At 39.7% G+C, this 283,563-nt stretch overlaps 8 protein-coding genes and 3 long non-coding RNA genes across 13 annotated transcripts; 2 read left to right on the forward strand and 9 right to left on the reverse strand.

Annotated features, from left to right (window-relative positions):
• Positions 1-6,751: 6,751 nt before the first annotated feature.
• LOC141787151 (uncharacterized) lies at positions 6,752-20,022 on the reverse strand. Its single transcript, XM_074665434.1, has 16 exons — positions 19,562-20,022; positions 19,287-19,351; positions 18,905-19,053; positions 18,140-18,780; positions 17,844-17,908; positions 17,373-17,521; positions 14,069-14,274; positions 13,726-13,790; positions 13,293-13,441; positions 12,430-13,166; positions 12,255-12,319; positions 11,028-11,179; positions 10,491-10,939; positions 9,821-9,885; positions 9,569-9,714; positions 6,752-6,889 (listed from the first exon to the last, which is right to left on the reverse strand). The coding sequence occupies exons 1-16, from the start codon at positions 19,937-19,939 to the stop codon at positions 6,789-6,791; spliced, it is 3,582 nt and encodes a 1,193-aa protein (XP_074521535.1). The 5' UTR covers positions 19,940-20,022; the 3' UTR covers positions 6,752-6,788.
• A 69-nt stretch (positions 20,023-20,091) lies between these two features.
• Positions 20,092-22,402, reverse strand: LOC141800291 (uncharacterized). Its single transcript, XM_074682724.1, has 5 exons — positions 21,831-22,402; positions 21,556-21,620; positions 21,173-21,321; positions 20,930-21,048; positions 20,092-20,112 (listed from the first exon to the last, which is right to left on the reverse strand). The coding sequence occupies exons 1-5, from the start codon at positions 22,206-22,208 to the stop codon at positions 20,092-20,094; spliced, it is 732 nt and encodes a 243-aa protein (XP_074538825.1). The 5' UTR covers positions 22,209-22,402.
• Positions 22,403-23,208: 806 nt separating this feature from the next.
• LOC141787152 (uncharacterized) lies at positions 23,209-24,152 on the reverse strand. The gene is made up of 3 exons (XR_012598039.1): positions 24,002-24,152; positions 23,619-23,767; positions 23,209-23,494 (listed from the first exon to the last, which is right to left on the reverse strand). It is a non-coding gene; the product is annotated as an uncharacterized LOC141787152 (long non-coding RNA).
• A 230-nt stretch (positions 24,153-24,382) lies between these two features.
• LOC141800298 (uncharacterized) lies at positions 24,383-46,548 on the reverse strand. The gene is made up of 21 exons (XM_074682735.1): positions 46,423-46,548; positions 45,341-45,405; positions 44,965-45,113; positions 43,138-43,751; positions 37,050-37,074; positions 36,678-36,764; positions 34,351-34,496; positions 33,916-34,245; positions 33,641-33,705; positions 33,259-33,407; positions 32,886-33,134; positions 32,020-32,264; positions 31,745-31,809; positions 31,363-31,511; positions 31,120-31,238; positions 29,849-29,913; positions 27,295-27,478; positions 27,020-27,084; positions 26,638-26,786; positions 26,395-26,513; positions 24,383-24,460 (listed from the first exon to the last, which is right to left on the reverse strand). The coding sequence occupies exons 1-21, from the start codon at positions 46,546-46,548 to the stop codon at positions 24,383-24,385; spliced, it is 3,243 nt and encodes a 1,080-aa protein (XP_074538836.1).
• LOC141785329 (uncharacterized) lies at positions 39,476-40,699 on the reverse strand. Its single transcript, XR_012597516.1, has 4 exons — positions 40,354-40,699; positions 40,079-40,143; positions 39,697-39,845; positions 39,476-39,572 (listed from the first exon to the last, which is right to left on the reverse strand). It is a non-coding gene; the product is annotated as an uncharacterized LOC141785329 (long non-coding RNA).
• On the reverse strand, positions 41,744-42,800 carry LOC141785330 (uncharacterized). 2 transcript variants are annotated; one of them, XR_012597518.1, is made up of 4 exons: positions 42,622-42,800; positions 42,347-42,411; positions 41,965-42,113; positions 41,744-41,840 (listed from the first exon to the last, which is right to left on the reverse strand). It is a non-coding gene; the product is annotated as an uncharacterized LOC141785330 (long non-coding RNA). The 2 variants fall into 2 exon arrangements; XR_012597517.1 differs by lacking the exon at positions 42,622-42,800 and having other exon boundaries at positions 42,347-42,496.
• An 11,639-nt stretch (positions 46,549-58,187) lies between the features above and the next one.
• On the reverse strand, positions 58,188-64,925 carry mettl14 (methyltransferase 14, N6-adenosine-methyltransferase non-catalytic subunit). The gene is made up of 11 exons (XM_074692958.1): positions 64,633-64,925; positions 64,146-64,234; positions 63,553-63,640; positions 62,760-62,837; positions 61,117-61,204; positions 60,939-61,029; positions 60,653-60,794; positions 60,049-60,141; positions 59,317-59,433; positions 58,911-59,121; positions 58,188-58,758 (listed from the first exon to the last, which is right to left on the reverse strand). The coding sequence occupies exons 1-11, from the start codon at positions 64,696-64,698 to the stop codon at positions 58,451-58,453; spliced, it is 1,371 nt and encodes a 456-aa protein (XP_074549059.1). The 5' UTR covers positions 64,699-64,925; the 3' UTR covers positions 58,188-58,450.
• Positions 64,926-66,461: 1,536 nt separating this feature from the next.
• Positions 66,462-84,616, forward strand: prss12 (serine protease 12). The gene is made up of 13 exons (XM_074686040.1): positions 66,462-67,027; positions 68,297-68,435; positions 69,380-69,552; positions 69,732-69,882; positions 70,471-70,649; positions 71,498-71,639; positions 71,733-71,953; positions 74,583-74,724; positions 77,836-78,050; positions 78,736-78,814; positions 79,165-79,287; positions 81,928-82,223; positions 83,308-84,616. The coding sequence occupies exons 1-13, from the start codon at positions 66,694-66,696 to the stop codon at positions 83,643-83,645; spliced, it is 2,532 nt and encodes an 843-aa protein (XP_074542141.1). The 5' UTR covers positions 66,462-66,693; the 3' UTR covers positions 83,646-84,616.
• A 3,177-nt stretch (positions 84,617-87,793) lies between these two features.
• On the reverse strand, positions 87,794-138,881 carry ndst3 (N-deacetylase/N-sulfotransferase (heparan glucosaminyl) 3). Of its 2 annotated transcripts, none has more exons than XM_074686024.1 (15): positions 138,455-138,881; positions 135,358-136,621; positions 121,026-121,113; positions 117,994-118,148; positions 116,538-116,723; positions 108,739-108,867; positions 99,938-100,120; positions 98,648-98,744; positions 97,608-97,731; positions 96,890-97,064; positions 96,367-96,537; positions 95,791-95,900; positions 91,924-92,026; positions 90,765-90,875; positions 87,794-88,948 (listed from the first exon to the last, which is right to left on the reverse strand). In XM_074686024.1, the coding sequence occupies exons 2-15, from the start codon at positions 136,354-136,356 to the stop codon at positions 88,919-88,921; spliced, it is 2,661 nt and encodes an 886-aa protein (XP_074542125.1). In that variant the 5' UTR covers positions 136,357-136,621; positions 138,455-138,881; the 3' UTR covers positions 87,794-88,918. The 2 variants fall into 2 exon arrangements, with proteins under 2 accessions (XP_074542125.1, XP_074542131.1); XM_074686030.1 differs by having other exon boundaries at positions 87,794-88,953; positions 138,455-138,880.
• Positions 138,882-225,422: 86,541 nt separating this feature from the next.
• Positions 225,423-244,290, reverse strand: ugt8 (UDP glycosyltransferase 8). Its single transcript, XM_074683787.1, has 6 exons — positions 244,104-244,290; positions 238,337-239,169; positions 234,202-234,344; positions 230,045-230,121; positions 229,221-229,440; positions 225,423-228,143 (listed from the first exon to the last, which is right to left on the reverse strand). The coding sequence occupies exons 2-6, from the start codon at positions 239,165-239,167 to the stop codon at positions 227,759-227,761; spliced, it is 1,656 nt and encodes a 551-aa protein (XP_074539888.1). The 5' UTR covers positions 239,168-239,169; positions 244,104-244,290; the 3' UTR covers positions 225,423-227,758.
• Positions 244,291-258,715: 14,425 nt separating this feature from the next.
• On the forward strand, positions 258,716-278,612 carry spock3 (SPARC (osteonectin), cwcv and kazal like domains proteoglycan 3). Its single transcript, XM_074698771.1, has 11 exons — positions 258,716-258,872; positions 259,039-259,161; positions 268,409-268,448; positions 271,724-271,832; positions 272,654-272,762; positions 272,917-273,025; positions 273,278-273,391; positions 273,495-273,716; positions 274,953-275,015; positions 275,111-275,248; positions 276,458-278,612. The coding sequence occupies exons 2-11, from the start codon at positions 259,039-259,041 to the stop codon at positions 276,613-276,615; spliced, it is 1,185 nt and encodes a 394-aa protein (XP_074554872.1). The 5' UTR covers positions 258,716-258,872; the 3' UTR covers positions 276,616-278,612.
• Positions 278,613-283,563: the final 4,951 nt, after the last annotated feature.

Genomic DNA, 283,563 nt, shown 5'->3' on the forward strand with positions numbered 1-283,563 from the left:
AACACCAACAGAAATCTGAGGTTATTCTGGAAAAGAGTCCAGAAAGAAGCAGAAGATGGATTACTGCCAGTGATACAGACAAAGTAATCAGTTGTGAAGTTTTTTTTCTTTGTGATTAACATAAATATCTCAATAACCTGTTGAGAAGAATGACCAAATTGAACTTAATAGCTTGGAAGAAAAAGTTCTGAAAGCTATAATGAAATGATCAGTCTTGCATTTTCATGGATCACCAATGAAAAAGAATACACCAGGTGTTAAGTTTTTTTTAAAAAAGCTTTTATAATCTAGTAGTCGTTATTTCAAGAAACTGAAATAAAAGAGACCTATTTATTAGTTGTCTCTAAAGTATCTGATTTCATTTATTTGGTTTATTTTCTGATAATTGATCACTTCTGACTTTAAGTTTATTGATAAACCTCTCATCAATTCACTGACAGACAATTTCTTTAAAAAAAAGGGATCAGTCCTTCAGAGCCTTGATGCAGCTTCAATATCCTTGACCATGAATTGATTTTCTTTCCATTTTATGTCTGAGATGAACTTAATTTGCATAGATGAAATGACTTCTTTAAACAATGGACATCGGTTTTACTAAAGTATCAGCACTCATATAGAAACAACACACATTTACTCCTTTTGTCCATTACCTTAAGCGAGAGAAGAGCATTGAGATGCAAACGGTGCAGCCACACCCTTACAAGCCAAGCACTGTCATCCATCAGTGTTAACAATGAATCACGCTTAAAAGCTACAGCTTTCAGAGTATAATGCACTGCAAATAGTAATGATTTTGTTCATCAGGGGTTTTTTTTCCCGTTATTTGCACGTTTGGTGCGAAGTCAAAGGTGTGTCAAAGTAAATATTTGAAAGTCTGAGTATACGACCAGCATGAAAAGGCTACAAATATTAAAGAAAAAACAATCATGGAAAACCCTTTAAATAGAAATATGTGACAGACTGCATCTGACCCAATATGGGATTATTGCATCTTAACTCTGAGAATTTAAAAAGAAATACCAAAAAATGATTGTGTTTGCATAAGGGTAATGTGCAAAAAGCACAATCAGTGGCTCAAAGAGTTATGTTACAATCAGTGGTTTTGGATTAAAAGATTCAATTTGTAGGCACATTGATAAATGGTCCGTTATTCAAAGCCTTGTCAATATAGATATTTTCTCTTACCTCAGCAGAGTCCGCAGTCCAACTTTGTAGTACTCTTGTTATATTCACAGCAGTCAATCTAAAGCTTGTTTGAAGACACAGGACTCCTCACTGGCTTGGGTCAAAAATGGTAGTGAAGACTTGTCAGTGACTGAGGTTTTTGTGGGAGACAAGAAATGCTTGTTGTTTCATACATATGACAAAACTTGCTGGACTTGTTTAGCTGTGCATCATTTCCATGTAGAAAGGATGGAACAGAGCTCAAGGCACATTGAGAACAGTTAATGGGTGGTGAGAGATGAATGCATTGTGAGCAATGGAAGCATCCCTGCTATGTCAAACATGCATAAGGTGTCAGGCTTTAGTAGAAGCCCCTGGTGCCAAAACTCAACTACATCGTTAATGCTTGCACTGGTTCAAAGTTAGTTTGCCTGTGTTAGTAAGAACGTACATTTTGGGGTATAACATTAACAGTTAGTTCTGAATATTAGTTTAAACTAAAAGATCAAGATAATTATCATAATCAAATTAGAATAATCTGCAATCATCACTTTGTAACAGTCCACTTAAGCATCTTTTATGATACTGCATTGTAGGGTTACTTTGTCGAACTCTTGCAGGATTTTTTTTTTTTAACTAGAATTTCTGTCATGTCAGCAATGACAAAAACTTAATGTGTCTGTCTTTTACTTGAAGAAGCAGTATGATAACTGCTGCTTTCTCTTACAAAGCCAGACTAAGAGCAGGAACCCCTCACTTTTTACTGACAGCTCCAACAGTTAAAGCCTCATGATCAGGTGTTTAACTGTCAATGTCTCCCAATCTGCACTTCATCGTTTACATTTTAATAAACCTTTTTGAAGGTAAAAACCAAACATACAAATTCTATCATTTAAACCCATACACAGGGACTGTCACCACTGAACAAATAAATAAAGTGTATACATTTGAATGCAATTTAAAATAGAGAAACCATCTGTCTGCGCTTACACAGGACTGTGCGGCTTTGACACACTTTCACACCTAAAAACAAATTAGTATAGCAAGAAGATTAAGCAGCCTTTCTCCTTATAAGAATAATATGCATGAATTCTGCCTATGAAAATCTCTGCTGGTTTCATTTATCATCCATGAGTCATCGTTTTCCTTAGCTTGACAGGTATATTTAAGGTGAGGCAATTGCCTTGAGAAATTAGATGATTCTGATTAATACAGTTTTAACTCTTTCTGTATCCCATGTCAAACACAAATGATAACAAATAATTAAGGGTTAATAAAATGAAACTATAATGACTATGAATTCAGACTTGGATATGAAATGGATTTTACAATTTTAAGTTCAAATTAAGCAATGGATGGAGACAGGTGGGTAAGAAAACATTTTGAAGGGGGATTTAGATTTTTTAAAAGTTCAACCTGCATAGACAAAAGAAAAAAAAATGCTGCTTTTATTGTTTATTCATGTTCTATGTGGCTATGAGGACACCATGACTGTCTGTTTCAACATATGTTTCTGTTAACATGACAACATGTCTACTGTCTCCCTAATCTGTGCTAAGAATAGTCCTTTTCTTTGAAAGACCTGCGTCAGTTACTTTGCAACTGCCCTTTACTGTAACAACAGACTAGAAAAGATATGATGATAAGCTTTTTTGACGTCATGGGAATAATAACAGCATTTTTACTCGGGTACAATTTTTGTTATAGGAATTTGAGTGTTGTTTTTTAGAGGTGTGAACCATACAGGCTTATTATGGCATTATTGTATAACACACCTGCTTTAAACTGGGTCTAACCTTTAATGGATGGATTATTTTAAATGTCACATTCATGCAGAGAACACTTCCAAAGTCAAGACTGGCGATTATTGACTGTTGCAAGCTTGAGTCCTTTTTTTTAATTAGTCATGTACAGCACAATGACTAAACAAAGTAAGCTATACATTCCTTAAGAGCTGCAGATCCATTTCTACAAAGTAAGCAATAATTGAGACCAAAAAAATAACAAAGACTGAACAGAGGCAGGAACCAGAACTAGTCTACACTTCCAGAATACATTCTACATTTTGTGGGAAGACACTTTCATTTATCAGTCAATAAAAAGAAGATATTATTGATCTGATAAAACAAAGCCTGTGTCAACCATTTAAATACCACTGTCAGACATGTCTGTATGCTATAAGCATACCATAACGTATAACCTAACTACTACTTTTTTTTTTATTAGTTTATGATGTATTTTTCTAGAACTTATTCAAGAACTGGAGTCAAACTTCTCATATTCACACCTGATTCCAGTTTTGATTTGTGTGTCTCACCACATTCAGGGAATGCACCCTGTACACTCATCTATATAACATTTTGTAAAAAATTGAGATGTGAGGGAAATGTGCTTCCTGATTTTTCCAGACTCAGACAGTTTTAATTACCTCACCCGTCTCAAGAAAAACCAATTAACTTAAAGCAAAAAATAAAATAAAATAAAAAATGCACCCAGAGAAGCTTTTTTCTTTATGTAAAATATCTCTGCTGCCTAAAACAAAGTACAATCACAGTTTAGGGTTTAGAATTTTCCAAAAATTATTTCTGCTAGAAGTTGCTTTGAGATCATTCTAGACATTTGAGTGAACATTATCATGACATTTACATCATTGGCTTCTCGAAAGTTTCTGTTTGAATAAGGTGCACTGAAACTAGCGGAGACTAGATCAGGAGACATGGGTGGGGGCTGACAACTGGTACAGAAAAATGACAGCAATGACAGGAAGAGACACTTCATGTTCAACCAGGAGAACAACACCCACTCACCCAAACCCCTCCCCAGCCTTTTGCTTAAGGGGTTGTAGGACTGTTTCAGATTGTTTGAATACAATTCTGGTGTTCCCCTGTGTCACCAGTGATTTTGAAGTTTCTATTTCCTTATTCCTCAGACACACTCTATACTGGTTCAGAGGCACTGGACAAATACCCCTAAAATTTAATTAATGGTAAATAAAAATATAAAGAATGGTATAATAAAGTCACATTCTACACACAATGCATCTGATTTCAGTGAACCCATAATGCTTGCAGGGTCCAAAAAGTGTATTTGTCTCTTATTTATTTTATCAGCCTAAAAGTAAAAAAGCTTGATTACATTATCACTACAAACAATCAGAAAATCACTCTTTCCATGTGATAATCATATATTAGATGGATTATGCTCAGTCACTTTTTACAGCACAGGATAAACAAAAAAATTATAACCAAGTGAACCAAAAATAATCTGATAAGTGTTTGAAAGACAGTTTCCAAAAAGATGCTGCAGCTTATTGTCACTAAGAGTAATCAGTGCGCTCACACCTGCTGATCGAAAAAAAAAAAAAGTCTTGGGGGCGGGTTGTAACACAAAAAAGTTATCAAATTCTGAAAAAATCATTGATGGCAGGGAAACAGTTGTTGTGAAGACTTTATTGTTGTGGCTTACTGCCTTAACATGTTTCAAAGATTGTATGGTTAAAACATATAACAAAGATTGCACTTAGTGATGAATAAGGTCTATTATTTCATCACAAGTTCGTAGAAAATGACTACTGTGGGGAGCAGATAGCCTGAAAAAATCCTGAAAAATAACTTAAAAAAGAAAGTTAAAGACTACTGTGAACTGCTCTGGTTGCACTACATATATATTCCAAGTCTTCTCCTTTATGTTTACATAACACACCTTATAGAATCCCCCTCACAATCATCCTCAAAAAGTCCAGAAATTTAAGGCACCTGGATGCTGTATCAGGTTTGCCAACATTCTGCAGAAACAAGTTTGTTATTGGAGGAGCTTTAACAGCCCAACTGCAGATTTATGATCTGAAGAGAAGAGCATTCCAGACATCAGTTTTTATGCGTTGTAAGTTAAACAGTAATACAGAAACCTTATGCTATGAAGACATACACTACATCAGCATTTGTGTAAATTTATGTCACTTCTAGGTAGTACAAGAAACCTTTACTCATATTTTCAACTCAACCCAGTGCTACGCATGAATCTTGATTTCTGACTTCAGGCACTCTTCTCTCTCTTTTTTCATGTCATTGCCCTCCTTCTGCTTTTCCCCAACTCTCCACTAGATGCTCCCAGACTTACCTTTACTTTCCCCATGTACAAGCCTCTCTAACATCTCTCATGCATGCATTTACATCCCTGCTAACCTTAATTTGCTTTTCCTCTTTGATATATATTCCACCATTTCATTTCCTTTACTGGCAGTTGTAAGATATTTTCTGAATTTTCTTTTTTTTCTAATTAAACCAAGACCTTGTATCCTATATGTTGTATCCTGGGATATGAATAACCTCATATTTGAGTAACTGTATTCTTAAAACTGATGCAGTGGATTCAGTAAATCAGTGTATACTTTCTGCATTGCTGCTGATTCTTCATGTATATAAGAGAGACACATATTTGCAATGGTGTATTTCAAAATATTTTCTTGTAAGCCTTTTGATGTGACAGTTCAGAAACTTTGAGGTAAACAGATAAAAAAATATGCAGTATAACACAACCACTATTTTTTCTTATCTTTAAGACTTGAGTTAAGTCTGAACTAAAATGTATTTTGAGTTGAGGCTTTACAAATTTAAACTCCAAAGTTAACTTGAAGCTTTAATTTAAAGGCATTTATGTAGGAAATATCATTATCATTGTTTTCACAAAGACCAAGACGAGTACAATCAGCTGTTTTATTTCAAAGCAGTGATACAAAATCCAGTAAAAATATAATCTTCAACTGTTGGTTCAGAAAAAAATGTGTATATTTGTGCATTCTTCCTTGTTTTACATCACACCAATTATTTTAATATAACCTTAACTACACAAAAATAGCCAACTGAAGGGTGTACTACATTTTTAAACACATGAACTTTTCAGTTTTTCAATTAGATACATAAAATCACACAACTTAAAACAACAAAAAACAGAACTGAAACCCAATACCAAAATGAAAACAAGAACAAAACAGAGGGATGGAGATTTTTAAAAAAATGTGTTGAAAAAAAGAAGATTGTAAACTTCTAAGAATTGGTACAAAAGTTTTTTTTTCCCCAAATTCTGAGCAAGGGGTTCAGAGGTGGGTTCAGAGGTGAAGAGCCTTGAATCCATATGTTTGAAAAGCCAGCAGAGATCTGGCTAATGATATGAGCTACTTCGCTAGTTCACAACAGGTTAGCCATATTGTAACATGAATCAAATCACAAAGTGCATTGCAAAATTGGTGACCGACAGTCTGCATGGCATCTGCTAATCAACCAAACTACTTAATCCATGGCCAATGTGTTTTTCCCCCCTCACTGACAAGATGTGCAGGGAAATTCCAAGAACATTCTATACATTTTAAAGAGGTGTCTTCATCTAACATTAAGCCATTTAATGACGCAGGTCAGGAGTTGCATCACATAAAACAGAGGTTTGAACGGTTCCTTAATTTCAGGTCCTACCAGAGGATCACATTATGAAAACTCTTGACTGTTCAGTGTGAATAAATACTGCAAAAGTGGTGTTCTTAAGAATTTATATATATAAAGGTCTCCATCTGCAACACACAATACCACTCAAAAGCCATTCATCCACTAAGTGCTAGTCTTGGGATCCAGCTATGGTCTAGTAAGCATGTGTGAAAAAGTTGCCAGTGACAGGGATAAGACTGCCAGGAAGGTCAAAGTAGGTGGAGGAGGACTGCTGGATGTTGACGTATCTGAAACATCAGAAAGGCAATCAGATTAGTTTGTAAAATGTCCCAGTTTCTCAACAGTTACAAATAAATAATTGTATAATTAAAGCAGCATGATATCTTGAAGGTGCTTCACACTTGCTTTGTTTTCAAGGTTGTGTAATGCCTATCATCCAGGAGTGATGCACTTTCATTTTAACAAGTAGTGCAATAAGAAACTTAAACATTTCTTATGCCTCAAGTTTTTTACTTTGTTGGTGTCAGTCTACCAGTACTTTATATATAATGACCCTTGTGAATGATACTATAAGCAATTCTTTACTACTTCATGTAAATGGTAAAGTAAACCAAAAAGGCCCAAGAAAAGGGTAATGTCATGGGACACTGCATCTTAAAAGTGAATGAGCAATTGTTGCATCTGCCACTGACACAGACAGCAAGTGGCTAGGGGGTTGACATGGAAGAAATAGAGTGTTGTCTCATTTCTTAGGGCTCAGTCACACTGGCCATCCAAACCGTGCCGTAATCATGCACGATTGCTTTGATATAATCATATAGATATTACAAAGTAATACCATTCACCACATAAACACACACAAAAGTATTGACAATTGGTACCATTCAGTACCAATACTGATTGCCAGGCACTGGGCACCATATTATTTCATATGTGAAAGGTACCCATCCCTGATTCCACCCAATCCAGTGTAAATATTCTTTGTTTATTCATGGGAAGGAAGAGACAAAGGACAATAAACAGGCATACACAGAGATACATACAAACAAAAGGACAGACAGACTATCAGTTAGACACACACAAATAGTGAGATATTTCTAAACAAATATGAAGAGGAGACTTCCAGAAAGATTTTTTTCTGGAAGGGGCTTTGGCCATAATCCAGACGATGCGTGAAGGGGAGTCTGATGGAGGGGAGATTAGGGGCAGTGATTTGACGAAAGCATGGAGGACTAGAGTTGGGAATCAGAGCCTAGAACATTACTAAAAAGATCCAAACCTTGTGAGACGGCTGCCCAGTCTAAAGTTTTAGCAACCCAAGGTGGGGATCCTAAATGATTTAGTTCATTATTATCATTATATTTTTTTTTATATAAGTCATTATGGTTGATGGCAGCACAATTCATTGGCTATACTGCAGCACAGCAGGTTGACGAGCTGTGAATATGGTCCAGAACTTCATTTACTTTATCTTGATGCATGGCAAACAGCAAACAGTAAACATATTTAAACCATCCTCACTAAAAAAGGATAGAAAAAAAAAACCTATCTCAGCCAAACAACATGATATTGCACTAAACTCTGTGTCCAAACTATCATCAGGTAGGACAGTAGACTATGAATGGAAGTTTATATCTGTTTATTCTACATAAATAATGAAATATTTATAGCAAAGGAGCACAAAACTTGTTTTACTTTTTGCATCAGCAGAGACACCAGCTGACATGGCAGCTGCCGCTTTACCAGATGCAGTGTCCAGGAATAAAGGTGGGCTATATTTATGCCTAAACTGCGCCAAAGTTCACCAATACTCATTTTTTATTGGCACTTATTTGTTTGATAATGAACAAATCAAGAAAAAGCTTAATGCAATTTGGCAATTATAGCTCAATGGTTTGTTTTCATCAAATTCTCACATTCTTTTCCTCTGTCTTATATGAAGCTTTGAAAATTCTGCACCCTCTCATCAGGTATCTGTACTAGTATTCTGCAGTCCTGAGGCTGTGTGAGCAGGCGAAAGATGGGACAGTGTGGGAGGTCATCCAGCCTGGCACACAGCCGAGGAGGGCACAGTACCAAAATATGCACCCCTCTTGTATGGAAGGGAGGTGTACAGCAAAAATCTTGAGATGGAGAGCCTGTGGTCTGAGGAATGGGGCTTGTCATTCTTGAGGACCACAATGCAAAGGAGTGACAGGCGTGCACGTTTGTTCACTGACAAATTTGCCCTATTCTGTGATATGTGGAGTAGCCTCATTGATAGTCGCATTGCCTGCTCTAAACCCAGAGCCTACATCACATCACAAGGAAAGGTGTAGCAGCAGCTTAAGTTATTTGTGTCATTACAATTTATCTTATTGTCATTTCTTACACACGTGTTACCTGATAATTGACATACTGGACTGACTCTGAAAAGTTTTGTTTTCATTAGTTAAAAAAGGTTAAAATTGAGATTTTGTGTCACATTTCACGATGATTGACAGCTGCTGTTCTCGTGTATTTTTTCTAGGGATTGTAAAATATGCTGGGAGGGAGAGTCAAGAACTAATTAGACTCTCGAAAGAAAAAAAATATTTATCATTTTTGTCACCCGGCTCCACTCAGATTCTCCCAGAACCCCCACAGTCTTCGCTGCGCCTGTGATGGGGGTATTTTGGCTTCAAGACCATACAATGGTAAATGGTGGAGCCACGCTGTCCACTCTATATACAGTCCATAGGCAGGACTAGTGAAATCCTACAGGACTGTCTCACAGATGGGAGCAGCACTGGAAGGAGGGGCTAATGTTGGCTGTTCTAGTGTTAACAACCCTGCAACCAAGTACTGTCCTAGGTCTTGTGAGTTTTATACACATAATGCCTTGATAGCTAATGCCACAAAAGGTAAAATATTTTACTGTAATGTAGTGATAAACATTATCAAAGACAGCTTTATACATCAAATGAAATGAGTGTCATCAAACTTACATGCAGTCACACTGCCTGGTATAATGTTGAGGGATGTACTGTTGCTGGTGAGTCCACTGCTGAGTTGTGAAGTTGCACTGCTTGTTGAAGGAACTGAGGACTTATCGTTGAAGACAAGAGTCATATCAACAACTACTGATCCTCTCCTGTATTCATTGAAGGAAAGCAAATTCTTACATTGGAAGTAAATAAATACAGGTAAATCAATGCAAAAATAGAAGAATGTTAGGTTGATGGTAAGTATTTTCTTACGTGAACATATCAACAATTGAGCGACGGAAAGTTGATGAAAAGACTCTCTGACAAACTTTGTTGACCTGTAAAAGAAATAAGCAGCTTGTTGAATATAATTATTCTAACAGGTAGAAGAAAGTGAGTCTACTCACAGACAACTACAGGTGCACACACCAGTCCCTGACAAATGGAAAACTCTCTGTTGGATGTGACGTAGTCATTGCTGCTGCCTGCCTCCATGTTATGTCTTATTTGTGCTTTAAATGTGGCCTCTATGATTTATTTGCACCTTTTTTGTCTCAGTCTTAATTTTAATGCATGAATTGCTTTGATGTGCTTTGTTTGTGTGTGTTCCAAGTTTGTGTGATATGTTGTACGTCTTCTTCTTTTGTTCTAGGCCTGTAATAACCATACATGTTGTATATTTTCTTTTGTATTTAATTGTATTTTAAAACTTAATGATTACATTTTAGGCTGCCCATTTGACAACTGGCTGGGGACTACAGATGGAAATTAGCCGTAAAGGCTAAAGCTGCCTCTTTTACTGTATATTGAATAAAAGGGTACTGTCCATGTAACAATGAACAAATAAAGACTCTACATTAGCCTGAATTATACTAATTTTTTGCACTGTTCAAGAAGCTGGTCTGGTAGTGTAATAGTAATTTATGCATGTTTATCATTTTACCTCAGAGACCACTGTCATGGACAGAGTCTTATATGTCGTAGATGATGAATTTGATAGATCCGATGTGAATGTGTGGTTGAGACGGAACTGTAGACCTAGAGTTCCTTCACTGGATGATGGAGGATTTGTTGAAGCAGTTGTTGCAATTTCTGTAGTTAGAGTTGTCGTGGCAGTTTGTTCTGTGGTAGGGGCAGCTGTTATGGGAGGAGCTGTGGATGGGGAAGTGGCAGGGGAGGTTTCTACAGCTGAGGTAGCTGAAGCAGCTGTACTAGGAGAAGCTGCAGCAGTGGCAGCAGCAGAACTAGATGTTGGAATAGCTGTTGGGGCAGCAGAGAGAGCAGCTGTAGTAGCATGAGCAGTAGTTGGAGCCACTGAAGCATTCCCAGCAGTAGTTGGACGGAGAGGTGTAGTAGGAGGGGCTGTCGTTGCAGTTGTTGGTGTATTTGAGCCTGAAAAAATAAAACAATTAATAACAATGTTAAAGTAGCAAAACAATGTAACCAAACAATGCCTCTTTCATATATTTTGGAAACTCACTTTTTATAGTGACACTTTCTGCATCAACTGGGAGGGAGAAGTTTGAACTGTTGGACACTGCTTCCACCAGAACTTGGACCAAAGCACTTGATTCGGGTACTGAGCTGGCATTACTAAAAATCAGTTGTGCATCTACCACAACAGAACCTTCACTATAAAAGAAAAAAAATTAAACCTGTGGTTAATATTGTCTATTATTACATACCACAGAGAATGTATGAAAGAAAAACAGCCAATTGCATTCCAGAAAAGTGGTACAGCACGGTTTTTAAAATCTATTTTCCTGTTATTTGTATTGCTGTTATTAGTCATTTTTCACAAACGGTGAACTGAACTGTTCAGTTTTTAACTCATGAACAGGAATGTGAGTGAAGTTCACTGCCCCAAGAGCCTCTGAGAGGCACCGAAAGGTGCCGAGAGATGAGTGGAGTTGCGAACAGGTGACAAGAAGTGCAGAGTACTGTGATCAATGGCAACACAACTCAGCTTTACTACTTTGGCACTCTCTGTATATTCAGCATGGGTCATCCTGCTGACAATTCACACAATACACAGACGTTTTTTCTATCTGTGGTGCTATAACAGAATACAGGGATTAATATATTTGGGGATTTGGCTTGAGGGCAATGGATTAAAGCAAAAATGGCTAAACTGAAAAAGAGAACTTGTGGAGAAAAGTAAACGTGTTCTAGTTCATTTTTTGAACTAGGTTCAAAATTTTCAAAAATGAAATATTAACATAAACTAAATGTAAACATTTTAATTGGTGTGAATTGAACTCTGGGCTAGCTCACTTTTTTCATTTTCCCCCTAAGTGACTAAAGTAAGTTATTATCCTGAGTTCTCATACAGTCCAGGCTCTACTCTAGTTTTTCACAAAAAAGAAAAAAAAAAGGTTATTTTAGCCATTAATTCTACATTCCTTAGAGCTAAACGTGCTTGTTGTGTTCTTACAGCTTAGCAAGAAAAATTCAAATTGAAACCTAGGCCATGTAGGGCAAAAGTTGGGATAAGACACTTTGTTTTATGAAACTTTAATAATAATAAACATCAGACAACATTAGATTTTTCTAAAGACTATCTACTCACATACATTTCAAATACTTTGGATTACCACTACCATTTTTTTTCCTAATTGAAAAGAAACAAACTAACAGCTCAAACAGCTGATGGGATACAATAAATTAAATTATCTTAAGATGAAAACTAAAGAGTGAAATTGTATACCTGAAAGAGTTGACAACAGATCGACTAAACTGTTCACCATATTCCTTTGTGTAGACACTGTCCAGCTGAAAATAGATTTACATATAATAATAATTAAGATATGTTGAAACTTTGCAATGTCCCTGTTTTAACATAGATCTTTGTTCTTGTACAAAAGACAAATCTCTTAACTTACCGCTGTTGTTACTGTTTCTGACAAAATCTCAAACTCTTTGGAGGATGTGTTTCCCAGTTCTGTTGTAAAATTTTGTAGCATCTTGAATTCTAACTGGACTGTTGCCTCTGAACCTGAGGCAGCCGTAGTAGTCTCTTCTAAAATACTAGTTGTAGCAACTGCAGTCGCTGCCGTTCTCCCAAAAGTTGGTGATGGGGTCTTGTTGACAAGTGGGGTATCTGTTGGAGTTGTCATTATAGTGGATGAAGTGATCTTGGGTGTTGGCAAGGTAGTCTTGGGTGCTGCTGAGGATGGGATGCCTTGTGGTGCAGTGGTTTTAACAGTTGATGAAGTGATACTAATCAAAACAGTATTATTTACTAGCTGTGTTGTTGTCTGTTGTGTTGTGGTTGTTTTTACTGCACTCTCCTCATTTGCTGCTGTTGTTTCCATGCCCCTTGAGGAACTTGTGAGTGGCTTAAAACTTGTTTTAGGTGTTGGCAAAGATGAAGTGGTAGGTAACAAGGTGGAACCTGATGGCACTGAAGTGTATAAGGTCAGAGAAGAAGATGTGTTGATTGCTTGGCTTGTTGCACTTTTTGGTACTTGACTTGAGGAGGCTGGAGTAGAAGTTTTAATGAGAGAAGATGTGGAAGAGGTATGTATGGTCTGTTTGACAGCTGTAGAAGAAATCATCAGCAAGGTATTTGACGTTGATGGTAGATCTGTGGCAGGGGGTTGAGTTGGTGTTGACACAGCTGAAAAGTGACATTTTTTTATTTTACTCATGGGCAAAGTCAGTATCTTTTCTTTAGTATTTTAAATCATTCAAGTACACGTGTACATCTTTTTTATCATTTTTAAGTGCCAGAGTAAAGTCTTACCTGTTGCAACAATAGATGAGGTGTTTACATTGAGAGAGAAATTTGAGTTGGAAGCAGCAGACACCAAAGTGTCAGCCACAGAACTGACACTTGGTAATGAGCTGACATCACTGAATATTAGCTCAGCATCTACCACAATAGATCCTTGACTGTGCGGGAAATAAATTTTAAAAATTATCCATAAATGTATTTCAATCAGCACAGAAAATGTATCAAAAAGAGAGAAAAAGAGCTGTAGGAAAAGGAGCATTTAAATATTGTGCTCAAAGTTAACTACAATGCTTACAAGTGTATGAATCATATATCATTAAAAACATCTGATCATTAACCTACTCTGTACAAAAACCACAACCATTTTTTAAATCTTTGACATTAAAAGGCCAAAACATAAAGTCATATGGTATGCAAATTTATCAGAAACATCATCAGGTACCTGAAACTGTTGATCACAGTTCTTTTGAAGCGATCTCCATATTTACTTGAAAAGACTTGGTTGAGCTGTAATAATATTCACAAGAATGATTGAAAAAGTTATTGTTACTTTTGTCAGTAGAAAAGGAAAACGCTACACATACACACACACACACACACACACACACACGCACACGCACACACACACACACACACAAACACACACTGCACCTAAATGGATTTCAGCTTTGTAAACAATGCAATACAAAGGGTAAATCACAAGCATCAGCTCATTTTTTCCAAAATGGCGCTTCTCCTGTGTGGGAAGAGCCCTGTTTATGTCAATTATGAAACAACAGACTTACAGCTGTGGACACTGTGTTTTCCAACCCTTTGAATTCTGGTGAAGATTTGTTTGCAAGCTGTGCTGTAAAATTCTGCAACAATTTGAAAACCAGCATGATTTTTGGGTCCGATGTCGGGGAGGCTGTTGTAAGGCGTGGATTGGTGGTGACTGTTGAAGTAGTTGGTGCTGCTGAAGTTCCACTGATCAGGGACTTGGACAGAATATCTGGGGAAATAAATGGTGATAAATGTCTCACTGACAGGTGGAGTTAGGTTTAATGCTGAAGAAGTCAATCTTTTAATGCTAAGTTTTTCTGTCTGATTGCAAAGTGGTCTTGACAAATTTAAAAGTTCTATTGACTGGTGTTGACTAGAACTTGTTTTGTATTACACATGTACTGACAAGTGAAGATATCACAGGCGGTAAGGAGTTATGATCAGCCTTTGGGCTCTGATTTCGTAGACCAGGCACAAGCGCAGGCGCACCTGCCCTGCGCCGGCCTTCACCGCACAGAGAGGGCGTGACCAGTGCACTTTGCAAGTTTCCTGCATTGCCAAGAGACGCGCAGAGGAGCGCAGAGTTGCGCAGAGCTGCGCAGAGCTGCGCATCCACACCTCCCACATATGGCAGAGAGGGAGGAGAAAAGCCGTGAGTGGGTTTAACACAGCCGAGCGCTGTTTTCACCAATCAAATGAGCGCCTCTCCTCGCCTTTAAATGACGTGCGGCTGAGGCGCAGCGTCTGATTGGTCTGAGTGGTCTACAGCACCGCAGAAACAGTGCTGGTAGCGGAGATGGTCAGAGCTGCTGTCCCTGCTGCAGGAGAATGAATAGCGGGGCACATCGGAGGAAACGAAGCGCGTCACCTTGTGGGCCAGCTCCCGCGACAGATTTAATCTGTTCCTTTGTCATTAACAGGAGTACAAAATGAAGAGACAGTTACACAGCTGGCTTATTCATTCAGAATACTTTTGATCCACCTGCACTCCTGGTTTGTCATCACCAAATAGCAGAACCTTTGGTGATATACTGTATACTCTCCCGGTGTCTCCACCTCATCCTCCTCACAATAATGTACTCCATCTTTTTAGATCACATTAAAAATAAAGACTAAAACAGAGAAATATGGGAAATCACGGGTAAATCCTGAGTGACATACATTTATTTTGTCTCATTTTTTCTTCGTATTTTCTCTCCCTCTTTTCTTTGAATTAAATAAAATGAGAGAACCAGATATTTACTCAGTATCAGGTGTTAAGGCTGTTTATTGTTTAATTGTAAGATGTGCATCAAACTTCCAACTGCCGTCAGGTTCACTTTCCATTATGACAAACGGCTTTAATCTGACATCAGATGTGATGGGTAAATTAATATTGATATAAATGTCTGTGCTGGTTCAGACGGTTACATTAAATAGTGATTGCTGTGATTGTTTATTGCATTAAAATGTGCCACTCTGGAAACCTGCCTCTGAGGCTTTGTTGACATGTGTGCACATGTGCACCTGTCACCAAATTGTCACCAATCCGCCTTGCACCGAGGATAGACCACTGCACCAACATGAATCTGCTGACACCTCCCCCTAGTGCGCCGTCAACTCCCCCTGGCGCGCAGTCACACCCATCTCTGCGCAGACGGTCTACCAAATTGTCAAATTGGCAGCGCACGGTGGTGCGCCGCATGAAATTAGCCCTGCGCACGGTGCGCCAGGCTTGCGCCCCCTGTGCTGCGCCACGTAATTAGAGCCCATGATGTCATCACTACTACTGAAGATCACTGAATGTTAACAATGTCTTGTTGATAGAAATAGATCACATTTGAGCTGCCATGTGATCTATTTGTGACTGTTCCAGTATGATGCTGTTGAGCGACACTTTGATTTTGCTGGAGCTGGACTTAAATAAAGTAATGATGGAATAGCATGGAATGGTGATCAAGTCAAACTCACAGGAAGCAGGGTGTGTCCAGTTGAGTTTAATTTGAGTGACTGTGGGTGGGCTTTGAGTTACTGTGGATGAAATTTGAGTATTTGATAATCTTGTTACTCTAGGTGATGGAGATGGCTGGAACAGTGTTACAGCGGTGTTGAAAAGTAGAAAGGTTGATTGTGGTGGGTAAATGAATAAATGAGCATTGTTGATTTTTGTTGCAGAGAAGTATAAAGGGTTGGTTGGCTGAGCAAAGGATTTTGTTGTACTGCCATCTGATGATCTCCATATTTGGTATGATGCTGAACTTGAATCAAGAGGTGTAGAATTCAATGGTAATGAGGTCATGCTGACTGGTTGTTCAGATGAGTTTAGTGATGCTCGACTTGCAGAGATGAAAGATGAATTTTGACTTCTTGAAAGTTGGGTTATTTGCCATGAACAAAAAAAAGTGTTGGTGTATATGATGTGGTTTTAACTGGAAGTTGTGCCATCAGTTCTTCCAAAGATTGCTGTTGTCCTGTGAAATTGTTTTGTTGTTGCTCTGGAAGGTTTGGGGCTTGTGGTTCCTGTCAAAAGGCTCATTCTGATGGGTAAAATTTGAAGTTGCTGGTGCTGGGTGGGGCTCCAGTCAAGTTGTGGGAAAACTGCAATGAGTGCCGAAGATGATGGATGGATGAGCTGGAATCGAGCAATGTTTGATTTCAAAAGATGGAGTTGTAGTTGAAGTTGTAGCTATCAAATTTTACTTGGCTGTCCTGAAAGTTGTTCCCTTGATGTTAAAGCTGTGATGCCCGCTGGTACAGTAGTGAGAATTCAAAAGGTCTTACACAGAGTCAATCTGTTATTTACTGGATTTTATATCACTTGCTCAGAAATTGTATATTTTGGTGGCAATATATCAGTGGTTGCAGCTGAAACTGCTGCTTCTGTTTTTAAACTTGATGGCAGGAGTATTTGATGTAGAAGATGATGGACTTGATTGAAATGATGGTGAAATTGTCTCAAGCAGTGAAGAAGTCCAGCTGTCTTGTTGCAAACTTGTATTAAGTAGTGCTTGACCTGAAGAAATTAGAGTTGAGGTTTCAGTAACGAGAGATGATAGTGAAGTGAATGGTAATAGACTATTTGCACTTAAATGGGGAGGGGAAAACTCTGTTTGATGATGCATCATGAGCAGTATGACGTGTAGTCACTGGAGTAGAGATATATTGATAAACCTTATCTTTACTGTTAATTTCGAGATGACTTGAGTGTAATCATCGTTACAAGTGTAAAATAATTTGAAGCCTGGAAAACTCGAAAACACATTCTCTGGTTGCTTGGATTATGAGGCATATATACCCTTTCTGTATGATGGTTTGAAACATATTTATGTCTTGGAAGTAAAGGCTTACTTGTGACAACAATGGAGGATGTGTTGATGCCAAGGGAGAAGTTTGAGCTGGAAGCAGCGGCCACTAAAGTGTCAGCCACAGAACTGGTACTTGGTAATGAACTGGCATCATTGAATACCAGTTCAGCGTCGACTACAACAGATCCTTGACTGTGAAGAAAAAGTCATTGGAAATAAGTCTTTTATTGGATAGACTAATTTGATTTCTTTTGTTTTTTAGTTCATAGTAGGGCCAAAAGCACTTGCTCAAGGATTACAGCATAAAAATGTCACAAATGATAGGAAAACATGTAAAAGAAGACAGCAGAAAAATTTCTTGAGTTGATGGAGAGATTAGTCTTGAACCCTGTTTGTGACACATCAAGATGAAGATATAAATACGAGCTCTCCAAAAGGATTATTGTATGAGTACATTTGGAGAGATAAACAAAAGAAGCTGTGCCATGAATGAAAGAAATAAGGAGATGTGTACCTGAAACCTTTAATCACTGTTCTGTTGAAGCGAGCTCCATATTGAGCTAAATAGACTTGGTCCAACTGTGAAAGCAAAATTTGGAGAATGATGGCAAAGTATTATGGAACTTCCTTTTTTTTTTATTTGGCATAATCAGGTTGGAATACAATAAAGATCACGATAAAAAAGTGTTATTTAAGTTATAAATTTTGTTTTGGGCATGTACATCAGATCTGCATGGTGAGCCTGTGTTTACAAAAGTTGGTAACAAATTTGGCATATCATGGTAATCAATGATGACAGTGAAGGCTTACCGCTTTAGACACTTTGTCTTCCAGTGCTTTGAACTCTGGTGAGGATGCATTTGATAACTCTTCCGTGAAATTCTGCTGCACTTTGAACACCAGAGATATTTTAAGCTCAGGCGGTGGGGCTGGGGTTGTGGTTGTTTCCAGGGCAGTAGATGTTGCAATTGATGATGGTGTTGCTGAATTTGTACTAGGATTGGAGGTGTGTTCTGAGGTCAACGTTGTTGGTTGGAAAGATGTGGTTGGTTGCACTGAACTTATTTTAGTAAACAATGGTGTTGTAGTGACTGCTTCGAAAGTTGTACTGGCTCCTGTTGGTGTTGGAGAAGACTTAACAGATGTGGTTACTGGGACTGTTGTCTCAAGCATTGTAGAGGTTTGATCTAAAGCTGATGTTTTTGGCAGCAGTGATGTGGTTGGTTGAGCTGAAGTGGTTTCAATAGGCGTTGAGGATGTAGTGACTCCAGCTAAAGTTGTACTGGCTTCTGTTGGTGTTGGAGAAGACTTCCCAAGTGTCACAGATGTGGTAACTGGGACTGTTGTCTCAAGCATTGTAGAGCTTTGATCCAGAGTTGATGTTTTTGGCAGCAGTGATGTGGTTGGTTGTACTGAAGTGGTTTCAATAGGAGTTGATGTTGTAGTGACAGCTGCAAAGAGGATTCATAATATTATGTAATGCTGGTTATCTGTTTTGTTCAAAGGAATCATTTCAACCATTATTTAAGAGAAGATTGACTTTTAATTTAATGTATTGTCTTTTCAAGATCTTACTTGTGACAACAATGGAGGATGTGTTGATGCCAAGAGAGAAATTTGAGCTGGACGCAGCGGCCACTAAAGTTTCAGCCACAGAACTGGTATTTGGTAGTGAGCCGGCATCATTAAATACCAGTTCAGCATCGACTTTAACAGATCCTTTACTGTAGAGAAAATGTCAGAAGAAATGAGTCACACCATGGCATAGTCCAGTGGAGTTGCTCATTTTCTTTATTATGTTTTACACCGGTCATGGCCCCTTTGTTTGACCCATCAGAATGTAAAAATAAATGAGAGTTTCCCAAAAGGATTAATGTATTAGTACATTTCAAGAAACAAATTTAAAAAAAGCTACATTGTCGGAAAAAAAACAAACATAAAAGTGTCATATACGTACCTGAAACCCTTGATCACTGTTCTGTTGAAGCGAGCTCCAAATTGAGCTGAATAAACTTGGTCCAGCTGTGAAAGCAAAATTTGGAGAATGATTGCAAAGTTTAAAGGGAAAATAAATATCCTTTTTTGTATGCAATGGAATACACTAAAAAGTTAAGTTCAGTTTCACATTTTGTGTTGGATTAACATCACAAATGCATTGAAGAACTGGTGTTGACAGCAGTTTGTAAGAAATTTGGCAAATGATGGTAATCAATGAAGACAGTGAAGGCTTACCGCTTTGGACACTTTGTCTTCCAGTGCCTTGAACTCTGGTGAGGATGTATTTGATAACTCTTCAGTGAAATTCTGCTGCACTTTGAACACCAGAGCTATTTTAGGCTCAGGCGGTGGGGCTGGGGTTGTGGTTGTTTCCAAGGCAGTAGATGTTGCAATTGATGATGGTGTTGCTGAATTTGTACTAGGATTGGAGGTGTGTTCTGAGGTAAATATTGTTGGTTGGAAAGATGTGGTTGGTTGCACTGAAGTGGTTTCAATGAATGATGGTGTTGAAGTGACTGCTTCCAAAGTTGTACTCGCTTCTGTTGCTTTTGGTGTTGGAGAAGACTTCCCAAGTGTCACAGAAGTGGTTACTGGGACTGTTGTCTCAAGCATTGTAGAGCTTTGATCTAGAGTTGATGTTTTTGGCAGCAGTGATGTGGTTGGTTGCACTGAAGAGGTTTCAATAAGCGCTGATGTTGTAGTGACTCCAGCTAAATATGTACTGGCTTCTGTTGCTGTTGGTGTTGGAGAATACTTCCCAAGTGTCACAGATGTGGTAACTGGGACTGTTGTTTCAAGCATTGTAGAGCTTTGATCTAGAGTTGATGTTTTTGGCAGCAGTGATGTGGTTGGTTGCACTGAAGAGGTTTCAATAAGCGCTGATGTTGTAGTGACTCCAGCTAAATATGTACTGGCTTCTGTTGCTGTTGGTGTTGGAGAATACTTCCCAAGTGTCACAGATGTGGTTACTGGGACTGTTGTCTCAAGCATTGTAGAGCTTTGATCCAGAGTTGATGTTTTTGGCAGCAGTGATGTGGTTGGTTGCACTGAAGTGGTTTCAATAGGTGTTGATGTTGATGTGACTCCAGCTAAAGTTGTACTGGCTTCTGTTGGTGTTGGAGAAGACTTCCCAATAGTCACAGTTGTGGTTATTGGGACTGTTGTCTGAAGTATTGTAGAGCTTTGATCTAGAGTTGATGTTTTTGGCAGCAGTGATGTGGTTGGTTGCACTGAAGTGGTTTCAATAGGTGTTGATGTTGTAGTGACTCTGGCTAAAATTGTACTTGCTTCTGTCGGTTTTGGAGAAGACTTCCCAAGTGTCACAGATGTGGTAACTGGGACTGTTGTCTCAAGCATTGTAGAGCTTTGATCTAGAGTTGATGTTTTTGGCAGCAGTGATGTGGTTGGTTGTACTGAAGTGGTTTCAATAGGCGTTGATGATGTTGTGACTCTGGCTAAAGTTGTACTTGCTTCTGTTGGTGTTGGTGTTGGAGAAGACTTCCCAAGTGTCACAGATGTGGTTACTGGGACTGTTGTCTCAAGAATTGTAGAGCTTTGATCTGGAGTTGATGTTTTTGGCAGCAGTGATGTGGTTGGTTGTACTGAAGTGGTTTCAATAGGCGTTGATGTTGTAGTGACTCCGGCTGAAGTTGTACTGCCTTGAGAAGTTAAAGGTGTTGTAAATGTAGTTTTCACAGGGGCTTGAGTGGGTGCTGATACAGCTGCAAAGAGGATTCATAATATTATGTAATTCTGATTATCTGTTTTGTTCAAAGGAATCATTTCAACCATTATTAAAGAGAAGATTGACTTTTAATTTAATGTATTGTCTTTTCAAGATCTTACTTGTGACAACAATGGAGGATGTGTTGATGCCAAGGGAGAAATTTGAGCTGGAAGCAGCGGCCACTAAAGTTTCAGCCACAGAACTGGTATTTGGTAGTGAGCCGGCATCATTAAATACCAGTTCAGCATCGACTTTAACAGATCCTTTACTGTAGAGAAAATGTTAGAAGAAATAAGTCACACCATGGCATAGTCCAGTGGAGTTGCTCATTTTCTTTTTTATGTTTTACACCGGTCATGGCCCCTTTGTTTGACCCATCAGAATGTAAAAATAAATGAGAGCTCCCCAAAAGGATTAATGTATTAGTACATTTCAAGAAACAAATTTAAAAAAGCTACACCGTCGGAAAAAACAAACAAACATAAAAGTGTCATATACGTACCTGAAACCCTTGATCACTGTTCTGTTGAAGCGAGCTCCAAATTGAGCTGAATAAACTTGGTCCAGCTGTGAAAGCAAAATTTGGAGAATGATTGCAAAGTTTAAAGGGAAAATAAATATCTTTTTTTGTATGCAATGGAAAACACTAAAAAGTTAAGTTCAGTTTCACATTTTGTGTTGGATTAACATCACAAATGCATTGAAGAACTGGTGTTGACAGCAGTGTGTTAGAAATTTGGTAAATGATGGTAATCAATGAAGACAGTGAAGGCTTACCGCTTTGGACACTTTGCCTTCCAGTGCCTTGAACTCTGGTGAGGATGTATTTGATAACTCTTCAGTGAAATTCTGCTGCACTTTGAACACCAGAGCTATTTTAGGCTCAGGCGGTGGGGCTGGGGTTGTGGTTGTTTCCAAGGCAGTAGATGTTGCAATTGATGATGGTGTTGCTGAATTTGTACTAGGATTGGAGGTGTGTTCTGAGGTAAATATTGTTGGTTGGAAAGATGTGGTTGGTTGCACTGAAGTGGTTTCAATGAATGATGGTGTTGAAGTGACTGCTTCCAAAGTTGTACTCGCTTCTGTTGCTTTTGGTGTTGGAGAAGACTTCCCAAGTGTCACAGAAGTGGTTACTGGGACTGTTGTCTCAAGCATTGTAGAGCTTTGATCTAGAGTTGATGTTTTTGGCAGCAGTGATGTGGTTGGTTGCACTGAAGAGGTTTCAAAAAAAGCTGATGTTGTAGTGACTCTGGCTAAAGATGTATTGGCTTCTGTTGCTGTTGGTGTTGGAGAAGACTCCCCAAGTGTCACAGATGTGGTAACTGGGACTGTTGTTTCAAGCACTGTAGAGCTTTGATCGAGAGTTGATGTTTTTGGCAGCAGTGATGTGGTTGGTTGCACTGAAGTGGTTTCAATAGGCGTTGATGTTGTTGTGACTCTGGCTAAAGTTGTACTGGCTTCTGTTGGTGTCGGAGAAGACTTCCCAATAGTCACAGATGTGGTAACTGGGACTGTTGTCTTAAGCATTGTAGAGCTTTGATCTGGAGTTGATGTTTTTGGCAGCAGTGATGTGGTTGGTTGCACTGAAGTGGTTTCAATAGGTGTTGATGTTGTTGTGACTCCAGCTAAAGTTGTACTGGCTTCTGTTGCTGTTGGAGAAGACTTCCCAAGTGTGACAGATGTGGTTATTGGGACTGTTGTCTCAAGCATTGTAGAGCTTTGATCTAGAGTTGATGTTTTTGGCAGCAGTGATGTGGTTGGTTGCACTGAAGTGGTTTCAATAGGCGTTGATGTTGTTGTGACTCTGGCTAAAGTTGTACTGGCTTCTGTTGGTGTCGGAGAAGACTTCCCAAGTGTGACAGATGTGGTTATTGGGACTGTTGTCTTAAGCATTGTAGAGCTTTGATCTGGAGTTGATGTTTTTGGCAGCAGTGATGTGGTTGGTTGCACTGAAGTGGTTTCAATAGGTGTTGATGTTGTTGTGACTCCAGCTAAAGTTGAACTGGCTTCTGTTGGTGTTGGAGAAGACTTCCCAAGTGTCACAGATGTGGTTATTGGGACTGTTGTCTCAAGCATTGTAGAGCTTTGATCTAGAGTTGATGTTTTTGGCAGCATTGATGTGGTTGGTTGTACTGAAGTGGTTTCAATAGGCGTTGATGATGTTGTGACTCTGGCTAAAGTTGTACTTGCTTCTGTTGGTGTTGGTGTTGGTGAAGACTTCCCAAGTGTCACAGATGTGGTTACTGGGACTGTTGTCTCAAGAATTGTAGAGCTTTGATCTAAAGTTGATGTTTTTGGCAGCAGTGATGTGGTTGGTTGTACTGAAGTGGTTTCAATAGGCGTTGATGTTGTAGTGACTCCGGCTGAAGTTGAACTGCCTTGAGATGTTAAAGGTGTTGTAAATGTAGTTTTCACAGGGGCTTGAGTGGGTGCTGATACAGCTGCAAAGAGGATTCATAATATTATGTAATTCTGATTATCTGTTTTGTTCAAAGGAATCATTTCAACCATTATTAAAGAGAAGATTGACTTTTTATTTAATGTATTGTCTTTTCAAGATCTTACTTGTGACAACAATGGAGGATGTGTTGATGCCAAGGGAGAAATTTGAGCTGGAAGCAGCGGCCACTAAAGTTTCAGCCACAGAACTGGTATTTGGTAGTGAGCCGGCATCATTAAATACCAGTTCAGCATCGACTTTAACAGATCCTTTACTGTAGAGAAAATGTTAGAAGAAATAAGTCACACCATGGCATAGTCCAGTGGAGTTGCTCATTTTCTTTTTTATGTTTTACACCGGTCATGGCCCCTTTGTTTGACCCATCAGAATGTAAAAATAAATGAGAGCTCCCCAAAAGGATTAATGTATTAGTACATTTCAAGAAACAAATTTAAAAAAAGCTACACCGTCGGAAAAAACAAACAAACATAAAGTGTCATATACGTACCTGAAACCCTTGATCACTGTTCTGTTGAAGCGAGCTCCAAATTGAGCTGAATAAACTTGGTCCAGCTGTGAAAGCAAAATTTGGAGAATGATTGCAAAGTTTAAAGGGAAAATAAGTATCTTTTTTTGTATGCAATGGAAAACACTAAAAAGTTAAGTTCAGTTTCACATTTTGTGTTGGATTAACATCACAAATGCATTGAAGAACTGGTGTTGACAGCAGTGTGTTAGAAATTTGGCAAATGATGGTAATCAATGAAGACAGTGAAGGCTTACCGCTTTGGACACTTTGCCTTCCAGTGCCTTGAACTCTGGTGAGGATGTATTTGATAACTCTTCAGTGAAATTCTGCTGCACTTTGAACACCAGAGCTATTTTAGGCTCAGGCGGTGGGGCTGGGGTTGTGGTTGTTTCCAAGGCAGTAGATGTTGCAATTGATGATGGTGTTGCTGAATTTGTACTAGGATTGGAGGTGTGTTTTGAGGTAAATATTGTTGGTTGGAAAGATGTGGTTGGTTGCACTGGAGTGGTTTCAATGAATGATGGTGTTGAAGTGACTGCTTCCAAAGTTGTACTCGCTTCTGTTGCTTTTGGTGTTGGAGAAGACTTCCCAAGTGTCACAGATGTGGTTACTGGGACTGTTGTCTCAAGCATTGTAGAGCTTTGATCTAGAGTTGATGTTTTTGGCAGCAGTGATGTGGTTGGTTGTACTGAAGTGGTTTCAATAGGCGTTGATGTTGTAGTGACTCCTGCCAAAGTTGTTCTGGCTTCTGTTGCTGTTGGTGTTGGAGAAGACTTCCCAAGTGTCACAGATGTGGTTACTGGGACTGTTGTTTCAAGCATTGTAGAGCTTTGATCTAGAGTTGATGTTTTTGGCAGCAGAGATGTGGTTGGTTGTACTGAAGTGGTTTCAATAGGTGTTGATGTTGTAGTGACTCCGGCTAAAGTTGTACTGGCTTCTGTTGCTGTTTGTGTTGGAGAAGACTTCCCAAATGTCACAGATGTGGTTACTGGGACTGTTGTCTCAAGCATTGTAGAGCTTTGATGTAGAGTTGATGTTTCTGGCAGCAGTGATGTGGTTGGTTGTACTGAAGTGGTTTCAATAGGCGTTGAGGATGTAGTGACTCCGGCTAAAGTTGTACTGGCTTCTGCTGCTGTTGGTGTTGGAGAAGACTTCCCAAGTGTCACAGATGTGGTTATTGGGACTGTTGTTTCAAGCATTGTAGAGCTTTGATGTAGAGTTGATGTTTTTGGCAGCAGAGATGTGGTTGGTTGCACTGAAGTGGTTTCAATAGGCGTTGGTGATGTTGAGACTCCAGCTAAAGTTGTACTGGCTTCTGTTGGTGTTGGAGAAGACTTCCCAAGTGTGACAGATGTGGTTATTGGGACTGTTGTCTCAAGCATTGTAGAGCTTTGATCTAGAGTTGATGTTTTTGGCAGCAGTGATGTGGTTGGTTGCACTGAAGTGGTTTCAATAGGCGTTGATGTTGTTGTGACTCCAGCTAAAGTTGTACTGGCTTCTGTTGCTGTTTGTGTTGGAGAAGACTTCCCAAATGTCACAGATGTGGTTACTGGGACTGTTGTCTCAAGCATTGTAGAGCTTTGATCTGGAGTTGATGTTTTTGGCAGCAGTGATGTGGTTGGTTGCACTGAAGTGGTTTCAATAGGTGTTGATGTTGTTGTGACTCCAGCTAAAGTTGAACTGGCTTCTGTTGGTGTTGGAGAAGACTTCCCAAGTGTCACAGATGTGGTTATTGGGATTGTTGTCTCAAGCATTGTAGAGCTTTGATCTAGAGTTGATGTTTTTGGCAGCATTGATGTGGTTGGTTGTACTGAAGTGGTTTCAATAGGCGTTGATGATGTTGTGACTCTGGCTAAAGTTGTACTTGCTTCTGTTGGTGTTGGTGTTGGTGAAGACTTCCCAAGTGTCACAGATGTGGTAACTGGGACTGTTGTCTCAAGCATTGTAGAGCTTTGATGTAGAGTTGATGTTTCTGGCAGCAGTGATGTGGTTGGTTGTACTGAAGTGGTTTCAATAGGCGTTGAGGATGTAGTGACTCCAGCTAAAGTTGTACTGGCTTCTGCTGCTGTTGGTGTTGGAGAAGACTTCCCAAGTGTCACAGATGTGGTTATTGGGACTTTTGTTTCAAGCATTGTAGAGCTTTGATGTTGAGTTGATGGTTTTGGCAGCAGAGATGTGGTTGGTTGCACTGAAGTGGTTTCAATAGGCGTTGGTGATGTTGAGACTCCAGCTAAAGTTGTACTGGCTTCTGTTGGTGTTGGAGAAGACTTCCCAAGTGTGACAGATGTGGTTATTGGGACTGTTGTCTCAAGCATTGTAGAGCTTTGATCTAGAGTTGATGTTTTTGGCAGCAGTGATGTGGTTGGTTGTACTGAAGTGGTTTCAATAGGTGTTGATGTTGTAGTGACTGCTGCAAAAGTTGTACTGCCTTGAGATGTTAAAGGTGTTGTAAATGTAGTTTTCACAGGGGCTTGAGTGGGTGCTGATACAGCTGCAAAGAGGATTCATAATATTATGTAAAGCTGATTATCTGTTTTGTTCAAAGGAATCATTTCAAACATTATTAAAGAGAAGATGGACTTTTGATTTAATGTATTGTCTTTTCAAGATCTTACTTGTGACAACAATGGAGGATGTGTTGATGCCAAGGGAGAAATTTGAGCTGGAAGCAGCGGCCACTAAAGTTTCAGCCACAGAACTGGTATTTGGTAGTGAGCCGGCATCATTAAATACCAGTTCAGCATCGACTTTAACAGATCCTTTACTGTAGAGAAAATGTTAGAAAAAATAAGTCACACCATGGCATAGTCCAGTGGAGTTGCTCATTTTCTTGATTATGTTTTACACCGGTCATGGCCCCTTTGTTTGACCCATCAGAATGTAAAAATAAATGAGAGCTCCCCAAAAGGATTAATGTATTAGTACATTACGAGAAACAAATTTTAAAAAAGCTACACCGTTGGAAAAAAAACAAACATAAAAGTGTCATATACGTACCTGAAACCCTTGATCACTGTTCTGTTGAAGCGAGCTCCAAATTGAGCTGAATAAACTTGGTCCAGCTGTGAAAGCAAAATTTGGAGAATGATTGCAAAGTTTAAAGGGAAAATAAATATCTTTTTTTGTATGCAATGGAAAACACTAAAAAGTTAAGTTCAGTTTCACATTTTGTGTTGGATTAACATCACAAATGCATTGAAGAACTGGTGTTGACAGCAGATTGTTAGAAATTTGGCAAATGATGGTAATCAATGAAGACAGTGAAGACTTACCGCTTTGGACACTTTGCCTTCCAGTGCCTTGAACTCTGGTGAGGATGTATTTGATAACTCTTCAGTGAAATTCTGCTGCACTTTGAACACCAGAGCTATTTTAGGCTCAGGCGGTGGGGCTGGGGTTGTGGTTGTTTCCAAGGCAGTAGATGTTGCAATTGATGATGGTGTTGCTGAATTTGTACTAGGATTGGAGGTGTGTTTTGGGGTAAATGTTGTTGGTTGGAAAGATGTGGTTGGTTGCACTGAAGTGGTTTCAATGAATGATGGTGTTGAAGTGACTGCTTCCAAAGTTGTACTCGCTTCTGTTGCTTTTGGTGTTGGAGAAGACTTCCCAAGTGTCACAGATGTGGTTACTGGGACTGTTGTCTCAAGCATTGTAGAGCTTTGATCTAGAGTTGATGTTTTTGGCAGCAGTGATGTGGTTGGTTGTACTGAAGTGGTTTCAATAGGCGTTGATGTTGTAGTGACTCCTGCTAAAGTTGTTCTGGCTTCTGTTGCTGTTGGTGTTGGAGAAGACTTCCCAAGTGTCACAGATGTGGTTACTGGGACTGTTGTCTCAAGCATTGTAGAGCTTTGATCTAGAGTTGATGTTTTTGGCAGCAGAGATGTGGTTGGTTGTACTGAAGTGGTTTCAATAGGTGTTGATGTTGTAGTGACTCCGGCTAAAGTTGTACTGGCTTCTGTTGCTGTTTGTGTTGGAGAAGACTTCCCAAATGTCACAGATGTGGTTACTGGGACTGTTGTCTCAAGCATTGTAGAGCTTTGATGTAGAGTTGATGTTTCTGGCAGCAGTGATGTGGTTGGTTGCACTGAAGTGGTTTCAATAGGCGTTGGTGATGTTGAGACTCCAGCTAAAGTTGTACTGGCTTCTGCTGGCGTTGAGGAAGACTTCCCAAGTGTCACAGATGTGGTTACTGGGACTGTTGTCTCAAGCATTGTAGAGCTTTGATCTAGAGTTGATGTTTTTGGCAGCAGTGATGTGGTTGGTTGTACTGAAGTGGTTTCAATAGGCGTTGATGTTGTAGTGACTCCTGCTAAAGTTGTTCTGGCTTCTGTTGCTGTTGGTGTTGGAGAAGACTTCCCAAGTGTCACAGATGTGGTTACTGGGACTGTTGTCTCAAGCATTGTAGAGCTTTGATCTAGAGTTGATGTTTTTGGCAGCAGAGATGTGGTTGGATGTACTGAAGTGGTTTCAATAGGTGTTGATGTTGTAGTGACTCCGGCTAAAGTTGTACTGGCTTCTGTTGCTGTTTGTGTTGAAGAAGACTTCCCAAATGTCACAGATGTGGTTACTGGGACTGTTGTTTCAAGCATTGTAGAGCTTCGATGTAGAGTTGATGTTTCTGGCAGCAGTGATGTGGTTGGTTGTACTGAAGTGGTTTCAATAGGCGTTGAGGATGTAGTGACTCCTGCTAAAGTTGTACTGGCTTCTGCTGCTGTTGGTGTTGGAGAAGACTTCCCAAGTGTCACAGATGTGGTTATTGGGACTGTTGTTTCAAGCATTGTAGAGCTTTGATCTAGAGTTGAAGTTTTTGGCAGCAGTGATGTGGTTGGTTGAACTGAAGTGGTTTCAATAGGTGTTGATGTTGTAGTGACTCCAGCTAAAGTTGTACTGGCTTCTGTTGGTGTTGGAGAAGACTTCCCAAGTGTCACAGAAGTGGTTATTGGGACTGTTGTCTCAAGCATTGTAGAGCTTTGATCTAGAGTTGATGTTTTTGGCAGCAGTGATGTGGTTGGTTGCACTGAAGTGGTTTCAATAGGCGTTGATGTTGTTGTGACTCCAGCTAAAGTTGTACTGGCTTCTGCTGGCGTTGGAGAAGACTTCCCGATAGTCACAGATGTGGTTACTGGGACTGTTGTCTCAAGCATTGTAGAGCTTTGATCTAAAGTTGATGTTTTTGGCAGCAGTGATGTGGTTGGTTGTACTGAAGTGGTTTCAGTAGGCATTGATGTTGTAGTGACTGCTGCAAAAGTTGTACTGCCTTGAGATGTTAAAGGTGTTGTAAATGTAGTTTTCACAGGGGCTTGAGTGGGTGCTGATTCAGCTGCAAAGAGGATTCATAATATTATGTAAAGCTGATTATCTGTTTTGTTCAAAGGAATCATTTCAACCATTATTAAAGAGAAGATGGACTTTTAATTTAATGTATTGTCTTTTCAAGATCTTACTTGTGACAACAATGGAGGATGTGTTGATGCCAAGGGAGAAATTTGAGCTGGAAGCAGCGGCCACTAAAGTTTCAGCCACAGAACTGGTATTTGGTAGTGAGCCGGCATCATTAAATACCAGTTCAGCATCGACTTTAACAGATCCTTTACTGTAGAGAAAATGTTAGAAAAAATAAGTCACACCATGGCATAGTCCAGTGGAGTTGCTCATTTTCTTGATTATGTTTTACACCGGTCATGGCCCCTTTGTTTGACCCATCAGAATGTAAAAATAAATGAGAGCTCCCCAAAAGGATTAATGTATTAGTACATTACGAGAAACAAATTTAAAAAAAGCTACACCGTCGGAAAAAAAACAAACATAAAAGTGTCATATACGTACCTGAAACCCTTGATCACTGTTCTGTTGAAGCGAGCTCCAAATTGAGCTGAATAAACTTGGTCCAGCTGTGAAAGCAAAATTTGGAGAATGATTGCAAAGTTTAAAGGGAAAATAAATATCTTTTTTTGTATGCAATGGAAAACACTAAAAAGTTAAGTTCAGTTTCACATTTTGTGTTGGATAAACATCACAAATGCATTGAAGAACTGGTGTTGACAGCAGATTGTTAGAAATTTGGCAAATGATGGTAATCAATGAAGACAGTGAAGACTTACCGCTTTGGACACTTTGCCTTCCAGTGCCTTGAACTCTGGTGAGGATGTATTTGATAACTCTTCAGTGAAATTCTGCTGCACTTTGAACACCAGAGCTATTTTAGGCTCAGGCGGTGGGGCTGGGGTTGTGGTTGTTTCCAAGGCAGTAGATGTTGCAATTGATGATGGTGTTGCTGAATTTGTACTAGGATTGGAGGTGTGTTTTGGGGTAAATGTTGTTGGTTGGAAAGATGTGGTTGGTTGCACTGAAGTGGTTTCAATGAATGATGGTGTTGAAGTGACTGCTTCCAAAGTTGTACTCGCTTCTGTTGCTTTTGGTGTTGGAGAAGACTTCCCAAGTGTCACAGATGTGGTTACTGGGACTGTTGTCTCAAGCATTGTAGAGCTTTGATCTAGAGTTGATGTTTTTGGCAGCAGTGATGTGGTTGGTTGTACTGAAGTGGTTTCAATAGGCGTTGATGTTGTAGTGACTCCTGCTAAAGTTGTTCTGGCCTCTGTTGCTGTTGGTGTTGGAGAAGACTTCCCAAGTGTCACAGATGTGGTTACTGGGACTGTTGTCTCAAGCATTGTAGAGCTTTGATCTAGAGTTGATGTTTTTGGCAGCAGTGATGTGGTTGGTTGTACTGAAGTGGTTTCAATAGGCGTTGATGTTGTAGTGACTCCTGCTAAAGTTGTTCTGGCCTCTGTTGCTGTTGGTGTTGGAGAAGACTTCCCAAGTGTCACAGACGTGGTTACTGGGACTGTTGTTTCAAGCATTGTCGAGCTTTGATGTTGAGTTGATGTTTTTGGCAGCAGAGATGTGGTTGGTTGCACTGAAGTGGTTTCAATAGGCGTTGGTGATGTTGAGACTCGAGCTAAAGTTGTACTGGCTTCTGTTGGTGTTGGAGAAGACTTCCCAAGTGTGACAGATGTGGTTATTGGGACTGTTGTCTCAAGCATTGTAGAGCTTTGATCTAGAGTTGATGTTTTTGGCAGCAGTGATGTGGTTGGTTGTACTGAAGTGGTTTCAATAGGCGTTGATGTTGTAGTGACTGCTGCAAAAGTTGTACTGCCTTGAGATGTTAAAGGTGTTGTAAATGTAGTTTTCACAGGGGCTTGAGTGGGTGCTGATACAGCTGCAAAGAGGATTCATAATATTATGTAAAGCTGATTATCTGTTTTGTTCAAAGTAATCATTTTAACCATTATTAAAGAGAAGATGGACTTTTAATTTAATGTATTGTCTTTTCAAGATCTTACTTGTGACAACAATGGAGGATGTGTTGATGCCAAGGGAGAAATTTGAGCTGGAAGCAGCGGCCACTAAAGTTTCAGCCACAGAACTGGTATTTGGTAGTGAGCCGGCATCATTAAATACCAGTTCAGCATCGACTTTAACAGATCCTTTACTGTAGAGAAAATGTTAGAAAAAATAAGTCACACCATGGCATAGTCCAGTGGAGTTGCTCATTTTCTTGATTATGTTTTACACCGGTCATGGCCCCTTTGTTTGACCCATCAGAATGTAAAAATAAATGAGAGCTCCCCAAAAGGATTAATGTATTAGTACATTACGAGAAACAAATTTAAAAAAAGCTACACCGTCGGAAAAAAAACAAACATAAAAGTGTCATATACGTACCTGAAACCCTTGATCACTGTTCTGTTGAAGCGAGCTCCAAATTGAGCTGAATAAACTTGGTCCAGCTGTGAAAGCAAAATTTGGAGAATGATTGCAAAGTTTAAAGGGAAAATAAATATCTTTTTTTGTATGCAATGGAAAACACTAAAAAGTTAAGTTCAGTTTCACATTTTGTGTTGGATAAACATCACAAATGCATTGAAGAACTGGTGTTGACAGCAGATTGTTAGAAATTTGGCAAATGATGGTAATCAATGAAGACAGTGAAGACTTACCGCTTTGGACACTTTGCCTTCCAGTGCCTTGAACTCTGGTGAGGATGTATTTGATAACTCTTCAGTGAAATTCTGCTGCACTTTGAACACCAGAGCTATTTTAGGCTCAGGCGGTGGGGCTGGGGTTGTGGTTGTTTCCAAGGCAGTAGATGTTGCAATTGATGATGGTGTTGCTGAATTTGTACTAGGATTGGAGGTGTGTTTTGGGGTAAATGTTGTTGGTTGGAAAGATGTGGTTGGTTGCACTGAAGTGGTTTCAATGAATGATGGTGTTGAAGTGACTGCTTCCAAAGTTGTACTCGCTTCTGTTGCTTTTGGTGTTGGAGAAGACTTCCCAAGTGTCACAGATGTGGTTACTGGGACTGTTGTCTCAAGCATTGTAGAGCTTTGATCTAGAGTTGATGTTTTTGGCAGCAGTGATGTGGTTGGTTGTACTGAAGTGGTTTCAATAGGCGTTGATGTTGTAGTGACTCCTGCTAAAGTTGTTCTGGCCTCTGTTGCTGTTGGTGTTGGAGAAGACTTCCCAAGTGTCACAGATGTGGTTACTGGGACTGTTGTCTCAAGCATTGTAGAGCTTTGATCTAGAGTTGATGTTTTTGGCAGCAGTGATGTGGTTGGTTGTACTGAAGTGGTTTCAATAGGCGTTGATGTTGTAGTGACTCCTGCTAAAGTTGTTCTGGCCTCTGTTGCTGTTGGTGTTGGAGAAGACTTCCCAAGTGTCACAGACGTGGTTACTGGGACTGTTGTTTCAAGCATTGTCGAGCTTTGATGTTGAGTTGATGTTTTTGGCAGCAGAGATGTGGTTGGTTGCACTGAAGTGGTTTCAATAGGCGTTGGTGATGTTGAGACTCGAGCTAAAGTTGTACTGGCTTCTGTTGGTGTTGGAGAAGACTTCCCAAGTGTGACAGATGTGGTTACTGGGACTGTTGTCTCAAGCATTGTAGAGCTTTGATCTAGAGTTGATGTTTTTGGCAGCAGTGATGTGGTTGGTTGTACTGAAGTGGTTTCAATAGGCGTTGATGTTGTAGTGACTGCTGCAAAAGTTGTACTGCCTTGAGATGTTAAAGGTGTTGTAAATGTAGTTTTCACAGGGGCTTGAGTGGGTGCTGATACAGCTGCAAAGAGGATTCATAATATTATGTAAAGCTGATTATCTGTTTTGTTCAAAGTAATCATTTTAACCATTATTAAAGAGAAGATGGACTTTTAATTTAATGTATTGTCTTTTCAAGATCTTACTTGTGACAACAATGGAGGATGTGTTGATGCCAAGGGAGAAATTTGAGCTGGAAGCAGCGGCCACTAAAGTTTCAGCCACAGAACTGGTATTTGGTAGTGAGCCGGCATCATTAAATACCAGTTCAGCATCGACTTTAACAGATCCTTTACTGTAGAGAAAATGTTAGAAAAAATAAGTCACACCATGGCATAGTCCAGTGGAGTTGCTCATTTTCTTGATTATGTTTTACACCGGTCATGGCCCCTTTGTTTGACCCATCAGAATGTAAAAATAAATGAGAGCTTCCCAAAAGGATTAATGTATTAGTACATTACGAGAAACAAATTTAAAAAAAGCTACACCGTCGGAAAAAAAACAAACATAAAAGTGTCATATACGTACCTGAAACCCTTGATCACTGTTCTGTTGAAGCGAGCTCCAAATTGAGCTGAATAAACTTGGTCCAGCTGTGAAAGCAAAATTTGGAGAATGATTGCAAAGTTTAAAGGGAAAATAAATATCTTTTTTTGTATGCAATGGAAAACACTAAAAAGTTAAGTTCAGTTTCACATTTTGTGTTGGATAAACATCACAAATGCATTGAAGAACTGGTGTTGACAGCAGATTGTTAGAAATTTGGCAAATGATGGTAATCAATGAAGACATTGAAGACTTACCGCTTTGGACACTTTGCCTTCCAGTGCCTTGAACTCTGGTGAGGATGTATTTGATAACTCTTCAGTGAAATTCTGCTGCACTTTGAACACCAGAGCTATTTTAGGCTCAGGCGGTGGGGCTGGGGTTGTGGTTGTTTCCAAGGCAGTAGATGTTGCAATTGATGATGGTGTTGCTGAATTTGTACTAGGATTGGAGGTGTGTTTTGGGGTAAATGTTGTTGGTTGGAAAGATGTGGTTGGTTGCACTGAAGTGGTTTCAATGAATGATGGTGTTGAAGTGACTGCTTCCAAAGTTGTACTCGCTTCTGTTGCTTTTGGTGTTGGAGAAGACTTCCCAAGTGTCACAGATGTGGTTACTGGGACTGTTGTCTCAAGCATTGTAGAGCTTTGATCTAGAGTTGATGTTTTTGGCAGCAGTGATGTGGTTGGTTGTACTGAAGTGGTTTCAATAGGCGTTGATGTTGTAGTGACTCCTGCTAAAGTTGTTCTGGCTTCTGTTGCTGTTGGTGTTGGAGAAGACTTCCCAAGTGTCAGAGATGTGGTTATTGGGACTGTTGTCTCAAGCATTGTAGAGCTTTGATCTAGAGTTGATGTTTTTGGCAGCAGTGATGTGGTTGGTTGCACTGAAGTGGTTTCAATAGGCGTTGATGTTGTTGTGACTCCAGCTAAAGTTGTACTGGCTTCTGCTGGCGTTGAGGAAGACTTCCCAAGTGTCACAGATGTGGTTACTGGGACTGTTGTCTCAAGCATTGTAGAGCTTTGATCTAGAGTTGATGTTTTTGGCAGCAGTGATGTGGTTGGTTGTACTGAAGTGGTTTCAATAGGCGTTGATGTTGTAGTGACTGCTGCAAAAGTTGTACTGCCTTGAGATGTTAAAGGTGTTGTAAATGTAGTTTTCACAGGGGCTTGAGTGGGTGCTGATACAGCTGCAAAGAGGATTCATAATATTATGTAAAGCTGATTATCTGTTTTGTTCAAAGGAATCATTTCAAACATTATTAAAGAGAAGATGGACTTTTAATTTAATGTATTGTCTTTTCAAGATCTTACTTGTGACAACAATGGAGGATGTGTTGATGCCAAGGGAGAAATTTGAGCTGGAAGCAGCGGCCACTAAAGTTTCAGCCACAGAACTGGTATTTGGTAGTGAGCCGGCATCATTAAATACCAGTTCAGCATCGACTTTAACAGATCCTTTACTGTAGAGAAAATGTTAGAAAAAATAAGTCACACCATGGCATAGTCCAGTGGAGTTGCTCATTTTCTTGATTATGTTTTACACCGGTCATGGCCCCTTTGTTTGACCCATCAGAATGTAAAAATAAATGAGAGCTCCCCAAAAGGATTAACGTATTAGTACATTACGAGAAACAAATTTTAAAAAAGCTACACCGTTGGAAAAAAAACAAACATAAAAGTGTCATATACGTACCTGAAACCCTTGATCACTGTTCTGTTGAAGCGAGCTCCAAATTGAGCTGAATAAACTTGGTCCAGCTGTGAAAGCAAAATGTGGAGAATGATTGCAAAGTTTAAAGGGAAAATAAATATCTTTTTTTGTATGCAATGGAAAACACTAAAAAGTTAAGTTCAGTTTCACATTTTGTGTTGGATAAACATCACAAATGCATTGAAGAACTGGTGTTGACAGCAGATTGTTAGAAATTTGGCAAATGATGGTAATCAATGAAGACAGTGAAGACTTACCGCTTTGGACACTTTGCCTTCCAGTGCCTTGAACTCTGGTGAGGATGTATTTGATAACTCTTCAGTGAAATTCTGCTGCACTTTGAACACCAGAGCTATTTTAGGCTCAGGCGGTGGGGCTGGGGTTGTGGTTGTTTCCAAGGCAGTAGATGTTGCAATTGATGATGGTGTTGCTGAATTTGTACTAGGATTGGAGGTGTGTTTTGAGGTAAATGTTGTTGGTTGGAAAGATGTGGTTGGTTGCACTGAAGTGGTTTCAATGAATGATGGTGTTGAAGTGACTGCTTCCAAAGTTGTACTCGCTTCTGTTGCTTTTGGTGTTGGAGAAGACTTCCCAAGTGTCACAGATGTGGTTACTGGGACTGTTGTCTCAAGCATTGTAGAGCCTTGATCTAGAGTTGATGTTTTTGGCAGCAGTGATGTGGTTGGTTGTACTGAAGTGGTTTCAATAGGCGTTGATGTTGTAGTGACTCCTGCTAAAGTTGTTCTGGCTTCTGTTGCTGTTGGTGTTGGAGAAGACTTCCCAAGTGTCACAGATGTGGTTACTGGGACTGTTGTCTCAAGCATTGTAGAGCTTTGATCTAGAGTTGATGTTTTTGGCAGCAGAGATGTGGTTGGATGTACTGAAGTGGTTTCAATAGGTGTTGATGTTGTAGTGACTCCGGCTAAAGTTGTACTGGCTTCTGTTGCTGTTTGTGTTGGAGAAGACTTCCCAAATGTCACAGATGTGGTTACTGGGACTGTTGTTTCAAGCATTGTAGAGCTTTGATGTAGAGTTGATGTTTCTGGCAGCAGTGATGTGGTTGGTTGTACTGAAGTGGTTTCAATAGGTGTTGAGGATGTAGTGACTCCGGCTAAAGTTGTACTGGCTTCTGCTGCTGTTGGTGTTGGAGAAGACTTCCCAAGTGTCACAGATGTGGTTATTGGGACTGTTGTTTCAAGCATTGTAGAGCTTTGATGTTGAGTTGATGATTTTGGCAGCAGAGATGTGGTTGGTTGCACTGAAGTGGTTTCAATAGGCGTTGGTGATGTTGAGACTCCAGCTAAAGTTGTACTGGCTTCTGTTGGTGTTGGAGAAGACTTCCCAAGTGTGACAGATGTGGTTATTGGGACTGTTGTCTCAAGCATTGTAGAGCTTTGATCTAGAGTTGATGTTTTTGGCAGCAGTGATGTGGTTGGTTGCACTGAAGTGGTTTCAATAGGCGTTGATGTTGTAGTGACTCCTGCTAAAGTTGTTCTGGCTTCTGTTGCTGTTGGTGTTGGAGAAGACTTCCCAAGTGTGACAGATGTGGTTACTGGGACTGTTGTCTCAAGCATTGTAGAGCTTTGATCTAGAGTTGATGTTTTTGGCAGCAGTGATGTGGTTGGTTGCACTGAAGTGGTTTCAATAGGCGTTGATGTTGTTGTGACTCCAGCTAAAGTTGTACTGGCTTCTGCTGGCGTTGGAGAAGACTTCCCAATAGTCACAGATGTGGTTACTGGGACTGTTGTCTCAAGCATTGTAGAGCTTTGATCTAAAGTTGATGTTTTTGGCAGCAGTGATGTGGTTGGTTGTACTGAAGTGGTTTCAATAGGCGTTGATGTTGTAGTGACTGCTGCAAAAGTTGTACTGCCTTGAGATGTTAAAGGTGTTGTAAATGTAGTTTTCACAGGGGCTTGAGTGGGTGCTGATACAGCTGCAAAGAGGATTCATAATATTATGTAAAGCTGATTATCTGTTTTGTTCAAAGTAATCATTTTAACCATTATTAAAGAGAAGATGGACTTTTAATTTAATGTATTGTCTTTTCAAGATCTTACTTGTGACAACAATGGAGGATGTGTTGATGCCAAGGGAGAAATTTGAGCTGGAAGCAGCGGCCACTAAAGTTTCAGCCACAGAACTGGTATTTGGTAGTGAGCCGGCATCATTAAATACCAGTTCAGCATCGACTTTAACAGATCCTTTACTGTAGAGAAAATGTTAGAAAAAATAAGTCACACCATGGCATAGTCCAGTGGAGTTGCTCATTTTCTTGATTATGTTTTACACCGGTCATGGCCCCTTTGTTTGACCCATCAGAATGTAAAAATAAATGAGAGCTTCCCAAAAGGATTAATGTATTAGTACATTACGAGAAACAAATTTAAAAAAAGCTACACCGTCGGAAAAAAAACAAACATAAAAGTGTCATATACGTACCTGAAACCCTTGATCACTGTTCTGTTGAAGCGAGCTCCAAATTGAGCTGAATAAACTTGGTCCAGCTGTGAAAGCAAAATTTGGAGAATGATTGCAAAGTTTAAAGGGAAAATAAATATCTTTTTTTGTATGCAATGGAAAACACTAAAAAGTTAAGTTCAGTTTCACATTTTGTGTTGGATAAACATCACAAATGCATTGAAGAACTGGTGTTGACAGCAGATTGTTAGAAATTTGGCAAATGATGGTAATCAATGAAGACATTGAAGACTTACCGCTTTGGACACTTTGCCTTCCAGTGCCTTGAACTCTGGTGAGGATGTATTTGATAACTCTTCAGTGAAATTCTGCTGCACTTTGAACACCAGAGCTATTTTAGGCTCAGGCGGTGGGGCTGGGGTTGTGGTTGTTTCCAAGGCAGTAGATGTTGCAATTGATGATGGTGTTGCTGAATTTGTACTAGGATTGGAGGTGTGTTTTGGGGTAAATGTTGTTGGTTGGAAAGATGTGGTTGGTTGCACTGAAGTGGTTTCAATGAATGATGGTGTTGAAGTGACTGCTTCCAAAGTTGTACTCGCTTCTGTTGCTTTTGGTGTTGGAGAAGACTTCCCAAGTGTCACAGATGTGGTTACTGGGACTGTTGTCTCAAGCATTGTAGAGCTTTGATCTAGAGTTGATGTTTTTGGCAGCAGTGATGTGGTTGGTTGTACTGAAGTGGTTTCAATAGGCGTTGATGTTGTAGTGACTCCTGCTAAAGTTGTTCTGGCTTCTGTTGCTGTTGGTGTTGGAGAAGACTTCCCAAGTGTCAGAGATGTGGTTACTGGGACTGTTGTCTCAAGCATTGTAGAGCTTTGATCTAGAGTTGATGTTTTTGGCAGCAGAGATGTGGTTGGTTGTACTGAAGTGGTTTCAATAGGTGTTGATGTTGTAGTGACTCCGGCTAAAGTTGTACTGGCTTCTGTTGCTGTTTGTGTTGGAGAAGACTTCCCAAATGTCACAGATGTGGTTACTGGGACTGTTGTCTCAAGCATTGTAGAGCTTTGATCTAGAGTTGATGTTTTTGGCAGCAGTGATGTGGTTGGTTGTACTGAAGTGGTTTCAATAGGCGTTGAGGATGTAGTGACTCCGGCTAAAGTTGTACTGGCTTCTGCTGCTGTTGGTGTTGGAGAAGACTTCCCAAGTGTCACAGATGTGGTTATTGGGACTGTTGTTTCAAGCATTGTAGAGCTTTGATCTAGAGTTGAAGTTTTTGGCAGCAGTGATGTGGTTGGTTGAACTGAAGTGGTTTCAATAGGTGTTGATGTTGTAGTGACTCCAGCTAAAGTTGTACTGGCTTCTGTTGGTGTTGGAGAAGACTTCCCAAGTGTCACAGAAGTGGTTATTGGGACTGTTGTCTCAAGCATTGTAGAGCTTTGATCTAGAGTTGATGTTTTTGGCAGCAGTGATGTGGTTGGTTGCACTGAAGTGGTTTCAATAGGCGTTGATGTTGTAGTGACTCCTGCTAAAGTTGTTCTGGCTTCTGTTGCTGTTGGTGTTGGAGAAGACTTCCCAAGTGTCACAGATGTGGTTACTGGGACTGTTGTCTCAAGCATTGTAGAGCTTTGATCTAGAGTTGATGTTTTTGGCAGCAGAGATGTGGTTGGATGTACTGAAGTGGTTTCAATAGGCGTTGATGTTGTAGTGACTGCTGCAAAAGTTGTACTGCCTTGAGATGTTAAAGGTGTTGTAAATGTAGTTTTCACAGGGGCTTGAGTGGGTGCTGATACAGCTGCAAAGAGGATTCATAATATTATGTAAAGCTGATTATCTGTTTTGTTCAAAGGAATCATTTCAACCATTATTAAAGAGAAGATGGACTTTTAATTTAATGTATTGTCTTTTCAAGATCTTACTTGTGACAACAATGGAGGATGTGTTGATGCCAAGGGAGAAATTTGAGCTGGAAGCAGCGGCCACTAAAGTTTCAGCCACAGAACTGGTATTTGGTAGTGAGCCGGCATCATTAAATACCAGTTCAGCATCGACTTTAACAGATCCTTTACTGTAGAGAAAATGTTAGAAAAAATAAGTCACACCATGGCATAGTCCAGTGGAGTTGCTCATTTTCTTGATTATGTTTTACACCGGTCATGGCCCCTTTGTTTGACCCATCAGAATGTAAAAATAAATGAGAGCTCCCCAAAAGGATTAATGTATTAGTACATTACGAGAAACAAATTTAAAAAAAGCTACACCGTCGGAAAAAAAACAAACATAAAAGTGTCATATACGTACCTGAAACCCTTGATCACTGTTCTGTTGAAGCGAGCTCCAAATTGAGCTGAATAAACTTGGTCCAGCTGTGAAAGCAAAATTTGGAGAATGATTGCAAAGTTTAAAGGGAAAATAAATATCTTTTTTTGTATGCAATGGAAAACACTAAAAAGTTAAGTTCAGTTTCACATTTTGTGTTGGATAAACATCACAAATGCATTGAAGAACTGGTGTTGACAGCAGATTGTTAGAAATTTGGCAAATGATGGTAATCAATGAAGACATTGAAGACTTACCGCTTTGGACACTTTGCCTTCCAGTGCCTTGAACTCTGGTGAGGATGTATTTGATAACTCTTCAGTGAAATTCTGCTGCACTTTGAACACCAGAGCTATTTTAGGCTCAGGCGGTGGGGCTGGGGTTGTGGTTGTTTCCAAGGCAGTAGATGTTGCAATTGATGATGGTGTTGCTGAATTTGTACTAGGATTGGAGGTGTGTTTTGAGGTAAATGTTGTTGGTTGGAAAGATGTGGTTGGTTGCACTGAAGTGGTTTCAATGAATGATGGTGTTGAAGTGACTGCTTCCAAAGTTGTACTCGCTTCTGTTGCTTTTGGTGTTGGAGAAGACTTCCCAAGTGTCACAGATGTGGTTACTGGGACTGTTGTCTCAAGCATTGTAGAGCTTTGATCTAGAGTTGATGTTTTTGGCAGCAGTGATGTGGTTGGTTGTACTGAAGTGGTTTCAATAGGCGTTGATGTTGTAGTGACTCCTGCTAAAGTTGTTCTGGCTTCTGTTGCTGTTGGTGTTGGAGAAGACTTCCCAAGTGTCACAGATGTGGTTACTGGGACTGTTGTCTCAAGCATTGTAGAGCTTTGATCTAGAGTTGATGTTTTTGGCAGCAGAGATGTGGTTGGATGTACTGAAGTGGTTTCAATAGGTGTTGATGTTGTAGTGACTCCGGCTAAAGTTGTACTGGCTTCTGTTGCTGTTTGTGTTGAAGAAGACTTCCCAAATGTCACAGATGTGGTTACTGGGACTGTTGTTTCAAGCATTGTAGAGCTTTGATGTAGAGTTGATGTTTCTGGCAGCAGTGATGTGGTTGGTTGTACTGAAGTGGTTTCAATAGGCGTTGAGGATGTAGTGACTCCTGCTAAAGTTGTACTGGCTTCTGCTGCTGTTGGTGTTGGAGAAGACTTCCCAAGTGTCACAGATGTGGTTATTGGGACTGTTGTTTCAAGCATTGTAGAGCTTTGATCTAGAGTTGAAGTTTTTGGCAGCAGTGATGTGGTTGGTTGAACTGAAGTGGTTTCAATAGGTGTTGATGTTGTAGTGACTCCAGCTAAAGTTGTACTGGCTTCTGTTGGTGTTGGAGAAGACTTCCCAAGTGTCACAGAAGTGGTTATTGGGACTGTTGTCTCAAGCATTGTAGAGCTTTGATCTAGAGTTGATGTTTTTGGCAGCAGTGATGTGGTTGGTTGCACTGAAGTGGTTTCAATAGGCGTTGATGTTGTTGTGACTCCAGCTAAAGTTGTACTGGCTTCTGCTGGCGTTGGAGAAGACTTCCCGATAGTCACAGATGTGGTTACTGGGACTGTTGTCTCAAGCATTGTAGAGCTTTGATCTAAAGTTGATGTTTTTGGCAGCAGTGATGTGGTTGGTTGTACTGAAGTGGTTTCAGTAGGCATTGATGTTGTAGTGACTGCTGCAAAAGTTGTACTGCCTTGAGATGTTAAAGGTGTTGTAAATGTAGTTTTCACAGGGGCTTGAGTGGGTGCTGATACAGCTGCAAAGAGGATTCATAATATTATGTAAAGCTGATTATCTGTTTTGTTCAAAGGAATCATTTCAACCATTATTAAAGAGAAGATGGACTTTTAATTTAATGTATTGTCTTTTCAAGATCTTACTTGTGACAACAATGGAGGATGTGTTGATGCCAAGGGAGAAATTTGAGCTGGAAGCAGCGGCCACTAAAGTTTCAGCCACAGAACTGGTATTTGGTAGTGAGCCGGCATCATTAAATACCAGTTCAGCATCGACTTTAACAGATCCTTTACTGTAGAGAAAATGTTAGAAAAAATAAGTCACACCATGGCATAGTCCAGTGGAGTTGCTCATTTTCTTGATTATGTTTTACACCGGTCATGGCCCCTTTGTTTGACCCATCAGAATGTAAAAATAAATGAGAGCTCCCCAAAAGGATTAATGTATTAGTACATTACGAGAAACAAATTTAAAAAAAGCTACACCGTCGGAAAAAAAACAAACATAAAAGTGTCATATACGTACCTGAAACCCTTGATCACTGTTCTGTTGAAGCGAGCTCCAAATTGAGCTGAATAAACTTGGTCCAGCTGTGAAAGCAAAATTTGGAGAATGATTGCAAAGTTTAAAGGGAAAATAAATATCTTTTTTTGTATGCAATGGAAAACACTAAAAAGTTAAGTTCAGTTTCACATTTTGTGTTGGATAAACATCACAAATGCATTGAAGAACTGGTGTTGACAGCAGATTGTTAGAAATTTGGCAAATGATGGTAATCAATGAAGACAGTGAAGACTTACCGCTTTGGACACTTTGCCTTCCAGTGCCTTGAACTCTGGTGAGGATGTATTTGATAACTCTTCAGTGAAATTCTGCTGCACTTTGAACACCAGAGCTATTTTAGGCTCAGGCGGTGGGGCTGGGGTTGTGGTTGTTTCCAAGGCAGTAGATGTTGCAATTGATGATGGTGTTGCTGAATTTGTACTAGGATTGGAGGTGTGTTTTGGGGTAAATGTTGTTGGTTGGAAAGATGTGGTTGGTTGCACTGAAGTGGTTTCAATGAATGATGGTGTTGAAGTGACTGCTTCCAAAGTTGTACTCGCTTCTGTTGCTTTTGGTGTTGGAGAAGACTTCCCAAGTGTCACAGATGTGGTTACTGGGACTGTTGTCTCAAGCATTGTAGAGCTTTGATCTAGAGTTGATGTTTTTGGCAGCAGTGATGTGGTTGGTTGTACTGAAGTGGTTTCAATAGGCGTTGATGTTGTAGTGACTCCTGCTAAAGTTGTACTGGCTTCTGCTGCTGTTGGTGTTGGAGAAGACTTCCCAAGTGTCACAGATGTGGTTATTGGGACTGTTGTTTCAAGCATTGTAGAGCTTTGATGTTGAGTTGATGATTTTGGCAGCAGAGATGTGGTTGGTTGCACTGAAGTGGTTTCAATAGGCGTTGGTGATGTTGAGACTCCAGCTAAAGTTGTACTGGCTTCTGTTGGTGTTGGAGAAGACTTCCCAAGTGTGACAGATGTGGTTATTGGGACTGTTGTCTCAAGCATTGTAGAGCTTTGATCTAGAGTTGATGTTTTTGGCAGCAGAGATGTGGTTGGTTGAACTGAAGTGGTTTCAATAGGTGTTGATGTTGTAGTGACTCCAGCTAAAGTTGTACTGGCTTCTGTTGGTGTTGGAGAAGACTTCCCAAGTGTCACAGATGTGGTTACTGGGACTGTTGTCTCAAGCATTGTAGAGCTTTGATCTAGAGTTGATGTTTTTGGCAGCAGTGATGTGGTTGGTTGCACTGAAGTGGTTTCAATAGGCGTTGATGTTGTTGTGACTCCAGCTAAAGTTGTACTGGCTTCTGCTGGCGTTGGAGAAGACTTCCCAATAGTCACAGATGTGGTTACTGGGACTGTTGTCTCAAGCATTGTAGAGCTTTGATCTAGAGTTGATGTTTTTGGCAGCAGTGATGTGGTTGGTTGTACTGAAGTGGTTTCAATAGGCGTTGATGTTGTAGTGACTCCTGCTAAAGTTGTTCTGGCTTCTGTTGCTGTTGGTGTTGGAGAAGACTTCCCAAGTGTCACAGATGTGGTTACTGGGACTGTTGTCTCAAGCATTGTAGAGCTTTGATCTAGAGTTGATGTTTTTGGCAGCAGAGATGTGGTTGGATGTACTGAAGTGGTTTCAATAGGTGTTGATGTTGTAGTGACTCTGGCTAAAGTTGTTCTGGCTTCTGTTGCTGTTTGTGTTGGAGAAGACTTCCCAAATGTCACAGATGTGGTTATTGGGACTGTTGTTTCAAGCATTGTAGAGCTTTGATGTTGAGTTGATGTTTTTGGCAGCAGAGATGTGGTTGGTTGCACTGAAGTGGTTTCAATAGGCGTTGATGTTGTAGTGACTCCAGCTAAAGTTGTACTGGCTTCTGTTGGTGTTGGAGAAGACTTCCCAAGTGTGACAGATGTGGTTATTGGGACTGTTGTCTCAAGCATTGTAGAGCTTTGATCTAGAGTTGATGTTTTTGGCAGCAGTGATGTGGTTGGTTGCACTGAAGTGGTTTCAATAGGCGTTGGTGATGTTGAGACTCCAGCTAAAGTTGTACTTGCTTCTGCTGTTGTTGGAGAAGACTTCCCAAGTGTGACAGATGTGGTTATTGGGACTGTTGTCTCAAGCATTGTAGAGCTTTGATCTAGAGTTGATGTTTTTGGCAGCAGTGATGTGGTTGGTTGCACTGAAGTGGTTTCAATAGGCGTTGATGTTGTTGTGACTCCAGCTAAAGTTGTACTGGCTTCTGCTGGCGTTGGAGAAGACTTCCCAATAGTCACAGATGTGGTTACTGGGACTGTTGTCTCAAGCATTGTAGAGCTTTGATCTAAAGTTGATGTTTTTTGCAGCAGTGATGTGGTTGGTTGTACTGAAGTGGTTTCAATAGGCGTTGATGTTGTAGTGACTGCTGCAAAAGTTGTACTGCCTTGAGATGTTAAAGGTGTTGTAAATGTAGTTTTCACAGGGGCTTGAGTGGGTGCTGATACAGCTGCAAAGAGGATTCATAATATTATGTAAAGCTGATTATCTGTTTTGTTCAAAGTAATCATTTTAACCATTATTAAAGAGAAGATGGACTTTTAATTTAATGTATTGTCTTTTCAAGATCTTACTTGTGACAACAATGGAGGATGTGTTGATGCCAAGGGAGAAATTTGAGCTGGAAGCAGCGGCCACTAAAGTTTCAGCCACAGAACTGGTATTTGGTAGTGAGCCGGCATCATTAAATACCAGTTCAGCATCGACTTTAACAGATCCTTTACTGTAGAGAAAATGTTAGAAAAAATAAGTCACACCATGGCATAGTCCAGTGGAGTTGCTCATTTTCTTTATTATGTTTTACACCGGTCATGGCCCCTTTGTTTGACCCATCAGAATGTAAAAATAAATGAGAGCTCCCCAAAAGGATTAATGTATTAGTACATTACGAGAAACAAATTTAAAAAAAGCTACACCGTCGGAAAAAAAACAAACATAAAAGTGTCGTACCTGAAACCCTTGATCACTGTTCTGTTGAAGCGAGCTCCAAATTGAGCTGAATAAACTTGGTCCAGCTGTGAAAGCAGAATTTGGAGAATGATTGCAAAGTTTAAAGGGAAAATAAATATCTTTTTTTGTATGCAATGGAAAACACTAAAAAGTTAAGTTCAGTTTCACATTTTGTGTTGGATAAACATCACAAATGCATTGAAGAACTGGTGTTGACAGCAGATTGTTAGAAATTTGGCAAATGATGGTAATCAATGAAGACAGTGAAGACTTACCGCTTTGGACACTTTGCCTTCCAGTGCCTTGAACTCTGGTGAGGATGTATTTGATAACTCTTCAGTGAAATTCTGCTGCACTTTGAACACCAGAGCTATTTTAGGCTCAGGCGGTGGGGCTGGGGTTGTGGTTGTTTCCAAGGCAGTAGATGTTGCAATTGATGATGGTGTTGCTGAATTTGTACTAGGATTGGAGGTGTGTTTTGAGGTAAATGTTGTTGGTTGGAAAGATGTGGTTGGTTGCACTGAAGTGGTTTCAATGAATAATGGTGTTGAAGTGACTGCTTCCAAAGTTGTACTCGCTTCTGTTGCTTTTGGTGTTGGAGAAGACTTCCCAAGTGTCACAGAAGTGGTTACTGGGACTGTTGTCTCAAGCATTGTAGAGCTTTGATCTAGAGTTGATGTTTTTGGCAGCAGTGATGTGGTTGGTTGCACTGAAGTGGTTTCAATAAGCGCTGATGTTGTAGTGACTCCGGCTAAAGTTGTTCTGGCTTCTGTTGCTGTTGCTGTTGGAGAAGACTTCCCAAGTGTCACAGATGTGGTAACTGGGACTTTTGTTTCAAGCACTGTAGAGCTTTGATCTAGAGTTGATGTTTTTGGCAGCAGTGATGTGGTTGGTTGTACTGAAGTGGTTTCAATAGGCGTTGGTGATGTTGAGACTCCAGCTAAAGTTGTACTCGCTTCTGTTGGTGTTGGAGAAGACTTCCCAAGTGTGACAGATGTGGTTACTGGGACTTTTGTCTCAAGCATTGTAGAGCTTTGATCTAGAGTTGATGTTTTTGGCAGCAGTGATGTGGTTGGTTGTACTGAAGTGGTTTCAATAGGCGTTGATGTTGTAGTGACTCCAGCTAAAGTTGTACTGGCTTCTGCTGGTGTCGGAGAAGACTTCCCAATAGCCACAGATGTGGTTACTGGGACTGTTGTCTCAAGCATTGTAGAGCTTTGATCTGGAGTTGATGTTTTTGGCAGCAGTGATGTGGTTGGTTGTACTGAAGTGGTTTCAATAGGCGTTGGTGATGTTGTGACTCTGGCTAAAGTTGTACTGGCTTCTGTTGCTGTTGGTGTTGGAGAAGACTTCCCAAGTGTGACAGATGTGGTTACTGGGACTGTTGTCTCAAGCACTGTAGAGCTTTGATCTAGAGTTGATGTTTTTGGCAGCAGTGATGTGGTTGGTTGTACTGAAGTGGTTTCAATAGGCGTTGATGTTGTAGTGACTCCTGCTAAAGTTGTTCTGGCTTCTGTTGCTGTTGGTGTTGGAGAAGACTGCCCAAGTGTCACAGATGTGGTTACTGGGACTGTTGTCTCAAGCATTGTAGAGCTTTGATCTAGAGTTGATGTTTTTATTGGCAGTGATGTGGTTGGTTCTACTGAAGTGGTTTCAATTGCCTGTGATTTTGTAGTGACTGCAGCTAAAGTTGTACTGGCTTCTGTTGCTGTTGGTGTTGGAGAAGTGATTACTGGGACTGTTGATGTTGCTTCTCTAGTTGAGGTGAAAGTACTTGTCAATGATGCTATATATGATGTGACTGGCGTTTTGGAAGTTGTCGGGGTTGTTGCCATTACAACTGTAATTCATAAACATTATATGATTAAAATAAAATTGTTTACAATCGGAAAACACCTTAATATATCTCTTTTTTATTTTAACAATACTTTATCTTATGTTCAATGGTATCAAAATAAATGCTTTGATATACTGAGATTTGACTAAGTAGACCTGAATAAAATTTCTGAAATCAAAAAGAAAGCCTTACTTGTAACAATTATAAATGATGTGTTGATACTTAAGGAGAAATTAGAGCTTGAAGCTGCAGTCCTCAAAGTTTCAGCCACAGAGCTGACATTCGGAAGGTATCCCACATTGAAGATCAATTCTGAGTCCACAACAATGGATCCTTGGCTATGGAATTAAAAAGAAAATGATGAAAGTGATTTATTATTCATCTAGAAAAGCACTGAGAAAGCGTAGACCTCCTCCGAGCATATTTGGATTCTCACGCAATTTTACTTTGATGTTGTACTCTCTTTCAGCAGACAGTCTGCTACAGTTTGCTGTTAGTTGCAGGTTTGTATGACATTTTGTTACCTGACAGTTTTGAAAATTATGATGACCTAGTTCATATTCCATATTCTGGATTTTAGTATCCAGAATATTGCCAGGATCTGGATCGTATTTTTACATCTGTCAGAAATTATTGTGACTTTGTCTTGTATTAATTTCCAAAGCAATCCAGCCATTTATCGTGGAGTTATATTCACATATGGCGAAAACTGCCCTATCTCACATTGATGAAGTATCCTTCAAAAAAAATCCTGGATCCAGATGGTGATCTGGATCACTTCCAAAATTGAATCACTTCTCATCCAATTTTGAACATTTCCTGAAAATTAAATCAAGAGTCGTTTGTACCTTTTTGAGTTATATTGTTCACAAGCAGACAGTCAAAATCTCCCAAGAACAATACATCCTTGGAGGGGATAATGATAGTATTATTATTATCTATCAATTTATTCTATTTTATTTTATTTATTTTGTTTTTTATTTGTTTTGCTAATTTATATTCCTTCATTTTGTTTATTTTTTTATTTTAAAAATAAATTTCAGCAGGTAGTCATTTGAAAATTGTATTTAAAGGAAAAGGTAGGATAAGTTTAGTTAAAAGTTGTGGTTGAAGAACCATGAAAGAAAAAGTTTGATATCATGTAAACTAATTTTTGAGGCTCATGCAGAGTTTATATTGCCCCCATTTATTGAACAGTACAAAATACAAAATTAAAACTCCAAAGTAGTCATGATCATTGATGAAAATGTGGAATTTCAAAAAGGAGGAACTCCAAAAGATATATAATGAGATAAATAAAAGCAACATTTTGAAATAAATACCATTTTGGTAATTTACAGAAAAATGTGTAATGTGGCCACTTAATTGCGAAATATGGCACTATAATCATGAAATGTTTTATTATTCTTCAATATCAAATTTTTATAATTAAATATTTCACAATGATTATTTTAACAATTCTATACTATTTAAAATAATGACGTTTATCTTATTTCCAAGCTTTTACAAAATAATAAAAAAAATATTTTTACAAAGTCAATTTTTATTCCATAATGCCTTTTTCCACAAGGGGCTTTTCATTTCATAATGTCATTTTTCAGCATAATGACTTAGTTTTTCAATCAAAGCCAGTGGAGTGATTGGCTGATCCTTTACACAGACATTGCAGCAGCACTTGCAGGATTGATTTAAACGTGGAGACGTATCATTAATGCTGAGAAGACTGAAAAGCTAAAAACAAGACTGTATGACACATTTGAGACACAATGGCTGCAAGAGGGAAATCAGTTTCAGAGTTGCTCCTCAAGCAGCTGAAAGCAGAGGTCTAAAGCTAGACCCCTTTTAAACTAATCGATCTCAAAGGATCAAGCATAAGTCCGACTCTCTAGCTGTGATTGGCAGACAAAGTCATTCTGATGGGAAACGCCATTATGAAATAAAAAGCCATTGTGGAAATGAACTTTATGAAATAAAAATTAACTCGAAAAAAAAAAAAAAATCATGACAGCTTGGAAAATGAATAAAAAGTCATTATTTTAAAAAGTATGAAATTGTTAATATAATTATTCTGAAATACTTTATGATATTAATAATTAAATATTAAAGAATTATAAAACGTATATACAACATTGTCTTATTTCACAATTTAATGGCAATGTTATATATATGTTTGTTTATAAAAATGGTATTCATTTCAAAATGTTGTTTTCATTTATTTAATTAAGAATCTTTTGGGGTTCCATTGTACATTAGCGGAAAATAGTGCTGCAAGATTTTGGGAAATCATATGATTGTGTAGTACTCAATAAAATGATTGCTATTGCAGTCAATTGTTTAATCGGCGTTTTTTCTTAGACTGCTGAATTTTTTTTTTTTCAGTTTTCAGTGTATTTCTTTTTTAGTTCAGTTCTCAATTTGGAAAAGGCATTTTTCGATTTAAGTCGTTCCTTTTTTTTTTTTTTATTGACTTCATAGCACCCCTGTTTGAGTCAGTTGCTCCAGTCAAAAATGCATGTTGTAATGTACCTTGTTGCCGGTGTGTCATAATATTTGGTTTGGCACTAAATAGATTCATGCAGAATCAAGGTAAAAATGGGTACCATATTTTAACCCAGGAAGAATCAGAAAACTTTTTAAGGATTTATGTCTGTAAACCAGCAACCCCTGATTAGCATACCGGTGCTCTGACATATCTGTAGGCTAGCGTGACAACAAGCAAACACACTCAATTTGAATGTAGTTTAGTAGCCACTGGCAACCCGGTGATCCAAGACATGTCTGTAATGTGTAATGTTAGTGAATCCTGGTTAGCTATGTCCTGCTAGTCATCTACCAAGCAGAGCTAACGTAACCTCACTCTTTATTATATTGATAGACTCTCAAGTTTGAACAGACCACTGCAGAATAACTGGTGCATGTGGGTTGGAATGAACATTGTCATTAGCCCCTGCATTGGCCTTTAGCGTGTGTCTTAGCCTTTAGCTCCGGCTGTATCACTCTCCTGTTTATCTTTCTTCTGCTCTTCTATCCTTTTTCTGTCTGAAAGGTAGGTTCCTGTGCCCAACATCACTACAAGATTAATCCAAGAAATTGTTCTCAGCAGAGAAAAACACGGGTCTCTGTTCTCACTACAGAACTTCATAAGCCGGTGTGGTGTTGTCACAGAGACCTAGACATGCCGTAAATGAATCAGGTCCTGCTCGAGCTGACTGAGCAGGACCAGAGTAGAAGTAACAGCAATTTAAGATAACCTGTAACCTGTAAAACTGGCGATGATAATCTCATTTTAAACTGTGGATTACAGTCAGACATATTTGCAAAAAGAAGACTTTTTCAAGATCACTTACAGCCCCTTAAACCTTGCTACACTGTTCCTCAGACCAACCTGAATAAGGGAATTCCAACTGGGGTTCAGGGATCCAAACCAATAAGCAATGATATTTTAGGTCATTCTTTTTTTACCCGTTATTTTTTTCTAACCATTATCAATGACGTACACACACAGGTTCAGAGCAGCTGATGAGAGCAGCTAATGTTGTGTCTTCAAAGACACAGGCCTGCACATTTGTGTCTTAAATTTAAGTTGAAGATTTTTATGCACATCTTTATGGATGTGACTGCAACTAGATAACCATACTGTATCAAAATAACCACCAAAGCTTGCAAATATATTAAAAGTACAATCCTGTACCTGAATTTGTTGACAACAGTTCTGTTGAAAAGACCCCCATATTTTGCTGTAAAGACCTGGTCAAGCTGAAAAAAGAAAAACATTTGACATATAAACCAAAACAAATTGACGCTAATTTAATTTCATTCATTACATAAATACTTTAGTGTTTCTCCACAGTCAACTGAATTTTTGGGTGTTTGTTTCACAAAAAGAGAGAGACATAGCATCTTGTGCAGGTTTTGTGTCTTACTTGGCTGGTGTCTAAGAGAAGCAGTAAAGTGATATCAAACTGTAACTAAAATATATAAAACTGCGTACATAACCAGTACTCTACACACACACACACACACACACACACACACACACACACACACACACACACACACACACACACACAACTTACACACACACAACTTACACTTGTGGATACATTGTTCTCCAATGCCTTAAACTCCGGGGATGTTTTGTTTGAGAGTTCTGCCGTAAAATTTTTCTGTATTTTAAAAGTCAAAGCGATTTTTGACTGACTTGTGGAAGCGGCTTCCTCCATGGCTGATGAAGTGGTTGTATGACCTGGCAGAGTAAAAGCAGGATAAGCAGTTGGCAAAGAACATGTAGAACACATGTTAAGGTAGAAGCAGCAGTATTTATGTTTATCTGAGTTAAATGAATTTAAACTAGTAGTTGCAGTCAAGTTTCTTTGTAGAATTTATCTTTTTCCTTTTACCTAGACTGGATGATGAAGTATTTAAAGTTGTTGGTTGTAACGATGCTTTTCTAGTGACCAGTGATGTTGTTTGAGTTAAAGCTGATGAAGTAACGATGGCCATTTTAAGAGGTAAAAGAGATGCACTCATTGTTGCTGAGTCTTTTCGTCCTGGTGTTGAGGTCCCACTGAAAATTTGAGTTTGCAAGGTCGAAGTGGCTTGTGCTGATGTTGTACTGACATTTGATAAAACTGTCACTGCTTCCAAACCTGGATTGTTTGGCAATATGCATGGGATAGCTGATTGTCTATTTGCATCAAAGGCCCATATATTTCTGATTGATGGTTGAGAGGGTGTACTGATGGGACACAAACTTCTGCATTGTGTTGCTTGACTCGAGATAGGAGGAAATTTGTGAATGACATGAGATAGAGGTTCAGTGACAGTTTTTTTCTCTGTGTCCACTAAATTTGTTCTTAATGGGGCTGGAGTTAAGTTAAAATATTTCTCTGTTGTCCTGATTGAATGTGAACTTGTCTGGGATGTGGATATATTATTAAAGTTCAAGGCAGTCTTCTGTTTGACAGAAGTTGAAATTTGCGATAACATTGCACTGCCCTGTGAAAAACTTTGTGATGCTGTTCCTAAACTCAAGCTAAAGGCTAGCATTTTTGACACTGCTGGAAATTGATTAGAATTAACTGAAGTTGAAATTGTAACAATTAGTGATGAGTTTGGGCTGACTTTTGGTGCTCTTGCAATAAGTGGCACTTCACTTGTGGTCAAGGTTGAAAGATGAGCTGCTGATGAAGGTATACTGGACAGAGATGAAATACTCTTGGTTGGCCTCAAAGTGGGTTGGGTAGCAGCCAGAGACGGTGTTAATGTCTTTACCAAATGTAAAGTTTTCTCAGGTGGAGATAACTTAACAAGTGATGAAGCTGAGTTAACATGAGGCAAAGTTACAAAAGTGGAAGGGATAGCATCTTCAGTTGATGCATTGTTAACTTGCAAGGATGGCTTTGGCTGCACTGGTGCTGTAACAACAGATGGCAAAGCCTCATGGACTGCGGCAAAAGTTCCAGTACCACTTTTCAATGTTTCTAGAATTGTGCTGATGGGTGGTATGTGAAAAAATCCTGGTTTCCTTGAATCGGGTGATGATAAAATCTTGAAAAGGGAGGATGACATGTTGTTGTAGGGTAAAAAGATTCTGTTCAAAGTTGCTTGTGTTAGATTAAGTGGGAGTGTATGGTGAGTTGAAGGTGAAGTCACTTGCAATGAAGTTGTACTTTTTAATAGTGTTCTGGAAATTGTTTGTGGTGAATGAACATGAAAAGTTGGATTTGCAGAAGCTGGGGATGAAATTGTCTTGACTGAAGATGACCTGTGTTGTCCAACAGCCGTGTGAATAGGCAATGGAGTTTGACGTGGAAAAGCTGTCGAAAATGATGTATTGACCAGCAGCGATGATTTCTGTCGAGGTAATGTTGTGGTAAATGCTTTCAAGGTTTCTGTTGATGTTGGATCTTCTTGTGACAGACTTTTACCTTCCAAACTTGAGTTGATGAATGACATATTTGATGTTTCCGGACTTGATTCAAGCTGTGCAGAAATTTGCAAGTATGATGATGAAGATGTATTAAAAGGTAGAATGCTTGTATTTTGTGGTGATTGGCCAAATAAAACTGGAGCTGCAGTTTTAGTTGACACAGATAAAGTCATGGGGGTACACCATAAAGTTGTCTTGAAGGGTTCCACAGTTGTTACGAGTGGTGATAAAAATAACTTGACTGGTGTTACAGTGCTGTCAGCAGGTGGTACAGTCGACACTGGTGTGATTGTTTGTAGGTTCTCTTTGACGTGTGCTGAAATTGCACTGCCATTTGCTGAACTTATTGCAGCCTCAAAGCTTGTGTTGACTGGTGACATATTTGATCTTGCTGGACTTATATAAGTTGTGATCAGTGGTGAAGAAGTCCTATTGAATGGTTGCAAGGGTTTGATCAATGTTGTTTCACCTGAAGAAAGTGGAGGTGAAGTATGTGTTACTAAAGATGGGGCAGCAGTGACTTTTGGAAAAAGACCAACCACAGTAACACACAAAGATGTTGTCTTGACAGATTCCAAAGCTGTTAAGAGTTATGTTTGAACTAGCTCATATAAGATTTACAAGTTGCACCAAGGGAAACTGTGTGATTTAGAGCATTAAAGTTTTATTACTGGTGAGAAACTTTGCTCTATACACCATTCCCTTCGAAAGCCTGAAAGATAGCACACGATCGATGATCTGGGTCAATGATCGGGTGTCTAGTCAAAGGAGGTTTAATTTCACAAATACAAAGCAAAAGTATTGTAACACAATGTAAGACACAATGTAAAGTAGTTTTCTCTTAGTAAAAATACTGATAGATGAACCATTGCAGTAGTATTTTTTCCAGATAGCCTTTGCTGTTGACTCAGAAAATTTTACTTCACCAAACCCCTCCTTAGTTTAGAATCTAACCTGTATCTGACAAATAAACAAATCCCAGAAGTTTTCAAACACTTTCAGGTCATCTCCAGCTCAAATATATCTTTTTAAAAAATTGGTCGAATGACACTAAGCTCAGAATCAGAGTACCAAAGCATTTTGCTGGGGTTAAAGTAATGAAACCAGAGGTTTTAGCTTTTAATCATCGTTCATATATTTGTTAAGGATTTAATCTGTATGATTTATAAACTATATAAAGTGGAAAGTAATTGTAAACACTAGTTGTTAGTGCATGTAATTTTAAAGAATACAATATTTTACTTGACAGTTGCTTCTACATCTTACCTGTTGTTGCCTCAGTTGTTTGAAAAGGCCCTGCAGAACAACAAGACAACAACATGTAAAGGCAACCTTCCAAAAAAATGCTCACACACTCTAACAATGATTTCATTATCTCTATTAGATTGCAATAATTCATTTTTATGTCACACAGATCTGGCGAGGGTTGATGCTTGCATTGCTTCATATTTAGATTAGTACAGCTGTCTGTACCTGCCTCAGCCAAAACAAATGTCTGCAACACTAAAATAGATCAATTTAAGGTGCTGTTGAATGTCGAGCTCATGTCACTCCTGTTTCACAACCTGCATTTTTTAGAATTTATTTCAAGATTTTGTGATACCTTTCCAGGCACAAAAGGGTTTGGCCTCTGGCTACATGGCTGACATTTCAGGTTTTTATGAGCTTGTAAGCTCACAGCATAAAATCCTCTGCCTCAAGGCTCTTTAGCAAAACAGTCCAGACTTAAGACAAAAGGTAAAATTTGCCCTGGTTCCTCCACTTAGTTCAATAATAGATCTGATCAAAACCATACTTCTATAAAAAGGCGTTTTTTTTAAAAGGCATACTTTAGCTGTCCAGATTTAACAAGATATTTAATGAGACTGCAAATCTTATATCTGAGTTCTTAAGTGATTTTAGTTTTATCCGTCTATCTGTGAAGAAATCCATAACTTTTATTTTCAACATATCTAATTCTTCTTTGGCATTGTTCTATTAATGTTTCATGCAAAGCACTTCATAAACCTAAATTTCAAAATGCATGCAACACAGTTATTTCTCCTATAGTTACCTGCAAAAATTAGAAGGAAAATGAGAGGTTCCATCCTCCCCATTTCCTGTGGGAAAAAAGTCAGTATGTCAGGACATCATTTTTAAATATAACCTTAAACAGTGTTTATGCCCCTTTAATTACAAGCCCTGAATATGAACTACACTAAGGCTAAAGAGGCTCCTTAAAAGAATCTTGTGAGTGAAGCAGTTACCTGAGGTAGCCCTTTGGCTAAAGAGGTGAAATGAGTACCATTATGAGACCATTTGCAGTAAAAGCAATTTACCTGGGCTCTTTAAGCATAATAAACTACATAGGAATGTATAATTTATCCTGTACTTGCAGTGTGCTCTTTTATAGCTCTATACTTAACCTGATAATGCTACATTATATGACTTGTGAAAGTCTTTCTGTCAATAACTTGTGTATCAAAACTTATTCTTGGTTCATTACACAAGTCAGGGAAGCCTGTGTGAACATTTCATGATTATAAGTCATCTCAAGCACTGTGTTCCTTCTGTGAAGTGAGCCAAAGGGAAACACTTAAAAGAAAAACACTAGTTATATTGATTTAGAAAAAATAAATAAAGGGAAATAATGGGAAAAAATAAATAATGAGATCTGATTTGAGAGTAAAGGGTACGAATGGATAAGGCATATGCATATCACTAGTTATTTACATGATTGTATTCATTAAACTTCTGGCACTGGGTATGCAAATTTGAAAGGAAATTTGAACAAGAACAACCAAAGTAACACATTAAATTTTGATGCATATCTTGCATCCTGCAAACAACTGTCCAGAAATAATACAACATTGAAATCAGAGAGTTTGATGCTTACTTTTCTAGCTTCAAATACAAATGTTCACTGATCAGAACAAAACATTTTCAAGACCAGGTGAACTTCTATTGTCTGCACAGGAGCCTGAAGCCAGTATGTAGTATTGCAAAATTATTCCACTCCAGTGTCGCTCTGTGGTACCACAAAGTACAATTCAAATCTCCCAACCAAGAGCACACTGTATAAAATAAAAGTCCTGTGGTATGGATAATTCAAACTGTGTTTTTTACTCAGAACATAATATTTTCTTAAGGTAGCAATAAAGATACTGCATTTTACCTGATAAGCTATAAAAAACATTCATAAGCCATTCATAAGCCATTTTACTTTTAACAGAATATATCCATCATCTTACCCCAACTCCAACTCCAACTATGCAGCAATAGTGAAAATAGTCCCTTCAGTTCTTTGCCAATATGTTCTCTGCATTGACTTTACAACCTAAATACAAGACCTGGGCCTGGCCTTCTTCAGTAAAAACCCACAAATGGAAAGAATTTCTGTGGGTAAAAGTGATTTGACCAAGAGACATTAGTTGTTTGACTTGTTTTGCCCAATTAGCCTTTGAAAAAAAGGTTAAAGGGACAAAATGCCACAAATCTACATTACTCACATGGTCCCTCAGGGCCAATGAATCACTGCTGAAAAACTCTGAAAAACAGAAAAGGAAGCTTTTGGTTCACATGCTGAAATTTGGGGGTATTAGGAGCTGAGAAATAACTACAGCTAACTGTCTCATCAGAGGGAAACTCCAACTATACCTTTTCATTATAAAGGAAAAAAAATCTCATTTTATGTTTGATTTTAACATTGACAGTGTCAATAGGCTGGTTATAAATTCTGATAACAGTTTTCATCTAAATCATCAAAACAATATAAAATGCATTTATTCAAAAACTGATTTTTGTTTTTGAGAAGTGGAAATGAGCTGACAACCAGGGAGTCTGTAGATCAAAGAAACGGAATTTTAAATAAATAAGGAAAAGGCTTGGATGAGATAATATTTTGCTTTACATTATGTCTGAACAGTTGCTTGAAGTAGGCAAGACAGGCATGTGAATCATCTGAACAAACTGTATGAAAAAGCACTACCACTAAAAATATCACATCAATGTGACTTTCCCTTTCCACGAAAGGCCTTCAGAGTATTGTCAGATATAAATATAAAAAGTAATTAACTTTTTTTCTGGCACACACAACCAACATTTTGTGTGTGTGTGTGTGTGTGTGTGTGTGTGTGTGCGTGTGTGTGTGTTTGTGTGTGTGGAGTTCAGTATCTGGTAATGGCTTTTGTTATTCTCCTAAAACAGCAGTGGAGAAACAGAATCTTACCATGATAGGCAACACAAACACTGACCTGGAATAGACTCAAATATAAACATCAAAGTGTCTGGATGAAATTTCTTTTGTTTTGCGCCACTCGTACAATAGGCATGGAAAAACTTGAGACTTTAATGATTTTGAAGTAAAGTTGTATATTTTTTTTCTTTCTTTTTTAGAGTTTACAAGTTATTAATTGCTGCTCTGTATGACTTGATCTCAAAAAATGTAATTTTGTATCTATTGTGTTTATGCCAACATTTAAATGTCAATATAAACTTTGTTGGAGACTGTGAGTGTTCCCATTTTTGCAGGTGTCTTTGAAAATCTAAGTTAATAACATTTAACCCAAACCTGTGGAAGGTTATGGAAAAGATATCAGTCAAACTGTTTTCATAACCATTAAAAACTGATTCTCACTGTGGTTAAAAAAAAATCTACATCATTGAGAGAGAACTTTAATACCTTAACTTGTTCTGCAACAGGTAATCATGCATCACTGCTACAGAGACGCAACGACCCTTTAGACCATTTACTTCTTGAAAAGGTAACTGTTAGGTAACAGATTAAAAACAAAGCAAAGCGTCAATTTGAGTGGAATTAGAAGACAAAGCTGTGCAGCATTCCACCGATTCTTATCCTTCTTAACTCCATCTGGCCAACATTCTCCATACACGTATTACTGCATTCAGGGAGAGCATGGCAGACTGACCCTCACTCTGAGCTGACGCCCTGGTTGTGTAACTGTATGTCATTTTGGCTTCTTAAGCAGTTGTTGAAAGATCTCTCTGTATTAAGAACTTATTTACTGTTTTACGTTATGCTAATGGGCAAAATATATGATAAGATTTAACAAATGTTCAGCAACAGGATAAAAATCATTACAGAACATGAGAGTGGAAGAAATTTATTTAGACAATTATCAGTATGTCCATGAAAAAGCATAAAAACCAACGTGTCCACTCCTACACACAATCGTTACAGAGTTGGGTAATGTCTATAAAAAGTGGTGTCAGGATGTTGTGATGTTAGAGAGTTTTTAAATTGATAATGAATTTCCTGAGCCTTTACACCGACTGCATAACAAGTAAACTTGTGTTGGAGATGATGCAGATGAAAATTTTTATGGGTGGTTGGCTCCTTTCTCTAGTGAGGAGGAAATCCCCTGTGAGGTCCTCCCCTCCCCCTGAACCCTCCTCTGTCACCTCGGAAATTTGGTCTGTTTCTTTCCCGGCCTCTGTCGCCCCCTCTCCCTGCATTCAGCCCACCACGTCCCCCCCGTGGTGCTCCACCTCCACGGTCCGACTTTAATTTGGCAGGGGGAGACTTAGGCCGCAGTCTTTCTATTTCTTCAGTGCAGCCAGAGAGGTGGGAGCTTGGCAAGACAAAGTGAGAGGCATAGGTCTCTGGGTTAAAGTTGCTGTTTGTTAAAGTTGGACCAACTGTCAGCCAACCTAGAATGGAAAAAAAAAACATTAAAAAATACAGTATAGATGTTTGAAAGTAGCAGAAAAAACAGATAGAGACAAGACACTTATTTGTGATTTAAAACAAACACACAAGTCCTTTTTTTCCCTGCAACTATCCAAGCTACAGTTCATCTCACCTGGTCTTATGGTTGAGTCTCGCCCAAACAGGTGCAGCCTCCTGCGCCCCAAACAGAAATGCTCAATTATGTGAAAGATCTCCACTGGCTTCTCTACATTTCCCATCTCAGGCTCTTCAGTGATTATCAGGTCAATGTCCACATTGGCATGAATGAAGTCTCCATCAAGACTCCTACGCACTGTTCCTTTGATTCCCATCAGGCAGTGTTCCTAGAGGAAAACATTGCATGGTTCAAAATCCAATTGAACAGAAGTTAAGTGACAAAGCTTTGTAATAGTTGTACTCTGTACCAGCATTTTATGAATACATTTTGATAAACAAGCCCCAAACTCAAAAATATGAAATTCATATTAAAATATAAATATATTTAACAGTTTTATTAAGCCTGTGTCTGTCCTTCATACCTTGGTCCTCTGAAATACCGCTTTTGGGTCCAGGGCCTTGGTCTTTCCAGGGTTGTTCTTGTTGGTCTTGATCCAACAGATATCCTCACACCGCCTAAAGCCCCACTTCCGCAAACACTAAAAAAAGGTGTATTATGTGTAGGACTTGTGAATAATTATGTGTAAATAATAACTTTAGGGTTGGAAACTTTCCTACTTTGAAAACATTGAGAATTATTTATATTTACCATGTGCATTTATTTAACAACATCCAAACGCACATACAGAGGGACCACTGCTTGTGGCGTTGTGTTGCAAATAATGCAAATTGAACAAAGATTAAACTTTCAGTTTTAGTGTTTTGAAGGGAGCTTGAGCAATTGTTTACAAATACATCCTTCATTTCTTTCAAAGTCGCACCTACAGCAGACAACCAGCTTCCAGCGATAAAAATACTGTTTCTTTGATGGCTTGCTGTAAAAGAATCATGGTATTTCTTAAGAGAGGGGTTAAGCTTTGAATAAGCTGGTATGAAGAGGCATACTTCAAAGGAATCCAAAGCCATTGTTCAAGAATTGTTCAAACTGTTGCCTAACTTGGTTGTCAGGTGCACTCTGAACTTACGAGATCCTCATGTCTGAGGTCAGTAGTGTTGTGTAAAAAAAAACCTTAAGATAAAAGAAATTTCTGGGGAGGTTGGGGAGTTTTTCTGCACTTCAGTGATTGCCTTGACTGGATAAGAGGTTCACTTACCATTCTACCCAGGTCCAAGCCTTCACCAGAGCCACACCACAGAAAGACAAAGGATCGTAAAGCTGAAATCTCCTCCATTTCCAGTTTCATGATCTGAAATAGAAGAATAAGGAAAGAACAAAAATTAGATTTTTACTGGAGCAATGCAAAGTTAAATAGCTTTTTTTTTCATTTGAAACCCCTCAATTCTTCTCTACCCTCAGACAAAGTCTTTAGACTGTCCTGAAAATACAACTCCACATTGTTGGAGTCACTCAGCTGCTTTATTTCCTCAAACAAGAGCATAAGTGCACATCCTTGTACTGCCGCGACCATCTGTAGCTATCTGAGCCTGAGTGGGTCTAACTCTGTGTGGTAACTGCTAACTTAGTATTACTTCTTGTCAAACATCCATACTGGCCTTAAAGGAAACAATTCTTACACAACTGTTTGGATGTTGATGCCTGTGTTGGTGAGTGCACTTAAAGGATTAGAAAAAAACATATATAACAAAACAGAGACAATTTGCACTAAGTAGCTCAAGAAAAGGATGAAGGAAATACTGAGTACTAACATACTAATTCATACTCTTCATGAATGGAACCAATCAAATACGAATACAAACATCATCCCAGGTCCAGAAACGTTCAGTGTGGCTGATGCCCGTTTCTCTGTAGTATTCCTCCAAGGGAGGCTCGAGCAGGATCACGTCAAACTTGCACTTCAAATCCCTCAGGTCAAAATGCTCTGGGTCGGCCTGGAGGTACCTTTACAGACATGAACAAACATTAAATAAAGCAAACTCTTTCCAAATTTTTGATATTTAAAACACTGAAATAGCCAGTTTCTCATTTCTCCGACTGCAGTCATATCAATTGGATTGGTCAGATTCACATTATCATTTAACATACATTGGAGGGGTGTTTGTGGTGGAGATAAGTTCATCCTTTAGTCTGATCAGCTCTCGAAGTTTAGGGTATTCTTCAAATCTGTCAGCCAAGCCTTAGTATAGCGGACAAAAAAACGTTAGTCACAAGCACTGGCACCTACATGTATTTAAAGTCACACACCAGGAAAGCAAATACCCACCGACATCTCTGATGAAGTTTTGAGGCCTGTGCCCTGTGTCAACAAAGTGCTGACAGTAGTCATTGTGAGGGTTCAAACTCTGGGTGCCCTAAAGAGAAAAATATGTCAAAAAGTTAACACCACACATTACTGACAGGAATACTTCTGTGAATATCATTTAATTAATTTAATCTTTCTTTTGTCTCACTGAACTCAAGCCCTTTCCCCATTTTGAAACTAGCACTCTACAGAAGCAGAAGCAGATCATGAGCCCATTATGTTTGTGTGTTGTTGTGCCTTAGTTCCCAAAAGCCTCACCTGGGCCAGGGACTTCAAGTCATCCCTGGTATGGTTATGGGTGAATAGTTTGCATCTTATTATGTTGTGCCTTCCTCACATACCACAATGCTTCTCATGTTTGGATAAAACACAAAAACTATCCATCAAATAAAACTTGTCTATCCACCTTCAGGGTTCAGGGAAAATTACAAAATGTTTATTTTTCTGCATGTTTATACTAACAAACTCATGAAAAGCCATTATCAACTCTATTAAGTCATTTAAGAAATTCAGTGAGTGTACTTCTAATGCATAAACGTTTCCTTCAAAGTAGCTGATGCAGTTCACACTGTTTACATTTTTTTCCCTCCAACAAATTAAAGTACATTTTTAGTTTTTAACGCACATACTGTTTATGTTGTATGTGTTACAGTCTTTAAAAGACTTTTTATAAAGTCTATTGCCTCATGTGTACAGTCAGATCCTTAAAGACCCTTTTAGGACCTTGAAAAATATGAAGTGCCAAAAATATCAAATCAGTTTTTAGGTATATGAAAACCTGTTTATTTGTCTCACCATGAGGTCATTATGATGAGCAGCAACAGTTAACAATATGTGAGACTGCTTCATAAGTTTTTCTCTTCATTTTATTGATAGAATTTCAAGTTTGAACAGACAGCTGCAGTATAACTGCTGCCTGTGGGTTGGAATTAACATTATCACAATCAATCCAGCTCATGTTTTAGCCACTAGCCAGAGTTTTAGTCAATAGCTTGGGCTGTATCACTCTCCCGTTTAGCTTTCTTCTGCTCTTCTGTCCTTTTTCTGTTTGACAGTTTGGCTCCATCATAACTACAAAATTAATTCAAGAAATAATTTCCAGCAGAGAAAAACACTCACTACTGAAACTTTGTCAGCCAGTGTCATTTCAGGACATTTCAGCCATAGATTTCAGGAATAACCTATATTGGCGCTGATTATCCCATTTTAAGTTGTGGTTTACAATCAGGCATACATATAGAAGGGTGACCTTTTCCAGATCACCTGTGAAGTCCTTGCAGTCCCCTTAATGTATTTCTTGGAAGAAGTAGGAGTTAAAGCTTTGACTGGCTGAGAATCATTTTATTTAAGTATTTTCAACAAAGGCTTTGCTGATTTTAATAATATAATCAGGACCCTGAGGATAAGGATTTTCTTGTGTTTGCAGGCATGTTTATTCATCCCAGTTCAGCAACAACAACAGTAATATTTTCCAGTCTAATTTAAAAAGATATGGGAAAAAACACTACTCAATAGGCTAAAGGATCACAATTATGACAGTGAAATATGGTTATTTATTTGATATTTTTGTGTGTATAAAGGAAAAAAACACCAAGATTACAAACCTTGAGAAAAGTACTTGAGTTCTTGTACACCTCCTCATATGGGTTGCTTTCATCTTGCTGCTGCACTTCCACCACATCCTTAAAAACAAACATAAATTTAAGAAGTGAGGTCTAAAATTTTTAAGTTAAGAGCCTGCAAATGTGGGGCTGGCACATGAATACAGCTGTAAAAAAAATGGTCATACCACAATCAGTCAAATTAGAGTAAAAACAGTCATGGAGGATACAACTATCACATGAATTGACTGAGCCATATGCATTCTGTTTCTGAAGAAAAAAAGCACTGAACAATTCTGGGCTGCATTTGAAAAAAAAAAAAACTGGTAGCTACAATCCTAACAAATCAAATACTGTAGCTTCATACACACACATGCAGAGAGGACATTAATCAAGTAACCTCTTACAATTTCCTGATCTTTTAAAATAACAAAAAGCTGACTTAAAAGTGGACATACTAAGGCAGGGGCTCCTACAACCATGTCACAGATTCTAGTACAAGACCAGAGGGGACCACACCTTCTGTTTCCAGTAGCACGACTGGACCAGGACGAGACCAGTGCAACCAGCTTCAGAAAGTCACTTGCCCCCCGAGCATATAAACATGAAAGGCCTTTCAGTTTTGAATGATTTGCTCCTTGTTTTGACCTGCCTTCCTTGTCTCCATGTCATGTTAAACAATATTTCTGTTTTGTAATTCATTTTTTTTTCTCATATGTCCTATGTCAATATGTCATACTTTCAATTCTGACCACGCATCGATTTGCACTGCTCATCAACATGTGACGGCATTCACCTTTTGTTCTTCCACATCTTCCTCTGTATCCTCTTTCTCCGTCTGGGACTTTCTCTTGGAAAGAGCTACAGAACTATCAAATGAAGCCCTGCAAAACACACAGATCTGTGAGCCAAATGAAACATATCAACAATTTAGCAGTTACGGATGAAAAACAAAACTAACAAGCAAAATGTGCCAATATTGCTATTGAGAAGAAATGTGGATGGAAACAATAAAGAGGGCTGCTAAATGTTGAAAATGAATGTACTGAATCTTAGTGTAGGGTCACACAGGAACTGCATAGCACAGAGTGCAGTTAATGTACTTGACAAATTACCAGCATTTTTATATAAGAAAATACTTAAGTCATTATATATGTCACAAAAACGTGTAACACAATGCAGAAAGCATATAAACAGGGCATAGTAATGGTAATACATTTGTTGTCAAATATATACATACACAAGACCATGAGGTATGAAATGAGTAGTAAACACTGAAAGTAAGTAAAGTGCAATAACATCCAACGCTTATCGAGCACCAGTCAGCCTTTCTGTACTTTGGCTTGCATTTTTTACTGACGTTTGAGAGGACACCATTCAAAGCATTACCTGCATGTTTCCCTCGTCTCTTCGATCTCTCTGAGTTCATCCTTACTGTTAAGCACTGCTCCAATACTGTCTGCGCTTTCAGCTCCCAACTGTGGTAAGACAGGAAAGAGACGTGATTCACATTGTGAAATTGTTGCACGGTCAACGTTGTATGTAGGCTTCTTTTATAGTAATTCTACACAGTGTGCATGGACGTTTTATTGTAGCTGTGTCTCCATTTAAACAAGTTCTTCTTCGCATCTCACACAGTGTAATTTGAAGGAGCCACTTAGCCTAGTACAGCCACATGTGCTGTTCGTGTACTAGCAATATCTTTATTTGTGTTCGTGTTGTGTTAATAGTGCCTTAAGGGAACATAATTATTGTATTTGTTCTCTAATTAATCGCTACTGAGTCCCCAAACAAACATCCATGTGTTCCTACACAGAGAGATTGTTTTGAGGACTGTTAGCTTCATGCTAACAACAGGGGCTCACTTTCCACTTGCCTGTTGGGCTAAAAGCTGCCGCCTGAGCTTTTGTCTCTCTCGGATTTCTTGCAGTCGACTGTTCATTTCCTCCTCTTCGACGTATTCTTTAACGACTACAAACGCTTAATTATTGTGAATATGAGAGTGATAGAAAGCTACTTGTTAGCTTGCAAAGGTAGTTGAAAACAACCAACGCGGAATAGCCGCTCAAATTCACAATAGGTGCGTTCGTTTTAATCACCGGGGTAAAATCTGTGACGTATGTGAAGTTTTAAACTGATATATACATTCAGAAACGACTGTAAGATGAATGCCTTTTAGATATTTTGTAGTCTCTGAATAGTTTCTTTAATTTTATGTGGCTTTGGTTGAACCTTATGGTTGTAAAAACAGGCAAACTGATTGTGAAGATGTGTCTCCGAATTTTGGCATACACTGAAGTACAATTTGAACTGTCACTTTGCCGTTTGATGACGCTTTAAATGGGACGCTCATGTTCCTCCAATCAGAGAACAGCAACCTTCCGACCGCTTCCGACACATGCGCTGAGCAGCCTGCCTCCCTCAGATACAGGCACAGAGTTTAAGTACATAAGGGCAGTTTTTCGTGATTCCACCTTGTGGTCATATTCTTGGCATGAACTACAAGACATAACCCACCCTATGATACATGTCTGAATTCCTCAAGGTGTCTTCTTTGTTTGAATGAAGAAATGTATATGTAGTTGACACATAGTTATTATTTCTTTGCTTTTTTGGGGCAATTTGGGACCGGGGGTTAGACATATTGGTACTGTGGACCTTTGCCTTAAATCCTATTCCAACAATAAAAGTCTTGAACTGAATGCCTTGCTTTCACCACCTCTTTCAGTTGCTTCTTTCTCTTTCTTCTGCTTTCAAGTTGTGAGTTTTCTTCCCCCTGATTTTCCACTGTCCTTGAATAAAGGGTAGGAAAGCATTAGAATAGCCATGTCAAATATAGGCTAAATATTATGAGGGTTAGTGGCAACAAATTTAAAGGCTAAACATAAAAGTTGAGGAATTAGCTAATAGTTAAAACATATTCACAAATCATCTCAATATTTCAAAGTAGATCTTTATCTGAACCCCTATGAATCTGTGCTTTGTCAAGAATATGTTGAGTTACTCTGATAAAGGATAGGAATATTCTATTAGCATGTGAGTAGTGCCCGAAACTACCCAAAATGGGGTTTAGTAATTTGGGACACCCAAAATACCCTTATTTATAAAATATGGACAGTTTGAACATATTTTGCATATTTTGATACACTTTAACATCATGTTTTGTATAAATTTGTAAGGTAAATTATTTTGAAGACGACTCCCAGTTTGATGCTGGCCACAATCTCCCTTGTGATGTTTCACGTTCTCTTTTCTCCTTTTTTTTTCTGTCAAGTGATTTTTGGCACCCACTTCCAAAGCAGGGTCTCTGCAATCAAGTTGATTTTACCTTTAACAGCATAAACATTGAGCTTCTGCTTCCTTAAGCTGTCTATATTTACCTCAGTTTACCTGATTCCAGTCTCAATTTATAGCCTACTTAATGACTTTTTTTTTAGTCGTAAGTGAGTAGCCTACAGATGGTCATTCAATTTTGATCATTCATACGTTTTCGGCAACATAGATTATTCATCGCAGTTTTACTGATATGGTTTCCAAAGAATAATTTCCATTCCCAAATAAAGATTAGCAATCCTCCAATGTCCAGATTATCATATTAATAGATTGGTCTCCTTTTCGGGCTTTTCTTCTTATCGAGTGCCACTTGGCATTCACATTTGTACATTTGATTTTCTGCAAATTCTCAAAATTAAATGGCACGAATTGCGCGATGGGATGAAATTACTCTACTCCCATGTTATTGAGTTTTCATTGGGGGCTGTCTGCCCCATAGCCCACGTAAACAGGAGTTTCATTGATCCGCGTCGTTTTTTTCTTTTCTCGCTTCTCACTCCCGTCCCGCTGCATGCGATGAGACCAACGGAATATCGTCTCTTCAGCTGATAATAGGAGCGACTCAACCCCTTCTGTCATCACTTCCAAGAATCGGGAATCTAACATGAATTTGGCGTTTCTTGCTGTAATAGCCGCGTTGTTGATTGCGGAACGCGGCTTGTCCTCCTCCAGCAACGTCCCCTCATTCATCCTGCCTTTCACAGACTGCTTACACAGCCGTGGGAAAGACGGTTCCTACCGAGGAGCGATAGACGTCACCGAGTCCGGGAGCCGGTGCATGAATTGGACTGAGGTGAACGGCTTCAAGGAGCGCTATCCGGGTAAAGGGATAGGGGAGCACAACCACTGTCGCAACCCGGACGGCAGGATAAGACCTTGGTGCTTTTTCAGGAACCACAGGGGCAGAGTGGACTGGGGCTACTGCGACTGTAAACAAGGTAAACAAACAGGCCACGGGATTATTGTGATGTAAGGATTGAAATAAAATGTGTAAAATATGACTAAATCATTAAACAATGCTGGAGGAACCACTAAAGGGCTGACTCATTTTTAAGTCATATAGAAAACAAGATGTAAAAAGAAAGATGCAGTGCATGTTGCACTTATCTATTTGAGCAACAAGGGAAAGAACTGTTAACAGCTTTTCGCTCCGGATGTGTTCAGCTCAGGAAGTCATTCTTTTGTAATTAAACGGAACACGCCCCGAGTGTCCCAGGTGTGAGTGAAGTGCATGCAAATGGCAAGTCTAAGCACATTTGTGCTGAAAGGAGTGCACAGGTATTTGCTTATAAGGTGAGTTTTGCAATAACAAAGTCCAGATGTCGACTGTGGGAGGCAGTAAAACAAAAAGCCCAATAAACCTTCACTGTCACTTTAAAATATTAGATACTGGGAATGAAGCTGTTTTAGCAGACTTACAAGCACATATTCTTGAAGCATTTTCGTATTGCCTGCATGAAAAGGAAGGCCTTCTATCAGTGCCTTGATGAAATGTAAAGGAGTAAGAGAGCGGTGGAAGGTAAAGGGTATATGGTTTCTATCTGGCACAGAAAAGATGGCCTGAGATATTTTTAGTCTTGGAGTCTGCAGTATAGCATCTGTAATTTATCTCCTGGTTAATGATTCATGGACATACATTAGTCTGGAGCTTGCAGGTATATGGATATGACAATCCTCAAATGGGTCACTCATAATGTGTTTTAATCCTTTAGAGTCTAGACCAAAAACTTTAATACACCTCTCTGTGCCTATACAATTTTATATACCAAAGTAACAGAAATACAAACCTAGTGCAGCCATGAAAGTCTGTACATTAGGCAAAGGGTGAAACACCTCGTAGGTCAGTGAGTCTATGACCTATGTAGTGATGAGGCACTGGACTGTACAAAGAGAAAGTACTTTCCAAAAAAAGTGTGTAAATTGATAAATAGGACATTTACAGTTACAGGAAATTTTTCCTCATACTTTTTCAGTTTGTTTAATGTAGTGATGTCACACCAAACAAAGCATAATGCAATTGATGCAATACTGAAATTCTGATCTCTGCATGCAGCCTTTTGATGTTGACACATTTTCTAGTTCATTTATATGACAGGTATACACATGTAATGTCATGTCCTGTCAACAATTTTGATTTGTTATACACTGTTGATTTAGGACTTTACATACAGCTTCAACAAACACTGACAGTTCTCTCTCTGTCCTAGGTTCAGTGCGTCTGCAAGGAGGCCGCTCCAAGCTTGATGGCAGGGTGGAAGTCTATTTAGGAGGAGCGTGGGGGTCCATCTGTAGTGATGACTGGGATGACGAGGACGCTGCAGTGGTTTGCAGACAGCTGGGCAAGGGGCAAGAGAGAGCACACACTCAAAGAACTCACACACATGCACTATTGTTGCTCTGTGTCTGCCCCTCCCTTGCACATGCATATTCAGATACAGGTGCAACTTTAACAACCACCTCTCTTACAAACCATCAAAGGCCCAGCTTGCTGCTTTGCATGTGAAGAAAATTTGGTGGAATTGTGGACAAATTTCACAACTTTAACCCTACACACACAAACAAATGCATGCTTGTCATTGTCTTTGTAGTTTTCTGACATGATCTTTACATTCCAAGCCCCACTCCCCAGAGGTATTTGAATACCTTTAGTGCTTAGCAGTTTACCTCGTTACTAGCGCTCTTTTTTGTCTTTGTCTTTCATGCTCACATGGGTGTGAGTCTTTTGGTCAGTTATGAAGTTAGTTATGAAAAGAGCCTCTAATTTACTGGGTTAAAATGAGAGCCTTTGAATGGATTCTACGTATTGACAAAACTCATAAATGGGCTGAAGTCAGTGTGATTGCTCCAGAGAACAGAGAGGTTTTGTGCACGTACTACACATGTTGAGGCTAACACCAGCACTGGCATGCATGCTAACATGAACACATGCCTGTGTGTGCATGTCAGGGAAAAGGAACAGGGCAAATGTCAGCCATATGTCAGCTTGAATCCTTGGTGATGACTTTCACATGGCCAGTTATTAGAAGCTGTCGGGTGTAAAACTGCAGACCGTGTTGGCCCTGGAGTTGTGGGATTACGAAAATACAGGTGGCCCAATTTTACAGCCACTAGACAAAAATGGCCACTTTTCTAGCTGCGCAGATGTTTTAGCCTGGCTTACCTTAGATATCAAGTCTGTTTAAATCCCATATTAAATTAGATTTAACTTGCTATTTCACTTCATTTGTTTTGAATACAGTACTTTGGATAAATAATTAAAGCAGCTTTTTTCCTTCCTTATCCTCCTCTAGAATCTCAGGTGGTGCACGTGCAGTTCCTCTATTTCGTCCAGGGTTGGCAAAACTTCATTGGAGGGCCGTCCAGTGCCAGGGAGATGAGCCAGACTTACTCCAGTGCCCTAAGATCATCTGGAATGGAGGGGAGTGTCCAATGGCTGCAGCCATCACCTGCAACCAGCAGCAAGGTAAACACTCCTCAAGGGGAACCAGTAGATATGTAGCAGGCCTGCAGGTACTTCCTGAACCTGATTAGAACCCAGTTTGAATAGTTGTGTGTGAAATGTCTGTGCAATAAAAAGTTTCATAAAACTGTGTCAACCCTAAAACCCCTTAAAGTATGAATTCATTTTTCTTTTCCTTTTAGTGATCGTGTCACTCCCCATTCGGCTCGTGGGGGGCAGGTCAGGGTCAGAAGGAACTGTTGAGGTTTTCCATGCAGGTCAGTGGGGTTCCATATGTGATGACCAATGGGACGACAGTGATGCAGAGGTGGTGTGTAGACAACTGGGGCTGAGGTGAGTGGGCACTACAATCCTCCACCCCTACACACACATATGAAGGTGTTCAGAATGTTTACTACTTGAAATCCAAACAACACAGAGCTGTGAGTAAAAGAAAATGAGAAAGACGTGTGACGGAAAACTAGAGTAGGAAGCCGAGATGTGTTGATGTGGGTGTCCAGCCGCTGTCTCTCCCTCTGTCTCCAAAACTATGACAAGTATTCTTTCCATTTGGACACACAGAGAGAGTGGAGCGAGCAGTAAAGAACATCTGGGGGTCAGATAGTGAATCAGGCTCATTGTTCCTGTGTGAATTCTAATACCACAGAGATATGCATATTTAGCAACTCTACACTCCCTGCATGTTCCTGTGGACATTTTTTTTGTGTATGCCAACGTGGTATTTGTGTCATAGATTAGAATACATATGGGCAAGGCAGCAGTTTTCCCCGAGTAGTCTAATTTCTTTTAGCCACCTAATACAGCATCCTTGATCTCACTTTGTGTAAGATAGGGCTAGGCACTACATCTGTTGTCAATTCTGTCAGTATTCCTGCAAACCAAACCTTCATTTCTTGTCTATTTCTTCTGTTTTCTTTGTAGTGGTGTGGCCAGGGCATGGGGCCAAGCACATTTTGGCAAGAGTTCAGGCCGTGTGTGGCTGGATGAGGTGCGTTGCACTGGCAATGAACTCACACTGGAGCAGTGTTCCAAAAGTGGCTGGGGTGAACACAACTGTTTGCACTCAGAGGATGCAGGGGTGTCCTGCAGCCCTCTTACAGGTAGTTCAACATCTGGCTCACAAGATGAAAAATAAACCCATACCTTATTTGACGTGTGAAGAGTCAGATATCCTTTAAGAAATGAGTCTTTTTTCTAGATTTTCAAATTGTGGAAAGGATCATGAATTTAGTTTTTTTTACAGGTCCCTCTGGCATCATAGTGATATACAGAGATAAACAGCAGGCAGACAAGTCTAGTGGTGTCCCTTTTTGACAGCTTTTTTACTCATTAGGTCTTAATCATGCATTTCAAGCACAACATGGTTTACTATTAGTTAAATAAACTTTTGTCTGTGGCTGAGTGAGCTCAACCACCATGCAGGTAGCTAGCATGATGGTGAAAAAAGATGCACTTATCTGCATAGAGGCTGCATGGTAAGCAAAGCAATTGAAGTTTTGAGGCAAGAAAACATTTAAGACATGTCTTTCACATCAGGCACGCTATCGTATAGATCAGCGGGACTTTTGACCTTAAGAGTTATTTACAAACATCTTGAGAGGGATTTTATTTTGCCTTTTGTTTATCACCAAAAATGAACAGGATGTTGGACTTTTACTTTAATGCCAACTGTGCATAAAAGTTTCTGTAGTTGGCACCATGAAGTTGCCTGAGCCTGTTGCATTATCTGACGAGCATTTAGAGGATCTTGAAGATAGCGCCTCTGTTTGAATATGAGGGATACTTTTTTGTGGATTGACTTTCTTGCTCTCTTGCAGTTGTTTTTTTGTCTTCACTGCAGTCAAGACATGATTTCATTAGCAGCCTTCAGCATTTATTTTACAGTCAAACAAAGGCCTTGACATTTGACCTGGTTATTCTCTCTGTGTGTCTATCCCTCTCTCTTCAGATGGTACTGTTAGATTAGAAGGGGGTACAGCCAGCACTGAGGGGCGTTTAGAAGTCTTCTACCGAGGTCAATGGGGTACAGTGTGTGATGACGGCTGGACAGACTCGAACACACTCGTGGTGTGCAGACAGCTTGGTTACAGGTGAAGCGAACTTTTGCAAACAGACAGGCCCAAGCTTGACCTCCTTACTACTTCTAAATAACTTTAAAATGATGCTGCATGTCTTCCTTCCAGATTAGGGGAGACTCTCCTCTCTGAAGGACTCGACATCACCCCGGTCCCACGCTTCGGGGTGGGGTCTGGTCCCATTCTTTTGGATGATGTGAGTTGCACAGGGAAGGAGCCAAGCCTTTTGCTGTGCAACAAGAGGGAGTGGCTACATCATGACTGTACACACCATGAAGATGTTAACATTGCATGCAGCCCTGAGCGCATCGGAGAAAGTCTCCCAACAAGTAAGACAGAAAGTTTTCTTGCTCGGAGAGGTTGCTTCTAGTATAGACATCACAAGGAAGCATTTACAGGTTTTGTGTTAACTCTAAGGTGTATGCATTTATGTTTGCTTAAAAATTTGCTTCTAAGCTAAATGCATGTGCAAACGTAGGTGGTCATGCCATTTGAGCATAAAGGTGTACCAGCTGCACTTGCAGATTCATGTCAGTTTATCCCATAAGAAAAGAAGTAAATTAAGCCAACACCAACAACCCAGCAATGTAATTCAATGTATCCAGAGATCAAAATAACACATTCTAGGAGGTATTTCTATCAGTGTCACAGCAGTGATTACCATAGATCCACTTTTCTCTTTAGGAAGAATCTCCTTTTAATTTGATGAACAGTTCTCTGGATTTACAAATGAACTCAGTGCGATCTAGACTGTTGTAATGCTCAACTAAATTACCAACATGCTCTTTACGTGGACAGTTTAATCGTGCTTTAGTTAATAGTAAAGCCAAAGTCCCAGTTTTAAGATATCTTCTCTATGTGAGTCCTCCAAATTTGTTTTGTAGCATCAAGTTACCTTTTAATTACAGGATTGAAATGATTGAGAAACATGATCACATTTGCTGTTTAAACTGATTTCCAGATTTCTGTGTGTTACCCAATACTATTTTACTAGCTATACCATAAAACTAGCGGTGTCCCCTTTCTGGGCCCCTTAACTTTAAAATCACTTCACAGATGGACTAACTTTTACTAATTGCTGTGATCTTTTTGCTTCTTTCCTGAGACCGGACATCCCAAAACAGCTTGAGCAGATATTGCTTCTCAAAGTTATATTAATGTCATTTTCAGTTGTAATTTGTGCTTTTATGAAAACTCAACCTTGTAGGGAAAGCACATGTGTTTCATAGGCAGTGAGGAAATGGAAACCATACAATGAAAGCCTATGTTGTTTCCTCTCATTTTATTAAACCAGGAAATGGTCTAAAATCTGTCCTGAAGATCTAAGCAAAATTTACCCTGCAGTCAGTTGCAGCTCATCTTACACCGAAGAGGAAAGGCGGCACTTTCTGGAAGACCGATAGAAGATGATGGCAGTCATGTTAACACTAATAAGCACAGCTGCTAGACAGCTTTGTAACTGAGTTGCTTTTTAAGTCATGATGTTTAGATGGACCTTTCTTCCTAAAGCTAATCTTTAATGTGGTTTTCACCATCCAAAAATGACAGAACCAGTGCTGGTGCAAAGCAGCATTTTTTCCTATTTGTTAAAAGAGGAAAAAAGGCTGTGAGACAACAAAACAGGTTGAATGATAGCGCCATTAATCACCCTAGTGGCCTCCAGCCATCAATAAAGGTGTGTTAGGGTAAAGCTGGATGGAACCAGTAGTGGTTCAGGTTTCAGCTCATATATGCAGGAATAAGTGTTACCACTCTTGGATGCCAAGTGAAGGATAAATCTAGTCTTCAAGTGATTGCTAAATTTGGTTTGGGCAGCTTACATTGTTTGGCATGAAGCTAAGGGTCACTCCCACCCCACACTTTGGAATTATGCCATTACTGCAAAGCATTTATGTGTTTGTGTGTGTTGCCTGTGTATGTTTGTGTTACTATGTGAGAGCAAATCCCTCCTTTCCCTCGACATGCCACAAGCAAATTGGTTCATGTTGTTTTTGGGATAGAAGAAAAAGAGATAAGCTGGGCCATGCTTTGAATAACACTATTTCTCTTGCTCTGTTGTGAATGACTACCACATGCAAAAAGAGTGTAAGTTCCTGTGTGTATGTGTGTGGTTTTTGTATGTTTGTATGCTGAAAGCGGTATTAAACAATGTTTGTTTTTCTAAGTGAGACACAGATGAGCATTTCCTCAACAGCCCACACCACCAAATAAGTAAACATTCCCACAATTAACCACCCCTCCGCCTTGATCTCCATCCCACAATTATAACATCCTGCGTGCACACATTGTTTGAATGCCTGTCATTCAAGTCAGCACAGTCACATTTACTTATGTGTAGCCACATAGCTATAAGATGAAGCTAAGCTATGAAATGCCACAACTCACTTTTATCTTAATGCCCTAGTTGAAAATGTACCCGTCATTTGGTATGTATATAGTCTGGCCCTGAAACTGTCCACACATGGTAAAGACATTAGAATTCTCTTGACTGCTTCATTCAGGTTAGTGTGTGCATGTCTGTGCATCTGTAAGCAGACAAATGATGATTGATTGCTTGAAACTAAAAGCCCCAACTTCTTGAATTAACTCTGTGAGAGAGCATCTTCTGAGGGGGAAGCATGTAAGCAGAGAGGCAATGAACATAAACAATCTTTTTATAGTAGCACGAGTCTTAACAGTTTTTCCTCGGGGCCTGTGGGTGGATGTCTGCATACATTTGGTCAGGCTTTCCCCCTTTTGCAAGGTACATGTCTCAATCATGCCTCGATCATGCCTCACTCATGCCTCCTGCGCCTGACGTGTTAGCCTGGTAGATCAGGTTTGCTCAGGAATGTGAGTGTAGTTTTTGTAAGAAATTCTAGACTGAGGGGTTTTGTGTGACTTCAGAGAACAGAAAGAACTATGTGACAGCAGGGTGAATCTGAGCCAGCGTAAAGCGTGTCTGTGTGTAATCTTCAGGTGTACCGCTAAGGCTTGTGGGAGGAGAGAGCCCCAGGGAAGGCCGGGTGGAGCTCTATCTGTCGGGTCTCTGGGGGACTGTGTGTGACGACGGGTGGACTGATCGTGACGCTGAGGTGGTTTGTCGACAGTTGGGATACAGGTTTGTGTGTTTTGGAATAAAATTCCGCAAAAAGACCGACTACCCAGAGACAAAACATGACAACTGCTTTCCTTGTGACAAGAGAAACTTGTTTCAAGGGGCTAAACCAAACAGTGTTCGAGAGACAAAGAGTTTATAATAAAGTTCAAAGAAATATTCTGCAACTTGTATTTTTCAATCAACTTTTTCAGTAAACTATTGGTTAACATATTTTCAGAGTATTACAGAATGCCCCTCAACCAATAATATCAGTTTACCCAGTAAAAGGCTAATAAAATCTTCAAGTATCGCCATTTTAAAGTATAAAACTTTGGAAACAACTGAACCAAAACTGAAATCACTCACAGAAAATATTTAGTTAGGATTCATCTCTAGCCACCTGTCTATAAATCAAGGTACCGTGAAAAGTATTTTATGATGATTCTGTTGACCTCTTTGGCAGATACTGGTAATATTTTTCCTGGATGAAAACTGCATGTATCCCGAGAGCACCATCACCCGCTCTCATAAAGGTGGCTCTTGCCAAAGTGTCAACTTGTTGGGGGAGAAAATGAATGGTACCAAGATCTTCTCCTTAGTAGCATTTCTATGACAAGATTTTGTAGAATGTAATGGGATGGGGTAAAACATTTATTGGAAGCCACATAAAAGGCTTAATTATAATTTAATTAATATCAAATAATTTTGTAACTTTACTTCATTACCAAAAGTAAGGTTAAGGATTTATGGCCATCATCCTAAGAAGTGGCATTAGCACAAAAGATATCAAAAGAAGTGCTTTGTATGTCTGCATAAGAGCACCTCAAATAAAGTCAGCCCTACTCTTGTAGTTCCTCCTCTACTCTTCTTATTTTTAGCAATTCTTTACCTTGAATAACAGGATGTTCAGATACAGATAAAATCTCTCTGCTCTGCTGTGGCGCTGCAATGTGACAGCTCTATATTTCAAACTTTAAGTGATTTCAGGCTACTTACTTTGTTTGCAAAATCAGTCAGCACTCCTCAGACTTGGCACCCATCCCACAGTACCCATACTTCTGTTTTTTTCTGTCTGTCTGTCATCTGTCTATCCCTCAACCTCTCTGTTTTCAGTTTGCGCCTCATCATGCACGTCTTAAGTTTCAAGCCAACCTACAACTGAAAAACCTGCAGATCATGCCATCTTTCAAACAACTGTGTTTGATTTACTCATCTTTTAAAAATAGCATGTTAGCATGTTTGCACTTCTCATGACCCCCCTGTGTGCTGCCAGTGCTTTTTATCAGAGCTTTATGCTGTACTTTTAAGTAGAGCCAAGACAAACATCCAATTAAAGGGCAGCATTTGTGAAAATGACACATCCAAAGTGTCAGATATGTCCTGGCAAAGCAAACTACATCACCTCATTCTCTCTGAGCCCCATTATGTCCTCCTTCTAAAACACTTCTCTTTTCCAAAACAATGGTAAAGAGATGGCTAGGGAAAACTTTACCGAAACAATCTTTTCTCATTTTCCCTCACATCACTCCACAGCAAGGAATACTCATCCCTTAGCCCCCAATTTTCTGTGACGCATCTGTGTGTACATGAAAGTCACATCTGGAGTGCATAAGCACAAGAGAAGGAGAGTAAGCGTGTTAGAGGCGTGTAGAAACCGTGTTAGGATCATCATTCTGTCTCACACAGGGTGTGGTGAAAGGTCATTACATGCACAGCAGGCCCCTGAGGGTTAGAGGTCGCAACAGGGGTGATAAAAAATATAGATGCAGATGCGCACACACTTTCACGCTGATTAGAATCAAAGTCAACAGTTCAACCAAGAGTCAATCTGAATTAGGATCTACATTAGCCTGGCTGGATCTGTTTTTGGTTCATGTGACAAAAGTATAACAAGAAGAGGCTTAGCTTATACAGAGATCTTGTCTGAGAAACATCCAAATTCCAAAGCTAAATGCCTGTAGCTGATGATTGTTGCAAGTTATTGTGACTGCAACTTTTATCTCTGTTTTCTCAAGAAATATTACAAGCAGATACATGAAGAGAATTTTCAAATCCATGTTAAATTAACAGTACGTAGAGTATTATTTTTAAGAGGAAAAAAAAGGAGTTTCCTTTTCTGTCTATTTGAATATTCAACACTCAAAAAGGATTGGAAATTTTAAATGAGGCAGTGTCCCTTTTGAGTGGCAACAAAAATACAGGAAGTAGCTCACACTTGCAATGTGTACTTCCAAGTGCGATATCCATGGCATGCTAAGCACTGCTCAGGGAGATATAGGAGACAAAGATGCACAGCTAGATGTCTGAATAAGTGAAATGAGATTCCCTGTGGAAAAGTAAGAAAGCAAGGCCTGCCACCGACCAAACTCCAGGGACGCAACCTGAGATCTTCCAGGTCAGTTATCTATCAATCCTCATTAAAATCAGTTACATGCACATATATACAGCAGTAACCTATAGGTTACCCGTGGCTGTGTTAGCACAGGGTGTAACCCATACTAATCAAAGTCAGTGAAACACTTGCTATCAGATTGTGAATGAGGTTTGACCTGATTTGCGTCAGAGTAAGAGAATGTCATACCATATCATCTTTACTGACACCCTATCATGGCTCCTACATGTTTATGCACACATGAAGACATAGAGTGAGGTCCTAAGTGTTCAACTCGTCTTTTGTTCGTTTGCAATATAAATGAAGGAAATATGGAAAAAATACATTGTGTCACTCAATAAAAAACAAGTATATTTTTGAACATTTGATTAAAGAAAACAAAATAAAAGCGCAGGGGTTGCCACTGAGAGAGTGTTAGCGTCTCTAAGTGACAATTCGGCTTTTGATTTTAAAATCTGGTACAAAAGAAAATCTGGTGTCTTTGTCCTTAAACTCCGAAACAGAATTCAAATTTTGCCTCTTTCTTCTTGCTTTTGTTGCTTTTGAGTAGGTTTTGTTTTCCATATCCTTGAAATTCTGTAATATGTTTTATAAAATCTGTAAAAGAAACTGTATAATCAAACCCCTTTATTTAACAGTTCCAGCATGATTTCAGTTTAAGTTCATTCAGAAAAGGACAATTTATCCTTATGCTGTTTCTCTCTCTGTTTCTTCTCCTTTCCCTTCTTTTCCTTCTTCAGTGGTGTAGCTAAGGCCCGTGTGATGGCGTACTTTGGGGAGGGGACAGGGCCCATCCATGTTGATAACGTAAAGTGCAGTGGTGAGGAGCGCTCAATAGCAGACTGCATCAAACAGGCACCTGGCACGCACAACTGTCGCCACAGTGAGGACGCCGGGGTCATCTGTGACTATGGTGAATTGCAACCCGGCTACAATGAGGTCAAGGGTCATACAGGTCTGTTTATTTATGTTACTCTGAGAAAGAACGAGCAGAGTTCCTGTGATTTACTCGTTGCCTGCATGACATTAGAGCATGTTTAGCAAACATTTCAGTTTGATATATACACTGAAAAATGGTTGAAAAATAAAGATGAGAGGAAATTCAGGGGTAAAATTCAAAGAGAGGACAGCAGGAAGGACTTCAGTCAGTGTGTGTGTGTGTGTGGGTGTGTGAGTGTGTATACATAACCAGATGGTAAAATGAGAGAGTGATGTTATTGCTTCACCCTGTCTGTCACACATCACGTCAGACTCACACCAGGCTATCAGTTACCTGCACATATGCTAGTACTCCCATTTCTTGCCTGCACACACTGTTGAAGTCAAACCAAAGCAGGGGGGTACTTCATCTCCTAAGTATGATAAATTACATCTTCTGAAAAAGTACTTAACCTCAGTTTATAGATTTTAACATCACCTACACTCTCACACACACACACACACACTCACACAATGGAAAACCTCTCTCATTTATTTTATTTACATTATTTGAAGGATGAATCCCAAGCCTTCGCTGTTCAGCCAATCTCAAATATTTAATAAAAGCAACATCTGAGCCTAAATGTGTGGTTTAGTAATCATCTCCCTCCCACGCTCCCTCACATATACACACCCAACGGTTCCTCTTTTGTCTCTGTCAGATCCTGCCAGCTCAATTTGTGGTCTGCGGCTCAAGCACACTCGCCAGCGCCGAATTATAGGAGGAGAAAACTCTCTGAGGTAAGATGGAGAGGACAGCAGGGATTAATAAAAGCACAGGGACATCTGCCAGAAACACATAGAATAAAGACAGTTGGAAGCATTTTCAGGTCAACACGTCTAAGATTGGAAACAGCTGATCTGAGGCTGCAGGCAAAGAATTGTATGTTCTAACAAACGTTACTGTAAACTATTTTTGGCACGTGGAGGTATGCAAAGGAGGAGCAACGTGAGCTTGTAAATAAGATGTCACTCATCAAACAGAACAGAGTCTTCTCTTGTGAAAATGCTGTGTTCTTATCTGTACAGTAATATGAAGTCACTTATGGTCTTCAAATATTGCTTGTGTGTGCTTGTGTTTGTGTTTGAAGGGGTGGTTGGCCATGGCAGGCAGCAATACGTTTGAGGGGATCTCGAGGAGATGGGCGGTTGGTGTGTGGAGCAACTGTAATCGACACCTGCTGGGTCCTCACCTCTGCGCACTGCTTCAAGAGGTCAAACATACACACTCAACACGTAGTCAGGCACATTCTGTATCTTAGGGTTTACTGGATTGGCGGCAGTTCAAGTTAAAAGGTATTTTCCTTATTGGAAAATTCTAGCATACATTTGCATATAAGTGCGTCTGCCAGTAATTGAACCGCACCCAAGCTGCATATCTTATGTACTTCCTTGTAATATTCAAGTCTGACAAGCATGTGAGCACAAACCATGAGGAGCTGCAGTTTGGCAGAGGTGCAGATGGCAGGAAGATAGATTTATTCCCATCTCAGTTTCATCTGGTCTATGGGCCTCCACATGGCACCACTATCATGGAATCAATCACAGCAGGAGGAATTCAGCAGATAAGGCTGTAGCAAAGTTATCAGTGAAAAAAAAAATGAAATCAACCAGAAGATTATGAAAAACTGAGAAGTTTAGGATTGTGAGGTAATAACTCTAGTGTCATGTAAGGTTGTTATCAGACTTTATGTAAAAGACTTGATTGTGTTATTCTGTATTACTTCTAAAGTTTGGGTTTGGCAGGAAAACCAGACCTCTTTACTCACCGAGACACTTCCAGCCCTATTAATTCTTTATTTTCCACAATTAAGATAGGAGGAGCTCAGTCACTCAGTCTCTCATAGAGTCATTTCCAGTTTTCCACAGCCATTCCCAGGCCTTTTCCACTGCCAGAAGTGTTCCCCTAAATACAGGAACCTCCTGTATTTTTGAATGATTTACAGGAAACACACACATCTGTGCTTTTCTGCAAATTAAGACCCCCAGTATAGCAATCACGACTTTTCAGACTGAGCTAATTCAAACAGCATGACGAGACGGTCTTGCAATGACTGCAGATGGAAATTAAAAGTTGATCTGAACCGCTACTATGAGTCATTCAAAGCCACAAAACAGGCTTTATAACCGTTACAATTGTTGTCATGAAACCAAGTGTATGCCTGTCATAAAGCTATGCTTGGCACAGGTAATCAAACAATGGGCTAATTCAAACAGAGTAACTGTATGGTAGGTGCACACCTCAGTGCCTCAGGCATTGCATTTTGTATTGGGCGTTGAGGTTTAGAGATAGTTTGTAAATGTATTAGTCACTGATTGACATTGATACAGTTGATGACATTTATACAATAGAAACACTCCTTGTCTGCTACAGATTGGCATATGACTTGTACACACATTAAGCACAATACTTTTCTGTTTTAACATTCAGTTATTTGTCAAAAGTGTTTAATATTGGTCCAAAGATACAGAACACACATCTAAATGCCACATTTGAAAAAACAACATAGAGTGAGAAACGTTTTTTTATTTTATTTCTTGCTTTCCATAAAATCAAAGACATCGTTGATAGGCGTGAAAGGTCACTCCATGTGCTTTCATTACTAGCCTGGTCAGATATCAGTCCTCTGAGCTCCAGACTGTTAGCCTCAGCTATGACAGCTTTGAAAAGTAATTTGCTGCATGCTGCCAGAGCATGCAGACCAAGATAGGGACTTCCGACTGCACGGTGTCACCTTTCATTTGTGGTAACCAAAATAGTGTGATACATAGACACGCTTACACTCACAGTGACAAACAAACAAATAAACGTATGCTGAGTAAAATGATCCAAAATACATGTTGGTGCACCTTTTTCTGCTGGTTCTAATTTGTGAACAGAAGGTTTCAGAATTCCATGTGTGGGAATAGTACACATCTGACTAGCATCATCAAATTACATTATTGCTTGCATGTCAATTTCCGATTAGGAAGCTTGTCAAAACTGACCTGAGGTCATCAGTCACATGCTTGTCATAAACCTATTTATACTTCAGAGCTCCTACAGTTGCACAGCTCAAGATTTTTGACTCTTGTAAGCAACAACAGCACTAAACGAAAGGTAACGTAGGAGTATGGCTATGCCATAACTAAAGGATCAGGCCGGTAGTCCTCTGCCAGCCATCAGTAGGTTTGTGTCGAGGCTTTGATTCAGTCTTGCACTTGTGTGCCGCGTCTGTGATGGGTATGTACTGTACTTAGATGACTAATGAGTAGTGTCTCTGCTCTGCCAGGAAGCCATAACATTCAGGTCAGGAGATCTTTCCGGAAACACTCTACAACTTGTAACTGGACACAGAGACTTGGCTCAAATCAAAGGCCTCCTTCTTTCACTCTTCTCCTCTGCCCTCTCTTCCGTCCAGCTTACTTCAGCCCTGTCATTGTCCCTGACTTACACTGCTGCTCTAAGTCCTCTTCCCTTCCCCTCTTCACAGCTGAATTGATGTGATTCTTTGGGGCTCAGAGTGCCTCCTTGAGAGAAACACAAACACAAAAAATCAACCTTTATCAACTAATGAGAAAAGTGCAAAGGGTACAAAAAGTGTATTTGAGAGAAAGGCATTACTTCCAAAACCTGATAAACAAAACTGTCATAAGACCATCATATAACACCATGAACTCTTGTATTCAAATCTAGCCCTTAAAGAAGCAGATTTAATGGCTGTATATGTTAAATGTAACACCATGGTATTTTTCCACTGTGGAAGAACAATTGCTGATGTAACTACCTCTGGGCTTTCGGTTTATTGCTCTTTTTTGAGCAGTTGAATGGCTCACACCCTTTAATGGTTCCTTCTCCCTGTGTCTCTCTGAAGGTATGGAAACAGCACTAAGCAGTACAAAGTGAGGGTAGGGGACTACCACTCCCTCGTTCCTGAAGAGCATGAAGAGGAGTATGCTGTCGACCAGATTGTTCTCCACCCAAGTTACCATTCTCAGAGCAATGATTATGATCTGGCCTTAGTCCGTCTGTCACCAGGAGCAGTGGGTCACATGGCGGGAGAGTGTGTGTCTTTCAGCCGACACGTTCTTCCTGCTTGTCTGCCAATGAGGAAAGAGAGGGTGCTGAAACAAGCCAGCAACTGCCACATCACAGGCTGGGGTGACACAGGTGAGGGTGTGTTTGTGAAAAGCAGAGTGAGTTTGGTTGATTTATGGTGATCCGCAATGATATATGGTGAATAATGTGCTGAGGTCAGAAAGTACCATATTTATACAGCAGACTGCTCCGGCTGAGAGGCTCAAATGTCCGTGAAAAGATATAATGATAAGAATTCTGAGTGGAAAAAAAATCAGAGAAAAAGTTATTTCTTCACTTTTTCTCAATCGATAATCAACTACAATTATAGTTATAAATTCCTGAAAGTATATGAGGTTAAAGTTGGTGAAAAAACAACATACTTAAAATTAACATTATAACTCAAACACTAAGTCAAAAATAAAGTGTCAAACAGTACATAAAAATGCCAAAACCACAACAGAATTTACAAAATGCCAGTTTTTGAAATTTAACGCAACAATCTGTCGCATGGGAGAGAATTTTCCACCTTACGTAACTGTCTACACACATCTGTAAGTGATCTTTAAGTCACTTACTGATGTCACTAATCACAGCAGTTTTGGCACAAAGGGCTGGTAAATGTCGTAGAACACGCTTGTGCAAAAACTTGTTCTCTCCTCATAGTGTTTGTTAAATCTCTTTCCCTTTATTTATATATCTCTTTCCCTGAGTGTTTTGACGACACAAGCTATCAAGAGCATGTGTGATGACGGAGGAATCTATTTAATTGAGAGTGAGAAGTCTGGTGTGTACAGCTGTTTGCTTTTGGCTTTCTGCCAGTCTGACGACACAAAGAGACAGACATGAGCAAATAGTTGCACAGCTAAAGACAAAGTGAGGCTCTGCAGAGGGATAGACACTTTTTAAATGTTGCCATTGTGAGTCGCCTGTTTAAAGACAGAGAGAAAAAAACACTTACATGAGCTTTATTAGATTTGCAAGAAAAGTATATTCTATTTGGAGCCCTTTGAAAGAAACTGTGCACCAAAAGGTCACTTTACATATCAAATCTTGAAGTTTGAATCGATCTGAGAATTGATTCAAGTAAAAGCTCTTGTTAAGTTTGTAGTTGCACACATTTTCAACCTTTAAATTCTACTCTTTCCAAACTTTAATGCTCTCCCCTCTTCCTCAGGTCGCTCATACTCCAAGACCCTACAGCAGGCCCCTCTGTCTTTACTCCCACGCCGTCATTGCCAGGAGCATTTCCACGGTGCTTTCACAAGCCGCATGCTCTGCGCAGGCAGCATCCAACCAGAGAGGCGCGTGGACAGTTGTCGCGGAGACAGTGGAGGTCCGTTGGTTTGTGAGCGCCCGGGAGGGGGCTGGGTGGTTTATGGGGTCACGTCCTGGGGCCATGCCTGCCGGACACAACAGTCCCCTGGTGTCTATACAAAAGTCTCTGCCTTTAGTCCCTGGATACATAAAGTGATCGGACGAGACAGCAGGGAAAAGAGACAGAGTGAAAGGTGAAGTACAAACTACAGCTGCAATGAAAAACCTTATTTATATTTAAAAAAAGAAAGGAATACAAGAGTTGCTTGACATTTTGTATCAAACTGTCTGATAAATCAATCCTACAATCTGACTGCCAAACCAGGCAGCTCTGGACTCTTTTCCCTAAACTTGTGAACAAAGGTAGGCAATTCTTTTCCTTCATGTGTCTAAAGCACTTATTGAATAATCTATTCTCTTGAGCTGCAAAATTTTGATTATGTGTCATCTTAACACAAGAAACTGTCATAACTTAAGTAACTTTTTTTTGGTGGTAAATGGACATGAAACTATTTTTTTTTCTATGCTTGTTGCTTTTTTTCATAAAGTTATAATCTAATATATGCTATGAACCATAGGATTGAACTTGCTGAAGGGGGACCACAGTGTTAAAACAGTATAGCATGCACTCCTGCATTCACAGTATTGGAATAATATAAATATGCAGACTTGCACTAAGAAAATGTACTTAATGCATGATATCCAGTGATTTTGTGTCAGGTGTTACAGTAATAGTACCATTTGGCAACGTGAAAAATGTTCTTAAACCTCTTTTTACTCTAGTTTAAATAATGCTCCTCTATTTTGATCTTTGGCCTACTTTGTAAAAAGCAGGTGACACGTCTTAGTCGTATTACTCAGGTGTTTCTAATGTGTATTCAATCAATGTTTCTCTTGACTCATTGCTGCTTGACATTTGCAGAACAAAGACTAAAAATGTTTTGGATCAAAGCACAAGACAGCATCTCTACGAGTTGACTCATCGTTTCGGTACCTAATGACATGTGTTTGTGCCCTGGTGGGGTAGTTGAGTGTTGTTGATGGAGACAATCTGTTACACTTGAAAAACTCAGCCACCACACTGCTCTGTTTTATTTGATGTTGACTGATTGTGTGTTGAATGTGCTCTTACATTTCTTAAATATTGATTTTATAATAAAAAAAAATACAACAACAGTAAAGCTGTTTGGTGTGATTCTTACACTTAACATACATTTGGGTTATAAGAGTTTAAAAATGTATTTGTGAGTGTGTTTTTTAAATGGTGTTTCCATTCCCACGCTGCTGGAACATGACAGCAGCTGGGACTGACAGAGGAATTTCAGGTTTGTTTCTGGCTGCAAACTGTTAAAGTGAGCACTACCGTGTCAGACAATGTGTCTGCACACAAACCCACACACACTGTCATGTCACTGTCCATGAATGGCGGTCATTTTCTCAGTTTTACTCATTTACTCAGCAAACACAGTCTGTTGACTCGTCACTCATTTGAGATCTGAGACAAATGGTTTCAATGAAGGGCTGCATGGAATCAGTGCAAGGTGGTATCAGCGCTAGGATCACTTCCTTTTTTTATTTTTTTTCAAAATAAATTGTTAAGTATTTTCTTCTGTTATCAAATTCTTAAAAAGTACTTGAGCACATTTTCTTTTCCTTCAAAAAAGCTACATACTTCAGGAATAATGTAAGGCAGCTCTGCTTTGATATTACACAGAATAGCACCACCATGTGGCTCAATTTAAAAAAAATACAAATTACAATCCAAGATCCTGTATTGATGGCAAGTTTTTGGTAACTGCAAACTAGCTGCAGACATAAAATTAATTTCCTGTAGAGAATATTCTTTTTCTCTTCGCACTTATTGTCTTGACCATCAAATCTTATATAGTCCATTAGGATATTTTGTTGAAAAAATGTAAAAATCAAATTCAATTGTATTTCAGGAGGATAGGTTCAGTGGTGTCTGGCATTTTGAGGATTATGGTTTTGGCTGATGTCAGGACTGTCCTCAGATAAGCCTTGACTCGATTTAAAAATATTATATTTTTATATCTATATGGCATACAAATGGATTTTCATGATGTATTACATTGTCTGTATAACTTGTTTTTTTTTTCTTCTGAATTTCTCCAATAATGAAGTTTCACAGCAATTAATCTGCCAAAAGTTTGCTCAGTGTTGTCCATGTAAAAGTTTTATGCACTTTTATAAACACAAGCCAGGTTAGGATTACATCATGATCATAGTGAGCATGATTTTGATGAACTTTTTTCAGGTAAACCCATAACTTAACACTAATTTGTCTGCTTTCAGAAAGTATATGGTAAATTCTTTGTTACCATTTATGACCAGACCCCAGTTGTGCAAGAGCACCCTGCCGTGGCCACTATCACACAGTGCAGGTCTCTAGAGCTGACTGGGTGTCAGTATATGTTAACCCCCGTCACCCAAAACAAGACATTATAAAACGTGACAAATTTCATTTCATTTGGACATTGCAATACAACGCATTGTTCACAGGTTGATAATAATAAACAATGGTGAATATGCTTTTGCTACATCTACCTGTTTCAATTAGACAATCAGTTCTGTCGCATGAAATATTTAGAAGCCGTAGATCATCAATAATTGTTTGTAACTTGTCTTTGCAAAAATATTTTCTCAGTGTATTTTTCTTTTATATTTCCACCGAACCTTTTGCACCAATGAGTTTGTATCCCAAGAGGTGATACAAAACAGAAGGTCTCATTATCCACAGATAATTTATTAAAACTTGTATCTGTTTCCATCTCTTTAACTCTGGCAGCACTTGGGAAATCCATTTGGGAAAGATCTAAGAACGATGATTGCTATATGATTGCTGTTGGAAACTCCCTCCTAAACCAGCTGCTTTTGAAAGTCTATAGATTTGGGATTTACTATTTTTTTGACTGATTACATCTAGACTGGCAACCTTTGAGGATAAACTATGCGAAGCATGGCCCTTCTTAATCTCTGAGATCTACAGTCATTTAAAAAGATGCAATGGCTGTGTGTGAATGCATATAAAAACCAAGGGTTTATTCTGCGAATAATAAACATATTAATTAATTTCATATATATTTCTGTCATAAGCAGAACTGTTTAATAATTCTCTATTTTTTGTACTAAAACAGCTTTTTTTCAGCCACCATTATACAATCAGGCATTAAAAGGCTTGTTCGGACACTAAAGTTTGTTGGCTAAAACACTGCTTTGTGGCCAACACCCACCCCTGTGGACTCAGCATTGATCCAAACATGCTGTCAAAGAGCATAGCTGACATACCTGAAATTACACATTTTCTACCTCTTAACAAAGACAATGAGCTGGTGCAGAGATAAAGCTTCTGTTCAATTAATACGTTCTGTGTGAAGCAGTAGTGCGTTTTTCATCTCTAAGCCTCTAAAAAAAAAGTTTCTTTCTTTCAGTTCACTTTTTTTTTTTTTTTAATAGAGATCATTTTTATTGTAAACTCCTTGTGCTGTGAACATGTCCTGCATTCCTACCTTAATGGTATTTTGTCAAATTTGATTAATCCCTGTTCTGTACAGATCTTGAGTCTGGGCTGAGGTGTTAAGACAATCAAGGGTTAAACCATACAGTGGTTGTCTTTGGTCACTCCATTGCTTGGTTTTGTATCACATTTGTTTGGTTATCTTTAGGCCCTCAATCAAAGTTGCTGTTTATTGCAAATTTTCTGCTTTTCATGTTCCAATTAAAGGACAATTTGACAGGAATCAACCGCTAATGTTAGCAAACATATGATGTGATGATTTTCTGATTTTTAAATGGAACATAAAATAACAGTAAGATTCTCAAATGTTTGTTTAAAAAACTTAAATAACTGTGATTATTCCTGCTGCTGCTTTACGTCATTAATCGTCCTGTTAATAATGCTCTTTGACTGCGAGAAAAGAAGCCCGTGGGTTGAGAAGAAGGCGTGGAGCTAATTTTAGGCTCCACCAGTCCGACAGATAAGTGTCCCCATCCCTCCTTTAGTCGTCTGGTCATGTTGTCAAACAGCATTGTCCATCTGTTGCTGACTCACATGATATTGTGTGCTCTGCGCTTCTCTCTTTGTCAAGCATAATAGTAAAATATCTTTGCTATTCAAATTGTGTGGGAGGAAGACTGCATGACCTGACAGACGTATGTTCTTCACACTCCCATTTGTCATGTGTGACATTTAACACCTCACCTTCTAAGACAAGGAGCTCATTGTTATGAAGAATATGTGACAAACGTACACATGTACAGGTGTGCTCTGGGATAATATGGGACACATGTCTTTTGGCATTATGGGACAAACAGAAAAGAAAAAAAACATGTCATGTAGTCAGTCATTTTCATTTCTTTAATTTTGGTTTCTGTGTTTGACATTTAGGGTTTTTTGCATTCAAATTGAAGCTTAACAAAGTAGGCCACTGGTTTTAGAAAGAATAAAAAGAAGGTTGAGATTTTAATGAGACACTGATGAAATCAAGATTGCCTGCGGTTACAGTAGCTACTTAAAGGGTCTTAGAATTAAGTGTCATATCCATTAGGCTCATTTGGTCAGTTTTCATCCCACAGACTCGAGTCTTCCAGGTCCTTAGCTCTGAAATCCCGGGCGCTCATGCTCTGCTTCATGGACATGGTGTTCTTCCGCATGGCTCGTCACAGGAAAATAATGAGCGGGCAAATGCATCTTGCTTCACTGACTCATTTTCAATCTACACTTTCATAATGAAAGCCCAAAGTGACATCTCTAGGGGTGAATATATTTAGCAGAAACTAGCTTCAGATAAAAAGATAACTCAAAAAACAATAGGAACTTATGATGGAAAGTAACAGCCTGTCACTCACCCTGAGTCTAAGCACCTTTTCTCCATGCTGATTCACTCCCATTGTGACAAAGAAACCACACAAAAAAGAAAGAAAATCAAAATCACGCAGGGTGCCTTTTTCCTTTTTTGTCTTGGAAATACATGGAATGGAACTTAGTGCAAAGTCATCTTCATGGAAACCATGCACAGCTGACCAGCGCTGCTCTGGCATTTAAAATCAAAGATGAAAACACTTAACACAGTCAAAACCATCAGAGTCTCTGCAGATCTGGGGTTTACTGCTGCCTAGTATAGGGCTTGGGTATCAAAGAATCACAAGATGCTTCTCTTTACCACAGCTCTCTTCATCAGGTTCTTCTTTTATAGTCCTGATTTTCTTGAAGCTGTGTATGAAGCCTGAACATTTCACTTCTTTCAACTGTCTGCTTGCTTGTTCAGAAGTCCAGTTCGGCCCACCAAAGCAATCACATGACCCCTACTTTCTCCAGCAGTGTCACAGCTTCTAAGTGAGGCAAGGTACCCTGTCCTTGCCATCACCTCAGGGTTCACCGAAAGGCCGCAGACAGTGCATCTGAAGGTCAGGTGCTGCTCATGGTTTCTTCCTGGTTGTGAACCACTTGACCTTTAACCCCTGTTCATGGACGCAAAGGTTATCTAACCTTCAGAAAGGGGTCAAGGGAAGGATGGGGTGGAGAGAGAAAAACAGAGGAGGGGGTAAGAGAGAGGAAAAGTAATTTAATTCCATTCTGTTTATTTATTGATTCAAATGTCAGCCACAGAAAAAGAAAGAAACCACGCTGTGATGGCTGTGAATGGGTTGGAAAACCATTGCAGACTTGTGAAGTGGCTCCCTCCGATGCATAGAAAGTGAGTAGCACAAACAAACACTGGGACAAAAAGGCAAACATGATGGAGCACTTTGCAATAAAAGGGCCTCTGCAGAGATCAAGGGGAGGCATCTGTAAGAAAAAGCACTTTCACTTCAAAGCCACTCTTCAATGCATTCTTTAAAAACCTTAAAAATTACTGTGAGCATGTTTGGGAAAAAACTCACTCGACCTTGATTTCTTCTTGTACTGTTCAGTGATCCCTTTTTTTTAAAATAAATAGGTTGTGTTGCTTAATCTGTGGTTTGTCCTGGGTCTTAATGGTCCTGACAACAAACTCTTTCAATCTAGTTCTTACAATAAGCAATGGAGTAATTGTGCAGTTTTCATTGTCTCCATAAATATAAAGCATTCATTTGTGATTTAATCACATCCCTTTGGTTGACTTCAAGAGCAGAGTTCTGTTGAGAAGATGATGACTTTTTGTTTTTGATTTCACTTTTGTTTTAATTAGTTTTTAAAGTGGTTTTGTTATGCAGAGTAGTTGTCAGGGGCAAGATTAAAAAATGGCAGAAAAGCCATGTGTAATCAAAATTCAAAACAGCACACTATTTTAAAAAAGAGTATTCACCAAGAGCAGATAAATGTCAATAAAATGTGTCACCAAGTGTGAGTCAGTTTGGCCACTGGGCAGATGGTTTATAAAATATCTAAACAGTGAAATTATTTATGAGACAGGTTGACAAGGATGAAAACCCAAGACATTTCCTCTTTAATTCTAGTTTATTTTAGTTAATTTGTAAACTCACCAGTTACTTATTGTATTTTTGTAAAGCCTCATTTGTATTTCTACTTCAGTTGACCAAAATGTCTTTTCACCTCTCATTTTTATGTCCTTAGTTTTTGTTAACTATTACCATGATGGTGACAATATGGCCATTCACCCATCAGTATCTAGAAACACTTTAATCAAAATCTCAAAGCTTGAAGGGTTACATTCTTATGTTACAAGCATTGCTGATCGTATCTTTAACCAGTTTTACAGGAGCAAGTGCAAACTGTGGTTTAGATCTAACATGTTGTAATGCTTTGGATCAATTTCCCTTGTTTCAAAATAAAATCTACTTGCAATATATTGTGCAAAATAGGGACTAGTACAAAGAAAAAATATTGTTGACAGATTTACTCATCTATTTTCTCCTGTGTTAAATGTTTGCTACCGAGAACAACTGAAGAGTTAGAAAAACTCTCAGAAAAAGTAAACACAATGCAAACATACAAAAAGAGGGAAACTCCTCCAGTGGTTTATAACTTTACTGCAGATAATTACCAGCTGCGTTATATACTTGGTTCTGATTGGTCAAATCCTATGACAACAGTGATAGCTTATTAATATGTGGAAATTACTCCATCACATTTTTACGATTACATTGACACCGTACATTCATGTTGCTTTTTTAATGTAGGAGCCACGATTAGTCATTTAGATTCAGGATCACTTCTCTGGATCAAGCAATCAAAACTACTTTACCCAGTTTAAAAAATAAAGGAGGAATAATTGCCTTTCATTGTCTGTTGATGTATTCTTAAAAAAAACAACTCTTATTTGTGTGTGAGGTGTCCTAGAGTTTAATGCTGCTGACCTTCTGTAGCTCCTCTCTCAGCCAGGAGGGAAGGGGCTGTCCAAGACGATGCAGCAGCTTTGACAGCTCCACGTTGTGTTCCCTGTAGTACCTGGAGAGATATGCATGTGCCTGAAGAGAGAAGAGGGAGAAAAAGGAGAGCAGGGTTAGATAAAAAAAGGTATGAACGTTTTAAGATACAAATTGGGAAATATGAGAGATGGGGAGAGAAAAAAAGATGATTAGGGAAGGAATTCAAGTTGGTGAGTTAGGAGATGGGTAAGGCAGGAGGTACAAGGGAGAAAAAGTGAAACAGAAGGATACCAGAGGTGGATAAAGGTTTTATATTTAGAGGACAAATCGGCAAGACAGAATGGGATTAAAGGAGCAAAAGATGGAGAGAGATTAATGATGTGTCACCATCTTTAGATTATTTTACTTTTCCACCATAGGACTTTAGGGCCACTAAGTGCAGGGTTACAGGAACAGAGCTCAGAAAAGAGGGGTCAGAGAAAAGGAAGAAAATTACATGAAGGATGCATGAGATCCATTATCTCTCTCCCTCCCATGTGCATCCTTCATCTCTCCCTTTTCTGTCTTCCCTCCCTGGTGTTTCTCTCTATCTCCTCCCCCTTCATCCTCCTGCTCTCCCCCTGTCCCACTGGTGAAAACTCAAATACAGTTTAATTACAGGTGACACTGCGGCACAGCCATTAGCCATGTGTGAGCACATGCAGGGAGACAGAGTGTCTCCATGTGTGTTTGTCTTCATGTAAGAGCAAACGAGTGATTCATTGTCTGCACATCTGCGCCTTTCTCTGTGGAATCAGTGGCCGGGACAAAGATATATGGATTGGATTTCTCCTTCCATCCCAACACCCCCCATCTCTCCCTCTTTCTATCTCTTTCTCTCTCGCGGGTGTTGTGTCACTATTGAGTCCTCATAATTAGGTTGTAACTTTCTGGCTGAATCTGATTGGCTGACAGTTTCCACCCCAACACTGAGTCCTGTGGGAAATTTTGCCACAGCAATAGACGGTACTGTGGGCTGTCACTGTCAGTCAGACTGCTGCTTTTTCCTTATTTTCTTTTTGTCTTTTTTCTCACACATTTCACACGTATATATCATTGTTATTCCAACAGAGCTTAAACCTGCAGTAATTAAAATGTGGAAGCTTACCTCCGGCTCCATAGGAGGGTACTTTCTCCCTTTACTCTTCCCTAAACATTTGGTTTTTCCTCCTTCGAGGAGCTGGCACCAAAAGCCTTTTTGAGGGTCAAACCTGAGGGGAAGATAAACCGAGAGGAAAACAGAGAAAGAGAAGAGGGAGAGATTTCAGTGAAAAACTCAAAATTAGAGGTTAGCTCAGTATAAGGCAGTGCTTCTTCTCTGAAGGAATTACAGTTGAAAAAGTGGGGCTATCTTACACTCACTCAGACTCACATAACTGTCAGTACAGATTCAGCACACTCTCTGTCTATCTCCTACTCCGTTGCTATCGGTGTCTCTGCAACTGACACACTGTCTCCTCTCATCTCTTTCTGCTTCTATCGCTCTCCTTCTTGCACGTTTCTCCTCAATTGCTCTTTCTGGCTCTCTGTTTCTAAAGCATTTTTGGGGATTTTTTCTCTTGTAGCCAATTCCAACTCACAATAATGTATGGATGACTATTTTTTTTTTAATTCTTTCACTTTGTAAAGATTTGGGACCTCCTTGTGACATGCAAATATGACAATGCATCTGAAAAAAGTCGCATATAATATGGCACATCTTTATTCTATCAACAGATTTTTTTCCTCTTAAAGTCGCAGTCCCCTTTGTAAGACTGTAATAAAGGGAGATATTGTAAACAGCATTCAGACTAAAATATTATTATTATTATTGTTATTATTATGTCTGTGGTGACAGGCCAGTGAGCAGATTAAACTTTTATCAAAATTTCATTATTGGTAACAGCTGTCATGGAAAACATATCTCCAAAAACGTGGAGACAATAAGAAATCATGACAGAAAATGCTTAATTACAAGCTGTTTACAAGTGTGCACATGATGGTGTCTAGCTACCACGTTCCCTTCCTCCCTCTGAATACATGTGCTTTCTCTGGTTTGAATAGGAGTAATTGCATGTAGAAATACATACAGGGACATTCATTTCCTTGCATTTAATTATCCATGCATGTTTTTACAGTTGTGCCAAAAGACAACTAAGAAAGGCTCCTGTGCCCCACAAACCTGAAAGAAGTGTGGGCTGGAAAAGAAAATTGATATATAGGTGTTTTTAAAGTACATATAGATATGATTTCACATGTGCCCTTTAATTGCACATACCACTTTTATTCTCTACATATGCATACATTTTCACACCTTGCTCCCACAGTACATTTATAAAGATGAATGCATTATAAAGATGTTGTGGAACACAGCTGTCATCTATCTGGCAGGTAGTGTATAGGTTCTGATGTGGATGTGACCATTGCAATATATTGTTATTTATCCCTATCACTGTATGAAAAAAGTAGAAATATCAGTTAAGTGGTTCTCCTTCACTTTTCCCCTGACAGGACAGGAGGGAGAAAGGAGAGGAGGATTAAATAAATAGGCTCCAGTGTTGAGGATCTGTCAGACGGCTGCCATGTCAAAAGAATGAGAGGGAGAAAAGAAAGATTAGGCTTTTGTGTGACTCTGTCTTCACCCAAAACCCACACACACACACACACACACACACACACACACACACACACACACACACACACACACACACACACACACACACACACACACACACACACACACACACACACACACACACACACATTTATTATTCTGTCAAAAGCATCTCTTTACAAATTATTTGTATGCATGTGGGCTTGTGATTCGAGACAGAGGCACTCTGTGTCCCAATCGGAGCTATAAGTTCTTGATGTCCCTGTCTGGAGATTTGAGGGCCTGCAAGCAGATTGCATTTTGATGAGTGGAGCTTGAAAAATAAACTCAAAAATATCTTTTGAATTAAAGACAAGGTACTTATGCTTTCATAAAGGATACACATTCAGAGAAGAAACATACCCCACTACTGCCGGTACTGATAAGTTGTAGTAGCTCCTCAGGTCCCCTAAAGCTAGAGGACAAATTGGCAGTAAAAGCCAGCACACCACTGGGGTGATCCAGTGGGCATCTCTTTTCACTGGTGTCTTGTTAAGTTAGGCAGCAACCCTTTCATGTCAGCTTTCACTGTGCATCATATTCATCAGTAGACACCTTAATTAAAAAAGCTGTCCTTTCAGTATTGCCAAGTTCAGTGGACCCAGGCTCCATACACACAAGCTACAGGTAGTGACAACACTGACACTATCAAGCCACACACACGGAGGCCGCCGCCTCCATCTGAAACACGGAGTAAGACTCTGTGGCAACATGTTAGAAAGAAGACAGGGAAGGCAGCGCTTGGACAAGGAGCCGGTCAGGGTTATAACTCATCCCCACTGAGTTTAGTAAGTTGTCCCAAACAGGAATCAAATGCCTTTGTCTTCCATGCCCCACAGCTCCCAGGCCAAAACTAGCAGACTCAAACAAAGCCCTGAGCCCCCACAGCCTTCTTGCATGTTCCTTATTAGCTAATAAGAACCCAAGAACTGCATTTTCTGCCTGTCCTGCATCTCCTGGATTCCATTTCGTACTATTAGATCTGGAACCGTTCCACCAAACTGCCAAATACCAAAGTTTTCAACTTGCCCTGAAGACCTAGCCCCCCCTCAGTTAACTTTCTCCAGGACAATGAGATGCTTCCTGACTTCCTGGGTTTAATCTTAATCCTGCCTCATTTAAGATCTTTATCTAACCACTCTGGTGACAATTTTGTACAAATTACTGTCAGGATGTGTTACATCATCTATGAAGGCCCTGGTTTGTGGAGGTCACAGCCCTCATGTCTCTCTGCAACTATCCATTTTAGAAATGGTACTCCCTGCCATAACGCCTACTTTTAGTGTTTTTTTTTCCCCATTTGTTATAAAATCTACAGCACTTACACACACACAAAGTATATTTTAATTTTTTTTTTTTCAAAAAGAATACGCTTGTGATTTTTCTATGCATGTGCCAAACAGATTATTCTTATATATAGGTATGATACAACAAATGCAGTTAAATTAATTCAAACTGCATCAGTTATTTTGCATTTTATCTGGCAGTCATGTCCATTGGTTTTAGTTTTTCTGGATTGAAATTGAACAGTTAACCAACCTCAACGTGCAATTTATTCAGACAGCTGTAACACAGACAGACGGGCAGTGTAAGCGAGACAGTGAGAGCTCTGTTGGGATTCGATCCCAGGCCAGCAGTTCAGTGGGCTCACACTTGAACACGTGGTCTGATTTGGGCAAGATTAAAATAAAGTCATAAACTAATATTCCAAAACTCTGTATAAGCATTGTAGTCAAATATTGTTATTTTGACAGACAGCAGGAATAAAAAGAGCATAACAGTGTAAATCTTGGAAGTAACCTTAATCAAAAGTCTAAAACTAATTCCTTTCTCTTCAATTTTACATAAATACGTCCATCTTCTCTGAGCTTCAAGCTGCAATCTTAAAGTGACATCGGTGACTCCTCTCATCACGTTACCATCCCCTTCTTCCCCTATTTTAATTTGACTGCTTCTTCTTTTTCTTAAAATCATTTTGTCTTCCTCTCTGTAGTGATCACAGAGTATGTGTTAAGCTGAGGGTGTAAGGATAGATGGTTCAAAGAGAGGAGTGAAGAGACCATCTGCTTTGGGTTGATCTCTGGTGCCAGGTGATGTCACTGTCTGATGTGTGTTTCAGAGGATGACACCACTTGGCACCAAAGACAAAGAGGAAGTAGAAACTCTCAGACTCTGCTGTTCACCAGTAGATGTCAGGCTTCACATAGATTTGAGTTTGGAGTCTTTTTACTGCTTGATCCTGGACATTGTCTCTGTCTCAGCACATTCCAGGTGAAAGGTGCCCTTACTCTAGAGGACCTAAGGGGTTTAATAGAATGAAGAGTGAAAACAGGAGAGACTTACGTCAAAGCCTGGGAGTAGTTAAAGTGAGGGGTGACTCCCAAGAACTTCTGGACTTCATCCATCACCGCAGCAGGGTCTGTTCTCAGCTGATGGCCGTCTATGATCATCACCTATATACAGACACATTAGTATAGCTATAGAGTTTCATATAAATGACTTCATGATTTCAAAGCGTTTATTTTTCTTTTACATCCTGCTAAAGGTGAGAAGTTTACGTGCCTAAATTTAGTGGCGTGTTATTAAATTCTACAAATCTGAGAAATGGAAAATATCTGTTGTTTTTTCCTTTTTGGATTACTCAGTGATTAAAAAAGATAATTGGTTTTGATTTTCAAAAGATAAATTTCCATGTATAACATTTTAAATCAACTCATGCTAAAGGTCCAACAATTTTGTCAGAAATTACATCCTTTGCAAGAATTTTGCAAAACAAATATCACCAACAACGGCAACACAAAATAATATGAGCTTCCCATCCTTAGCTCAATGTCAGAGATAGTGTAATCTTATAAACTGTTACATGTTGGACCACGAGAGGGAAAGCAATGTTTTCTTTATACATCTGTCCATGCATACCTGGTTAGCAGGGTAGTAAGTAAGCCAACTCTCCAGATGTGTGGAATAAAGACCAGGGATGAGGCAGCGGTTCTGGAGAGACCGCAGCTCAGCTGGTGCTCCTGGTTTGGCGCTGATGACATCATAGAAGGTGAACTGAAGGGCTGCGTGGTCCTCATGAGCTCTTTGATGCTAGAGTGGTAACCAGGCAGAGCTCAATTTTAATACACAATCAGTCTCTTATGTCTTATCATTGCAGCTTTGTGGATAATGAGATAACATCCCAGCTGGCATGTTGTTGATTTATTAATGAACAAAAGTAAAGCTCAGTTTTCAACATCTTGCGACAAAATGAAGATATATGGAAAAAACAGACTAATTAATTTTACAGCATTGTGAGAGTTTGAATCCAAAATCATTTTGAAAACAAACCCTGTTTAATTACAAGCATAAAGCACGTTGTGATGGAGCACGCCGCTATAAAAGCGAAAATAACTTGTGTTCAGTCATGTGCATCTTTCATATTAGGTGTTTGTGTGCACACCTGATACCAGCTGTAGGCTCTGTCAGAGGGGTTGATGAGCAGGGTGATGATCTTGGCCTTTGGCAGCAGGGCAGCAGCTCGCCGTGGGGAGTCCTCTGAAGGGAAGTAGTTAGCGCTCTTCTCAAACAGGAAGTCTGTGCTAACATTAGAAGGCACAGGGAAAAACTCCATGTACCTGCGGCAAAAGTCACAAAGAACATCAGGCAAGGTATTAACACATCTGCATACAAGCAGCACAACAGAACATTGTATGAGAGCATTACTGCAAAGCAAAGTTTTTACAGCTTTTATTCAAAGTCGGACACAAGTTCCAAAGTCACCATGTTATTGTCTTAATCTGAGCAAAGGCATTGAGACTAAATGTGACAATAAAAGTTGAAATTTTCAGAGATAAGTCTTTTCTGGATGACTTCACAGAATGCACCAGCTGTGTTTCTGTCATCTAAGTAACCCATTATGGGTCAATTTAGGCAGCCATATGTCTGCTGGCTTGCGTTTGCAGGCATTCAGGATCATTTTAAAGATATTGTTGAACTGTTTTAAACTGCTTAATGTATCACTGAAGTGTACATCAAGACATTCCTGTCTATTATGACTTCCCTTAAATGAACAAATGTTTTGTTAACAATATCTCATTGCACCTTAAGTTTATTCACAAAAGCAGGCAGAGAGAATTTAAGGACAGTGTCATTGCAGAAGGAAGTGAGTTTGCCCTCACCAGTCAATCCCTTTATGGTAGTTGTTGGTGTTGAAGAACTGGACCTCCTCGTAAGTCTTGGGGCTTGGAAAGTTACTGGAGATGGAGGGATGCATGAGTAGGAAGAGATAAAGTGCTGTCGTTCCTGGAAGAAAGGGCATAATTCATAACTGGCTCATTAATTCAGCTCAACAGAGTAGTCTGTGAGTGTGCATGTGAGTGTGTATGTGTGTGTGTGTGCATGATCAGTATGTGCAAAAGCTGTCATCCACTGATCCATACTGGATGATTTTTCCCTCCATGAGATTTATATCTTGCTGAGTACACACTATGAAAGACGGAGAGAGGGAGGGTGTGTGTGTGTGCGTCTGCAAAGATCACAGGCCTTCCCATCAACTGATTCAAAACCATTTGACACCAATCAGCAGAGGGGCTCTGGTCATGCCCTCTGTCTCACCCTCAGCAGCTCTTTCTTACCCCGTTCCCCTCACAATGACTCCTACACATCATGTTACCCCCCCCACTTCGTTGACACTTTGCCTTCTAACACTGCTGACATGCAGGTGCACACCACAATAAAATCAGATTCAATTAGAAGGTGGCTGTTGCTGGTCCTGTAAATGTTGCCATAGTGATCCCACCTCATATTTCAGAAATTATCACCTGGTTAATAAGCAGCATTACAGCACCCTTTGTCATGGTGCACCACACACCTGTAATTAGAATTCCTGATAATCATATGCTGGGGCACTGTGCAAAAGGAATACATTAATACAGACATTAAATGATTTTCTTTTTGCTTTATGACAGAGACAAAGTAGAGAGAGAAAAAAGGAGAAGCAGTTAGCCCAGAACTGTATCTCTCTGCATCTAAAGCAGGTATATGTGGGTGGAGGAGAGGAGGCACGGGCTTCCTGCTTTGTCTTCCTTTGACAAGACCAAAGGAGCAAGGAGGATTAAATGAATAGGTTTCAACTGTTGTTGGTTCACACACCTGAGCACACTGAGTAAGTGTATGTTGCATGAACATGTCTGAGTGTGTGTTTGTGTAGGCAGCGTACCTGTTTTCTGTGGGCCTATGACCATGAACTTTGGTAACCTGTCGCAGGTTTTCTCTTTAGACCAGATGTCTTTGTGTCGTTTGTCATCACATGGGTTCTGAAGAAGCACAGAAGAATAGGATTAGCCGGTTCAAGGTAGTCACGTACAGATAATTCGTACAGGAACATGCATGCCCATACATCTGGCAGGATTTACTTCAAAGAATGAATGACTAGAGCTTTTGTGAATATATCATGAATGAGACATTTGCAATCCACCATGTCAGTCTGAAACACCACAAGTTCATGCAGTCTGCCATGTTCTCATCATATTTCAATAAAAACTACACAAACAAGAAAAAGAAAAGATCCTTGACTACTTTTTGAAACAAAATCTTGGGACCAAATATGAATTTCATGTCTGCAGACTTAATGTTCTTATTGTTCACAAGCAATGTTGACTGATAGATTTGTAAAATTATACAAAGGCCTTAATGTCCCACAAAGGTGATCACTTTTATCTGTAAAGTTGTCCTATCAAAGCTTTGTGTTTGGGTTAACAATGCCTAGCTTTTTTCTTACGCTTACAACAAAAGTGCCAATGAGGGATCTGGTATTCTTTTAGATCTCAGAATAAACAGCAAGGTGGAGACATGAGTAAATGGTTTGCTATGCTAGAAATGTTTTGGTTAAGCCTAGCCCAAGTAAAACAGATGCTTCTCAGTTTGGCCTAGCCCAAATGAGTATACATAAAAATCAAAACATCTACGCAATTTCATTATACCATGTTTATGTCTGATTAAGTGTGGGTGGTGGGAAACAGCATACAAAAAAACTTGCAAAAAATTATCCCACACATGACAACAGCCTGTGCACACAAGATAAAAACGATCACTTTCCAGAACTTAAATGGAAAACTAGTGGTGCTATTTCAGGAGCTATGGTATTTTTTTTAATTAAATGATCTAGAGAGTTGAAAAGTCATAGATGGAAATGGAAAAATGCTACACTTGACCTTCTTCAACAGCACTTTCAAATCAATGGCTGATGTCAAGGTGGCTACAGCAGTTTCTATATATAAGTGGAACAAACTTGTTTAGCCATACAGCTTTCTCTCTTACTGGACAGATATGACGAGTCAGTAAAACAGAGAACGGGATCCACTTTACTTTTTTGACCTGTTTGTCACCTATAAATGTTGAAATCTGTATCAGAAGACGATCTGAATTTTCAAGATAGCAGCACGAAATGAACAGAAGGGTGCAGAAAAGCACAAGCCAGGAATGAGGGCAAAAGCTTATCCATACAAACCTGCCAGAGTGGGTTTCTTTGTTCTGGGAAAAGCTGGAAGTACTTGTGTGCAAGCTGCAGAGGTGGGAGTGTGTGGAGTCTCAGGTTCGTCCACGAGCGAAGAAAGGAGGCAAGGTTGACGAAGGTGTACAAACCCAGTCGATCATTGCCATAGTTGGACAGGTGTGTCATGAATATACTGATCTAGGATAGAGAAAAAGAAACAGAATAGAGGATGGTGAGGAGAAATAAACTTATTGTTTTGTTCAAAATTGAGATAAAGTCAAAACCTCATTTCCCAAGTTCCACTGTGTGAAAAATTGAAGCAGCGCGGTAAATCTAATTACTGCTGCTGTGGCTGAAAAAGCAAACAGATTATTTCTCAGTGTGTGATGGTTTTTAAGTCACTAACAGAGCAGCCGTCCACCAAGTATCAATATTTGCCATCGCTTTGCAAAGTGACACTCACTTTTGTTACGTAACAGTATGCATTAACTTTCAGTACAGAACAGTTTCAAGTACAGAGAGAGGAGGAAGATAAACTGGGGCGGACGTATTCAGCACTCCTGATAGATAAAGAAGCTGTGGAGGCAGCACAATACTCCTCACACATAGCCACTGGGCGATGGTGGAGATGCAGCTACACACAAGAGAGTGTTTGGGAGTGTGTCAGGTGTGTGTTCATGGTGGTTAATGTGTGTGAGCGAGAAGGAGAGACTCAGGGGGAGTGAAGGAGCGATAGTGTGTTGGTCTTGGCTATCTGTCCACGCCTCAGTGCTTTTATAGGCTGATCAAAGAGACAAGTTACGATAGCTTCCACACATACACACACGCACGCACGCACACACACACTCAGACACACACACGTTCTTTTCTTGTGAATTTGAAGAGGAGCTTGGGAACGGGACATATCTGGAAGAAACGGTAACATCAGCCATTAAGATATGAATTATTTGGTGGTTGGAGCATGTGTGTGTGTGTATACTGTTTCAGTATTTTTGGCCTTTAAAAGTGAACACACACACATGCTGAGACAGACACACATGCACAGCGAATTTCCTGGTGACAGAGGGCTGTCGGTGGTCCGCTGTAACGCTGAAGGTTCCTGTAGATACAAAGTGACACAGTGTCGGGGCTTGATGGATCAGCGTCCGGTCGACCTGGAGAGCTGTGCAGAATACTGATGTGTGTGTGTGTGTGTGTGTGTGTGTGAGAGAGAGAGAGAAAGACGCCGTGGGAGGGAGGAGTTAGCAGACAGATGTGAGCAGTTCCTTGTGTGTGTCTTTTTGACAAAGAGCGCAACAGAAAAAGAAGAGCGAGCAGCAAGGGTATGCATGTCAGAGTCATTTTTTATGTGCCTGTGTGTATGCGTAATTGTTTGTGCCAGTGCAATTGTGTGCATCTGCCACCGCCTTCTTATCTCCCGCTCACTCTAAGCAAACCAGCAGTGTGCCCTCCAGCCTTGCCTGCTTCATATCAATCTGGCTGATGTTAGAGCAGCAATGTGGAACCACTGTCAAGGCTTCACCGAGCGCTCAAACAGGAACAACAGCAATGAGAGCCAAGAAGAAATGCTCGCACACTCTTCTTCACAAAATTGTAACGTCAAAAAAAAGCCAAAACATCCTTCTTTGAAGCATGAATGCAGAGCTTAGTCTGAGGGAATGTGTAAAATTTAATTCAACAGTGTCTCACTGTGAACATCTTTGCACATTTGGGACTGAGAGGGAATGTTTCCCAAAGCTCGCTGCAGCAGTAAAGGGAAGGGTAAAAAGAGCAGGATAGGCCTGTCAGGAAATGAAAAGGTTTTGGCCTTATATAATTTAAATACAGACAAATCTAACCTGACTAAACAAGATGCTACAAACCATTTAAAATCACCCACCTCCTCCTTTCTGTGTTATTTCATGCTTTGTTGAAAGCAGGCAAGGTGATCAGAAAGTGATTTATGGTCCCTTCAAATCTCTCAATAGCCTGTGATGTGTGACTCAGACTATGAAGGAATGTAGTGTGCTATATATATATATATATATATATATATATATATATATATATATATATATATATATATATATATATTTATATATACACGTGTGTGTGTGTGTGTGTGTGTGTGTGTGTGTGTGTGTGTGTGTGTGTGTGTGTGTGTGTGTGTGTGTGTGTGTGTGTGTGTGTGTGTGTAAAGACAAGAGGAAGAGGGAGGGGTAGTGAGTGAGAAAGAGAATCTGATTGTTATTGAACATGGAAACATTCATTTCAGAGCTTAAGCACTCGCTGCCAAATTAAACAAAGGGGGGAGAGAAGATGATTTGTGTTTGTAATTGGAGGACTGCAGAAAAAGAGAGGGAAAAAAAAGCAAAGAGAGCAGGGTAACAAAGAGAAAGACAATGAGAGTAACCTTGGCAGGTGAGACTGAATTAAAAACAAAGCAAAACAAAAAAGAAAAAACGGCACTTGAGAGAGTGTTAATCTCCACACGCAGAGCTTCGGACCCTTTAGGGTTGAAGAACTCACCGTGGCTAAGAATTCAATTAACTGAACCGTATAAACCTTTTCTCTGTATCTAGTGCCATGTCTCATTTCCTGAATATTGGATTGCTTTGAGTCCCCCCATGCGCCTTTAATAAAGAATACCGTGCTAATAATTTAACACCAGAATTGGGCTCGAATCATACTACTCGACTGGGAGAGAAGTGTGAATAATAATAAAAAAAAAAAAAAAACAGCGAAATAAACCCCCCAACCCCACAGCTTTCCTCTTTTAATCTTTGTCCCTTGTCTTTTCTCCTCATTGCGCCTATGCAGCTTCATTTCCTTCCTCATCTTTCATCCTTTTAATGTCTTGCTCTCACTCTTTCGTGTGCAGCAAAAAGTCAGCTTTTTTCCCCTCACGCTGACCTAGATGCTCTGATGAAGTTCGTGGGGTGATGTTCTTCAAAATCCATGCGCACATGAGCACGCACACACGCACAAATAACACACACAAATGCCATGTCTTGGAGGATTAAAAGGACCCATCTGTCATGTATTTGAGTTTGTGACATGGTCCAATCCTCCCGACATGATTGCAATTTTGGAGATATTACTTGTTTTACTGGCCTTTACTCTATCTGTGTCTATGTACCCTTGTGCCTCCTGCCTACCACCCCTCCCTCCCTCCCTCTTTTCCTCCCTCCATGTCCGCCTCTGCCACTCTTCCTCCTGAAGCAGCCTATTTCCCATTACAGACCACTTAGTTCCACATGCATTTCTCCTTGATTGAACTGTTATTGCTACTAAAAGGAACCCAACACCCCCCCTTACTTCTTCCCTTCTCCTTCGCCATCATCATCGTCCTCTCTCCCCTCCCTTCTCCCCCCTTGCCTCTGTCTCTCACTCTTTCTCTCTCAGTCATCTCTCCATTTCTCTCTCATCAGTGGATAATTGAAAGCTGAACGTCAATACGGCAAATGATTTCGATTCAATTTATTCTGCCTGCTCCAGTCAACATCTTCTGGCCCTTTCCATTCTGTCGTCTTTCAGTGCTTTACTCTCACTTTTTAATTTCTTCCTCTGTTTGGATTGTGGCTCATTTTGTGTGTGTGTGTGTGTCAGAGTGTGTGAGTGTGTTGGAGAGCCTGTATGTATTGATGAGCTGCCTTTGGTGGCAATCAGAGTGACACTGGAGAAAGAAAAGAGTAGAAAAGAAAAAAATAAAAAGATGTGAGAAGAGATTCACATGTGCATGAGCAAAGTCAATAAAAGCAGGTTGAAAGCAAAAAAAAAAAAAAAAACAGACAAAGAGAAAATAAGGGACAAAAGAGAGAAAGAAGGCCTTGAGCGCTCAAGACTGGGTTGTGGAGGGGGAGAGGAGGAGGGTGTTGGGTCAAAAAAAAGGGGGGGTGGCTGCGAGGGGAGGAAGATTGTGCTGATATTTGGTGTTTGGCTAATAAGCTTAGTGGCAGAGCTAAGCGCTAAATGTCAGGCCTGATATATGTCTACAGCTTTGCTTATGTCAGCTCGACACACATTTAAACAAAATGTACACATGCACACATATGCTGATTCTGGGGTACTGACACACAAGCAGGCACATGCACAGCTGTGTGCATGGGTGTGCATGCGAGTGTGTGTCTGTGAGCAGGCCTGTATGTGCATCGCTTCCTCTCTGTATGTGTCTGGATTCTCAAGTGACACAAGATGCCGTGACCTGAAAATTAAATCTCAATCTGTCTGCCACCTTCTCACCCCTCCTGCCAAGCCCCCCTTCTTCTTGCTCTTCTTCTCCTCTTTACCCCCCCTCCCTCTTCTTACTCTCCCACCATCCCTTTGGCCATTTATTGGGGACTGACTTGTGCCCTATTGGCTGTTTGCAGAGTCGAGGTCGTCAAATCGATTCCTGGGCTTATGCGAGACGGCGAGTTCGATGATCGCTGATGCAGGCCAAAAATGATGCAAAAGTATCCAAACACACACACACACACACACGGGGGCATGCATGTGCCTGCGCAGGTGCACGCACATACAGCACAGGCTCATGCACACACTCAATGAGCTTGTTGTCATTAGTGGAGAACTGTCACCACAGGCCAAATGTGATTAAAAGTCATTGAATGGGAAGTGACAATGTTACCATCGTGCAGATGATCAAACAATAGGAAACTCCCGCAGGACTGAAACAGTGAGCGATGCAACACTATTGATTACGCACACAAAGTGGTCACACTAATAAAGGCATTTGCGTCTACAAATAGAAACATACCAGGAAGAAGTGGAAATAAACCGTCATGCACTGTACACCACGTTGTGTAGCTCTCATTTTAACACTTTCATGATTAATAGGTCCCTTCATCTCTCCATTCACTCATCACAAAGGAAGCCAGTTAGAGAAGAAGACAGAAGATGAAAAAAAAGTGATTTTGTGTGTGAAACAAAGGAGGGGGGTTGGGGCAGTGAGCATTTAGAGAAATTCTTTGTGGTTTGTGGTTTATGCTGAGATGTAATCACCAGAGATGAGAGCGAAAATCTTGTTAGGTCCTTTGTTATTTCAGCCATCATTATACAGCACAGAAACATCTTAAACATGGATAAACTAACAAAAACAAATGTGTAAGAAAGAATTACACTTAGGAAAATAATTTAACTTAGGCAGAGATTGGTTGGTGTGTTTTAATAGAGAAAGAAATGTGATATGCTGGATTTTATAATAGACATTTAAAAGAATTTCCTACATGTAAATGAAAGAACCTAAAATTTTGCTTTTCCCCTGACAAAGCATAAGCTTAGAATATTAGCAGGTATTAGAGATGGGAGAAAAAAAATCGTATTAAAGTAGCCAGCTTTTTTGTTTAACAATCTTTTTTTTTCTTTTTCAATGTTAAGTTCTTCATTTTAGTCTTTGTTTATGAGCTCGGTTGAAAAAAGGTGAGATGTCAGATCATCATCATCATAATTTAACTTTTTCACTTGGTTTGGTGTTGAAAAAGTGTACTAAAACTCACAAAAGTCTTAACTATCGAAGAGTCGCAAACTGAATCAAATCGGCACCCCAAAAATCATAAAAGAATCAAATGAAGAGAAGAGAGTTTTGGTGGTATCAGGATGTTTCTAGGCATCATGGAGGTACCAGTGCACAAGTGACTCTGCGTGTTGATGATCGCAAGTGGAAGGTAACCAGAGCAGCTATGATAGTGGACGCAGCACGCAAGAAGAAAGACACAAACAAAGTGAAACGAAACGCCAAATTGGCTCCACTTTCATTCGTTTTCAGGAACTTGGATAGCAGCACAGGACCAAGAGTGACGTGAGTCTGGTGAACATCTCTCAAGTTCCTCCCAAGTAGAAATGCAATGCTACATATGGTTGCTGGGCTAGTGAGTATGTTCACGTAGTCCTGGTTCCAAGGAGGAGGAGCCCAGTTTGAATGTTGTTTACTGACATGTAAAGAAAATTCCTGCAGACCCTGCCTAGAAAATATTACGAACAAAGTTAAATTTTCTAAGTCACTATTCTGAACCATCAGCTTTTTAGTTTCTTCACTCCCTTTTACTAATTAGATACAACCTGCCAGTAGAGTCAACCTAATTGATTGTGCTCTTTGATTAAGCAAAATTACAGTAATTTTTGTTGATTCTCTTTCTTTGCTGTTGGAGTATTTTCAAACACCTCCCATACATTGACAGCCACAAAGGTCTCAAGCTCAGGCAGTATTGCAAAACAGGGTTTCTTCTGAGGAGTTTAGAGTCCAACCCAGGTGTTTTGAAAATAAAGCCTTTGGAAAATCTCATTTTAATCTTATTTTGATTATGGAGCAGCTGGTATCTAATCTGAGACACTACCAAGAAGTTTTAGGTCCCATAAAACATCTTCCAATGACTGTGTGAGTGCTTGTGCAAAAACAGGCCATGTCAGTAAATTTTTATGGATGTCAATGCTTCAGTAAAAATATTATAAAATATAGATATACTGCCCACTTGGAATTGAAAACCGTGGCATTTCCATTATACAAGGTACTCCAGGAAGTCTTTCCTTCACTTATCTCCAACCTAAAGATAAGATAAAGTACTGCTGCCCCTCTTTGTGAGTCCTTCTTCAGCCATGACTGGTGCTGCATGCTTCCAGAGTTTTGCAAAAGGTGAAATAAGCATCAGAATTCGTTTAATTTTGGATGTTTGAGCAGCACTTAGAAAGGATTTAATGGGCATAAGTAACAATTTGTTGAGAATAATTTCCTATTGCTTATTCAGATTTGTATTTCTTTTTAGAAGAAGCATTCAAAAAATCATCCAATTCCACTCCAGTCTCCACATTAAATGATGTATACGATCTCTTTATACCCCGTACAAATTCTCTGATATAAGACAGTCATTGTAGCTGTAAGATGTTACAACAGACCATTTTCTGGTAATGTGATTCATGATCCAGTGAAGATGAGACCAGAACAAACAAGTTATAGCAAAAGTCTTTAGATTGGGTATGTATTAGATTTGTTTTTCATCTGAGAGTACAATAACAAGTTTAAGCCATATTAGGCCTGGGACAACAGTCAATAAATCAATTAATCATACTATAAATGAAATGAACTCAATAATTTTTCCTCCAAAAGGCTGGATATCAAGAGGGTTCACTCTGTGCCCCCGTAGTGGAATGAACACAGAGTGAACCCTCTTGTCAGTCATCCAGAATCTTTGTCTCTGGGGGAAGGTGGGGCTGCTAGCATAAGGCTAGCATAAACACACAGAGGGCAGCAAGAGGGCATTGTGGGATGGTAAGCGGCAGCACGGGTTACGTAGCAGAAATTAGGAGAAAAAAAGATGATTGTAAAGGAAAACGCTCAGCCACAGAGTAGAAATATTTCAGCTTGAAACCGAATGAGTAAAGTGAGCCCATCAGCATGGACGAGCCAGTGTGCAGCAACAAAAAAAAGGCAACACAACAAAATCCCATACCCGTCTAAAACAAAACCCACCCAGTTTTTTCTGCCGGGCAAGAAACTGCAGATGCAGAGCCTTTGTCCTGACAGTCAACTCTCACTGAGGAGTTTGATCGACAAAGTAAAAACAAACGCAACAGTGCAAAATGGTGTATGTTCACAGAAAGTTTATTCTGAACCCTTAAAACCAAGACAACTCGACTGTTTATGGTTTGGGATGAAGCTGATGAGGCTGATGAAGCCTCGTGGATGAGAGGAGAAACGTAAATATTTAAACTTCTTTAAAAATGCATTGAAATATTTATATTAGTGGTTAATTTGGTCTCAAAAAATATTGCCTATAATATTGTTCATGGTCAATTATAGTGGGACAATATATCCAAGCCCACACCATATCTCTATGTATATTACATGCATTACTTCAATTCTGAAACAGCGAAAACATTCTGAAAAATGGAAGACACAGGGAATCACTGACTTCAGACACAGACTAAAAGAAAAAGAATCTAACTAAATGAAACAATAAAGAATAGGCAACACAATAATGACACAAAGAAATAATGAAACAAAGAAGGGGGAACCATGTCAGAAAAACAAACCAATTCAATAAGATAGGAATAAGATGAACAAAAAGAGGAAGAGACAGAGACAAAGTGGTGCCGGGAGAAGAAAGGGCTAGATTGGGTTGTTGTGCGAAGCTGTGCTCTACTCTATGATGTTCACTGAGTTCTGACAGCTCCTCTAGTTCAGCACTCCTCTACCTGACACTTCAATACAGCCTGCTGCTGGTCTGTGAGCATCTTTGTGTGAGTCTGAGCGAGTGCACGTGTGTGGTTTGAGCTGGTGAGAGAGATTGTTTGGGAATATTTCCTGGGAATTACTGAGCCTACCTTTGAAAACGTGTGTATGTGCGTGCTTGTGCTCGCTTGGATGAGCATCTGAACTGCCACCAAAACCTAATTCTGTTCCTTAATTCAAAGCAGAATCGAGTTGAGCTGACGCACACAGCAGGGGTAAGCAAAAAAGGGGGAGGAGAGTGTGTGAGTGTGTGCATGTGTTTGTGTGTGCGTGTGTAACAGCAAACCCCCCTGTGGTGAGACCTAATTTAAAGTGGGGAGATGAACACAGCTACACAGTGAGAAGCAGCCCCTGACAGGAAAAGAGACAAACACACACCCACACACACATGCACGCACACACACACACACAAGCACAAAGCAAAAATAAAACAGAATGAACCAGACGTGGAGGAAGTTACTTTAACCGAGAGAGCAGAAAACCCAGTTGGTGCCTTTTAAGGTGCAAAAGTCAAAATAGAAAGTACGTCCTTGTTCTTACTTTATACGTCCCTTTGCATGCACAAATGTGTGTGTATGAGTGTGTGTTTGTGTATGTGTTTTCTCTGACTCACTGGGTTGAGTAGCACAGTGAGAAACAGCTCTCCCCCACGGATGCTTTTGTCCAGCTCTTTAGGTCCACCAGGGTATTCCTTATAGTAGATGGTGTGAGTAAACAAGCCACACGTCTGGCGAGGCAGCACCTATAAACACACGCACATGCACATACACATACACACAAAAGGAGGTGTTGTTAATAGCTTTCATATCAGCAGTTTCCACAAGAAGTGCAATTTAACAAAGACATGATAACAGCCAACAAGATACAATATGATCAGCTGGTATTGTCATCTCATTGGTAAAAGGATTTAACTTGGCATTCCTTTAATTTACGCTAATGGAGTCAAAATCAATTCAGAAGAAGCATTCACTTTTTTTTTTCTTTTAATTTCCCATGACGCAAACCGCCAACAACAGTTTCTTATAAGTGGAGCATGTGCCAAGGTGTAGCAGTTATGCAAGCAGCACTTATAAACCTTGAGTAATTAGTAGTAAATAATGATAAAGTCTCAGATAAAATCACTTTTAAAAGCATTTTGATTTGCAATCTTTTAGACCGCTTAAGCAGTGGTTCCTAAGTGGAGGTCTGGACCCCTGTGGGAGGGTCACTGAACACTGATAGGAAAGTTGCAAAATGCTTTCCAAAACCAAAAACTATTTATAATTGCATATTTCATACATTAATCTAACAAAAATAAACACAATAGGGTTTAAAGTTGATACAAAACCGTGCAAACAGAAAGTTTTTTTCTGTTTTTCACATTTCATTGTTTCAGTGAAGTGACTATGCCAGGGTAAAGACAGCTACAGGGGCAGATTAATCTAAGAAACACATCAATATGTCCACATAGATCGTCTAATTTATACTATTCTTTGTTGACTATTCTTGCCTGCTTTTGTATTTGTCTGTTAATGTAATCCAAAAGCAGGGGGTCCCTGGTCTCTGGCACTGCTATTTTTAGGGTCATAGGTTAAAAAAGTAAAACATCAATATGCCAGGCTACTTTTATCAGGGTTTGCTCAGTTGGATTTAGTGTTACAAAAAGCAACATATTTTGCATATGAAGTTGCATACCCGCAAATAGACTGTGATGTGTAAAATTTTATGGACGGCATAAACTATGGGTGTCGTTTTCGTGACGTCACCCATGGTTTCTGAAGAGAGGTTCTGAATTAATATAATCTAAGACAGGGGTCACCAATATGATGCCCGTGGGCACCTGGGTGCCTGCAAGAACCACTTAAGATGCCCGCGAGTCATGTTCCGAAAAAACTGCACTGGTTACAATGAAGCTCCTTACTACCGTCATTCTTCTGGAAATCATTGATAATAGTTGTGAAATAATTGACGTTGACCTGTGAGCGGACGCTTCATATAGCACTACCCCTTCTACTATGAAAAATGTCATTAAAAAGTGATCTGTGCAATGTTGTTCAGATAGTTTTATCAGACAAGTAGCCCTTTGTACCACTCATTTCCTGTGAGGTAGCCCTCGGTCGGTGGCCCCTGATCTAAGAGGATGAACCCCATACCACATAGTGTGTATGGACACAGAAAAGAGTTCATATTTAAAACTGTTTTCAACCATGCTGTAAACGTGTTTGATTCTGCTATAAGAGTGAATAGTTGAACATACGGCCTAGCACATTAACTTAAAATAATGAACAAGGGATAAACAATTCAGCCAGTAGCAAAAGATGGCTGATGTAAGGATGAAATGTACAGCTGCACGGCAGAGGCAGGCAGGAGAGTGGGTCAGGGATACTCTGATATGTTGTGTCATCAAACATATGGTAAAGTTGCCTGTCACAGTGGATAAACACAGGTGCTTGTTCCACAGATGTTTTGAATTACAGTCTCATGGAGTGCATTGGACCTTGACTTCACAGCTGGTTCTGTAGCTTTGCATGGCATGAATAGCACAGGTATAAGCTGTAACATTATTATGGCTCTATTTTATCCAGATTTTGGCATCTGGACTCTAAAACAGAATGAAGTAATCATGAAATATTGTTTCTCATCATGTTTGGTAAACAATGTGTTGGAAGAAAACATTATTTTGTGAACATGCCCTGTTGTATTTTTTGACACTGCTAGTCTAGGGGTGTCAAATAATACAACATTAACCGCTGTGCTCGTGCTGTCCTGCTGAGATAACTCCAGCTCCAGATACCTTATTTTCATGCAGGTGCAGAGCATCAGTCTTTCATTTGCACAGGTTAAGTCTTTGGTTTTTTTAAGTTTTAAGCCTCGCCTACACTGTTTGGTATTTTGGCAACTTTCTGTTTATGAAAGCCAAAAAAAATAAAAAGTAAAATGGATTACTTTTAATCCTGCCTCAAGCAGGTGAATGGAGCATCTTTGGCCATGAATGTGCCAAAACTGCACCAGCATTCCTGAACATTATGTGAACAGACTGATGAAAGCAAGGTCAATCTTTCAGACTGGCTGTTTGGCTCCTAGTAAATCTAACAACATCATGGTTGAAAAGTTTAATAGAAAAGCGGTTATTAATGCAGATGTGATGACAATGTTTTTGTCATTTCATTAATATATATTTCTAATTATCAGGGAGTCTTAAAAGATCATCTATGCTGTGCTTGTTATCCAGAAGTACTCACAGTGAGTCAAAGTCAAATATTTCAGATGGTGTAAATATAATTTATGCTGCCAGAATTGAAAGCAATATCAAGTGTTAAAGACTGAGAGGGCTGGATCTTATGTTGAACAGCTGATGAATTAATCGCTATTTTATGAGGTCATTAAATGAATTAAATGAGGAAAGAAGAAGAAGGTCTTTATTGAGAACTCCTTGTGGAGCACTTCCCTGTGTGAAATAGAGAGTAAAGGCTGGAAGCAAAGATATTGGTTTATCTATAAAACACTGCAGACTCGTTCACACTCACACAAACACACTCGAGACAGGGGGAGAGGGAGAGAAAGAAGGCCACCAGAGCCACAGACACTCAGCACTATTTCACCAAACCAATTATCCACAGAGCTATAGCTCAAACTGATATAGTACATTTTAAAAAGAAGTCCACACACACACATACACACAAGCATGTCCAACACACAAACACACGCCCAGCACAATCCCATATCTCAGTCTGATTTGTTTTGATACTGTGGGTCCAGTGGGTGGCTCTCAATCTGCTGACAGAGACACACAAACACCAATTTTATGGCCTTAAAACAACTTCCTGTCCTCCTGTGAACAAACAAAGACACAGCAAGAAGCGGAGAGGAAGGAGATTAATAGATAGAAATTGCAAGAAAAAATTTAGTGTCAGAAAGTGAAAGGTAAGAAAGAAAGAAGGGTTGTGAGTAATGTCTAAGAGAAACTTCGGTAAAGGTCACAAGGACGAATTATGACGCTCACCAGCTAGTTTATAGTGAACTCAATCAAATATTGATATCTGCTCACAAAATTATTTATACATCTCCACAAACAAACAATCACAAAACTGCCTCTCAAAACCTTCTCTGCCTCCTAGAGCTTTCTTTGTCCTAGCCTCCCTTCACTGTTTTACTGTATTCAGAGAAATGACAAAGATATTTCCTGAAACTGCTTATACCTTGCTCCCTAACTCTATTTAAAAAAAGGCTTTTGATATTTTAACATTTTTTAATGGAATTTGGAAAATTGTCACAATGACTGTCAAGTAGCTTCTTACTGTTGCCATCAACAGCTGGTGTTTAAGCTTCTCCAGCTTACAGTGCATCCCTACATGTCATGGTTAATGTTTTAAAGTTCAGCGTTGTTGGACATAAGTAGCAATGTTAACAAGAAGTCTTCAGAGTGCTGGGAAACTTACATGAACACACACGACTGCATTAAAATTACTCATATCCCTTTTTCTGAAGAAGTTTGTTCAGGTACTCCCAAGATATTTGTCAAAGATCTAAACAACACTCAGCCAAACAGTAAGGAGCTTTCTATTACACATTTTAAACTAGCCTGCTTGCAACAGAGAAGTTTTGCTTACATAAGTCAGTAAGTAGACATCATAGGTGTTGTCCTCAGTTTGCAGGCTGGGCTTCGGTTACATGATAAACTAGAAAAGCACACAAAAAGTGCAGACCTCCGCCAAGCATATTTTGATAGTCACGCAACACTTTAGCCCTACTTTAATGTTATACTCCCTTTCAGCAGACTGTCTGCTACAATTTGCTGTTAGTTGCAGGTTTGTACCATAATTTGTTACCTGACAGTGTTGAAAATTATGATGACCCAGTACATATTTCACATTCCGGATGTTAGTATCCAGAATATTGGCAGGACCTGGATTGTACTTTTACATTTGTCATATATTATCGTGTCCTTGTTTTGTATTGTTTTGCAAAGCAAAAGGAGTTATATACACATATGGTGAAAACGGCCTTATCTCACAATGATAAAGAATTCTTTAATTGATTGATTGATTTGATCCAGACTGTGATCCGGATCACCTCCAATTTTGAACATTTCCTGAAAATGTCATTAAGATCTGTTCATTAACATTTGAGTTATGATGTTCACAGACAAACAAGCCCCTTGGTGGAGGTAATAAGACACTGTGCATTTTCTTTCATGGGCCTCAAAACCAAAGCCCTTGTTTGTACACTGTACTGCTGGGCATGTCTTGACGTGTAAGATAGTTCTATTGACTTCACCCATTGGTTTCAGAAAAGGCCCTGAGGAGCCCAGTGGTGGTATTGAGAATGGGAGATTAGGCAGACCCTCTTGGCACACACCTAGAGGACGCCCACCCCTTTGTTAACACAGCTAACACCCTAAATTTCTTAATTTTTGCATTCATGCATAAATTCATGCACCTTCAAGCCTTTATAAAATCAGTAGACAAGCAAAAAAAAACAAACAAACAAAAAAAAACAGTTGTTTTTACCAGGGATTCCACAGTTGTTGATCTGTTCAAGACAACATTAAGTTCAATACCTGCTTCTGATCTGTGGTATTTTCAGCTTTATGTCTGGCCAGCTATCATGCATCGTGTCTCCCTGACTTGGTTCACTTTGTGAGTACCTCTGAGTCCGCACGCTGGGACGAGGAAACTCCTCCCTGAGCGATAAAGTTTGGGGAAATCCTGGTTGAACACATGAACATACCCAAATGTGGAGTGGCAGCAGTTCAAGGAAGCACTACTATCTTTCGTATCCACAGTGTTTGTTGCACGATGAATGGAAATACTCCCAAAATAAGTGCACAGCTGTGGCACCATTACACGTCAAAACCACTACCTGGATGCAGGATCGCCAAGCAGGTAACGCCATTTCCCACATAGCAACAGTCCCTCACTGATACCTTACATCACACATACACTAATGGTCCAGAGACACACAAAATAACCTAAGGGTTTCTTTGCTAAGGATTTTGGCTTTTTTGCCAGTAAGAGAAGTGAGCTTTCACCATCACATCTATGTTACAAAGAGATCCTTGCACGTTATTCTGCACTGAGGTGATTACCAACCTCTATGAAACGACAAGCAAAGGTACCAAAAAACAGACCCTGAAGAAAAGGTTAGAAAAATGGAAATACAAACATTTTTGTCCCCTTTATGCTCCTTTAAAAGTCACCTGTAACATACCTGAGACTACAAAAAAAATCTCTGCTGAGGTTTCATAACCATACTCTTCCAAAAATAGTGACTAAAGTGAATTAAACAGGAGTGTACTGTACCAAAGGTTAATAGTAATGTTGCATCCTTCCCGTTAGTAACATGTTCTGTTGCAAAAGTTAACATTTGGCTTTTGCAGCCAGTCTCAAGGGGAAATGAGGAACAGCAGTTATTTGCACCTCTGAATTAGTTTCATTTTCAACACCTAAGGGTGCCTCTTGGTCTGCTTGTGACAACCATTTGTCAAAACGACTGAAAGTAAATTTTTACCAATGACTTTTTTTTAACCACATGCAAACTTCTCGGAAAAGTTTTGTTGAGCTCTATTTATTACATAAAGAACATTTGACAGGCAGTGATGACGAAGTGTTCAAAAAGCATCAGCATCAGTCATCACTGTCAATGACAAGCTTAAATGCCATTTCTGCTAGGTTTAATTATATTTCAGCCTTCACTCCTTCCCTCTACAGTTTTTCATCAGAAACTCCTTTCTTCTTGCATGAAACAAAGACAAAAGTTTTTGAATTTCTGACAGTAGCTCTTTGTTTTTTCTCCTGTCCTTTGCTTCTTGTCATGATGCACTGACTGTTGAATACATGTCTTTGTCCAGTGGCTTGTTATTTAATTTGGTGATTCATTTATGCCTTCAATACCTAACTATTGATCATGTTTAATAACACATTATAGCCCGTCAAGCTGTCAGCTTGGTATTGTATTGCATGGCAGTACGAATAAGTAGCTGTCTTTTATGATGCTGTGACAAAATGTCAAGAAATAAAAGCAGACTTGTAGGACTGATTAGGAAATTGACAGAGCTGTCTGCTCAAATTGTTTGCTCAGGATCCAAATAGGGCAGAACAACACGGACTGGTAATTTTGGTGTCAGATGTGATTGGTTCTTTTGTCAATAAGGGAGCAGTTGTGCAGGCTGACAAAGAGCCTGACTGACAAGTGAATGAAGAGAAGGAGGAAGTGGAGGTGGAGTGGATGGAGGGGGTAACGATAACTTGTTTAGTTTTATTGTATTTCTATCTCAAACTGTGCTGTGAGTGATGATTTTTTCTTTTTTTTATTGGCACATGAAAGTGCAACAATACTTCTAGAGTCCATGACTCACACTCTGCATGTAAACAAATGCACACAGACAAAGGCATAAAGCAAAGCTTGGGCCTCTAGCTACATTAAATATTCAAATAACTCAGAGCTGGCTGTGCATGCTAGGGTGAGGCGCAGCTCTAAGAATTCATATGCCACACACATAAAGATGCACACAAACTGGTTACCCACCACACACAGAATCATTGATTTTCTGTTTAGGACCGCGAGAAACAATCAGCACACAATTTACTATTCAGCAAACACTTATTTGAACAAAGACACAGCAGATGAAAACAGCTCCACAAAGTAAGATAAAAGACCACAACAGACACAAACAGACTCTTTGACTTAATGAATCTGCATTTTTTAAGCTCGCTTTGATTTAGTCACTCCAAGAATTTACATTTCATGGTTTTAATTTCAGTCAGAGGAATTAAGCAAATCACTTTTCCTGCCGGCAGATGAGGACACCATGCCATGTGCTTGAAATGTTGTGTTTGATTCACGATTCACGCTTGATGAAAGTGTTTAAGTGATAGCACACAGGGTATCCTCAAATATGCACCTATTCATGATATGTACAAAATGTAACCTACCTCATATCTTCTCTGAAAGACAACACACACATCTATCCTTTTCTCTTTTTGCCAGGCTAACATTTTTCACTTAGAGCATCTACAAACAGCACAAACAAATTTGTGTATCTTGGGGATTCGACAACCACCCGCTGCAAAAACACTCATTAAATTATTACTACCCCAAGCACAACAGAAGATAAAAAAGGCAGGGACAGAAATCAAAACAAGGAAAAGCCAAAGAAAAGATATTAAATAATCATAGAGATGTTTGCCTGATAAAAGATTATAAATCAAGACTTGTAGCATTCTTTTTGACATCAAGCTGAACAAAATAAGATGTTCAATATTGAACAATCCAGCAGGCAGCTGAGAGGTATTAATCAATTTCCATGTATGAGCAGGGACATGTCAATAGATCAAAGTGCATTTATAGATGAGCACATTTGCATGTGTGTTTATTTGCAGCAATGCTGAGTCTTCGCAGAGAAGCATGATTAGAACAATGTGGCCCCCTCACCATGATGTTGTTGTGAATGAAACCTTTGCGGTAGCGGGCTGGTTTGAGGTGTGGGTACTCCTCGGTGCTGGTGATCTGGATGTTCCACACCCGTCTCCACGCCTTGTAGAGCTGCAGATGAACCGGGTAGACGCCTGAGTGGTGGGGCGCTACGGCGTAGCCCATGTCCACCGGGATGTTGTGCTCCTGATATCAGGGATCACACAAAGATAGAGACACACAAGTATGAAAGGGTTGAAGTCAAAGCCCCCACCTGACTTTGGCAGATGATAGAGCAGTGTATAAACATACACAGTTTGACCTTGTAGGAGCAGCACGTGCTTTGTGTTGTGTTTGTTACGATGCTGGCCTTCAGGGTTGGAGATTAAAAATATATATATTGTGTGAGCATGTGTACGTGGTGGATTGTGAGGGTGGATGGTTGCTGGGTGCATCTTGCAGGACTGATGGTGTTGTCCTTCGCTCTGACACACACCTACACACACTGTCAAAGCCAAGCATCAGCAGTCAGGGGGATAAGCGAGAGAATGTGTGTGTGTGTGTGTGTGTGTGTGTGTGTGTGTGTGTGTGTGTGTGTGTGTGTGAACAATGGAGGTTAGAGACCACACTTTATGATTGTGCTCACCTTCAACAACATGGCCCACTCAGACCCCCCTCACTGCTTTCTGCGTATGTGGTCATACAAATCATCTCTGAGCACTCACTCAAACACAGGGTATTGACAAATCACAAAAAATAACAAGGCAGTGCAGAGGAACAAAAGCACTCGACCTTGTGGACTTCCGATTAAGCGGAAAACATTAGATGGGGCTCAGGTGTTCCCATCAAATAACTCCCAGGCAGGGATTTAACATTTTACTTGTTTGGAGAAAATGAGCACAAAAAAAGAAATTTCATGGAAGTATTCTTAAAGTTGTTTTACAGAATGTAACTGTTATCCATATGTGCCATATCTGTAGAAAGTGTAAGCATAGTTTTAATCAATACAACATGGAAAGATCCATACTGTTAGCATTAGCAGACTTCCCTTCCCTGTTGCTGATATATGGAATCTAAGATTTATCTTAACAAAAGTATGTTGTAAGTTGTCCTGTCAGAGATGCAGCGCTTCAAAAGCTGGTAACAAAGGAATTTTCAAAGTGAATGTAAAGCTGGTGGAAATCATTTTTCCAATAAAATGTGCCTTTAGTGCATTCTTTTCTGCTTCTCCCAAGTTAAACCAGAGAGTGCCGTTCCAGCTTCCTGCAAACATCACGTCTGCAATGTGCTGCAGCAAGGAAGTAACGATCACTAATAACAACAGACGTCCTTGAAGAAAAACAAAATCAAGGGAGGCAAGCATGATTAAAAGGACACGCAAGAAGAAAACAACAACTAAATTGACAGCTGTAAGAAGTGCGTGTGTGTGCAGGCGTGCGTGCATGTGCAGGTGTGTGTGCATGTGCATGTTTCTCACAAGAGCAAACTCCTTGTTGAGGACCATCTGCTCCAGCAGGGAAGACTCGTTGTGGAAGAGGTGAGGCTGCATATGGCTCCACATGTGGGGGAACCACCAGAACTCATCCACGTACTTCAGCAGTAGATCGTCTCCCTCATCCTCCTCCACTGTGCCTGCACACACACACACACACACACACACACACACACACACACACACACACACACACACACACACACACACACACGCACACACACACACACACACACAGGTGCAAGGGCATACACAAGGACAAAAGAGCAAAGAATATTAAGTATGAATGTATGATTTAAGCAGACTTTAAACTTCTCTCCGGTTGGAATTCATCACCAAGCAACCATTTTTTGTGTCCTGATGCTAAAATGGCAAGAAGTACAATACCATGGTGAGGAAATGTCATGTAACCATAGCAATGACAGACGCTGTAGTGACATCCTCCGTTCTCCATCATATTTCTTGTAATTATAATTTTTAAAACATTGGTCTCGTCTCTGTTTTCTTTCCCAGTGTAACCTGCTGCTTTGTTCTCCTGGTGCAGACATTCTTACTCAGAAACCTGTCTCTATCATCACAACAGAGTGTATAATGCACAGCAGTATGTCCACGTTCCCAATTACGCACTGTGAATATACCTCACAATGCAGTGACAGACTGACGAGGAAAGAACAGCGGTTCAACCAGTGCTGCTTTCAAAAGCAACTGCTTTTCTGTAGTTTACTGAAAACCATCCAATGTATGTATTTGAATTTATCTAAAGGCTCATTTCATGTTTTACCAATACTCACAGGGATACACTAAACGCATCACCGCAAGAACATAACGGGACAGTGTTGAGCATTGTAGACGACACCTTTTTTTTTTTTGACAGATTAGCAAAAACCAATAACAGGTAATGCATTGCAGGAGTTGGTTCTGGGATAGTTATATTTACAGCTAATTTTTATTTCATTCATGTTGTTATATAAAAATATATATACGTACAACATAAATACAAGAGAAATCTGAAATGAATGAAAAGGAGCAGAAAGCAGAAAAATCTTATTGTATCTGCCCCTTCTCTCACAAAAACTTTAACTAAACACTTGTCAATGCACACAAAAAAGTTACCCTTTTTGGCCCATATGCCATATTAACCTTAGAGCAAAACACAAAACAAAACGATTCACAAACATAAAACTCAATTTCACCCAAACAAAAGGAAGCTACTAAAACAACAACAAGAAACAAAAAGCCCACTACTAGACAGGGATTAGAATGTCTGTGATTCCCTATATCTGTCTAATGTGTTGGTTTTGATAAGTTTGTTTACGATACTTAAGGTTTTTAGCTTCTTTGAAATGCCTGTCCAAGTTGTTCCATAAGGATATACCTTTGACTATAAATTTTCTTTCCCTCCGTGAGGTTCTAACTCTCGGCTTTAGAAGTATTTCAAATCCTTTTAAATTTTTATTACTCTTCCTTTTGATAAATTGACACTGAATGTTGGGCAGTAGGACATTTTTGTGAGCTTTTTACATAATCTGCAGCATTTGATAATCTATTAAGTCACAAAGTTTCAACAACAGTAGTTTGGCAAAAAGTGGACTTGAGGGATGTCTGTATGGAGGTTATAATTCTTGTTTCTCTTTTTTGTAAAATGGAGTTTTGCTCGATGGTTGTTTTACATGCACTTCCCCATACTTTGACACAATAGGTCAGGTGAGGCACAATCAATGCGTTGTATAAAAGGTACAAGGATCTGTCATTTAGATAACTCTTTGCTTTGTGTAGCTTTGCTGTTTTTTGCTATCTTTGTTTTTATTCTATTTATATGTGATTTCCTGTCTAAATTTTCATCTATAAAAACATCTAAAAAAATGATTTCATTTACTCTGTTAATCCCAATAACATCAATGTTTAATGAAGCATTCATTTTTTGCCTTTGCTACTAAAAGTCATGAAGCTTGTTTTATCAATGTTTAGGGATAACTTATTGAAATCAAACCAGCGTCTAAATTTTGTTAGTTCCACTTCAATAGTTTTCAGTACTCTTTCGACATGATCCCTGTGATACAGAATGGTGGTGTCATCAGCAAATAAAATACATTTTGCCTTTTCTGAGACACTTATGTCATTCATAAATAAAATGAACAACTTTGGTCCCATAACCAACCCCTGAGGCACTCCACAAGTTATACTGCGAATGTCTGATTTGATATTGTTTGTTTGGACAAACTGATTTCTGTTCTCTTAGTAGCTAGTTACCCATTGACGTGCCACCCCACTGATGCTGTATTTGTACAGTTTTTTAAGAAGAATGGTGTGGTCTATGGTCTATAGATCACTATTGTTGCCATTTTCTAACTTCTCTTCTCTGGAGTATCTTTTGACTTCCAGCTCTGCCCCAGGGGTGTCTTGTTAAGCATCGATCTCGATGAAGAGGACACATAGGTGTATTGGGCAAGTGACACTTATAATCTAAAAGTAACAAAATGTTTATTTCAAGCAGTTCAAGGTTGATACGTTGCTGTTTGTACTTTTCTCATACAGAGGTAACAATCTGAAGATTGTCAACCATGTAGTGTAGATTCCTTTAATGTGGCTTCTGTAATAAAATCATTTTTTTACATTTGGTTAACACAGAAACCAGTATACCTCAGGCTAATGTGACACAGATTTTTTGAGTAACATATTAAGAGGGCTGTGGTGTACACTTCCACACCAGGTTTTCTGAATGAGTCAGATTAAAGAGTCACATCTGAGTACAGCTCATAAAGTTCATAATATATAATTGAAATGACTAATATGGTTGTTTATCATTGGCTGTTTCTAGTCGATGGTATTGCTATTTATAAATTTCTCAGCCCAAAATACAACACCAGAGATGTTAACTAATACCAACATTATACAACAAAAGAAAATACAGGTCTCTTTTCCAGGACACGTATGTCTTTTTTAAACTCTGCCTTAAAGGTAGTGTTTTATTTCTAGAACAGTTTTGTAAGGAGGAAGCGTAGACAACCAGAACAGACCTGTGTGGTAGAACTTTCCAGAAAAGCCAAGGTTGAAGGTAAAGTTGGAGATCTGAGAACGGAGTTGTTTCTGAGTGTCAAGGAGAGCCTGTGTACAAACAGAAAGAGACAGAAAGAAGAATTAATATCACAGCCCATGTTTTTTTGTGTGTCCAGTTCTGGTGGCTGTTCCTGCCTTTAGAGACACCTCAGTCTGAGGTTTCAATGCTTGAATCAGGATTTTCTGCACTTATTTAATGACTTCATTAGTTTACTGGCCTTTAAACAAAGACTCTGTAATGAGTGTTAACTAAAGAGTGTTGCACTCTCGCACACACAGTCACACACACCGACAGTAATGCGAGTTAATGAAGGTCAGTGCATTAGTAGCCTCTGGAGGCTGGACTAATAACCCCCGCACACACTCCTCCCTTCTCATCATTCTCTCCATCCATCCCCAACATTACCGAATGAGACCCTCAACCATCCTCCCCTCTCCCTCCTCTTCTACTGTTTCCTTTCTTTCTCAATATCCATCAATTCTTCCATCTTCCCGCTTCTGAAAACCTGCAGCCGCCTCTCTTCGCCCCGCTCCTCTTCCCCGGTTGTCTCCCACCCCACCCCTCTCTGAATCACCATCTCTCCCCCCTCCCTCCCTCCCTCCCTTCTTCCCTCGCCTGCTCCGTGAAAATGTCACACTCTCAGGAGACGGGGCTGTTTTAATTTGAAAGGAAGGCTGAAGCAGCATAGAGGAAAAGATCGCTCTTTCTTTTTCTATAACACTCTCTCCTTGCCTTTCCTCATGCACTCTCCCGCTCTGCCGTCTTGCTACAGTTGCACTTCTCGCCATTTGTTTCCCAAACAAATATCTGATTTATTTATGAAACTCTGCAAGCCTCTGTGTGTCTTTCTATCGGGCTCTGTGCCACAACTCTATTACCAATCTTTGCCATGCTGCTTTTAATCGATCCCCCAGAACCCAACCTGACTTAAAAGTCCTGTGTGTGTGTGTGTGTGTGTATGTGTATTTGTAGCTAACAAATATACAGACACATGCACAGAGTGTCTTCATTAGCTCTAATCTAATGGTGCTGGAAGGCTGCATGCTGACAGATGTGCACAGCTCCCTAATCTGATCCCCTGTCTCCTCTGTTATAACATCCTCTGCATCTCTCTGTCTCTTACACACACACAAACACACACAAACACACACACACACACACACACACACACACACACACACACACACACACACACACACACACACACACACACACACACACACAAACGTGGATACAAAGACTTAAACATTAAATTAAGTTTGTAGCTGAGTGCTTTGCATTCTAACTTAATATAAACTCCCTGATGCACTTGGTCGAAATGCATTATTAACGTGTGTGTTGGTATTTGTGCAAGTCAGTGTAGGTGTGTCCTATGTGTGCAGATATTAGTTTAAACACCTGATTTGTATTCTGCTAACTCACATCTAGAGCAGAAAATAAAAGAGCTCAGCAGGAAATGTTTGTAATATGTCCAAATAGTTGAGCTCATTTGGTTTGACCCTTTTACTGAAAAGACTGTCTTCTTCCAAAAGTTCTGTTTTAATTCTGCTATAATGCCAGTTCATAAAGTTTTCCTTGCTGCGTGTACGTGATTGCTCATCCTTGACCTTTTATTGACTTCATGGAAAATTCTAAAAAATCTGCAATACCTAAAGCAAAAACAAAAGAACAGGATGAACTATTCAGCAGCGACATGTTTGAGAGGAACAGGTTTGACTTTTTTGAAACCCCAGTTTCAGAACTGCAGGACTAATTGTGAAACTTTCCCAGGCCAAAAATTAGTCAGACTGATTACTTTCGGAAACATGTTTCCAGCCTCTGCAAGTGATTCTCAAACCACTAGAAAGACCTGTTGATTGTTAAAGACAACCTTTAACAGCGCATCTCATGAGTTCTTCCATTTGCTGTAAAAAAGCACATGTAGGGATGGGTACCGAATTAGGTACCTTTATGGGTACCGTCCAAATTCTGTCAAAAGTAGCTACCAGGTACCGATTCACGTAAATCAAAAGGTACCATGTTAAGGTACCTAAACGCATCCTTGTGACTGTGAGGGAGTGGAAGAGTAGGCAATTTTCCATACTGGACATGAACACAGCATTGCAAGGTTATATACTTAAGAATATATATGTTAAATTGAAAAAATGAAGTTTTATTATGAAACAAATTGATATTTTTTTACAACATAAACACAAAAAAGTACCAAAAATTGGTACCACTGAGTACCGGTACTGATTGCCAGGTACTGGGTTGGGCATCGGTACTGCATTGTTTCAGATGTGAAAGGTACCCTTCCCTAAGCACATGGAGGCTGGAAAGGACACTACTGACAAATATCTTGGTGCAAAAATTTAAAATAAAAGTGGAATGTTTTTTTTATCACTATAGTTGATGCATTTTATGTCTTAAAACTCTGTTACATTGAAAAAAATTAGATTTGGAAATGCTAATCACGCTTAGAATAGTGTCTTGATTTTGATACATTTGTTGGTGAAGGTCCTCGAGGAAAATCTTACACTAATAGGACTTTAAAGATTTAAAGTTAGGCTCTAAGACTGAAACGATCAACACACTATTAAACCGTTTGCCAACCCAGCTTCTGTTTCTTTGCTCATCTGTTTTCTTCAATAAAATTCTAGCCTCATATTTTGTCTTTATTCATTAGTCATGATAGCAAATGAAGGATTAAAATAACTAAGTAGAAATTTGCACACACACGCTGCATGTTTTTATGTCATACCCACAGCAACACAAACGCTAAAACCACAGCTGCACACAACCTAGCAAACCAGCATTGAACACACAATGCCCAACAACAGCTGGGAAAAAACATAGACCCACTGGAGAGTAACTAAAGCCTTTTTCCTGACATAAAAATAATATTCAGTCTAACGTTTAGATGTGGACCTACTGAAACTCTCTGGGTAAAACTCATTCATTCAAATGAGACAGCTGTTTCTCAGTGTACTCATTCATGACTGAAGTACAAGAATTTATAACTCAATTATTTCCCCTGTAATATTCTTCGGTTATGGCTAGACCTCAAAATGTTAAAATCCCAGCGTGCGAGTGTGATTAAAAAGTTCATCCTGCTGTGATGCTTTTTGCTTTGCAGAGAGTATTATAGATTCATGCGTGCTGATAATTAACAGATCTCAAACAAGTTAAAAACTCATTACACCTGAAACTACCGTTCAGTGAGGCAGCAAGAGAACGCAGCAGACGGGTCAGAGACCTAAGCAAGATCTTAATGAAAAAGTTACCTGTTGAAATATTTGTCTAGTGTGCATGAGTCCTTCAACAGTTCAGAAGGTTAAAGCTGAGCTGAAGAGAGTGTAAGACTGTAAACTCCTTTCTTGCGAATATTACATTTATCACTCGGTTAAATTGAACATTAAGGGACACAGATAGTGTTGGAACTGTAAAAGGAACACGACTGTGTTGCAGAAAATGCAGTTATTTAGATGTTTGATTCTGCTTTAAGGATATAAAAAATACAGCATAAAATGGCATGAGAATACTCACATAGGGTGAATGTTTACTTTGAGCATAAAAATGAAATTTTATTGAAAAAGGTTGTAGTTACTGACTTTCTTTCCATGAAAATATTTCCTTCAACCCTCCGATGCATGAAATATAACAGCAAGTGTCATTTTTTTTTGTCTCAAATGTTTTTTCCTTTGCAGGGCATTAAAAAAAAAGTTGGGGGTTTTCTACTTTTTTACATATCTGAGTTTTTTACGGGTGAAAAAATCAGATGTGTCCTCTCCAGTTAGCTACATGTACCTGAGCACTCAACAACACAAAATGGATGAACATTTTTCACACATTTTGGCTTTGTATATTTTACAGTTGATAAGCTTTTTAACCTGCCAATGTATGTAACTTTTGTGAACAAAATCAAATATTTGAAAAAAAGAAGAAATAAAGGCTTGTTTTTTTAGTTTTATCACAGAAAACATTGCATTTAGGAGAAAATGACTTTTAAATATCTGCCCACCGCAGTGCCAATTGTGCCCTTGGGGTAAGTCAAAGAAACCTTGAAAAAGTTGAAAATTTCAAATTGTCCACAGACACATCTATTTGGTTTCCTCTTGACCCCAGAAAAAAATTACAATATAAATAAATAAATACTTAAAAAACAAACAAGAAGAGAAAAAAGGGGCCCAACATTGGGCAAGGAAAAATATGATTAAAATCAAAAAAGAAAACCAGTAAAAGACAGTGTTAAAGTTGAACTTTCAAAATCTAGGTTTTTTTCTCTTTTCCAAAGAAGGCACAGCAGAACCACAAAGTGTGTGTATATAGAATATCAGAAAAATGATCTCCAAGGAGATGTGGGAAGGATGTGAGGGGTTTAGTTTGTGAAATCTTTTCAGCTGACATGCTCCAAGAGTAGAGCTGCACGATTTGGGGAAAAGGTGCGATAAGGTGGACAATATTGCGATTGCAATTGTGCTTGCGATTTAATAAAAAAAAAGTTGTGCCATGATGAGTCTACAGACTTGCTTGGTTATCATGGAGAAAAATCTGAATTGCATGTGCTGACATTGCGATTGCAATTGCGATAATCGTGCAGCCCTATCCAAGAGACAGGACATTAAGTCTGAAACTCAGACTAGAATTGCAAAGTTACAAACAAACATGACTTTGGAGCCAATATATCCATTCATTCACACCTTTATCTATAGGCTTACAAGTTTTACCCGGTGAGTCATGGGGTCTCATTTTTCAAAAGAGAGACCTATCTTTGGACTCACCCCTCAGACTTAAAACAGACTTTTGCCTCAGGACTTGTGCACAGATTTTTAAAGTCTGTACTTTTGGCCTGTTAACATTAGCTGCACGCTGCCATTCCCTTCAGTGACATGTCAAGTTCTGCATGTGGCATGGATGCAACTCCAGCTAACACAGTAAAACAGTTTTTCATACCTTCCTTCAATTAGTAAACAATCTCCTCTCCTGGGTATACTGAGTGGAGCGCTGTGCAGTATGTCTTTGCAGTATGACATGTCTTTTAGTAGTCTCTGTCCCTCCGGTTAATGCAATTATTGGAATCTAGTCATGTAAATATCGACCTTCTCATTTCACTTTTTAATGATGTTGTCCAGCTAGTTTTGTGCAGTAAAAAAGGAAATGTGTAAGTGTCAGGGCTGGAGTCTGGAGATTTCTACACCATGCACTTTTCATGGTTTAGGCTCAAGGAAAAGGGTTTTTCTTTCATTCAAAAATAAAACACATTGACGTAATACCTGGACAATACTTCGCTGTTAGTGGATAAATAAATGTAATTATTAGAGATGGACAGGGTAACTACACACTGTTAATTTGTGTGCGTGTGCATACCTAATTAGAAAATCTGGGTCCCTTTAGATGTGCATGCATAATAGAAAAACAGCTCAAAGTGGACCTGCCTCTAAGAAACTTGAGACTTGAGTTGGACTCATTACCCAAAAGTGACTTGTGCCCATCTGTAAGAGCTCAGCTGAAGAGTTAGATTTTTCCATGTGTAGACTGATCTAATCTTCCCCCTTCTACAACCTTTCCGCAAATCACTGTAGGAATATCAGCCTCGCATTTCTTAAGAAACAGAGGTACAGTCGTTTGCCATTTGTGAGGCAAAACAAGAGTAGTAACACCGGTTGTGCCCGATCAACTAAATACCACATCAGGATACCACAACCTGCAGCAGCAACAGGATGTTTGTTCACACCTAAGTGAACAAAAAGTGTGAACTGAATCAGCTCATTCGCTTCAAATTAAAGCCCAGAAAATTCATTTTGGAAATTTGACTTTGAAGACTAAAGCATTGTGAAGGATCTTCTGTGGATCATCAGGAGGATAGCGAGCTGTGGACAGTAAAGAGACCATTTCTTGGTCAGAGACATTCACACTGAGTAACTGACAAACCACTAAAACTGACTCTGACAAGCAATGAAGTCTCCTCCTGCTGTTTTTCTGAGTGTGACGGCAGCAGATCTGGAAGAATGGAGGGCTTTAAACAATATGGAGCCAATCTGTCCACTGCTACTGAGCCCAAAGCTGGATCTAGTTTTAAAATGGGCCATAAGAGATACTTTGAAAGAAAGAAGAAGAGGGATTTGGATTAGCAGGAGTGAAGGGGGGCTATGAAGCAAGCGATGTAGGTAAACACACTCTGTGATTAGCGGTTAGCGATAGCTCTTATTTCCGTGCCCAATCCCACAGCTGCCTAACACTGCTGGTGTCAGAAGTAATGCCAGTTTGTTTCTGTGTACATGAGCGCTGCAGTGAGTGCATGTGTGAGTGTCCCTGCACATGTGCATGGTTTGGAGGAGGTGCCAAGTAGATGTTGGGGTTCAAACAGATGGGAGACAGGCATCTGGACAGCTGGCATTCGCTGCATTTCACAAACCCTTTACACCAACCACCTCTCCACTATATCCCCATTCTGTCATTCTCGCCTTTGCACTGTTTTTCCTTTCTGCTCACAGCCTTTTGCTTGACTGAGCAATCTTTAATAAAAAGAGTATTCATAATTTGTGAGCAGGTTTCATGTGCAGATGCATTAGAACAAAAAAGACACTGAGTTCCCTCTTTAGTGCTGAAGAAGCAGGTCAAAGTTCTTGATTAATCTACACCAGTGCATGTTTCTGTCTGTGTTTACTTGTGCATGAAATGTGAACAGCAGACCAGCGAATTTAACTGGGTCAGGCATCTCTATTTGATGAGCAGGAGGAGCACTTTTACCAGTTAATGCCAGTCTTCCTTTTGCTTACTCTTCCCTGATCTGTATCTCTTCTAGTCTGGCTTGTCAGATTCAAGTCACTAAAGCTTTTTTTCCTTTTTTTTAATATTGGAACGTTTTAACAAAATCATCTATTCACTTTGCATTTACAGATCCAAGGTACTTGTGATTGCTTTGGCATCGTTTTACTTACACTAAATTCAACTTGGCAGCACCTCAAGGATTTTGAGTTTCAGTGATTGCTGTGACCGCAAAACCTGCCTCATTTAGCAGAGGAAAATGCATGGCACCCCGCCATACTCTCAGAGTGGGTTTGGAATAAAAACAAGCACACTGACAAAAATTGTTAATTGAACAAAAAAAGTTATTAAGATAATTTTCTTTTCACAGATGTTTTCTTGGAGTATTCATTACAATGACAGAGTGGTGTCCTTTTTTAAACCCTGTGCCAGAGAAAATTATTAAAATTAAAATTGATGCCTTACATTTGTGTGCCTTTTTCTTCCTACTAACACAAATCTAAAAGTTTTCCTCCCTGCAGGGCTGCCTGTGATCATTTTAGCTTGTCCGGATCAGAAAGATGAATGAGAGCAGATGTCAGTGAGCATTACCCTGGAAGCAATACACGAGCCTATCCATGCCATTTTCTATTCTGCCTCTTCTACCTGCAACTTTGTCATTTAAAGAAAAAGAAACCCAACATTTATGATTCCCTTGCAAGCATCCCAGCCATGCTATGTATTAAATAAATCATGATGTCTGACAAGGAATCCCTGTGCCTCTTGTAAAACGCAGTCCTCTATCCTCCCTTTCCCCCTCATCTTTCTGCATTTCTTTTCAAATCATTTCTCCACAGTTTATGCATGCGTCATTACTTGTGTAATGCAATTTGGCAAAGTAATAAAAAGATAAAGGGCTCGGTTCCATTGACTTTAGTGGAAAAAATGCATCGCACTTAATTAGGTCTAAAGATTAACTTTAAGAAGGACTGCACAATAAATTCCACACAGCTAATCCAAAAGCCTGCAAAGAAGTTTGGATATTACCCATTCAGTACAAATCCTTTTTGTTGAGTTTTGTTTTCAATTTTAGGTCAGAGCCAGCGCAAAGTAGGCATGAGGACATAAAAGCACTCCTTTGCCGTTTCTCAGTGCAAAATACAGTGTATTTAGAATAACCACTTTCTAAAAGGCACTTAGTAAGTATTTCAGCATTGATCTCCTCACCTAATAAAAAGCACAAAAACTGCAAAAACCACTTCAATGTGTGTTTAAAAACAGGTGTTTCACTTTTATTTAGCCAATCATTCCCTTTGAATGCACTTCAGACTACAGCCAAGGTGTGAGAAGTAGTTATAGATTCATGTATCATTGTCGTAGCGTATATTATGCAACTGTTGATAAGTCCGCATTAAACTTAAACTTTTGATTGAAAAATATACCACTTTCCAAACTGAGAAGAAGAAAGAAAAATCTGTTCCACTTATTTTTTTTTGCTGAGACAAACAGAAAGGGATGCACTCACTTCTGCAGAGAGTGTTAAACTCACCTGCAATTGGTGAACTTAATGGGCCATGGAGGCCTTCACCACAGTTTTTAACTTATTTTACTGACAACAAGGGAGAATAACATTACTGTGTGCTACAAACTAGGGTGATAGGTGGGACTTACACCAGTGCTGAAGGCAACGGATGAAGTGAAGCTTGCTGAAAACAACATGGCCCTAACAAATGTACAAAACAAATGTATTTGTTAGGGCTGGGACGATATGCCATTTTCATGATTCGATTTGAATTGCTATTCTTCGATATTTGTGATTTTTGCAATTTTTAATTTGCTTTCTCAACACCAGACCATGTGGAAAAGTTAAATGATGATGATAATGTCTACAGACTATATCAGGAGCCATATTTTCCTATAAATGCACATCACGAGAGTCAAAGAGAAACATTTCACGCTCTGCTGTAGAAAAGTGGCAACTTTTTTCCAATCTAGTTTATGAATAAAGACTGAAATGAAGAATTTGAATTTGAAAAAAACAAACGATTTTTTTCACAAGAATTCCAATTTTGATATTGTCAAACAAAAATTCCTGATATATTTATTTGCGATTTTTTTCTCCCACCCCTAGTATTTTTTATGCTTTAGGGGTAAATTTTTTTTATCTGAACAGCTTTAAATGCTGTTCTTGCAAAACAAGTACAGAGAAAAATACATTCATCTGCATTACTAGAGTTGTCTCTGAGTAAGCTACCCACGGGGCTGCCGGAATCAGGGATCGCTGTTTCTACTGTCCTGTCCTCTCTGAAGTGGAAGTGTAAAGGGCCCCAAAAATAACTTAAATATATAAATCTTGCTCTATGGTATGTCTAGGTGTGTTCCGTATCTTTCTGTTTAGGTATCAAGTTGCATATTTATATGGCTGGCTTAGAACTGTTAGAGTAGAATCAGTCATTTTGGTCCAATTGTTGTGTTGCGTATCTTATCGCCTTGTATTGCAAAGGCTCCAGCCACCTGCAACCCTGAACAGCATAAGTGGTTCAGAAAAAGAATGAATGAATGAATATTGTACTAATCAAATTGTATCAAATTAAGTCATATCCAAGGGGCAACATCCAGTAAGTAAAAATGAAGCCTATGCAGAAGTGCTAAAAGTCGCTGTTTGTCAAGAATCCGCTTGAAGCTGGCTGCAGAAAGACCGGAAGTCACGTACACACCCAGCCACAAAAACGTACTTTTGGGGCATTAAAAAGCATATTTACAGCCTGGTTCAACAAACAAACTGATTTTACTATCCACACACACTGTATGTTGAGTGAATTTTTTTATCTCTGTTCCAATCAGAGACGCAGCTCAGGTCACGTGACCACCAGGCGCCCGGTAGCTGCTCGAAGAAAAACTCACAGTCGGCGTCATAGTGAATGTGGCTGCATCCGCAAATTGGCTTCATTTAACGGTTTCACGGATGGACGGGTGCTTCATCCATGTTTTATACAGTCTATGGTCATATTTTGACATATCGAGTCTTAACTTACTCACAGCTACAAGTAGACAAAGTAATTTTCTGGTTTGAAATGAGTTAACTGAATGAATAAATATCTAGTCATATGCAAAGAGAGCATTTGTATGTTTGTATCCTCTCAACTTAGATGACACCCCTCAGAGAGCGCCTTAGGGGGGAAAGAGTGAAAAATGGTTGAGAGAGGAAGATTAGGAGGGAATACAAATGGGCTTGAGATATGATCAATGAGTTGAGTGAGAGGGGGCTGAGGAAGCAGATGATAAAAAGGGATCCGAAGATGCCAATCGAGCACCTCTTTAACAACCAATACAAGCAGAGAAGGGGAGAAAAACTACACATAAATATTAAAAAACACAAGCACCGGCACGCTCTGATCATTGATGGGACTTTTTGACTGGCGTCATCCCTCATTTTGAGAAATGTCATCGGCAGGGTGCCTCCCTGTGAATCATTTTAATAGAGGAAATACAGCTGTGTGTGCGTGAGTGTGTGTGTGCGGACTGGAGGGGGTGTAGGTATTGTTTGTCACCAGATGAACTCGTGGGGTGAGACTAATGAAGAGTGCAGCGTGAAGGAGGGAGGCATTTTAATTGGCCCCTTTCTCTCTGTCTCCCTCCTCTCCCTTCTTCTTCTTCAGGACACGACAGGAGATTGAATGTTGGCTCTGCAGAGGTAAGAAGGGATTTCTAACGCTGGCACAGCTCAGGCCTTGTCCTGCTAATTGGTCAATAACACTTCCTGTGGCATACTTTGATGCTGTGATACCAGGAGATTTTTTAAAAGGAGACGAAGCAGGAGAGGAATAACATTTTTAAATGCCTGATTTATAACAATTCAATGCTTTATGTTTAAGCTATAATGTCCAATATTTCCCTTTAGTTAAATCATTTTTAGTGTGACAGAATTAAGCAAGATACCCCAAGATTTTGTAGTGATAAAGGCATAACTAAGAGATTTGAAAAACATGCCCAGGTGTTGATTTTTGTCAGTCTGTTTTAACTCAATTTAATCCAAAGTCTGTCTCCAAACATTTAGACTTCCTAATTAAATAGTCGCTTGGATTTACCATGCATTCATCTATTTTAATAAAATAAGGAGACATCTTTTCAGCGGCGCCCTTCACTGGAAGCTATATGTGTGTACTTGACACATGGTCAGTCAAATATGAGTCATCTTTTTAACAGCTTTTCAATGTCACTTTGCTGGAAGTGAAAGACTTTCATTTATGAGCCCATTTGAAAAGAGACTCAGAGGATTCACTTATCGAAAAGTCCCTGCAGCCACCCAGAGTATGTCTTTCAGAATCAATGACCAAATGGGCTTGTCAAATAACATGATTACAAGCGTACATGGTTACACGTGTGCACAAATGAGTTAAATGAAATTATGTCAAACGAGCAGTTTTACGGAATCTTGTGTGAGGGGAGGGATACAACAAATCAACATATTCCTGCTCTTCTGCTTCCCCTCCTCTGCTCCCTGTTCCCCCTTAAGCGTTTTGTTTCTCTGAAATCACAAACTTAGCTACTGGCTCTTACCCAAGGCACAACTCCACCTTCCTCTCCCTCCTGTTTTTATCTCTTCCTCTCTTTTATTATCAACCATCCTGAAAGAGAGAGCAGTAACGTGGAAGGAGTGTGTTTTTAAATGGCATCACTCTCTTTCCTTCTGACCCCTTCTCTCCCTCCCTCTCTATCTCTCCATCTCCTGCTCTGCGCCTCTTCCTCCATCCTCATCTCCCGGTCCTTCTGTTATGGCACTGGTTCATCCTCATGTATATTTATGCTACAAAGCTGAAGAGTCAGGCAGACTTAAAATGAAAACTCAAACTAGAGTGCGCTTGTGTGTGCTCATTTTATGAATGTGTATGTGTGCAGCATGTGTGTGAATATGCGGTCTTTTATCCTTTCTAAGATACGAGCATCTTTTTTATATTCAAGGGCGGAATTCCTCTCCACTCCAACACAAACTGCCCTCGTGTTTCTCTGCTCAGCTCACACATTCCTATCATCTTGTCCCCAAGTTTCAGCCACAGACAGGTGTCCCGTTTTTTTCCCTCACACTGCCTGACGGGCCAGGTGTCAGCCACTGACAGAAAGTGACATTCTAATCTAAAGGAGTGATCCAGAAAACACAAATGCCCAAACTCTATCTCACACACACACACACACATACACACACTTCTCTATCATGTATTTCCTGTGGCTGCAGAAAGATGGGCAAGCGCCTCAGGGTTTGGATTGTGCACAATGCCACAGAGCAGCATAAATCTTACCTGTCTTTAAAACCCCCACCAGCCAATGTGCACGCACACACACACATACACTAATGCATACATAGATACACTATGCCACACATGAGAGCCCACCAAACACAATTTGTCTCTCTTGAATGGCCCTGAGTGAGAACGCAGCGGGAGAATGTGACCACAGTCTTCAAACAAAATTCCTGGTGCAGAAGCGTTTTATCCACACTCCATCAAACCCCTTTTGAAAACTGTTAAATTCCTACTGAAGTCAGGGCTTATACACATGTGAGTGTGTGCAAAAACTTTATCTGTTTGGGTGCACTTCTTTTTATGTGTATATGTGTGTGTGTGCGTTTGTTCATGCAAGCGTGTGTGTTGAAACAATAGCTGTCTTGAGAGGCGGGCTGCATGGCTGACTCTCCTTTAGTTTCCCTTCGAGGGGGAACGTGGGAAAAGAGGAATAAGTGCCATTCATCTTTTCACTGGCTCATTCACTACCTCTCTTTCTGTCTCTCTCACCTCTCTTCTTTCTCTCATTCACTGCACGTCTTTGTTCCCTTAAATGGCCTCTTCGCTTCTTGCTAAACCTCCTTTTGAGATAAATACCCTCTTGCTGTAGCCCAACACATATGCCAATGGTGCACAACACACAGAGCCATTAACACACACTCAACTTAACATGAGCTTTCCAAAATACCCACTTGATGGACCCATGCTTGAGAAAAAACCTGCAGAAAGCTGCACGAGTAAAATGCAACACAGCACATTTAAATTGATCCAACAGATATAGTTTTGGAAAGTTAATATCAGAATCCAACACCAGCAAGTTATCCTCTCTAACCTATCCGAGGCTCTGTGAAATGAGCTCTTGACAATGTCAAGACAGGACAGCCCTCATCCTGAATTGAAACTATAAACATCCACAAGAGATTGTTAGTTGCTGAAGAGCTTTCCCATCCTGAAAACATGGTTCATTTACAGGTCACAGTTAGGGTTAGGTTCCCCCCTTTGAGGGTTTGCATGAAAGCTTTTTCTGGAGTTTACTAGGGATGCACTGATGTAAAAAATTTGGCCAAAACCGATATAAACCGATATAATGTTATGGCAGCATAACCAATTTTTACCGGTATTAATATTGGTAAAAAAAAAAAAATAAATAAATAAAAAAAATCTGGGATGATGTGTCAAGGTAGTTCAGAGAGAAAGAGTGACGCGATCATGAAAAAAGTCGACCATGAAGAGATCAAAGGATGTACCACCCAAGATGAATATGATCAAAAAGTATGTTTTGTCTGTTTTTTCAATCAAAAACAGGAAGAGAAACATGAAAGAAGAGAGTCAACTCTTTTTAGGTAGTCTTGGTGGTTACATAGATCACACTTTTACACATCAGCCGACAGGGCTGAACAATTAATCGATTAGAAACTGACATCGCAATGTAAAAGAATGCAATTTTTAAATTGCAAAGGCTGCAATTAGAAAAATAAAAAAAGTTTCATGTACACAGGCCTGGCGGCTATATAGTAACTTGTACTTGTTCTTCCTTAAAACCAGCAAAAGTCTCAATGCTGTTTTTTCTGGCGAAAAAACCCTGTGAGCTACAGAGATCCATCAAGTACAATGATAGTAGCGGGCAGAGCCATACCCCTTGTAAACTTTGTTCTGTATGGTTTGTTACTCTTACTGACAACTGGAGGTCAGTAAAATTTCACAGTGCTCCTTTTTCTTTTTCAATAAAGAAATGCAAAAAAGACTTGTTTATATTCTGTCAGTATCCTTTGTCGTGTTAGTCATACAATAGACTGACTCAAAGCTTGTGTTAAGTGATGAATGCAGAAGATAAAACATCCCCCTTCAAAAAATTATATGCTAAATCGCACTCGCCATATTGGTCCAAAAAAATCGCAATAAGATTGGTTACCAAAATCATTCAGCTCTATCAGCTGATGTTAAAGAAATGACTAACATCAGTCAACATATATCGTACATCCCTACTATTTACACTACTTACGAACTGTATATCTCCAAAACTAATAAGAAATGTCCAGCCTCACAAAAGCAACATAACACTAATGCAGCATAGTCTGCCTTGACAAGAAAGACTGTCTCTGCACTCTTGTTTTTGGTAAATATTTCAGACTACTTCATGCTTTCATGGCACATAAGCTCACCTTGACTTCTTTCAGACTTTTTTTTTTTGTTACACAAACGCAGCTTAGGAAGAGATCAGTGCATGTGTTTTTTTTTTCTTTTTTCCCCTCTCCCTCTAATCCATAGTATCCCACACCCCATTACCTTTACATCCTTGGTGTTCATGCGTGTTCCCTCCTTTCCCACAAAAATGTCATCAATATCCACCAGTATGTGCCGATCCAGACCCAAAGTTAGCTTCCTGTCAGTGAGGTAAGAGATGGCGTCCACCAGAATGAGTCTGTGCAGCCAGTATCCCAGTCCCTGGCCAAACAACACCCTCCTCACCCCATCATAGAGCCCCATGTCCTGCACCACAGTCGCCTGGAGGCCTAAACTAAACCCAGGCCCTGAGTGGTCTCCACTGCCTGCCCCTGCTCCGTCCTTTGCCCTTGCATGCAGCACAGCCTGGTATGTTGAGTGATTGGAGGAGAAGGACGTCCAGTCCTCTCCTGGTAAAGCCCCTCTATCCGTGCCAGGCTTGATCAGGTGAAGGAGAGGTGAGCTGGAGACCACGCAGCAGTCCCAGAGCGCCTGGTTGGTCCTGAGCACCAGTGGTAGGCCTCGAAGTTTGAGGAGAGGGGGGGAGTTCTCTGTGGAGCGGTAGAAACCGATGATGCCCACTCTATACTCTGTGCAGTATTGATGCAGCAGCTGTCTGTTCCATGTGTCTGCATGTGCATACTTTAACAAGTTCTCATAAATGATGAGCGAATAGCGTCCTCTGCCTTTCTCTGTCAGCGGCGGCAGGTCGCCCTTCCCTGAGGCAATCTCCATGCGGAACTGGAAGTGTGCCGACTCCAATATAGCCACAATGTCCTGACCCAGCTGGGAGTACTGGGACTCCACCAGCACCAGCACCACGGGGTCAGTGTGGACGTGCGTGTGCGGAGGATTTGGAGGGTACGGGTATGGAAGTTGATGATACGGGGACATGGAGAGTGGCTGGGCGCAGGCGGGTTCAGGAGATTGTCCGAGCTGCATGGAAGGGGAGGAGTTGGTGAACAGAAAGTAAGCTGAGAGGAGTAGAGAGAGGAGACAACAGGAGGCCAGCAGGAGAAGGAGCCTACGCAGGTGGCGGCGGAACCGCACCGCCACTGTCATCGTGACAAAAGGTGTCTTGAGTAGAGGGATTGAATGTCTTCTTCAGGGACACTTGTGGGGGGGAGTTCAGGAGCCCAAGAGATTGTCTTTTTGTGAGACAGGAGCACTCAAGGGTGTGTCATGTCACCATGGCAGGTGGGGAGGAAAGCTGCGTTGGATGTCGGGGAACAAAGGTCTTCATTTACAGGAAATGCTGTTGAGGTATCCTGCTTCTAATCCTTGCAGAGGGCTCACATGCAGACACGCAGAGAGCGATGATTAATGTCTGCAGAGAAAGGGGACAAGGAGAAAAGATAGAGTGAATTTGTTGGGCAAGGTTGAATAGTACGTTTTGGTTTGGTCTGTGTGTGTGTACCCAGGTTGTGCCACCCCAGGGACCGTGAGGGCACAGCTGGTAACTACAGAGCTGATTGAAAACAACTTGCATCCTTAGGGCTTATGTGACCTCTGGCATACACACACAATGCACCACACCAGTTAAAAGCACAAACAAACACAAAAAGTCAATCCTCAGGAATAAACAACAGCTGGTTGTGTGTTAATATGGCGATGTGGGGAGGTGGATGGGAGCGCAACTAATCAGCCCCACAGAGCTCTACGGAGAATTCCTCTAATTGCGCCAAACTCTGTGCACTTCTGTCCTATTTCTGAACCTAATCATCTGAAATACCACAAAATTAGAGTTGGAATCCTTTTGCCAGGAGCACTAATCTGGGGGGAGCCAGTGACAGCACAGAGGAAACGGAGAGCAAGAGAGAAAGAGAAAAAAAAAGAATAAGAGGAAGAGAGAAAGAGAAAAAGGAGCAGGGAGAGGAACAAAATGCAATGAATTATAGAAAGAGACAAAAAAGACCAGGATTAGCATCTTAATGTATGTGCCGGGAGCCAGAGAGAAGAAAAGATCCCACAGCATCTCTTTCTCCCTCTTTTCTCTCGCTACGCCTCACTCTGCCCCTCTCTCCATCTTTCTACACCCCCTCTTTCTCTCCCTCTGTCTGGTTGAATATCAATAGTCTTTCCTCACATTCACTATCCCTCTCTTCTTGCTCCTCGCCTTTGGAGAACACACGCAAAGAGAAGGTCATAGAGGAAAGACCACCAGCCATTTTTCTTAAATGTGAAAGAGGAAAATATGAAAGAAAGGAAATACGTCCTGATCACTTTAGTAAAGCTAACATAGAGGTTCAAGAAATGTTACATCTATTAATAAAAGTGTCATCTTAAGTGGTCTTTTGTAATTCTGATGATTAACTTTTGTGGTTCTGAGGTTTTATCACAAACAGTTGTGGAAACAGTTGTGTTCCAAATCTAAGCAGTGAGTGCTTGGATAAACCCTTAACCCTAAATGATATTTTGTGATTTTAAATAAGGAAAAACAAAAAATGACTCATTGGTGATTGTCTGTCTCAACATCTGGTTAGATGCTGGTTTAACCTGTTACCAGAGGTACTGACGCTTTCACTATCAAGAGCCACAGGAGGGCGCTGGAATTGGATACAAAACAAGACTTCACGTGGAAGTTTGCCTCTATGCCATCAATAACAAAACGGCAGGTAATTCATCAATAAGGTGGTGTGAAAGATTAAAAACTTAAACCAAACTCTTTAATAGTTTTCTGTGCATTTTGTGAAATTAAAGTAAAACAAATCTGACGAGAAATCGCTGTAAAAATAAATAAAAAAATGTTTGCGATTTCAATTATTCATAAACATTTTTTCGTATTCATGCAATTACTGTTTAAAAAAGAAGAACGAAAAAAAATTCTATTTAGTTATATTTTTTCTGTTATTGTTTTTGTCTGCGAAAAGTCATTCATCATCACTTAAACAAGTTAACTCGTCAGTGGTCGTTCGTGGTGTTTAACCTTTTAAAACTAATGACAGAGGAAACTGAAAAGTGTTGTCTAACATGGTCTGACTGATACAGCGAGTTGAGATGCTATTAAAGCTCCATTAAACTGAATCAGCTCGCAGCACGTGCACTCCCCAGTAAAAGCAGGCTCAACGATTACACTAACAAATGATTTCCATGGAGTTTTTCATCCCGCTCCCTCCCACTGAAGTTAATGTCAGGAACGAACACCGACTCATCCACTTACCGCTGACCGGAGCTGAGGCGCTTTTTGGCGGGGAAGAGGCGTGACGGGAGCGCGGTGACTCTGCTTCTGCTGCTGCTGTTGTTGCTGCTTCGGGTGGGTCCGGGGCTCCGGTCTCGGTGGCGCACCACTCCCGTGTGCTGTGGATGCCGAAGCGCTGTGCCATGTCCCCTCTGCCCCCCTCTTTCTGTTCCCAACCCCTTCACTGGAGCAGCAGATGCGGGCAGCCGGAATGATCCGCTCTCCTCCCCCCTTTCATCATTCTTCCCTCTCTCCTCCTCTCGTCCTCCTCTCCCCCGCTGTCTTCCTGCTCCTATCTCTCGCTATGCCCACTTGTCCCCTTAATCTCTGCTCCTTTCAAGGTAGAGATTAGGCGGAGGAGCAACGTTATCGGGCTGCCTGTTAACGACTGAGTGCCGTGCGTAAACGCTCTGCTTTAAAAGAGAGCGCCTACACAAGAGGAGGCGAGAGAGGAGAGGGAGAGCGAGAGAAGAGAGAGTGAGGAGGGGAAGGGAGGAGGGGGTCTGTTTGATTGACACAAACAGCCTCTCTCTCGGGCATCAGCGATCACGGGCCCGGTAAAAGCTCACGGACCGTTAGTTGGTGTAAGTCGGCAGAGGGATGTCACACACGGATACGCACCGGTGCGAGTTAATGGCGCGGCTTGCTGATTCTCGTGCGCTCCTTGCATTAGTTGTAAAGGCCAGATAGAGCTGGGGGAAAGAGAGTAGAGAAGGAGAACACTTAGATTTCAGATGCTGTGTCGAAAAAGTATTTCGCATAATCAAGATTTGTATCAGTCACAGGGTTAAACAGGAGACATCACGGATCACATTTCTCTCATTTATGTATGCCCATGAAGCAGCCCCCATTACGCTTACTTCTGCGCACTGTCTATCAAACAGGCCCAGCATGTCAATCATAGAGTGTTTTTAAGTTGATTAGGTGTTCTAGTCTCCCTTCTCAGTAGTTCATCAATCTCTCTAACCTATTTGCACTGACACTCACTCACTCACCCACTCAGTCACACACATCTCAAAGGAGCCTCTGGGCCCCTTATTCACATTGTAATGGCCTAACAACAGGGCTTATTTAGTGAGTGTTCATGTGGTGTGTGCCAAAGAGAGAACACAAATGTATGAACACACAGAAAGACAGACACGCATTTGTGCAGTCGGGTGACGCTGGGGCCAACTGTGGGCAACATGCAACTCAAAGCCCGGTGCAAACACACAGAGGCCTGCAGACGATGCTATAATAAACAAGGAGCAATGAGAAAGAATCCCTTTTTAACTGCACCATGTTCCTTGTACTCACCACTTACTCAGTATGAAACATTTAGACCTTCCTGGGTTACAGTCTCAATGAAAACGTCCCTATTTGTGGCTCTCAGTCAGTGTTATGACTAAGCAGCAGAGCTGAGAAACAGAGCTTGAATGAAATATAACAGCCAGATTATCATGCCCTACAGAATGGGATCCAGAGATAATGAAGGTTTTGGTTTTGGAGTGCGATTGTGTTTGTATGTAAATTAGTGTCAGTGGGTGAAGTGTAATTAGAGAGGCTGTTCACCCATTTCCTCCACATTACAAGCTAAGAACCACTTCAGCCGAGCTGCTAGGAGGAGACAATAAGCCAGAAATGAAAAGTAGACAGCTGCACACAAACTGCAGTGTGGGCAAGGAACGCATGCACTTTTCAATGCATGTGTGCCGATGATGACACAGACGTTTGCTGCATGCAAAAGAACAATATGTCATACACAAGAGTGCACAAAGCTGTTTTTTGAAGGTGCAATGAATGTTGCAGTGTTTTGTGACATTTTTGTGTTGATGACATTGCTGATTAGATTTCACAAAACTGATTGTATTTGTTGTTAAAGATCTAAATAATCTGTCTAGAAAAGTTTAATGAAAGTTTGCCTTTAATAGAGCCATTAATGTTGAGAGAAAAATGCACCTGCAAGTACTCACAGAGCACTGAACTAAACCCTGATGTAGTGCAAGACAGTGCTGACCTGAGGGGCTCAATGTTTTAAATAGCAAGGCAGTGAGTCAGTCGATGTAGATGAACAAGAGCGAACTGGAACGAATGGTTGAATTACAGAAAGTTGTTTTGAGAGGATAAAAATGCTAGGCTGCACAGAAAGCAGAGGGACAGGTTGAATTTGCATCAATTCTTGCAGCACATACTTCTCGTGTGGTCTGATTAGCACAGAGAAAACGGTAAAGTATACCCACACACAGGCTACAATTCCAGTATTTACCAAAAACAAGCAAGTGTAGAGACACCAGAATGTATGAGCATCACACACGAACATGGGTGAGCACACACAACAAAGGGCAAAAGATGAGAAATGTGCCTTAAAAGTGTCGGGGCTGCCATGTTCAACTAGCGCTCTGACAGTTAAACAGAGGAGAGCAGCAGACGAATAAGAGAGATGGAGACAGAAACGGAGGAGAACACTTGTTGTCTTCATCAGAGGCTTTTGTTAAGTGAGAGATAAGAGAAGAGGAGCGACTGATCCCTCTCCTCTCCTCTTTTCTCCGCTCCTTCCTGCCTGCTGAGAGCTAAATGGTCGCTCTCCGAGTCCCGGGTCTTGTGTGTGAGGCCTGAAGAGAGCAAATGGAGCTCAAGTGTTAAAAACAGGGAGAGACATTATCATCAGTATGCATCACATCAGCTGAGGAGTGAGGGCAGGAGGCGTCCAGATAGTGCACCCAATCCCCTCCTTTAATTAAAAACCAAACAAAATGTGGGACAGATTGTTGCATGCTTACACTAAACACATACAGGACCCTGAGTTGGCACCAATAATGACTGTTCTCACTGCTGGCTGTTTCTACAAAGCCCAGGATCTATGGCTCAAACTAGCAGTTCTCTGAGATGTATCAGCTCTTTGCCTCCCACAGTGTAAACAACAACAAGCCCCAGCTTTGCTAAGGTGTGTTGGCTGCTTGATGCTGCTGCTATTTTAATGATTCCTGCTTCTTCTTCACCTTCTTCCTCTCTGTGTGTGTGTGTGTGTGTGTGTGTGTGTGTGTGTGTGTGTGTGTGTGTGTGTCTATGTCTGTGTATGTCTGTGATCGAACCATCTACCCGCTCCTGATCCCTCTCCCTTTGCATGCCTGGAAATGTTGATAGATATATGTTGAGAGCTTGGAGGCTGAGTAAAAGCCCCCACCCCCATGTGCACACACACACACACACACACACACACACACACACACACACACACACACACACACACACACACACACACACACACACACACTCTCTCTCTCTCTCTCTCTCTCTCTCTCTCTCTCTCTTATTCCTCATCCCAGGGCACATTAGAGGGGAATATCTTTTGGCCAATCAATAGAGTGCTTGCAGATTGATAAGGCTATGATACTCATACACACACGTGTACGCACTTACGTAAAGAAAAAAAGAAATCCATTACCATCTTTCGGTGCTGTGTATAGAATAACCAAATCCAGATCAATCTATTACTGGAATGCTGCCAGTTTCAGGATTACCATAGCAACATACACAGAAAACCATACCCTCCAACAAATAATATCAATCATGTGTTCTTTATTTATCACTGAAGGATGAACTTCTTATTTTTACCTAATCCAGCTTGCAATTCAGCATGATACTCTTACAGCTCAGTATGCACTGATCTGATGCTTAATATAAAGGGATTTTCTTGAAAAGTAGGGCTTGTGCTTTACTTCATACACAGAACTAAAGGTTTTCCATCAGTTAAAATGAGGGCTCTGTTGTTAGAGGCCTTTGTATGAAACTGTTGTGCTAATGTAAAAAAATAAACAAACTAAAGTAAATAAACCAATCAATCAAAATAAAATAAGATTTAAAGCGCAAAGTATTCTCTGTTTGTGTTGATTATTGTACCTCCTGTGGGCAAAGTGTTTTTTGTTTGTTTGTTTGTTCTCTAGCCATTTTGCCAATTTGCCTTTTAGTTATTTCATGAGTTATAAGTATCAGAATATGGTCCTGTTGATGATGAGCTTCGAAATACATGGGTAACGTCATGGGTAATATGTATATTTACTACAAAGTCTATGATTTTTTTCCCCTTGATGTTGTCCTGTCCTCACATAACAGTCGAATGTATCCCTAAATGCAAGCATTTAAAAGGGATTTTTTTTTTAGCTTGTGATCAGTGATCTGATCTGAAGCCTACTCCTCACAGGGTTTAAGGGGAATGAAAAATAAAGTGTTATTCTTGTTTCTGATTGTTTTGTTTGCTGTTTGTGGCCACAAAATTTCATCTCTTTCAAAATCTGTTTTACTCTGGAGCTTTAAAGCACTTGTAAGAAACAACCTGTAAATGTTGACTCTGGCGACCCCTTCCTTCAAAGACATGTTGATATGTTTTATCTTTTTGCTGACCCAAAACAAAGCTAAACAAAAAACAAAAAAAAAAAAAAACTTTTTTATTTTTAAATTTTGCTGTAAATGGAGTCAATAATGAGGGTGTTTTTCTTTCTCCTTGCTGTAGATTGTTCTTTCTATCACCCACTCCCACACAGCTGTTGCAGGTATTAAAAAACACAAAATAAAAAATAACAATATGGAAATTGTAAATTAATTTAGCTAATAAGGTCATTTGCTTTTAAAGGTCAAAAAGGGACTTCAGTCTGTTTTATAACCAGCTGAAATCTCCTCCTGTGAAAATACAGTAAATAGCTTTTTCTAATTATCAACTCTTGTCCCTGGTTGGTTCTTAACACGTAGTTTAATTATAATTCACAGCTTTTGTATCCTGATACCACATAACCCTACAGATGAAAAGACAGAGAAAAAAAAAAGAGTACAGTGAAAAAATTCTATGCACTGGTGAAGATAAATTATTCAGAGGAGACCTACAGTAAATTTATAATTAGGGGAAATCTGTTTTATTTTTATGAGTGAGCACCTCCTTTCCTAAATAAATAAATGTAAAAAAAAAATCTCACAATTTTCTGCAGTCTTGCGTTTGAATTGTGATATAAACATGTGTTTTAGAAGCTGGGTGTATGCGCTTAGATTGACACACTTCAGAATTATTTAGGCCAGACTTGAAAGGAACTGAGGACAAAAACACAACCATCACAAGACTTCAGCTCAACCAAACACAGGATAGTCAGATCGTAGTAGTGTGTGTCGGTTTATGTGCGTGCTTCACTCACTGAAAAGGCAGGATGTGGTTCGCCAATGAGAACATAGTTTTTTGACATATTCAGGAACAATATTGTCTCGGTCGGTACAAACAGAAACACATATAAACACGCTCACTTATACCCACAGAATCATGTCTACCGCCCACACATCTCTGTGAACAACCCAACACTCCCACACTTTCACAAGCCACAAACACTGGCAGGCTTGTTGTTGGAGTGACAGGGTGCACCTTCATCTCATATCATATCAACACTTCATCTCTGCACTGATTACAAGTGATGCTGCTGACATGCAAGATGGCTCCCTGTGTTGAGAGCCTAACAAGAACACAAACATGTGTCTGCTTGTGTTGAACATTTAAGAAACATGTTTGAAAAATAGAAAACCGTGAGAGGAGAGGAAGAAAGGATGGGGGTGGATGTCAGAAAGCACAACAGTGATCGGATCGCACAGCACTCAAGGGAAGGAAGGAGGGGGTAAAGTGATCTATCTCTGTCTCCCTCTGACCTTGTTCTCTCTCGCCAAAAACCTGACTTACAACCCCAAACTAAATATGATACCTTCTCTCCCAGTTTCTCCCCCCCTTGCTCTCTGGTAATAAATCGCGCTGTAATTACCAGGCAGGATCGATAACAGTCACATCACTCCTCTCCTGCGCTCGTCTCTCTGGTCTGCATCTGACACTAACGTGTTCATCCCTCGCTGTGTGCCACTGTTATGGATCTGTGAGTGATAGATCACATCCCGTTTCGTCTGAGCATGCAAAACACAGGTACACACTCAAAGGTTAGACACACAAATACGGAGGGATAAACCTTTGCAGACACACACAGGGGAAGACTGTTAGGGAGGCATGGACACCACACCACAGGGGGGAGGCCAGAGGTCTCAGTTGCCATTGGAGACGTCTCTTCAGCTGAGCAACTAACAAAGAGTTATCATTCTCTCCCAGAATAGCTCACTCGGCCCCCTGTCTAATGAAATAGAGGACAAGGATGAGCATCACATGTGCAGTCACGCAGTGCAAACTTGGAGTTTGTCTTTGACAGAGGAAACCAGTGAAAATATACATGTGTGTGTCTATAAATGTGTGTGTGCAAGCGCATGGGTGTGGTTCTCCGATAGAACCATGCAAGCGTAATGATGTTAAAAAGGAAATTAAAAATATCCTGGAGAGCACAGGCAATTTTCACTCCTCAGAAATGCTGACTTGCAATATTTCTTCACACCCACACTTCCACGCACACTTGATCAGTGTGTGTGAGAGAGTGTGTGAGTTATATATAAGCATTAAGAAGAAGACAAACTCACGCAATCAACGTCTTCAGCTTTCAGCGTGAAGGAGCGTGTGATTTTCAACCAAGGGGGCTTTGTAAGTTGTGATCGAGTCCAATGGCAAGTGCTAATCAAAATCCTTAATTTGGTTGTGACATGACTGAGCTGTGACTCTCAGAAGGAAATACAGGACTACTGTCATTCCTGTCCTGCCAGCACTAAAAAGAGGAAGTGCCAGGATGAGTCTGATTAGGCAACATAAATGTGGTATTTTGGAGCCATTACAAAAAAAATATACAGCCTTTTAATGGCCAAACAGATTTTACAAGTGTTGGAATAAAGAAATGGCAGCCTTACTAGTGCTAAAATTGACAATATCATTTGCCTCAACAAATAAACAGATATCTTGAGAAATTAAAAATGAGTAAGGAACTTTTGGTTTGCATCCCCTGCCTGTGAACAGCAGTAACTGTAACTGCTTTTCCTTTACTAACATTTAAAGTGTATTCTGATGAAAAATCTCATCCTACGCAGCCACATGTATCACGTAATGAGTATTGCTGCTGTGGAAAATGCCAACAAAGACGGTTTCTGCAGCATCCTGTAACTTTCTCTTACCCACCTTAAGGCAGTTTTTTACAAGCATTAAAACCTACAATGTAATTTATTAATGCCATTCTTTTTCATGACCAGCCAAAAACTGCTCACAGGAGCTTTAATCATGGCTGAAGTATCAGAGTTCAGCACTGTAACTCTGGGGTGTGTGCTTCTCTATCTGTTGCACTAGTCCAGTAGCAGGTGTGCGGACAGAGTGAGTAGTGGTGGGCAAAGCTCAACTAGCAGAGGTGATGCCTCCAGGGACAACGCTGCTCCTGAATCTCAATCTGCAAACAAAGGGGGGGCAGCAGCAGCAGCGGCGGCGGGCTGGGTCTGCAGAAATGTTTACGGCCTCTGAACGTTACGGCTGTCCTTGATGTCTGGAGGCTGTGATCTCATGGTACTCTGGGCAGCTTGTAACCCTATTTTATCTGTGATAGAGGAAATGTATGCGCCCAGTCAAAGCAACTAAAAAGAAGAGCTTTGCCTTCTCTAAAACCCAGGATCTGAGGGTTACAGACTTAGAGTTTTTCACTCTTTATTATTTACCAACTTTGCCAACAAAAAATGCCAAAACAGGAAAAAAAAAACTTTTGAAGCAGTGAGAGGCTGTGGGTTTATGGGGGCTTTAGAGTTGGGCAATGTTGCACACACATTTGAGTCTGTTATCCACCCAAAATAAGCTTCAAAAGTATTTTGGTCACCTTGACATAAGCTCTGGGTTGGTTGTACTTCTATGAATAAATCAAAGTCTTCTTGGGGAGGTGTTTTTGAAAGCCAGGTTTGGATTGGTACTTCATTTAGGCCACACAAATTGATCGGAAATACGATTCCACAAACAACACGATAAACAAAAGAAATCTGAGATTTTCCAGACTCACGCCCTGTTTTCTTGCGTCATACAAATATTCTTTAAACTGGCTTTTGATCTCATAACTTATCTGCTCCAGGCGATATGTTTCAAAGAGCAAAACTCAATAGGCATGATACAGATACAAGTGAAAAAAACATGGCCAGAGGCTTTCTCATAGCTGAGTTTACATCTTGTTAGCAGACTACTTTACCATGATCTTACAGAAAGCACACTTTTATTTACATTGAGGGAAAGTGTTTATGTGTTTGCTTTAAAAAGCTGTCAGGGGTTTTGGTAAACAATGTAACACCAATGATCTGCTTGTTGAGAGATTCCTTGGTCCAAAGAAATAACGTTTACATTCAGCAGATAACTTTTAGGCATCAACTCTGACTTTTTTGTGTTTTTTTTTGTGTTTTTTTTTTTAAATAATGTTGAATTGTACAGTATCTTCAGTTTCAAATCAACAGTATTACAATTTCAGCATAAAAAAACAAGACTTTCTTTGGCAACTATTTTGCTTGCCCAAGGACACAGCAGATCATCTCATGCTTTGCTCTCAGCTGAGATTTGTTCATGTCCACTTGGTTGAGTGTGCTTTCACTTTTGTTGCAGTCTTGATTTGTTTACTGCCTCTTTTTGCCTGAAGTTGTAGAAAAAGAAAAAGAAAAAAAGAACTAGATTTGAAAATGTCCTTTAAGGGTCATTACTTCAAATTACAAAAACTTAACTGCTTTTCATATACATACTCTTAATATGTATTCCTTAATGTTCAGGATCAGCACGTTTATCATAGATGATGACTCTGTGGCCTGTAACTGAGCTGATCAAATAGTCGTGATTTGTCATGTTGCTCCTGTCCTGGCTGACAGAGCCAATGAAGTCCATTTAAAACCGAGCCAGCGTAGTGGAAGCGACACATTTCACACCACATTTGAAGTTTCACGCATCAAAATCAAACATAAGCCCAGTAGGATCACACTTCACTTAGCTGAGATATTTCCCAAGCCTTGCCATTGCAAATTCGAATGAACTGCATGCTTCCACGCAACCTTTCAGTAACAACTTGGTCGTCTGTGTGCGAGACCTCTCCACAAAGGCGGAGGAGGCGACAGTGTGGAAGCTGCTTCTTAGACTAACAATAGTCACAGAAAAAAAATCTATTGCTGAAAACAGAACTGCATGATCCCACACAAACAATCTAGAGATGTTTTACTCCTTAATAAAGAAGCAGTCCAACTCTTTTATACATTTGGGTCAGTACTCATCAGTTCACTCATCAAAGGGAGTAAAACTCAGTCCGGATAAATGGCTGTGTAATGTTGGCAAAGGCTTATCTTAGTTTTGGGCTTGGAGACAATAAATTGTTATCATAAAGCCTGCTTTGCAAAATATGTGTTGAAAATGAAAGTAAAAAATAATAACCACAACAAAAAGCATTATGGAAACTAAGGAATGTTTGGGGTTGACTTATTAAACAGATTAAAAGATGTTCTACAGGGCCATCATTGTGTATGAAATGCCAAAGTAAAGAAAGAATTTACTCATTTTGGGGTCTTACTAGACACACTGCTTGTTCAACAATGGAAATAGGTTTTGCTTATTCTCTTTTTTTCAGTTGGGGGAGGATTTAAAATAATCCTCTCCTAACAGGCTTCCATATCAGCGATGTACAAATCCACCAAAATGTGAAGCTATCAATCAAATGGCGAGAGTACTTCTCTGTCAGAGGCCTTTTGGATAATTAGTGCTGGGGTTGTAACTGTGTAAAGATGTTTTTTTAACGAACAAAGGGAACTTTTGACACATTAAGGGCAGAATGATGTTTTATGATATATAACAGAATACAATACTGTGTAAAACAACATGATGCAGTGCATAACAAAATGTTAAAAGCACAGTTTATGATAAAACATGCTGCGTTGCTATGTGATGCATGACAATACGATAAAATTTACTTTATCATTATATCGTTTAGGATACAAGGTACTTTAGTGCCATGGGGAAGTTTGTTTCCAGCCTGAATTGTCTTGTCTTCACTAAGAGAAGATAATTCAAATAACTTTGTCTGAGCTGTGATTGTCACTGTTTTTTCACCAGCTACCCACTTATGGTCTTTCAGTAAAGGAAAATGCCTTCCTGATTTTTTTTGTGGTTTCATTTCTTATGCAGGAAATGTTTAAGACAAAAGCAATAAGAGACTAAAGCAGAGAAATTATTGAAAAAAGAAGGTAAGAAAAAAAATCTGTGTTGCTGGAAAATTAAGGTGTAAATCTGACACAGGTGTGCACACAGACACTTGCATAGACACACAGATAGCATGAAACCTGCAGAGAGTGTATGATTAACTGTTCTGTCAGAAGTGAGAACTCTCTGGGGCAGGAAGGGCAGAGGAGGAGGAGGAACGGGGCAGAGGAGAGGATGAACTGGAAAGGAATGGAGGCACATTAGAAAAGAAGCTGAGGTCTCATGGGTTTCTGAAGGGAGGTCTCGAGGGCTTGGTGAAAAAACGATGGAGTCAACTGTTGCTTCTGCTGCACTGACTGTGTCTGCACATACGAGAGTGTGAGTGGGGTCCCATTCCCCTGACCCTTCTTGAAGAATATCTTCTCTGGGATCTATATGTAGAAAATTCAGCAGTGCAGTGTGAGATAAAGTTAGGTTGTTGTGTGTCTGGATGTGTCTGTGTGGGGGGACCTTATCACAATTCTGCAGCTCAACACAGTCAGAATGGTCAACTGGATCTTCTTTGGCAAACGTGTGTGCAGCAGACACACAAATGAACTCTCCCTTTTTCCACACACACATACAGAGCAGAGCAAAGCGCCTCCTCTATTTTCTCCCATTAGTCACAGGGTTTGTTGTTCTAATGCAATGGATAGGTCTGCATTCAAGATCTCTATGCTCGGCTGCCCTGCTTATAATGATGGCGTCTCAACATTTTTAGTTGAAAGGGGGAAAAAAATGCAAGGAAACTCGTTATGCAAACTAATACTTGGTTGGAAAAGCATGTCTCAATCAAAGAGAAAGCAATGTTAGTCAGAACTCTTGCATTTGGAGTGGTTGGAAGTGCTTTATGGTTCTAACTGAGCTCAAAGCCCTAAAGGAAAAGGCAAGCTAATCTCTGGGAACCTGCAGGCAGCAGAAAGTGCCTGGAGATTATTTCCAATACTCAAACCTCTGCAAAATAACATACACAAGCACACTGACAAAACAAACAAGAAATAAGTTTACACTGCTTATATTTGAGAAAAAGATCATTTTCACACTTTTTAACCAAGACAGCAGAAATTTTTTGAAAAAAGTGATTAAAAAAGCGAAAACTGGAATGAGATGAACTATATTTGCCTGCTTCCTCAGTTCTCTGTCTCGCCTTCTCTCTGTCGCCTCACTGAAGTGTCTTCCTGCAGGTAACCACAGCCTTCGAAAACATCTCACCCCACTTCAGATCCAGAGTAGCACAGACCCACCTTCTTCTTTTTTTTTTTTTTTTTGAGCTGTTGAATGTTGTTTATGAAAGGGTGTTGTTTGCCCACTTCAGTGGATATGGCCTCAGAGCTGTAAATCACCAGTTACTACTTAGCTTACTAACACTCCATTCAGGAGCCGGGTACAATAGATCCACAACACATTCATTCATCCACTCTCCCTCTCCCGCCCTCCTGCTATTCAACCTTAACTCTCCTCCCGCGTTCTCCCTTTTTCTCTCTCCTCCCTCCTGCTACGCTAAGCTGTTTTCTCTCCTTCCCCTTCTTTCTTCTGTGATTCTCCCCCCATCAATTTCCGCCACTCTAGTTCCTGATGTGGTTTTGTCTATTGTATGGGCCAACAGTTTCCCATGCACCTGCCTGATCTTAGATATGTCAGAGCGCACGCACTCACATACACAGGCTCACAAACACAAAGTCCGCTTTGATTTGTCCTTTGAAAGCTCAAAAAATATGCTCGTCTTGTGAACATACTTCAGCAAGTAGATCCCATCTGTTGTGAGTGTGAGTGCCATTGTTGTTGTTGAAGACACAATGAGGGAGATCCAAACTGCACCGCAGAGAGCAGCATACCTCCTTATTGGTCTTGACATCTCAACAGTCTTTTCTTATTGGCTGTGGCACTTCTAGAGTATGCAGTTTCACTCCCTATCTGCTGGGTGTTAAAGCAGTGATAACCGCACACAGACTCACACATGTGCACACAAACACAGGTGCAAAGAACACTAGCGTGGACTGTCAGACATGATCACCTCAAAGTATGCTCTACGTCGGCGCAGCAGGTTAACAGCAAAGAGAGAAGAGAGAAAAGAAAGAGGGGGGAAAGAGAGATACAGAGAAAGAGAGAGACGCCAAGTAGTGATTTATGACCTGAAAAGACAGATTAACTCCACTGGCTGCCTAACTGGCCCTGAAACAAGCTGAATTACAGCCCAGACCAGAAGGCGAGGAGAGGTAGAGGAGTGGAGGAAGAATGAGACTGAAAGGTCAGAAGTATGGCAGGATTGAGAAAGAGTGTGAGGACGACAAGATGGAGGAGCAGATTGGTATGAAGGAAGTCAAAAATGAAAAGGTCAGAGGTAAAGAGGAAAAGACAGATTGAAGACTGTTGGGGGAAAATAGAGATCGAGAAGGACTAAAATTGTCCAAAAAGACACACTGGAAGATATGGATTTTTTCTCTGCCTATCTGGCCCTCAAGTTTGTGTGATCTGATGAACCCCATCAAGCCATATCAGATTTCATTTCCTTTGCATGCTGCCAAAGAAGCAGGGTTAGGGTCAACCCTATTTCACCTGCTTTGTGGCGTGAGACCTGTGAAAGGCCGACACAGGGCTGACAAGATGTGAGCAATCCACACAAATCATTTGAAGCTAAACCCCCCTGGGTTTCTCTGTGGCCCGGCCCCCGACTGAGCTGCACTGAAGCAATTTTCTGTTCAAAGGAGGGAGGAAAGCAGAGAAAACAGGTTTCAGATCTAGATAGAGGGACTAGCTCCATCCACTTGACAACCAATCTTAATTTGGCTAATATTGGCTTTAGTTCTGTCTAAAATGAAGTCAGTGCTGGGTGGCTGGGGAGCTATGGCTTAATATTTAGTTCCACTAGTTTCACAGCTACTTCGATAACAATGTAGAATTGAAAACGTGGTTAAAAAAGAGCGTAGCCTTCAGATCATGATACAATTTGGTGAGCTTTGCGTTTCATATTTAAGCAAACAGAAGCTAACTTCTAGGTGCAGAAAACAGGACATTGAAGATGACCTCTGTTTTTAACCTCTGCCTTTAAAGGTCCCATATTATGCAAAAATCACTTTATTAAGTCTTTTAGTGAAATTTGTAGGTCTTTGGCTTTCCTCTCAGCCCATAAAATGTGATATTTAATGACAAAACCTGTATTTAGTAGTGCTTGTGAACGTAAAATCCTGACCGAAAACAAGCTGTTTGGATTTTGGGGATTTGCCGATGTCAACGATTCCCTTTTTTGACCAATCAGGAGCAAGTCTGACCTGATTGGAGCAGATAGCCCCCCACCCACTTCCTTCCCTGCTGCTGCAGAGAAATCTCTACAGCAGCAGGAGGAAATTGCCAAAGTTGAAAAGCCATCACTGATTTGTTTTTGGCTGTAAACGGCCACATAGTTCCATGCACAAGCTTCCCATCACGGAAGAAGACAAGTCTAAGTGGCTAGAGTTCATTTATCAAGGAAATGTGCCAGCTACACTCAGTAAAACTGTGCATGTGTGTGTTAGTTACTCCACGGCCGACTGCTTTTCCAACTTTCGACAGTACAACAGAGGGCTAGCGAATAGACTGGCCCTGAATCCAGGCGCATTACCAACCATCCACCAACAAACCTCGGACCCAGGAAATGTGAGTATTTTATATGCTGTGTGCTGTGGATCAGAGGTTAGCACCCTGCAGCTAACTTTAGCTGCAGTTAGCCTGTTGTCTTAGCCTGTAATGTTACGGTTAACGAGCTTCACTGTTTTCTAAACATTATGCACTCTGAGCTCAGTAGTCATGGTTACATGGCACCGCTCTCAGTGATGCGGAAGAGCGAGGCGGTATCAGCGATGGCTCATATACATATGAAGGTCACGCCCTCTAAATCAGACTGTTCTGAACAGAGGGGCTTTGAGAGCCTGGAAACAATGCTACTGTGCTTGATTTATTGGCTTTTTGGACCAAAACATGTTACTACCATTTCATGAAGACATCAATGATCCATATTAAACTGCGGAAAAAGAAGCACAATACGAGACCTTTAAAACTGAAGCACAAATGAGGTTTGCTTATAGTTATAAGTATAAAGTCAATGGTGCAAATTCATTTTGAGAATGACTGTCTAAAATGTCTGGCCAAAAGCAATATGAGTTTGGCAACTTGGAGGGAAATGAGCCAACCTGTTAAGTGTGGTATGTTTACTTTTCTTAATCTACCACAAAGATATTTTGAGAAAAATATTTATCTACCAAGGGCACAACATGTTTGAGAACCACTGGCATGAGCTGGCCTGAAATTAGACAGTCAGGCCCCAGAGGGGCTTTATGTTTGTACTTGACAAACAGGAAAAAGTGTACATGACATTTTTGGTTTATTTATTTATTTATTATACTGCATCTTCTCTGACTATAGGACTGTTCACAGGAATCCGTTTTAGGCAACACCAAAGTCTGCAGCATCTGGAAATAGATTATGTCAGAGGCTACTCTGTCAACTGAGAAAACCACAGGCAATCATGTAAAAGATTAAGAAAAGTATAGGCTTAAGCTCAGACAACTAATCCTGTGATAAACAAGAAATTCAATTACACAGAAGGAGGGAAACGAGAGCAGCTTCTTAGCCACAGAGAAGAGCCCAGTGAAGATCTTTGCAGTCTTGCCACATTTTCAGCACTGACACTGGGTTAGCTGTGAGACACCCCTGCTGAGGTAAACATTACTTGCTGCAATACTCTGATGAATTACTCTGGCAACGTTCAGAAAGTGTCCAAAATTAAACTCAGCTCCATACAGTGCTCAAAAGGCTCAGGTAACCACTCCGTTCTGCTGCTTCCGATGCAGAAAAAGTGACATTGACACATTACAGAGTCAGATTGTACGCACCAGGTCAAGGTTTTGAACAGACATATGCTTCTTCATGCTGAGGTGTGGGTGTACTATTACTTGTGTTTGCTTGAGGACACAATTTAGGTTGTAGTAGAAGCTATGATACTACACTAAGTAAATTAATTTAGGTGTGATATTGAAGGCAAAACTAGAGAGCCACGTAAGTTCCTTCTTCCTGCCTTGGCTTTTTCCTCTCCTTCTCTCGATAAACTAGTATAAACAAATGACAGAGACATGGCTATAAATACAAGCAGCTACCTTTCAGAAAGCATTCAATAAGAGCTGTTGACAAATGAAGTAGCTGTTCACCAATTGCCCCGGGTCCTGTTAATGTCTCTCGAGTTTATTAACTTACTGTTTTTATGGTTATCCTGCGCACTATATCTACATAAACACACAAACACACTCAAATACACACCCGGTGACAAGTCTTGTTCTATTAAGCGTGAACATGTTTATGTGTGCCTGTGTGTGAGTTATGCGACCGGTCGCTAATTGCAGACAAATCGCTTTGCCGCACACAATCATTCCTGTTTTTTTGATGTTTAATTTCACCAGTTGATTACCAGCAGAGTTTAGCGCCACCATTCCTCTTCCTCCGCCACCGGGACGACTCATCCGTCTTCTCACACTCTCACTGTTGCGCATACATAATGAGCTCGCTCTGACGAACAGAGGGGTGGATTTCATAAATCATGCTCTTGTTTGTAACAGCTTTTCTCTCTCTCTGCCTGTCTCTCTTTCCCTTTCAATTAAAGCAGCAGAACCCATTCTAAACGTTGAGTGCCTACAGACGTACGGTCCACGTAAATTATTTCCTGTATAGTTTTTCGATTTGAGGCAATTTTGCTGCCCCTCTTCAAATATCCCCCCCACCTGCCCTGCAAAATGACATGTTTAAATATTGGCTTTTCTGCTCACAGAGGCTTTTATTTCTGTTGACTTTTCAATAGTTACAGCAATAAAAAGAGTGAAGCACAGGCAGCAGCATAAGGACAGCAGTAGGCAGGAATGAAGCTGTAACATGTTTATATCCGTGCACATACAAACCCAGGCCTGTCTGTGCTGCTAAATGGAAACCAGTGAGCTGTAACTGAGTGTATGTTATGACACTGTGTATCTGCTAGGTGAACAAAATCTAAAAATGCTGTTGTTGCTGTTGCACAAATGTAGTTACCCTCCAACACACACACACACTCACACACAAACACACACACAAGCAAATGCTATGCATGTAAATGAAAATGCAAGCCAAGCTTAACATTGGTGTAACAATTTTTATCACTCACTGCTCTCTGTGATCGGAAAATAAACCCGGCAACTAAATTGATTTATTTGTTTTTATCACTTGCTCTGTTGCTCATCCTCTCCGTGTTGCAGATTGGATTCTCATATAAACCCCCGAGATACACATTTTTACAACCCAATTTAAAGACATGTTCACAGAAATGCTGGGAGGTTGGTGGGGTGGCTCTGTTTTTGCTAGCGTGTTCTATTTAAGCCCAATTTTCTTTAGCGACACGCTTTCTTTGCTCTTCACCTCCTGTGACCTCTTCCAAACAACCTTCCTGGGTGAGGGAAAGATCCAGCTCTCTAGGGGTGTTAGCGTCTCTCCTTCATAGGCTGTCTACCCACAGGTTCACTCTCATCAGCTAAATAAATAGCACCTCTTGCTGTTCCCATTCAACGTACCCCCAGGCCACACAGGCTCAGTTATTCATTGTGTTTGTGTGCATGACACTCTTGGTTGTGGTAGGAAATATAGAGAGTGAGTGGGTGCGTCCATGTGCAGGCATGCACCTTTTCTCTTGTATTCCAAATGATGTGGTGAGCTCGCCCTTGGCATGGGGGAAATTGGTGTTCGATCCTTCGCAAGGCTAGCGTGCCTTCAGGCTAGCTATTAGCTATGTGCTAAGCTAAAAACAATGCAAATACAGGCCCAGGGTCAAGCAGAGGCTCATTAACAGGCACTCAGCCTCTTCAATTATACAACAGGTGATGCATGGCAGCATTGAGGGGATGCTTACACCAATTGTTCCTCAATAAAGCTCCAGTGACACACTCACTTACCTAACGCGGGGTCAAGGGAAGTGCACTACACTGAGAATGTTTGCAGAGAGAGGAAGCTGACACTGCAGGCTGTGTTATTAGAAGCTTGAATGCAGCGTATGATGTGTCGCTGCCTTTTCAGATGGACTGATGAGATTGGGACGGGGAAATTAATACTGATTTTGGAGGGAACCCTGCACCATTCAGAGCTCACATTAAGATTAAAGATATGTTGCTGCTTGACATACAGTGTTTACTTTGATGTGGTTTACTGTGAGGATTCATGTCACTGGAGGGGGGCGGAATAAAGCGACATTCAGCTCTGACTGCAGGGCGGCCATCCATCATGACCGAGGTAGGTATTGACCACCTTTTCTTACTCATTTCCTTCCTTTTTTTCTGCTCCTTTCCTCCCTTCATTTATTCTCATTCTTTTAGTGGTTTTTTAATTTTTTCTTTGTGTCTTTTTTGTATTTTCCCCCACTTTTTTGTTCTGTTCTACATTCAATTTCCTAACTTTTTTCCACTTTTAGTCATCCTTATATTTGTTGCATTCTTTATTCCCCAGGTTACTCTGTCAGTCTTTCTTTCTTTAAATTTTTAGCACTTCTTTCTTTCCTTCAAATTTATTCCTGGTCTCCTTTTATTTTATCCACCAGTGAATTGTTTTATTTCTTTGTCTTTCATCTTTCTGGTTTCTTTTAATCTTTATTTCTTTCTGCCTTTATTATTTGTCGTTGTCATTCTTTCCCCTTACACTTTTTTCTCCTTTCTTCTCTTGTTCTTTAAGATTTTTATTTTTTCTTTTGCAGTACTGTCTATTCACTCTGTCTTTCTTTTAATAAACCATCTAAACTCACACTTGCAAACACGTACAGGTAAGAAAGGAAGAAATACCTGTGATAAATAAGTGCTTGTGCAGTGTCAATGTTGGTATCACTGATGTTAATTTGTGTGGACTGTGTGCACTGTGAACACTAATAGACTGTGGCTGTGAGTGTGTTTGTGCATGTACTGTAAACTCAGTGTGTGACTGCAGCTCAACATCTCAGTGTGTTTTACATTCATTAGCACCCCCCACTCCACCCCCCACTCCTCTATTTTATTAGCACTGCTGTACTCTACAGTGACGTAGGTCCACGTGTGAGGGGCTTCTTAAGTGTGTTAAAGTAGGCATGAGTAGAAGTGTGTGTGTGTGTGTGTGTGTGTGTGTGTGTGTGTGTGTGTGTGTGTGTGTGTGTGTGTGTGTGTGTGTGTGAGCCGTAGATGTGGTGTTTCCAGTGATTCCCTTTTTGCTGACAGGAATGAACACGCTGTTGGGCTGGGAGTGCGGTGAACCGAGACCAGGAAGGAGGAGAGTGGAAGAGAGGGAGAGGATGAACGACAGAAGAGGAGAAGCACATCGGACACCACCTATTTATCACCCTGACTCCTTCCGTCCACTGCCAAGAAGAGCGGGAGGAGGGAAAGAGAGGGAGATGAGGCAGATGAAGACAGCAAGGCTAGGGCCATAAAAAAAGAAGATAAGGAAAGGAAAAAAAGTTGGGAAAAATAAAACAAAACAAGGAATTGGATCTCAGTTTTAGGGCCTGTCTTTATGCTTGTGTTGTTCACCACGGTTCACGCTTCCTTCATAACCCTTCAGCCCACCCCCAGCTCTGCCTAAAGCGCTAACCCCCAGCTGATTCGGTGCAGCAGCGGTGCATGAATAGGAGGGTGGGTGGGGTGGTGGTAAGGGGCTCCCTACAGAGAAAGCTACTGTTACCGGGGAGAGAACGCTGGAATGTGCATTTCAATAGAGAAAAAAAAAATCATCCAATGGAACCAAGTATCAAGAGAGAGATTTTAACTTCTAATAGGGGAACGGTGATAAGCTGGTCAATATCCAGCAAAATGTTTTGATCTTCAGCTACAAAATTATATATTTAACTTCCATATCCAAACCCACATTTCACGCCAGTTTCTGGTAGTGCGCACATGTGTGTGTAAGAGGGAAAGAGTGTGAGTGTGTCTTAGCCGCAGGGCTTACACAATAAAGGTTTTTATGCTCACAAACCAATTTAAGCCCTGAAATGAGATCTAAAGCAGCGTCTCACCATGCTCTCATAATTAATTGAAAAGAACTAAAATAATGATATCTGGGGCGTTATATTGATAGCTACGGTTTATTCCTGACAGCTGGCTCCCGCCGAGCCCTGAAACAGTTTTTTTTATTGTTTAAACAAAGAAAACAAAAGATTTAAAAACCTCCATGGCTGCTCAGCATGCCATGACTTCATCTGGTTGGAGTATGTTTTGCTGCCAGTTTCAGTGTAAGGATAATACGAGTGTGAGGGCAACAGAAAGAAGAATTTAACTGTGAGGTCATGTAATAGTGCAAAGTTGTCATTTCTTATCAACTGGAATTATCATTAATATTATGGATCATTGGTTTTGTTGATTAGTTTGTGAATGGAAGAAGGTGTGTGATTGTGACTGTGTGTGTGACAGAATGAGCATTGTAGTGTGTGGGCATTTGGGCTCAGCCAAAGGTCCCTACCACCAGTGGGCTGATAAATTGCATGGCTAAGAAGAAGGGACACCTGTCAGCTACCCCCTGTGTAGCCCAACACTACAAAAGAGGAGACACACACATGTGGCCACATTCATCCACACACAGAAATTCCTGTACACAGAGCTTATATCACACAGCACAACAGCAGACTGATTGGAGGTACCTGTCACCTTGAACTGTCAATTCTTTCATCTAGAGCATGTACTGAGCTGTCAGAGCGCAAATGAAGTGTGTGTTAGAAGCCAGACAGTGTGTGTCTGTGTGCGTGCACAGATGCTTTAATGTAGAGGTGTGTGCATGTGTGTTACCAAGCATCAGTGTGTCAAAGCCACTTTTTGCTGAGCTGGAAAGGAGTCATTACCAGATGGAAACAATGGAGAAACTCAGCTGAATTTGGAGATGGTAAGGTGGTCACATGACCATCGTACACACCCACAGTACGAGCAGACATTGGTTAAAGACTGAGAAGTTAAAGTCTGGGATTCATAGGTACAATTATTGGATCGATGTTTGATGAACATGCTGGCTCTGCACATATGGACTGGAATTAATGGTTTTAATTGGACAAGAGACTACAGGCTGCCTGGCATGGTGCTGATAACTACTTTAGCATGTGCCCATAAAGCATCAAAGCTCAACTGTGTAGAATGGAAGTCATTGTCTGTCAGACCTGATCAAACTACATGAGTCCACAATGTTTTTATTTATTTATTTTTTTTCTACAACGATACCTTTCATCTTCCTTAACCTCTTTAGACCATATGTGGACAATACTTTTCTGCCTCTCAGAACCATGATTAGGGATGGGTACCGAATTAGCTACTTCTATAGGTACCGACCAAATTCTGTCAAAAGTACCGGGTACCGATTCACGTAAAATCAAAAGGTACCATGTTTAAGTACCTAAATGCATCCTTGTGACTGTGACTGTGAGTGAGGGAGTAGAAGAGTAGGCAATTTTCCATGCTGAACATGAACACAGCATTACAAGATTATATATTGAAGAATTGATATGTTAGAATGAAAATAATTCACATTTTATCATCAAACAATTTGATATTTTTTACCAAATAAACACACAAAAGTACCAAAAATTGGTAACACTGAGTACCATTACCGGTTGCCAGGTACCGGGCTGATGCAAGGTAACTTTGACTGATAAGCCAAAGCTGGACACTGCCCACGTGATCTTTTGGTGAAATCATAACATTACACCCATTTTATTGTAAAAACAATGTCTTTAAGTACAAAAGAAAAGTCATAATACAAATAATCAAACTTCCCGTACAAAGACCAAGTTTAGTTATAATACTTATTAGGTCTTACTTATCCCAAATGGCAAGGTGAATTGGAAAAACCTATTTTGGTTTTAATAATCTCATTTCAAATCTTGGATTGGATACAAGGAATAAAAGTAGATCAAAGTGTCAATCAGTCAGTCAGTCAGTCAGTCAGTATCTATCAATACGGCATCCAACTCGCAACACAATTAATCTCGGGCACTACATGGTGTAGACAGTTCTGTTTAGAGTCCATAAACAGCATTTCAGAGCCAGAATCAAAACCAGAAATTGTTCATTAATCCCAGGGGAAAATTAGTAAAATTTAGTTTGAAATTTAGAGACTTTCACACGAGAGAAGAAGAGTCGTGCTGGTTTAACCTTTTCTAGCAAAACTAAAACAAGCACACAAAGATGTAATGCATTTACATTGCCCTTGGGACTAAAGCATTGGTGACTGCAATGGCACAATGAGCTACCTTAACTGATGTTAAAGTCCTACTGTATATGACAAGTGCTTGGATTAAATGTTTATTGTTTTAGTGAAATGTATAGAGTTGTTTCTCTTGTACAGTCTGTCCAACAAAGTAGGCTAATCTAACAGCAATCATGTATCATATGAAAGTTTTTGTCAGCCAAAAGACAAAAAAAGGAAATTTTTGGTGCAAGTTATCATTATGCTTTAACCTCAAGATTTATAAAATAATGTTGAAGTGAATCCATCTTTTCTGTGCTTGAAGTAAGAGACCAAAAATAAGTGATTTCATTCCATCTTTGTCCAGGGTGTAGGTACATTTTCTGGTTCAAAGCTTTGACTTCACTTGGAAATAAAGCTCATTTGGGTGTGAAAACTCAAAGAGGAAACATCAAAGCCAAGTCTGCAATGTCTGTTTGTCCATCACTGTTACAATATTTCTTTATATATATATATATATATATATATATATATATATATATAGAGAGAGAGAGAGAGAGAGAGAGATATGAAATTGTTTTTATTTTGTTCAAATATATTGTCTTTTTATGTATTTTATTTTATTGTTTATATATATATATATATATATATATATATATATATATATATATATATATATATATATATATATATATATATATATATATATATATATATATAATTATCATTATTATTTTTATTTTATTTATTTATTTATTTATTTATTTATTTATTTTGGGGGGGGGGGGGGGGGGGGGGGGGCAGGTGTTACAGTTTGCAATATCTGTATTTATTGCCTCAGGTTCCTGAGGCAAGCTCGACAAGCTAAGCTGTTAATGGAATACTCAAGTGTTGATCCGGCAAAGATAACAAAGGGTGAGAAACTGAAAGACAACAACAAACAATAACTAAGCTTATCATTTTAAATGTGTGATCTTTAGGATGAATGTCTCATCTGTCAATCCATCTAGCCTTAGGTGGAGTAAGCTTTCTTACACTTTATACCATGATACATGACTCTATCCTTCTCCAGAGACACTGTGTAGTATAAAACAACATTTTTGTAGCAATAAGTTGCTTGTACAGAGATGTTGCACATCTCTATTTTTGTGGAGAAAACTTCTTCTCCTAGAGGAAAAAGGACCAAATGTTCTTAACTCATCCAGTCAACAAGTTCATGTTGAGCTCTGAGAACAAGAATAAAGCCCTTCAGGAGCTGTCTAACCAATCTGAAACGACTTCTTTTGTGCATTAGATTTATGAAATATGAATTGATATTCTTGGACATCTACATAACAAGTTCTCGTCTTTATCCCATGACATTTAAATATTGATCAGCTGTTTTTATCAACAGACTAAAAACATGCTTCATACATGACAGCAAGTTCCTGTTTTTGCCTCCCTCATCTTTCAAATTTCACCATCTCTACGGCTTTGGATGCTGTGGATAAAGTAGGGATACATTTGCATTCATTCAACATGTGACTCTTTTTCGTTCTTATTGTTTTGATTCATTTTGTCTATTTTCCTTCTGTTTGTTTCTCTGTAAGCTGTTTGACCCAGCAGTTCTTAATCAGTTTAATCTTTTCTTGCAAATTGAGTTTTAGCTGAGCAGATATTTTACTGGATATTAAATAACATGTGGTTGTTACTTCTGTCTTCCTCTATCTTTATGAGCTTCATGCTTTCAGGCATTAGAGAAATGAACCGCTAAAATTGCTCAATTAATCATGGGTGTTGGCCAGAAGTATCAGTGCAGCTACTTTGCCATATTTCACTCCAATGGGGATTTTTTATGGTCATATTTTATGTAACAAATGTGGCAGAGGCATGTTTGCATATAGAGAGTGAACTGAATTACGCTGAAAACCTCCTGCTAATCTTTCATTTCTTCTGTTGGCATTAATAAGGAATATGCAGTTGTATATATTTCAAGATGTTCACCTCACATTAAATGCTTGAAGCTACATAATGATACTTAAATATTTCTGAATTATGCAAGTAAATGTTAAGATTATATTTCACATTTGCCAGATAATCTATAAAGCCTGAAGCTGAAGAAAAGTAAGAAGGCTTTTTTTTTTTTATCCCTTACACATTCTATATTATTTACGATGATAATTGTGTGAAATGCCGTCCAAGAATCACAGCTTGTGATTCATGACAGATGAATTCAATTCATTTACATACTGTGCAGGAATCCCAGCGGATTTCTTATTAAACATTTCCACATGGTCCACTCCATTTCATCCTGCAAATCCACGCGGCAGGATTACTATGGGTGAGAGGTTCGGAATAATGAATCTGACACCATTTAAAGGAAAATGCCAAAATGTTAAAAGAGACAATTTTTATTGAATGATTGCTTAATGGCATGTAAAACCAAATCAGACCTGACGCATGCACAACACACACTGCAATTACGCAATACTATTGAGCAATACTGCCTCACATCATCAATAATTTGTATGATTTTAGCATTACATAAAGGAAGGAGAAAGGGTCATAATCCTAGTTAGAAATTCATGCTGCAGCAAGAAATCCTGAACCAACTGCTTTGCCTTCTGACATAAACAATCTATTCAAATACCTGCTTATTACAAATCCCACAAATACAGTATTAGCAATTAGAAAATTGGCCTTGTGAATCTTAGCTCCCCTCAAAGCTGTTTGACTTCAAAAGTGTTGTTGCAAAGCTACAAATGTTCAAGCCTTTAAAAAGGAAGCTGACAAATTAATTGTCATCTGACGGGTACACAGACTGCTGATGGCCTTTACATTGCCACCGTGGAGGAAAACATTTAAATAAAATATGTTTGAAGACAGTGCCTGAACCTCAAATTAATAATGCATCACAAATTTCACATGATGTCCAAGTACTGTTATTATCATCAGAATGTTAATTCATGTTCACAAACTGTACAACCCTGAGGCAAAGCATAACAGCTCACTTCAGGAGGCCAGACCTCTCATATCTCTGTTACTCTCTCTTTCTTTTTCTTCAACACAAGGGCAGTTAACAACACTGACCAAACTGGCCTTAGATTCTGTTCATTTAAATAATTTTATGAAGCAATTAGTCACAAATTTCACCCTGTGTTTCATGACAGCATAGTGTCATCTGCATTGTAACCTGATCGTGTCATCTTTTAAGCTGGATGATCATCATCACGCCGTTTAATTCTTTAATGCTTCCACACTAAGCTCACCAATAAAACAACATGAATCAACTATTTTAACTTAGAATTAAACTTGTGCTTATTACCTCATGGTCATCAACAGCCTGTCTGTTTCTCTTTGCATTCATTTCTCTATTGCAAAATGCACATTTCTTTGATGACTTATTCAGTGCACTCATTCATTCATTCAATTTCTATACCGCTTATCCTGTTCAGGGTCGCGGGTGGCTGGAGCCTATCCCTGCTGTCATTGCGCGAGAGGCGGGGTTCACCCTGGACTGGTCGCCAGTCAATCCCAGGATTCAGTGCACTATAATAACTTAAATGTGTATGTGTATTAATTCTCTTCTGTATTAAGTTATCATTAATTTATTTTTTTAATTTAATTTATTTATATTAATTATATTAATTTATAATTAGTTATATAAATATTTTTTTATGTTATTTATATATTTTTACAACTTAAGTTCTATTTTTTTCTATTTTTGTCATATTAGTGTTTTTTACACAATAATTGTACGAAGAAAGTGCAGTTCAAACAGGAGTCAAATTCCTCTTATTCTTGAAGATACTTGTTGAATAAATACTTTGATTCTGATGGTACAACGACCAATAACTGATCTATCTCTGCCAGATGTCAGTGCCTTAATAAAGAACACCCTAGCCCTGTTCATCCTTTTTTAAACTGATGATAAATCCCTTCTCAGACCATATTATACATTTCTCAACATGCACAGATGTTTAAAATGTCCGAAAATTACGTCTAAATAGTAAGAATCATCCATCAGTCCAGTGCTACAATGTGGTGAATTTACTAGGAGTTGTATGGGGAATATATCAGGAGGGATATGTTTTGCACCAGGGCCGATCACTCAAGTTATCAGCAGGTTTTTCTGTTTAAATAATTGAAGGTAGTGGTTGCCAAATTTTGTCTGCAAGTCTCCTTTCAGTCCCCCAAAAACTGTCAAGCCATTTTTTCTGCCCATCACACTTATCAACAGACATCCTTGGACATATTTATTGCTGTCAAATTTTCCTATGCAATGGTACATTAAAAGGGACATTGTTGTGAAAAATTCAGAACTGCAGTTTCAAAACCCATGTATACTCCAGTTACATATGAAAATATATCCGTCCTTTTTAAACAATGTTATCGTCACTGCTCACTTCCTTCCTTGTATCCTTTATGTTGGCACGGATGTTAGCCAATACATTCCCAGGGGGCAGAGTCAAAAGTTTATGACAACAAGCTGTGGAGGAGTTTTGCTAATGTACCACTTGCATATAAGACAAAAACAGAGGCAGCGCTGTATGAGGTGGTGGTTGGGCAGGTTGATAAAAAAAAGGCGAATTCTGCCAATTTTGTTTCTTCTTTGAGTATCACGACAGCTACGTATTGGGTAGTGAGGTACAACTCATCATAAAATCATTGATTCTTTTATGCCTTGCTTTGCCCTCCTTCATAAGTAGTTCTCTCTCATTATTTTCCCTTCACACACATTACAAGGTTTCATTTCAGACAACAAGAAGTTTGGCTGTTTTGGCAGCTTGCTGTTAATCCTCTCTGACATTTACCCAATGGTAGCCTCAAACTGCATTCAAAAATAATAATATACCAGTAATCAGTCTTTTTATGATAGTCTCCTTTACTTTTGTAGGTCATGCAGAGGCGTCAGTGTTATTTTAGTCTGCTTCATAACGAGCTGAAAACTCCTCACAGGAGCTTTAAATCATGAGGATATCAGAGCACATGGGAGAAGGACAAATACAGAGATAAAACAAGAGGGATAGAAAAATTTTAAGATCAGACTACATGCTATAAATGCTATAAATAGTATGCTATAATTATTGGCGATGTTTTTGTGACTTTGTGAAGTCATGCAATGCAGTAATGTGATTTGATACAGAGGATCTACAGCACTTGCAAGTTAACAACAGAGATAAAATCTTCTTTCCAGAACTTGTGAAAAAAAGCAGAAGTACAAAGTGGAACAGAATTGGCATAAAAAAATATAAAATACTATCTCTCTCTATTGAATAATAAATTTCAGTTTCTCCAGTTGAAGCTCAATTGTAGTTATAAAGTTAAGCCTTTTATTAAGAGTGAAATTATGGGGTTATCCTGCTGTATGTGTTTAAACAAAAAACTGACAATCTGTGGATGTCTACCTCCTGCATCACTGCCACTCAACTCATTCATCTAGTCTGACAGGTTGATATAGGAAGAGGATATAGGTACATATATGACTTGTACATCATCATCGTATGACACATCAGACACCTGTTTCATATGCAGTGTTTAAAAATAGACATCTATAAGGCAACCAAACAGACACTGAAAGACTTAGAGAAGCATGCAGGGAAAAAGTTGCCGTTTCAGACACTTCCTCAATGCGTAATTGTCCTGCTTTTGGTCTTCATGAACTTCATCTGACATGTCTCGATACAGGCTTAAAGCTGAAAATTCCATTATCAATCTGCCAAGACTGAGTTTGGAAGGGCTGTTTGCCTTTTAAGAGTAAAAATAGCAGAATTTTGATAGAGTCATGGTTTGTCAGTTCTCATTGTGATGCAGCTGTGTCAAGCTGATTCCATTTAGATCTTCGCAAAACTCAAATGTAATTATTATTAAGCGGATGGTGAAAAAAGCTCGGAGGAGGAGTGTGCTCTGCAGAAACCGCAGCACTCATTGCATTATCGAATGGCTTTGAGGTATGTTTGGGTTATACCGTGGTTAATAGCTGTGCTGATTTGCAGCAGGTTATCATTGCTTGTCATTATGAAATAGTTCAGATTGCTGTTTAACTAACTGTACAAACACTCCAATTAGAAGACAGAGAGACGAGCAAACAAGGAAGTGTGGCTTTTATTAGATCATACCAAGATCTGTCTCCTGTCTCCTGTTTCGCATACAAGATTCTCCCTCCTCCTCCTCTTCCTCCACTTTCTCTCATAGTCTGGTGCAGTTTCTCTCTGCCTCTCTCGGGGTTTACTACTTCCTGCTTTCTCCCTCTGCCTCCCCTCGCAGGCAAACACTGTTTAAGATATAAAAAGTAACTGAATCATTAGCAATGTAATAACATAACACTGGATTCTCTCAGACCTTTTGACCTAGGAGAAAAAAAAAGCCAGGGGCAACTTGAATACGAGCAAAACATTGGTTTTATACGTCTGTTGTTATGGAAACAAGAAGGGGTAGAGAGTCAGTGCAGAAAACAAGAGTTTCACAAGTAAGCTGCACTTTTTAATTTGGGTATTTTGGGAGCGTCTCTTCACAAAACTTGAGACACCAACCTGTGCAAAATGTGTATAAATAACCAATTAATTTCATCCAGAATCTATAAATATTGAGTAACTTCTCTTTGCAATCTTTTGAGTTTTGTAGAAACTTTTCTTATCAAACAACCCTCCCCATTTTTTCTCTCCCCCCAAACTAACTCCCATCCCTCCCTTGTGTATCCGTCTCCTTGCTTGTCTATCTCTTTCGTGAAGTTTCTGGATTTTCATTTCGTCTTGACCCACTTTTAGGAGATAACTGTTGAGTAGGCAAGATAAACGTGTCTTGTGCATATGCAAGAGCTCGTGTGGATGTAGGTGTGTATGTGAGTGTGTCTCTGTGTGTGCGAGAGTGAGTGGGTATTTGTCGATTTTAGTGCACGAGTGCAGAGTAGAGATAAATATTCTTGTCATTGGGAGCTGAATTATCATGATTAATAATTCAGGTGTTAACATCCCCAGATTTTTATCTCCTCCTCTCTTTTTGCCTCTTTTTAAAGATCCCTCCATGTATTATTTAATCTGCTCAGTTTGATCATTTCTTGTACAGTGCCTTTGTGAAATAGAAGCATACAGTTTGTGTAATGAATAGTAATATCAGGCTTTTTCTGTGGTTGCTCAGTAAACTTAAACCAGACACTAAGATTTTAACAGGAAGTTTTCTTTGCTTCTGTTTGGGGATATTTAGCAATATGAGAAAATCAATACAGCTGGAGAAGACGGATGCTGAAGTGCTTTTGTTTATTTAAAAAGTTGACAAAATACATGTTAAAAATATATTTCAAATTAGCTGTAGTTATGGGAATAAAATACATACGTAGAATAGAATAGAATAGAATAGAATAGAATAGAATAGAATAGAATAGAATAGAGTAGAATATTCTTTATCAGCCAGCCTCCACCTCTACATGGTCCAAGGAGCTTCACCAGTCTGTCCTTTTCCTTCTCTCCTGTATCCTGTCTGCTCACAGCAGGTGAAGTTCCTCCAGTGTGGCATTGGTGTCCAGTGTTTGTGCTGTTTGCCATGTCTGTGAATAGCGTGATGCTACTCTGTCTTCTGGTATTTCCTCTGTTGCTGGGTTAGCACGGCTAGCTTGTCCATCTCATTGGAGCCTGAGCTTACGTTCCCAATAACAATGAATGGATGGAAGGACTGGTCAATGTCATCGCTTCTTAGCTCTCACCTGAGAACCAGCACGTCATCCTCACCTCCTTCTCCACACCTTGTGGGAAACATCAGGCCTTGCACCAGTTAGCATTGACATGCTACAGGCTGCTAACAGCTAATTTTACCTGTAAACAATGCGGCCATGGTTACACGTAGGATCTCAAGACAAACACAGGAGCAAAAATAGTTAAAATATCACTGCAGACATAACCAGTTTGGTGTCCACGACCAACAAAGGAGCCATACAAAGTAATGATCCACTCCAAATGCAAAGATGATGAAAAAGAGATGGAAAAATTACAAGAAACGCGCAAAGAAGAGAGAGCGGCCACAACAGGCAGCCACAATGGAGCGGCGCCTAGCAACAAGTCATCATGCCATCATACATGTCATCCTCATTAATATTACATAAGCAAATAACAGCAAATGATAGCAACATGGCAGCCATATTGAATGATGCTAATGTCTTGAGTCTTCATCAAGAAACTGAATGAGAAGAAAAACAATTAGCTGTATTTGCAACACAGCTATGTCGGATAGTACACATTTTGTGTGATAAAGATTAGGTACAAGTCAGAATTTGCTTGTACAAAGAGTTTCCTTATCTTGTTAAAAGTTATTCCAGGACACATGCTCCATAATTTTTAAATTACAGTCTTCTTTTTTTTTTAAACTTTCATTTCTTGAGGTTGACTTGGAAGTTAGAATCTGAGGTGGTTCTCAAACAAATCCAGGCACAAAGTTCTCCCCACAGCCAATGTGAAGCCTCCAGGTGTCTATTTATGGGAGTTGGAGAGAGCAATGTTTTCCTAGTTTCCCCTTTATGTCTTCCCTCCAACCCCTCCCAAGTGTCATGTTGTCATGCCAACATCTTTTCTAAACCAGGAGAAGGGAAATGATTGCACCCCAATGGTACTTACACACACACACATTCACACACACACACACACACACACACACACACACACACACACACACACACACACACACACACACGTATGCTCTGAGCAAATGAAAACAAACAGGAGCACCCTCCCTCCAGCTTATGCACATACATACACCTGCACAGTTGCTTGCCTACGCACAAAAATGACAGAAATGCAGCAAATAATATGTTCTTAAATTATTCTATGAATAAACAAGAAAACATCTTATTATTCAGGCTGGAAGGTTTATTCTGGGTTTTGAAAACAGATGCTCAACTCGAAAAATAAAGTTTCAGCTTTCTAGAGGTTTCAGATGCACTTTAAAATAAACATGTTTTGTCTTACTCAGGATGAAGATGGCCTGGTATTTTTGCAGAAAGCGATGTGACACACGAGTTTGACCTCTTGTAAGCAGTCTACATCTCTTATGGCTCCTTTCTTCTTCCATTTCTGCAACTCTGGCATTTTCAGCTCAGTGAAGACAGTTTTCTGCCGTGTGATACACTTGTGAGCGACAACTCTGGACAATATCCAGCCTTGATTCTCTGAAGCAGTATCACACAAGAGGGGATGATGCAGTATGCTGAGTATCACCTCTGTTGTGAATTGGTCACAAGCATGAGGCCAAGTGCTAGAGATAATCACAGAAGTGCTGGTATTTGGTGCAAGATCACAACCTCAAGTGTTATATTGTTTTTTATACAACAGCTCTCAAAGCTACATTATGTATTGGAAGGAAACTAATTGAGTTATCTGTAAAATATTCTTAAAGGGCTAAAATAGAAGGTTATCTTTGTGTCTGGTTAATAGTAGTTATTGATGTAATGGTAGTTTTCTTGTCGTTTCGGAAAGCTCAAAAAAATTCAAAGAAACTGTTCAACATTAGGGGTATAATTTTATTTTGTTTTAAAAAAAAAGTACAAGACAAAACACCAAGAAAGGAGAAAACTATTTACAATCATAGTTGTACAATCTTATTCATGTCCAAATTCTACCTTTGAAAGAGTCACAAAAATGGTACTGAAGGTCCTCCTGACATTATAGGCCTTCCTAGATGCCCTGTTCCCTCCAAAATTGCCTGCTGGTTTTGTGTCTTCCTGACTGCCCAGCATCATCGACTGTCCTTTTAGCAGGAGTTTTGAAGAACAATCACCAGTGAATTTATATTTTCAGGCCTCAGGTGTAAAAATCTCTACCCAGAAGCCAGAGTTGCAAAGGCACTTTTGACAATCATTCTTAATCTTGAAAGTCTGCAATAAAATACTTTTATTGTGGCTGATGCTCTGTCCTGGGTGTGGTCTCAACAGCTGGTGTTGTAGAGGGAAAGCTGCATCCTCCACTATGCCAGAAGGTACATCACCCAGGTAAACAGTACCATATACCTTCTCCTGTCTTGAATGACCCAGAATCTGTAGACAGGATCCACTAATACCACTAGTTCTATGAAAACTACAGAGAAAGCATATATTCTAAGTACAGACTCCCAGAAAGTGGAGGTGCCTGTGTATGCATGTTTGCTGTATATTGCTCAAAGGCAGTTTTGGAAATCCCAATTGGGGTTAGAATCTTGTTGCCACCTCTCTCCATGTATCCTCTGCTGGCCTGGGGAAGAACCTCTCTATCATTATCTCTTCCATGGCTGCACACACCATGTGTAAAGATTTCCTCACTGCCACATGTTTCAGACGATAGCTGAAAGCTATGGTTATCAGAGTCACCAGAGGCCAAGTACCTGCGACCAAATAAACAAGAAAAATTAAATAACACACTGAACTATTTGGTTCACATTTGTCTTGTATTATTTTCAGTAGAAGTTGGCAAGGCCCCATAGAAGTCTCTTTTGTTAAAAGCAAAAACAGAGCAATGCCTGGTGGCTCAGCAGGTGGGAGCCAGAAGGATTCTGCGATAATGTTTTTCTTTTTGCCACGTCTGGCTAAGATGGTCTGTATGCAGCTTTACCAACTGCTGCTGCTGCTGCTGCTGCTTCTTCTTCTGCCCTCTCACTTATGTACATTACCTTTTGCCTATGAAAGACCCCAGGGAGAGGTTAACAACAACATCAAAAACCTGTGATTCAAAAGACACCCCAGACATCAGGGACAAACAACATCAGACATTAGTGATAGGCAGGTCAGTTAGCAACATTTCACACTCCATTAGACTGCCACAGGGCAACTCAGCCAAGCCACCAGACCTGTATGCTATAGATCTGTTCACCATCCCCCACAAAATTACAAAACAGATTTACTCAGATGCTTCTATTAACTTCTGACCCACAACATGAAGAACCAAGTGTCGGGGAAGCAATTAACACAGACCTCTAGATAGAAACTTTTCCACATACAGTATATTATTTAAAATAATGTCTTTGATATTTGCTCTTTACGTCAAACCAACAGTCAGCCTCTGTTTGGGTTCTGCTATGCTATGGCAGCTCTTTAAGTAGTCATCTGTCTGGTCAGTTCAAGGCTAACGAGGAACTGAAGTCCATTCATCTGCCCTGCACTCATCCTGAAGTACAGGTGATGGCGAAGAAAAATGTAAATCTCTGAGTACTTACCCTTGACAGAAGCACAGGAATTTAAAAAAAATAGTTCCACACGAACAGAGACAGCAGATAAACTATAGAAAGCAACATCTCTTCCCGTGGTAACAGAAAGTTTGTTTTGTATCATGTTGCTGTGATTTCAACAAACCCGCCGGATTTTAGAGTGATACGCTCCAGACAGGCTTCCAGTGTTGCAGAGTGTGTAGTGAGTGATAGTAGCGGGTGCAAATTAGAATCCTAACTGAGTGAGCAAGACATTGACACATACCCATTTTCAAAAGAGTTGGTGCTAGTGCTAGTTCCAGGTTAGTGCCAGACACCAGTTCTTTGTGTTTTCACCGAAAAAAGTACTGGCTCCAGGTGCTAAAAGCTGGCGCTTAGCCAACCAACTCTTTGCTAGGCCAGAGGGACGCACCAACGACGTCAGGGGCTGGAGTGGGGGCTACTGTGACTGACAATCAGAGGTGGAAAACAGCCATATTCATAGAGAAAAAATGCTGAGAGAGTCATCTGTTGTTTTGTCGTAATATCTCATTTAAAACTTAAAATGGAGGCCAAATTGAGGGTGCACTATATTGTCTGTTAAAGATCAGGTCTTTACATTGTTCTTTTATTTAACAGACTAAATAGTCTCGTGTTACTTTTCTTATTTATATGGCAGGATGGCATTTCTCCCCCATGTTTGCGCATTCACAACTGTCTTCTGTTCTCTGTATCATGCACATCAGAGTTCTGCCTCAATGTGACACACAAACACATGTGCACACACAAACAGGCACACTATGTGGGCAGAGTCGAGAAAAATAACGTCACAATCACTACAAGAAATGCAGGAAAAAGACTGACATTTTTTAAGCACTTCCAGGGCCATCTCTGTGTTGCCGCCCTCTGCCCCCAGCTGCCGTAGCCGCTGCCCCCTGTAACAGCTAAATATGCAGTGATATACTAATGTTTATGGTGAAGCAATGATGTGACTCCAACTTGGCTCCTTGCCATTGGAAAACCAAACTGGTTCTTAGGAGGAACATGATTAGAATCAAATAAAGGAATAGTGCTAAAAAAGCACTTGGTTCTTTTGATGGAAGAGGGGTAACCAAGGGGCTCTGCTCTCACATATGTACCCTTTCACTATGAATTTTTTACCAACTCTCAAGCCAGCCTAACATTCTTTTTCCAATAGTACCTTGCCAACAAGTTAAGAAGGCAATAAGACTTGCCATAGTTCTGGGGGTTTGGCCTATCAGAATTTAATTTTAATTAATCGACATAACTTTATAATTATTAATAAATGGGTTGTCGTCCTGAGTCATCATGAGAACACAGCTTATTAATCCCCTTAATTCAGACATAGTAGCAGCTTGTCTAACAAGGAAGAAATGTGTTTCCAAATGCAAATGACAGGAAATAACATAGCCACATGCATGAAGAATGTTTGCCTGAGGAGTTATATTTCCTAACTTAAAGTATAGGGTGTCAATATCAACCTAAAGACATTGCTTTATGAGGCAAACCATTAACCTCAACATCTCTAAAACTGTAATGTCTGATTTATGAATAATGCAGCAGCCATCTTAGTCTCTGTTGCTTTATTCTACTATATCTTACCCAGAATGCATATGCATCACTTTTCTCCCCGTTGTATAACTGATGCTGAAAATTCCTGAGTTCAGAACATGCTCACCTATTTATCTAAAGTATTTATTACTTGTTTTACTTATTGCTATTTTCTGCAGTTCAGGATGGCAATTATCCAGGTTTCAAGCCTCTGAATCACCACCCACATTTCAAACTTTGTCAAGAGTCAGTTGGTTTGGTTTCGCTCTTGTGAATTGCTGCTGGCACAGTTGGGGAAGCAGTGGGTCGATGCAAGTCACCTTAATGCAGCAAAGAAAGTTGAATAATAATCCGTAAATAACAACGAAGAGGTAGTCCAACAGAATAGTCACGAGCATCAACTAGATGCCTGGACAAAAATCTAAGCTCATCTGCTCAAATGATTTACATTTATATTACAATTAATTTGTTTGCTTCTCGCTTGCTCATCACACACAGAGAAGACAGCTCTCATGAAGCTGATGAATTTGTGTGGAGGCTTATCACACGCCAGAGCACTGAACAAAGATTTTTGCTGTAAAACTTTTGGAGGGTTTTTAATTCTATTGACAGTCGTGTTATTTCAGTAATCTCAAATCAAACATATGAAATTGCATTCAAATCCAGTATTGTGCTGTCAGAAATATGTCCTGTCATGTATGTGATTGTCCATTGTAACAGCAACAGTTAAAAAAAAAGATGAGATAACTGTGCTTAGTTCTGACAATAAAATTGTCCCTCGTTTTCACAGTTTGTCTGCAGAAGCTTTTATTTTCTTCACATCTTCATCTTAAGATGTCTCAAATCAAACACTGCAGGTTTGCACTTATCAGAAATTATGTTTGCATTTCACAACTGTGTACAGACGTTCTTCTGCTATTCATTGATTAAAACCATTACCCCATCATCAACAGCCACTTTCTTAGGCACAGCTGTCCAACTGCTCATCAACACAAATTTCTAACCAGCCAATCACATGGCAGCAACTCAATGCATTTAGGCAAGAAGACATGGTCAAGACAATCTGCTGCAGTTCAAACCGAGCAGCAGAATGAGGAAGAAAGGTGATTTAAGTGACTTTGAATGTGGCATGGTTGTTGGTGCCAGACGGGCTGGTCTGAGTATTTCAGAAACTGCTGATCTACTGGGATTTTCATGCACAGCCCTCTCTAGGGTTTACAGAGAACGGTCCCAAAAAGAGGAAATATCCAGTGAGCGGCAGTTCTGTGGGCGAAAATGTCTTTGTGATGCCAGAGGTCAAAGGAGAAAGGACAGACTGGTTCAACATGATAGAAATGCAACAATAACTCAAATAACCACTTGTTACAACCGAGGTCTGCAGAAGAGCATCTCTGAATGCACAGCGTGTTGAACCTTGAGGCAGATGGGCTACAGCAGCAGAAGACCACACCGGGTGCCACTCCTGTCAGCTAAGAACAGGAAACTGAGGCTACAATTCGCACAGGCTCACCAAAACTGGACAATAGAAGATTGGATAAACGTTGCCTGGTCTGAACATTTGGATGGTAGGGTCAGAATTTGGGGTCAACAACATGGAAGCAGGGATCCATCCTGCCTGGATCCTGCCATGGATCCATCCCCACCCATCTTCTGATGGATACTTCCAGCAGGATAACGCTCAATGTCATAAAGCTCGAATCATCTCACCTCTCATCTCTCATTGTCATGGTTTCTTGAACATGATAATGAGTTCACTGTACTCAAATGGCCTCTACAGTCACCAGATCTCAATCCAATAGAGCATGTTTGGGATGTGGTGCAACAGGAGATTGGCATCATGGATGTGCAGCCAACAAATCTGCAGCAACTGTGTGATGCTATCATGTCAATATGGACCGAACTCTCTGAGGAATGTTTCCAGTACCTTGTTGGATCTATGCCACGAAGGATTAAGGCAGTTCTGAAGGCAAAAGGGGGTCCAACCCCCTTACTAGCAAGGTGTACCCAAAGGAGCTAATGGGTAGCCTCACATATTTTTGGTATTTCACAAGTTGTTTCATAACCACAGAAGTGAATGAAAATTACCACCCGAAAGCTTCATCCAACTTAAACCACTGTGGAAAAAAAGCAGCTATAACCAGTGCAGAGACATGAAAGTGCTGATATGAAGGTTTATTCAGAAGCTCATATAAGACTGACAAGGACTTTTTTCATTGTAAAGCTGCCAATCATACAAAGCTTCATTATAGTTGTCCCAGGCTATCATAAAAACATGAAATTAGTAAGATTGTTTTGTTCTGACAGTTTGCTTATAAGATCAGAGGGGTGGAATTTCTCTAGCATTTGACAGAAAACTTGGATGAATGTTTAAATTTAAAGTAGACTCCTAGCAGACAAGCCAACATACACATATGAGAAATGCTCTTTTTGATCAAGCTAATAGACAACAACAAAGATGTTAACTGCACAGTTGCCATGATAAGAAAACAACACTGAGGAAGATGAAATGTTCACAGATATAATTTGTAGCACAAATTCAAGGATACATTTTTTAAAAGTGTGTTTGAGTCTGTTATTTCCTGTCTAGCTTACATAAACATAAACAAAGACTCTAACTCTACCTATCTAACTTTTTCAGTTCAGACCGATCAGATGTTCTTCCAACCACTTTGACTGTGTTCAAGTTTGAGATACTTTCCCAAACAAAGTGTTTTTACTCACTTTTAAACATATTTGAGTGGAACAACCAAAAAGGAGCAGAGAGGAACAACAGAATCTCAAAAATAGATGCATCTATGAAGGCTTGACATAAACCTTGATATTATGACTGACATAAAACTGAGCAGGACGCGAGTGTAGGTCTGCTGAAATGCAATGCCTGTGTGAAACAATGAGACAGATAAGTGAAGTGAGCCTTCAATGACAGATCAAGGTTGAGCTGAAAAAGCCCTGCTAGACTTTATTTGATATAGGGAGGAAATGGGAGCGTGATATCGATGTGACTTGGAAGAAGAATGGGACCTGGTGGCACATAAGAGGAAAACAAACTGAAGGAGACAGATGCTTGTCATATATATCCCAAACAGGAAGCACAAGAATAACAAATCTTGATGATTCAACATGGCAGATTTTAAATTGTACAAAAGGCTTATAACATAAGAGCAAGAACTCAGATCCACACTGTTCTCCATAGCTACTTAAAAGAGGGATTTTTAAATGGATTTTGGTAACCTGTAGAAAATATCTCATGGCTGAAGAGGCGATAGGAATAAGACCTCATACAAGTTTTATTAGTAGTATTTGAATGGTATTAATGCTCAGGAATATACTTTTTTAATTCTCTAGTTTAACCTGTGTAATAACTTTAGCTTATAAAAGATGCTGAAGTAATTAAAAAACTAGACTTAGTAAAATGGTGATTTGATTAGAAAAACTTTTTCCATTATGAAGTATGGCGCCAATTTGGTGAAGTGATTGAACAAGGGTTACTCTGCTTTCCCATATTTTAAACATGGATATAAAATAGCAATGCTGGATGTTGACGCTGAACCTCCATACATTTTCAAACTGCTATATATGGGTGGAAATTCAAACCACTGCTTGTTTCTATTTTCCTACTGTTGGACAAGCCCCTAGCTAATCCAACAGGTCTTCACTTAAAAAAAGAAAGCCCTGTTTCAGCCATAGACTGTATAAAACACGGACGAAGCCTCCCCGATGTCACTGGCCGTTTCTGAAACAGAAAATGAAGCACATTGGATATTGCGGCCATATTAGTAGTGGCAAGGACTTAGCGTACAGCTATAGGGCGCCTTTCGGTCACGTGACCCTGGGCTGTGCCTTTGGTTGGGCAAGCTCCCGATCTTAATATCCTCTGAACTGCAGAGTTTGAAAAAAATTCCCCCTGCTGTACAGTGTGTGCTGATCGTAAAATTAGCAACTCAAACATGAGAGGTTTTTTAAACCAGGCTGTAAATAGGTTCATTCTGCTTTGAAAATGGCTTTTTTTGGCTTAGTGTGTATGTGACTTCCAGTACCTCCGAAGCCAGCCTCAAGTAGACACTCAAGAAACAGCAGATTTTAGCACTTCCACATTGTCTCATTTTCTGAGGTCGGAGGTTGCTGGTTAGTCTGGTTTGTTTGGGTATGACACTAATTTTGTGGCATTTCCTTTGAGTAAAACTGGAACGGGTCCGAATTTACCCTTCTGCTGGAGTGCCAGACATACAGATCTAACCCCAGATTGTGTTGCTAGAAACACTGCAGTTCATTGATTGCAAAAAGAATTGTCGCATTTCATGTAACAGCTGTAACAACACATAACTCTCTAGTCAACTTTATCTTCAACTTGCTGAATGTCTTCTACCATTGCTCTTTTTTTACTATTGGGTTCTTCTTCATTGGCTATTACATAGCTGATGTGGCTATAGGCATCTGGCTTACACGCCACCTACCAAGAAGGACAAAGTGGGCTGTGGGACCACAAACAGGATGAGGCTTTACCAATCTGACCCACACCAAACTGTTCTGATCCCTACCAGACCCCTTGGTGGAAACAGGGCTTGAGGGGCCAGAGGCCCTCTGTTTGAATGAAAAACCTGATCCATAAGGTGTGGAATGTTGGGAGAAATATGAAGTGGTGCATGTTGGGGCTTCGACGGGTGTGTTTACACACCTCTCTGATCTCTAAATCCTTTTCGTCTCTGCTTAAGAGATTCAATAAGGCTTCTTTATGCTGTGTTGCATTTGTTCTATAAGAGATAGTCCTACAGACAGACCTTGGTTAATGGCATTAAGGTATTAGTCCTTGAAGGAGAAAAACTGTTTTGGAGCCCTGCAGGAAAAAGAAAACCAGAAAATAGGTTCATATTCAAAACACTTAGCTTTTATCTTTTTATTTTTTTTTTAATGTAGACAGGCACAAAAAACACAAGTATGATAAAAGCTATGACAGCACTACACAACTATAACACTATGATGGAGAGTGTGGCATTTTAGCAGGTGTGTGTGTGTGTCTTTGAGTGTGTGTGTGTGTGTCTTTGAGTGTGTGTGTGTGTGTCTTTGAGTGTGTGTGTGTGTGTGTGTGTGTGTGTGTGTGTGTGTGTGTGTGTGTAAGAGAGAGAGAGAAAGAGATAAAGAGACAGAGATAGTTTATATGCAAGTTATGTAGTAAACGCCCAGAATCTACTTCTTCCGTGACTTATAGCGTATAAGGCGATGATCCACTTGGTAAATTCCCAATAGTTGACTCATCACAAAGGCCCCACTGGACTGCACTCTATTTCACTCACACCCACAAGCACACACACACATTATCATGAATCAGCTGATGGTTAAAAGCAAAAATTATATTTATGACTGTATACACATCATTTCAAAACTCATTATTCTAAGGCCTGTCTTGGCAGGATTAATATAAGGTCTTGCAGTTTGTGTGTGTGTGTGTGTGTGTGTGCGTGTGTGTGTGTGTGTGTGTGTGTGTGTGTGTGTGTGTGTGTGTGTGTGTGTGTGTGTGTGTGTCCTGCAGTGATGCAGTGAAGCAGAGTTGGGGGACTGATGGAGGCCTGATTGATTTGATAAAAAATGAAAGCCATTGATTCTGTCATGAATTTACAGCACCTCATTTACATAATTCAGAAAGCTGAGTTGCAACTTAGTACAGACATTAATGGAAATATTGCTCCCTGCAGTGCCCCTTTGGACACACACACAAGTGCACACACACTCCTATATCAGCCTGACGGGTAAAATTCACTCCATGAAATAAATGCTTACTAAGCAGTCAGATGCTAACAGACACAAATCAGGTTTGATGCAGTATTGAAACATGTTTGAAGCTCTGTATTTCATGTCTATATGATGTTTAGTGCTGTAGAAGTAGTAGGGACAACTGGTGGAAGCCTTTTTCTAAATAAATGTGTGTCACTCCATTACTGTTGAGGTCAGGATTTTTATAGTGTGGTTGTACTTGTTCGTGATAAGATTTATCCACAGGATATGTTGGTCAGTTTGGCCGCTTGATATAGAAACCAGTCTGAATGCTGGAACAGGAGTTAGACATGGAAAATTTGCACCGAGAGGTCTGACTGCAACATCAATTAGCTGTAAGTGTACACAACAAAGAGAAACTTTGTGTGTTTGCTATGCTATCAGAAAGCCACTTTGTTTGCCACTGTGTTCCTCTGCCAAATTTTGCAAACTATGTTACGTTTGTCAATATTTATGAGAGCTTAACCAAATTACCCAACTGAGCAGTGTTTGCCAGGCTGGGATGACACAGTTTTTTAAAAAAAAAAGCACTGTGCTACAAATGCTCAGTTTAAAGAGCAGTCACATTCACAAACTGAGTGGTAGATGTTGACACAAAGGAAAAGAAAGAAAAAAAGCAAAAGCAAGTCCTGTGCTGTAAATGCTACTCTACTCTACTATATGTACCAGTTGCCATGACACCATGTCCAACTCTGAGTGTACAAGCGCCCACCTGCTGGCTCTTCTTGTTAGTTTGCATGGCAGTGCCATATTTGTAATACCTCCCACCAAAGTGGCTGTAAATGTAGGGTTTTAACACATTTGCTCACATCTTCATTCATGCTTTTTTCCTCCGTATAGTCACTCAGCATTCTGGTAACAAACCAAACCTAATAGATGGTGTGTTTATGGTCCTTAAAGAGTCTTATTTTTCTGGAAAATGTGGACTGTACAACAGGACACTCCTGTTTAGTTGTGATAGTGTTGCAGCCCTGAAAAAGCTCACATCACAAGCTGCCAAAAGGGGTCCCCTCTCAGTAGCAGGTTTGTATTGTCCCTTAAAGAGCCGTATGGGACTCTTCAACAGCAGCACAGATGGAATTTAATTTGTCTAATTTAATTATAAAGTATTTATCTTGAGATTATAAACCATACATTTCCTTTTGTAAGTAATGCTTCCCTATAAAGCTTTATTATGTATCCAAATTGCAAGGTAAGAAGGTGATGATTAGCAAATAGTTCATTTGAAATTATCACAACCCACCACATTTTTTTTTTTTTTTTAAGTATCCCAACGTTTCTGCTATTTCCACAGAAGCGGGGGGAAATGGCTGCTTAGTTCTTGAACATAGAAGTGAGTTCATTGTTTCCTCTGATAATTACCTTTAAATGTTAAGTGAATAATTTTTCCAATAAGCAGTTGATAGTTAGCTATTTGTTATTCAGGGTATATGCTGACATCCTGAGGTTAAATTCAATACCTTTTTAAGACTTTTTTAAAAACCTTTCAAAAAGTCTTAAGACCTTATCAAGACTTTAAGCTGTCAGCAACTGATCTTTGACAGTTGTAGTTTGCATTTGAACATAAATTAGGTAAGCTGAGAAGGAATAAAGCTTGAAAAAATTAATGAAACTAAAGGAAGGTTAATTGGCATTCCCATTCCCACAAAAAGTAACAAAAGTTATTCAAGGCCAACTTGCCGAAGAAAAAACAAGAATTTGTCAAATCATCAAATCATTGTCAAAATTTAGGACATGTGCTTGAGATTGTGTTATTTGCTTTCTATCAGGGTCATATACGGACAGCTACTAACGTACTGTGCAAACTGAGTTTGTTGTAGCATGAGCCTATGAATATGTTGGGCTGCTAGCGCTACGTATAGCCCGCGCCTGACAAAATTACAACTTTGGTTGTTGTCACGTCTCAAACAACAGTGCTGCGTAACTGTATTGATAAATACCTTATCTCATCGGGTTGTATCCAGTAAAGGGTGATTTGAACAAAGAAAATTTGTTCCAAAACAACTGAGATCAGGGGAAGCTGGGGGAAGCTTTCTCTAAATCCTAAGGATCCAAGATCTCAGGTCCTCAAAAGTCTGAGAAATTTTCTCAGGTGGCTTGAGAAACTCTCATGATCTAGAGAGAAATAGAGATGCTAAAGCTTTTTCTAGATCCTCACGCTGGTCTGTGATGAGTGTGACAAGCAGAATGATCGTCCAATCACCAGATAGGGTTATTTTTTGAAGGTTCAGACCCTGAACACATTTTCGAACCAGATGGACTTTTTTCGTGGGGGATATGTGGAACTGTCTGTCTGGTGTGTCAAGTTAGTTTGTAACAGTCTCAAAGAGGAAAATAAATATTCATGGTTCTTTTGGAGTTAAAGCTTGAATACCAATAAAATTTAATGCCTCATAACATTACGTTTAAGACTTTTTAATACTTTTTAAGGGCCTTAATTTTCCCACAACTGATTTATCAACTTTTATTACTTTTTAAGACCCCGCGGACACCCTGTTATTTGATTTAACCAAGTTCTTTAGTACCGAGTTTGTTGATATGCGTAATTGAGATCACATGCAAAATGATATACCTTTATGATTAGGCCTATGATGTTTTACATGATACAACTGAAGACTTCAGATGTGATATTCAATAAGAGTGGGGTTGTAAATTGGCCTTATCTGATTGTGATCGACACTGGTAGAAGTACAGAACAGGCGCACTGCAAAACAGAATCTAGCCAGAAGTTATGTGCTAATTTTCACCAAATTCTCATGAAATTTCGGGGGTAATTTCAAAGAAATAAGGAAAAACTGTCTAATTATTACCTAAATGGGATGAAATTTGTGGACCTCTAAAGTAGAGTGTTACCATAATCTATTTTTCCTTTTTAGCAGGACAGCTGAGATGAGACAGGGAAATTAGGGAGCAGAAAGTAAGAGAAGAAAATGACCACAGCTGGGAGTCAAACTAGCTACTGCTGTGATGTGCTTCTCTTCATAAAAGGACAAAGTTGTTGAGGAAAACATCAACAAACACTTAGTGTGAACTTTAGTCTTTTCAAACTCAGTATATATAGCATGCTAAATCCAATATAAAGTTCTGCACATGACACTATGGGGCTAGCATTAAGCCACAAACAAAGAAAAGCAAACACATTCTCTGACTGTAATATAAACATCCAGCCATCAAGCCAAATAAAACACATTTACCCTGAGGAGTCAGCCCACGACAGTGTAAAAGAAAACTCAGAGAGATAAAACAAAGTGTTGGTTAAAGCTCACCCACCCTGTAACCACGCTGTCTCATCCTGAGAGAGGCAGAGAGGCTGAGATGGGTCTGCTGAGTGACAGCAGATGAATGAATGATGCTGCGGAGCCCTGTGTTGCTTTAATTGGATTTGAATGGGCTGTCATTGTGCAGAACAACACTGTCGAGAGGAGAGACTGTTGAGCGCACAAACACATTACCAACCACAAACTTGGCACATGATGGGCCTCTTGGATGACGAACAAAACGTATAATTCTAGAAGATCCATATAAAGCATGAACATGTGTTAATACAGCTCATTCAGAGCAGATGAATACAGGTTTGGTTCTGTTTTGAGAAGCAGAAAATAAAAACAGCTCCCTTTTGAGAAGAAATAAGACAGTAAGCGGCTTCAGTCTGATTGTAATGACTCTTTTTAAAAATTGTGCGTCACTGTTTGATAGAAAATTATAATTAGCTTCTCAAGAGATTTATGAACTAGGTGAAAGCTATAATCCATTTATGGTTTCACCTATTATGTCCATGTCATTCAGCCACACTTAATTTTATGTAAATACTGTAATTACATTGGCACAGTTCATTTATTCCATTATTCTCTTATCACGAACTGTAAATGGAGAACAGACACTTTGATTTCAATCCATCATTTCTGTCAAAGCTGCAGCATTTTGACATTTACATAAACCTTATGTGCACTCTCTGGTTCAACTGGTACTTTTGTGCTGTGCACAATAGGCATGTAACAAGGTGGGAGGGGGGGCCGCAAGAAAAGGAAAATAGTGTACTGCATGGACATGAGATATGACTGGGAAAGTAGCTGATGTGTGTTTGCAAATTAATTCATCTTTACTAGATAATTTGACAGAGACCACATCTATATGCAGGAGCTCTTTGTGTTCTTTTCTTACTTTCCTTCTTTCCTAATTACCTTTGAAACACAACCCTTCTGATCGCTCTTTTTAAACATTATCATGTCATTTCTCTCTTGCAGAGGAGAGGGTGGGGACATCTGGTGCACAGTTAAAATTTAAAGTCAAGTGAAAAACAATGTTCACTCTCGTTTTATCAAGTCACAGCATTGTTGGTCCCACATTGTGTCAGCTTTGACCAATTTGGACAAAGTTAGTTTGTTTTTAGCTTCTTTACTTTGAAATTGATGATTTCAATCAAGTCCTCTCTTCATGTATTTAATATATATAAATCTCAGACTGACTTTTGTCAGTAATGATGCCTGCTTTTGCTGCACTGTCTTTTGTTTCTCAAAATGATTGGGAACTAAATAAGTACTGTCTCCACAAAAGATAAATAGACCCCTACACAATTTAAGTCATCACAAAGATGCTCACGCATTTTTGAAATGTAACAATGTTAAGCCCCATTCATTCATCCAGACAAGTTAGACTCTAAATTAAAACTGTGCATAAAAGTGTTTGGTTGTAAAGTGGTGATTGTCAGAACCAATATCCCACTGTTGGTTCAACTTCAGAGCGATGTTTTGGAGTTAAGAGTGACCATGCTAACTGGTGACCATTGTTCAAACAAGTAAGTGATTGTCGGTTAACAAGGTACAAGGTAACATGGTCACAATTTACACTGAAACACCTGCGATGTCAATGGCTGTGTTACACCCCTACTAAAAGGTGGTCCTATGGGGCCATTAAACGTGTTATTTTTTTTAAAAAAAATTTAATCCAACTACAGCATAAAAAGGTAATATTTTGAATCCAGTTTTACTTTGTAAACTGTATAATTAATGAAAAAGTAGGTTATGACCAAAAAGCAGTAATGACCAAATATGACACTCGGGCTTAACATAATAAAGTAGATATTTAAAGGAAGTTCAAATTAAAGTGAATGGATTCAGATTTTATGTTCATAGTAAACCTATGTCATTTTTCAAACTATTAACAATGTTAATTAGCATTCTTTAAATAAAAAAAATCATTGTAGTTATGATATCAGGTGGTCCTGGAGTTACGAACGAGTTCCGTTCCTATGATGCATCGCAACCCTAAATTCTGTGTAAGTTAAATTTTTACCCCAAATATCCTCTCAATCTCTAAATAACTGTCCAAATACATGTATTATGCTTCATATTTATGGGAAAACAGTAAAGACAATTAAAATAGACATTTCAATTAAAACAATCTACACTATGATGCGACTTGAGACAAAGTGGACAATGCTGATGACCACGTAGAACTGCGTAGCTGTGTATTCATACGCACTCGGCGTCAAAAACTAGTACGCGTTGTCTGAGCTTAGGAACAGAGCAGTGTAACTTTGAAACCCCCTATATTGTCTTACATACATATATTTATTGGTGTTGTAAAGTCGAAACGACCTAAGTGAAGGACCTCCTGAATTTGGCTCAGTTCATTGTCTAGATGTAGTTTTCTGGCTCATTCAAGATCTCATACTCAGCAGTCTTGTGTGCTTTTTCTTAAGTTTGAGAAAGAAAACTGGTTTATGACACAAATTGATTTCTTGTATTTGACAGTCTATAAATGTTCACAGACAATGCAGTCCTAAGTGTTGAATCACGAGTGTGCTTAAGCCCCTTACTAGTGTATATGCTGGATTTTTCCCTGTCCTCTGATTATCTGTGTATAAATTGGAATGGGAAGGGGGAGGGTTGTTGACCCCCCCCCCACTCAGCCAGAACTGCTTCCAACAGTACACGTTGTATTGTGTGACAAACTGAACATATTAGTGTTTTTCATTCTAAAAATCTGCCTCAATTGTTCTGCAACTTCAGATAACAACCATGCAATAAAGCACCTCTACAAGGTAATTAAAAAGACAATAACATCTGGATTTTATTATTCCATTAGGTACCCAAACCTGCCCTCCAGTCGATTTCTCTGTTGTTGGTGTTAACACTGAAAACACACTATGATAAACAAAGGCTTGCTCTTCTCCAGTCCTGGTGGTATTAATTAAAGTGGATAGTTCTCTTTAAATGGGATTTGTTGCAATTTTCTATTGTGAAGAGAATAAATAGATTAAATCTGGGGAAGTGGGTTTCAACAGGCGCTGTCTGTCTGGTCTCCTTCTTGTAACTTTACGTAGGGGGGTCCAGAATGACCGTATGCATCGGAAATACAACTGTTCAGATTTGCAGAGCTGTCCAACAGTATATGACAAGTTGTACAAATAGATTATTTTTGTATTTATGTGTGTACTCATGCATTTACTCCTTTTAGAGGGGAATGTGTATTGTATAAAAATAAGGAAAGGCTCAAGCTACATTACAATCATTTCACTATTTGGTATTAACAGTCTAAACAGTGTGTTGAGTGGAGAATTTTTTAATCCTGTATTCTGTTTGCATCACAAAAGGCAACCAAGGTCAGATAGCTGGGGGCTGTTATAGTGGTTAATACTAATTACACCATCATTTTCACCATCAAATAGAAATTCATCTGTGAGTGGATATGTGTGCATGGCTGTGTCTGAGAAAAAGGAAATAAAGTCAGTGTCTGTGTATATGTCTGTATTTGCATGTGTGTGACATCATTGTAAAATGGGTAACGGTTGGCTTGGTAACTTCTTATTCATGAAACGTAACAGCATTTAAGACAAGACAGAGGGTGTTTAAAACACAAAGGCACCTACAGTAAGATAAGGTAAAAAGACTAAAACAGAACATAAAAAAGGGTAAGGGACAAAAACTATTAAAGAAAAACTTACTCAAAGATTTCAGAGACAAAGATGCTGATAGAGATATAACAGTAAGGCTGTGTAACAGTTACAGTAAAGGAATCAAAGCAGCGAGAGGCAGATAGAAATGTAGTAGTCTTCTAAAAGGATGAAGTCATTTTACACACACACACACACACACACACACACACACACACACACACACACACACACACACACACACACAGAGTCATACACACACTCACAAAACACTCCTGTTGCTGTTAAGCATCATGGGAAAGAGCTGACACAATAATGGATCACCTCTTGGAGAAAAAAAATTGCTCTTGTACGTGTGCACTGAGACAGATTCACAGACACAAGAGAGTAAAAAGAGCAGGAGCATCACTTCAATTACTTTTATACTGTTTCAATTCTAAGTGAGTTTTTGCAAAAAAAAAAAAAAAAAAGAAAAATGGTGAAAAATAAGCACCATTGGTCAGCTGTTTGTCATGAGTCATGAATTCCTCATAAGAGTTTTTGCAACCACTCAGAGGGCACATCTCTCAGAGTAGTGACTAAGTAGGTCCTCATTACTTAATGACTAACTGAACAGTTCTTGTACTTGTTTGTCCTCATTCCATAGATTTAATGTTTTCTCAATAACAAATTGTTAGCTTTAAAAGCTAAAAAGTTTGAGACAGTTAGAGATAGTTCTCTACAAACTCAAACTGATGGAAAGAGAACACCCAGTGCTGATAACAAAAACACTGGAACCTTAAATTAAACAGGTTTATTTTCTGTTGGTCTGGTCGAACAAACACATGCAAAACTAGACTGACTTTGAAAGTAGCCGAAAAAGCTTCTGTGCTCATCAGAGTTTGACACACTTAAGTTGTGAGATGATCTCCTCTCTTGTTCACTACACAGTGGTAAAAATACATTCGTGTCAGGCAAAAGGAGACTAAATGCCCATTTGTGCTCAAAGTTATGTATGGATACGGACCGAGTCTTCTGTCCGTGTTTTGTGTTCATTTCGTCATTTTTTGCACGTTTCCATGAAGCTTATGATACAGACCAAACAGAGCAGCACCACTGGAAACCATGGGGTAGTGTTGCTGTTGCTACCTGATTAATGAGACACAGAGAAGAAACCAAAACAGCAGAACTTTTGCAATGCAGTAGCTGCCTCATCGAACACCGCCTCTTACAACTCTACCTCCGTTTTTGTCTTTTATGTAAGGGGTACGTTAGCAATACCTCTTCCACAGTCACCATGCTTGTTTTTGAGCTTCATTGTCATAAACTTTCGACTCTGTGCTAGGCTGTTCCCCCTGGTGGATGTATTGGTTAACAGCAATGCAAATGTAAAGAACGGATGGAAGTATGCGAGCAGTAACGGGAATTTTGTTTGAAAAGGACGGATACATTTTCGTACGTAAAGGGAGTATAAATGGGTCTTAAGCTGGAGTGTAGGTGATCCACAAAGATGTAGCTTCTATGGCCTCCTGATCTACTACCATCCTAATGATTGGATTGTGACACAAGGGAATTGCAAAATTCAGGCTACAATGAAGCACTTGATCCATATTTGTCCACCACATTGAGTCTCTTGGTTTTTGAGCATAGAAATAGTGAGGTTGAAAACATGTTGAACTGAGGAAAAAGTACCCAAATGCAAAAAAAACCAAAGTATTGTTCCTTGCCCGTTTTTGTGCCCCACAGTAATAGCCATTAAAGTGAAAGTCATGCACCAGTCTGTCTGTCTACAGGAACTCAGTGTGTAAGCTTCTTTAAACTGAACTGATGGAGCTTCAGAGCTCTTAAAACCTACGTGTCATTCTCCTTAGGGGCACCCTGAGGTGTACCTGTCAGTGCACACTTCTGGCCCTGTGTACAAAGACTCCAGCTGTAGCTGACCTCATCTAAGTCGTCTTAGAAGAGGGGTAAAATGTGTGACCAGGCTCTGTGGCGCAGTGTTTAATGATGTCAGCTCAAAGTGAGATTTAAATCTCAGCTCTGGCTCTTTTAATGTGAACTCCTGTGTTTGTGCCGGTTTCTCCTTCATGGTGTCTAAGTCAGGTGAACTGAACATCTGAAAAATTGCCCTCGGGTTTGAATTTGTTTGTCTGTTAATGCATAAGCCTGCGGTGCACAAGCAACCTGTCCGAGGTGTTTTTCTGCCTTTCCCAGGATCGGCTCAAGCACCCCTGCGACCCTGAAAATGAGAAGGCGGGTATGGAAAATGAATTAATGCTGCCTGCTTTTGCTGCACTGTCTCAATGAACTGCTCTGGGCTGTTATTGTTTCTGTTTGCGCCCTGCTATTGGTGTTCTCTTACATTTCAGACCTGCATTAATGCACACTGCCCAAACACAACATACGCTGACTCTGTAAACAACAATAAAATGCAAACATGTTTGTATAATGGGCTTCATTTCCTGTGTCTGATGGTATGATCTGATTATCAAAGTATGTATCTAAGACTGCTTCCTCTGTCCTGTTTATTGTGTGCACAGCTCTGTACATATTTGTCAGCCCAACATCCCAGAATGTTAATATTTGGAGCTTTATAATTATTCAACAAAACCTTGCACATTGATGTAAGAAATACATAAACACAAACAGCTGAAGGACAGAGTCCACAGCATGTTGATGTGCAGTAGACATAAAATGACACAATGCTATTATCTTTTCAAGAAAGCAAATGTTTTTTCCTATCCTGTACCACATACAGTGGGGAAAATAAGTATTGAACGTGTCAACTTTTTTCTCATCACAACGTTCATTTCCAAAGATGCAATCCAAACAAAATTTCTACCAAACATTGGTGTTTACTCAAATAATCCACACATGAAAAGAAATCACAATGTTCATTTCCATAAATAATGATTATGTGGAATTAAGTGCGATAACACAGGAAAAAAAGTATTGAACATGCTGAGACTCTTCCACCTCCAAACTTCACAGTTGGTTTAGTGTTTTTTGAGTGATGTGCAGTGCAATTTCTCCTCAAAACATGGTATACAGTATGGCAGCCGAAAAGTTCAGTTTTGGTCTCATTTGACCAGACAACAGTCTCCCAGTATTCTACAGGCTTGTCAAGATGCTGTTTAGCAAACTTGAAACAAGCTTCAACATGTCTTTCCTTGAGGAATGGAGTCTTGTGGGCTGAGCGTCCATAGAGGCTATGGCGGTGGAGTGCATTGCCTATTGTTTTCTCTGTAACAATTGTACCTGCAGCCACCAAGTCTTTCTGGAGCACTTTCAGGGTGGTCCTTGGCTCGTTGAGTACTCTTCTGACTATCTTTCTGACTCCCTGGTCAGAAATCTTGCAAGGAGCTCCTGTGCGTGGCCTGGTGCTTCTTCCACTTGCGAATAATGGCCCCAATGGTGCTGACTGGAATATTCAGGTGCTTTGATATAAGTCTGTAACCAGTTCCATTCTGATGCTGAGCAACAATCAGGTTGCGAATGTCTTCAGAGAGCTCTTTGCCTTTACCCATCATGAGGTGTGTCGTATTTAACTGCTCGGTGAAAAAACAACCTTTTTTACAGGAACATCCATTTGCTCTTGCCCAGCTGATGTTGGTTTGCACTAATTGGCAGTTCAAGTAATAATTGTCGTCAGAGTTCATGTGGTATGGTACATTTCCTTGCCAAAGTATACAGCCTTTCCATGGTCTTTCAATACTTTTTTCCTGTGTTATCACACTTAGTTCCACATAATCATTATTTATGGACTTGAATGTCGTGGTTTTTTTTTTTCATGTGTGGATTATTTGAGTTAATACCAATGTCTGGTAGAAATTTTGTTTGAATTGCAGCTTTGGAAAAAAATGTAATGAGAAAAAAGTTGATGCAATGGATACTTAATTTCCCCACTGTAAATGTTAACTTTCTTGCTGATTCTTCAATTGCTTCAGATTACATTCACTTCAAATAAAGTTACTGAACATCCTAAATACAAATTCATTTTCATCTGCACAAATTAAGCAAACAAACACATTTTGAATCCGCATTTTGACATGTGAATGTGAACCCCATAGGAGGGTAACAGATGCATGATGAATCATGATGAATTTTTGCTAACAAACCTGTGGGCCAAAAATCTGGTGAGTTTAGTAACTTACTTCAAACAAGCCTGGTCACCAACCTCTCAAACTTTGACTGAAATGATCTACTCTCTCCTGATGAGAGGTTCCCAGGGTTCACTAATTAAAAAAAGGAGCACACAAAAACAGTCAACACGACAGTAGCTGCACTGACACCAGCTCATAAGAATGGAGCTGTTTAAAAAGGCAGAGTTTATTTGCTCAGTGGCTTCATTTCATAAAACTTAGCTGTTTGGATAATTGCTTTTCCAGGAACAATAACTCTTTGCTAATAAACATTTTTCAATGTTCCAAGTGATTCTAGCACACGTCCCCTCTGTATCACCATGTTGACACCTATTGAGTCAAAGCAAAATGTCTACTTGGAAAACTGTCAGAAACAGCTGATGCATGCATTGGTTTTACAAACAATTGCATTTGGGTTAATTCACTTCTTTGTTGTACTCTCATTTCATCATTTTACTACAAATAGTCTGTAGAGCTCTGTGGATCACTTTGTCTCCTGCAGCAGTGACTCAATATCCCCATAGGGAGCTTTAAAGCTCCATCTAATTTACAAATACAATAATCTCATACATCATTTTATAGATTTTTCTTCGGAGAACCATCCATATATTCCAGCTGTATAAGCCATTCAGAGTGTAGCCACAGACATAGCGAAAATGCTCCGCTGGCATCAATTAGTTATGATGCCCTCTGGTATGGGGATTAGAAAATGCATTTTGGGGGCCTGTCGTGCTCCGAGATAGACAAACAGGTGGACAGAGTGATGGCAGGCCTGAGGGTGGACGAGAGTGGGTGGACTATGTGATAAATTAACAACAAGATTGATAAGTGAGACAGAGGAGCTGGTCTGAATGCACTGTACGTGCGGACAAACAGAGATATATACAGATGGTGCTTCTATTAGGAGGAGCTGGCTCTGATGAGGTGGACAGACAGGCAGACAGAAGCTCTACTGGGACGGTCTAAATGGGCAGACAGGAGAATGAACAGGCCTGACATTCTGATGCAGAAGGAAAAAAAGGGGCAGTGATGCCGAGGGCCAGGTGAGGAGAGGACGCCGGATCTCTGAAGACCACTGACATGAGGAAGGACTCAACTTTAAAGTGTGTATGGAGATGTGTGCATGTTTGCTCGATCACTATGTGCATGCCTGTGTAGAACTGGTGTGCATTTTGTGAGAGCTGCAGGTGTGCGTGTGTGTGTGTGTCCAGCAGTGCACTGTCCATTACTGAGGTACGAGATAAAAGTAGTGAACATGCTGCCAAAACAAGGTGCTAAAAGGGCAAAACTACTAATGGCAAAGGATGTCTATACGCACACACACACACACACACACACACACACACACACACACACACACACAGAAGAAGGACAACTGGGACATCTGTTCCACATTTTATCTTCTTTATAGCAGAATGTTCTAAAGGCCCACACTGATGAATGAAGAGAGAAACAGCTAACCCTATTTCAAAAAAATACAGAACTCTAAAAACGTCACCCTGCACTCCCTGAAGTCCACTATAAATGAAAAATTTTACTCATTTATTAATCAAAGGCACACATGAACACAGGATGAAGTAGGTAAAGTGAGGGATAACAGGGCATTAAGGTGGTGGGATGAATTTGCTGTTCAGCATAAAGTTCGGTGTTTTTTTTTACCTAGCTGAATTTTGAATGTGTACAGTTTTGGAGGCTGTTTCCTATTAAGCAAAGCCATAAACATCCATTTGATGGCTTAATAGGGAGTTGTGAAACTACAGCTTGTGTAGTGGGTGTATGTGTGTACCAGGTCCCCCCACAGGCCCTTAAGTGGTGTGTATTTATAGAGAGTGTGTCTCTCGGAGGCCCAGAGGCTGGTTATATGAGCCCCTTCTAATGGCTAGGAGGCTAGGAGAAGAGGAAACAGCCACAGTCTTGTTCCCACAAAATACACACACACATGCGCGCACGCACGCACGCGTGGATAAGATAAGGCAGTTAGATGTGCTGTTGTCTTGTCTTCTTTGGATAAACTCTGGCCTCTGAGGGCAAAACTATTGCATTTTTTAAACTGCAGAAACACAAAAAGTGAAAAGGTGTAAAATTCAAACTGATGCATTCAGACAAATTCAGCATGAGATGTAAATCTTATCAAATTTTACACACTCAAACACTTTGAGCAGCAGGTAGGCAGTGATCACAGCTGACCAAATGGAAAGTCCCGCGTGCATCACTTCACTTCATCACTCTTCCTGTGCTCTGCAGCCGGTACACAGGTGTTTCTGGTTCCTCTTGTCCTTCAGCTGCACTGGGGTTACGTACAGTAAATGAGGTAAATGAAGAAAGAGAAGGGCCATATGGCTCTGTTTGGATCTGTACACAGGCCAGCCAGAGAACGTGCTCAGCACGTGTGTGTGTGTGTGTGTGTGTGTGTGTGTGTGTGTGTGTGTGTGTGTGTGTGTGTGTGTGTGTGTGTGTGTGTGTGTGTGTGCGTGTGTGTGTACTTGATCTGTACGCAGGCCAGGCAGCGCTGAAACAGCAGCAATTTAACTGATGCTCCCACCATATGGTGAGAGTGATAGCATTAGAGAACCTGCGCTGAACCTGAAACAGAGACAGAGGGAGATAAAGGAGGACCAGAGCTAGAGGCCGGTATTCGGAGAGTAGCTCCATTATGGTGCACTGGTATGCAAATTGTGACACACACAGTTAGAACACAAACACCGGTGTGCAAGAACACACATATGCCACATAATGTCCCTACAAGTCAGCAGGCGAGGAAATGCAAATTAATGTGTGTGATCATCACACTGACCGGAGGGTGTTTGCAGGGAAATACAAGTCAGCTTGTGCACAGGTGTGGGTAAGTGCGTGTTCACACACATGCACTACGATTGCAGGTAGATGTGAATGCACTCACACGTGGGTGCATAAACATAAGGAGAAGAGGTATCCTCTGTGTTTCAGCAATCTGGGTGATTTATGCCTTGAATACTGCAGTGTTTTAGGTGGGATCTCTGGGAATTCACAGCCATATGTCCTCATTTTCCCCTTCCCTCTCTCTTTCACTCTTCCTCTTTCTCTCACACACACACACAGACACACACACACACACACACAGACACACACTAATATTCAAATACATGCCCCTATGCGTAGACACTTTATCGCACTGAGGTACACACTATTTTCAGCTTAAAGGGCAAGGGCAGGAGAAGAGTGTGTGCAGGTTTGGAGCAGGGGGGATATTTGCTATAAGGCAGACAGTCTGAATTTTCTGCTCCAGTTAGAGGGGAATTCTGGGCTCCTGCTTTGGGAGTCAATGGACAAGTAGGATGAAAGGATGAAAGGGGACAACACAGACGCTGGTGTAATATTAAACTGGTGCTACTAGCTATAATACCCCAGTGTTTTGGATTTTTTTTTTCTTCACAGCAAAGCATGTTGGGTATGGTGTTCCTAATGTGAGTTCGCCATTAAATTTGCACTGACAGTGCTCCACTCCGACAAATGCATCTTCATCTGACAGCCAAACAGCAAACAAGGACTGAGCTGGAAAAATCAAATGAAATTAATTCCACCAGGCTACACCTCTGTATAATTAAAACAGTTACTCACACTCACTTTTAATACCCTGACAGCAGATGTGAGCCAGATGCCATAAGCCTACTTTGGGAGGGTTTCCTCTCTGTCCTGTGCATTTGTTATTTAAGTTCAGAATGAAAAAGTTCGTTTGGGAATAAAGCTTAAAAGCAGTGCTAAATACTTAAGGGAATAAGTGAAGAACAGAGTAGACTGACACTAATATACACTACATTTAGAAAAATAACACAAATTTGAAAATCAAACTGAGCTAACCATAAGCAATTAAATGAAGAGATTTAATCTGAAATTATTGTAGTACTTTTGTATTGTAAAAGGTATTTCCAGTCATTCAGAAACTACAAGTTAATATCTGATATTTACATTCAATAACTTCCAGCAGAAGTGCTGCAAGTCACTGGTGGTAACATTACCTTGTTAACGTAATTTGTCACATAATAATGCACATTTGCTTCTGCCTACATGAATGAATATCATATCAAGTTCCCATGATGCCTGGTGTGAGTTTTTCTTCGAGTAGCTAATGGGCACCCACAGGTCATGTGACCTGGACTGTGCCTCTGATTGGAAAATAAAATGATCCTAATGACTTCTAAACGGCAGAGATAGAAAAAAATTCACTCGCCATAAAGTGAGTGCCGATCGTAAAATCAGTGTTTTAGACCCAAGCCATTTTTTTACCAGCTGTAAATATGCTTTTTAATGCCATAAAAGTCTGTTTTGTGGCTGGGGGTGAACTACTCAAACAAGTAATAGTTTTTCCTTGATAATGCGGCAGGATTATCATCTAACTCCACTTCATGGATATCAGTCTCTAACAAATTTTACTGCATCACATTGATACTCATGAATGCAAACACCTAAAAGACGCGAGTCTATGAAAGTACACCACCAACAGCTTTATAAGTGTTATAATCTGGCAAACATTTGACTGTAAGCCTTTTTGGCTGGCATGCTAATTTGTCTGCAACATACTCACACTAAAGTGTAAATATTTAATGCAGTAGGGGTCCCCTGCATTAAATTCCTCTGAGCAGCAGGCTACACTGATAGTTTATATTTTACCACACACAAGCTATGAAGACTTTTATCTTTCATATATTAGGCTCAAACTTTGAACACAGCCAAGTGGGCTGTTGCTTTTTACAGTCAGTAAAAGAGCTGCTGAAAGTTATACAACTACCAGGTTTTACTCTTGCCAGGTTTGATTCTTAAGAGCATCAGATCATTTTTGGCACTTGTTAAAGTCTCCAAGGCCTCAAAAGCTTCATTTAACCATCACTACTCAAATAAAAGGTCACAAAGTTAGCAGCTTACTGTATGCTGTTCATCCAGCTCTCCTGGAGCACATGGAGGAGGCAGGAACCACACCTGTGCTGGGGTTTAAAGCCTGATTAGCCAGACAAAGGCTGAGCTGGCTGTAGATGTGGCAGATTGCAGGAAGATAAAAGTGATCATCACACAACAAAAATTTAAACATGGTGCTAAATAATTGTACAGATTAGTTGTTAAGACTACTTTTTTGGAAGATAATTATAAAACATCCACACTGCACTTGGGTCAAAATGGTACAGCCTGCTCACACCCTCTTATAAAGGTGAATGGATTCCTCCACTTCCTGTTTGACCAACTGGAGCTCACAAGCTAAGGTAAGAAAGATAAGTTAATACTCATACAATGTGTGTGGCTGAAGCACAGTACACTCCACAGAAATGAATTAAAATGGAATCTATTTTGGCTTGTTGATGTAAATGTTAGCATAGATGAAGGCATAGTTTTCATGTGGATAGTTCTGTTGATGTGCACTGAGTTCATTGTTGTGTGATACCTGTGTGGCTCGTGTGGGGCAAATGTTAGCCCTATGAAAGTTTCATTTCAAATTGACTCCTTAAAGCTTAATTTAAAAGCTAAGTCAGTTTGTGACAGCTTACACCTGTAGATGAGTTTTTTCCAGTACAACGATCAAACAGCTGAAGACCTTTTAATGAGAATGTCAGCCAAAGAGAAACTTGAGTAAAAAACCATTAAAAAGGGGAGGAACTCTGTCTTCTTGCTATGATGAGCAGGAAGTGAAAATGAAGAGCAGACTCACCACGGGAGTAGAGTGACTTTTTTAATACACTCACTGCTACTCTTAGGAGCAGGTAGGATGTGTGTGTCCATGTGCATCAAGGTATTTCAGGAGGTGTAAGTCACCTTGACTGTGCACAAACCACCTGTGATTGTCATTGGTTTGGCAGAGGGTCAGAACCAGCACGCAGAAGGGGGGACAGTCATGAATTTGGAAATCTCTTCATCTGAATCTCTCAGCGTTGAAAGAGGCCACATGATGTCAGATTATGTTGTTTGTGAGCATCCTCAGTAAAGCAAGATGGATTAGCCCCCAGTTTAAGCCATCCCGGTGAAAACACAACCTGACAGCACAGCTCCCCCTGAGAGAGAGGCAGAGCCGAGGTCGAATTCTATTATTGAAATCGTATCCCATCTTAATATTGAAATTGGAGCTACATTCTGAGAGCCATCATCTTCCATCTCCTTCTCTTGTTCCTTCTTTCCTCACCTCCCACCACCTCAAAGAAGAAACAGACTCAGAGAGCAGGCCAGGGTGGGCAGACAAGTGTTTAGTTTGAAAGGAGGATGACAAGGAGATGGAGAAAAGAGAGTGAGGAAAAGAACAAAAAGGGGTAGAAATGAAAGGAAGCACACAGAGGGAGAGGAAAAAAGGGGGAGAAAATCTTGAAAGTGATCCTGCTCTTCCATCTCTATGGGTTCCTCTCCTGCTCCTCCCTTCCTCTGTCCCTTTCTTCCTCTCTCCCTTCTGAAGTATGAAATCTCCAAGGAAGCTTACTCGTAAGGCCTAATTTATTTACCAGCGTCACCCCAGCTGTATGATCTCGTCATTAATTTACTGGTGTCACATTTGCATGAGCGGTTGGACACAAGTCCATGCCATGCAGCAGCCACACAGAACTTACATGCTGTGAATCTCATACATAAACATGCTCGCTACTATAACTATCCCCAGAAGAGTTAAGGCACTTGCGATGAACCACTAATGAGCCCAATCTGACCTATATATTTAAATCATAGAGGCATTTCTTCTACCAGCAGTTTCGGCCATTATCATGAATCTGCCTCGTTTGCTTACACACCACTACATGGGACTAATGTGTTTTTACCATTTGTTTTACAACCCAGAGCACTTTCCATAAATGTGAAAAAAGGAAAATGATCATCTGAGGCGGCCTTGTTATAGTTGGAGTTTGCATTCTAGGAATTTAGACAAATGTGTGCAGCAGAATCACACACACATACACATACACATACACAGAGAGAGGAGAGGCGAGATGTTTATATAAATCACTTCTATGATCACGCACACCAAGCTCCTCCATACTTAATGGTTATACATGTATAAAAGACAGAGTCCCTCTTCATGTGTGTGTGTGTGAGCAGAAATGAAAAAAAGAGTGTGTCTAAGTGTGCGCTTTCCCAAACTTCACAGCTCACTTGCTCACTAAATATTCAGGCTAGTATTACATTGATTTTGCATCACTGGCTTAACAAAGTACACTCCAGTTTATTAAGATACTCTCATCAAACACGTTCATTTATGATGAACAAAGACAGTGAAAGTTTGATGCAGAGCTTTTAATTATACAAAAGCTTAATGAAGTAGTAATTCTCTGCAGTGGAAGGGTCTTCTGCAAAATGTCAGAAGAACTTAATTTATTCATCAATAACCATGCAGAGTTCATTTCAGGCTCTTAAAAAATCATTTCATTTGGCTTGTTTTTGTAGAGGCACGCAATGAATATTGAGCCTAAATGCTTTTAAAGGGACCAGCAGAAGGAAGCAGAGAGTCAGGCAGTTTCACGCGGCTGGGTTTAATGAGATGAAACTGCAGTGGCTTGCTGGATTTTAACCTTTGTGCATGCAAAATGTGCCAGGCATGTCTGTCACATAAGATCTGCTCTGTGGATGTTTTAATGTAATCTTGTCCTTGGTGGGGTGCAAAGGGGGAGATATTAGTAGTGTAACTCTGTGCAGTGCTGCAGAAACGGCCTTGAGTCGAAAAGAGATTATTATATCTTCTTCACAGAGCAGACTGACAGAGGTTAAAGCTGCTGTCATACTTTATCTCACAATGTCAATGCATGTTCAAACTAGCCGCAAGGACTTGAACAGGAATAAACTTAAGTCTGGATGACATGTCAAAGTGTTTTTTATTACCTTGAGACGAAAGTGGGTTAATTGGAATTTAAATTACCATGTAATTGACTTTGGGGAAAAAAAAAGTTGCCCACCCCTGGATCAAACACTGTGAGACTCTATCGTCTTATTTCTCCCACCACCTAAATATGAGCTGAACTCTCTAAAAACAATAATGATTTAATGGGGGAAGAGCACTCCACTTTACTTTGAGGCTCTTCCTTTTTTCCTCATCTACAATTTATGTGTCAGGACACCTCAAGGTAAAACAGTAGAGTATAAATTTGGCCTAATACATTATTTAAACTCCATTATACACATTACTTACATTATTACTTACATTACATTATTTACTTCACTTTAATGACTATACAACTGGGGCTGATGGAATTTATGTTCATATATTTTCTAATAGCCTTGATACAGAAAAGTAGGATCCTATTGTTCCACGTTGTTCAGTAGTTGTGTGTGTGCATGTGCATGTGTGTGTGTGTAGTTGAAGACATGCCAAGAGAGAAGGAAGAATAAAACAGCAAGACAGGAAGGGTTAAATATTTAATTATTTTTTACCATCCCCTGCAGTGAAAGCCCTTCACTACTGATGTTCCCAGTGTGTGTGCTAATGTGTGTTTGAGTGAGGGTGTATGTACTGTAAATGCACCTTCGCTCCTAAACTTGTCTGTTATTAATCTGAAACATAAAACCTGGAAAGTACATGAGATGAATTAAAACTACCAGAGTTATGCTGTATGAGATGATTCTATTTGCTGGATTGTGAGACTCAAAGGGAAACTCTCTTTTCCTGATTTCTTTTTGTCCTTTGAACACATCACCATTACACATCATTGGCACTAATTAAACCACTTCAGAGATAAGGGGTTTCCTCTTTGGGTATGATGTGAAACTCTTCAACAGACATACTGAAGGGCTCATCTTCAGTTTTGTGAGTTTGGAGTGTAAGATTTTGAAGATTATCACATTTAAAGCACATATGTTTGCAAACATAATACACTTTCAATCCGACTGTTTCTTTGCATACATATCGTTTACCTGCGAGGAGTTTTCTCTCTGTAAGAACACTGCATGTGGAAAAAAAATCCCAGGATAATTCAGTTTCATTTGGTCCTGCTAATTAATTCATTGTATCACCGTCCAAAGTAGCCATTATAGATGGCCAGAGAGAATTTTTTGAAATCCAACCCACTCAACTGCCTCAGGCTTTCTAAGCAAGACACCAGTCAATACAGCTGAGTGAGTGTTTGTGTGTCACAAAGGTGAAAATCTACATTTATACCCGAGAACTGTTTTTAACTGACAGTGAAGAAATGCCAAAAGCATTAATGCATACAGCACACACAAACACAGAGGCGAGAATGCCAGCGCACACACACGGCAAACGCACTTTACAAAAAAAAAGAAAAAAATGATGCTTTTTCCATCCAAATGCCAATTCCTCTTTCTCACCTAAACAAAGTGTACGCAGTGTGAGTTCAGCCACTTTTGTGTGTCTGAGTAATTCTGTATGCCTGCTGACTTGTGAGTGTGTGTGAGTGTGTTTGTGTGCGCATATGTGTGGGCATAGATGTCACAGCAGCAGGCGGGGAGGTGTTGATAACTTATTTGGCATTTTGACAGTGATAAAGGACATTTGTTGCCCTTGGCGAAACACACAAAATAAAACACACACAGGCATGCAAATACCCATTAAATCAGAATGTATGGCAGCAGCGTTTTTATAAAATGAGTTTAACAATTTAAATATATATGTAGCAAAAAACAAAAGAAATTGTCTTCTTCACCCACATCCTACTGAAATAATACTGGAGGATGTACCATTTTTGACAGGAAGCAACTACAGCTCGGACAAAGAAATAAAAGACCCCCAACAACATTTCCTCACACTTCGACTTTATGCTCCATACACACACATAAGATCATTCTCCACCCCCACAGATATTGATGTGCACATAGACAATCACTTCAGCATGTTGTTGCATGCATAAACATCGCATCCTCTGGGCAACTAAACAATTAAACATAAGGTGATGCTTCATAGATCCCAATTGTCCCTGCAGGGCTTAAAGATGGATGCAAATGAAGCCTTTCAGAGAACGTTTGGGTGGGTGATTGTGCGTTTGTTCACATATTTGGGTGTCACTTTGAGGGAAAAAAAAGGGGGAATTAAAGTCTCTTCGTATCTTCAAAGCATTAGATAGAGTTTAGAGTAGCAAGCAAGATTAAAGTGACTTTAAAGACAATTGCACAACAAGGCCCTTGAGCACAATAGCCCACACAAGTACTTTATTTGCAGCTGGCTGTATGAAAAAGAAACGACACAAGAGATATTTTAGGGAAGGAAGAAATGTGTCAAAGAAAGTGGAGTTGTTCCCAGATATCACAGTTGAAGATGCCTCTGAAATGCATTTTGAAAACAGATTCAAGTCTCGGAGAGTAGGAGTCAATGTGTGGACTTTACAATACAATTTATTTGAAACATATCTCATGTCTTCTCACCTTATCCAAGGTGGTACTTTTTTAAAAATCATGTATTCTGCTAAAGTTGCAACTTGCTACATGTAACTTTCTTTTAAATAGTCTTACATCAAACTTATTTTAATGAGTCTTTAATGGTTTAACCAAGAAGACTTTAACAGTCTCCCTCTGTCATCTTTTTTGAGTTATTAATGGTAATTAATCCAGGTTAGGATTCCTTCAGTGCAGTGAGTTGTGTCATTTCTGGATTAACCACCGATACTGAATCTCAGTCTGTCGAGGTATCAAAATTGGCAGCTGGAGAAAATAAAGAGGACATCTCGACATCTCTCTTTTTGAAAAGACAAATAGATGTTGAAGGGCAAACACGTCAGGGAAGGACACAAAATCTGTCTGCACTGAAGCACCAGGCCCAAAATGTTTAGTTATTTGCCTATTAAAATGTTCCAGCCGGAGATTTTAATTTCTGTTCTGGGCTTTTCTTGTTTCGTGTCATTTCAGGGAGTTTGCTTCCCCACTTGCTGATGCACTTGCAGAGAATTATCACAGAGGGGTTCTGCTGCAGTCAGGAGCACAGAAACAGGATGCCACTCTCTTCCTCCCCGAAGTCTCATTCACAAGGTAAGCCTCCTCGTGTTAAGTCTTTTTCACACAAAGTAGAGTGGTATATTCACTCATTACATGACATGCTACATCTGTTGAGGGCTTTCTTAGCTCCCTGCGTTTGTTGACATTTATGTGTTTGTATTTATAAGATTTCCTTTCTGTCTCTTGATGGTTGTGCCTCTGTGTGGTCTCTTATCCACCTCCCCTGTTGATTCTGATCTGAGATGAACCCTTATCCGATTGGATCTTTTTTGCTCCCAGGGGGTGGGTCTGGAAATAGGCTTATCCTCTGATTGGATCGTTTGCCCCTGAGGGAAGGGTACAAGAGAGGTCAAAATGGAAACCACGCTATCTCTGGGCGCGTGCAGACAGGAGGTCTTGCGTTAGCTGAGACACACATACACACACTAAATGCATCAAGGTCTTCAGGGAGATTATAGTAAAGTTTTGATGACCTCAGAGAGGAAACAGTATAGCCCGAGTGTGCGATAGCCTCTGCAGGCACAGAAGCACAGCAAACTTGTTGACATCGACAGGCTGCCAAAAACATTTGCTGTCCAGGACCGGTGATCAGTCAGCAGTGAGTTGTGTTGGGCTTTTTTTCCAGTACCTATAGTCTACTTGTGTCAAATAACATTTAGTCTTCTAAAAATGTTGATGTCGATTTTTTTGCATTTCAGTGATCAACTTTAATAAACCATTGTGATCTGCAGCACTAAGATCATTTGAGCCACATCAGGGCTTAGAGGTCATAAGCATTACTTAAAACACCTTTAAGGAGGAAATAAAATGTCAGAAGAGCATACAATCTTTTGACAGATAAGCTGATAATAATGATTTTATTTGTGAGCACCTTTGATGACACTCAAGGTCACCCTACATAGCAAAAGTATGAAGCACACACAAGTTCTTTAAAAATCAAGCGTTGTGTTTGTTTGCTTGATGCTGCTGCCCCCTGCTCAAGCACTGTTGTTGATGTTTGTTAATACAATAATATCAGTTAGTAACATAAATGTTCATTCTCCACTCGTTCTAATTAAGAATGTGAACATGAAAAGAGTACAGCTGTAAATGTTGCCATGACATCGTTTCTGAGTCTTAAATGAACTTTCAAAGCAGTAAACTTTTATACCTTGAACAAATATTGGCTTATTGTTCCACTAATGAAACCGTTTAAACTGTGATCTACTGAAAGCAGTGTAGAAAAACCATCCAATTAAAAATGAGATATTGTCAGGTCAAATTTTCCCATATTTGTGAAAATGAAGTAGCAAGTTTTTAAAGTTATTATATTACACATTTTTTGGGGAAAAGAAATAGTTTTAAACTGATACAAAGCCAAGCGTTTTTTTTTTTGTTTTGTTTGTTTGTTTGTTTGTTTGTTTGTTTTTTAATAAATTTGCTTTTTTTCTAACAAATTTGTTGCACAATAGCCTGAATTTAGACAAAATTTCAAAGAGTATAACATTTCAAAATTTAAAAAATTGCAAAACCTTAGAGAAAAAAAATGTCATTAAATAATGCAAAAAAATGAATAATATGCAAAGTAAAAAAGAATCATTTTTTTCTAAAAATTAAAAAAAAAGTCAAAATTTCAAAAACTAGTGAAATTTAATAAATTGCAAAAATTTTAAAGTTTTCCAAAGAATAAATGAATTTCATTGCATTAATTGATAATATCGCCTAACTCATCATTACTTGGCTCATTGTCAATTAAATGAATCGATTCACACAGAATTAAAATCTGTATTTTCTTTCAGATTTGTTTTTTTGTAGATTTTGTCTCTTACCGGGGGAGTAAAAACTGAGGTTTGCCACAGATGTATGGAAAGTTGGTAGCTGTTAATGTTGTAAGAGATGTAGTAGAGAGGTGGCAAGCTTTATTGTAATATGTGATGCATATCAAGTTTAAAAAAATGTTAACGCAAGATTTTATTTAGTGTCTACATCTTTAATCATCAATATCCTCTGTCAGGAAAACAAATATTTTTTATTTCAACAATAGTTTTTGAAGCTACAAAGAGCCGCTGCAAGAAGTCAAAGAGCTGCATGAGGCTCCAGGTTGCAGACCCCTGGTATAGTATAACACAATAGGATACGGCACAATATGATGTACAACAAAGTTTCATTACAACACAACACAAAACAACACCACATGACAAGATAGGTTACAATACAATTCAATTCACTATATGACAGTATACACCACACCATGATACAATATAATACCATAGGATATTTGCATTCATTTTTCTGGCTACCCAGTTAACATGAGTCTATCACGCCATCTCCTTGGGGCTCTGTTTTTGGTCTCCACCAATTGATAAAGATTGATAAAGCTGTTTATACTAATAAAACTCTATCATGTCATACAACAATGTCAAACAGTTGTTAGGTACAGTGAGTTAAAACATGGAAACAACACTAACAGAAGAAGTAAGACCAAATCAAATTGTAAAGAAGAAATCAAGACAATGAGCTCAGGGAAGAAAAAAATGATTTGAGAACAATTTTAAGTTAGCCTAAAGCTTTGTGTTTTTAAGAAACTTATCCAAACAGCCCTCAATAACTGTCTATGTAGAAAAGTTGTCAGATTTGAGGTTTTTTTTTGTTTGTTTGTTTTTTAAATGAGTGCTCTGTTTGTGTTTGACATACATCTAAATCTTCTGCAGAATTTTCCACCAAGCTGGACAGCAGCTCCACTGCTTAAACTAAAGTTTAATGTTCTCTGAGGCGAACTCATTAAGGATGTGTTAGATATGTACTCAGGGGCATGGAGGGCTTGGATAGCTGCTTGTTAAAGTTATAGGTCACTCTAACACCAACTAAATAAAGTCTACATTATAATTAACAAGGCAACATAACACCTGAGGAATTATTTCCACAAGACTCAAGAATAGAAAAGGAGAACTGGCATTTCTGACCTTCACTTGCCCACGTTCAGCAAGTATGCTGGAAACATGGCTTTAGGTGTTCTTTAGCTAAACACTGAAGTTCAGCATCTCTAACCACCAAAGACTGACGTTATCACGGTCTATTCAGGGAAGGAGTCAGAACTAAGGCATAAAAGTACACAAGCACAACACTGAAGCTCAAGTTGATAAGTTGGGGAAGTTTTCTTTTAAGTAACCTCCCTAGCATTTTAATGTGCTCTGAATAAAGCTGGTAGCATTGTTGTCTGTATAAAGGAATGCTCTGCTGTTCACTTTCAATTTTCAGAGGCATCACCCTTGACAGTGTTTTGGACATGTTGGTGATGAAACTTTCATCGCTGATGGTCAAGTTTTAATTAACCAGCTGCTGAGCACACGCGCTGTGAATGTGCATGCACACAGATGTCCCCAACTTTTCTTAGTCTGTCTCTCTCTCTCACTCACGCACACACACACACACACACACACACACACACACACACACACACACAAACACACACACCCGTGCTGATGAACAGTTGGTGTATATGTAACACTTGTCAAGGAGGAGATAGAAATAGATCAAGCCGTGGCTTGTCATAGCAGGAGTTAGCCATAATGACAAGAGGTGTTAGAGGCTGAGGAGACGGGAGCTCAAGAGAGGAGAGAACAGAAGCAGAGAGAGGAATGAAAAAAAATACAAAGAAGTGGAGTGATGGAGAATGTAGGAGGGAGGTGAGGAGAGACAAAGTCAAGAAATGAAGGAAGAATCATGTTAGTCGGCTGTAAAAGAGAAAATACACAGTGAAGGAAGACGAGGCAGAAAAATTGTAAACAGTAGCATATTATCATTTATCGACAGGCTTTCAGGTGGTTTGACAAACCTGCCCACAAGATATTTCATTGTGTCTTGAAATTGTAGTTAGACAAACTTTTTTTTTAACATATTCTAAGTTGACAATAACAAATCAACCAACTTCAACTAAAGAACAGATATCATTTCTTTCTGACACTGAAACCGTTTCGATGCTACCAACCATGCACAAAAAATGTGGCTCATCATGCTCTGAACCACCGACTCTTCATCAAATCAGGGAACAAAATCTGATGGCTGCTTTAATCAGACTCACCTATTTGTTGTTCTCCTGCTTAAGCTTGGTTTATGCTTGATGCGTCTGAGAGGCACGGCGCCATGTGGACAACATTTTAGCAGCCTTGCTCCCCTTATGCACTCCTTTTCAAGTGGGAAATATTCGGATGAACAGGAGTTCTTAGTGTCGCAAATACAAAAATACTGGCATTTATATTATTTGTCACACAGAGATCAGTATAATAACCTTGTGATGAACAATTTCCTGGTGTGAAATTTTGGTCACACTCCACGGAGAACAGGAATTGTCAAAAAAAAAAAAAAAAGTTGTTCAACCATGTAAACAACTTTTTCTACTCCAGTTTAGTACTAAGGTAGAAGTGAGTCAGCACCCCCTGCAGTTTGGGAATGGGCACCAATAGACGCTGCACGGGGTATTAAAATGTATAAAAGCCACGTGGGTTCTATTGTGCTGATACTGGGCATCTAATTTCTCTTCTGTTCACCACAAACAAAAATTATAACCTAGCCTTAACTTCCTTTTGGTCATTTGGTTACAGCACCACTCGTATGATGAGCCCTGTTTCCACAGTGGTTCATTTCGGATTGTCATGGCACGACACGCATTTTATGCTGTTTTCACTGACTAATTCCGGGACAAATCCCCAAATGATCGAGACTAGCCATCCCGCTTTTTTGGGCACTTCTGTAAGGGTCCTAGACTAAACCAATCTGGTCTCAGAGGGTGGAGCTACAACACTGCAGTCTGTTGATTGGTTGAAAGAATCGTCACTTATTGTGCGACAGCAGTTGTATTTCTCCTCATGGCACACAGTCTTCTCTGACATAAAGATTGATTGTGTTTGGTAACAAACTTAACAGAGCCAACTTGTACCAAACCATACTGATGTAAACCAGACTGATTGGTGGAAATAGGGTTATAGTAGCTGTGATATTACCTGTCCATGTAATTTTAGGTTACCTTCTCAAAGTACAAGTGTAGAGGTTGTCCATCAAGGGCAAATGATAAATTACATTTTTAAATTACAGGTTAGAAAATTATTTTCTAACTGCAAAGGCTGTGATTAGGTGAGTGGGATAAGATTAGCACGACAGAAATGCTTCTTTTAAAAGTAGCGTTGTTCCAGTAGTATGTAATATGTTATAATTTGTTAAGTGAAATGATCCCACTTTGTTTTAAGATAAACATTGGATGAATAAGAAATTAAATGTTTCTAGACTGTGGGTTTAAAGCAGGAGGTAGCACTTCTGTCATAAAATAATTTATTAAAAAATGTTTGTTTTCCCTCTTTTTAATCTTCTGTATAGTTAGATTTAAGATGCTCAAAGGGGGAGGACTGGCTTAGTGAGTTCAAATGAAATGGTTTGAAACCATTCCAATTCTGTCATTTTTGGTCTATTTACTTCTCAGGTTTCCCATCTAATATTTTGTATCAAACAGCCTGATTACTGAGTGATAGATAACTGCCAAGTCAACATAAATATCATATCCTTCTTTTAAAACTGAACTTAAATTCCAACAGAATTTGAGTAAACATAGCAGTGCTGTTTTATCCTATTTGGCAGAACCTTCTTAACTTGCTCCACCTCATTTGACGAGACCTACTTATAATGTCTTACCTAACCAGAAACACACCATATATCTTCAGTTAGACTCCACTCCATTGCATGTTGACTGCATGCTCATCATTTTTCAATTCATACCAGCTGCGTGTTCAGACCAGCAGGTTGCAAGACCGCAAGACAGGTGGAGTCAGGAGAACAAGGATTGGCCTGACTGCGCCCATCATGTCAGTTTATTGTAATTGTCAAGCTAAATATGACACACACATATTTTATTTTAAAAGTCAACTGGCTGTGTTTAGGTAGTTTCCATGCACAACCTCATGCACAGCTCTCACTTGATTTGCTTTTTGTAAATTGACACATCAGCATCACCCAGTGTGTGACGACTCGTTGACTTGAATAGAAACCAATCTGATCCAGTGCCATGATGGAGTAGAGCCAGACTAGAGACACATATTCTCTACTTTGGCCGTAATTCATTTCAACCTTGCATAACTGTTTTGCAACATTTGACTAAACTTAGCGTGAACATTGCAGCTTGTCTGACTCAGTCTTATGAAGCTGCTGGACACCATTTGGCTTGACCTAGCCAAGCTGTTCACATAGAGTTGTATTGGGTGTCATGATTAAATAGTATACCTGTCACTGGCCCTTCACAATGACCATTGTGTGTGCATTGAGCAACATTTACTATTAGTTTGTCAAATGCCAGAGAAAAAAAAAGGAGCTAACTTGGCATTTTCCCTTGTCAGTTTTCTCTTTGAGAACCTGACAACTGCTCAAAACTCTGTCATTTAAAGCTGACACTGAGGTGTTCTCTGTCTTCTTGGTTTTCTTTAAAGCGGCAAAGTTAAAAAAAAAAAATAAAAAAAAAAAAAATCAAACCAGACCAATATTGACTGACAATTTAATGCAGATGTTTTAAAGCAAGAGTTGTTTTTCAGTGATGGAAAGAAAAAAAAGCTTTTTCCTCCGTACAGCTTCAACAGGATGACCCTTTATTTGGGAAAATAAACTTACCTCAGCAACGGCACAAGCAACTTTTCAAGCTGATTTGCCCAGTCAGTTTGTTTACTTCGGGGCTTTAAGTTCTCCTCCAAATGTCTGCAGAGGATGTGTCAAGCTGGCCCCAGGCAGGCTGCCAGCTTACCTGCAGAAGTGTCTCCTTTTTCATAGAAATAGAAATAAATAGCCGGGGTGTCCACGGAAAATGTATTGGTTTCTGTGATGGATATCTTCCTCTTGCTACTCTGTCGACCTTCTCACTTAACCTTCCCCTTGTCTTCTGCTGTTTAGCATCCCAGCAGAAGAAACAGCCTGCTCTCAGCCGTGCATACTGCTAACATTACAGACACACATGTGTGAGATGTGCACGCATTCACACATCTGGAGGCACAAACAGACTCCAGCAGAGACACAAACAAACGAAGCCATGCATAACAGATGAGTTATGACAGGTCTGATGTGATTTCACTTTCTAGGACGTGAGGCACTATATGGCACAGAGAGAAGGAACCAATATAGGGATGTCTTTAATAAGTTACGCAACCTCTTCCAACATCCTGGCAGATGAAAAGAGGCAAAGACGAACCACAAGTGCTGAATATTTTACGAAGAAAAGTGTGAACGTCCGGACAGATAAAGATAAGCAGGTAGAGATTGGCTTGACAGACGGATTTTGTGTTCCAGAAATAAGAGAGACAAGCACAATAGAGAAAATAAGAGACAAACTGGAGGAGGGATGCGCACGGTATTTGCGAACACGGTGAAACAAAAGTCCTCTTTTCAGCCAGATGACAGGAAATCAATGAGAGGAACAGGAGAAAATATGATAACATGACAGGACACAAAGAGAGCACATGCTGCAGCTGGACACAGAGGTAATGGCACACATATACAGATACACACCCTCAGACACGCAAAAATACACACACACACACACACACACACACACACACACACACACACACACACACAGATTTTAAAGGTCATCAGCAAGTCTGACTACCCAGAAGACAGCTGACAATCAATAGAAGAAAGAAGGAGATGGAACAATAAGCGAGGAGGCTGTTATTTGGGTATTTTGAGAATTTTTTTCCCCTTGGAGGCGAGAAAACTTGGTTGTTGTTTTGGCTGACCTTCAAATGGCATCAGCAGTCCAAATAACATTGGAAGACATTTTATAACATTTTTTTTCTCCGTTCTTTGCAGCTATTACAGCATGTGCAATATGAGATGAAAAATGATAAACAATAGGTACAAAAATGCTCATCTGTTCCTCTTGTTTTGTCTTTGCTTTTGCAGAATCTCCTTAAATGTTATTCAGGATGATCCCTGATATTTTCACATCTCCAATGTAATGCATGCAATACAAGTGTGAGTCAAGTATATCAGTCTCTTGCTTAAAACACTTCTAAATGTGATGTTCTACATGTGAGGGCTTTACTCGTGAGCGTGTGTCTCCATGTTAAGGAGGCAGTCATATCATATCCCTGTCAGCTCTCCATGAAATTAGAGCTCTCACTCATCCTAGGTGATACTTAATGAAAGTAAAATGGGTTTACACAAGTGTGTGTGGGAGTCTGGGGGTCAGTATGGGATTATGTGTGGAGAGGATCAGTTGGAGTTTGTTTAGGTCTATTATTGCCACTTAAGCATACACATTATATTGTCCCTGCAGAATTAATGCGATGTGTACTTTGTTGCTTTTTTTGATGTGGTAATTCTGCTCGCCTGAATACACCTGAAACATTTCCAAGACACACAGAGGCCAAGAGGTTTCCTGCACAGGGAGCTGTGCAAGGACAAGTTTCAAGGAAGAAGAGGAGGACTATTAGTACATGGCTGATACCTTACCCTGAGCAGTGCAGATAATAAAGGTATATCTGAGGGATTAAAGCTTTCAGCTGCAGCTGGTGGCAAACCTTTTTCCACCTCCAGGCGTGCCAAAGAATCCTGTACAGGTGCTGCGAAAATCTTGTTTGTCTGGGAAATAAATGTGGAGAACACCGGCAAGCATAGTTTCAGCTAATTATACACACACACAATGTATACACACATGCACACAGAGAGCGTAATAAATGAGTGTGCTTAACCTCTGTGTCCCCAGAAACACACGCTCACCTCCTGATCGGGGGCAGGGGACACAAATGGTGGCGGCTCTAGTAGTCAAGCAGAAAATCACCAAGTGATGGGATATTTACTAAATCACACACACACACATTCACTAAAACCAAGCATTCTCCAGGGACAGTCACGTCTCTCAGCTTGATAATCTATCTCCATTAGGCACAAGTGATAGGTTCTGATTAATAGGAGCCCAGGCAATAAGTGCACACATACACAAACAAGTGGAAATACTGACATAAACTCTTATTAGCTCTGCTCCACTATCAGCGACAAAACCACAGTGATTTATTATTGTAGTGTCAGTCACAAATGAAAATGAAATTTTTTACAATTTGCATATATTTGATTTATCTTCTCCATGTTATGTTGAAGTTGAGTGTAAAGAAAAGTGAATTACTTATTAAAAGTCTGATAGCATCCTAGAGTCTCATTTCACTTAACAATCTCAAATCTGGCAATAAACACCACATGTCTTAAAGATTGTTTAATGACCTTTTAGACTTTTTTGTTACACACATTTAAAGAGGCCACCATTACAGAATGTGTTAGTGTTTTTTGAGGACAGAAGAATCTCCCAGCATAGCTTAAAGTCTACTTTATAGATTTCATGAAGCCTGGAGTATGTTGTGATTTCTTGTGAAGATTCCTCTGCATGTGGTTGTACTTTAATGAAAAAGCTGAAGTGTGTGATGAAAATGAACTCAACTGGTGGTTAAATTTAAACTGAAAAGCCTAAGTATCTAAGACACTAAAGCAGACTAATGCAGAGTTCATTTGGAAGCTGTGAAATCTGACATCAACTCCCTGGTGGTGTGGACACTGTTTCTTTACACTTTTCTATCTTACAAGTTCAGCAGGTAAATGACCTTTTGGTGTTGGATTGTTAATTAAGCTAAATTGCCAAAAGGTTATGCAGTAGGTGCTGCTTAACAGCATTTATTGTACTGTTGTTAAAGTTTTTTTTTCTTATCTGTTTTAACTGATTAAATACAATTTTATTCAACAGCATAACTGCCCCTAACAGTATTTTGTAATGACCATCAAGTCCTCACTCAATTGTTTTATAAGCTCAAATTTGCTTTTATTTGATGGAATGTTACACAAAAAACTTAGAAATCCTAAAAGAAGTTATGTTGTAAGTAGCAGCTCTGGACCTGGTAATTGTATCTTTAGAAAAAAAAAAAGAACAAGCATGTATAGTTTCTCCCACAGACTTCTGCTGGAGTCTTTTTATAATTAATAGGTAAAAGAAATGGTCAGTTTGTAGAACTAACAAATGTCAGTTGGTTTCACCAATATTTCTCAAATATATATATTATATATATATGATAATGTGCAAAATAAATAAACAAATAAAAGTAACATCTGGTTAATGGGACTGATTCTTTAAGTGGTTAAATATGGTAGAAATGCCATATTAAATACTATGACATCAACAGATATGCAAACTATTCCTTTGAACAAACATTTTACATGTTTTTTAATACATTTAAAGAATATTTTTGAATTCGAACATCATACCAAGCCTTATCTGTCACATTCCTTAGTAAGAGGTTACCACCCTCCTCAATCTGAATGGATGCTGTCACACAGGGGACATTGAAAAAAAAACCTGGTCACATTTCAAGAGCTGAATCAATTTAAACTGAGAGAGTTCAGAGAGCAGCGCCACAATCTTCATAGATTGATTGAATTGTATCTACAATATGCAGATGTGAGATACAAACTGGATCACTGCTGAGATTATTAGTTTGTACCAAATAAGCCCAGATAAACATAGTACAAAAGGTTGGGTTTATAGCAAAAAAAAGTTTATCACACTACCTGTATGTGCTCTTTGATATATATATATATATATATATATATATATATATATATATATATATATATATATATATATATATATATATATATATATATATATATATATACATATATATATATATATATATATATATATATATATATATATATATATGTATATATATATATATATATATATATATATATATATATATATATATATATATATATATATATATATGTATATATATATATATATATATATATATATATATATATATATATATATATGTATATATATATATATATATATATATATATATATATATATATATATATATGTATACCTTTACTACTTTTGTCAATTTTTTTTTCTTTACAGAAAAAAAAATATGTGTGACAAACTAAACAGGTGCATTCCCAATCAAATATTGACTTCTTGGTCCACCATCCTTTGTCTCCCTGATAACTTTCATACACACAGGGGACATTGAAAAAAAAACCTGGTCACATTTCAAGAGCTGAATCAATTTAAACTGAGAGAGTTCAGAGAGCAGCGCCACAATCTTCATAGATTGATTGAATTGTATCTACAATATGCAGATGTGAGATACAAACTGGATCACTGCTGAGATTATTAGTTTGTACCAAATAAGCCCAGATAAACATAGTACAAAAGGTTGGGTTTATAGCAAAAAAAAGTTTATCACACTACCTGTATGTGCTCTTTGATATATATATATATATATATATATATATATATATATATATATGTATACCTTTACTACTTTTGTCATTTTTTTTTTCTTTACAGAAAAAAAAATATGTGTGACAAACTAAACAGGTGCATTCCCAATCAAATATTGACTTCTTGGTCCAACATCCTTTGTCTCCCTGATAACTTTCATACTGAAGTTTTCTCTTTGGCCTGGGTTGGCACACTGCTCTGTTTGTGCCAGATTAATACCACCAGCTGTCCATCTGCATCTCCATAAACAGAAGACTAACACCAGGATGTAAACAGCGCCACCTGCATCTTGTAAGCAAGTGCTTACATGGGTTCATTTTAGGGTATGATATAGACAAAACTGCGTGTCTGTGTGTAAAAGCAAATGCTTGGACAATTGTTGATAGTATGCACTTATTGTGACATCCTTTAATGGCTCAATTAGATGAAAAATCAATGAAAGCATTAGTACCTTTAGAGACCACTCTGAAGAATTACTCTGGATCTATCTATCTATCTATCTATCTATCTATCTATCTATCTATCTATCTATCTATCTATCTATCTATCTATCTATCTATCTATCTATCTATCTATCTATCTATCTATCTATCTATCTATCCAGTGTTTTCTTTTAGCTCTTTCTCTTCCGCCTCTGTCTCTCCCTCTCCCTTCACTTTCTCAGCTTTGTACTCACCAGCAGCTCCAGCTAAGCCCTTCTCAGTCCACCTTTCATTATGTAACCAGAAATAGATTTGAGTCAAGAGTTTTTCACACAGGGAGCCCACAATACAAGCTTCTCCACTCTCTGTGACACAGCCTCTAGACACAGCAATTTCATTTCTGCCTGCGTCCAGCTCCATTCAGCTCCCAGCTGACATGCATGCACAACCATGTATGCTGCATGTGTGGAAAATAACATACAAACACACTCATACACAAAGCCACAGATGGACACACATGGACAACCACATGCAGTATACGTACATGAGACAACAGTGCATTATTTCCCTTGTGAATTTGAGTGGCAGGGTTGAGTAGGAACATTGTACCAGATGCTCCTTAATCCTGTAATGAGAAAACCAGCCAACCACACGTACAGGCAAGCGCACACACATGCACACACACAAACTCAATAATCTGTTAGACACAATGCCGCTCTTTTTAATCCCAGTCCCTCTCCCCCTCATAATGATGACACTAAGACTCCCTCTCCTCTATTGCAACTAATCATTTATCTGTTTATCTCACTCTGCACACTGAGAAACACAGATTGCCTTTGTGTTGGCGTCTGTTCCACTCAAACAGGCCGATAGCAGGACCGACAAGCTGGCGAACAGAGACACAGACAGATGTGCAGACCAGCAGATGAACACTGATCTGAGGTTGGATTGAACCGGCCAGTCCAGTTGTATTCAGTGAGTCAGGATTAAGTTTAGCAAAGTAAATGGGGCATGTTTTACATAATGGTGAAATGATGAAAATGGAAATATTTGTGTATTGCATGCAAGCCTGTGTGTGTGTGTGTGTGTGTGTGTGTGTGTGTGTGTGTGTGTGTGTGTGTGTGTGTGTGTGTGTGTGTGTGTGTGTGTGTGTGTGTGTGTGTGTGCGTGCATACGTATTTGAAATTGATTAGTCACATGGCCAAATTATGCCTTTCATGCACAAGTTGAAAAGGATGATGTCATGCTGTTGCTTTCAAGGTTTTCATTCATTTAAATGCAGAAAATGTGTCAAATAACTGTCTTTGTTCAGGCTGATCAGCAAATAAAAAGACAAAAATTGCAGAACACCTTCAGACAAATGAAAAGGTCATATTCCGAGTCAAAAAAACAACAAAATACAGATATAAAGGAGCAATGCTAACTGTTCAACCCAACTTTGCATAGAGCTTTAACCTGCCGCATATTCACATGCTGTAGAAATCCCTGAATCAGTCTATTAACCGCTTAACTCAGTCCATTTAAAAATAGCACATGATCTTCACAAAACTTGCTGAATTGATTAAGTCATGACACAAGGTCAAAGATTTATTTATTTTTATTTATTTATTTTTTTGCTGTAAATTGAATAAAGCTACTCTGGATGTACCAGAGGAATATAATTCACCCTGAAAGAGAGACCCTACCCTTTTATTTTTTTTTTTTAGATTTTTCTTATCTCACCATTAGTTAGGAACTATTTCCATTTTTTATTTAATAAAATTAAAAAATATTGTAAGTATTCAATTTTTCCCTTGCTGAAAGAAAAAAATATGATGGAAGTAGCTGAATGTTTAGATTAGCATGTGTCTGGTGGTGGGAAAAAGGCTTTATTTGAAGTTTGTAAAACCGTGTGCCGCACAAAGAAAACAGATACTGTTTGCACACTCCCTGTAAAAGGACTGAGTGTTTCCCCATTATATTGTGTTAAAAATCATGTAAGTGATGCAGGCGTTTAGCCTTTTCCTTGCTAATGATAACAATAGGAAATTCCTGAATGTTTACATTAGACTTTCTCTAATATCAGGCTTTGTTTCAAGTAAGAAAAAAAGATAACTTGCTGGTTTCAGAGAACGTCTTAAATTATCTCTTACCATTATCAGTTCTGTAAGGCATTGGTTAAATAACACTACAGAATGGTAATCCAACTCATTATTAACCCCATTCCTGATGTAAGAAAATCTAGAAAGTAGATATTGATCAGATTTAGCCAATGAGCCAAATCAAAAGGGGGCAGCAGTAGCTCAGTCCCTAGGGAGTTGGGTTTGTGACTGGAGGGGCACTGGTTTAAGTCACAACATGAACCAAGATTGGGAATAGGGCTGATAGCTAGAGAGGTGTTTGCATAACTTCCTGTCGCTGACTGACACCTGTCGCACTGTCGAGGTGCCCTTGAGCAAGGTACCATACCCCCGAAACTGCTCAGTGTTTTACGCCACTCTGGACGAAAGCCTCTGCTAAATGAAATCTTAAAATGTAAAACCTGCATAAAACCTCTTGTTAATTATTGTTAAAACTGTTAAATTAGACCTTCATACTGCAACTTTGCATACAGCAATTCAATCAATCAATCAGTCAATCAACTTTAATTTGTAGAGCCCTTTACAACACACAAGGGGACCAAAGTGCTTTCCATTAAAATCAGGACACAATAATTCAAATTCAATACAATAAAAATAGAATATATTTAATAAAAATGACAAGAATATCTCACCCCATTACTGTGTGTTAAGAGCCAGTCTGAATAAATAGGTTTAAGCCTGGATTTAAAAAGCCCAAAGTCAGTGGTGGTGCATATTTCATAATAATTTAATGATTTTTAAAAGCGAATATAAGTGTCATTGTTTTGAAAAGTGCTCACTCACAGGTATAACCCAACACTTCTGGATGCTTACAAAACAAAAGTCCTGAAGTGAAATGTGTGCTATACTCAAAACATAACCCCCACCCCTTTTAAGATTCAGAGTCTTTCAAGCATTTTCCCTTTCAGATCGTCTGACATCCAGAAATAGACAACAGCAACACAACATCACATGCTTTGTTTGGGCCTAACGATTTAGATGGGCGAGATGTCAGAGTGGTAGATAGATAGATACAGCATGTAAGCTAAGTGAAAGGCTAAAAGGAGCGAGAGAAAGACAGGAAAGAGACGGAGGGGGGTGAGAAAGGGAGGTAATCACAGTTCCACCCAAACAGATCCTTCTCTGGCAAGGCTGGGCTAAAAAATCAATAGAACCTCTCCTTCTCCCCTCGCTCTGTCACCAGCACGGCCCAGAACAAACTTCAGCACACACACACACACGCATGCATGCACGCGTACAGACAGATTGTTGACATGGAGCACACACACACACACACACACATGGAGCTCAGATCACTTTAACACGCTCACACATGAAGTCACACCCACGGGCCATCTAACTGCCACTAGATATGAGAGTTTGATCAATACAGTAATATCAGTGTTTACAGCAGCTGCATTCGCTCCTCTGCTCCCACTTTTCTTTTATTTTCACGATTTTTTGGAACCAGCACCCACGTTTTGTAAAATAAAAATTGCACAAACACACCTTATTTGCTTGTTTGCATGTGAATAGTTTGCTCTTTCTCCATTTCTCTTTTACACACACGCACACACTCACACACACACTGAGAGTGAGGCAGAAGAGTCGGTATGAATAGAAATTAGTTTGTTTCTATTTTGCAGCTTGCATACAGTCATGCACATTAACACTCAGGTTTTATGAGACATTTATCAAAGTGTGTGCCTGTGTGTGTTCCACCCTTGCCTTTATACACATCCAAACGTGCATGTGTGTGAGAGTGTGTGTGTGTTAAATGTGTCAGGATAATGGCTTGTTTGTTTATTTGCCGTTTGACACCGGTCCGCCCTCTCCTATTGATTAGAGCTCCTGCCTCTCTCTTTAGATCTCCTCCCAGTTGGCTGGTTATGAAAACACTATTGTTGAGGAGACAAGTACTTTGCCTAAAGGCTTCAAACGCTCCGCACTGTGATTTCACAGGTGGTCATAGCGAGGCAGATTTAATATCCAAGGCTGGAAACGACCATCAAGCAAACAAGTTGTGGTCATACTGAAAAATAGTTAATACCCATAACGAGTAATTTGTATGTGGTTTGTGTGTGTCCTTTCTCTTTCACTCTTCCTCTTCTGCACACACTCCCATGCTCAACCCAACGGATCTGCCGTTGAGTCTGATGTCTGCCTGGTTGAGTAGGTGACATATTGCAACTTGTCTCATGAGTCTAAAACAAAGTACCCTTGGTGCAGCCAATAAATCTATAGGAACCATTAGCTTGTGGCCCAGGACTCAACTTCATCATTTAGACACACACTTACACACATTTGCACACACACATACACACTTTGTTAGCCTGCACACGGAGAAATCTGCAGACTTCAAATGTGCGCTTGCATGATGTTATTCAAAGCCTCTTTTTCCTGCATTAGATTATAGATAATCTCTTTACAGCTTTAAATCTGTTTCATCTGTACCCGTCTTTTAAACCTAAGTTTTCACCTTGTTGCCCACCATGCTAATGGATGGTTGGAACACTAAGCTGTGCCAAAGAGAATTCTAGGTGTAGCTTTTAATCCTGTTTTAGTATTACACTTTATGCTCCAATAGTCTCAGTAAAAATGAAAAACAATTAAAGCTGTGGAATTAATAATTCTGTCTGTTTTACAATCAGAGGAATTCAGGCTTTATTTCTGTTTCATATCCCTCCTGCTGCCCTCTCCTTCCACTCTGTATTCTCTCACAACAACTCACTCCTATCTCCATCCCTTCATCTTTCCATTTCCTCCCAGTGCTTACCTCTCTATCCTTTCTGCCTCCCTCCATCCCTCGAGGAGAACGATAATATCTGTTTACCCCTCCCCCACTTCACTCCTGTCCTCTTGACCCAGAGTGAAGGACAAAGCAAACCCCAGCCAGCAAACTACACCGTGACCAAAACACTTAAAAGTAAAAGTAATTCCCTTATCCATTTTTTTCTGTTCTTTGTCCTACCTTCAAACATGCCTGCACTGGACATTCGTTCAGATCATCCAGACTCTTTCTGCACCTCCAGGGTCTCATTTTTTGTGAGTCATTAGCAGGTATTGCTGTCTCCTTTGCCTTTAGCTTCAAGTTAAACTCATCTTCCAGAACTCCATATCTATCTATCACAGCTCCATAAAAAAATGTCCAACATCGTCAAACACTCTGCAGAGGGTCGGACTGAGATAAAAATGGGAGGGTGAAAAATCAATCCAGTGCCCGGCTAATTTGTGAGATGAACAAGGACAAGGTGAGGTGGACAGTCACGAGCCTGACAACTCTAGTAGTGAGACTCAGAAAAGTAAGATGCCAGAAAAATGGGAAAGAAGAGAAGAGTGGATATTCAGGAATATAAAAGAATAGTCTGAATCTATGAGAGAATATAAAAAGAAGACAAAAACATTAGAAAGAAGTTGTACTACTTATACTGAATGTGAAAAAAATCAATGCTTACCGCCATTCCAACAAGCAGGGCTTTGGCTGTTTACGTGCCATGACTCCACTCCAGTTCTCTGTTCACTGGATCCAAGAGCATGCTAAGATTTCCACTAACTACTCCCGCCTTTGGTGCCAAATTAGATTCATTTGGATGCAGCACAAACACAAACACATTCAAAAGCGTGCACGATGTGTTGGAGAAACTGTCCCGTGCATAGAGGCAATGCTGCTGCTCTGTCACCCGACTATCTCACAACAGTTGTTCATGTAACAATTTAAAGAATAAAAAGCTCATTAGTGAGTTTACCTAAGTGCAACTCTGTCTGCACTTGTTACAGACTCACTCATCAGCTTGTGGAATCACATTTCTGAAAAAAAAAAAGAGACAAAGGCTTCTCCTCATTCGTGCTACAAATAAATGCATCCCTGTCATAAAAACTGTGACGTGACCGTGCTTGAATGCAAGCACCATCCTTCGAACAAAACAGTGCTGCCTCACCTCCGACTACAGTAGGTCAACTGCATCTTTATTCCAGAAATCAGCCCTATTAATAATTCAGAGGGCTGCATCAATATTTCAGTCACAAGCAGTCGTATTTCTGTCCTGCCTGTAAGAATAAATCATTAATAGCTAACGGAACTCTTAAAAACAACAAAGCATAAAGTGAGTGAACGTGTGTGTGCGTGCAACTGTGTGTGTGTGCGTGTACAGTGCCCACCCAGACATGTGAGCTTTCAACCCTGGACACCCTACACCGCTATATATCTCGTGCTCTATCCTCAAATCACTCCTGTAACAATGATTTAACACTCTAGTAGCTCAACTGAACACTGCTGATGAAAAGGAAATTAGTCTTTATTTTTTATCCCTGGGATTCCTCTGGTGGGTTCCATGATCTGGAGCTGGAAAGGCTTTTTATTTTATGCAACTATCACTTTCTCAGGGCAGTTTGCTGCAAGTGTAATGGCTTTCATATTGTTGTGCAGCTCAGAAAGAACGTCAGGCCTGACTTAAGGCTGCAGTGACCAAGCAGCTTTGGAGCAATAAACAACTCCGCTGTACTGTAACCTCTTCTAAGATTAGAAAGAATTGCTCTCTTTCTGTCTTTCTTTGCTGAAACTTGACCTCAGATTGGTTAACATGAGTTATCTTTATCAACTCCACATGTGTATATTTTCAAAAACTTTGTTTTTCATCATTCAGTTTGTTGACTTAAATCCAGAATAAACATTTTTTTAGAGCTCTACACAGCTTCCAGAAAAGTCTTCCAAGATGAATTTAGGAAAAAAAAACTGTAAAAGCACTGGCTGCAAAGTTTCCAGGTTCCATAAAATTACAGTCAAACAGTGTAAAAATGCGGAACTATATAAAATAACTGTAAAAAATACAGGACTGCACAGTAATTATAAAAAATCAATAAAAGCACTGGTAGCAAAGCTTCCAGATGGGTAATTGATGTCGAACACTGTAAAAATATAGAACTACATGAAATAACTGTAAAAAACTGGACTTCTGTGAAAAAATAAAAATCTGTAAAAAAAAAAAAATAATAATAATAATAAAATTTTTCAAAAGAAAGAGAAACAGTAAATGCGCTAGAAGAAAAGTTTTTTTTTTTTTTACAGTGTAGTGGTTCAATTAGATTTAAAATAAGATATAAATTATAAATAAATAACGTAAAGAAATATGTTTGTTATTACTACTTGTTCAAGGAAACACTTGACACAAATGTGTACAGTGTACTACTTATTTGTTTCATGTGACAAAATGAATACAAGATCTCACCACTTAATTGTGTGGCATGGTTGTGCATCATTTTTTTAACTGTTTCTGCATTGTTGTGAAAATTTTGGTCAGGGACACTGAAAATATGTGGAGTAAAATAGGTGGCAAGTCTGTACCACGTCATCATCCCGGTTGTCCAATTACATGTGCTGCTTGGGATCTGTATTTTAGATCAAATTTTAATTTGGCAAACAGCTCTCTTTGACATCACGCCACAAACAGCCAACTAGTGTTCAGAGCTTTGGGACTTGGAAGCTGGAGTGAAGCCTGTAAGTCAGAGTTAACAGTGAAGCTGAGACCCAACAGAAAAAATTAACAGGAATTCCTAAGAGAGTGTAGTAAACCAAGGAATGACAACTGTTTCTCTGGAGATATTTCTTTTGAGAGAATTTTGGCTATTTTTTTATTTCTATCTAGTGGGTCATTATTCCCAGAGGTTTTCAGTATATCCTCACCAGACAATAGCTGATAGGTTCCAAAACTGATGTAAAAAAGTTTTTAACTGATTGTTACATAGATTAATAAATACAACAATGTTTTACGTTTAAAAAAAAAAAAATAGAGGTGAAAAGGCCCACCACATGAGAGTCACACCAGCCACACTACCACAAGAGCTTGCAAAATGTCTTCACGGCCCTGTGGTTTCATTGTCATCAGTATTCACTGACCAGAATGGATGAGAGTAATAGCTGGTAAAATGGTCTGACTGTCGCGGAGCAAATTACTTTCATTTCGGCGTCTCGCCATCAAGCTGCAAAAGCCGCTGACATGTAAATAGGAGACTAAAAAAAGAGAGGCATTTACGCCAAAGTCATTGACATGTAAATACCAAAGGAGGGAGATGAAAGTGAGTGGAGGGTGGGGGGCAGACAGGGAGAAGGAGACAAATAGAGAGAATGACAGAATGCTTTTGAGTTTTGAAGACCTGTAATGGTCCTCACCCTCATACAAGTGTAATTTAAATGAAAAGGTTGGCAATTTGATGGATAGAATGGAAGACGAGGGCCTTCTGTTTCTGTTGCTTTATGAACCCCCACCCCACCCATACTCACTATCTCTCCTCTCCAGCCAAGTGCAGCACCACCCACGTGAGACACAGTTGTACATGAGTCACATTATATCCCCTTCTTTTGCACTGAAAATGGCTTCCTCAGCGTGTCAGGCTCCGTGCTCCAATGGCTGCCTCTGTTGCATCTCCTGCCCATGCTGTATGAGTGATGACAGGGAGCAACTGGCTTCCATTGGGATCTAATCAAATGTGAGGGCCCGTGCGGCATGCTGGCCTGATAGAGAGGCGCTTTAACAGAGCTGCTCAAGGGAGACTCATCCATCAACCTGCAACCAAGCAAAGAGCACCGGGGCTACCTCTGGCAATGATGGAGAGCTCGTCGACTGGCTCAGTGGAGGTGTATGTGCGTGCCTGCACATGTGTGGGAGCAACAGATATACAGTACAGGAGGAAATAATCGTGTTAGCCCCTTCTTTAAGTCTGACTTTAAAGTGAGTTATGTCTGACAGCACAGATATCTGATATCTGACAAGCCCGCTAACACAGTTATTTAGCATCAGATGATACCTTCAGGAACACAGCTGAGGCAAAGAGCATAAAATTTAGTGTCAGTATCTTATCACCAGCTGAAAGTGATCACTTAAAGCAGATAGGTAGCCATTGTTGTCGTCTCATAGATGCCTTGAAGACGCCAACCATCATTGATTTTTCTGCACTCTGTCTTAAAAGGTGAGTCAGCAAAATGACATCAGCAACATTTTTTATTTAGACCCAGCAAGAAACCTCGTAAAACTTCCAGATCAGGCGACTTTACCTTGTTTGAACTTATCTTTTAACTTGAAGAGAGCACTTTAAGTGGAGCAAAGAGAAGTGAAATAACAGGCTGAATAAACTATAGATTCTGAGAGGAGATCATGGCGAGATGTTATCTTCACGTGGCTCTTTGGGAGAAAAATATGAAAAGCGAGAAAACCCAGAGCGAAAGAGACAAGAAAAATGAAATAAATGAACATGTGATAAGGATCGAATGATTCACTGAGTTTGAAAATAAAGGATATGGTGGAGGATGGGTGTGTGTGTTTCTTCCTGTTTCTTTATCAGCGCAGACAGCAGGCTTATGAGGTCACTTCCTAATCACAGTGGAGGTTAGATTACTATCTTACTATCTTCCAAGCACCCCTCCTTCTCCTCTATCTTTACATCTCCCTTCTAGCCTCCCTCTCAGCTACTGTCTGAGATCCTCTGCAGAAGGAGCGACAGAGTCTGATAATACTCCTGATGTTTATTTCCAGGTGTGAGCAGACAGAGTGGAGGGTTTTTCTGCTGGAACAAAAAACAAGTAATTATGGAAGGTTTAGCAAGGGCAGCAGTGGGTGTTATGTTTCTAATCAAGCATGGCATTGACTTTGTGTTTATTTAGTGCTTATTTATTGTTTACTTAGTCACATTACCCTTTCCACCATGCCCCTGCAGTGACACAGCTATAATTCAACCCCCATAATTAAATATCTGGCTGAAAACTCAAAAGCCTGATTTTCTCCAATTGAATTCCCAATTCCGCACAGATACGCTGCATCAGCTTACAGATTCACCGAGGCTCTGGGTTGGATGATGATGATGGTGGGCAGAGAATGAAAGTGAGAGGATGGAAAAAGAAGAGGGAAGAGATTTTAAGAAGAAGGGAAGGAGTACAGGAGGAGCGGTAAGTAAATGAGACAGAGACAGATCAGAGAGAAGCTAAAAGACGTGGATTTCTGTGCCAGGACAACATTTGGCCAACTCGCTCCCTCTGGGTGCCGTCCAGGCATTTAGAAATGGGTGACACACACTGGCATCTGTCTGTTTGTGTGTCATAGCTTTTCTTGTTATTTGTGTGTGTGTGTGTGTGTGTGTGCGTGTGTGTGAAGGAGAAGAGTTTTGTGGTCACTAGAGTTTAGAGATTACAGCGTGAGGTGAGGCCAAACTGACAGCAGCTGTTGACATAAAAACCACATGACATTGATTTATTTTTGATTCTGGCTTAATACCCTCTCCTAACCTCTTCAACTTACAGACACACACAATCACACAGAGGCACACACACTGATACACACAGTTGTAAGTCAGTATGATTGATATAAAAGCTGTCACTCTCTCTCCTCTGCTGTCAGGCTTCTCTTATCTCCATGGCGACACACTGACAGGCTTCATCTATCTTTGAGGCGCACACACTCATATGCTCAATGTGTTCGCAAACACACACATGTGCACATGATCACGCATGTAAACACCATGTTTGCTCATTGCAGTTATTCATTGCTTGGATTAGTGTGTTTTTCTTGCTTTGTGTCATCTGTGAGGCTGTTGAACATGGATCATTTCACTTTCCTATAAAATATTAAACACACACACACACACACACACACACACACACACACACACACACACACACACACACACACATGCAGCAATCGCTTCCACGGATGACCCTGCTACTTATGGGAAGCAGAGTTGGGAATAAGATAGAAGACTTCATGGATGTAACATGTGGATTTCGCCTTCTCCACACAAGAAACTACAGGAACACATGCACACATGGGTGTAAACTGCTAGCCCTTTGCATTACAGCTTCTCAAAGTTGGCGCTTGAGTCAACAGGTCCATCAGCTGTTGGTTGAAGCTGAGAGAGAAGCAGGAAAGAGAAACAGAGGGATGAAGACTCATGCAGTGAGCTGTGTGTTTGATTATGGAACACTACTTCCCTCTAGTGGATGAAAGAGGAACCTGCAGGATTGTTTCTTTGTACTAAATTTACATATTTTAACTGCTATTTGCACCTTTGGAGGTAGTTGTCCTAACCTTTCAGCTCATGTTTGCTGATCGTAAGGACAGACAGGAGAATGAGCAGAAGAAAAACAACAGAATATAGAAAAAGGAAAGCATTTTTTCTGCCTTTCTTAAACCTTGTGACCATGGGGAGTATGTGAGTCAATATAGGTATGAAGTCTGAACACTTGTTTCTTTACTTCATGATGACAGGCTAACAGGCAGTGCAAGCTTCCATGCCTGATGCTTCCAGAAGCAAATCAAATATTTTTAGCTTAAAGAGAAAGTACATGCTGCACGCTGCAGCTTCCTGCTCTGCTGTGATAAAGCAGCTAAATTCCAAAAATACATTCTTGGATTTGGGCTGTTTTGTTTTGAAGAGTGCAAGACTAATTTGGTTTTATATCTACATAATGCAACTGTTGGAATTAATTTTAGAATGAAAGGAAAAATCTAACCAAGTGTCAGGCCTCATTTTCACCACTGAATTGACTGATACTGGTGTATCTTCCCACCCATTTCATGCCGGTGGGCATGTTCAAGTTGATTAAGGGTTGAATTAGCAATGGCCAAGGCTCTTCAACCCACCTAACACATTACTTCTGTTAAAGTCTGACAAAGGTTTTCAGAAGCCAGGGGCATAAAAACAGTACAAAGGGAGTTTGGGCAGTTTGTGTTGGGGCACCAGAAAACCAGTCAGTGATATGTTCTGGTAAAAGCTTTCCATCTACACAATTTAATATATCTCATAGCTTTTTCTTTCCAGAAGGAGAATAAAGAAATGTTTTTACACTTGTCTTGCAATTTGGTACACCACAGAGAGCACTAAAACTGTCATGGTTGTATTCTTATTCTATCTTCTTTTATAATACCTTTGACTTACCCCAGCCCCCTTTAAAAATAATAATAATGATATTAAATAATAATAATAATAATAATAATAATAATAATTATTATTATTATTATTAGTAGTAGTAGTAGTAGTAGTAGTAGTATCATCAATATTATTGTTCTACATGCAGTATAATAATAATAATAATAATAATAATAATAATAATAATAATATTAATAATAATAATAATGAAAATAATAATAATAATGTTATTATTATTATTATTATTATTATTATTATTATTATTATTATTATTATTATTATTATTATTATACTGCATATCACACTTACCCTTTTTGAGAAATTATATTAAACTTTAATGCAACACTGGGCCACCACAGAGTGCACATCACTCCAAGGCACGTCAATGCCTTTTTTCCTTGACCTGTGAGGGATTACCACCATATCCACCAGTGCCCAAGGGTAGACCCTTAAGTAAGGCCCTGTGCATACATGTATAAGCTGTGACTGAGATGGATTCATACTGAAGGGAGGCCGTCATTAATTAACAGTCATACGAGGCAAATCAACACTTTGTGAATTGGAATACACCACCCTCACTCCTATAACCCCTAACAAGCTAAATCCAGCTTCCCTTGAGATACGCACACTTGCAATCACAATTTAATCCCTCAGCCTTCACTCACATACAGACTGGGAATACCAGTGTGCAGAAGATTAGAGCACACCCTGTTGTCAAACTATTGGCACATCCGTCAGTCAGATGTTGTGCAGAGACGATGGACTCTAACTCCATGCAGTGAGTCCACTTAGCCCAACATAAAGTGTTTAATTGCTCCTGGTGATTGTTCTTTGAGGAGGAGAGGAGAGGTAGATAATAGGCTACTACAAGGTCTGAGGAGGGAGGGCTGTCTGAGAATGAATGGAGGATGTCATGAATGATGCCTGCTGTGCTTTCTGTGATATCAGATTCCTCATCGGCACAGTCCAGCCCGTCATTTTTTTCCCCTTTCCTGTCTCGGTTAACAGAGCAGCGCCCGATTTGGCCACCAGCAACACAAAAGAAAAACAACTTCAGGAAGGTAAATTAAACATACCTGCAGATGCTTTGCACTGTGAGTGTGTGAGTGAGTATGTGTGAGGTCTGCAGACCCCTGCAGGCGGTGTGAATAATTAACAGGGCCAGTGAGCGAGGCAGGGCAGGCCGGGTGTTTTGTTACCCCCGCCTCACTCAGCATGAGTATACAGCATTAGATAACACTATCTATCCACTCGGCTTGTGTCCTTGTGTGTGTGCAGTAGGCTACTTTAGATGATTCTACCATTTGATACCTACAGAACCTCTTGCTGCTTGGAAACAATTCCCAACAGAAAGGCTATACATCCCCTGTCAGAGTCTGGCAGCTTTGACCGCTGTAATCACCATCAGTCATGTTGGGTCTGAAAAACCTGGCGTATATAAAGAACAATTAAAAGGAATGGAATAAAAAGCATGCTTTAGTCATCACATCAGGACTCTGCCTCCACTTTCCATCAGCAGTTTCATCTTTCTGCCTCTAATTTCTAAAATACTCATCATCATGTTTAACAAAGTAAAAGTTTCAACCATCTGCAAACAAAATATGTCCTTTTATTCAGCATTAGTTTTGTTTACAATGATCTATTTACAACATGGACACACATGACAAGAAAATTGAGGACTTTATGACATTTTGAAATCAAAGTAAAATGAAGTTTGTAATTTAAGAGGTTAAACTGAGACATCTGATATTAAGGAGTGGACGTAAGGAACAAGACATGAGTACAAAGGGCAGAAAACACCAGGAGTGTTACAGAGAGAAAGAGAGGTGGAAAATGGGACAAGTGCACTTATGACATCAGGACAAAGACCGTTTTCAAGCTGATTAATAACAAACGTCACGAGAACAGGCACAATGTGAGTCAGAGTTCAAAGTAGGTATGGAAACATACAAGTACAAGATGGATGTCTGACAGAGTGGGAAAGAACATTAATACTGAAACAACAGTTCAAAAAAAAGTAACAACCTCAAAAAAATATTTTCTTTCTCACCAGACTCTGTTCATAGCTTGTGAAGCACCTGCAGGCTTGCTCACCTCTCACAACAAGCTGAAGTTGTTGCAGGTGATAATGATGATGATTCAAGTAAAACAGAGTGTGTTTTCAGCAGGGCTGGGTCAGCCTGTGCAGGTGTAATGGTAGCTCACAGAGAAAGGGAGATCAGGAAGCTTTGCTTAATTATTGTACAGGATGTGTGGAAATACTGTGAGTGTGCTGGTTGAATGTTAGGTCCTCAACAGCTTCGACAGGTCATGTCATAACATTTCTTCAGTTTTCTTTACATTTCTTTGCCTTATTGTCAGTGTGAGATCATCTTATCAATAAAAATGCCAATTGTGGGCGCAGTTCACAATTTTAATGTTTTAAAATGTGCTGCAGGAAAAAAAGGATGGAGATAGTTTGAGTGTAGCCTGTTGGTTTTATACCTGGAAAATAACAGACACTGTAGCAAAGAAACAAGTGTTGTGATGGAATAGATTGACACAATGGGTGATTAAAAAAATGGTACTGGAAGAAGCTGCTTATTCTCCTTTGACTTTAAAAACCTTTTCACGGCCAAACACTCATGATGTGACTTCACAGAAGAGCACAAAAGCCAGTGGTTGTTTACACACACACAGCGGGGAAAGCAAACCACAACTGCACTGTATCGTCCACAAACTCAGTCTGGAGGCTATGCAGCCAACAAATAATCAACCAATAATCAAGCATTCTTAAAAAAGCCAACATACACAGAGTTTATCATTCACACATTCAGTTAATGTGATTTAACAGGGTGTGCTCACTTTTTACATGAACCTGAACATTTAAACCAAACAGACTTACAGCGTGTTAAGAATTAATTTAATTAGAGAGGGGTGGCGTAAGAAGTGAAGTGTAGCACTAAAAATGGCAATCAAGTGATGAATCCGTCCCCATAAATAAATAAATAGAAAAGGGATGCAGAATTAAGATGTAGGACTAGCAGAGTGAGTTATCATGAATCAATAATGCTCTGACTCATCCCTGATCACCTGACTGGAAGGGCCTGAGCACATTTCTCTTCTAGCGGAATTTATCCACAGTATTCTTAGTACTCTTGATTTTTCATAATTATCTTTTTATCTTTCTACCAGAGCAAACATTCTGCTGGGGAAAAATGGAAGGTTTCGCTCTGAAGCATAGTCAAATGTTGTCTTTACTGAGGAAGGAGGCTAAAATTAATGCCACAGTACTAAGCAGTGTGCACACTTACAATGACAGCTGCACGATGTTAGCTCAGAGAAGGGAGTGTACATCCACCATTACACTATCATACCACAGATGCATGAAATAAATTAAAAACAAAATTAAGGTTAAAAAGGTCCATTGTTAAATGTATTTGTACAGTAATAAATAGATTTGTCCTCTATTTACAGTTTACCTTCATTTCAAGCAGTTAAAAACATTAAAATCCTAAATAATTCAAAAGCTATTCTTCTGTTTCCTTGTTTTGTTCTAAAAGGTGAGGGATTGGCGCTCAGGGTTTCCCCTCTTCTTCATCCTTCCACTGGTGAGGAAGACGGCAGGCATGCAGGATGAGGATACTGACATTTATGAACAACGTCCTCCACTGCCTTTCCTCTGTTTCATCCTCGATGACTTTCCAATTTCTCTGTAGCTGCTGTTGTTAGGAGTTTTCGTTAAATTCGACTCAGTGCATACACACACATACATCACGAACACACATACACACAGCCACACATACATTTAGAGCACCCATTGCTTTTTGCTCTGTCATCCTTCAGCCTCTCAATGCAGACCTAAGAACAGCTTCCCTTCAAAGCTTCTATAAAAACCACGAAACAAATCCCCGAGCTGAGCCCTTGGGGCAGCTTATTCTTCGTCCCTCTTGGCTGTTCCAAACATTAATTTATCTTCTTTTCATTCTTCAGGGAGCCATTGCGTTTGTGTTTCCCATTAGACATGCTTTCGCTATGACAATGTCCATTAGCTGTTAGATTACCGTCATCAGTGTCAACGTTGCCCCCTCTGCCCTGGTCCTTACCATTTCCCCTCAGTAGCTGTGCAAACCGTCTCAGTGCAAAGACAGTCAGAGCCAAGGCGGCCCCTACAGAAAGAACCACATCCACCAGGAAGTACTGGAAGGGGGATATATCGTAAACAGCAGAGCGCAGGTGATTGGCACCATGGTGTCGTAGGATGTAGCTAATCCAATAGACAGCTCTGGTCACAGGGTGGCCTGGCTGGTCTTTGTGGATGTTGGAGAGGGTACGGGCCTGCTGCCGATACCTGATGAGAGAAAAGCAGAGAGTTGACATTATAGTTTTTTAGCATCATGTGTGAAAAACAGTTTTGTTTTATTACACAGTTATGTCGAATGTTTAAATCCAATTGTTCAATTATATGACACTTAAGTCTGACATTCACTTCAATTAGTGTCCAGGTCTGAACACTGAATCTAAAGGATTGGCACTAATCATATCAACCTGCAAAGAGAATCTAGTAAAAGAAATGAGATCTGTTAAGCTTAGCAAAGTTTAACCGTGAAAGAAAAATAAAATTACTATAAAAATTAGGGATGCATGATATTATCGGCACAATATCGGTATCGGCTAATAAAAGCTTAAAAACACGTTTATCGGTATCGGCAGATATGAAAATTTCTGCCGATAGGCACAGCCGATAAGCTGCTATTCAGTTAGGATTATTATTATTTTCCATCTGAAAAATAAGCTCCTTAAATAAAATGTAGCACTTCATTTATTTGCACTGCAGAGCTCTGTGTCTGTCACCAGGTTGTTACAGTAGCTCTAAAATAATCAGATGCAACTTGGTTATGCTTAAAAATGCATTGTACATTTAAAGTTCATGTGATCGAAAGAAATTATTTTTCTGTATTTAAATACTGAATATCTTGAGTTTGAAAAAATAATACATTTCTTGTTTATGATAAAATCAAATGTTTTCTGTCTTGTTTTATGTGTGTTTCTTAAACAAATAAGACCGTCACAATTAGTTTAACATATAAATTCCAGTACAGGATAGACTTAGCTTTCTTTACAGTGAAAAAAACAAACAAACTTGTGATTGTCGGTATCGGTATCGGCCAGAGGGGGTTTTGATATATCGGCATATCGGCATATCGGATATCGGCAAGAATCCAATATCTTGCATCCCTGATAAAAAGGTCAGCAGTTTATTACTGCCATCAGTGCAGTTCCAACAGTACATTGTTGCAGACATTTCTTTTTCAGAAGTTAAGATGTACATTATCTCATGATTCCATACACAGTCACCAGATGGCACTGAGAAACACTTTTACTATAATTAATCTGTGACTGTGAAAACAAGAATCGACTGTCTCACTTGTTATCTTTGATGACACTGGTCAGCGCTGTGTACAAGTCCTCTTCACTCATGTACTTCCAGTGTAGCATGATACCCATGCCTTTGGCAGCCACACGGGTCATGGTGTCATAGTGGTCCCCAAACAGGGGCACGCCCACCACTGGCACCCCGTGGTACATGGCCTCGTAGATGCTGTTCAGGCCACCGTGGCTCAGGAATGCCCTGGTGTTGGCATGGCCTGGAGAACAGGAGGGGTGAGGAATGAAAATTAGCATGTTTAGTGTTATATTCTCATTACGTCATCTTTCTACAAGGTGGATTACTTTTAGGTTATTTATCTACATTTTACATGCTTTGTGAGATCACCGAAACTGCTTTATAAGGGGATCCAGGGAATTTTGTTGAAAGGGTCAATAAAAGAATCTTGGTTCCAAAATATTGGATTATTTTTAGCTATTTTTTCAATGGATCAGGCTTTAAAGGGTTAAAATGCCAGACATGCAGCACTTGCAGTCATGGGCTAGAGGTGTTGTTAATCCTTTCCCAAAGACAATGCGAGCTGTTAATATGAAAACGCAGTTGTGCATTCCTCCACATTAAAGTGTGCAAATGTGTTTACCCGTTCACATTCCACACAACCCTGTGGTTAATGAGAAGGTGTGAACCCAAGCACAGAAACAAGTTTGTAAAGTATCCTGGGTCATTCAAGGAGAGTTAAAATTTGGTATAAAAGACATTTCACTTAAGACACTTCAATTGAAAAGACTCTTAAGGTTAATTTTAAACCTTAAAGTGGAATAAGAGGTTGAGGTAAACATTACATAATTCCTTTATAGACTCACCCAGTAAATCATTCTGAGGCATCCAATCAACAAGCTTGGTGTTGTTTCCAAGGTTACTGGGTGGAACACCAGAAAATCTAAGAAAAGAAATGGAGGAATGATGAAGGAACAAAGCAGCACATGGTTATGCAATGTATGAGGAGTGTGTGTGCTCTATGGCGTGTAAACATAAAGTGAAAAATCGTGTCACTTGACTTTCATTCAGTCCAAGCACCTGCTGTAGTATTAAATTTACTTTATGTCAACACCAATGGCATAAAGTATATTTGACCACCATGACCTTGGAAATACAGTGTATGAATAGCACTTGGCTGTCAAATGAATGCGCACTCACTTCATATATCCACCACAGACCCACCACAGACCCACCACAGACCCACCACAGTACGAAATGTGTTGAAGAAGTTCTTTTTAACAGTTTACTTCTTGTCTACTGCTGTTTGCTTAGAGCTGGACATTTTGTTTTCATCAGTCTAGTCAGAGTAGATTTCAATGGCAGTTTAAGTTTCACAACCAGTCCTTTGTAAGGTCTCTGAAAGTTTGGCACTTAAGAACCTTTTCGAGCACTGTTAGTATTTTATATGTAAAATCTTTGACACTGTTTAGTTTAAAGAGTATGTTTCAGACATGTATCCATCTATGGGTCAATAACTGAGTGAATAGCAAAATATCACATGAAGGTGTGGAGCAAAAGCTGAACAGGTACAATTTATAGTTACGCTAACTTCATTTGTCAGAAACACAAAAAAAGAGGCAGTGAGAATGAGATGGAAAAAAATCTATGACCGAATTTTGTTGAAAATATTTTTTACAACTTAACCCCAACTCTAATCTTCTTTTTTATTAAAACAACTTATCTTTCAGCCATCACTGTTTTCAAAGAAACTTAGCCATTTTTAAGATGAATAAGAGATTCTGTCAGTGTGTAAGTTTGACATAAAAATTACACAAATTCTTGAGTAAAAACAAAGCTACAGTTGGCTGCAGATTAGTGATAAATTTGTTCAAGTATATGGACACCTACATATAAGCAGTGTTTATTTTCTCTTATTTTATCAAAAGATGTTTAAAAATCACAAGTAGAATGACATGGCACACATTCAGGATGGGGATGTATGCTGAGCTTTTTATCAGCAAGCTCCATAACTTAAAGGTCCTGTAATCTTTTCTGTAAATTTCTCTGGATTAGCTGACCAGCTTTACCACCTGTCGGAGGCTAATGTGTCATTAATAAGTCAGTTATCTAAAACACATTTTGGTATTTCATTGTCACTTCTGTGAAATTATTTGTTATTTTTCTTCAATATGTATTCTGTTTTGATTGTTATCAAAGATAAACAAATCCCATTCACACACTTGCACAGCCACTGGGGCCAGTCATGAGTTAGCCACAGCTTAGTGATAAGTTAATTCAGGACATAAGTCAGTGGGACCTGGGTTTGAACTCCCGAGGAGAAGTTGTGAGGTTTTCAAGGCTGTCCTGCTTCCACACGACCATAATAAAACGTAAAATTACACACCATATACTCACAATGATCTACCTATGCAGATTTAATGTAAAAGTGCAAATTCCCTGGAGCGGGCTTGTTGCAGGCTGTTGCTGACTCCCAATATGAAATGAGCGATCGTTCCACCATGGACTAGTTTCCCCTCTGTTTAGACTTCCAGTCACTTTCAGTGAACTCACATCGTTTGATCCAATCAAGTTTTGAGCGTTGATAATTACTTCTGTCTAAATCATTTAGAGTTGGATTGTTCAGCATGCTCAAGGTCTCAGCATCCATACATGCATTGTGTTGTAGTGAGAACAAAACACGCTGTATCTACAGGAAGCTCAGTGAAATGATTAACACGCTGCATGGAGTCAAAAAAAGGAAACATTGTCGATCACTTTTACCCTTTCAAACAGACAAAAGGGGAAGGGTTCTGCTTGCTAAGTCGCAGACATTTAAGTTTCAAACTTTTGTCTTCTGTACATGGCCAAATAACCCCCATCCGTCCATCTCTGTCTCCTCCCCTCCCCAACTCAGACTCTTTCATCTCTCTTTCTCTCCTAAACAAAGCACCAATTCACTGTCCTGCCAATCAAAGCCTACATTCATGTGGCCAATTATCAATGACACGATTCATTTGGCTTGGTCACTGTCCCTCACATCAGCCCTCTTCCTGTTTCCATCCTCTTGGTTTAGAAGAGCTACTGACTGCCACATTATAATATAATACTGTATTCAAAGTCTTGGAGATTACATGAGACTCTTATTAGCCAATTAGACACTTAAATTGATTTACAATGTTTAATAGAGCAATATCTTTTAGTTCACCTGTGCCAGACAAAGCCAACTCCTTGTCTGATCCCTATCCTCAAAATATTTCACAATGGTGCTTAACTTGCTCACAGCATACCACAGAGGGCTGTTAATGGTACACCACAGGTAGATCATTTCTTCAGGTTTTTAAACAAAACCTTCAAAAGATAAGAAGACACGTTGAAATCGGCCATGTTAGAAATGGCAAAAAGGTTGAAATATTGGTCAAAACACATGCAAATTGCGTAAAAACTGCTCGGTAAGACCATTTATGTAAAGGCCCTTGATAGGGGATTTACATCACCTCCCAACATAAATCCTGAGTAAATCCTTGTCTTGGGTGTCACAATAAAAAAAACATTTCCACAGTGCTACATAAATACCAGAGACCTCAGAAAAACTTAGAGACTGAGTTTAGCACCAGTGAATTTATGATCTAGATTTAGATAAAAACAACTTTCATCTCAAAACCTATAATAATGTGGTATAGACATTCTTAATGAAAGGTTACCTGTGTCAGGTATGAATTCATGGTCACTTGTGTAGCAGAGCTTTTGTTCCAGTGAAAACCACATAAGCCAGCCAACAACCTCTGCAGACCTTCATCTAACATTAACTCAGTAGCCAGGTGAGCAGACAGAGTGTATATATGCACATATATAGCAGGGCTTTGTTCCTTTGATTCGTTTTTATCATGCACTATTTGAACATACCGAAGCGGATGGTATGTCTGGAACAGTATAAAATGACACAAAACCTCAGCCTATAGAGTTGGTAAATCCCAAACTCTTCAATATATATGAACAAGAGTTAAGGATTAACAGATTTAGGTTGGGATTTCAAAGCTCTGTGAAACTCACGGCACCTCTGTTTATTTTTTCTGCTTTATCAGTTCTGCTTTCCTCCTTTTAGTTTTTGCATTTCCCTGCTGAGGTCAAGAACAATGGATTGTTGCTGCGTAAATAATTGAAAGAGATTAGATTTCAATCACACCTATCTCTATCTCAGGGCAAGCATAAGCATTTTAGATAACCCCAGGAAGGAATTTTCATCATTATGCATCCTGCACACATAACAATTCACTTTTTTATGCACAGATGTTGGAGGTGTTCGAGTTACTCCATCGCAAGCTTATTCTGCCTGTACCATGGCTCTACAGAGTTGTAAAAGGCAACAAAGATACTATAAGGGGAGATGAGCATGGGTTTATTGCTCAGAGTTTATCAGTTGAAGACAAATGGGACCTTGCACCAAATAAAAAAATAACGCATGTGAGCAAAAGATTACAAAGCACTCCGCAGATCCATAGTTCTTCGACCATCAAATTAAACTTTATGACTCGTCAGTGTAATTTGAATTCAAATTCATGTACTGCTTATTTTGTACTGAAAGTTACACTAATGTGAATTTTTTCATCAATGAAAACTGATTTGAATATTTTTGAGCAGGACGCAAAAATAAATCCCTCAAAAAATATTTCTGAATTAAATCAAATCAATACTACTACACCGTGAAGCCTTCATCGGTGTGTCTTTTCTTTAGTTTGTCAGGATGAGTACTCAGACTCTACAGACTCCACCGCTGCTCTTAGCTCATCTTGATGACCTCAGATAAAACCCTGGAGCTAAAGTGAGGTGGGGACATGAACTTTGGTCTCTGGACACAGACTCTGAGAGGAACACCATGTTTCCCTACAATTTATAACATGTCACTAAACAAATAGGAAAAAAATGGTCATGGGAAGAACTGCAGTTTCTTCCACATAAGACAGAGTGGAGGACAGTCAGTAACTCAGACTCACTAAAGACTCTGTTTAAAAAAACTCTGTGAGTGATAGAAAGAAAACTTTACCTCCAGACGACACGCTGGGGCAGTCTGGCGAGGGCGCCTGCCAGTTTGTGAGCGATGTCATGAGAAAGGTACTTGACCCCAGCACCAAACGACACAACCACAAAACCATGCTCCGCTGTGTCATTCACCCATGCCTCAAAGTCCTGAGGAAACATCAGAGACAGACAATGAGAGCTGAGAGGAAAGCTGAAAGAGTTATTTGCTATGTAGAAAGGTTAAAAGGTAAGCAAGGCAACACTTTATTATTTTAAAAACATTAAACAACACTCTAGTCGATTACGTTATTAATGGCGTTAAGTTGCTGGGTCATATCTAGCTCATATCTAAAAATATTCAAAGTACAACCATGGTTGAAAAAAAAAAAAAAATCATAAAACAAACTGATCATATTTACTTTCAGCCACACCTTTGTGGTTGAGACTTTATTCGAGTGTTCTCCTCTCACATACACACATACACAAACACACACAAGTACACAAATTCTGAATGATTTACAGGTTCATAGGGATGCCAAGACTCACAAACCATGATAAATGAGCTCTATCAACAATCAGCGAGTACAAAGGTTTGATAAGAAAGATAACTAAAAATCTTCAGAGACAGAAAAAATTTGACAGTTTCTGTCCTAGTGATTCCGTTAAAACAGCAGGTTGCTGAAATAATTCCATTCAGACAGCTTTAATACATCTACAGGATATGTATACTACCCCACAAAGGAGTAACCGAGCAAGACATGGGATGGAAAATACATGACGCTGCCCAATAAAGTTAAGCAAATAAAGTCAACGCCTCAAAGCAACGAGTAAAGACAAGATAAGCCTTTGTGTTTTGGAATGAAGTCAAGTGCTGGATTATAAGTCATTACTTCATATTAAAGTACAATGATAACAATCACACTAATTTAACTTTAAAAGTGCAATATGCTGACCCAACAACAGAAGACACAGGAACCCAAGCAACACAAGAACTAAGCATTACTTGACACCAGGGAAACCAAAGATGTCACATAACTTAAGAAGTCTTAAGCCCTAACTTTGGAACATCTGGGGAGGGAATCACCTCAGGATCTAAGGTGGAGACAGTCAATGCTGATGGCTACTTTAATCAAATGATCGTCATCTTTTTTATGAAAAGCTTCAGCTAAAAAAAGTTTTGGGTTTTTTGTAAACTTTATTCTTCAGTTTGTGAGATGAACTTTTGAAACTTCTGCTCCAAAAGTACCACACCAAACAGTTGGGCTGGGACGATATGCTATTCTCACGATTCAATACTATTACAATTTCTGGGGTGTCGATTTGATTTAGAGTGTGATTCCTTGATATTAACGATCTTTAGTTTGCTTTTTAACACCAGACCATGTAAAAAAGATAACGTCTACAGACTATACCAGGAGCCATAATTTCCCATAAAATGCACATCACATGAGTGAGAAAGAAATATTTCACCCTCTGCCAGAGAAAAGTGGTAACTTTTTTCCAATCCAGTTCAAAAACGAAGACTGAAATAAAGAATTTGTACTTGAAAAAAAATGATTTTTTGAGAAAGAATCACGATTTTGATAATGCCAAAAAATCCCATATTGTAAACATATACTGATTTTTTTTTTCACCCACTCCTACTAAACAGATCCCTGTTTTACTATCTAGAAAACATCTGTGTACTGAATAAGTTAACAAATCTGCAGTTGTAAATTTGGGGAACCCATAAACACTAATCTGCTCTGTGAACAGTGACATTGTACACACTGTCTGCTCTTTTGCATGTTTTAAATGTTTACTGTCCTGGACTCACAGCAATGCTGACTGGTTGTAATTTACAACATACCACCTGCTCCACAAAACTCGTTTAAGAGGCCTCAGACAACCTTCATATACACTCCTTGTTTACACTAAAGCCCACTCTACAAACATTTAAGAGCAATACGAATTAATTTTGGAGCTCCAACAACACTGTCAGGAGTTATTTGTTGTGGATTTAATTTAATAATTGGAGGTAAAATAACCACAACAGTTTGGAGTGAGACTTGGTAAAAGGAGACGAAGGAGCACCATGTTGGAGGATGAGTAGAGGGAGGTAGGCTAACTGTCCAGCTGTGGTCGGCCCTGGCACGGAGCAACCTCAGGGGCACACTGGGTTGTACTGTCCCCACAACGCAGCCTCAGTGACCCCATAAAAGAGTCTCAGTGTCCCCAGAGCACTGGTCAGAACAATGACCTCGTTCTCCCTCCACTTCCATTCTAACTCCGTCCACACAGCGTGGCACAATGCTCCCTATTGGCTTGAGAGGCATTCCAAAACCCCCCGCAGTGGATACCGACGCTTCTCGCTATCGGCGTCCGAACGTTTGCTGGACTTAACCCCACGTCACCACCCGCCTCTGCTCTTCATGACTCCACGCCCTCTCTGCTTAAGCATCGACTGTCTATTCATCCCATACCCATCCTCACCCCAGTGTCATCAATACAGGAGTGCTTTGTGGACACTATCGACAGCTACAAGAGAAGGAAGTATTTTCTGTATCTACCCTTGATTGAACTCATTGTCTCTCCAGAGAATGTGGGAAAGAAATCCATATACAGTATCCACGTATGTTGTACTCGAGCTACCCAACACAAAGATTAATGGGTAGGGATGGGTACTGAATCAGGTACTTTTATTGGTACCAACCAAATTCTTTTATAAGTACCTGGTACCGATTCATGTAAAATCAAAAGGTATCATGTTTTGTATCCTTGTGACTGTGAGGGAGCAAAAGAGTAGGCAATTTTCCAAGCTGGACTTGAACACAGCATTGTAAGGTTAAATATTGAAGAATAAATATGTTAAACTGAAAAAAATATATATTTTATTATTAAACAAATTTATGTTTTTTACAATATAAACACACAAAAAAATACCGAAAATTGGTACCGTTGAGTACTGGTACCATTTGCCAGGTACCGGGCATTGGTACTGTATCGTTTCAAATCTGAAAGGCACCCATCCCTATTCATGGGTAAGATAAGGTGGGGCTTTATTCCATTGGTTAAAACATTTTTATGGGTCATAGTATGAACCACAACATCACTGACAAATTTATATTTTTTTTATGAGAGAGCAATATTAAACATTCAACAGATCATTGTTCATTAAAAAAGATAATTCCTAATTAAACAAAATGGGAAGCAGGGTTTGCTTGGGTTCTTTTAAAGAAAAGTAAAAAGTTTTCAAACTCTTGTTGGTTGCACACATGATGAGAAAGTGAAACATCCTCATTTGTAAACTGATGCTGATGTAGGAAAATGAATGCAAATTTGACTTCTAAATGTAGATTAAATGCAATAAACATCTACTTCAGAGGGATGTTAATTAAAATGGCTTTCTACACAACATGCATTACATCATGGTCAAATTTTTTGACCATGAATGAACCATTGTACATCAGTGCATTTATTGCCAAGGACACAGAGTTCTTATCTTATGTTCCAGCACTTATAGGGGAGCCCTGCAACAACACCATGTGTGGACACATGAAAATGAAATGTGCATTTTTACATCCAGATCTACAGGAACATGTTTTATTTATTGAGTGGGATATGATCACAAAAAGAGCTGAAACTCTGTAACACTGAGATGTGATTTGATGAAGTATAGAATACTTATACGGATGTTTTTTTGAATGAGGTAGAAATAATCAGTTCAAGGCAACAAAGCAATAAGTGAGACTACAAAGAAGGTAAAAGAAATCTGAGAGCAAAGGGAAGTGCTAAAACATTTACACAGTATTTACGCACAGCAATGGTCAGGCTTTTCAAAAGCCATCCAGATAACGTGGCAAATTTTGTCAGAGTTCATAACCTAGCTTTCTTGCTTCATTCTCACTGAAGGGCCCAAGCAAACCAGGATCCCCTGAACAAGTACCCTAGATTTGCCCACTTCCAAAAAACAAAACTCTCCCTTTTTATCATGACATGACCTATACTTGGTCAGCCATATTTTTTCAGTATGGTATGGTCAGTATAATATACTTCAGGCCACAGAGGACTATATTTCCTAATGTTGTTTGTTTCTGCACAGAAGGTCTCCCACATTCTTCATTTCCTCATTTTACTAAAACAAAAGCCGTCTTTGTGTGAGTGTGTGGATGTGTACTGACCTGTGGAAGTGGGTTGGGAGGCTGGGTAAGGATCCCTCCTATGTATACAACATGAGGCAGGGTGGGGCGGGGAAACTCCAGGGCCATGTCAGTGCACAGCATCCACAGCCGGCTGCCCTGCACCAGGTCCGCCATGGCTACTTGAGGCTTCACTCCGTGCTTCTTCATAATCCGGTCATACTTGGGTAAAGCAATATAATGAACTCCAAAGCGCTGCACCAGGTACACAGCTGTGTTGGTGATCCTTTGGAGCAGAGACATTCGGTCTGTCAGCAAAGAGTTGAATTCCGGTACATATGAAAGAGGAGCAGGTGCGCCTGCCTCTGCAGGGTACCACAGGCCTGTGCTGAACACAGCATACTGCACACCCAGGATATGAGCAATCACGAAACCACACATCTCATTAGGGTCCACTAGCAGCAGGTCAAATTTTGCCTCCTTTAGGCGGGTCATCACTTCAGCGTTACCAACCACAGCGTCACAGTTTTGAGAGTAGTGATCAAGAATATCAAACAGTTCTAGAAAAGTAAGACGGCCTGAGAAGATGTTGGACACTTTGGACTGGAGGAAATTATCAGCTGTGGTGCTGTTGAAGATCCCTGGGTAACGCTGTAAGTGCCAGTGTGAGGAGGGTGGCACGTCACGGCCCTCTGATATTAGAAAATGGGTCTCATGGCCCTCCTGGTGCAGCGCTGTAGCCAGCGTTTTGAAGATGTAGAGGTGGGACTCAAACATAATGGGTGGTACTACTATGACTTTAGCGGCCCATGATGCACTGGGACTCCAGGTGAGGAGGCCAAAGAGAAGGAGCAGTGACGGGGGAAGTAGCATGGCTGAAATGACAAACAAAAAAGAAGTGTGTCACTACATGGCACCAAAACAAAGGAAGGGGGAAGTCCCAACTAATCATAAACTAATAACATTTAAACAAGAGATACTGTGATGACTTTTTTTCCCTCTTCAGTCCTAATACCTAACTTTGAGAAACATCCAGAACTGAATATGTCACTGATACCAGCAGGATCTGAACTTTAAGTTTTATTGGCTGAAAATGCAAATGTTAGCACCAGCTTAGACTTACACAGCCCTCTCTGTTAACAGTGCACTGTTGGTGTTTATGATCATAAAATAATAATCCACCCAAACATTTGATTCTTTGGGAGGAGGCTAATACTTTTTTATGACCGGAAATTTGCCAACTCCCACTCCTTAGTGATAGGCAGTACTTGGGGCTGATAGCAATGCTAATACGTAATACTAGTATTGGTACTATTTATTACTTAACATTAGGGATTTAACGATGCACTCAACACAAGATTGGATACATACTCTGATACAGGGTCAACTAAACATTTTCTAATGATTTTTTTCTAGGTATGAGCTTGCAGACAAGATATGACTGAAAAAGATTCCTTTGATTATCTCTGCAACTGCAAAACACAAACCATGCAATGAATGCAAAATTTAAAACACACACATTCTCACACAAACATTTAATTTTATAAAAATTGCAAAATATATTTTCTCTTATTTCTAACAAATTAAAGAGAATTTCTTTTTTAATTCTCTGAGGTAGGGTAAACTGTGCAAAACAAAGTATGTCCTTTTCTTATAAATAAAAGTGAAATTATATTTTATCTTGAATAACAAAAAAAAAAAAAAAATTAAAAAAGGACTTTTTAATTAGATGTCACATCAAAATAACTTGATGAATAAAAAACACAAAATCCCTTCAAATAATCTTTTTTTAAGAAAAAAAAACAGTCCTCTGCTTTTTAGAAGGCATCACTGTGTTGTTGTTTTTTTAATATTTTTTTTAGACTTATTTGAATCGTCAAACATCTGTATCAATTTTTAACTGTCTTGTGATGCATGGTTACATCCCTGCTTAGAATAATCAGAAAGATGAGTCTAGAAAGGGTAAGCAGTTATGTTCATGGTCTATAATCCTTCAACCTTTTCATTATTTAGTGGAAAAGAAAGACCAACACTTTACATCCCATTTCAGACTTTGGGAACTGTTACACTCTTCAAAGACATGGGACTCAGACAATGAAAAGTCTTTGTTTTGGTGTGGTTACATTTTTTCTATCCTTCATGGTTTACTTCCCCTCATCAACCTCTTTCTCCTTATTTTGATCCTACCCCTTCATCCCACCACACTCCCAGTGCACAGCCTGAACTGACATGGTATGGGTAGCACCAACGTCATTCTAAACCTCCGGCCACTCTATTCACAAACGCAAACACAAAGAGCCATTATCACACCGCCATGTCGTGGCCTGTGCCTTATGCCTACACCAAGCCGCCCTCTTCTTCAGATTAATCATCTACACTGCTAACTTTTTTATGACGATCCATCAATCATCCCGCTTTTTCCATCCCCAATGAGTAACACTTTCTGGAGAAAATGAATGAAAATATTCAAAGATTCCCCATGAACCAAGGCGTCATTAGGTGTTCCCTGGGTGGACTTTGCTTGTATTCCATCCCACAATCTAAACAACTGCAGATTAGAGGAGTAGGCCAAAGATAACTGCTTTTTGAAGTCATATTAGATTGCTTTCATAATACCATTATGCTAACATCTCCCTGATAGCATCTCAGCATTGTCAAATAGCGCATAAGCCATCTGTTAATACACAATGTGACATTCCCTTACACATACAGCTGGGGTTTGGTAGGGGACCGAAGGTGGTGGCCATTTTGTTTGGCATTGTCCCGAGGATAGCGTTTCAAACACTTCTCAGCCCAGACTGTTGATGGTAACTATAGAAACAGGACGCTGTCTACTGGGGACTGTGATGCATCATGACTTAAGTTACTGACGATGGGGTCTGGTTACGCTGCGCACATGGAGGGGCTAAGGAAATTACCTAGATTAGGAGACTTAAAGGACATGAAATGATGAGATAGACTAGAGGGAGATGGAGGAGCTGAAAAGAAAACTTAATAAGGATAGAAAATGTGTTTAAGTGCACTTCAGTCAAGTAAACCCTAAGGTTAATTTTCATCATTTTTGTCAGAATCTCTCAACCATCCCACTCAAACTTTCTCTTTTGTCTTCCCTTTCTACAATAACATTAATAAATAAAATTAAGTAAGCAATATCATGATATGTCAGTAGTTTGGATTTCATTTCCTGTCAAAAGTAATGGGCACTCCAATCAACCTTGATGATTTTACATCATGCATAAATGGGCCACTTTATTAATGATCTGTATTTAATTTTCAATGAAACGTGACTGCTCTTTATCACTCAGCTTTAATTCCCTGTGAAGACAGATTCAAGGGACTTCCAAAACCTTTCTCAAAAATATGAAAAATCTACAAAGCAAAATTTGTCTGCAATTTAGATGACCACCACTTGGACTAACCACAAGCTTTTAAATTAAATATGAGTTACTTGTGTTTAATGTGTTATAACACATATTCTATTCCCACATTCTTCTTCTGGTCAGTGTATTATTAAAATCTAGAAGATTACAGCTTCTACAGGAAGGATTTCCATCCATTCACAGTGATCCAAGCAGCTCATTATACACCAATTATTCCTTGGTAATACCATAATCTGGACTAACATTATCTACATTTAGCACAGCAGGAGGAGCAGCCCTGCTGCACGCTCGGTGGGGTTTTATTATCTCCATGCGTCAAGCTGAGAGGAAATCAGACTTCCAAAGAGCTGATATTAAGGCAAATACAAGTCAGACCATGCTATTTATTCTGCCTCATATCTTTCAAATGGAGTGTGGCTAACTTATCTCAGGTTTGTTTGCAGCAGAGGAAGTCGAATGGGGTCCCGTGAAGGGCACAACTGCCAGACGACAGGTTAGCAAAGCTTTAAACATTAAAATAGATAAAGTTAACTTTGTAAAAAACCTCAGGTCTAATGGGCTTAAACATGCTGTTCATTCAAGGATTCACATCATACTGGAGAGCTCACAACAACTACACTATTTGTACAATTTTATAACCTAAAAAATACTTCAAAGTAATGAAATAACAAACTGAGGCCTGCATTTTTAACCAAAGCATATCACAATCTGAAACCGACCACATAGTAGTAATACTCAGTGGCTGTATTTTCATGTTGCAACCCAAGAGTTAAAGAACTCATAAGCCTGAAAGTCCAAAGTGTACTTGTGCTTATAGATAAAGACGCTATACCTATCAAGAGCACTTTATATATGAGCAAAGATAAAGCCTAAAGCCTTCAGATCTTGTTCTGTAGTGAAAACAAACAGTCAACAGACATGACTCTTACATGCCAAAGGCAGAGGAGAAGCTGTTTACAATGGCAACATAGACTCTGTGAAAACCCTTGAATCTGCTGTTGCTTAAACAGCATTTTTTAAAAGTGTACAAAGGATAAGGTCAAAAGACATTTGTAGATGTTACTTGATAAGATTCCTTCCATTTCCTCCTGATGAAACATGCTAAGGCCTACTTGGCTTCAGGTATGAACCAAACTTTACACACTGATCTGCTGACTAAATGCTGGTTTAGGCGCAACTAAAACGCGCAGGGTTTCAATTCAGCGGTTCAGCTGACTTTATTCTTCAGAGCTTTTGCAGAAATTAAATTCCATTTCCCCTCACTTTGAAACCTCATACTACGTCTGCCACACACTGAAAACATCAAGACACCAAAACAGGTCGGACAGGCTCCTTATTCTCACCAGTAAGTGCTTTAAGCAGCAAATAAACAAATACTAGGTAAGACAATGAAGAAGGTAGAGTATCGGATAGCTATCAACACCAACTCATGAATATAATGCACGGGGAAAAAAGAAATGAAGTCAGAATTGATGGCCTTAATCATTAAATACACCATTTATGAAGCATGGAGCCAAAGCTTAATCCAGGTGTGATTAATCCTTTTATCCTTTATAATAAGCTTTAAGTAAAGGCACACCTCATAACTTACACACATACACACAGGCTGTTTGTTTGCTAAAGCAGAAATACAAAGGATCCCTCGAGGACACATTAATCAAAATGAAGCTGTCCTCATAAGCCTGACGTTTGCAAGATAAGCAGTGACTTGAGTTTTGTGTAAGCAGGACATACAGCTCTGACCTGTTGATTCATAACTACCAAAGGTTTTTTTTTCCCCTCTGAAACACATTAGATGACTTTTTACGTCGGGGCTATAGATTGGTAGAGGTTGTGCCTTAAGGCGCCATAGTTTATCCTATATTTAATATTAAGATTATGTGCTGCGGCCGGTTTCTAAACAGTACAGGTAGTTGTATTTTCTACTCAACGTGGCGGTGTTTTGTGTAGGTTTTGTGTTTTTTTGCCTCACAGCCAAGCCATCGAAGTCACGTCTAAAATAAGCACAACCCAACAGCTATCGACTCATCTTCACGATAATGAGAAAACAAACTGTTAAAAACGTCTCGTAAACACAGCAATAATTTTCCCAACAACAGATAACGTTCTTAAAAAAGAATAATACAGGGTACAATATTGGACGAGAATCAATCTATCGTTGAAATGAGAAGCACAACCAAGCGAACTTTTTCTTCAAGGATAATTGCCGAAGGACCTGAACGCAACACGGCAACCTGCGATACAGGTGCATCTCAGGAGATTTCGACTACAGCACCTGGGCTTTCAGGGGGAAAAACGGTCTAACATCACTGGCAAGTTCCCTACTGTCAAATTCGAAAATGTTGAATCTCTCTTTGCGACTAAAAGCGTCAAAATGTCGAGTTTTGTTATTTAACCTGAGGTCTCCAGCTATCCTGTGTTGGCCTTACCTTGTTACCTAAATGGAGCCAAGGAGAGAGAGGGGGTGAAACAGGAGTAGTCCTAATTTTCCAGAACAGGATTTAAAGTGTTGGGGAAGTAAAACACAAAAATAAAAGAAGTGAGGGCTAAAGTAAAATGTGTCCCCGAGTATCGAAGATGGGCAGAGGCAACATAAAACTCTCAGTCCCTCTCATGTGGGCGGTGGGAGGCGTGTTCTAAGATGGAGAAGGGAGGGAGCAGCAGAGGGGGAAAACCGACCGTGGTTGGTTCAGAAAGCAGAAATAAGGGTGGAGTATTGGCTCATGCGGGTGCCCTGCAACAGGTGACACCATCCGTGTTGATACAACCCATCGATTTACTGTTGAGCTCAAACACAACCCTGTGACACCCTGTTTGTTGGCCTACAGGTGGAAAAGCAGTGAAGAATTGTAATGTTGTCAGATAAATAGGTCTTAATTAACCTTTTTACCTGTCTCTGAACAAAATACACGTGTCAAACATTGGAAAATAACAATTTACCTTATTTGTTTCAAGCTGTATTTCTGATAAGTCATAACTAATACATGTGTTAATTAATGAAACAGCTAATCAATTTGTTGACCTGTTGTAATACATTAACTATGGAGTTATTCATTGCAAAACTTTTAAGCTATAATACTGTAAATAATCCCTCAAAACTCCACTTATGTAATTAACGTTGATGGGGATACGGTGTAACCATGATAAACTTCTGTTTCCTTACCCACAAAATTTGTCGTTCTGACTTGAATACATATATTCTTGAAGCTCATCCCAGGAATTTTGTACTGGCTATGACACAGACTGCAATTTACTGTAAAGTCTCTTAGTGACACCCAAAATGAAACTAGACCATTTGCTGAAGACTGACAATTTATCTTTTGAAATAAATGTGTCTGTTGCTGTTTTGAGGGGGTTAGACATGGCAATCTACAGCACTGTAGGTTAAAACTTTGCCCCCACTTGTACTTTTTCTGGGGCAGGCAGAGTAACACATATTACTGTTGAAAGCAAAATGGAAAATATCCTTTTTTCAAAAACACAAATGGATCACAGTAAAAGAAAGAATTTTTTCCAGTCAAACTATGAGGGCATAAAATACAACGACATTTCCTCAAGAGGGGCTTTAAACTGGAAATGTAGTGTTACATAGAAACTTGATCTTGAAACACACTACTGTATTTGCCTCTTTTGTTTTCATTTTTTGTTTGTTTAGTTAAGTTTAGTTTAGTTTGGTTTTGTCTCTAATCATATAATAACCATGAATGAAGCCTTTAGCTACAACTCTAAAGCCAACTGTAAATAGAGCTATTCAAAATATTAGTTCAAATATTGAACACATTTTTTGAAAAGTCTGTCAACATGTCAACATTTTTTTGGTTGTTAACTTAAATATTTATGGTTCTGTTACTTTTGCTCTCCTTGAGTGTGTTTTCACACTTGTGTTTCTTAACAGTTGACGGCTAAGGACCAGAAGACACATCTCAGCTGGAATTTCGCACCCCACCACTCCAAAACTACATTGCCCAGAATTCTTTGCAACACGTGCCTGTAACCAGCATGTAGTTGGCAGCCACAGCAAACAGTTGTGCTGAGCCATGTTATTACAATATCTGCACCACATCTTTGTGTGCTTGGGTGTGATTTGTTGGTGTATTTTCCTCATGGAAAAAATCCAAGTTAGTGTTAAATCGAAAGCAGCTGGTGACTATTCAGAAAAGACAGCACAATAGACAAACCTTCAGATGTCATGGGAAACACTGGCATGCAGCTGTAGCTCACCTGCAGGCTAGGGTGGGAAAAAGCCCTGGGGTTATCATCCTGCTTTCAAACAGTCAAGAGAGGACAGATGCTTATCAGGTAGAGGCGGAGATAAAGAATTTAGGGGCTGAGTCCGTGGTAAATGTGCTGACACAGGAACCTCACTGTCACTCTGAGAGGCAGGTCTGTTTACATGGTAAACGCACACATGCACCCACAGTGATAAACTGGAGGGAATGCAAAGTAATTTCTGGGGGAGGGGGTTGAGAGAGGAGCCATGATGTGTGTCGTTACAGACAATTGGATATTTCTTCTCCAACAGTGAAGCGTTTGTGTGTATCTACAAACACACACTGTTCAGTTCTTTCAATACATTCAGTCCCCTGCATCCTATTTCCTCAGCTATGCCCTGACTCATCACAACATGCTGCTCTGCTATTGGCTACCAAACCCAGGCATCAACTCAGTGCTCCAATCAAAACCCCTGGTTCGGGGAATTGGCGTTAACGCGTTTCTGCTCACTCTCCTCTTATCTGTTCATTTGTGTCTCCTGCCCATTTTGCCCTCAAACACACACTCAGTTTCACTCTCTCTTTCCTCTTGCTCTTCTAATGCTATTCTCTTTCTCCCTGCCCCTCCCTCCTTTCCTTTCTCTCCATCCCCCCTCAGATATCGGGTGTGTCACCTGAGCTCTGTATCAATAGTTAAACACCCTGGGACACCCAATCTACGGAGCATGACAGAACTCTCCCATGGAGAGTCGTGGTGGACATTGTGTGACTGTCTGCCTCTCTCTGTGTGTGTGTGTGTGTGTGTGTGTGTGTGTGTGTGTGTGTGTGTGTGTGTGTGTGTGTGTGTGTGTGTGTGTGTGTGTGTGTGTGTGTGTGTGTGTGTGTGTGTGTGTGTGTGTGCGTGTGTGAGGATTTGCTAAGAGTTGCATATTTTCAGACAGGTCAAAAGCTGCTGAGAAGGAATTGGCCAGAAGTCTGCAAACAATGTGAGAGCGAGCAGAAAAATGAACGAAGATGAGGAAGCATTTTTTAACTTCTGCGTGACTGGGCAGTAAAGGTTGAACTCCATCTATTGTGGGCTGCTAATTAATCATTAACTGAGTAAATATGTTACACAGGTTTGTACTTCTATTCAAAGTTAATAAAATGCCAAATACTAGATTATTATAAAGCATTAACCAGGAAGTATGAATAACATAACATAACACTGAGGGTCTTTAAACTGCATGTACTGGGTGAGCATCCACTTAAGATTTTGCATCTAAAATAGGGTTTGTTCTGTTCTGTTCTGCTCCCTAGTGGACAAACAGAGGTGTTACAATTTAAAAAAAAAAGTTTTTTAACCTTGTGAGGAAACAGAAATGACTTTAATTAATGAGGAAAGTTGTTTAGGAGTGATCAAACAGATGGAAACAGATGAAAACAAGACCAATCATGAAGTAGTCAAACTAGAACCAGCAGCTGGTCCAAAATCATGAAACTCCCATTTGGTATTTACTTTGTGATTATAGTATCATGACTCAATCCAACCACAGATGACCTGAGAGGAAATTCAACCTTTTTGTGTTCCCCAAATGACATTTTGGAGAGAGCAACAGAGAGCAGATGTCTCATAGAAAAATTTGCATGCTGTATTTACAGCTGAGCATCGGGATACTCAAAATAAGCTCTCATATCTGACAGAGGTGTTCTGTCAGAGCTTTAGTAAATCAGCTTTGCTGCATGTTAGAGTCAGAACTGCAGGTGAAATGGACAGTTTCATGATCATATGACAGAGCACAGAAATTTCACAGTTTCCTGTCACTGTGTATTTCCTTACATAAAATGATGTATCAGATGTATTTTACAGGTTTTGAAATGTTTGTTGCCCCATAAAAATTAATACACCACCTGAGTTAAAAAGTGATCTAAGATGTTTGGGTGTGTGAGGTTGGCATCTGTTTTGCCCTGCTGGCTTGGAGAGTCATCATGTCCTCTATCAATATTGAGGGTTCAGCCAGGGGCCACTGGGGGAACTTAGAGCTTATAGTCTCGTGCAGTGAGGTCAAAGTAAGACAGACTAATACAGCAGTTCTGAATTGGTTCTAACTTCAGTCATGTTATTAACATGACTGTCGAGGGAAGAGTTAATTTACCTATATAAGCAGTTTGGTGGCAGTTTCATGGCACATGTTTAGACTACACTAGTTTTGACTTGGTCACTTAAACTGATAGGTTAAAAGTGTGTTTGTCCCTTGGAAATTGATGAAAATAATCAAAGGAAAGAGAAGAGACTGTAAAGGAGGGTGTTTTTGAGGTGAGCTGTTAAGCAAACATCCAGTAAAGGGACACATTTGTGAAAAGATAAAGAAGACTTTGGATGTTTGATTTCTCCTTTTTAGCCTTCAAAGTGGTCTCTTATTTACTGAGTGAACTTGGTAAGTGATGACCGCTAGCACATATAAAGGACAGCCAAGCATCTGGTAGTGGCAAAATATGAATTAACTGGCTCATGTGAAGCTGCTGGAGAACAGCCTGGAGGTTTACACGGCCAGATTCTCTTCCAACCTTGTACTCTGGCTCAAGGGCAGCATGCTCTGATCTCCATTTCTGGAGCGTAAACGAGGACAACATGGGAGAATTTGAGATGTTTAGTAAGTGGAGTCTTCAGCTCTTTTACTGAAACACCTTGGATGACTTGTGTAATGATGAAGGAAATCCAGGAGAGTGAGCTCACAACTTTTTTTTGTTTGTTTGAGTTTACATTTAGGATCAGTTTGGAGTTGTTCTGTTGGTTTTATCAGGTAAAGTATCTTGATGCACATTTAAGTCAATTTTATCAAAGATTAATGTGTCCAGGGAAAATAAACTTGCAGAGGATAGCAACACAGTTGTTTTTTGACATTTTATCTGAAATAAAGTTAATATAAAACACAGGAGGATGAATCTCTCACACTGTTTTTAGATATCAAAAGATAGCTGGTACCTCAATGATTAAGCAGTTTAGGGTGAATCAAATCAATGTGCAGTTTGAAGGTTCAATGGACAGTTTTCTTGTCTTGTCCGGTGTGAACTGAGTCTGAGAATATAGACTAATAAAACAGTTAATTTGTGGGTCATCATGATAAAGGTTGAATAATAAGTTTCAAAACTGCTCCGCCTACAAATAGGGACAACAGACTCTAGTCCTGGAGCCTTGATAAGTGGAGACCTAAAACTAGGGGCCCTGACCTTTAACACTTTTGCTGAAATAATTTAAGGAATTTTTCCCTTTTTTTTCAGAAATAAAAGAAAAACGAAAATAAAAGGCAAAATAGCAAGCAAGTAATTTAGTTTAGTTGCAGTTGGTTTTTTTTTTTTTTTTTTTTTTGCCTTGTTTGTTTGTTTTTTTAGCTTCCTGAGTTTCTTTGAAATGTTGGTCTGAATTTTTTTTTCTTGCATTTCATGGAAAAATAATTTGGCCTTTGATACATAAAAACATTTTAAGGGAGGTAAACTGGAAGATGAAAAGGCCATCACAGGACTATCTGCAGCAATACAAGGGTGTAAAACAGCCACTGACGTCTCAGTTTTCAAACAGTTTTGTTTAATTGTAAGCATCTATTAGCATCCAAACATGCATCTGGTGAGGGTGGGGCAGCTGGGGCTTGTTGCTCAGGAGAACAGCGGAAGAGAAGAGGTGAATACATGAGCATGAAGCATGGGGTATGCAGCTACAGGACGAGGACTTCAGAGGGCCCGCTGGAGTCACCTGATCCAGGTACTTGCAAACCTGTCAGCTGGTCTGGCAGTTTCCTTACAACACCCATATTAGTAAGACAGTGGCACCTCACAAAACATGTCCGGTAACATTATTTGTGACAGTTGTGAACATTGTATTATTGTAGATTATTGTAACTCTCCAATGTTAGCAGCAGTGGTGAATGATGTTTTATGTAATAATAGAAATAATATAGATATCGTGAAGTACTCCATCCGATTGACTTGAGAGTGTGTGCTTCTGCATTATGCAGTTTTGGACTCAGTGCAACAAGCCATCATGAATGCCACCCAGTGAAACATATTGGGAGAGTTAGAGGCAGCATGTTCAGTTGCTGTAGAAGCCAAGCTTGTTTGCAATTGTTGTAACTAGAGCCAGAAAAATGTCCCTGCTATTGTGCTTAGAGATTACGTGAGTCAGTGAATAAGACAACAGAGCCTTTATAACTGTAAGTGTTGTACAAAAACAAAATGACAATCTGTCCTTTTGATCACTGAGCCATGCAGAGCTGCCAGTGTCCACTGATGACTGTGTATGGTGCAGTGCAGTTAATTAAATAGAGTGGCAATGCAATCCATTACATGCTTTTAATTCAACTGTTGTCTAAATGCTCCTCTTTTATGTTCTAATTCAACTCAGAGGTAATGAGATATGTTTTTTCTTTCAGATTGTTTGCTGTTAAAAGTTGTTCACATTCGTAAAAGGAGGTTTACAGAAGACATTAAAAGCCCTATAAATTGATTTCTAGGCTATAATGGTGGATTGCATTAGAAGAGTGGACTTGATGCAAGACCTTGAGTGTATGTAAATCAGGTTTTGAGAACCATGTTTGATGAAATAATCTGGAGAGTAACATGACAAACCCGCTTCGATTAAAGTGAAAGCATTTTTGTCTGCATGTACCCTTTTCAAGCATGCGTAAAATTCCTGAAAGCAAGAAACTTTTCACTATGTCTTAACATAGCACCTTGTTCTGCCACTCCCATCATAAAATCCTGGTAAGATGTTGGCGGAGGGCCGATATGGGAGTGTAAGGAATGTGATGCAGTTTTGTAAGATGTAACTACTAATGTGCACAAAATAAAATTACCTCGAAGATTCACATCTTTCATTAAGCCTACGTTTATGCCCAAAAAACTCCTGACTTTACAAAAACTCATTACATTATAGACCTCATTTATTGTAACAGCACATAGCTGCATGTTGGTAGCGTAACTAATTTCCACAGCATCCTTTTTGTGTCATGGTTTATTTGTTTGAAAGAGCTATAAAGGACCATGCCAAGGACAGACTGTCCTGAAGTTTTGTATACATTTTTAGAAGTGAACATGCTTTGTCCACACTATGTTTTAGATTATTTTTAGTCAGAAAACAACTTCTCTGGTTTTCTGAAATGACACGGCACATGATTCTGACGTGCTGATATTTGACCATGTAATAGCACTAAAAGGGGACATGAGGAAAAAATGATTTCGCTTTGATGTAACAGATTACATTTACTACCTTGATCTAAATACACACCATAAGTCATGTTCTGGTTGACTGATCACAGTATGCTCCATGGTCACACCTTGTTTCTCTTAGGTGTAATGTGGAATGAAGACCACAAGGGGGTGAAAGTACACCACCAGCAAAAAGTCTGCAATATGTTACTAAAGTTTGATTCATTAGACTCATGTGACTCACTGAAGTCTACTCATCACAAATTAGATTACTTGATAACCTCAATAAATGCAACATGATGTGTTTCATGTGAGTCCACAATGGACTGAAGATTTCCTGTTAGGCCATTTGACTTGAAACTTTGGACTGTAGATGCAGTTCCAGCCACAGAAAAGTGAGTATGAAAATATTTTAGTGCTTTATAAATAAAAACTTTAGCCAAGTGTTTTTACTGCGAGGGCTGTACACAAGTTCACAAGTTGTTTTTTTATGTGAAATGTGGAAGCAAAAAATGAAGACTTTGGTGTCTTTTGGGTTACAGAGAGACTTACAAGTCAGTATCCATCCATTTTATCCATGGCTTATTCTACTCTCTCTCCAGCTTCTATCCCTCCCTCATGTTCACTCCCTGGCTCTGTAATCAGTCCCCCTTTCAGCTTTGGCTGTTTTGTTTCAGTCCTTCTTATCTCCTGTTTGCAGTTTCCCCCTCTGTCATTATTCTGCTATTAGCTTTTCATCCTGGGGCTAAAACACAGGACTCACACTGACCTTAAAGTCGCCACTCTGCTCCAAACGTCTGCTCCGCAAGATAACACGCATACTACTCCCCTCCCTGTATCTTTTGCTCTCTCCATCTTGCACCTTCAAACACACATTCACACATTCAGGGCCAAGTTCAAAACAATTTCACTCACACACACCTACACATCCATGTGTGCACACCCACGGCTCAAATGTTCTGGATAAAATAAGTACAAATCTAGCAAATATTCTTGTTTTCATTTTGCTAAAAGGACACTTAACAGTGACTGGTTGAAGTGGCAGCTATCAAACTCAGATGAGTCATTGCACTGACGGACAGAGATTACAAGAAATCCAATTACAGATTTGCACACACCTCATTCACTCTCTAGTTCTGATTCTTGTCTTTTTCACCTTTCTTCCAGAATATGACTGAGCAACAGAGAGGAAGTGGATGTCTCTTTTTGAAATACTTGAATGTTAAGTGGCAGGCCAATCAAAATATGTGGAATGAAAGAGAGAAGAGGAGTTTACAGAGACCCTGGTACCATTCATGAGTTTTCGTCTGGACCTTCAATCTTTGAAACAGAAAATACTGAAAGCCTTTTAGGAAAGAATTCTTTTTTTCTGTTTTTCTTAACATGTAAATCACAAGAAAATCTAAGCTGTTGCTTATAGAGCTAATCTAATTGCTTTGGTAGCTCTTTTTACAGCAGAAATTCTGACTAGTGAAAGCAGAAATGAACAGGTGTCATCGCCACCATTAATGGATGCTGCATTCTGTTTTGGTAAGCCGGCTCTCAAATCTGGTTCCATGCATGCTGACTCTTTGATGATGGGAATTTCCTGTATGCTTAATGTCACTGTTTGATTGTTATTGTTGGTAGCTTTTCCTGATTCATGCAAGGGAGGGAGTGTTGCTGTACTGAACGACAGAACTGATTTGGTTCAGTCACTGGCATGAGGCTGCAGACTGAGTACTGGAGATGATCACTGCATGCTCACATTCAATACAACAGGACAACCCTGAGTGTGACTCTGCTTTCATACACCAGTTCTACAACTGGCGTGAAAAAATGAATAATGGGAAGCATCAACAGATTTACGTGCTGTCATTCATTTGGCTTAGCTAACACATTTAGTTCAACAACTCAACCAGAACTGTTGCCAAGCACAGTAACATTTTCCATTTCTGTTTGTCAAGCTTCCTGTAAAATATGAGTGTGACGGGAGTTTGTCTTATGGCCAGTGTGATTCAAAGTATCTGTCTAATCAATCAAGACAAGTCCTGTTGGCTGCTGTGTTGGTTAACTGTTGGAAAAACACATTTGTGTGATACATAATGTTAATAGTTTTGGAGCGTTCATTCTCTGTATTAGCTGGCCTCTTGTTTTAACAGATTGCAAGGCAAGAACTAAATGTTGTACAGTGTAATGCAATTCAAAGCACTCAGCATCTCTTTAAGACTTATTATTATTAGGACTCTTATTATTAAGAATTTCCCAATACATGCTCCATTCATTGCTCCGTCAATTATATTAACTTTGCCAATACCATAAGATGAGAAACAACCCCATGTCATGATGCTTCCACCTCAAAATTTCACTGTTGGTATAGTGCTTTTTGGGTGATGTGCAGTGCCGTTTCTCCTCAAAACGTGGTATATGGTATGACAGCCGTAAAGTTCAATTTTGGTCTCATCTGACCAGAAAACATTCTCCCAGTATTCTACAGGCTTGTCAAGATGCTGTTTAGCAAACTTTAAATGAGCTTCAACATGCCTTTTCTTAAGGTATGGAGTCTTGCGGGCTGAGCGTCTTTAGAGGCCATGGTGGTGGACTGCATTGCCTGTTGTTTTCTCTGTAACAATTGTACCTGCTGCCTCCAAGTCTTTCTGGAGCACTTTCAGGGCAGTCCTTGGCTCGTTGAGTGCTCTTCTGACTATCTTTCTGACCCTAGTCAGAAATCTTGCAAGGAGCTCCTATGCGCGGCCTGTTGATGGTGAGGTGGTGCTTCTTCCACTTGCGAATAATGGCCCCAACGGTGCTGACTGGAATATTCAGGTGCTTTGATATAAGTCTGTAACCAGTTCCATTCTGATGCTGAGCAACAATCAGGTTGCGAATGTCTTCAGAGAGCTCTTTGCCTTTACCCATCATGAGGTGTGTTGTATTTAACTGTTTGGTGAAAAATCGACCTATTTTATAGGAACATCAATTTGCTCTAGCCTAGCTGATGTTGGTTTGCACTAATTGGAAGTTCAAGTAATAATTACTGACAGATTTCAGGCGGTATGGGGCATTTCCTTGCCAAAGTATACAGCCTTTCCATGGTGTGCTCAATTCTTTTTTTTTCCTGTGTTATTGCACTGAATTCCACATGATCATTATTTATGGACTTGAATGTCATGATTTCTTTTCATGTGTGATTTATTTGAGTTCATACCAATGTCAGGTAAAAATTTTGTTTGAATTGCATCTTTGGAAAAAAATGTAATTAGACAAAAGTTGACGCTTTCAATATTTATTTTCCCAGTATATATATATATATATATATATATATATATATATATATATGTGTGTGTGTGTGTGTGTGTGTGTGTTTGGGTTTCTTTTTGTCGCACTGGTGTTTAAGAAAGGTTTTATTTCAGCCTCTGTCTGAAAGATTAATTTGAGCTGTCTACAATGTGTCAGGAACAGTTACCTTTTGCAGTGACCTAATAATTTCTTGTAAGTCTCGTAAAGATCTCATGCTATTTTAAAATGGAACACTTTGAGCAGTTTACAGGCAGATTAAAGGATTTCTACAATATATGGAAGTGTAGCATTTTGAAAATGTGTACACGCTTATGTCCACCACATTTTAAACAAAAGAAAGCATAATACCCCCTCTTTAAATATCCTTTCTTATCATGTGATAGTACCATTCTACTGAGTGCAACATGACAGAACTGTCTACATGACAAACATGATTATATGGAACATGTACTTAATATTAGATAATAAAGCAGTGACATGCTTCTAAAAGACAGATTTAAAAGACAAAATAGTGTTCAGCGTGCGTGTGTGTGTGTGTGTGTGTGTGTGTGTGTGCGTGCGTGTGTGTGTGTGTGTGTGTGTGTGTGTGTGTGTGTGTGTGTGTGTGTGTGCGTATACATTAAAACTTAACAATGTAACCTTTTTGGAAATTAAATGTTGTGTACACGACCTTGGACAGCCCTTGCAAAACTCTTTCCTCAAACCCTAAAAAAAAAATTTGATAACCAGTTTCCACATCTGGAACCACTGATAAAGCTTTCCAACATGAATGCTGGCATATTTCTGCAGCAAGGTTTCAAAATTTCAAGGCTACAAGGTTTCAAATCATGTGGATACAGGAGAGAGACAGGGTTGTAACAATGACTCACTAATGTACACGATTTTAGAACAACATGTTGAGCATTTGTTTTGCTCTCCCTGCACTTTTGTTTTGATACTAATACATTGAGCCATCACATGCTGCAGTTGTATTGCTGTTGTATTTCACTTATACTTTTTTTTCTTTTTACAAGTAAATTGATTTGTTACTCTCACCCCAAATTCCTCCCCAATGAATTTTTGTTCACTATGTTACCCGAAATCTCCCTACCTCTCCTCCCCTCTCAACACTCATTCCTTCCTCCCTCTGTTTCTGTGAGCAGGTGCACGGTGACAGAGTCACTGGACTGTGAAATCTCAGCTCCTTGAGACGTTTCATCTGAACACACACACATGCTTACACACACACAAATGCATAAACATAATGTGTTTTTTTCTCCTATTTTTCCCTGAAATCCATCCTTTCTCCACCTCTCCTTTTTCTCATCTCTCTATCTGCCTGTTTGGACATTGAGTCAACAATGTGTGATGTTCATGAAATGATCTCAAAGCAGAGCAAGGACACAAAGAACAAACCAAAGCAGGAAGAGAAATCCATGCACGCATCTATGCATTATTAGGCAACAACAGAAGTCTGTAAGTGTGTATGAGCTGTTTGTGTGGATGTGTGCGTGTGTGTGTGGGAGCACCCTGTGTGTCTCTCCTGCATATGTCTCTGACCACATCTACATCTTTAATGTCTGAGACTGAATAATGTATGAACCCCCTTGGCTGGAAGACCCACACACACACGAGCACACATTTACATGCAAACACCTCTTTTACTGCTTTCATCTGAGCAAATGTCATGGAGCTAAAGTTAACGGTAAGCCATTTAACAACGGCTGCGTCATTCACAGCCCTGCACACCTCCCTCTTCACAACCCTCCTGTCATAACTGGGATGAGATCACGTTGTGTTGATGTGAGAGAACAAAGCATGCTTCAGAGGACCAGTTCTTCCGGCTCCTTAACCACAACCACTGCTCTACTACCAGTTTCCTGTTTACAAACTACACACTTCCTGTTGGAGTGAACACAAAAGTCACATCAAACGTTTTGTCAACCCATCTCTACCTGAATGTGTTCTTGGAGCTGAGCGTTTAGCATCTCAACTTCGTGTGGCACCATTATGCAGCCTTATGTGTCCCACTGATGCAGTCATGCATGCTTCATAGTTCTAATTTGACTTTCAAATATCTGCACACTGTCATATTGTCCACATGCCCACACACACACACACACACACACACACACACACACACACACACACACACACACACCATCTTTTTGCCTCTCATGGAGAGGAAGAAGAAGGAGATGTGAAGCGGAGGTCAAGGTTGGTTTCTACAGCAACTGTGCATAATGATGCCGTGACCCTATTGACCATCAGGCCTCTGAAGAGCGTGCTTATAATATTCATATTCTTGAACTCTCGAACTAGCACTCCATGTTCCCAGTTCCCAGGTTTTAGGTTTTTTTTACCTTTTATTTCTAAAACATCCTCTACTCTGGTCATGCCTTTATGTCACTCAGGTTATTGCAGAATGGTTGTTAGAAATTAGAGAAAAACTGAGTGCAGAAAAATCTCAGTTGAGGGCATGATGAGTTCACTGCATCGTTTTATGAATAAAAAAAGTAATATTACTTTTTCCCCGTGGCTTTTAAGGAAAATCTCCTGAAAATATTGACCTTTTTGACAATGCTCCAAAACTTAACTACGAAACGTGATTTTTTCAATGTCCAAACCGTAACACCCTAACACTCTGCTTTTGCTTTTGTTGTCTTTGTTATCCCTGCCTGCTCTCGCTACACATTTTCCCACCTTCAATCACACCTAACCACTCTAAAGAAGAATGTTTGGGGGTTTTACACATCCCATAACAGACAGGTATAGTTCTGCCCACCACTACAAATCATCCTGAGTGGGCCAATATGTGCATTTCTTATAAAAAACCCACCATGTTATCATAGCATCAATTTACAGTCCTGAGCTCACCTCTGCCAGGAATGTGCTTGAAAGTCCCTCATGAGTCATTTTAGTTCAGACAAGACTTGACACCTCCCATGTGATTGACGTAACCACACTGTAAACCCCAAGGTTCAAATTACTCAATTGGATTAAGCCAGGAAAACTTTAAATTTGTAAGTAAGTTCAATTTACTCAAATATCTCAGATTTCTGAGTAGAGTTAACTTTTATTTCTGTTTAAGTAAGCACAACTCAAAATCATTTGTTTCTGAGACTGTGTTTTGTGACCGTGAGCGAGGAGGGAACGCAGTTGATATTAGACCCAGTAGATATGACATTCTGCTTTGCTCCTATATGTGCAATGGTGGCACAGGCTGCTCCACATAACACTGATCATTTGTCTGTGCGCTAGAGCATGGACTGTTTGTCTGTGCTCTACCTGGTATGGACTGGCTGTCTGTTTAAAAATAAGTAAATAAAAATCATTCCACTTTTAAGTTTAGAATTTGCCAAAATAGCTTGACTGTCCAGTCAAAAAAAAAAAAACATTTATAAATTTATTAATCATTAGGCACTCTGCAGAAGTCGATACAAGACCCCCATGCCATGGAGCACAGACCACAAGTCAGTGCCATGGGGCTCAGACAACCTGTGCCCCCTGAGGAACAATTTATCAAAGTAAGCGGGATCTCATAACCACTACCTTTCTCAATCACCATTACAAAAGTTATGAAATTAGAACAAATTTTGTTGCCAGAGTGTTTTGTAACCATGAGTGAGGAGGAAATGCCGTGGATATGAGGCCCAGCTGAGCAAAAGCTTTTTGAAGTGCAGAAAAGAAAACTGAGTTATCACAAAGTATGACCTAAGTTGCATTAACTTGAAAAAAAAAATGTAAAAGGTATCCTCATCTTCTGGAGGCAATAAGTTTCTTTTCTTTCTTTCTTTCTTTCTTTCTTTCTTTATTTTTAATTAAGGTCAACTTATTTTTTTACAGTGCTGTGCAACATTTTTTTTTACATTCCTTAATATTTTCATTTGTAAAAAATAGGCTTCAGGTTTATTTGATTGAAGACGTTCAGTAGAATAATTTACCATAATATTTGTAACTCCTGAAGATTTTGAGTTAAATTAACTTAAGTTTTCATATATCTATATTTCTAGCCTTTTTCAAGTATACTCAACTGATCTGGGTTTAAAGTGCAATCAGAAACGTGATAGAGTTAACACAAACTTAAAAGCCTGTCTTTCGTCTGGGTTAGGAAACATCATGGGATATTCTGCGATTAGTCTTCAATCAACCTTAAGATTCAATAATGTCAGCTTCCACTGTTTTTGTTTGCTTTTTGCGCCATAAAACTTGACACATTTCACATCCTTCTATCATCTTCCAAACTTTAATGCGCAATACCTTTGTCATAAAATGTAATCAGCGTGGGACACTTTTGCGGTGGCCTGATAACAGCCCAGTGAGCCATCATGACTCTTCTGTCCTCAGCACTGAGGAGGCAGAGAGAGGAAGAGAGAGGAAAAAGGAGAAGAGGGAGAAAGAGCTGGGCACGCTCACGGTGTCAGGCGCGCTCCCGCGTTCTGCTGCGCACAGACAGCCGGTGCAGAGAGAGAGAGAGAGAGTTGCTATTACTAGTGACAGGAAACGGCAGCGAGCACATACAGTCTGGAGAGCGGTTGATGCGACAAGGTAGGAGAGGAAAAAAACACCTCCGCGTGATTTCGCACAGCGCTGTTGATTAGCATTATTAGCTCGCCTGAATCAGTTCAAACTGCCTGTTTTCTAAGCGATTGCAGTGTCCTCCAGCCTGCTCTGATGTCCTCCTCTCTCCGCACTGTTGTTGTTGTGTCCGCAGATGCTGAGCGTCGCCTTGCTGTGTGTGTGCGCCGTCGCCTTTGGACACGTCTCCGCTCGCTCAGACAGCGGTAATTTCTTGGATGATAAGTGGCTCGCCGGAAGATGGGATAAATTCAGAGATGTAAGTCACAGAATTAGCTTCCTATCCCCCGCTCATTATTTCATTTACACCCCCCATCCACCCCCTCTTTTTTCTCCCCTATAGCCACCCCTCATTGGCTTGTGATCATGCGCTCCTCGTTTTCTTGTTGTGTCCATGCGACGCGTCACGGGGCCCGTTGTGGTATGGTGCTTGTCACACGTTCGTCTCGAGATCATCCGAGACAGTAGATACACTAACGACCCTGAGTGTGTTTTAGCGATAGCATGGAGAGAGATACAAGGCCCATGCGAAACTCACGCACACTGCACACCGAGAAAGCAGCACCGAGTCCCGAAAGTGGGCCCTAATTATCGTGGCAGGTGTGATGAAGGGAGTCCGCAGCAGGGGAACCAGGAGGGTGTACAGCTTGTTCAGAGACCTTACACTGGGTACTGGCTGGAAATCAGAGCAGTTTCGTGTTGTAGCTCCTTTTCACGTGTCTCTGATATTGTGAAAATCGAAACAGGCCTCATGATAAAACGAAAGCATGATGCAGCTGGGTAATAGCACATGAATAAACTCTACCAATGGGAATTTAAAAGGGTTTTCCCCTGATTGTGTTGGTACTGGCTTGCTTCATTAGGCTGCTGATTGTCATGGTGTTGTCAGCCACCATTACCTTGAGTGGCAGGTTGATGAGAGGTGAGTAAGGCTCCTGGCTCCTGGTGATCATGGCTCATAGGCTACCTTACCATGCAGCTTCCGACTGGGCTGCCCAGCAGGCTCACGAGGCTCAATCCTTGAATGTCTGCAGCAAAGCCTTGAATCTTGACTGTTAATCACGCATGGCAGTTTACTGGAGTCTAAATCCTGATCAAAGCTGAATGAAGGGGGACTAGTGTGTTAAACTGAATGACCGGAGCCAAAGACTGATGGTCAGTGTAGTTCCTCTTCAGCCCATGAAGTGTTTTAGTTCTGAGGCGCTGGTCTTTGTCGGAGAAAAGTAAAAACAACAGGATAGATGAGACTGAGTCTGTAAAGCATCAGTTTTCAAACCGGTACTTCCTTATGGTTGACTAATCAAGTAGGAAATTAAGGCCAGAAGTTTTGATGACCCATTAACTGTTAGTTCAAGCATCAGATTTGCAATTATTGACTCTTTTAGTTTTGGTCTATTGCTTTGGACAGAAAATTAGATTTGACGCCTGGATTTTAACTCCTGTATATTGTGCATTTTTGATCTGTTGCATCTTGAATGACACAGTAATCTTTGTTCAAAATAACCACAAGATTAAGCTCAGGAATTAAAGTCTTTTTTGTAATTGGCAGACCAGCTTTAATGCACAGACATGATTAAATACTACAGGAAGTTAGTTAAGGACATGCTGAAGCTGATTTCAACCTACAGATCACCTGACTCATTGCCCTTTATCTGTGCCTTAAACTTGCCAGAGATGACACAGCCCAGCGGGTGTGCCTGGATGTGTTGTATAACTTTAATAACAGCTTTTTAACAAGCTCTGATTCTAAGCACAGAGGCTTGTTGGGCATGTTGATCAAAACAAGGGGAATCCTTTTCCTTAAGCCTTGTTTGTCACATGCTTATTTTACTTCTTCACATCATGTAGTTAGATTCTTTAAAATTCTGAAAAAATGACATCAAGTTACTAGTTTTATGTGCGGAAGAGTGCCCTGTAGTTGAATGAAGGCTTTCCCCACCTTATCTTTAGAGTAATTTTTATAAATAGTTCAGTCAGAGAGCGCAGATTTAAGCTATAAATATATCGGGGAAGTAGAGTTGTATCTGGCTCCACCCCAAATCTCCACCCATGGTAGAACAGCCCCTGGCAAAGTGAGTGTTTTTGTCCTTTTTACTGTCACTTCTGTGTAGTTTATTTATTACCAGCGCTCTTTCACAAAGTACAAAAGTAAGTCATTTTTCAATTAGAGTGCCCCCGTTAATGAAAGTATGCAGCACGCATGCATACATAACTTTATAAATCTGAGTTAAAGAAGAAGTGAGTGGAGGATGGATTTCAAGTACAATTTGCAGTAAATGAAGATCTTTACATACTCTCACACTTGCGCTCATTTGCTAACAGATATATAAACGTATATGCACAGGCATAAATTATGAGCAAAAGCTTTCTTGTTTAGGAACCTTTCTTTGACCAACAATGCTCCAGAGAAAACACATTTTGCTCTCAGACCAGCCTTAATGAGTCGTTTTACCACCATGCTGCACGCAGGCAATCGGATTTTTCCGGGAATTAGAGCCCTTGATGTATTTGATGTCAGTGAGAGCAAAAGTAGGAGCAACTTTCTCTTGAAGTTAATGGCAAAGCTAGACCCTTTAATACTTTATTTTTAAAGCAGAAGCCTTTCTATTGCGCTAACTTTCTTTGCCTTTCCCTGGCACACTTAAGCTGTGAAAACCTTCCTGCTCAGGTGGACACATGTGATACACCGCAGGTTCAACGAGCAGGATTTGGATTATGCAAATTGGGTGTCAGGACCAACTGCCAGAGAGGAGATGTGATTGGCCTTGTGCTGTACTATTTCTGACCAGCCTATGTGCGTAGGTGTCTGTGTGTAAGGCAGATAGGTAGATATAGATAGGTAGATGTAGATAAGAAGATAGATGTTAGAAGATGTTAGTGTGGAGTAGCAGGGAGTGAGCTGGGGGCTCTGTGTGCATTCATGTCTGAGTTTTAACCTTGAGGCTCAGGCAGTAGAGGTAGAGCATTGTGTGCTCTATAAGAGCGTGCATTTCATTTCCTGTTCAGTGCTGTGTCCCAGATTGTCTTTGTGTTCCTGAGTGTTCTTGCATTCTTTCCTGTATAGGAACCTATGGGTCTTACAATATAAAGATGTTCAGCTTAAGACTCAATGCAGTGACCTTACATAGTCATGTTTATGTACCTTGCAGTTTACATGTCTGTTGCCTACTAGACTTGTAAAAAAAATGTTTCCACTAGTAAAGCATGAATAATCTCTGCACAAACACCAATCAATAATTATAGTCATGTGGAAGTGATGTATAAATTTACTGTCTTAAGTTTTAAGCCGTAAATTTCATGCACAAGTACAACATTTAACCAAAAGTGTTTTCAAGTAAGGATGAATGCAAGCCAGTGACTCTGCACTCTTATTAAAAAAATCTGTTTTTCTATCTTAATAGACTCAATATGTTGATGTTCTGTGGTTGGGATTGATTTTAGCCTGATTAATAAAGTCACGCCTAACAGCACACATGCATCCCAATACAGTTACAGAGTCACGCACTGCACACAGAGGTTACAGCTAGAGGCACCAGTTTGCATTAAAGGGTGACAACAGTTTGTCATGAGACATACTGCATTTCCTGTGAAAATGTAGGACAAGTAGAAAACATATCTGAGGTACATGACCAGTTTATTTACAGAGAAAGAAAACTGGGAAAAAAAAGGAGAAAGGGGCATATGAGAGGGAGACATCAGTATACTTGGTTACACCCTGGAACATGTACCCTAAGTGTGATCATGAGTTTCGCTGGTTTCTATTTAGACATCAAGACATCACGAGACAGACAGCCTTGTTCTTCAGTGGTATTTCTAACCTATGTCAAGTGCCACTTGCTTCGTAGCCGACCAAAGGACAAAGCTCATACCAGCTGTCTGGAAAAAGTTTGGTTGCACTTTTTGAAATTAACTGAGGGCAGTATGAAGAACCAAACTTCTGCTCTTTCTCCGATGAACCCTTTTTTTAAATCTGATTTTTTGCGCCAAGTTTTGCTTCCCTGTGATTTAAGTGGTAAATTTTTTTGCACGTCCTGTCGCTTTCATCTTTCAGCAGGACCCATAAGTGGGTCTCCTGTTAAGTGCACTCGATAGGATCCTGTCCTCTGATTTACTGTACGTCCCGCCTGGTGGGGCCTGGGGCGTCTCTGTGCTGCACTGGTGCCATCTCAAGTCGTTCCACACTTTCTGCTCAGTTTGCACAGCCTTAGCTTGCTTTCATCAGTGCCACATAGAAAAGATGAAGAGGAAGAGAAACATAGGCAAACACAATGAATGTTTGGAAGAAGAGTGAGTCTTGTTTAGAGCAGCCTCATTAGAGCAGATTACACCTTTCATCCTGTTCTCACCGCGACTCTTTGTGCAGTTTTTACCGTGCTTGTTCATCCTGTGTTGCTCGGGCTGTGGAGGGTGAATGATGTAGGGGAGGTACAGAGCTGGAGGCCTTTTCCACTTCAAAGCACCTTGGTGTGTATTTGTGTGCGTGCATGCAGGCGACAAGCTTGAGCAAGACAAGCAGAGCCAGTACAATGAAAACATGCACATATTTCTGCTGTTGGAAGTTAGAGGGGAAGGCAGCAAGGAGACAGGAAAGGGAAGAAAAGGTGATAAAAGTGCTTTTCTGAAGGGAACACTGACGTGCAGGTAAAATAAATCTGATCCATTATGTAGACTAACATATTAGGATTTGAACAATAGCTGAGACGTGCCCTGTTGTTTTGTGTGCTCTTGCACATGTGGTGAAAACATCCTAGAGGTTGAAGGAGATGGGGGGATATTGAAAAGTAGCTATTTTTAGCCGTCACTCGGGAGACCATTAGAAGTATCGTCTTTTTTTTGTTTTCTGTGTGTTTTGGAAAGTGGGAGGCTGGTTGCATGCATGTGCAGTGGAGTGCATTCACCCTGTTATTTGATGTTGTGTAGTGCTGACAGATTCTGGCACTCCAGTCAGAGTTGTGGTGATAAGTTTGTTTGTTTACAGAGCAGTGTGTACGTATTAGGAAGCACATATGTGTGTGTTTCAGTGGTCTTTTGTGTGTGTGCATTTGCGTGCATCCGTTGATTCCATTATGAAATCACACCGCGAGCACTTTTGTTGTCTTGACTGGTCTGGAGGGCCTGGCCCCATAATGCAATGTTCTCATTATTCAGACTACACGGGCTGCAGTGCTGGAGGGGGACTATCCTGAACAGAAACAAAAGCACCTCTCTCTGTTTGGCTTTATCTCTGCAAAGATTTCAGCATGTGGGCTTCCTTCATGTTAAGAAGTTAAAGCACTGGGCGAAAAGAAAGGAGCATGGGCCTCTATAGTGGGAGGTAGAGAGGATATAATGAGTTACAGAGAGTCTGTCATGAAGATGCAGGGGGCCAGAAAGAGCAGGCAGTAACAAAAATTAATTAGAGCCGAGAAAAGGCAGGAGTTGACCCTTATCACCTTAAAGAGTGCAGGAAGTGAGATAGAGGGAGACTCCTTGTCAATTCAAGAAAGAATAATTTGGATGATGTTGAATAAAGTGTTCAGTTGTTTGGCTCCCACATGAGCATGTGCCAAAAATGTACGCACCATTGACTGTACATAAAGCTGGACAATGCATCTTCACCTTCTCCCTGTGTACAAAGGGGTAGTGATAATACCCCCCATGTGAGAGAAGCTGACATATTGTGTTGATGATGAGATTTGAGGCCAGACTCAGCACAGCAGGGATTGGCTGATGGGGCTGGCAACCTGCCACTTCTGCTTACCAAAACACATATTTAACTTAGCGATAAAGCAGCAAAGATCCCTCAGGTTTTAAACCAAACAGCAATCTCTGATGTTAAAAAAAGGAAGTCAAGGCAGAAGCACTAAAAACTGCAGTTCTCCAAGTCGCTTGAGGCTGGCTCCAAAAGCCCAGGAGACCCCATTAACACTCATGTGAGAATGCCCATTTTTACCGCCGAAGTAAACATGTTTACAGCCTGGTGCAAAAAAAATAACATTTTGGTTTGTACTGTCAGTTTTTTATTTTTAAACACTGTGTGAAAATGAATTTTTGTATTTTTTGAGGATATCAAGGTTGTGAGTTTTGTGTATGCAGGCATTGGTGGTGGGTTGACTGACAGACTTTTGCATTGTTGTTAGCTACAATGTGCTAGGTCCTAGGTGGAGTCAACATTGTCAATATGGCAGCTTCTCTCTAAAATTCCACGTATGTGATATTGCTAAAATTATGAAGCAGTTTTCATAGACTGTATAAAACATGGGCGTAGTCTCCCTGATGTCACCAGTCTGTTTCTGAAACAGAAAATGAAGCACATCGGCTATCGTGGCCATATTGGCTTTGCGTACAGCTATAGAGTACCTGTCAGTCACATGACTAAAGCTGTGTCTCTGATTGGGCAAGCCGATCTTCATATCCTCTGAACTCCTGAGTTAAAAATAATCACCCTTGTACAGTGTGCGTTGATAGTAAACTTAGCAATTCAGACAGGAGACGTTTTTTGAACCAAGCTGGAAGTGGGTTAATTTTTGCTTTGAAAACAGCTTTTTTTTTTAGCTTGGTGTGTATGTGACTTCCAGTACTTCCAGAGCGAGCCTCAAGTGGACACTCAAGAAACAGAAAATTTTAGCACTTCCGCATTGTCTTATTTTCTTAGACTGGAGGTTGCCGCTTGGTTGTTTTCTATAATCTATGGTAAGAAATGCTAATCTGTTGCACACTTCAGCCCAGGGCTGCATCTGTCAACAGAGCAGTCAGTGGTCATTCTTCTTTTTTAAAGGAATTGTGAATTTCTTGAATTAAAAAAAAAAGATCAGCTTTCTGGAAGAAAAAAACTCTGCATGATAAAGTCTAATTTTGATGACAGATACCATGTTTATGAATAATTTATAAGTCTGACCCATGTCCCATTTGTTTACGTAGAAGAAGCTGGCTGTATGACCTATTCCAATGTCAGTGAGAGGGGGCTAGAATTGTTTAGGCATCACCTTTAGGGAGCTGTTTTGCCATCCATCTTTTTTTAAACAGTTTGAGGTGTGTATAAACTGTAAAGCAATAACTTCACGTCACACTGAGCGTTAGTGGGACAAAACTTTCACAGGCTGGTTAAGAGAAGGGTCATATGCATCCTCTGCTGTGAAGCAGCATGAGAATCAATAGAGGTGTAACACTTCATTACTTGCTTTGATGCGTTGAGTAAAAAAACATTCAGGGTGACTAATAGCCAAGAGTGAACCATCATCATTAAATACAGGTCGTCCTGTAAATAAAAGGTAACCCTGTTTTTGTTCTGTTTTCTTTCCTCTGTGGTCGACCATACAGGAAACGTTGCTGAAACTGCAACTTTAAAAGAACAAAGCAGTCAGCTGTCAGCTGCCAGCTGTCAGAAAAAAATGAAAATATAAAAAAACTGACACCTTAATGGTCATAAAACAAAACAAAACAGACAACCAGGGGAACATTTAACAGTGCTATATAACTATATGCCAAATCAGGTGTGCATGAGGTCGTGTCGGATCTCAGAAATTAGTTAAAATAAGTCAAAAAATCTAACTTTTATCAAATACAATATTCGTAAAGCATTATAACACGGGGAACTTACTGGGTGGGGAGGGGTGGTCTTTTTAAAGTCACACCGTGGGATCTATACTGATAAGAAGTTACTTCTCCCTCCGTCACCCACCCTTTCCTATTTGTTTTGGCTTCTAACACTAAAAGTCAGACAATGAGAACCAGAGGGGAAAAATTATGAGCTAAGTTACAAACCTTTGCATCAAGCTGCGTATCTGCATTCAGTTTGTAGTTTCCTGATAATAAAGTCTTGTAAAGTGTTATCGCTTAGAAAGTAGCTTCAGTTTTTGAGATGTGTCAGTGTATGTGTGGGCGTGTGTCTGAAAAAGAGTTAAGAGTGGTTTGTGATGAAACACAATGAAAGAGTACAGATGTGACAAAGAGTAGGTTATCTCTGAGACAGAAGAAAGAGGGCACACGGTGTAGTGTTGAGAAAAGAGACAGAAAAATGAAAAATGAAAAATCCTGTGAATAAAATCCCTGAGCGGACATAGCTCTCTGTTTCTGCAGCTCCTGTTACGTTTGCATCACAGGCCAGCACTCTTGGGTGTGTCTCCTGCTTGGCCTTCTATTAAAAGCTGGCAAATCACTTTCACCTCTGTGCGTTCCTTATTAGGACTGTTGAAGCGGGTTGTTAAGCAACGGATTGATCCATTTGACCATCTTTGAAGGTCTAAAACTTTTCTGTTTTATGATTGGTTTGACACAATTAGAGCCCTCAAATACTTGGATGCTTCATTTTTCTGAAAGTCTCGATTTAACGGGCGATGACTCAGCTTTTGCTGTAGTTGGTTTCTTAATCTATATCTATCTATAATGAATGTTCAAGCATGTAGTAATGCTTCATGATGTATTTATTGAGCTAATTCAGGACAATGTCAATTCTTTGGAGTAGTTTATCATACAAAATCAATGTAAATGAGGCATTTCAGTCAGTTAGATGCATATTACGTATGAATCGTTCACCTTATTTCTCAATTTGTAAATATTGTCAATATTTTTTTCTTTCAGACCATACACTGTATAATATTTTTGGAAGCTTATCGTTGTTTGGTGACATCTTCAAAATGCTTAACTGAACATAACTTTGGTTGATGTGAGGAATAGAGGCGGGTCTCAGGCCTCCCCAATAGCTACTGTGTGCCTGTGCCTCAGGTGAGCTGTGCCTCTGATTTGTCAAGGATCCAATGGTTTTATTGTCAGTTTTCTATATATACAAGGACATACAAAAAAATTTTAAATAGTGTTTCTGTCTTCCAACAGTAAAGATAAAAAATTTGAGTTTAGAAAAACTGAAATTTAAGAACGAAAATACGAGGAAATACAATGAACAAGAAGACAAGGAAACAACCTATATTCACAGTTTTTAAAGTGCAGTGCTGTGAGCCTATGATGTAAATACTGCTAATGATTTATTCAAACTCATAGTTTTAGTATCTTTTAAATTACTGGCTTATGAAACAAATCACACACCCCCACACGCAATGTGAGCTGTTAGCGATTCTGATGTCATTTGATAGCCGTGGTATCATTTTTTTTCGTGAGCCAGCTTCAAGTGGACACTCGATGAACTGCAGTTAATAATAGCCTCATTTCATAGCCCAAAGATGCGACTTGATGTGGACACAAAGAGACACAGTGGGCCCCTTCTCATTAACATAAAGGCAGAAATGTGCTGTCATGACATTGTGTTACCATCACTAAATAACTGCATGCTTGATCTGCTATTTGTGTGTTGATGCATGTTCCTTAAATCTCCATCAGTGTATCTTTTATTTAAAATCTGAGGTCAGAAAGATCATAACCAAACTGAATTCCTCATTTTCTTTCTCTAAAATGCTTTCTTCTAAAGGAAGTAGAGGTTTGTATGACTGCTTGATCTAAAATGCACTATCAACTCTAGATGTCATTTGAGTGCCATATTCATGTTTTTGTGTGTTGGTTTATTTTGTTTTCAGGAGCCTGGAACATGGACTCCATCCAAGCCCTTCGATCAAGGTGGGTGTGAGTAAGAGAGCCTCCGGTGTTTGTGCTGTTGGCTTTGTGATAAAACACCAAAACACATAAAAGGACAAGGAAAGATTGCACTGCTTCCAAAACTGAACATTTCTAGGTCTGAAATTTGATATTTTATCCATAGACCATGTTTTTAGAAAAAAATAAATTAACACAATACGGTCATGGAGTGATGTATGCTGATAAACTAAGGATGGTCACAATGTCCTGGGGAACGCTAACTTAAAGGGGCTGTGAGGAGTTTGAAGTGATCCTGATAAAGTCTCCCTTCTAGATATATGCATGACCATAATCCACACTTTAGAATGAGCTTATCAGCACCAATATTGCTGGTTACAGGTTATTTTAAATTGCTACTTCTTAGCTTCCAGGTCAGGTCAACCAGGACCGGATTGATTTGCGGCACATCAAGGTTTCTATGACGTGTTATTATGGAACCCACATCAGTTCTAGGTAAACCCCACCTCACTGCTCTGAAAGGCCTAGTGATGCAGCCAAACCACACCCACGCTGTGAGTGACGCAGCCAAACCCCGCCCATATATATATATATATATATATATATATATATATATATATATATATATATATATATATATATATATATATATATATATATATATATATATATATATATATACTACTACTGTACATATGTTAAAAAAATAATACAATAAAAAAAAAATTAGTCATTTTTCCTCCTTTTTTTTAGTATTATTGGTTTTGTGTTTTAAATTGACCCTTAAAAGGTTAAAATTTTTATTCCTAAGGAAACATTTAGGAGTTTTGATTACAGCAGAAATTAATACAATATTTATTAAAAAAAAAAAAAAATCAGAAAAAAATATTAATCTAAAATGTTTTTACAGCTGCCAAATTTAGTAGCTGTTTTCAGCCACTGAGGGACAATGGAGGGAGGATTTTAAATCTGATGCTACATGAAAACTTCAAACGCATCAAAGTCAATGATATTACTGATAATTGATACATTCAAGACTTGAATTCCCTGCAAGACTTTTATTCCCTCCAGTTCCTGATTTACCGTCCTTCAGTCAGGCAAGTGCTGAAAGCGAGGGCATCGCTGATGACGTGCGTTGCATCTTGCATGACAAATTTAGCATTTGACATCTCAGTTTGTTTTGTTGTGCATGAGTGTGTTGCAGGCGTGGTTTGACTGCGTCACCAGGGCTGGAGAGCAGCGGGGCGGGGTTTTCCTAGAACTGATGTGGGCTCCATAATAACACCTCTATGACAATACCACGCCAGCTGACAAAGTTTAGTAGTGAGAAGAGATAAAACACTAAGACCTGTGTTTCTCTCTACTTAAAAACAATTTCTATGACCAACTCTGTAGTGATGGTGGACACAGGAGCCACTATTAGACAGAAAAAAGACAGAAGAGCAGAAGAAGGCTAAACTGGAGAGTGATTAGCCTTTAGCTCAGGCTGTATCACTCTATAACACTGGGCCTAAACTGTTTGTGATGATGTTCATTCCAACCCACATGCAGCAGTTATTCAGCAGTGGCCCGTACAAACTTGAGAGTCTATCAATAAAATGAAGAGTGAGTTTTTTTTCGATCAGATCTCCATTTAATTGCAAAAGAAGCACACGCCTCGCTAAAAGTAATTTATGACAGTGTGCAGACACTCCGGGCCAAAAGGTGGTAAGGGAGTGCAATTAAAACAGATCCTCCTCACAGCATCTTTAATACAAAATATAGATGTATATCAGTGGTAAAAAATTGACTTTTACACACTTCTCTACAAAGTCTTTAAGTGGAATTGGTGGTGTTGTGGCCTTTATTAGGAGAACACTTCAAAGAAATCAAACCCCGAAGAAAACTTATTAACACAGGGTCACTTACTGTGTCACAAACACACATGAAAATGAGCAAGTGTATAGAACGATTCTTATAAAAATAAAGGTTAAATAATTACTGAAGTGTCCTCTGAAATGATCAATGCACCATTAGCTTTTCTTGTGACTATTTACATCTGTATTCAAAGCTATCTGCTTGTAATCAGATCACCACATGCTAATGTAAACAGAGGCTAACAGACAGGCTGACAATCAGGAGGGACCTCATGACCCTGCTAGGGTACCTTAGCAACACATCTCAAGGCATCATTGAAGGTCATTTCTTTGAAATAACCTTTCTTAAAAGGCCGTATTGCTTTGCTGAATTGTCTGTATCCTGATCATACACCGTTGAAACATTTTGTTAATGGGACATTTTGCAACAAACTGGTTTAAGCTTTGTGAGTCATTGCTGCTCATTAGATAATAAGATTAGCTGCAATAAGGAAAGGGTGCTGAACATGGGAGCTTTTGTAAATAAGAGTGTGTTAGACGTGTATTACCTATGAAACTACCAAAATCATTCAACTTTACAAACTATCTGATTTATGTAGCCTTCATCTACTTTAGAGAGGGATTTCCTCATTTTCCACCGTGACAACAGCAATAAGCCCACACACACATCCAGGCACATCATGACACAAACACATTCACTCTCACTGTATCCTCCAACTCACACACACACGCACGCACACACATATACACCCAAACACACAGACATGTCAATGAAACAATAGCATTAGACAGCGTGTTGGAGGATGGAGGCAGTATAATCTGCCAAAGCTGCTCACGGATTACAGTAAGGTTCTTTAGAGCAGAGGTCATTCACTAACTGTTCTCAGATCAGCTGATGGCTTCAGACCCTGAGTGCAGGTCTCTCACTAATAGCTGATAAACGGTCAGATGGAGTCAGAATCCCGCAACCAACAAAGATCAGAATCCTCTGATCCAAAATCAGCTCTTGCCTCGAAAGCCCTCAGCTATGGGATCTGATACCAGATCAGTTTTAGACTCTGGGTGAGAGAATGGGGAAAGACTGACACACCGTGCAGGATGATGTAAGGCCACAAGTAGCCTTTAAAACCTGTCCCATCTGTTTTTAGCTGTAAGTGTACTTAGAGGTATTATGGCTTTGGGTTCAGTTGAGAGAGTCAGTGCCAGAAACTGAAGAGGCTGTGGCAGGATTTTACACAAACACAAACAGATCTCGAACAAGTCGGATCAAAGATTTTAAAAGAACAAAAGTAAAATGTAACTGTAGTAAATTATCTCTGCTAATACTTTTAGACTCTCTTGGCAGAGTGATACAAAAGATGCTCTGTTTTTGGTACGCAAATATTATCAGTTTGACATGGAGTTAAAGAAGTTCTTATTTTGTGTCTCTTTTTTGGTATTCAGCCCTCGATCCAGCCAAAGACCCCTGTCTCAAGATCAAATGCAGCCGCCACAAGGTGTGTGTGGCTGAGGACTTCAAGACAGCCACCTGTGTCAGCCAGAGGAGAGTTAGGTAACCACACTCCTCCTCCCTTTAAGCAAGTATTAGTTAAATCGAAGCTGTCCTTCAAACTTGCTTTCAGTCTGATATATTGTGAATTTACAAAAACACACAAAACAGTAAATTCAAGGGAGATTCAATCTGTTTTGCACTCTCCATCTTTTGTTTTCCTGCTCACTCACTCACCTAGTTACCGGAAAAGAAGGGGGCTTTTTCTGTTTTGTTCCAGCTGGTCTACTTACTGGTTTCCCGGCTCTCTTGTGACTGTTGTGTGACATTACTTTTTAGTCCAATTACCCCAGCACTGGCAGCGCCTTACAACCAACACGAAAGTCCTGCCAAATGATATGAATGGGCTTTGTGTGTGCGTGCGTGTGTGTATGTGTGTGTCTGGGAGAGGGCAGACTGGACAGAGGACCGCCATACTGACCTCAATTCCCATTCTGACAGTAGCAACAACAGAATTTCCACAACAGAGGAAGAAATCAGTAAATAATCACACATAAATCCTAATCCCCGCCATGTCTTATGAAACTGATGGAAGAAAAAAAATACTGTGTGGATAGAAATGCTTTGAATGTACTGCTTTGCACAGTTCAGCATGCAAATCCCAATTTCAGCTTTCATATCACTGAAAAAGTCTTCCTTTTTGTATTGTTATTTTTTCTAAGTTTGCTTTATGTTTTCCTTTCTTATCTGTCGTGCCCACTTTTTTTTTAAATGTCTCTTGTCCAGCATTGTATTTCACCTACTCCTTTGTACAGTAAGAAACAATTTCATCTGATTTTCTGTGAGATAGTTTATAAGATAAGTCTTTTTGATCTTGTTTGTAGTTTCAAAGATGCCAGTTTGTACCAGAGTCCAGGATCAAAGTGCAAACCCTGCCCTGTCGTTCACCCCTCTCCTGTCTGTGGCACAGATGGCCACAGCTACTCCACCAAGGTACCAGCACACACACACACACAAAAGCGTGACTCTGACCCAGAATAATAGATACACCCCAGCACCTAACAGTCACATTTCCTCCTCATCAGACTCACATCCTGATTTCACTTCCTCTCCTGTCTCTGTCGCTGTCTCTATCTCTGCCGCTCAGTGCAAGCTGGACTACCAGGCCTGCATCACAGGAAAGAAGATTGCTGTGAAGTGTCCTGGCATGTGTCCTTGCCCCTCCCAGTCTGAACCAAGCTCTGATGAGAAGAAAGGTACACGGGTCTGCACACATGACTGCACACACTCCAAGGTGCAGAGAAAACAGTAAATTCTGCTTAATTAAAAGGTCTTTCAGGGTGTCAAAGCCCTTGTTAAAGCCCCCTCCTGACAAACTAAAGCCCCTCTGATACTGGATTCCAGCAACTTTCAGGGCTGCTGACTCTGACTTTTCATTTCCACCAGGGATTAGGGAGCAATAAAGCATCCTTTCATCATCATTAAGTGTTAATGTTATTGTTCCTCAGTGTGCAGTGAGTCTGACCTGAAGGAGGTGGTGAGTCGTCTGAGAGACTGGTTCAGAGTGCTGCATGAGAATGGCAACCACAAGAGAGTCAAGATCCAGAAGCCAGAGAAGAACAGTGAGTCACAGGGCATTAATAAATCATAAACACATTTCCTCACGCATTATTCAGCTCATACCTGGCCGCATCTAACTTGTCAAATTTATAAACTTTCTCTCAGAGTTTGAAGTCGGGGCATCACCTATCTGCAAGGACCCTCTGGGCTGGATGTTCTCTCGGCTGGACACAAACTTCGACCTTCAGCTGGACCAATCAGAAATCAGGAGCCTCTACCTGGACAGGAATGAGCCGTGCTCTGACGCATTTTTCAAATCCTGTAACACACATGATGACAAAGTCATAACCAGCTCTGAGTGGTGCACGTGCTTCCAGAGATACACAGGTATAGTCTCCATAGAGTCATATGCACTAAATATGTTAACACTATTGATTGTGTATCAAGACGGATGACTACTTCACAAAACAAAGTGACACTAGGATACCTCCTGTGCATTTAGTGCCAGAGTCAGGCTGTGTACCAAAACAGATTCTTGTGTCACCTTGAAACAGACACACACACTTACAGTTATGGATGTTGGTTTGTTAACAGAGCTGCTTTTTTACCTCTTCATGCTTTTGAATAAGTGGGTATAACAAAGTCTTACTCACTTTTGAGGAGACATGTTGTCCATCTTTGTACACAGCTTGTGACACACATCAAAGTATAGATGTTTCATAGTTGTCTAATGTAGTGAGAAAAAGAGGCATGAAACAGGTTTTTAAAAAGTTAAACCTTGTTTGCAAAAAAAAAAAGTCACTGGATGCTTACCAACAAAAATCCTCACTATCTTTTTATAAATATCAAGAATTTTAACAACAAAGGACCAGCTCTGTGGGGTACTTTCTGTCTGTGTTGGTTTTTGCTCCTCCTGGGGACAAAATATTACCTCTTTTGAGAAAAAAATCTCTTCCTATTTTCTCTTATTGTAAAATGCTTTGTCACACCTACCCCCTCACAGTGATTACAGATATTAAAAATTAAAGCATTTTTACATCTTTTGCTAACTATCTTGTTTTGTTGGTCATAAAGAGGCCTCATTGGTTCTTTCAGACCGTTTCATAAGTAGTTAAAAACTCCTCACAGGAGCCCTAAGCTTTACATTATCTTGACTTGTTAGCCATCTAGCAGTTTTGCCAAATCTCTTGAGGGCTTTGGTAAGCACAGTTTTATTGTTGGGGATAAAAAATGATGGCTAAAGTGTTTTCAGAACAAAAACTTTTCTCATATTTAAAAACTTTTACAAAAAGAGAAATAAGGTTGCTTTTTATTTGGTTGAAATGGTGAATTTTCACAACAGAATACATATGAGTATATCAGAAAACCAATATAGAACCCTGACAATAAAATGTAACATCACTGTAGGTTGCCATTGTGTAACACCAGGGGAGGATGAAGTTTTTGGTCATAAAGAAACAGCATTTTACGCATAAGAACTTTCTTTTGTTAAAGACAAATCAGGACAACAAACATCACAAAGAAAGAAGAGAGTACACAAAAGAATCAAATTTCACACAGATGCATTTCCAGAAAGCAGACTTGTGCATTTCCTTACTCCAGCCTCTCCATCTCCTTTTTCAGACTCCCCCTGTAAAGCAGAGCTGTCTGGTATCAACAGAAAGCAAGCAGGAAAGAAACTGCTTGGTGAGACTCAAATATAAAACATGCACACTTCCTTAAAAAGCGTGTTTCCTTCATTTATCAAGTGCTTTCATGTGTTTTCTGACTTGTTACTGTAGGTCAGTATCTGCCTTCCTGTGATGAGGAGGGTTACTACAGGTCCCACCAGTGTCACAGCAGCAGTGGCCAGTGCTGGTGTGTGGATCGCTATGGCAACGAGGTGGCTGGTTCACGCACACATGGCCCTGCAAACTGTGGTGAGCAAAGAATGTAGAATTTCGTTTGTAGAAAAGAGAAAATGTATTGATTTGCAGGAGAAGCACACAACACATAATGTGTTGGTTTCATAAGGTTGTTTAAAATAAAGTCCTGACAATAAGGAGAACTAGCTAATTGCTGACAAAGGACATATTGATGCCCCATCTTTTACCTTTATTTTGAAGCTGCTACAACAGAAACTAGTTAAAAAAACGTCAGAAATCGGATGTTTCAAGGTCCGACTCATAACCATATGTCCTCTGCTTTACTGTGAGAGTTCCCTAAGGTTCGGTCCTTGGACCTTTCTTGTTGTCCATTAACATGCTTCCTCCGGGTAATCTTTTCAGTCAGTTCCCGATGTCTTTGTCTAGGGATGGATGCCACTGAATTTTCTCTATTTAAACACTAACAAAACTGACACACTATTATCGGGACCAGATACCTTCACCACTGCAGTTCAGCAGTTTATTGGCTAGTTACGCCCAAACATCAAACCCACAGCTAAGAGTTTAGGTCTCATCTTTGACCAACATGTTGCCAAATGAGATAAATTCTCTCTTTCTCATACCTTGATAAATGAATACATCATTTTGCTTTATTTGTATTCACTTAGACTACTTTTAGTCCCGTTATATTTGCCAAAGTCACTCATCTTTTTACCACTTCAAGTTCATTCAAAACCAAGCCCTAGTTCATATTCTCCCTCTTCTTGTATAACTCCATTGGCCTCTTATCAGACAATCTATGGTCTCGATCCTGAGTTATATTTCAGAACTCCTCATTCCATATTCCTATCCCAGTGGTGAGTTAATTGACAGGTGACTTGTTGTAGCTGTTCACAAGTTGCTGTTGCCAAAGGCCTTTTTTAATAACACCTCTCTGTCTGTGATAAGATGTATTAAAAGCTGGGTTGATTTAATCTTTTACATAGCTGACTGTCACGGCTTCATAAACCAGTGGGTGATGTCACTGAGACTATAAACATGTGTAAAACAGTCACATATCACACAAAGCTGACCTGTTGTCATGTTTCACATTTTTTCTGTTACTGGTGGAAAACTTTAAAGTCTTATAGATGTCCTAAAGGATACGTTGTTTAAAACAAGTTAGGTTAACCTGCTTCCTGAAGAATAACTATATTAAGCAAACAGAGCCAAAAACAAAAAGGATGTTTAAGTTTATTTCAATTTGCTCCCTTTTTTTTCTAGGTGTCATTTTGGAGTCATCAGGAGACCTTGGCAGCGGGGATTCACTGTTCACAGATGATGATGAGGATTCATTTGTCCTCAACGACCAGGCTGGAATGGATGACGAGGATGATGAAGATGAGGACGATGATGATGATAATGACGAGTATCTGTCGTAATTTTGCAAAAGAAATCAAAAAAGTAAAAAAAAGAGAAAACTGTTTGTTTGGTCAAACTGCACGTTTCTAGGTGACTCCCCAGGCAGATACTTAATCGTACTAACAGCCTATGGACTACTCTCTGTGTATTGTTTGTTCATTAGTAAAAGAAAAATATTCCCGGCAAATGTTTATATTTGAATCGGCAGCCAATCCAGTGCTTTGGATTTGGTCATATGTGCAGAGATCACTCCCTTCATTGGACAGTCCATGTCTTTTAGTGTGTCCTGTCCTTGTGCAGCACTCTGATGCCTGAGGGTGTTGATGCCTGAGGCACAATGTTTAAAGAGATTTCCCTTTCATTCTTCCTCCACCCTCTTCCTCCCCTCTCCAACCATTTCTTTTGCTCCTTATCAAATGTTCCTGTGTATAGGTGGGATGTTGATGATGTAGATAAGAGAATATTGCACTCTTTAGGTTTCTTTTCATCAGGATTTTTAACTGTGACTGTAACTGTTTGGAAAATGAGAAAAGAGTTAGACATGCTTCAATGGGAGAATTAAGGAAGGAAGAAAAAAAACAGCATGGGTTGGATAACAATCAGAAGCGGCACACTCTGTTTTCACAGGGACTCAAATCAAGTTGGATTATTTCAAAAGATCGGCAACAAAGGAGAGACAAATTACCGCCAGGCTGGTAGTGTTAGAGGAAAAACATACTTTTTAATCCACTGTTTGTTGACTACGGAAGATGAAACAGATTTGTGATAGCATGTCAGATGCTGCGTGATGTTGTTTCAGCTTGGAGAACTAGAGGTTAAACCTTTTTGGAACTCAACATATAACACAAGCTGGAGGGTTGAAATTTAAATTCCCTTAAAGGTTTACAGATTAAACTTTCACATTGTTTTAATCTGCTTGAGCTACAAATCTGGGTAGGGGACATTTTTTCCTGGGCTTCAATGCGCCACATCACCACACCCGCTCCTGAGAAAACATGGAGTAGATGCTGTAAAAAAAAAAGAAAAAAGAAAAAAGATATAAGTCTGGGGCTTAACACGGAATAAATCTCTTGCACAATGATAAAACCACAGAGCCATTCAGACCTGTTGGAAACGTCTTGCAGGGGGTGATGGGTTAGGTGTGCCTTGTACCGGATGAAGGATGGCAGTAATAGTTGGAGAAGCATGCTAACTAGACTGACTTAAGCTTGTCTTTACACAGTGTAAACGCGGCTATATTCTAAAGCTGACATACCACATGGGTTTGCTATGACTCATGGGATTTTTGGGGTCTTTTGCGATAGGCCATATTTCAGATCTTTGATTTGTGACATAGGATAGCTAGAATGTAGAGAAGCACAGAAATACTAAACAGTTAAGGCATAAAAACACTTAGATTCTGCTGGATTGGAACGATGGTTTATATATTAGGACGCCGGCTAGAGGAAGCTTTGGTTTAGACAGCTTTATATATTAAAAATGATCATCTTGCGGTGTTCTGCTTTTACTTCATTTTTACTTGATCTGCTCTACCTACTTATAGTGTATGTATATCTGTTAGAGTTGAAAATGATCCCAGATTTGTGTATTCTTATTGAGTCCTGTGACTGTTTATGCAGACCTGGGATTTGCTGAGCACCTGTGTTTAATTTTTAATCATAAATCTGTCTTCAGGCTTCGCTGTTTCAATCAAATATCTGTTGAAATTCCATGTTAAGACTTGCAAAGTGCCATCTAAATGTCCTGTAGATTTTTGTTTGTTTGTTTGTTTGCTCCCATCATTCCTTATAACTTGGAGTTTCAATTCACTTTTATGACAAACTGGGAAACATTCAAGTCTTCAAGTGTGATGACATGCAAATCATTTCAATGACCTCAGACACTGTAGCCACTCCCAACCAATCACACACTGTCATCACAGCTCTGATAGTGTTTAAAGGTTATGATAAAGATGCATTTTTTACAGTGTATGTTTGATTTGCTGAAATAAAAGCTATATTGACCAAGGTTTACTCGACCATCGAGTCATGAGTGATCTAGAGACCGCAGACAGCACCGTGCAAACTTGTGTTTCAGTGTAATCAAGTTTCTGTTCCATGTTTGTTTTCGCTTCTCCATTTATGTCCTCAAACGTAGGACAAGAGTCACATTGTGGGTTTCTGTGTTATTGAGGTTACAGATGTTTCAAGGTACGTGTTTTCAGGAACTGAGAAAAGCACGTGTCACTGTGTGTGATCTTCAACCTATTTTAGAGGGACCACCTGGGGGTGTGGTGAGCTGAAGTGAAGTGAAACATCTGCCATGGGTGAAAGTTTTTATGCATGACTTAGAGCCAAATTAAAAGGAGAGAAAACTGACAGTGGTCTGGAGTGACGAGCTTTGCAATGGGTTCTGTGTGCAGGAAAATTACTGCATTATGGAGGAGAAGAACAGGTGAATATTTTATGAGCTGCTGTAACACATGGGCTATAGGTGAATGCATACACACAGCAAAGATGAGCACAATGTGATGTTTTAATTGTGACCTGCCTAGAGACTGCAGATGTAAACAAGCTTTAAGCAAACTGTGGTTTAACATTTAAGTTTAGAATTGTCATGGTCCTTTTATAAATAAATGAATAAACAAACATGTACAATCATGAGTGTATGTAGAGCGTAAACAAAACACATGTTATGAATTAGTAATGACAGAAAAGCACATTCATTAACCTGGAAAAGTTTTCCTTTTTTTTCGCAGAGAGCACACTTTTCCACACAGCCATGAGAGACTATTCTGCTGGGTTTCACACAATGTGTACAGTGTTTTGTGTGTGTGCGTGCGTGTGTGTGTGTGTGTGTTGGCAGCAGCTCCACACAGGGAAGTTGCTGGGTAAATATCACAGGTTCATTTTCACACACTTTTCCTCTGCCCCTTCCCGTGCTGACCATGGATACAGTATGTGCACTGATACCATCTGATTTCCTCACTCAGTGTGAGCCTGTTTTTGGAGAGCATCCAACAATAAAAAGTGATTTGCTGGTGTGCAGGGGAGACAGTATGACTGAGCGCTGATGGGAAATGCCGCAAATTGCAGGAAGCACTTATGATGTTCTGAAATCAGGTTTCTTGAACAGGCTACATTCGGTGACGCAGGTTCTTTTATCACCTTTTATCACGATGTGCAGGATGAGGTTTTATCACTGTGTGAGGAATAATCAGCGTCCCAGTTTGTGCTATTAGAGATATTTTGATGGAAATGCTGACATATTCAGCTGCAGTGGAAACATCAAACAGTTTGATCATAAAAACGTGTTTTCTTGAGTTGTGATTCTGCTTAATGTGGTCAATTTTGATTCGAGTGATTGGTCTCTTTGAGGGTGTGACAAATTTACTACATCCACTTCAAGTGCAATGGAAATCTTTTAAGTTTTTGAATGCATTTTGTTTAAATTTCTGTTGAACTTATGTAACATTAATGTCCAGAATGTTTATAGTTTACAGTGTGCAGTTTCATTTAACAGATGCTTTTTTCCAAAGCGATGTACAACACAAGCAAGAATTTAGACAGAAGGAAAACCGAGTTAGTGTGTCAACAGTGCTACAAGTTATTTGGCTGCAGGTGCTGCCATTAAGTGCAAGTTTTTCCCATTACTAACACAAAACCTATAGAATGAATCACCAAAATTGATAAACAATTCCTCAGTACACTGAAGTCAGTGAAAGATGAACTGATAACTGAACCCCAAATTCATCCATCAAAATGAGAGTGCTTGAACAAATAATTTTGTATTCTCATTTTGTGTTGTACATATTGATTTGTATTGGATTGTACAGTGTTGAAGCCAAGGTTGGAATGAGTACTAAGATATTATACGCAACAAAAGTGAAATAGATGACGAAAACTCAAAAGCTTATAATAGAGATGTGAAAACATAGCAGTAATTTAAGTAATTAATATAACTATATCTTACTACTACAAGCAACACAAGATTTATGAAGTTAAATGTAGTTGATAAGTAGCTGATGAGCACAGCTGCAGGCAGATTTGAGACTCAAACTGAAGTAAACATGATTTTTAGTCATAAGTGGGCTATTCCCCTCCTCTTGTGATATAACACCCTCTACTGCTTTTTTTTGTTTGTTTTGATTATTTTTCTTCCTTTATGCAGGCCTGTGGCAGCTCTTTTCTTTCTTTTCTTTCCATTCCTGTGAAGTCTTGTTTGAATGCTGAATGTAAGCAGGAATGAGAAAGGGCCTGAGCTGAGCTTCCAGGGCAAGCTGCTGAGGAGGCAGTAAAGCTCACCTTAATGGTGGAGTCACTGTTGGTCAATACACTCTCTAGCACACACACACGCACACACACACATACACACACACCTATCAGGCTCATGTTACTGCGCCTGAGTCAGCGCAAACAATAGACATCCATATAGGAGCAGGACAGAATGGGTTTAATGGTTGGAGATAGAAAATAATTATTTTGTGCTCTGCATGTAAACTGAGAGCGAACAGAACCTATTCTGCAGCGTGAACGTACATGAAACGCAGAACATGTTAAGATAAATGTGGCTTTGAAAACTGAAAGATGGTTCAGAGCAGAGCACTGCATACATGAACTGTGCCAGGGTGTGGCCTGCACAGGAGATAAAAAATGGATGTTTTTTTTTCTATTTTTCCAGAAAAACTCGAACCAGTCACTCATAAATACCCCAGCCTGCTGTCTCGGCTCATCACTTTAACACAGCGGTAACAGTTAAAGAATTTGAAACTATGTAGTCCAATCCAGACTTTTAGGACTTGCTGTTTCCTCTTGTAGTGGCCTCGGGCAACATGTTTTCCTGTATTCCTCTCTAGTGACAAAGGGCTTCCAGGAATGGTTGTGTTCTGTAAGTACTACAGAAATCACTTAGGTGTGACTCACTGTAGGACATCGAGCTGTTTTCCTCTGGTTTCCTGTGTTTTATGGAGGCGGACAGCAGTCACAGAGAGAGCTCTCCCATCAATAAGCTCTAACTGCTTAGTGCCTTGAATATTGTCTGGTCAATGCTGGATTGGGCAAAACGACAGGGGATGAGGTGGTGATCTATACGTCAGTGGATTGTGGACAGACTCAAGGGGGATCAGAGTTCTGGGGGGGTCAGTCTTCTTTTCCAAGCGATCGTGAAGATATTTGGTTATTTTTTTCAGAAAGTGTATACCTTATTAAATACAAAGAATTTGCCTTAGTTATTGTATAACTTACATTGCTGAGTGCCAACAGAGAAAAGGTGTTAGATACATACTTCTTCTTGATTGCCTGAATTTAAACTTATTTGAGGTTTAATCTCTTCATATCTAAATTTGACTCAAATCTGACGTGATACCCATACAGTACAAAACAAACAAAAATGTTAAAATAATGGATAACTCTACAGCAGATTTAATGTTTTTGAAATCTAGGGTCTGATGTTAAAATTCAAATTTTCTTTCTTAAATTGAAAAGATTCAGAGTGGATACAGCCCACAAACTACTGACATGAATTTTACAGGATTTGCTGCCCTCTAGTGGAAAACGATCCGTTGGTTGAATTTGAATCAGTGGCTCTTTTGTCATTTTGTTCAATGATTAGAGAGGTGTGGTAAACAAAGATGGGATAGTATACACATAAAGATTTGAGGTACATATTTGATTTGAGGTGCCTTCACCACCTCGCCTCTCCCTTTCCAACCGCTTCTCGGCCCTGAAAGATGGGGCTCAAGTCCGCGCCGCTGATCCTGCCCCTGCACGGGCTCCTCCATCCCCGTCAGAATCAGCACAAGTGGAGGCGGCTCCCTCCTCTGCTGCGTCGGCTCCGCGGATGGCCACCTCGAGCCAGGCTGCGCCACGCTCCTCGACCGGGATGCAGCGCCGCCGGCTGCTTAAGGAGGCCGTTTCCAGACGCTCGGGGGTGCTCCCCCCGTCTTCAAACACCCTCACTCCACCTGGTACGTCGGCGTCAACCTTCACACATGTGAAACACCCGATCTCTGAAGGCATCACCGCGCGCTCTTCATTGCGCTCTTCTCCTCGTCCTCTTCTCCCCCCCACCACGTTGATCATCGGAGACTCCATAACCAGGTACATCAGGTTCTTTAACGCCATTACTCACTCTTTTCCTGGTGCTACCGTTCCCGTTATTCTGGACAAACTCCTCCATTTACTCCCCTCCCTCCCCTCCTCTGTCTCGAAGATCGTGGTGCACGTCGGCTCTAATGACACCTCCAAAAAGCAGTCCGAAGTCACAAAGAGTGATTTTAACTTGCTTTTTAACGTTCTCAAGGACACTGGAAAGACAGTTTTTATCTCTGGCCCGATCCCCACACTTGGTCGTGGAGCAGAACGTTTTAGCAGGCTACTCAGCCTCCACACCTGGCTTCAACTCACCTGCCCCACCCTCAACTTTTATTTTATTGACAATTTTGATCTCTTCTGGGACCGAGCATCCCTTTTTAGACATGATGGGATCCATCCCAACAGGCGGGGTAGCCAAATGCTTTCGCACAATCTCCAGTACAAAATCCACTCCTCACCGGTTTGACAGTCTGCTCTCAGCAGCTCATCCTCCCACAAACAGGTCACCCCCTCCCCTCCGCTCAGTATCACCTGTTCATCACAAAGCACACCAATAATCCCCGCCCACTCACCTGCCAATCCCCCTTTTCCTCTGCTCCCTAAGTTTGGTTACATCAGCAGTTCTTTAATTCCTGTTCACATCACCTCCTCTCGTCCTCACTTTCACCCAGTCAGGAACTGTATCCCCTCAAACCTCATCCTCGTTCCCCTGCTTCCACAGCTACCCCGCCCTGCTTTTAACAGCAAACCTGCAAACTGTGGACTTTTAAACATCAGGTCACTCAATAACAAAACATTTTTATGTCATGATTTTATTTCCCAAAACTGCTTGGACTTTTTTATTTTAACAGAAACTTGGCTCACTCCGGACAGTTACTCCTCTCTCATTGAAGCTAC

Source organism: Halichoeres trimaculatus, unplaced genomic scaffold (assembly GCF_033239565.1).
Source record: "Halichoeres trimaculatus isolate MK-OKI-2021-1 unplaced genomic scaffold, fHalTri1.1 fHalTri1_scaffold_2, whole genome shotgun sequence".
In the NCBI taxonomy this organism is placed as follows: Eukaryota; Metazoa; Chordata; class Actinopteri; order Labriformes; family Labridae; genus Halichoeres; species Halichoeres trimaculatus.

What these genes read in the sequence shown, in the direction of transcription:
- mettl14 (XM_074692958.1), bottom strand. Translation starts at nt 64,698, where the DNA reads ATGAACAGTCGACTGCAAGAAATCCGAGAGAGACAAAAGCTCAGGCGG. An exon ending in AAGATGTGGAAGAACAAAAG is followed by an intron (nt 62,838 to 63,552) that starts GTGAATGCCGTC and finishes TTTGTTTTTAAG; the next exon opens with GATGTGGTGGAAGTGCAGCA. An exon ending in ACTCAAGTACTTTTCTCAAG is followed by an intron (nt 61,205 to 62,759) that starts GTTTGTAATCTT and finishes TTTTCTCTTTAG; the next exon opens with GGCACCCAGAGTTTGAACCC.
- LOC141800291 (XM_074682724.1), bottom strand. Translation starts at nt 22,208, where the DNA reads ATGCTTGAGACAACAGTCCCAGTAACCACTTCTGTGACACTTGGGAAG. An exon ending in ATCCTCCATTGTTGTCACAA is followed by an intron (nt 21,049 to 21,172) that starts GTAAGATCTTGA and finishes TCCTCTTTGCAG; the next exon opens with CTGTATCAGCACCCACTCAA. An exon ending in CGCCTATTGAAACCACTTCA is followed by an intron (nt 20,113 to 20,929) that starts GTACAACCAACC and finishes TTGAAACAACAG; the next exon opens with TCCCAGTTACCACATCTGTG.
- prss12 (XM_074686040.1), top strand. Translation starts at nt 66,694, where the DNA reads ATGAATTTGGCGTTTCTTGCTGTAATAGCCGCGTTGTTGATTGCGGAA. An exon ending in TGTCGACAGTTGGGATACAG is followed by an intron (nt 74,725 to 77,835) that starts GTTTGTGTGTTT and finishes TTCCTTCTTCAG; the next exon opens with TGGTGTAGCTAAGGCCCGTG. An exon ending in GGAGGAGAAAACTCTCTGAG is followed by an intron (nt 78,815 to 79,164) that starts GTAAGATGGAGA and finishes TTGTGTTTGAAG; the next exon opens with GGGTGGTTGGCCATGGCAGG.
- LOC141787151 (XM_074665434.1), bottom strand. Translation starts at nt 19,939, where the DNA reads ATGCTTGAGACAACAGTCCCAGTAACCACTTCTGTGACACTTGGGAAG. An exon ending in ATCCTCCATTGTTGTCACAA is followed by an intron (nt 14,275 to 17,372) that starts GTAAGCCTTTAC and finishes TTATTTCCCCAG; the next exon opens with ATATTCTGTCCAAGTCCCTG. An exon ending in ACCAGGCAGTGTGACTGCAT is followed by an intron (nt 6,890 to 9,568) that starts GTAAGTTTGATG and finishes CTGATGTTTCAG; the next exon opens with ATACGTCAACATCCAGCAGT.
- spock3 (XM_074698771.1), top strand. Translation starts at nt 259,039, where the DNA reads ATGCTGAGCGTCGCCTTGCTGTGTGTGTGCGCCGTCGCCTTTGGACAC. An exon ending in GCCACAGCTACTCCACCAAG is followed by an intron (nt 272,763 to 272,916) that starts GTACCAGCACAC and finishes TCTGCCGCTCAG; the next exon opens with TGCAAGCTGGACTACCAGGC. An exon ending in AGCAGGAAAGAAACTGCTTG is followed by an intron (nt 275,016 to 275,110) that starts GTGAGACTCAAA and finishes TTGTTACTGTAG; the next exon opens with GTCAGTATCTGCCTTCCTGT.
- LOC141800298 (XM_074682735.1), bottom strand. Translation starts at nt 46,548, where the DNA reads ATGCTTGAGACAACAGTCCCAGTAACCACATCTGTGGCTATTGGGAAG. An exon ending in ACAGTGATCAAGGGTTTCAG is followed by an intron (nt 45,114 to 45,340) that starts GTACGACACTTT and finishes TTTTCTCTACAG; the next exon opens with TAAAGGATCTGTTAAAGTCG. An exon ending in ACAGTGATCAAGGGTTTCAG is followed by an intron (nt 33,408 to 33,640) that starts GTACGTATATGA and finishes TTTTCTCTACAG; the next exon opens with TAAAGGATCTGTTAAAGTCG.
- ugt8 (XM_074683787.1), bottom strand. Translation starts at nt 239,167, where the DNA reads ATGCTACTTCCCCCGTCACTGCTCCTTCTCTTTGGCCTCCTCACCTGG. An exon ending in CCCCAGCGTGTCGTCTGGAG is followed by an intron (nt 230,122 to 234,201) that starts GTAAAGTTTTCT and finishes TTCTTTTCTTAG; the next exon opens with ATTTTCTGGTGTTCCACCCA. An exon ending in GCCTCAGAATGATTTACTGG is followed by an intron (nt 229,441 to 230,044) that starts GTGAGTCTATAA and finishes CCTGTTCTCCAG; the next exon opens with GCCATGCCAACACCAGGGCA.
- ndst3 (XM_074686024.1), bottom strand. Translation starts at nt 136,356, where the DNA reads ATGACAGTGGCGGTGCGGTTCCGCCGCCACCTGCGTAGGCTCCTTCTC. An exon ending in TCATTCACAACAACATCATG is followed by an intron (nt 108,868 to 116,537) that starts GTGAGGGGGCCA and finishes GTGTGTTTATAG; the next exon opens with GTGCTGCCTCGCCAGACGTG. An exon ending in AAAGAAACCCACTCTGGCAG is followed by an intron (nt 98,745 to 99,937) that starts GTTTGTATGGAT and finishes GTGCTTCTTCAG; the next exon opens with AACCCATGTGATGACAAACG.